The 285,931-nt window shown below is 39.7% G+C and overlaps 3 protein-coding genes across 16 annotated transcripts; 1 reads left to right on the top strand and 2 right to left on the bottom strand.

The window, feature by feature from the left end:
* Positions 1-520: 520 nt before the first annotated feature.
* CDKL5 (cyclin dependent kinase like 5) lies at positions 521-125,488 on the bottom strand. 9 transcript variants are annotated; one of them, XM_048287159.1, is made up of 19 exons: positions 125,413-125,488; positions 122,332-122,503; positions 76,606-76,835; positions 76,030-76,064; positions 49,409-49,454; positions 46,267-46,403; positions 43,157-43,277; positions 41,968-42,027; positions 36,429-36,519; positions 31,946-32,135; positions 28,793-28,873; positions 24,389-24,549; positions 21,099-22,125; positions 17,633-17,738; positions 15,477-15,600; positions 8,011-8,113; positions 4,224-4,346; positions 3,007-3,126; positions 521-1,541 (listed from the first exon to the last, which is right to left on the bottom strand). In XM_048287159.1, the coding sequence occupies exons 3-19, from the start codon at positions 76,667-76,669 to the stop codon at positions 1,158-1,160; spliced, it is 2,973 nt and encodes a 990-aa protein (XP_048143116.1). In that variant the 5' UTR covers positions 76,670-76,835; positions 122,332-122,503; positions 125,413-125,488; the 3' UTR covers positions 521-1,157. The 9 variants fall into 9 exon arrangements, 7 of the variants coding, with proteins under 7 accessions (XP_048143116.1, XP_048143141.1, XP_048143123.1 ...); XM_048287184.1 differs by lacking the exon at positions 122,332-122,503 and adding an exon at positions 106,949-107,054 and having other exon boundaries at positions 125,413-125,453; XM_048287166.1 differs by lacking the exon at positions 125,413-125,488 and adding an exon at positions 124,534-124,738.
* A 27,434-nt stretch (positions 125,489-152,922) lies between these two features.
* Positions 152,923-228,892, top strand: SCML2 (Scm polycomb group protein like 2). 5 transcript variants are annotated; one of them, XM_048287111.1, is made up of 14 exons: positions 166,539-166,641; positions 172,618-172,686; positions 179,346-179,416; positions 183,542-183,776; positions 187,731-187,819; positions 189,266-189,509; positions 202,060-202,310; positions 207,320-207,455; positions 209,321-209,524; positions 213,887-214,069; positions 215,110-215,223; positions 220,475-220,753; positions 221,438-221,601; positions 223,086-228,892. In XM_048287111.1, exons 1-14 carry the CDS (start codon positions 166,620-166,622, stop codon positions 223,209-223,211), a joined length of 2,187 nt encoding a protein of 728 aa, XP_048143068.1. In that variant the 5' UTR covers positions 166,539-166,619; the 3' UTR covers positions 223,212-228,892. The 5 variants fall into 5 exon arrangements, with proteins under 5 accessions (XP_048143091.1, XP_048143075.1, XP_048143068.1 ...); XM_048287101.1 differs by having other exon boundaries at positions 220,472-220,753; XM_048287134.1 differs by lacking the exons at positions 172,618-172,686; positions 179,346-179,416 and adding an exon at positions 152,923-152,997 and having other exon boundaries at positions 166,534-166,641; positions 220,472-220,753.
* A 6,877-nt stretch (positions 228,893-235,769) lies between these two features.
* On the bottom strand, positions 235,770-281,396 carry RAI2 (retinoic acid induced 2). 2 transcript variants are annotated; one of them, XM_048287093.1, is made up of 3 exons: positions 281,280-281,396; positions 267,258-267,383; positions 235,770-237,954 (listed from the first exon to the last, which is right to left on the bottom strand). In XM_048287093.1, the coding sequence occupies exon 3, from the start codon at positions 237,847-237,849 to the stop codon at positions 236,176-236,178; it is 1,674 nt and encodes a 557-aa protein (XP_048143050.1). In that variant the 5' UTR covers positions 237,850-237,954; positions 267,258-267,383; positions 281,280-281,396; the 3' UTR covers positions 235,770-236,175. The 2 variants fall into 2 exon arrangements, with proteins under 2 accessions (XP_048143050.1, XP_048143040.1); XM_048287083.1 differs by lacking the exon at positions 267,258-267,383.
* Between the last annotated feature and the right edge of the window lie 4,535 nt (positions 281,397-285,931).

Here is a 285,931-nt window from a genome sequence, read left to right as displayed (position 1 = left end):
TATTAGGTGGAAGAGCACCTGCTTTCGCTCATAGTCATGGGGCACTTTATTTCCTCAGAGGAAACAAAAATTTGGTACTGGGGCTCTGTGCTCTTGATGCAGATGCAGAAATCCCATTAATATTACTAGGAAAGCTAAGGACACAGGGGAGAACATACCACATTTAGATTACTGTACAGTTCTGCAGTCTCTTACATTTAGCCAATACTTCCAACAAAATAGCCCATAATAAAGCTTGGAATTGAATGTTATCTTTTGTTTGTTACCAATAATGCCTATAATACTGGGCTCTCATAGCCAAGCAAGATTCATACTGTTACAGTCACGTTTATATCCACATTCAACTTCCTTTTATTAGAAGTATAATACTGCACTTTATATCACAAATGTATAAAAAATATGGCAGATAGTGTCATAACAATACTTTTCTTTTAAATGAGTATATTTAAAAAACAGACAGTTATTTTCCATTTATGTATATATTTATATATAGAATAAAATACTCCTGATGCAATATATAAATGTTACTGTTAGTTTTTTATAGAAACTACTGTAGCTGTTGCACTGCTTCACAATGTTTCAAACAGCTCAAAATAACTTTACATTATAACATAAAAGATATGATTATAACAGTACGATATTAGGTCATCATAAATAAATATTACAAATCCTATCAAATATGGAAGTTTAAAAAACAAATTTAAGACATACAATTTAACTTTAAACCCTTAACAGGGATACACTTTTATCACATAAACCCCACTGTTTTAACTAGGCAGCAAAAAATGTCGTAAGGGCATAGGTCTAGACAATGTTTTCACCCTTTTAAGTGCCAATACATACCAGAAGTCTCCCAGCTTTCAGACAGAGATGTGCACTAAGCTGGAATGTAAATGAGAGAAAATGACAGTGCATTTTTCTCCCTGACCGGCACACTCTGCCTGGCATCCAGTGACATTTCTGATGACTGGTAATTCATAGTTCAACTTGTGTTCCTGTATAATCCCTGACTCTCTCCGTGGTGCCGAACAGCATAGCTCCACATGTACATATTGCACACCTTTATAAAGCTGAAAATGCAGTCTTACCATCACCAGAATCACCACCGCTCCCCTATGCTGATCTCCACCCACACTGGTCTATTTGCTGGAGTGCAATTACAAGGCTGTCTCTTTGAGATCGTTCAGATTTGGCATTCGTGACCGGTTTGTTCGGTTGTAGGTGTGCCCGTTCTGTCCGCTCTTGGAAGGCAGCTGCTCGGAGTAGGGGGGCCCATCGCTCACGCTCCTGTTCACAGGGGACACGTGCCAGGTGGGCTCCAGCTGGCTCGGAATCTGCAGCGCCGGCCGGCTCTTCGGCTGGGGCTCCGGCCGCACGTTGCTGCTGCCGCTGCTGGAGCTTTGACTCATGGGATGAATCCGCACTTCAGGAAAAGGAGCTTTGGCTGGCTGGCTGGGTAAGGGCTGGAAGCGGGGCTCAGCAGCGACGGGATGATTTGAAGAGAGGTGTAAGAGCTTCCGAAGAGATTTTAATGGCTGGCTCTGAAAGACACACAGCAAAGCTCCATCATATCAGACTTCCCATAAAAAAACTGTCCTATCCTAAACTGAACATCTAGAACTTTACAGGCCTTCTTCACTTTTAACTCATATTCGCTTGATGTATTTCATTCCAAGCTATGACTACACACACAATCCAATCTCATCACAATCCAATCTATTAGCTACCTGAAAAGATGGAACCTTTTCTCCCTCAGAAAAAATTGCTCCCTTGTTTCTTTTGAAAATGCAGGCATAGACAATTGCATTAGCTGTCCATCTGTCACTTCTCCTGCTATTAACTTAAGAACCTCAGCCACATTTTAGGAATCACACACACGCAGAATCACACGGAATCACACAGAATCACCAGGTTGGAAGAGACCTTCAAGATCACTGAGTCCAACCCATGCCCTAACACCACCTCAACTAAACCATGGCACTGAGTGTCACATCCAAACTTTTTTTAAACACATCCAGGGATGGTGACTCCACCACCTCCCTGGGCAGACAATTCCAGAACTTAAGGCACAGATTTCAGAAATACAAAGTTCTTAAAACTGTTGTGAACATCAGTTAGGGGTTAGAGTGAGTCTTGAGTAACCATCTGAACTGAAAAAAGGTCTGGCAGAACTCAGAAGTTACATATTTTGTTTGCTGGCAGCTGGTTGATAGGCAGCTCTAGTCTCCCGCAGCTTCTTTCACTGGTGAGGTTGAAAAGAAAATGGTGATATGGGGTTACTGAAAATGGGTAGCAAGAGCCTAGGGAAGCCTGAGTACATAAAGTGGTATGAAAGCAGCCTCATTAAATTCCACAGCTCGCAGAGCAACTTGTTTCTTCAAACACTGCAGCTGCAACAAACCCTCTTTTCCAGTTTCCAGTGTGACAACAATGGAGCATGGCACTGACCCTCTCTCCCAAACACTGCCTGCTGAGCTGGTTTTAGAAATTAGATTTTAGAATTTAGATTTTAGAGAAAATAAAGTTGCACTAGTGCAGTACTATGCTCCAAAAATGTAGCCTGCCGAAACTGCAGTCTGTGCCAGCCACACTGTAACGTGGTCTCGATGCTCTGGTGACCACATCAAGTATCAAACTGTGCTGAGCAGCAGCCAGCCCTCAGGATTCACCACTCCTTACAGAGTTGACTTGAGGGCTTTTGTACACCACTGCATCGCTACCACAGATGTGCACTGAAACACTGCTTGCCTGTAATACTAAAACATAACCAATCTTTTGAAGGGCTCAAAGACTGACACAGGACATTTAGTCTCTCTTCCTTGTCATTCATGTCTACCTTTTAAAAAAATTATGCAGGACTGCAGGTACATGATTTTTTACATTCAATGAGCAAGGCATTAGAAAGTCGGGAAACAATGTCAAATGCAATTTTTCTATTCCCCAGAGAAAAAGCTGTCAAGATATGTCAGTGATATTAATAGATAGGGAATTGATAACACCACTTACATGAGGCTGGATTTCTGTCATCTTCTCAGGATGCCAATCCTTCTGCCTGCTGCTCTGGTGATTGGAAGAATGAATGGCTTTCTGTAATGCCAAGAGATCCTGACCTTCAGTGTTAGGCATCTGCAACAAAACATTAAATACTGATCTCCTAATATTTTCTTAAGAATAGCTGTAAATAATTTCCCACAGTTAATTACAGAACACAAGTGAAGCCCATTTCTGCAGCAGAATTGCAATGACCTCTCAGTACTTTTCCCCATAGTAAGAGCAAGTGGCTGTGGACATCATGCAGATTTGCTCTACCCTTACCCCTTAAAGCATGCTGTTAGTGTTATTTGCTGTAAGAAAGAGCAGTTAAACAAGGCCTCAAAAATAAATTTTTTAAAAAAATATTGTTGAGCCTCATCTTCATTTTAAAAGCATTCCATACTGCAGTTAAGACCATGGATCAGTTCTATAAATTTGCTCCTGAGTGAAGCAGACCAAAATCTCTTGAAACTGATGTCTTGACTGACATCACAAAACCAATAGCTTTCTCTATTGCCATCTTTCTTCTCCTCCACAAATATCCCAAACTATAGCAAAAATTAAGAAACAGCTGAAACTTTATGGCAGAAAGATAATTTAAAACTTACATGTAGCTTTTTTTCTCATTTCAAGAATTCTAATCAAAAAAAGGACAGTCAAAATATAACCTATTTTTAATGCAAGCTGTCTTTTATCATGAACAATCAGGACAAACAAAAATACAACAGACACATGAGCTAAAGTTCTTTTCTGATAATGCCTTGTTAGTATTTGATTTATTTAAATTTATATATAAAGGAGTAGTTTGTATAAAATTATGTATTTATGATATAGGAATAAACAAAACCAGGTTAATTTTTTTTCCTGACTGAAACATAATGTGACAATTTAATTTTAAACATACACAATTTCACAACTATTTTCCTTCCTTAGTCTTACTCCCAAGGCTCATTCTCTCTGGGACTGTGTATGTTACATTTTCACTATATCAAATACCAAAAAAAAATATTTTGAGGCACAATCCGTTTCAACAGAACGGCTGATTTTACTTAAATTTATTGAACTGGCCCAAGATACTTAACTGGCATGAAGAGGAAGTGATACCATGAAAATAAACCACATGCTGCTGTAGTCAGTAAAACAAATTTACTGGAGCATTTTACAGTGCTACTGTACTTAAAAATGAATACCATTGGTAGAGTGACTACAGGAAGTTTTTTCAAAGAAGAACTATGCTTTAAATTATTCTTTGAATTAAAAAGAGGAAAGAGGGATTTCTTGATGCTTGGATTCTCGCCGTTGGTTGAGTCTGTCTGCAATATAAGACACAAAAACTAAATGCATAGTATTTCAATTCAAGGTACCTGCCCATACTATGTTATTCTTTTTCTTATTTCTTTTTTGTTGTTGTTGTTGTAATTTGACAATACGTGTTATCAAGCCTATAACCTGCCTTGGGAAAATACAATAATGATTGAAAAAAGCCTATGGAATAAATTCAAGGAACTCAGTGCATAGAAAGCATGTAAAAAAAGATCAGCACACCTATTCTTATACCTATGTTCATTAGGAATACAGAATATATTTATTTCAGAGCCTTTTGGAAACAACTGGTAGGTCTTGTTGACTTTACTGAGCTTTGGATTAAATCCTGTAACTCTGGCAATCATTTGTATTTCTGATAATGACCTAAAGCAGTATGACGTTTCTTATTTCTATAGAAAGAAAATATTAAAGATACACTAACAATAATAGGAGCTGGTTCCAAAATGAGCAGTTGATAAAAAAAGCATTCTATTTTTAACTTGCAAAAAGAGCTAAAGCTCCAAGATTAATTATTTCAGTTCTAACATAAATATGCCATTAGCAACTTCACGTATAGCTGTAAGCACGCTGGCTGTTTTATTTTAATTTCTGTAGCACAACCAAAGAGCTTACCAATGGATGCATGAACAACCAACAGAATTATAAGGTACCAGAATTATAAATGGGACTATTTCTCCCCTGCTTAGGTGCAAACAAGCATAGGACACATGCTGTACCTTACATTTTCCTGCCTATCAGAAGAAATCTTTATTATGCCACAGAATTATTATATGACCAAACAGAATGACAGGTACACTACCAAAAGCAAGGGGTTTCAAACAGCTTTCTCACCTTCTAGATTCCATCCGAGTTAATGACAGTCAATAATCAGCATAGCTTATGTTTAGGAAATTTATGGTCAGAAGAATTTCCTGTTTCAAATTCAGTAAATTAAAAAAGGAATCAAGGCATTGCTAAGAGAAATGCTCACCTGCAACTGTTTTTTCCAAAGCAGATAATTTCTTCAGACCCACAGCTTGAAACAAGTGCCAAAATCTGCGAAACTCAGGCTCCTCTGAAGATAGTGCCTACTGACACTGTGCACAACCCTCATGGATATCAAATTGTTTGGTGGCAGATGACAGATAAAACTGTGATTCTAGCAATCCTCAAAACCTTTTGCTACATTACTAAAACACTTCAAACGATGAAAAGAAGAATGGATAAGAACAGCTCTGCAAAAACACTATTGCAAAGAATTCCTGTAACAGGCAGTAACAATTCCTATCCCACGAGGTGCTGCACCTGGAGAACTCTAGGGAGAATGATTCATGGGAACAACCTGCAGGAAGAAGCGTCAGGAACTGGGATCAATTCTGGGCTATTAGATATTTTGAGAATGACATTACTAAGATGTCTTCAATCCAATTTCAGGTATCTTTTATGACTCCTGTGATGATGATCACCAGCCAAATGAGACTTGCCAAAGGATATCAGAAGTAAGTCTGATACTTATGTGCTTCCTAGCTCTGTGACAGTCCTCATGTCTCATTTGTTATTTGTTGCAGAAAGTCTGTGTTTGAGTAAGTAAGTGGAATTTCATACTTGTAGGACCCTACATGAATTGTTGGTCTCAGAAAAAAAACCTGGGTTGGCACAAGCTGTATACTAAGACTTTTCATATGATTTCATAGGAAACATTCTACGTGTTGTTGAAGACCTAATATTACAGTGCTGTGAACAGCTTTTACTACTGAAGCCAAACTTGGTGTTGAATTGAAGACAGTAATTTTTGTTTGTACTGGAAGGTCGTAAAGAATGTCCCAACATTTGTTAGGTAGATGCCTTCAAGTAACAGATGAAGAAGAACAGTGTCTGAACCAGACACTTGCACACACATCAGTGGTACAGTCTGTCCCTAGATACTGTCCTGGTAATCAGCTGTAAATAGAAACGAAAGGAAGTTTTTCTGGCTCTGGTTGGCTCCACAACTCAAGTTGATCTCAGCAAGTTTTCAGCTGAGGATGAAAGAGTTGTATCACTATCTTATTTCACTAATTTATTCATCTTTCTGTGAGATACCAGCTCTAAGTAGCAGTAGTTGTTTTTCCTTTCTCACTCTCTCCATTCCCCTCTACCCTTCTCCTGAACAGTAAGAAGAAACAGGAGTAAGGATTATACATAAATCTGCCTTATCTTGTAATCAGCAATGGTTTTGGTAGCTATAGATCAAGGTACTTTTGATTTAGGTGTTTTGTAAAACTCCAGATTTTGAAAGGCAACACAATCCAGTATGTATTTCTTTCACAGAGTTTAATCTGGAAGTAAATACACCATCTATCAGCTGAGCTATTGGAGCATTCTCTGCCACCATGTCTGGATGGCTGGATCAGAGTATAACAATGCAAATTTAAAACCTTTTTTTTTTTTCCCTTTGAAAATGCATCACTGGAACCAATGGCCTTAGGTGTGCTATCTTTACATGGACATTTTGGTATCAAATAGTCCCGGAGCTATAATCTAGACATTTTGTTCAGTTGTGTAATAAAAATGATCGTATTTCAGCTGCATACAGGTATGAGGATTAACAAGTTCAGAAGGAGAGGTAGATGCCATTGCTCTAAATCCTGCCCAGCAGGAAGGTGAGGTGCATTTCTCAGTGCTAGTTAATACACATATGCACATGTTCCACGCAGTTCAAAGAACTTAAAAAAAACCCCAAAACAACAAAAAGCCTGATAATCACTCCCCTCTCCCAATTTTCAACAGATCATCCCTCCACCAACACTCAGAGTCATATCACCTCACTCGAGAGTAGGTATTTTCATTAAGTCACTCTCCTTTGCCAGGAGTGAGCACAATTTACTCCATTCTGAGAATCTTCACAACTATAACTGCATTTACACTTACAGGAACATCACAATTTTAAATGTTTTAATGTTTCCAGAGCTGTCATTTAAGAATGATATTATGTTTAGCTTACTTCAGTTCTTAGGGATATCTTCGTTACAAAACTTTGTGAAATGTTAGTATACCACTACTTTCTGATAAAAGAAAGTCCTTTCTCCCTCCCAAAAATTATATGAAAATGTAAAAATGTATGAGACACCAAAGACTTATACTGAATAACAAAAGCCACAATCCATTCCCTCAACAAAACATAAAACATTTAAGAATGGTTAACACACATCATCCCTATTCCAGTCATGGGATGCAGCAAGAAGACAGAAACTGTTACCAAGACACTTCCATGAAAACGACTGGAAAGAATTCTCATTTTTAACAGTCTCATTTTCTCTGGATGGGTGCCTGAAACTATTCAAGCTCTGGGGGCACACACAATAATGCATTTACTATTCTTGGAATGGTATTACAATATCCTGAACTTGTTGCAACATCATAAAACTTGCATCAAAACTGGCTCTCAAAGGATCTGAATGAAAACAAAGGTGCCCAGGACTAGTAAGTGAAGTACTTGAAAAGGCAGAAAAATTAACCCTGAACAGGAGAAGAATTCGACTTTCATATAGTGAAGAGAGAAAATAAAAGAACAAGTATATACACACACAGAGTCATAAATAATACAAAGCTACTGTACTAATCTAGAATATTAAAATGGTATAATTCAAAATGAATAAACAAATTATTTTATTAGAAATGCTGCATACTTACATTTTGAGATTTCTTCTTTTTCTTTTTTATTGCCCTGAAAAAACCTTGCTTTTCTTTCTCCTTGAGCTGTTCTGAGTGACTGTTAAGGTTTTCAGGACTTTTCCTAAATATGAAATAAGGTATTGTAAGAGAAATTTTATTATGGTATTACTTTGTAAATTCTGTGTAATGCTGAGATCTGATGCCAAAGAATGCAAATTATTGATTAAAGTAAAAAGATACTTAACGTTTTAGCATTCATTGGTTCCAGGGTTACTACACAAATACCAGATAGTCTTATTAACAGGGATAGGAGGTACATAGTGTTAGGGTAAAATGATTAGTTTAAACCAATGAATAGTTATTTAGGGAAAAGGAAAGCATGCATGTGTTCTTTTAATCCAGAATTTAATATTCAAACCAAAATATCACACACGAGGTCTTTTAGAAAAAAGAAAAGCATATCTGAGAGAACATACAAATGGCGAGGAGGTATAAAAGAACAGGTCCAGTTTATCCATTGCTTGCCGGAGAAGCAGGAGCTGCAAAACTGGCCAGAGAGAACCACTTTGCATTGAACTTTGCTGACATGGTTCCCAATTTACCATCGGGGAAGCTGGGGATCTACTGTTGTCCATTTCAACTTAAAACCTTCAGTTAGTTTGCTATGCGTGGGTGAGACAGTGCTGGCAAAAGGAGGTGACCCGAAAATGGAACAGGTGACTTGCCTGAAGACTGAATTTCCGTCTTTTAACTTACACATCTGAAGCAACTACAGCTGATAAATAACATGTTACTATCAATATACACAGTAAACCACTTATGAAAAGTACTTATATGTGGTAAAAAGATGGTTTACAAGGACAGTGGTGAGACATAACTGAATACAGTTCTAGTGCTCTTCAAAATAGCTTGAAAATTGAAAATGCTGCAGGAAAGCATCACAGAAATAATTTAAGAGATTTCAATCTCTTTAGTGTGTTTAAAAACACAGCCAAACCAACCCAAATACTTAGTTTCCTTGATTGTGATGCACAGCTATTTATCCAGGAAGAAATTACTAGAAAAATCTTTGAACTAATGGGCAAAAGATATAGTAAGTGGGTGGATGATGAAGCCTGAGAAGTCATATTAGAAATAAGGCACTGATTTTCACAATAACATCATTAACTGCCAGAACGAACGCCTTAGTGAAGTGGATTTCCCATCTTTGACATTTCAAATCAGGACCTAATACTCATCTGGGAGACACACATCAGACAGGTCTGCCTCTGGGCCTGCATCCCAGAGAATGGACAACATTTAATAGCAACTAACATACAGAAAGTCATACTGGGTGATTTAATAGTCCTTTTTCATGCTTAAATTGCATGAAAACAAAAAAGGAATTATCCCATTGTCTTGATGGAAAACCTAAAGGAAAGCCACTGTTTTAAGGGCTCTGTATGACAAACAGGAGCAGCTTTTCTCGGAGTGTCTGTAATGTAGCAACATTTAACTGTCTACTATAGTTGTTGCTGGCTTCTAATTCTGGCTTTAAACACTGTGCTATCAGCTGGTGATTCAGCTGCTACTACATGCCAAGCTGACTTTTTCCCCCAAGCAAATGCGAAAAACATAATTGGCGTAGAAATCATTGGAGTCACCCTCCTTATTGATAAAATCATCTTCACTCTGGTAGGTAGTATCAGTTCCTCAGTTTCTACATAAAACCACCTCAAGCTCAAAATGTTTCCTGGTTCTAAGTATAAATGCACGCAGTGTTTAAATCCTGTAATAAAAGTCCAACTGTTCATTAAGTGAATGGTCTTAGCAAAAAGATTCATAGGCAGGAAGTACGGTAGAAATTTTCCTAATTTACATTTTGGGAAACTTATATCTAGATGCAGAAAATACATTCAGGTGCATGACAACATATATTTAATGTGGACATTACAACACTACTACAGGAAAAAATCTCTAGTTTAATGTAATTATTGTATTTATAACATGTATTTTAAATACAGTGGATTGCTAAGGATTCCTGTTGCTGTCATGTCCCTGTATTTGGTACTACTGTAAGTAGTGTAAAAGCTGTAAGGCACTCATACAAGTCAGTTAAAGCACCAAGGAGAAAGCCAGAATAAAGACTACTGATAGCTTTAGATTCAGTGAACTCGGGAGTCTGACTTAACACAGACAGAACAGCTGCTGAATTATTTACTAAATGATTTTTACTTGATTTGTTAAAAAAGTTGGAAGAAAGCATGCACCCCAAGTATCCTGCTTGTACTCAGAAAGTCATGTAAATGGGGCTAAGAATCTTCTGAGCCTTTCCCCAAAGGAGCTCCTGTGCATCCACATCTGCAAACATATCCCAAACCATAGCCCCAATGCAAATTACCAACCCGATGACTGTTATCCACTAAGGAACCAGTGTCAGATCATAAGCAAGTCCGCAGGAGGTTAGTTTACACTACTTCAAAATTTTTCAATGTCTTGCTTTTCTATCCCAAAATGGAGATGCTATATTTTAAAAAGTGAAGTTAATCTTCAGAGTGAAGCTTGGAACAATTTTGCCATACTTTTAGACAGAGATTCACTCGAGTGTGATTCTTTTCTTCGGCCCAGTGAACCTGGATGAGAAAACTGCTCTCCACAGCAGCTGAGCAGACAGGGGAGAAATGAAATCCTGCACCATCATTTCCTCTTTATGACTACAGTGACCAGAGAGAATAGGAAAATAAGGGGCTGAGAACTGCTCATTTTCAACTGCTGCTTACCCAAAAGCCAGTGGTTTTATACTGAATGGTTTGTCATTAACTCCTATGACTCATATTGCAGTACAGTTGTCTGAAAAAGCATTGACCTTGAAAAGCAACTGCTTCAAAACACATGCTCATTATGTGAAGAGAGTGAACATATATAGCATTATAGCAGGAAGCTTCAACACCAGGATTTTGTACTGAGTAAAAATAGAGCAGAACATTTTGATCGATGATGAAACACTGGGATATTTTAGGCATCCCAAAAAATGATTTTCAGATAATGGACAGTACAGGAAAAAATTAGGATTATCAGAAAAAAATCTGTAAGGTAGAGTCATGCAGCACTAAACTCTTAGAACATACTGCAAGGATCTTGGTACTGTGCATAAAGCTTCAGCTCTTGAAAGCAAAGAATTCCACCAGAATCTATTGCGCTGCCTGTTTTAGTAGCAAGTAAGAGTAGCCCTAGAGAAGAGCCCCCACTCAGAGAGCTCGTTCTCAAGCAGAAACCAAAGGCAAAATGTGCTGTGCTTTGTTATTTTATCTTTGAGTACCTTTTGCATGCTTAGGACATATAATGTAGAACACATTGGTTATTCTGGCCTGAAACACTTGGAAAAGGCATAAGTACAAACAGAAATTCTGTGATAATCACTCTTATTTACTGCCCCTGGGAGGAAAGGTATCCAGCTTCATGCAGGTGCAATGAGGTGTAGCAGCAAACATGCATGTGGCAAGCAAGCTGATGTGCTTTCACATTAACTGAAAAGAATAAATTGGAAGCATGTTGCATTCATGCTGCCATAGAGGGATTCATACTGCAGACAGCTCTTTTTGGGAGGCAATTCCTCATGCTTGTTTTAGTTATTCTTCAGCAACCCTAATCTCAGCAGGCAGCCTGGCTTGGAAACCCTCTGACTGCCAATGTACTACTCCCTTTACTGATCCAATCACAGTTACATGAGTAAGGATTTTGTCTAATGAAGGAGTTACTGAAATAGCTGAACTTTTCTTTGGAAGATAAATGGACAAACACTAATTCTCCAAGTTAGCTTTTAGTTTTGCTCAAAGTAAGACACTTAAGGGGCAGTTACACAGCTACCATTTAGCAAAAGCAAGAAAATGTCAGGAACTAGTGAAGCAATTCACATAGATAGTTCAAGATAAGAATCTTAATCCCACAAGCTGAAGCCCCCAGTAAAACTTGGTCTAAAAGTCTGGCATTAAAAGCTTAAAAATCAAAAATCAAATCTGAACTGTTTGGAGGTGCAAGTTTTTTATTTTTCATGTGGAAAAGGAGCATTTATTAAGTGGAATAAACCCCAGATCTCTTATCTCATATACAGAATACCATTCAGAATTTGCAATTTCCTGATTTTTTTTTACAAATTCCATTAAAGAACTGGAAAGTATTAAAATGTAGCAACAGTCATACTGCACACACAGCTGAACATGCTCTAAACTAACTTGCCCAGATGTTGGTAACCTTTTACTTTAAGGAACAGTGTGACTATAATGTTACACTGATACTGACACAGCAATATAATAGTCACGTCCTGTTTTCAAAATATTGTATTGTTCTGGAGCCTTGAAACTTAACAGTGGATAAAGTTTTAAGCCTTTTACTCTCGTAAAAGTGAGGGTTCTTTTGTTCTTTTCTTGAATGACAGATATTTTGTGTTTACATATATTATATACATATAATAATAATAATATTATATGTATAGCTCCTATTTTTTATTTTGCAGAAATGTATGAAATAAGCTAGAGAAGATATGAAAAGCTGCTTGTCATAGCATTACTACTTTGGTATGGACATTAAAGATCTAGACAAAAATGCCTTCCGGAAGCCCCCAAATAGCTTGTAAGCAGTCAATGCAAACATTTCCAATATGATGTGAGATACACTACTGCATGTTGGAATTTATTCTAAATTATTCTAAAGAGATGTTTAGAACTATGATAATGGTAAAGATAACTCAGGCCAACATTCTGGCACACTGGCAGAACACAATTAAGTATCTTGACTATACCTACTGATTTTGCCCAGCACAGGACAAAGCTTGTATAAGAGAATAAAGCATCTATTCTTGTATCAATAAGAAAAAATTGAGCAAGTTTAAGGTCATTTACAGAAATTAAACTCTAGCAAAGAAAATATTTTCTGGAGGGATGAAAAATTTGCCTTTTTTCAAATCAAGTTGTCTGAAGTTCAGAAATGACCTAGTAATTTAAGAGTAAAATCTGATGACAAAAGTCAAGTTTATAACATCTTTATTTTAAAAGGCAGGACAGTGGGGACAGAGCGAAAAAATGCACACAAAGACAAGGGAACATCTGTGACAATTCAGTCTAGCAAACATTCACAGAATCTTTGACAGAAGAAAGGCAACACAGAGCAATAGTATGAGAAGCAATATTTTACAGTAGTGGCAAGTCCAGGTGGAATACATGTCACTCATAATTAGAGATGAATTGTCATGTACCAGTTAGGTATGTCAGTCAAACATCAAATATTTATCATAAAATATTCATCATAAAATTGATGTAAGCAGAATCACATTCCATTAGAGCTTTCAACATTTTCATAAGCATTTACACAACTTCTATACAGAAAATTAAGTAGAGGAACATAGACTCTTCACCACTCAGGAATCTGATTAAGCTGCACTTATGCACAGAACAATTTTGCAACAACATTAGACCATTGCCAGGACAACTTGAACAGAGTTAGCATGTAGAGCTGGGCAGGAAACATTTTGGGAAAATAGGGAGTAGGAAAAGAAAAGAGAAAGATAAGCATGTGCCAAACTAGCAGTAACTTGGTGTTGCAGGTACTGCTATTCCTTCCACTTCATAAGAAGAAATGCTTATTCTTCTGTGGGTTCTTCTCTCAAAGGAGCTGTTCCACTTTGTGAAAATACTTGAGTACATTATTTGGAGCAAGGACTTAAATCTAAATGTCTCAAAGTTAATGAAGGGCCTTTCTCACTAGGCCATGTTCAGCACCTCTGTGGTCCTTTCACTGTTTTAACAAGATGAAACAGCTTCAAGAGAATGTATTGAGGGAACCAGACAATGTGCTCCAGAATAACCTCTAACTTCTGGTTTCGGGCATTCACTTGTTTGATCTAAGATCTTGGTTCAAGCCCCTGGTTTAAATAACAAAGACCCTGCACTCAAGTTCACATTCTAAAAAATAATGCTGCCTTCAAAATATTTGTTATTTTGAGAGTATCTCTGGTTTTGACTGGCAATTCCATCCTGGAGCTGAAGAATCTTCACAAAAAAAGGTTAGTGGATATCAGCCAGTTCCTTTGAGAAGTTCTGGGTTTGGTAATTTGGCATTATAAACAAAAAGCATACTTCATAAAAAAAATTCCCAACCAGCTCTAATAACATATGAGATTTTTAAAGTTCAGAGTTAAAATAACATTACATTTCTTTGCAGTCAAGACAACATATTGCTGAATGATATATAAAGCAGAACAAGATTTCAGTTGTCTTATGTTATATGCAAGATAGAAAGATCCAGATATGAAGGAAAGCAAAATATGTAAAAGGGTTCAACAGTAGGAATAAATACCTTCTTTAGCCACATAAGCCACAACATAAGTACCACCTTTTTACATAAATGACCGGTTTCCTCAGCTAACTTCCAGAAAATGGATGTAGGTGGAGCTACTGAAGGACAGGAAGCAGACTCTAGTGAATCAGAGCAGGTGAGAAGGGTTCTGGAGTAAACATCTTCTATTACTGACATAGGTATAAAACCTGAACACAAACTGAAATACCAACTGTCCACCACCCACCACCCCCCTTTCTCTTTTAAGCACATAATTCACTGGCTATTTATGTGAAAACACATGAAGTCAACAAACCACTGAAACACTTCTTTAGATTTCATGACCTTATGGCCCTTTCGGGGAGAAGTGTTTCAAATAGTGGTACAAAGCATAGTTTAACCATGCAAATGTATGCAGTCCATTCCTCCCACCAATCCTTTGAAGCTCCATCTCCTTATTTTTATTCAATGTGCTTTGCTGTGATTTAACAAAGTATAAGAGTATTTTAGAGCCAAACAGCTCTCAGAGAAACAAAATTAAGGTAATTCCCTTTAAGTCCTGCAAAGCTATGTATATGCTGTCATTTTACTAGCATAATTAAAGTTAAGTACTCTGTGTTATGTAATGGAGCCATGTGATGCTTTTAATCTTTTAAAATCAATATACACCATTAAGATGTTGCTTAGTCCATTTTCCCATAGAATGTATTCATTTCCTTCTGTGTGTAAACAAAAAGAGCAGCGGTCCCCATTGTAGGGTGAAAATATTCTTCATTAATGTAGTCCTATTTTATATATGTAAACATGCATTTTGATATTTTTTCCACTTGTCTGACAATCCATGCTTCTGTAATCCACAAATTGCTATACATACTACACACACACAAGCACTCTGTACTATCTTTAACTGAAGACTAATAGCGGGGAAAAAAATTGTGAAGGACTGGACAAAAGTATATAAACTTTAATGCATTCATGTTATGGGTGCAATGAAGTATTTCTTGCTGCTCAAAAGGGGATAGAAAACATGCCATGCTATGCCAGTATAGTTGAAGGAAGCAACAAAGCACATGGACAATTGCAAATCTCAAGAAAAGCGTGAGGTTTTTTTCCTCCTCTTAAAACCACTTTTTTTTCTGGCCATTCTCTACACGTGTGTGCAAATTACAACTCACCAGGTATCAAAGGTGGTTTGTCTCTTGGAGTGGTTTGTCACCGTGGTGCTGTCTGCTGGTAACACCGAGGCTCTGTTTGACACATTGTTTTCTATGTAGGTACTCTCTGGACGCGGAGATGGAACTGAACAGAGAAACAGCAAACAATGGCCACTGAGCTCTGTCAAAAATCCCAGCTCCTGCTTCTCTGCTTCCTCTCTACCTCTTACAGTAACAAGACAGTGAAGACTTTGTGTACAATTGAAAAAAAAGCTGACATTTTGTGATCCTTGCAGGGTTATATTGGTTGTAAACTGAGACCATCATCAGAACTTGGCTAAGTTGTTACTAGATTTGAGAACACTTCTATTTGTAGGGAGCTGTAAGTGTGATTGATATTTAAAAACAGGAAAGAGAGTAAGAGGTTGGAATACTGAATTACTAAAGACATGAAATACTATAGTTTACACTTTGTGTTCACTTTAGACCTTAAAAAAAGTAGTACCCATTTTGGAAAAAAAAAGAATTGGATTTTCAATGTTACTAGGAGATTATCCACTAAAAATTAAAATATCAAAATTGGATATGATGTATTTTTCAAACAGACATACTGTGGCTTTGGAAACACACAACTACATACAGACTTAGAATGTAAATTTATTAGAATTACGAATATCACTAGAAATACCTGCACTGGATTAAAAATTGACCAGACCCTTGGTCAGTTGGAACATTAATGCAGCATCACATTATACAATCTATAAAACAGAATCTTTAAGTTTTTGTTCAAGCTGTAGTACAAAAGTATATGCTAATAAATACTGATTTAATACAAAGGTTAAAAATGATACAAGTAAGGATTTACCTTTTTCACAGTAACTTGCATATACTATTATCACCAGTTTTACATATACTATTATCAATGTATTATTTAAAATACAATATCATCTTCCCAAAGCAATAACTAAGTCCATCTAAAATATATTTGCTTGACAAATACAGCTGAAGAGGAAAAATCCTCTAGTTCATAATAAGGAATTGAATAAATCCCAGACCTACAGTTTCTGTAGCACATGACTTACACAAAGTCATTCTTCTTTGGAACTTTTGTTTCACTATGTATAAAAAAAAAGGATAATCCACGTCCAATTTTAGGAGCTTTTTAGGGATGAATGAAAGCAATTCAGGATTGACAATTCTTAAGGATTCTCTGTTGCATTTGCAACAAAAACTTACATTCAAAAGCATCGCTCAAAACAGTGCAAGCTCCAATTCTGCTCCCAGGTTTTAAGATTGCAGTGGGACGCTTGCAAGGATTGTCAGATTTTAACGTGTCTAAATCAGGTCATCAGCCAACCGACCAACCTGAGAGGATCAGAGGGAGATTTGTGACTCCACTTAAGGTTATTAGGTGACTCATAATCGAATTTCAGCTGACTGGGACTTCTTAAGGTTCAGGGGAGCCCCACAAGCCTCCTAACACTTGCAGGACAGTAATTAGCCTCTTGTCATCTTTTTCAAAACAACTACCCAGGTTTAGCCATGAGACAGCTGCTCAGAAATCATCATCTTTTGTGTGCCATTACAGAACAGTATCTATTTGTGTGTGTCCATACACAGACATGTTTTATTATTTATTCTGAACTGGAATTATGTAAGTGTGCTCTTGCTTGTAGGAAATGCTGATCTTTAGTAAATCTTAACAAAAGAAATGCCATAGGTTTCAAGCCATGAAAAGCTAGCATTACACTTCCATGCAACACAGTATCTGAAACAGATCAGTATGTCAATGTGCTACAAGTGCATAGGTGTTTAGATAGAGTCTTTACATGAATTGAAAATAAAAATTAACAATATTAATTGACTGCTTACTTTGGCAATATTAGTTTATTTTGTTAATTTCACCCTGGTAAATTATATCCTGCTGTACAAGGTAGCACAGTGGATATACTTCTCAATTAAAGTGAGCTATCATTTACAAATAAACAATATGGTACCAATGCAGGTTCTGCAACAGTCTAGCTGGTAAACTCAACCTCTGAAAGTGGAGTAATGATACTTTTTCCAAAAAAATGTTGTAGTTGTTCATGTTAATTCTCCGTATCCATTTCTACTACTTAATTTATACTCGAAGCTAAAATTCTTGATTAAATTAGAAAGATCCACCACGAAATTACCTCTGTAAAAGCTGCCAACTCTTCTCGGAACAGGGTCATTATACAGAATTCGATTTTCCTTAGTAGATGCTCCATCTTCTGCATGTGGATCATGATATGCTCCACCCTAAACAAAAGAACAATAAACTATTTAAAATGAAAGACTGTAAACTGATTTGCAGTTTCTAACCAACATGCATAAGCAGGAAAACTCCAAAATTCAGCATACAATTTTCCTTTCAAATTATTAATGACTGTCAATATCAAATCACAGTCTACATAATCAATAATTACTTGGTTGTGCTGCTTGCTTACTTCTTTCCAAAACGACAGGAATGGCATTAACAATATTTTGCCTCTAAGTTGTAATTTTAAAGACTTGAGTCTGATTCAGGCCCTCAGATTTTCAACGTGAATGAAATCCAGCTGTAACATCTCTGGAGGAATCTTTTACTGGAGGCTTGTTAAATTAATTTCTGATGGAATCTGGTCACTTTGCTACTGGCAAACTTTAAAAAGCAGGCAGGAAATGCATCTCATTTGTGATAATTGCAACACCAAAGGACTATGATCTCTTATCATCTCTTATCTCTTAACATCATTACCTAGAGGTACCAACAGTCACAAAATCTATTGTATGCAAAATAAGAGAAAGTCTCTGAACTAAGAAATCTATAGGCAAAGTACTTCAGTCAGGATAGCAAAAAGCATATAATTACCTCTAATTTATTCTATTTTCCTGAAAACAGTACTTCCTGGAAGTACTTCAAGTAAAAGTTTAGGTGAGCCTTTAAAAACATCCTTATGCACATAATTTGCCACCAAATATGACACAACCCCACTCTCTTAAATTAATCAGAAGCTGCAATTTTTCCCCCAGTATGGACTGAGCACATGAAATTTAATGCTCTCTACAAGACCCTACAGGAAACTACTGAAATTCTACTGAATTCATACCCCTGTATGAATTGAAATCTAGAATGTTCAAGAAGGACAAAGGTTAAAAACCAAAGCCACAAAAAAACCTAGCCAAAATTAAAAACTGGGATTTCAATTCACCGCATGAGTGATTCGCAAAATCTACTTTGCCTTTTGTGGATGAAGATCTGGTCTCACTGTCTCAGAGAAAACAAACTTTGAAACAAAGACCATAACTGCAGCTAAAACAATAGTTCAAATCCCAGTTGGATTCTTCTAAAATTTACCAGATGCTAAAGCATTTGATTAAATTACTACTTGTATTAGATACCTCTTATAATTCGCAGTTAAATTTCAAACACAAGACAGTACTGGCAAATTGTATTTGATTTTCTTCTGCTTAACCCTTTTTGTGTACATTTAGTTTAAATGTAAAAAAACCCTTAAAAAAAACCTGTTGTGTTGAGACTTGAAAAGCCCTAAAACTAAGACTGGATGGGAGTTTTTTCTTGATTCTTTTCTTTTAAAATATGATTTAAAGCGTGGCAAACAAAGAATGTTTTTCTTTAAAAAGACTTGGTAGAGCTAAAAAGAAAATCAGTGAGAAACTAAAAACATGGAAATGAGGAAACTTCACGAAATATGAGCAGAGAAAGAAAACCAGGAAAACTGATCAGAAAAAATAAATATGAAAACAGTGAAGAATCTATGAGAACACATATTATTCATGGGTTTTTAGTTCACTAATCCTGAGGGAAGTGAAATTTTCTGACTCCTAATGCCTAAAGCAGAAAAGGGGGAAAAAAAGGTAGGATAGGAAGTAGCCAAAGAATGACTTCTTTGTGAAAATGCCTTTATGAGGCATAAGGAGATTGACAATTTTGATTTTTTTACTGAAAGCAGTAAAAACAAATAAAAGCTCTGTGAATTTACACACTTAGCATCCATTTCAGACGAGTCATTTTCCTTTCACACTTCTAATGGTTGAAATACAGATTTAAAAGCTTTAAGTGAAGGCTGAAGTTTTAAAAATACTGACCATAAGAGATAAAGGCAAGTTCATTATCTTGAATGAATAGACTTTCCAAAGCAAACGAAAATGAACAAAACCATAAGCATGAAGATGCACACTGATTTTTCTAACTAAAATAAAAATTTGTCAAGCAATTTTCAAAGACAAAGAATGATCCAACAAAAACAACTGGCCTCTAAATAGTAGGAAATAAAATTAAAATTACTTCAAATTACTATCTGCTGCATAATGCAGAAAATTAACTGAAGATTACAATGTAGCATGAGCTTTTATTATCAAAAACTGAAATGTTGACATTATTGCCCTTCCGAATAATATCCTGAAGAATAAATAACACTTAATTTGACTGAAATGAGAGACAGAAAAATAAGTACACAGAAAAAAACTGGGTTTGAAATGGAGGCACTGTAATGCCTACCAGGTAGCTTTTTAAAAATTATTATTCCACTGCACTTCTGTTATTTTCTCATGTTTGAATACACATACTCTTGAATGGAGGAGATGTCTACATACGAAAAAACATATCTTTTTTCTCTACTGGACTGAGGAGACAACCACTACCTGAAACTCTTCTTTTTATGATACTTGTACCACATTAGGTCAGCTACACGTATTTCTTAGTCAGCTACACGTATTTCTTAGATGAACTACTAAGTAGGAAAAGTATTTTAGTTTCTCAGAGTAAACCATAATCTTTGGACCTTAAATATTATTTGCAGCTCTTTGACTTCAATTTGTCAACAAATCTGAACTAGATGTTCTCTCCTTAGAAGTCAGTCTATCCCAGGTGTAGGCATAGAGAAACAAACACTCCTTTATTGTATTTGTCTCTGCACCATTTTGTTAATAGAGGAATTTAAATCTAAAATACAGTCATCTTTACATATCTGATGTGTAAAACATGAGATAATTCAGAAGTGTTACGTAAGGAATGTAAATCAACACCAGGACCAGCCTGTCCTCTACTCCTTAATTAATGCTCACAGAAGAACACAACCAGGCATCCACTGACAGTAACCACTGCGAGGAGTCAATTTACCAGTGGCCACTACAATCTGAAGAAATCTTGCAAGCTTTGATATTTCTCTTGTAAAGTATGGTATTTCAGCAATAATGTCCTGCTATAACTCCATGAAACACTGGCTTCAAAAATTAACATTAGCATTCGTAACAGAAATACATACAAGAAAAGCTAAATAAAAACACAAATGAGAAAGATAATTAAGCAAAATGATACAGTAAAAATGACATCAGACAATGTAACCAAGGACTAAAAACAACTAATGAATTTTTAACTTTAGAGACAAATTTTCTGTTCTCACATTTAAGATAATGGTATTCATAGTCCAGTTTTTAAAAGTACCTTGAAATATTCAGCCCTTCTGAAAAAAAAGCCCCCAACAACATTCCCATGCCTTACAGGACAAATAAATAACTTCAAAGAAACAAAGAGAACACAGAAAGCAGGCCACTGCCCCCACATGAATTAAGAAGAGGAAGGTAAACCTTCCATAAGAGGCAATATTTTGGACTAACCCTATTAGAATCTTCCGTACAGTCTTCTCGTGATGAGCCAACAGACCTTGTGAGTGACTTATGCTGCACCTGTGGAGATAACAGTTGCAGGCTGTTTGCTCTGGCTGCCATCCCTTGCCCTATGCTTAAGCCACCCTCTGAGCCCTTTGACCTCACTCTGTCCCGGCTCACATACATAGAGTGTCTATGAGGGCGCTGCTGTGAAGAAAAAGGACTGGTATAACCTAGACCATAGGAAAAAGATTCATGTGGAGCAGATAGAGAGTGGGAATGGCTTCCATCCATGTGATCTGGCAGTTTTAATTCCTCCATTGTTTTGGAGTGTCTTGTTGATGGTCTTCGGGTGTCCAGGGTACCCTCGCTGCGGTTATTCCTTGCGGATGGACTGAGCATAGTTCTGTTATCACTGTGCCGGGGAGCACTTGGACTGGTAGGAGAATTCAAGTCCATACAGCTGGATGGAAAATACCTACTGGTGTTTGGCTCTGCAGCTTGGGCCCTGGCTTCAGAAAGGTTGCCCACAGATTTTGAGTCTGTCAGAACTCCATGGCTCTTGGACTTTGTCCGATAGGAGGGACTCTTAGAAGACTGTGGGATGGTATCGATGTAGCTGTGGCGACTGTGCTTGTCGCTGGGCTGCAGCGTCCCAGTTTTGCTTTGAGAAGTTTCCATGAAGGAGTGCCGGTTCTGCTGAGATCTGGTGTTAGACTTCAGGTACTTTGTGCCCGAACCATCAGAACTTTTGGTGTCCACATTAAAATCAAACTCTGTTTTTCCCTTTGGTTCCTTTGGGCTGAGAAGATGTGGCATGTTATTATTTGTTATATCCTTGTTGCCAGATCCAGGTGTGTTGCTTGGTTTTTTTGCATGCATTGGACTAGGTGCAGGTCCAGGAAGGTTTCCATTTAAAAAGCTTTCATTTGCTGGAAGCCCCTCTTCTCTCGGCCCACCAGCCCCTAGCGTCTGCATATCCTTGCTGTTTGATCTGTGGTGTGACTGCAAAGCAGAACTTTTGCTGGCTTGATTTCTATATTAAAATGCATAAAGAAGCATTAATATACCAGATTACTTATTCTTGTATTAATAACTTCAAAAAAGTACACTCATTTCAGTTGCCATTTAAACCCACAAAATTTAACTGCAGTAAGATCAAATATTGCCAACCGAGGCACCAGAAGCTCCACTAAAATAACAGATTTGCAAGCGTTCGTACATTGTTTCTGGTTATAATCTGATGGCAAACCCAGCTTTGGTTAATGATTTTGCTGACAAAAACCCTCAAGATATCAAACCCAATCACAGAAACTCCAACATATATTTCCACATTTCTGCATGTATGTGCATACTATGTGAGTACATCAGTAAGTTAAGCATTACATTAAGAAAATTAGCTGTATATCAATTGAAAAAATCTTAAATACACCTGGCATATCAAAGGAAGGTAGAACAATCAAATATGTCAGCACTGTCAAAAAACCCTGATACGATCAATGCTCCAGGCTATCTAATGTATTCCTGGTTTGGAGGGGGAGGGGAGAGGAAACCAGGGAAAAAGAGGTTATTGTTCAGATGGAGTGAGCCTGAGTAAGCCCTGTAACACCAAACCCCAAACCAGGTCTACCACAGGAACCCAGCTTTTGTGGAACTTGGCACTATCCCAGTTTCTGGCACACTAACTCATTCCAAAGCTGCACCTGAAAAGCTCTGCAACCAGTGATTTGGTGCAAAGCTACTTGGTGGTGTTCTTAACCTCCACTCTACTTTCCAGCTCTTCTGGTTTGGTATTACAGGACTGAGATATGAGCTGCTTCTGCAAACACTGAGCCTGAATTTTTTAGAGCAGGATTTATTTTCTCAGGTTTTCTGGCAATAAACCAGTTCTGCTTCTGGACTTAGGCTGGCACTGCAAACTAGCCAAGACTGAGCAGTGCTGCAGCTGTACTTGTTTGCCTTGATGGACCTAGGCAGGCTATGAGCAATTAAATTATTTCTGTAGTGAATCCATGATGTAACTCAGATATATTACTGAGGGTTGAAGTGAGCGCTCACTATGCCTCTGTTGACCTTTCAGTTAATTATAACTGGATAATGCTAGGCATTTTTATACCTAGGATTTTTGTAGCAACCACTTCCAGTGATCTAATCGTCTATTTCATTACAGTTTCTAAAACTTTAGCAATTTTAATGCCAGTTTAAAATATCTTTTTAGTTAACAGGAAGTATATTCTTTAAAAACTTAGAGACATGAGTAACCTAGTATTTTTACTAGGCAAGCCTTTTAGACAAGTTTCCAGCGGATGTAGGTTTTTCCTTCTGATGCCACATGTCTAATGGTAAAACTTCTACCCTAAGCATATATAAGGGCAGTGAAAACCTTTGGTGTCTATCTTTGAAAAAGTATAGATTGTGAATGTCATCATCCCCAGTCTTAAAATAGAGGAGCAATTTTTTCAATCTCACAGGAAGAGCTAAAGAAAAACATGGTCAGGATTAAAAGCCTGCATATAGAACATCACAATATTCTGCATACTTCAGAGGGTGACCTTTTATGAATGCTTTTGTCAGAGCAATAACACGAGGCTTTTTGTACTGAAGTATTTTATCCACCAGTAAACCTGGTTCACTGAGGTACTGAAACTCATTGGCTTCTCTCAAGCTGCGTGGATCCAGCAAGGGAGCCACTGAGCAAACACATCCTGCTTTGAGGTCAAATAGACTAGACTTATCCGTAACTGCAACTGCAGACAAAATTCTGTTCATCTCCAATTTGGAATGTGATCAATCTGCACAGTTTTCAGGACATTCAGCTGCTAAAAATCTGTGTGAACTTTAAACTTTTAAATACCAAAATCTTGAACAGATTTGTACATAAACAGAAATGGTATCATTCCAAAGAAAAGAGCATTCCTTTGGAATCTTGGGCATCTTCCAAGCCACAAAATTCCTATTGTTCAAGAAAAAGGCTAGCATTTTTTTAAGGTGGATCAGCCAATTATTTTTCTTTGTTATATGCAGAAATGGCTTCAACATTGTCTTTGGTTTGGTTTTTTTCCAAGAAGCACTCAGCCTGATGCAGAAAGTTAGCAAAAATTTCAGCTTGTGTAGCTGTAAATACTGTGTCTGCTTCCTTTATTCAGTGAGGCAACACAGAACAGCATACAACATGTCTCAGTGTGCCTAAGCTGTCAAACAACCACTTTTCTTGTAGATGATGTTGCATGTGAGCATGATAACAACTCACTCACTGGCAGAGCAAATGTCAGTGGTAACAGTGACAAGACTACATTTACCTGTTGGATAAAGTGTTGGTGTCTGCATGGTAAGGTTTTCTCTTAGCTGACCGTGAAGGTGAACTTCCACAGCGATCCAAGAGTCTTTGGGTTTGAAATGAAGGGTGGTTCAAACATTGTTCTGTCAAATATCTGTCTGCTGGATCTAACTTCAGTAGGTTCTTTGAAAAATAAATCCCAAAGTTTAAGTGTTAGTATCTGTATTTACGTTAGCAAAAAAAAACCCCAAAAAACAAACCCCAACAAAACAAAGAATATTATTGGGATAATTTTTTAATCTCCAGAGTTTCTGGGATTATATGTAACTGCAAGAATAATTTAATGGTGCATTAAACTACATATGAAACAAACACATATGTGTGTTATATGTATATGTTATGTACACATATATGATAGTATGTTTAAAATACAAAGATATCTGAAACTTTTAAAATATGTTTTTTATATATCTATATATGTTTTAAATAGATGTATTTTAAACATACTTTTCAGGATATACCTTACAACATTTCTTTGAATTAAAAATATTCAATTTACCAGTAATAAAATGCTACAATGAAACAGGCTTTACAAACAAACAAACCAACTATATGGGAACATTCTTATACAAAACCAAACATATTTTAAAGTTAGTATTTTTAAAAATACACAAATGTAAGAGTTCTGGGTTTAGCTTATAGGCTTCAAATCCACGCATTCGAGAATTTTTAAAGAATTCTCTAAACTGTTTACAATGCATTCACAATAACACTTGCCTTGTAATTCTGTTAGATCTGTTGTGATTCTAAACAAAGACATTTCCTGACATGCAGAAAATATTTAATCACAAAATTGAAAACAGGAGTTTGGGTATTTTGGGAAGTTTGAAAGGTTTCTTGCGGGGAAAGAACAATACAAAGCTTATGTTGGAATATTCAAACATGCATGACTGTCAGCAAGGTTAAAAGTTTGAATGGCTTTTAAGTAAAATGAATAGCTATTTCCTAAGGGTTGTGTATGTTTAAGAGAGAAGTCTATGAGTATCTATGCCCATGCATACACACGTACACACACAATACATTAACACCATATTCAGCCACTTGACCACAAACTGGTTTTCCCTTCACAGGATCCCTGCACTTCAAAATGGAAAATGCTCAGGGAACAAAACAAGTGGCAAATCAAACTCCTATGCAGTTTGGTCATACAGTATGCAGTATCTTCCCTTCTCAAGTGACAAACTGTACTAAATGAGGAACTTCGATTTTCCCCCTTTTTTTCTGGTGCTCATCACTACAGTGGCTCAAAAGGGCAAACAAATACGAGAAGGCCACGTGTGATTCCTACGTTCCCCCTCAGAAGAGATGTCCAGAGGCTTCCCTCAAGTGCCTGTACACTAACTTACATAGGCTGGATGACAAGCAAGGAGAACTGGAAGTCCATAGGGAATTACAAGGCTGGGAACCTGCCTGGAATCACAGAGAAATAGTGGGACAGGGCTCATGGCTGAGGCATGGTCACTGATGGATACAGCTGGTCTCGAAAGGGATGGAGAGGGAGAAGATTAACACTCCATATAATTGAGTTCCTGGATTGTATCAAATGTCAGCATGGAATAAAAAGCTTATCCATTGACAATTTCTAGGTCAGGATTAGAAGGGAAAGCAACATTTGGGATGTTAAGGTGGGAGTTTGTTACCAACAACGCATTGAAGAGCATGAAGATGATGAAAACTCTCTACAACAAGAAGAAAAAGTCTCCTGGTCACAGATCCTCATCCTCACAGCAGACTTCAGCTATCCTGACATCCAGTCTGTGTACATGTTCCAGGAGATTTCTAGACTATAGTGGTGGAACTTTCCTAGTACAGCTGCTGGAGAGGCCAATTAGTGAAAGGGAGGATTTCAGTTTACCTGAACTGCTGCTCAACAACAGTAAAGTAGTGGTGAGAAGTTTGATCAGAGAAGACACTGTGAGCTATAGCAACATGATTACAGTTAGGACTGAAAGAATAGGTGGGAAGATAAATATCAGAGATAGGACCCACAACTTCAGGAGAGCAAATTCCATTTTATATATGGAATTACTGGGCAGAATCTCCTGAAAAACTGCCATCAAAGGAAAGATGTCCAGGACAGCCATTTGATTTTTAAAGAAAATTTCTTGAGAGTCCAGGAACAAAGCATCTTACTGTATAGAAGACCAAAAATTTTTTCATAGGTTGAGGTTGGCTAAACAGGGAGCTTCTTAATGAACAAAATGCAAAACAGGAGTGTGTGAGAACTAGAGTGAAGGACAGGATACAAAGGTGGACCATAAAAGAAGTGTATTAGCACAAAGGTTAGGCCATTTCAGAAGGCCAAAGTCCAGCCAAGGCAAGTGAAGAACACCAAGGGAAAAAAGAAGGGGTTCTGTAAGTATTCTCTTTAGCAAACAGATGCTCTGGTGCTGAATGGCAGAGACAACTGAATGACAGATGACATAAAAAGAGCGTCTCAATGTCTTTTTTTCCCAAGTCATAACATGCAAAACCAGTTCCCAGCTCCCTAATGCTTGCAAACCAGCATGACTTGTGAAAGAGAGTGGAGGACTGGAGCAACAACAAAGCAACAAGGTCAAATGGGTGCCTCTTCATTAATCTAGTCCAGAAATGCTCTCTAAATAGATATATATTAATAACTCACTTCTTCAGCTGGCATAAATTGAAGCGTGGGCTGTTCAGTAACCTAGTAATCAGACCTGAGGTCCCTGGGAATGCAGATAATGAGGAGCACAAGTGTGGACATGTGTCAGACTGTCCATTGTCTGCAGAAGAGACAGGCACACAACAAAGTATGTGCAGCATTTGCAACATGCAACTTAACCACAAGTCTCTTCCATTCTCTTCTTGTAGGCTTCTGCTCATTGTTTAACAAGGTTCCAACTCCTGAATTAAGTAATGCAGGTCAAACACAAAATATCCCCTCTACAGAATTCCTGACCTTTCTCACCTTGTAGGCAGAAACACGGACAGAAAAGATGAAAAGAATGAAATTATTTGGAAGCCTATGTTTCCCTGAAATTCAAGTGCTTAATTTCACAACTTTGAAATTTTTAATTCACATCATAAGAACCTAAAAGACACTGAGATATAAAATCTAGGATAAAATGAAAACAAACCCTGCCCCAGTACATGTAACAATGGTCTTAACACTGGTCTTGAAATTGCCATTCTGCAATATATGCTAGTAGAGCTTGAGCTACGGCTAACTACGAAAAAAGTTCCTGTGAATTAGAAAATAGAGGAGAAAGTATAGTGCCAAAACAAGTAATTATATTCCCTGGGGTATCTAATCTTGCAGACTCCTTGAAACCAAGCTAAAAGCTATGTTGACTTTCTTCATAAGGCAAGGAGATCAAAGTGATTTGAACTCGTTGTGTTGAAGAAGAGTAGAGCAAATTTGGTGGATTTCTGCTGGCTACAACAATACTACTAAAAGCAAGTAAACACCCAAGTATATCCCAAAGCAGATATCTTTGTTTTCCAAGACAACTGGTGCAGATGGGTTTGGGATCATACAATTCATTCAGAGTTGATTAGCCATATCCACACTTCATGTGCGTCCCATATTGCCTTTAATTCTTGGGTGGTTCTGTGATTCTAAACCTAATTTTGGATACTATGACTTCTTTCTTCAGCTTACTGGGGATGAATTGATGTGAGGGTTGTACTGCCACTTACCATGGGAGAGTTTCTATAGTACAGTAGTAAGGACAACAATACGTGTTCCATACCCGGGAACACTGCACAAACGCACAGCACAATGTTTTGGAGGGGAATGAGCTTCTCCTGATTCTTCTGATTCCCCATAAGAAATCTCAGGACCATATCCTAGTTTGGCCATGTGTAACTAGCTGACTTGCTCCAAAACAAGACTGAAGAGTAACCTAACATACACACTGTATAGAGGTGACAGCAAGCAGATTAAGAGTTTGGATAAAAACCCAAAACTGCTGTGTGTCAGCTTTGTCTTTGACAACTGTCCACATCCTCACGCTTACCCAACAACTCAGGTTAGCCCAAACACTTTGTGGATGTATCTAAATATGATGGGTTGAGAGCTCACACTCCAGCAGCCAGTGCCTCTGCATGTGTGTCAGTGTGAATGCACAGCCCTGCACAGGATGGTGATGATGCTTTGTCTGGGCTACATACTGTTTATCAAATCAGTTAAAATTGAACAGACTCTCCTGGCATTTGCAAGGGATGTTTTCCTGATTCCTAGGAAATACCAAGCCTTATGACAAACAATGGCAGTATCAAAGTACTTCAAAAGGGAGTTCCCAAGTCCTTCTAAGATGCATTACATTAAGAAATAAAGGTAAAAAGTCACTTACATATTTTCCTACATGTTACAGACAGAAAATAAAAGAGATTTTCCTACCTTCATAAGATCAAGCAATACACCACTTAAAATTCCCAAGTATCTTCTCTCTAAAGACTGTGGATGATTGACTGCTGGAAACTGTAAAAAATACAGTGAAAATATACTGATCATGTAAACAAAGTAATACATAAATACCATGTTTCAAAAAATACAAACTACACGGTGAATCAGGGCATGTAATTAATGGGAATCATAAGCACTGATTAAGTTAGTGGTTTATGAAAACTATAAAATATTATAATGAAACAAGTAACTCTTGATGTTTGATAAGCATCTAGTCAACCAAAGAAACTATTCTTGATTATTAGGGCAGCCAAGAAACCACTCTCAGGTGAGAAATAATAAACTTAAATTTTTTTTTTGTGGCATCATGATTGACAGGAGGTTTAAAATAGATTCAGAACTAACATAAGTAACATATATTAAATAAAAGGTTAAAAATAGCTTAGAGAGAATTTGAGAGTGCAAATACAGTACTAATTAAATATTAAACATTAACAAACAATTCCCAAACGTTTTTAGTGAAAAAAGGCAAAAGCTCAAAGGTTTTAAGTTTCAGGGTTACTGCTTTGGTCATGCTGCTGGCAACACCATGAGAAGCAGTGCACACTGCTGGGGGCATCCATTATTTGTACTAGTACTACTTTTCATAAATTACATTATGTGAACTTTGAAGAAAAATGGGAGAACATTAGTTTGAATGCTTTTATTCCTAAATAGTCACTGTATTTTTCTTTTGACTTTGCTTTATTTTGAAGTGGTTTACTAACAATTGAGAATTTTTAAAGTCCAAGTCTGCTACATTGATCTTAAATAGTAACTTAGGTAAACCAAGGCTTCCATGCTTCCTCCAATTTTAACATGAACCAAACTGTAAAATGTTCATGTCTTCATGTAGAATGCCAATCACAAAGAAGCTTCTATATCTAGAATGATCAAGGAAACATGAAAATGTGCTGAAGCCGTGCACAAGCAGCAGTGGCTTTTCACTGGAATTTTTCAGATTCTTTACATAACTTCTTGGTAGAAACAAGTATTTACAGCCCTACATTGCCACTCACATTTTTCTATAAAGGCATGAGCCTATCAGTAATTTTTGATCCCATATTATTTTATTTCCTTATGTCTTCAACATACCCTGGATGTTTTCCTCCTCAAAAGAATTGACGAGAGATCACTAAATACTCTCTAAACCTCTGGAGTGAGGAAAACTGTGTTATAGTCATATATACGGAGGATATGAGTAGAAAGAAAAGACAAAGTTTGCAAATGTGAATCTGGATCCATGCAGGAGTGTTTGAAGAGACTTTTTTTGATCCTGTTTTGCAATATGGTATTCACTTAGGGTAATGTAGAAATTCACAAAGTCTGAGCACACTCCACATCATGGGCTAGTTTCTATCTTATGAATATCCAGCACTAGATCCAGCTTGTAAGTAATAACTGGCTTGATCACAGCATACCTACTATCTGCTCTGCAACAGAAAATCTTTCACTATTAAGCACTATGCTACATTCACAAAAAAAATACTTTTAAGGTGTTTTTACAGCACAGGGTAATTTTTTCTCATGAATTAACTAATGAATATCATATTCCAAACCAGTAATTTTTGTAGTATTTTTGAGTTTAAACCAGTATTCAAACTTCAGTTTTTAAAAATACTCTCTATGAGGAGCCATATGGCCCTGTCGACATCACCATTATCCTGACTTTACAGACAGGACTAAGAAAGCAGAAACACATCTGAGGCCAAGCAATAAACCACTGATCCAGGATGAGAACAGACTCATAACTCTGAACCTTGTGCTAATCATATTAGGTCCGTGCTGTCTTCTTGAATTACTCTATTTTAAAGTTATAAAACAAAGATACTTCATTCTCATCTTAAGACATCACAGAGCATTTATCCAAATAAGATTACACTGCACAACCAGAAATGCTGTAAAATAACACTGAAGAGGCAGTAATCTATCTTGCTTACAATTTTTAAAGCATTGCTTTACTGATAAGGGGTTATAAATTTCTCATGCAAAAACCCCATCCAGCCCACTGTTCTGAACAGGGTGAAATACAAATAGAACCTTGCAAGAAATGCTTGTCTAATAATTTTTTTTAAACCCTCCACTCTTGAAGGGTCTACAAACTTCAACAAAAACTCTTCAGTAAGTTAATAGTAAGTTATCCTTATACCTAAAATAATTACCTTAACACCTTAAGCCTACTCTTTTCTTATCATCATCAGCTAAACCAAAGTTATAGCAACTTTTAACACATTTTAACACAACTAGGTCCCCACTCCTTCCCTTCCACATTCTCCCATTTTCTCTTTCTCAGAGTAAAACTCAAATCTTCAGTCTTCAGCACAGATCAGGGCTTCTAAAACTTTCATATGTCTCTTTATATGATTTACACTAATGATTTCAGAATATTATCAAGATCATAAACTCATCTTTCCAAGCAATATTCATCAATAAAGAAAGGACAACCAAAACTGAATTACAAGGAAACATGAGTACAATCACTGACCAGGTGTTGTTAAAAGTAACAGAGTTATTACTTATTTATTGATTCTGGTATTTTTTCATATTGCATATCCCAACTTGAGTAGATCTTCACACTAGTGAGTCTCTGCCATTATACTATATTGGCAAACCCTTGAAAGGAATGCTGTCAGCAGGAAGAGCTTTTTTACTCACGTGACTTACGTAAACTCCCCAGGAATATAAGTCAAAAGGCAGAAAGCTCCTCTGCCATGATAGTAGCATCTATAGCTCAGATTTTCCCAACAAACTAGCTTGAAAACAGCAGTCCTGAATTTTCCACAACCTGACCTGACAGAGCTTTGCCACTAAACTTTACAGTGCAAACCTGGCAGGGCAATGTGAGGTAAATTCCATGTCAAAAATGTCAAAGAAATGAAAGAAAATCTTTGAACAACTTTTAACAGGAAAACAAATGTATTTATAATACTCAGTTCTGGTGTAATCACAATTTTACTCTGACTTATGAATGCCTTATAATCTATATATCCTATACTTACACAGAAGCACATGCAGTAGATAATGCACAATGCAAATGAAAAGAACAGTCGTGGCAATGTACACAAGTAAGTCAGAAAAGTAAGAAAGAAGAACAAAGCTTTCTCTTACCCGCAAACCATGGAAGCGTGGGTTGCTGTAGAAGAGCTTCATCTGCTCGGCGGGCAGCGGGCCTAGCACCTTCTGAATGGTGAAGAGCTGGTCAATCTCACTCTCGCCAGGGAACAAGGGCTGCCCGTCGCTCAGCTCTCCCAGGATACAGCCTACAGACCACATATCCACAGCCTTGCCATAAGGGGCTCTGTGAAGCGAAAAGAAAATGCTTGTCACCCACTGCCACTGTCTTCTTATTGAGCTGCTTCAACTTATTTGCCATATCTCTCATGGCCCACTTCCTCACAACACAGAAAAATAAACGTTGATATTAAGGAAACTACCTCAAAACCCAAGCCCTCTGTTTCTGCCCTAGATTTCCTGATGTATCTATCATTGCTTGAAAAGGCAGGAGAGGAATTCTCACGTGCTCCCAGGCACACACTGTTCTTTTTGAAAAATTTTACATACAAGAATAACCTTTTGACTGCAAAGCCTTCTCCACTCACAGTTAAACTACCACTAACTTCCCTTCCCTCTAGGGCGCATGCCTGCATTCTGTTTCTGCATTGCATTTCTTGCTCGATTGTGCTTAATAGGTGGGTAGGCATACTGGGCCTGGCCACTGGGAGAACAGAAATCCTAAGAAATCTTTTTTTTTTCAGCATTTATACACAAAAATTTTAATTAGAGAGAAAAAGGAGCGCTCCTGAAAACTATTCTTTAGAAAACACAAGAGAGGAAGCAATGAAAGCATCATAAAGTAAGTAATTCCTGTTTGGGAGTAAAGCCACAGGTTGGGGTTTGGGGAGAACTCTTTTTTATACACCCAAATTCTTGCTTGTTGAATTTTTAAAAAATCATTGTACACCCATATTATTTCAATAATGTCTTTCCAATGTTTAGGTTTTGAACAGAATGACTGAAGAATTCTTTTCATGTCAAAGAAAAAGCATGTAAAAATAATAAAGACTGGAACAAATATTGAACTGAAAACATATTTCACTGAGTCTCTCCTTTTTAAAACTTGTAATGCAATAACTCAAACTCTGTTTCAAGAGATTTACATTACAGCTGGCTTGCCTTTTTCTGGAGTAAGACAGCACCAAGAGCTGTAGGTGACAAATCCTATCCTAAATCTGTCTCCTTCAGTCCTTCCTTATGCTGCTGATTAACGATGTTTAGAGAAAGAACATCCTCAAACTAAAGAAAAAATATTTGACTTTTCCCCATTGATTACTCATGATTATTTACTTCGCTTGTAGGGAGGACACTTGGCCAGAGGAACTGTAAACCCTTATGGTGATTTGGTTAGGTGAAGGTGAGAAAGCATTTCTAGCTGGACAACAGCCCGAGTGAAACCACAGGCTCACTGAGCTGACCGGGGCAGGACTCTGTGGTAGCTGAGAAAGCTGAAGTAGGACACCAAAATTTCAAGAACCACTTGCCTTAGAGAATGTGCCATGAGACACTGTAGTCTTCTCACAACAACCATCCCAAAATCAAAGTCTGTCTCCCTGGAATAGACTGCTGACAAGGAACCACCAGAGGCAAAGCAGACACATCACAATTCTTCTAGTACCACCACTACTCAGTGGGGTTCATAATTTGCTTACCAATCCTGCACAGTGACTACCTGTGGATTTGCTGAGACTCTGTGTTTGACCTTTCTAGGATGCTGCTCCTCCAACCCACCCATTAGGTCAGAATGACAAGGAAGGCCTAGTTTTTTTTCTCAGTGCACAAGGCAACACAGCCAAGAATGGACTTCAAAGCCAAGGATCTGCTCTTAAAATATTCTGTGCAGGTAAAAATCCTGCCCTTTTATTATGACTGTATTGGAAAACTGAGGCTCTGTAGGCAAAACAGTGAGAGTGCAGGTAAAAATCCTACCCCTTTATTATGACAAAAAAGCGAATACATCCTTATTTGCAACTCCTTTAATACACGTTTTCTCCACTAAAATGTGAAATAGGGAAAAGGCTGCTGTAGGCTGAGGTACTGTAGAACAAGCTAGGGTTACAACTGAGGGATGGGCTAACACTCCTTTGAGGTACAGACCATTACCTGCCCTTGCCCTCAAGAATAAAGGAAGCTGAATCACAGTTAAGAACTTTTCACTATTTACTCTGTAGTCAAACAGAAACAAATCAGAAAATAACCATTTCTCAAGGAAGCACAAACTGCAACAATGTTGTTTGAAAAGGCAAGCTTGAGACTTCTTTTCTGCTGATTGTCAGGATCAGTCTCCTCAGATCACAGCAGACAAAAAAATGCAAGAGTGACATGGCTGGACAAATGAAATAACTCCTATAGGACAGACAGACCATGCCTCTAGAGAAGCACTATAGTTTATGCCTGCACATATTAGATTCTCCAAAACATGCTTTCATCTAGTAATTTAGCATGTTTTAAAATCTACTGGCTTTTAGCAATATTTTGTCATATAAGGGTACAGAATACTCCACTAACAGTAGTTACCTGAGGGTCTCCAAAGTGAGTAGATTTTAGATGTTCTATGAATAATTAGGCAGCAATTTCTTTCCTCTCCTGAAATTTAAGTCTTCAATGTTATCACTAAACAAAAACCTCTCTGGGACACATTTTAGAAGTTGAAAAAGTAAAACTGTATTTGTTAAAATGAATGTATTTAATTAAACCTGTGAAGACTTTTGAATATTAGATGCTTTTAAAAATATGCTACATGTAAGAAAAGGGGGAATGGGAAAGATGAATGCCTGGGAAATAGAACAGGATTGCCAAGGAACAGGCATCACTTTGCCAGAAAAAGTTGGCTTTAAGAACATACACGAGCACAACTGAAACATTAAATACACAAATCCCCTCCCTTTCTCTACAAGCTAATCAAACAGATTTAGTCAACTGCAAACACAAATGATTCCTGCTAAATTTCCTTTGCTAACAAAATAGTTTCAAAAACTGCAGGTCAGACTAATACTATGTCTGCCAAGCTTGTCATGTCCTTCCTCCTAAAACCTCATTACTGCTAGAGACAGGAAAAAATGGTTTGTATCTAAAAAGGTCACAATTGATGCTTTCTTTCCAAGTCTTTTTTTTTATACTTGTATATGCACATACACACTTCACTAGAAGCTTTACTGTTTTCTCCAAAACATAAAAAATTGAGCTTTGAGTTTTTTAATGGCAACTTTAACATACTATTCTGCATGTAAGAAAACAACTGCCAAAAAATTGATTAAGATTAGCACAGCTCTGGGAATACTGGGATGACCCTATTGACAGAGTAATTACTACTTAATTATTTACCCGTTCAAAAATATCTAGTTCAGTGTTAATCAAAGGTTCCAACAAAGACTTGTTTCCCAGCACTATTTAACATGGTGCTTAAAGATTCTTAGGAGTGACCAGAACTTTTTTGGTTCATCCTGTGGCTACTAATTCCTTATTTTAAGAATATGTGTCTATAAATACATATGCACTGTATATTAGAATTGTATTCTATGAGAGTGTTCATGTAGTTTAGATTAATGCTCTGTTTAACTTGACAGTAATAGGAAGATCACCTATCATAGACCTTCATGGTTTTTTTTCCTCTTCCTTTGCCCTTTTGGGTCCCATGAATTTGTTCATTTAGCATCTTAAAACCTGTTTCACCTTGTGAGGTAGTAAAATGCTCATTTTACAGATGAATAAAGGGAGTAAAACTAAATTTCCTGGCTGATGTAACTAATGCTTTTGTAGTCAATGCAATGCTAACTTCTCAGTGCTTTATTAAAATGATTTATACAGCCTCCTTCAATAAATTCTTCCTAACTAGTAGAAAGCTAGCACCATCCTCTTGAGTGACTTCAGCAGTGCTGGCAAAGGGTAACTACAAATGAAAATCAAAGCACAGAATCATAAAAAGTTTTGGGTTGGAAGGGACCTTTGAAGATCATCTTGTTCCAATCCCCCTCACCTGGGCAGGGACACCTTCCACTAGATCAGGATGCTCAGAGCCCCATCCAACCTGGTCTTGACACTGCCAGGGATGAGGCACACACAGCTTCTTTGGGCAACCTGTTTCAGAGCCTTACCACCTCTGAGCAAAAAATTTCTTCCTAATATAATTTGGATGCAAAGGATGAAGGTAACCAGGAGTGTTGTACTGTGAAAGCTTTACTGCCATTGCTATGTGATGTCCACACAGGACTGATGGAACATTCCAGGCTAGACTACTACCATGGAAACCTCTTCTGAAAGAACTTGGGATGGGGGTGGAGGAGCTGGAAGTACATCTGTTATAATTCAGATTAATACTTTAGTCAGTTAAACACTGCTCAGCTCAAGACAGGTCAGTATGTCAATGATTCATACTGACTTACTGGAAATGAACAAAAATTAATGAAAATCTCAAAGCCTCTTGAAATCCTGCCTTTAAATCAAACACAGTTCCCCACAGGCAAAGCTTACAAAAGGTGCCGAAAAAATGTACAGAACCAGTGAACATTTATCATGGCAGTTCTCAAACTGTACTTACCCAAGCAAGAGTTCAGGTGAGCGGTACCATCTGGTAGCCACATACTCTGTATAGTTAGCATTGCTTCCTTCAGAGAGATTACGAGCAAAGCCTGTCAGAGAAACAGTGCGAAATATTACATCCCATTTTAAAAACAATATGTGTATCACCACTGATTTTGGCAGCAAGAGGTCACGTCTATTTACATAGAAGCAAATTGTTTACAGCCCCTGCTGCACAATGATGTCTCCAACAATTGCTTGTCTACTGAAATGCAAGCTTTTATTGATACAACAGTGAAAGTCAGAGTGTCAGCTTTAATGACTCCCTTACTTGTGTACTGTCCTCACAAGTCCGTGGGGTTGCTATTACTCTGTATGCTATTACGTAACCAAAACAGACTGATAGAAGTGAACTGTCAGTATGCCATGTCAGCTATTGAAATATTAGCCACTAAATTTCACTGAGATGCTGTTTACAGAAGAAGATTCATAAGTTTAGAAACATTACACATGCATGTGGACTAGACTATTCTGGTCATTGATCCTAACTACTACAGTCTTTGATTTTTTAAAACGGTCAAAAAACTACGTGTTATTCTCATCTAAGTGCATTCCCTCCCTGGCCTGGCAAGCAAAATGGTTATCTGCCCAAAACTATAAAATGCAGGAATCTAGGAAAGATCAGCAAAACTGTTTATATCTGCACTTGGCTCACCCTACATGTTTTGGCTTCCCAACTGCTTTAGCACCACGTTCACAATAAGGCTCTTCATGAATTAGGATCAGAAAGCATGTCCAAATTAACTTCCTTATCCACATCATTTTGTTAAGAATAAAACAAAAAAATTTAAAATGTTTACTTACTTGCAATTGTACCAAAACTTCCCTACTGTCCAAAGGCATAATGATTATGACCACTGGCTGAGAGAAGAGTGCATCTACTGGAAAATCCAGTTGTAGGAATAATTTAAACTTTTATTTTCATTCTCCTCCATTTATAAAAAGCCAGCCAAGCACCACAGTAATGTTACTGGATTTTTCAGGTAGAAGTACTCTAGGGCAGATGTTGATGTTTCAAAAAGTATAAAGTCTTACTGTTTTCAAATAAATAATTAACAATTAGGTGAGACAGGACAGACAGATCTCAGCAGCAAGACTCCACATGCGTCGGCTCCTTACTAAAGCTCAAATTGAGACAAGCTTCTGGGACTGAAATGCAGAAGCAGCATTTCCAAATGCTGTCTTACTGGGATGTAACATTAAAACACAGTTCAAAATTCCCTTCAGTGAAATCACCACAAGTCTTTCCATTATTGCATGAACAATGAAGAAATAATAAAAATTCCAAAGTGTTGAAGAAGAGTAAGGCATAACTTTATTTCCTGAATCAGTAAGTGCACCTTAAATGCAATAAATGTTTTGCTTTATGTCTGAGTTCCTTTCCAGAAGCTTCCAAAATTACCTTTCCCATACAACGATGTTTTTTAAAGTTACAAATTTTTTATCTTTTTTTTTAGAATTTTTTTTGTATTCTGGACTTGTAAAGCTTAGTGTGAAGAAGCCCAGTTCCACTCATCCCTGTGGAATACTAATTTACTCCAAGTTGAAGTAAGAATTTGGATGAAGATTATTGTTATTATTAGACTAATAATCATAGAAAACAGTTAAAAATTTGTTAATGACATAGGTTACAGCTGTTACTTTTTGAAAGATACCTGTAACTTCAAGTGTTAGTAAACTAAAAGATGGGATGAGTATGATGAGGAATGGGTATTTCAAATTTGCCCCAAAATAATAATTCACATCTGTCCCCACAAAGTCTAATGAACATTACTGGTGCTGCTGCAGAAAAGCTGGAAAGGAATTTTTTTTTTTTTTACTTCTAACATGGGGATTGAGTGATTTTCAAAACATTACTATATTTAGAATGGCTTAGGCAGCCCCATTTCTGTTTCAAATTACAAGCTATCTGATTAATCTTGGCAGTGGAAAATCCTTCATTCATGTCTTTAAGAACAGAGGGAAGATAATCAGGAGCTACACTGAAGAAATAGGACAGTCAAAAAGTGGGAAACCCCAGACTGAAATGGGGACAGGAAGAAGGGAAAAAAGTTGTCACATAATAGAAATAAACACATGCTGATGTAACACATGAGCCTGGCAGCACATAAGCTCCTGGGCATCAGAAGAATCAACAGGTCAAGGTTTCATCCTCCTCCCTCCAGGCCAGTCTATCAGAACTTGGTCACAGGCAGGAGCTATTATGTCCAGAAACCAGCTAGTGTAGTCTGAAAAATCAACCCCCAACTTTACAGGCCAGGTGCAGCATGGATTTGACGTGGCAAGACAGAGAGTAAAATTTTCATCATGGGCTTCAGTGTCACCTCTATACTGCTGGGTGATGCATTTTATAGATTCAATTGCTCTGACCCTATGACACCATGCAGAAAGAGGATGAACAGAAATAACAGTTCAGAAAAGCGTAGTATCTTTTTAAGGGAACAATTACTTTTATTTTTGGTTATAATGGAGTTTGCTTATTGTTCCTTCCTCCAAATTGTGCTAAGGTATCAGGAATATAGAAACAAGAGAAGGAAACTAGGGAGAAGATTAGACAAATTCTGAACAGTGAGAAGGAATAGATAAGATGAAGACAGGAGGAGATTTGGGTGAGAGCAACTGAAAACAATAGCATTTGCAAAGGCATCATGATGCAGAAAGAAATAACAAGCAAAATCAGCAATTTCACAAAAGGACTTTAAACAACTAAGAACATGGTAGGAGAGATGTCAAGGAAAAAGATGTAAGAAAAAAAAGGAGGAGGTTGTCAGTTTCTTACAGAGAAACAAGGCACATTTAAGTTAGACATAAGGTAAGGCATTCTACTGTTAATGACATGTAAGTACTTTAATAGATGCCTAGGAACACTAGGGAACCTTTATTATTCAGAATTGTAAGAATAAACTAAGCAAACACCTGTCAAGAATGACACAGACATTCTTAATCCTTTCTTTGAGTACGTGGAAAAACTAGAGGATTTCTTGAGGTCTTTTCCAGTCCCATGTTTCACGACTTCTATGCTTACATGCCATACACAGATTAAGAGATTGCTAAAACAAGTAATTTTGAAGCCCTGGTGTTGAAACAGCAAACACACTAGTCAGAAAACCGAATTATTTCCAACAGTCAGATGCACCTGCTGTAATCGGCTCTTTGTACTGTTCTCTTTTTCCACTTCTATTGGCAGAAATGACACCCACACAACATGTGTCCAGGCAAGCACAACAACCAATCTCAATTTTATCTAGCATGGTATGTACAGAACACATGGTACAAAGATTATGAAGAACTATCTTGTTAAAAATTTATGAACTTTTCAAACTGTTGCTGTCCACTGGGCCACTGGAAATGGATGCATTATCCTTTTCTTTGTAAGTACATGAGGAATGTGACACTGTATGTGACAAGTACCTGTGTTCCAAACATGAATTAAGTTAGGTAGCCAGACAGCATATGTTAAATCATGCTAAAAGGCAAATTCTTATATCCTAATCTCTGCACGTTCAGGAAACACTTGTGGTTAACACCATTCTGACATATATTTTACAGTAATAGCTTAAGCTACCAGCAATTTTGTCAATTAGCAATAACACTAAAAAATCAAAACTGATTCCATCTTAAAAGAGTTGCTCAGAATTTTAAATTCAACTAAAACTGAAAGGCCAATTAAAACTATAACTAACCCACATGAACATTAAGAACCACAGAAATTCCTGTAATAGTTTGCCTTCCTTGATATTGTGCTGATCACTCTGAGTTCATGGTGATTGCACATCCTTTCCAACAGCAGAAAGAGAATGTGGCTGGAACCCACAGCATGAGCAAGCCAACAGACCATGCATCACTGCTGGCAGAATTCACATCATCTCTATCTAGTGCAAAAACTGATGTCCAAAACATGACCATACCATCTGTCTGGCTTTTTATTTTCCTGCAATTCTGCTGCACAGAGGATGTTGACACAAGTTCACACACAAAGATATGTCAGCTGATGTCATGTGACAACTCTAATGGCATTACTTTCAAGCAGGGACATTGCCCATCCAAAAAAACTGAAAGAGGGAGGGCAAGGGCCAGGGAAGGAAGGACATGTAGGGTGCACAGTTCCCACCAGGACCCACTCATCTCCATGCTCCCACTGGCTGTTCCTGCTTGTGAGGACATCAGCCCAGACTGGGGTGTGCATTGATCAGGGACAGGTGCTGCCTGTGTTGGTTGTTCAGCTCTGCACAGGGCAGTGGGTTGGTCCCTCAGTGGGGTTTGCCTGGCAGGGATAATCAATCAGGCAAGACACTGATAATCAGCGTAAGGTAAGGGACGGCAGCCACAGCGGTGCAGACAGGAGGCCTGTGGGTACCAAAAAGGCAAAGGCACCGAGGGCACCACTCAACAGTACCCTGGTGTTCTGTCAGAGCTGTGCAGTTCCCTACATTGCAGAATAAATGGCCCTGAATTTAAAGAACTTATATGGAACAAATCTTCTAAGGTTCTTCCTAGAACAGTTATTGTTTCTGAATGGTTAAGCAAAAATGCCTTTAGGATTAGAAGAAATAAGCAGCACTGCAAATGACAAACACCTTTTTTGTCTTCCTTAAAAACTAGTTTGATTTATTTTGTTAGCAGTTCTTCTTTTCATTCAAAATTGCAGAGGTTTGAAATGACAGCTTTCAAATCATTCTTACTGAAAAGTACCCTTGGGGTAACACTATGGAATCGGCTTTTATTTGCCAAGCCAAATGGTAAGCTTTTCAGAGGGAACAATATTTTATTCTGTGTTTATGTAGTGTTTTGAATAAAAATACAGATTGTTGGAACACTCTGCCCTGTTGTCTTCTGAGATTACTCACATGGGCAAAGTTCGCCTTGTACTCGGGTGATAATTCTTCAAAGCCTTAAAGCTGACATTAAACAGGCATTGGTAGGTCAGGAAACATCAGATTTAACATAACATGTACAGCTCTGACTCTGACCTCCAGTCATTCAGTCATTAATCATAGGTGGACATATGATTCCTTAATTAAGGTAACAAAAAGCATTGACCTATAACTACACATAACATTCCACAAAAGCCAATGGTTTGAAAAACATATAAAAAGTGTAAGTTTAATGAGTCTTTACTAAACAAATAAGAATTATCTTTTCTTTTAAGACACAGGCCAGATAAAACTACAGTTTCGCCAGCCTCCTAATCAGCCCATCATCTGTGCTCCTCTCAGCTGAGTGTCAGCAACATCAAAAGCAGAAACCTTGTCTAATACAGGAAGAGAAATACAGTGTTTCTATTGACATGTTAACACAGGTATTTCACAGAGTATGCAAATTAATCCCAAAGATGTTTCAAATTAAAATACTAGCCCCAAACCTGAAGCAGTAATCAATTCTGACTGCTAAAAGACTTTTAAACAGTACATGCTGTAGAACTCTTACAAAATAAGGCAAAACTCCACTGCAAGAGATTTTCTTTAAGATGATAAGCAGCAGGTATTTCCCGAACTTACCAAAGTCACACAACTTCAGAACATCATTGTGGCTTATTAAGAGATTCTCTGGCTTGATATCTGAAGTATTGAGTGGGTGAGAGAAAAAAAAAAAGCTGTTAACTTCTCTTTAATTTTGGACTTTGTCAACAAATATTATTTCATTATAAGTTATTTAGAGATATTCATGCAATCATAAATGAAGCATTACAAGAGCAACTGCTGAAACAGCTTCCAGCAATTCAGTTTGTGAACAGGCAGAATTAATTTTTTGCCTTTTGAAGTCTTTTAAGTGTTTCCCAACAAAATATGGAAAGATAAAATGTGCTTACAGATATTCCTGGGCAGAAAACCAATATCTGTACTTCATATTGCAAAATAAAAGAAATGATTGATATTCAATTACCCAGTTAACCAGTTAAATATTAAGTATGTTGTGCTCAACATTTTCAGTTATAATGACCATCTTGATCACCTCTCGTAATTTGTTTAGAAGAAATGTCTTGTCTAGTTTTAAGCCCTTTTTTCATTCCTATATTATACACATGGTACCTTTTCCAAATCACATTTTGAAAATATTTTTAGAATCATGCTGTTCTTAAATATAAAAAGCATACTATAAGAGAATTTTATCTTACTGGAAACATTAATTAGAAATGTTACTCTTGCGAAGTCACAAAGAAAAATACAATTTTACTAAATCAGGATAAAATACATAAAACTAGATAAAGTCATACATCAAGATATGCACTCTAAGTGCTTGAAGCTAAAGGAGAAAGTAAATATACAGAGCTGAAACTCAGAGGAGCTGGGAGGAACTGCCTTAAGAAGTAAAACATGGGGGACCAAGTTTTAAGTTTTGGGTTATTTTTCTTCTAATATTCTATTATCAGATTCAAAATTGAAATGACTGAGCATCATGAAATGCTTAAAAAATTTCCTTTTTCTTACACAATGTCTGTTACTGCAGTTTCAGTTTGCTGTGCTTATCATTTCCCAAAGACAGTGGACAGCAAACTTGTTATGTAGATGAATTTAGTTTCAAACGATCTGGAGTCATGCAACAGACTTAAGACCCAGCCAAATTTACATTTTTATTCCTGTTGATATAAAGCAATTGCTTATATTTATGTTAAATGCAAATTACTTCAAGATATAACATGTTTCCCTTTAGAAAGGGGCTTATTTATGTGGAGAACTACACACTTACCTCTATGAACAATATCATTCTTATGGCACCAATGAATTGCTTTAATTAGCTGGTAGATGTAGCTTTTCACTTTTTCTGGTGGAACTCCATTTGGCATTTCTTCTAGCAATTCAAGCATATTCTAAATGTTTAAAAGATACATTATTTAAAAGAGCTATACTCTAGCTGCTGGAAGGTAACATGCTTTCAGCCTTCTGAAGCAACACATTCGGGCTCCAGAGCCCAGCTATGGAAAATCAGTAGTTTAACATTCAGGAAGTGAATTTTAATCATACACATTCTCCTAGTGTTTTCATTCCAGAGAAAACACTTGTGAAGACAATCCTAAAAGGTGAACCACAGATATACCACAAGTCCTTAAAAGACTGCAATTAAACCACTTCCCTAAGACACCTAAAAGTCATTTAGTTACAAAACATTGCTTAAACAGAAACACCAGGTCAGTGTGACAATATAAAAAGTTTAGCAAATCAAAGCATTTTGTAAATATTCAACAATGCTTTAACATACTGTTTTCTTCATTATGTTAGTTCTGCCACTTTGACACTGCAGGGCCATGATGAATCACAAACTGTATCTGGATATGAATGGGTATAAAACAATACAAGCCCCCTTAGTGCAAATGAAGTAACAGATATAAAAATGCCTCACAGGGGCATAAATAGAAACCTAGGGAGTATCCTATAGCTATAGATCAGCTATAGTGATCTTTGACATCTTGGCACTACAGTAACCACGGCCATATCCACTGTTTTATGGATACACACAGGAAAGAAAATAAACTTACTCTTTATACTAGTAAATTTCCTCTTCGAAAAAGAACACTTAGATTCCCATTATGTTAGCAAATGTCTCTAATTTTGCACACTTAGAAGTACAATGAAGTTTGTGTGTTGATTTCTGAATTAATTAATAATGGGCAGCATCAGCCGGCTTGAAGAGAGAAAAGTCTTATTTATATTTCAGTCTGAACACTGAAATATAAGTATTCTGGCTATATTGCCTTACATAACTCATTTAATTATGGATTTGAGCATTTGTAGATTTTTCATTTACAGTAAATTTACCTTGTCTTTGACAAACATTTTCTTTAGCTTTACAGTAAAATTTCTGAGGTTTCTCTTGAAAGATGTTTTAATGAACACTAATACATAAAAGAGTAGGGATTTTGGTGATATTTGAAAAAATTTCTAAGTTTTGCAATTTGGGAGTAAATACTGGAACTTATGTGTTTGAGTGTAAGTTTTCTTAGAAACACACTTCAGATCTGAGGAAAGGAATGTTCTGTTAAGAAACCATATTGATTTTAGTTAGATTCTTGTCCACACAAAAGGCTCAGGATCTGGGTAAGTAAGTCAAGAAGTTAGTGTTACAAATACAAAACAAAATAATAGCATCAACACAGGAAGACATAATCCTATATGAAGACATTAACTAAGGGGATGATGAATAAAGGAGATTAGACTAAATGTGAATTTAAGTAATCTGGATTTCAGTATTGCAGAGTCAAGATTCCCCAAAGGACACAAAGTGCTCATTACCAGTTAAACAAAAAATTAGTCTATTCCACCAAATTTTATTTAATTCTTTCTACTCCCTTCAACCAAAGAAGACAGAAACATCATAGTCTTCAAAGAAACTATGGGTAACACTACTTAAGCTATTTGAAAATAAGAAATGTCCATGGACTTCAAAATTTAACTGAAAAGAAAGGTGAACATTAATATAGAAATGATATTATGTACAAATTGTACATGATGCCTACCTTTATCATAAAATTCTTTTATTCTGATGCAATTAATGCTAGATATTGCAGCCCGGTGTTTTTACCAATATTAACCAGTTTTTGAATATATAACCCTTATCAGAACAATTAATATCTTTTACTTATGTTGCTCTTTCAACCCACTTCTACAGATAACTTAGCCAAGTCAACTATAACAGAAAATTAAATGTATGTTCTAAGTTGGTGTGTGATCAAAGACATTCCATGTGTCTGGAACAATTACAAGGAACATGGGTGAAACAAGTCAAGCTTTGAATGCTGGATCTAAGTAAGATCCACCACATTAGAAGTTGCTGATCTGCTGGTGAAAACAAAAACTGATTTCTGCCAAATTGTGGGCTAATATAGGTCACCTCACATTATGTAGTCAAGTTATATGACAGAATAAGTTGTCAACTTGAGGTAAAGGAGACATAGCATTTAGGGTGAGAAATTTTTCGATGAGAGAAAATTAACTGCAGAGGACTAGCACTCAGCTAGACTACAACACCACACTGGCAGCATATGAAATGAAAATTGCAATCAAAAGAACAGTATCTCATGAAGGCTATAGTCATATTTAAACCTGCATTTTCTTTCACTCTGTGTATCTGAATACCACCTCATTGTTTCCATGAAGAAACGCTATAGGGTTAGAATTCAGAGGGAAGGTCTACCTTCATCAGGAAGGTTGCAAAAATGACAAAGACCAATCTGTTCTAGGTTGTTTCTCTCTGGAAACAGATCAGGATGCTTGGCACTAGTAGGCCAATCTAAGGAAATTTTGGAATAGTTTCAAAATGAGGTCAGGATTGGAGTTAATGACACTGGTCTTTGCCAAATCCCTCTAAGCAACTATTGATAGTGGCCTTGTTACAGAAATACACAAACAAATCCTATTTTTAACAGGGAAGGGTGGAGAAAGTTGAAAGAGATTCCAAGGTCAAAAGTCTATGATCTTGTTTTGAAAGACCACGTCAACACTCATTACACAACCTAACACAGGACAGTTATACAGCTTTACAATTAAACTGGATTAAAGAGTTCAGATGGAAATTTTTCTTCAAATCATATATATTCCAGTCTGCATAATTTTTAACATGTTGGTGTTCACATATGGAAGAATTTAAAAAAAAAAAAAATACCAACACGACATAAAAACAACAGCAGTCAGTGTTGCCATCTCACAACAGATGTCTAATTACAGCTCATACTGTATTAAAGTTTCTGCTGCTTCTCTTTAGAGATTAGGATAGCTTAATTTTTAAAAATAAAAGCAATTTTAAAGACATTTTCAGTAAGCTGATGATTTAACTGTGGCAAGGATACTACAAACTCAACTCACCTTTTCCACATATTCAAAAACTAAATATAATTTTCCTCTTCTTCTGAAGGCTTCCTTCAGCTCCACAATGTTCTCCTGTTTCAAAGTGCGAAGCATTTTAAGCTCTCGTAAAGTGGTTTCTTTGACTTCTTCATTTTCTAGAGTGCAAAGTAGAAGTGACAGAATAAGCTGATTAAAAAACAAAACAAACCCTCCAAGTAACAAGTGTTATAACGATTTATTTTGAACCCCTGATTAAATTCTCTGGTTTTAGACATTACAGCTTGTTTTCCAGTGTGGACTTTCTGTTGTCTGCATACTTCTGCACTGGAAGAGAGGTAAATGATGACTGTGCTTATTATATAACCCTCACAGGTTTCCTATCAGTACCAGAAAGGTTTTCTGTGGCAGAAAAAGTCATAAGAAACAAATAATTTACATTTTTATCTTTTTTTATTATGAAGGGAACTAATATGCTTCAAAAAAATATTCTGTGTACATGCTCTACCCCACAAACACACATCCCACACACAAAGCACTGGGAAGGTTGTCCTCAGCAGAAACACTGGAATGCAAAGCTCATCTTTGAACAGTGCCAAACAAATGTATTTGATTCTGAAATAATTTTATTTTCCAAAAGCCATGACAAATTTTAAGACTGAAGCACAGATTTTTAAGTCCTGTACGTTCCCCACATCTTTCAAAGGAAATTCAGCAATACCAGACCAGTGTAGCAGCCACAGAAGGAAGTAGCATAAGTATTGATGCAACGAAGTCTTGAATCTAATTCAGGAGTCAAGAAATTTAACTCTTTTGTCAATTTAGTTTAATTTTAATTTAACTGATTTGACAATTTAGTTGTCTGAAAGGTGTTCAAGAAAGGAGGAGCACTTCACTAATGCTTCATACACTGCTTATCATTAAGGGGCCCTGAACTAACTAGGTTCTAAAGGATACTAGCAATGATATGTGAAGTAAACCTGACTATATTAGGTTTTATTTTTCATTTAGTAAAATTAAAACCATTAATTCAGTACATCTGCTCATGCACATATAGAAACAGCATACTTAATCTCATAGAACTGTTATCCACAACACAGAGTTACTAAATGGGAAACGCTTGCATAAATTCGAAGCTAAATCACATTTGCAGGTCACGTACCACAAAGACAGTTAGAGACAGAGGAAGAAGCAACAAGGAAGAGAAATTGTTTTTCCAAGGCAAAAAAGCAAAAACAAGTTTGCAGGGGAGAGCGAATAACACTGGTCACACAAACACATTAATCACCATCAGAAGAGAAAGGGGAAAAATAAAAAATTGAAGTGCAGCAGGAGGGAAAAGGAAAACAAAATACTATAATCACAAATGTTTTGATTAAAAAATATATAATTTAGAGCAATCTAAATCTTTTCATTTTAAAACTTGAGTGCTTGATGTTGGCTTGCATCAGCCTGATTGCATAATCTCATCTATAACAAGACAGTCACTTTCCAGCACATTTAGTATTCATATGTCAAACAACGGCAAAAATTCAGTGAAACAAAAATGTCAATAGAAACAATTACAGTATATTCAAACTTCTAATGAACTACCATATTAACAAGACAGATGTGAAATGGGCTGAATCAAATCCATCAAAAGAACTTCTGTCATATTTCCAGAAACTCGTAAACAACTAGCTACAAATCTGAAAAGCAGTCATCACTCATGTAAACTGATGTTATGTAATACCCTTGGAAAGCCAGACCTAATAGCAGTGTTGTATTTTTTGTTTTCATTTTTTTGTAGACAAGCTAATACAATAATCCTGTTATGGGGTTAATACTGAGATTTACTGCCTAGGATCTGTACTGAATAGCCACAGCAAGTTCCAAAAAGTGATTCTGAGATACTCTCATGACCTGGTCAAGATAGTTACCACAATTAAACTATTTTTTACATCCTTTACAGGGATTTAAAACATATTTCTGAATAGCAGAGCTAAAACATTTATCAAATACACTCTTCAAGTGTCTGGGAAAACGATGTGCCAAGCGGAGTTCGCACTGTGCAAAACAAGATGCAAATCAGACTTTGCTGTGTCTGACTGACTTTGAAAAATACAGCCCTTGTAACCAACACCACCTTCATGGCCACCAGCAATCCTGTAGGAATAGCAAAAAAGAAAGTTTGCCAAAATAGTGACTGCTTTTTCTTTAAACAACATTGCTAACCTTCAGCCTAAGCCTCGGTACATGGCAAACCACAGCAGCATCGCATCCCACTGGGATGACTCCTCTCACACCTCACACTTCTCCATCTCTTTGTGCAGCCCTTGGGGCTCAGGCTGACTTACGATGTACACAAGGTACACAGCTGCTCTCATGGTTGATTGCCAGTGTTGCCTAGGATAGGATATGGTGATTCCCTGTCCCCCAACAAGCGTGGGTCAGAGACCCAGGTTCTTTGGGTTTATTACTGTTGGGTGAGGTACATGTGTGTGTAGCACTCAGAATAATTTCTGTGTGTCCTGACTTCCTCTTTGCCAGCAACACTAAGCCTTGCAGAAGTTGGCTCTTCCTCCCTCTCAGTAAACTCAGCAATGCTGCAGAGTACACAGGGTCTGCTGTGAGGGGGCAAAGAGCAAGTTTCCTGAGGAGACTGAAGGCCACTGAAGTGAGGACAGAGCTGCTGCCTCACCACCCAGCTCTCTCCATGGATCCTTGAGAGCTCCCAGACTTATCTTCATGTGACTGAATTTCTCAACAACTTCTTTCAATCTCCTCCATTTACAACTTCAAGTTCCCCTGATATTTAGATCGTTCCTCACAGATGAAGGGTTATAAAACCCAAGGACTCTGCAAGTCAGTATTACAAGAGGAGTTTTTTACATTTTCTGGTCACATCCGATCTCCAAACGGTAGATCTTACTACCATGTATAGCACCACAATCTCAGCCACATTAAGACAGATGCATCAAGAAATAAATGTAGTTATCTAATTAGAGTGTATAATGCAGGCTCTAGGAAAGTATGAAAGAACAAGTGCGTTAAATATTCACAGAGCTAATATATCATTACCTTTTTAAAATCATATCTTGCTATATGAGACTTCTCATTTTAACTGGAGAGATATTAGCAACATAGTTACTGACACTAAAGATCATGCAGCAGAAAAGGTTACCTTCACTGTCTTTGAATTTCTTGATAGCCACAATTTCATGTGTCTCCTGTAAAAGGAAAGAAATGGAAATGAGCAAGATTTGTTGTGCATTTTCTCTTGCCTTTTTTTTTTCCCCTGAGCATCACAGGAAGAAAAAAAGAAGCATTCAAAAGGAATTTCACAATGCAAAAAAATTAATTGAAAATCTGGTAAATATTTCAGCGATCAGGCCAAGTGCAATACAAACCCACATGCAGCAGATATGTCACAATTAGGAACCCCAGCAAAAAAGCAACAGAGTTAAATGCCAAAAGTTCATATTTAAACACCTTGTAATATATACCAGTGAAATTTCCAGAAGTGTTTTTCCTGGGAGTCTTGTTTCCTAGTTATTCTGAAGTTCTAATAATCTTTTATGTGACCACAGTATGAATATGGGTGCTTATCTTTATGAGGTGAAATGAAAATACTGTGCCAGTATGTGGCTAAGGCTTATAGTAAGACCTGTGATTTTGGCTGCCAAAAGCTTTTGGGCTTCAAAGTTCAAATACCCACGAAGAATACAGTATTAGGAAAGTAGCTTTTCTGTGCCTCCTTTTAAAAATTTGTCACCTTTAGGGAAACCTACCCAAAACAGGAATCAGTAACTGTATTTGGCAGGGTTCAACCATGCTTACTGGACAGTCATAAGTGGTGACTTCCTAATGTCCACCTGCTTGTGCATTCCTCTAGCATTCTCTACTCATCAAATCATAGGTCACATTTTTCTCCTAAGTTTCTCTCTTGTTGTGTGAGTAGGAATGCATTTAGCACATGGACAAAACATTGCCAACAAATGTAGCCTAGTTCAGGTCTGTTCATACAACGATGCAGTAACTGGACGTGGAGGAAGCCTTAAAGTCACAGAGTAAGGGCTTGTGAGCAGACAGGCAGGAGGCTACCTGGGTACTTGATGAGCTAGATCTACCTTACATGCCTTCACTAAACACTACAGTTAAAAAAAAAAAACCCAAACCAACAACATCCCACTACTAATACCATACAAAGGCCAGGTTGGAGGATAGCAATAAAAATGAAGCCCCTCTGGAGCACCTGAAGACATGTGTGTAGCCAGTTATTGAGTAACACAAACATTTACTCCATTTTTCATTTCAAGTCACTGTAACACATGAACCTGTAAAATACCTGATCCCAATTAAAATAAAAGCACCTGGAAAGAATGGTCTCAAACTGAACAATCTATTTTACTAATTATATTTCTACTACTGAGTTATAGTATTGTTATATTTATTAATTCTAACTCTAGCAATAATAGTAATAGTTACTAGGACTATGAAGGAACATTAAGAGGGTGAGTAAATTTAGTTTATTTGACTTCTGGTATCTACTGGTAGGTGTTCTGGCTAATTAAGCCTCTGAAAGATTTTTCAGAAAAGGAACACTATAATTGCCCTCAAAAGCCTCTGCTGACTGTAATATGCCTATGTTTAGACAGCATGCATACACCACTTTGCAGATGAACCAAATTTATCCATTAGTATTACATGCCTATTTCACATGAAGTAAAAGAAAAAATTTTAGATGTTCCAGCTACCATAAAAAGTCTGTGTTTTTATTCTCAAAGCAATAGCTAAGTGCACTGAAAGAAATACAGGAGCTATAAAATGCATCCTCATACAGACAGCAATTCTGATTCAAATAAGTTTCAAACAAGTACTGACAGCCACTTGGTGCAAAGCACACAGACACCACATTGCTGAGCCCTGAGAAGATGGACAGAATGGGGGATACAAAGAAAAACAGAGTTTTGAGGAATGAAGAAATTCAATAGTGATAATTCAGACTCCTGGGCAAATCTGAAAGGTTCTTTATAGATTGAATTTGGACTTTGTGACTTAAACATTTACTTAAAAGACATTTTGGAAATCTGAGCTCTTTTGTGGATCTGGTTTTCTGCATTTCAAAACCAGGCCAAATTGGAATTCTCCAGAATAGAACTGTCATTCGTTAAAATATTTATTTTTGCATTTCAAGGGGTATTTTTTCAAGACTGTACTACGAAGCAGAACAGTACCGAAAACAATGTTCAGCCTGATTGTGGAAACCTTCTTATGCAATAGCTCAGTATCCAACTCCTAGCATGAAAATTGAATGTATCATCTAGGTAGATAAGCTGGTCTAGTTGATTCAATCTTTGACTTCAGTGAATGTCAAAGAAAGAAAAAACTCACATAATCCTTTCTGATCTCTACTACTTACTACTACCAGCTTATATTATGAAGCAGGAAAATTTGAGTTTGCTTAGCTGTAATTTTGCTTCACTCAGCTACATTTATTACTAAGCATCTCATTACCACGTTCTAATAAAAAAAATATGGCCTCCATATTTCACTTTACAACAACAGCAAATTTGCAAACACAGAAGTCAAATCTCTCATAACACTGGCATTACCTCTGATTATTGAGCATGTATATTATAAACATTCTATGTTCTAAAACTACAGAAAGAACACTGTTTTACAATTAAACATGCAACAACAGATGAATGTTACTGAAAAGACTTTGTGTAGAAGTTAAGGATGTACAGAAAGGCATTATTCAGACTACATGATCACATGTGTCTAAAAAGAGGCAAAATATATCTCTTCATGTACAAACCTGCTAATACCTTTTAATAAGGCTAAGACAAACATTTCTGTTCTTCCTTCACATATAAATATAGTGATAGAGAGGAACAGGAACGAGATACCTGTTCGTGGGAAAAGGGTACCTCCAGCCCTGGAGAGAAAAATCACTTCATATTAGGGCTCAGTCCTTTCTTATACCTCAAAATAAGCGTGGGAATTGCCTCTGGAGAAAACACATGCTTTACCCTCTGCCCATTTAACCACAGATGAGAGGAGAGTATGGCTATGAGAGCTGAGCATTTTCACTGCTATGCTCCTTCCCACCCACAAGTTTCTCCCTGAGGTTTCCTCACAAGATTGTCATAGCTGGTGTTTCCTGTCACCACTATCAAACTAGAAGAGTTTCTAATTCAAAACCACTTAATTTTGCTTCATTTAAAGGACAGAGATCCTCTGTTTTCCCACTGTCTCTCCAAAATTTATATTACATAAGTCACCTTTATTATATGTAATTATATGTGGCACAAGACAAGTGTCAGAACAGCAGAGTAATGTATCTCTGTTGTTTTCTTGAAAGATCTTTGATGGGAATACTCAAGGAACACGATGCTGCTTACCCTAAATCAAGATCTTAGAACTACAACCATTATTGTCTGGAAAGAGAAACCATATCCTATTCTTGAAAATGTCATGTTGCAAAAAAAAAATCTCTTCAAATATTTGTCCCTATTTTATTTCAAAGGTTTCTGTTAGGACTTTTTTTCCTTTTTTCTTTTGCACATCATGGAAAATCTGACACAAAGCATAGGTACACAACAAGATTCTTGAAAAATAGATAAGATTCCAACCTTCTGAAAGCTACATCATTCACCTATAATTTTACTGCCTCACCCTATATGATTACAAGAATTTCTCAAGCATGGAATTTTTAAGCAACTGAAAGAACAAATGTGTATAAATATCAACAACATGAACAGAGATAGCAGTAGTCAATACTGAGCACATCCCATACACGAGCAGAATACTGCTGCCTTTACTCAGCTGGTGCTGCTCAAGCACTATCTAGTACATCACATCAGAGTTTTATGCTGATATATTAAGTGACACATTAAAATATGATATGGCATGTTCTGTGATTAACTCATGATTTCTATCTGTACAAGTGTGAGGCTGTTTAGGCCCAAACTCAACTTCTGTTAGAAAAAGTTAAATCAATCGCATTCTCTACTCATAGAGAATATTTACATGTCATAGAAATTATTTAGAAGTGAGCAAGAACCTAGTTTGATCCTCATAGCTCCATTATTACATTTATACAATTGAGTTTCCCACAACAAAGACACACATTAAAAAGATCACCGAAATTTAGCCAAACATATCCGATGGCTAATGTGTTTTCAGAACAAAGTAGTCCAGTTTTACTTTGACTTGCATAAACATTATTATGTTCTACAATATTAAAGTATTTAGAACAGATTTTTCAATACTTGTGATTCTAGCAAAATCACAGAACATTAAGCAGTCAGCCACGAGGCAACAAAAGCCCAGAAAACAATTACAAGATGGTAAAGCATTTTTCATGAGTTGCTTAAAATGAAGCTTTGAAAAATTATTTGGCAGGGTTTTTTTTTTTTTTAAAGTTACTCTCAAAACAAGAACAGAAAATAACAGCGTTTTAGTCAGATCAATGTATCACAAATGGGACATTTGTCATTACGAAAGTTTTTAAACTAAGCCAAGCAATGCACGTTCTGAGAGGTCACAGGCATCGTTACCTGCAATTATGTCAGGTCCTTGAGGCATTGCCTGGACACTGTCCTGACTCCATTTCTATTCTGCCTTAAAACACTACCACCTTTGGACAGTACTAACAGACTAGAACACAGCTTCCTGTTGTCTCAACACTTCTGATATTATGTGCTGGCAATTTTGCTGGCAATTACTTTCAAAATCTAGTGGAGTACCATAAAATATTCTCTGTAGAAAAAGAGAGATGTGCAAGATGATGCCATTCCTTTTTTCAAATGGCTTCACAATACGAAGTGCAAGTCATAGCATACTATGTCTTCTTCTACACCTAAAAAGCTCCGGAGAAGTTCCCTCAAGAGGTGCTTCACTGTTTCAATCTTACATTTCTCCCTTGAGAAAATTGCAATTCTTCTGTTTTTCAGCTAAAACCCCCACACTTGATTTATCTAAGCAATATAACTCTTAGCATAGGAGAACTTTCAGGAAATTACTTCCTAATCTAAAAGTCCTATTTATTTTTAGGAAGAGACAGAGTCTTTGGTAAATAATGACAGAACAGTATGTCTGAGTTATCACAATGCCTTTATTTACTGGAAAATTGCTTAGAATTTTTCTAACGTATGTATTTTAGAGTTCACTTGAGAAGAAGCACTAGAGTGAATCACCACAAATCAATTTTCTATCTCTTGAAAGCAGAATGTTATTTACTAACCATGTAAGTGCAGAGGAAGACTCCTAACAGAACAAAGAGTTCCATACTTGACATGCCATTTTAAGATGGCCACACTGTCTCCTGGCTGAGGAAGAACAAGAGGACTAAGGAAAGCTTAAACCACTCTAGACCCACTAGAAGATTTTCAAGGGGAACAGCTATATAACCTCAGCTATTCCACTGGGGAAAGAAGCACAAGAAAAGGCTGAAACCTTGAGCTACAAGTTTGACAGGAAATGTCCAGTAAGTGCAGGTAATGCGGGAAAGAGACTTTTTTTTTTTTAAATGAATGCAGATTGAAGCAGTTTCTCTGATTTATCTATGTCCTTCAGAAACACTTGCAACAACTTTACTGTTTGTTCAGATGTCACAGGCAATGCTTGCATTACCAGTCTTACTTATTTGTTTTAAATCAAGTGTAGTATAAGGGAGTCATAAACAGCAGGCATTTCTGATACAATTACCAGACAAATCTGTAAGCCAAATGAGTGGCCCATCTGTATCCATGGACTGCCAGACTGGGGCTCCAGCCCCAGTGGCAGGCTCAAGTGACACTGATGCTGATGCCAGGGACTCTCCAGACTGCAGGAAGTTTACAGGCTCACAGGACAGCTGGGGCTGGAAGGCACTTCTGCCAATTTTGAATGTCCCCATTACCAGGGATTTTCTGAAGAGCCTTCAAGGTATTCAAAATCCACAAGGATAAGATTTGGAGCAACCTGCTGTAGCTGATTCTGCTTTGAACAGTTATGAAGAGGCACACCTGAATCCTAAGGCATGCACTACAAAGGATGCATTTTACATCCTTCAAGAACTTGCACTCTACTAATTTAGGGTGTAAATACTACCCTAAAAAGAACACTTGAAAGGAAGAGAACCCACTCAGTATTTTCTACTAACTAGCAGGCTGATGATAGTGGTTAGCATCAAAACTTCCATTGTTCCAAGAGGATTTTTCATATTTATTCACAATTTTCTCCAAGAAAGAAAGTAAATACATTTCCCCAAATAATGCGTACAATAATATAATGAAAAGGATCTGGAATAAAAAAACAGCTTTTAAATACTATAAATGTAGCTATTCTAGCTTTTCTTGATAAACTAGTACTACTGTGGCAATTTTTAAAAATAATCTGGGTTTCATTTCATTCTGTTGTAGCACCATACCATATAATTTTACAATTTGACAGTATTGCTTAATCCAAACCATGGATATAAAACAGAAACCAAATTCAGTAAATCTCTATAAAATTCTTCCGATGCTGAAATGTCAATAATAGTAATTTCAGTTTCAAACCTCAGTCTTCTTCCAGTTCTATTTGTTCAGGGGTTTTTTTGGGCTGTTAACACTGGAAATTGTGAAAATGAAAGCTATTTATAAATAGCATAATACTGCATTGGCAGATATCAGCATTATTTAATTACTTTTTATAGCATAATCTTAACACTTGGAATACAAGTGATAACAACGCAGAGAATGTAGAAAGGCAAACTTTACTACCTCTAAGATATCACTAACTCCATAAATGCAAAGGTCAATAAGACATTTATAATTACATTGTATTTCCTAACTTTCTGTTATTATAATGCAGTGTTCCTTTCCTGGGCACCTTGTAACTCATGAGTAAGTAGAACTTACTGGAAAATACTTATTTTGGTTGGTTGGTTGGTTTTTTAAAGAAGTCCTCAGTATTGTCATTTTAAGTCTGAGAGTCAAAATAGTTTCAGCATGATTGGCTGAACTCCTGACGTTTATCACACCTCAAGCTTTAGTTTTGAAGTCTTTATTTCTGCAGTGGATACAATTTATTTTTTATCTGGTACTTTCACATTTTAAATTTTTGGGGGGTTGTCTTTTTTCTCATCAGCAATCTCACAGGCATTTTCTTTAATTTGTAAAACAAGACCTACTGTGAACCAAAGGAAAACTTGTCAAGCAGGTTCCTGAGGCTGAAACTCTTCAGATGGAATTCAGTTTCAGATAAAGACCTCTAAATTCAGATGCCTGTATGTGAGTTGTGTTTCCAAGCTTCTAAGAGCTCTACATTGATCAGTCACTCAAGTCATGATTCAGTAGCCCAAACATGGGCATCTAGTAGCATTTAAGATTGCTGAGGTATCTACAACACTCACATGGGATTGTCAGAGGGGCTTTTTAGAGCTGCCTCCCATGAAATCCCCACCTACCAGTTTTTTGAAGACTCTCTGTTCAAGGTCTGTACTTTCTTAACATTTTCTGCTCAATATACTCATGATCTTGAACTCCACTATTTTGCAAACACCGTAGCCAATTATTATAATAATCTGGCTGGTCTTTCCATCACCTGAATCAAGAAAGCTTCCCTGACACCCTCCAGAAATCTTTGGGACTGCTTACATCCCACCACACTGCCTGTCCAGGAAATGCCAGGGAAGTTAAATCCCCCCCTGAAAAAAAGCATCAGAGTTCCCCCCTGAAAAACAAGTGTTCCAGAAATGACATCAGCTGTTTAAAGAAGGCTTTGCCCATTTCTTCACTTTGATCAGGTGGTGTACAACAAAGTCCCAATACAATGCCATAGTTTCTCATCTCCCCTCTAACTCTCAACCACAGCGTCTCAACTGTTATCCATCTGTGAGGACCCACTTTTTCCTTAAAAGTGGGCTGTCACACCATCCCAGAAAATACCACCATATATCTGAGACACTCTTTCCCACAAAGGGAAACTTCACCCCTCTTTCTTTTGAGCCCATCTTTCCTGAAATGTCTGTATTCATCTATCCATCCATCCATCCATCCATCCATCCATCCATCCATCCATCCATCATGAAGTACCACTATTAATTCTATATTAACAATTTTTACATACCAACTAAATTTTAGTTTTAGTGTGCAAGCTACAACAGATTTCTCAAACTTAGTTTACTTGGTTTAACACTATCTTAGTAAAAAAACCCCTGTCCCTCTCACTGCTGAAGGAAAAGCACATAAACAGCAGCAGCTGCTGGCATTTCCATGCTGCAGAAGCACAGACATGGCTTGCCTTAACTTTAACAACTCTCATGTGCAAATGGCTGCAACAACTCCTCGGTATTCTGCAGTGGGCCTTAAACCACCAGAGGTGGCAATTGCCTATTCAGATACCAAGCAGCCATTCTAGATCTGTTCTGGAGAAAAAGCAAGAGCCAAGGTAGAGGTTGTCTTTAGTTTTAACACATTAATTTGTTAGTAATGGTAAGCTCTCCACATCTGGAGGAAAGCCTAGGCTACAATGGTCTTCCTGTCTAGAATCTCAAAGATGAGAACTTTTATGGTTAGTGCCTCCAATTTAAAATAAATAAATAAAGGAAGAAAGTTTTAAACTGAAAACTTTTTCTCCTCACATTTTGGGCACACAAAATAGTGTAACACTGTCTTCTTCATGCAATTCAGTATGTAAAAGGTGCTACCTAATGTAACCAACACCTTTGGTATTCTGGTGTCAGCTCATTGTTAGGTTTGGCTATGGAACATTTCATAGATGTCTGCATTAACCCTAAGCATCTGTCATGCAATGGCCTCTCCATCATACAGTGTCTTCTTTCTCCTCAAGCAGCATTAAGGCTCACAAACATACCCTTTTCACTTATTCCAGATCTTTAATGAGAATATTTTTTGTGTTGTTCTCCAGAAAAGGATAAATTTGAACAGGAAATGCCACTTGTATTTTCAAGCCTCAGTTCGCATTAGACAACAGTATTATGGAAAGAAAACAATATGCCCCTCTGCCCCTAATGATTCTGTGGCATTTACAAGACATCTTTTTGCTCTCTAGGTCTTTTTCATCAAGAAATATTTTTGCTGACATTACACTCTTACCAAAGCAAATTAAATTCAAAAAGTTTTTTCCAATCTGTATATTGATTTGTATTTCAGTGGAGACCTTCATTTCTTCTCAAAGTTTCCACATTCAGGTTTGCAGAGAAAGAAAGGCTTTTCTTGTCTGAGATTATACAGTGCACTCTCTGGATAATGAGAGAAAATCTTGCCTCCTAAGAAAACTGCCATTTTTCTCTGTCGAGCATTTAAAAGTGCATTCCTTTTAGAGAATTTCTCTTCTTCATAGAATAGCATTAAGATTAAAATTTATTCCAAACTGCTTAAAAAGAAAGACAGCAGGCAAAATTCATACCTCAAACACCTCCTGATCACTGCTGCAGAGGTTGGAGGAACAGGAGGGCTGCCTCTACACAAGTTGCATGGTAATTATCTAACTTGAGAAGCTGAACATACATGTGGAAATAAAGGAGTGAGGACAAAAAAGTGCAGAGTGAAGAGTTAAGGGCCAGGGAAAATATAGGCTAAAGAAACTGGGAAATAAAAGCAGACAAATGCAGCCTGAAAACAGATTTGAAAAGAGAACTGGGGTAAGGCACCTCGACTCAGAAGCTAGTGTTAAAACCAGCATAACAAATAAATGAATCTGTGAACATTAAAATTTTAGTGGAACCCAATTTAACTGAAAGCAGAGGAATGGTGAGAATTCAGAAATAGCTGCAAACCCACTAAAACCACAGATGAGTCTCATTCCACAGTGTTCTGGTATGCACGGGGGATGAAGGCAACAGGTTACTAGCTATGCCATCTCAAATACTAGAAGCTGACAGCTGTGTGACAACTGCGTGGGTATCCATATGGTGTTCCATGATGAATTTTATATTTGAAGAAGTCTAGAATATTAGGGGGGGGGGGGGGGGAAAGTAAGTTTATCACAGTGTATGTAAGCAAGGCAGTATTTGAGGGGAAAAGGTAGCATTCTTTCATTAGAAATACTGGTGTATGCAAAAGAAACTGAAGCCCTTCTCCAGGCCTAAAATAGAAACAGCAACCTCCAAGGCTAAATACAAACTGAGAACAATTATATTCTGTGTTCAAAAAGACTTAAGTGAATCTACAGAAAACGCCAAATATTTCCTGAGTCTATCTCACTTAGCTTTAGCCAGCTAAGAGTTAGATACTCACTGTGATTTTTCAAGGCTTTCCCCACGGTTAGTAAAACCAGGAGAGGGAGAGAAGATTTGGCCAGAAGGTTACTGATTTTAATAATTTCCAGATGGTAAGAGTTGCTTTTCGGATTTTGGACTCTCTCAACTTACATAAATGAGGGAGATTGGTTATGCAAGACCTAAGCACTGAAACAGTGGGTGAGATTAATTCCACCCAAGTTACTTAACTTTGCAGCCCTTCTGTCTGTATGTTTTATTTTTGCATGCACAAACTTTTATGCATGCACATGTTTTTAAGGTACATTTCAGAAATCTTATCAAGACTAGTAACCTCAGAGATATTATTTTCTCTGGATCATTATTCTTTGAGTTGCATTGCTACATTAAGATCATCACAGTCCATTGGATTGTATTTGTAATTCACATGCTAGAAACACAAATAAAGTATTCCAAACTGTGCTACTGAAGTAAGAACATCCCCATTGCCAACGTAACTGTGCAGCGTCAATTCTCACATCCCACAAAGCAATCTGGCATAGCTAGCAGCAAGACCAGAATTTCTGAAGCTCATCCTTCTTCTTTCACCTGCATATTAAAGAATAAAGTGTACGTTCACTGGTGAGCATCTTCATGAAGCTATAAATATCCCTGCTATAAGCTTTGCATTTCCTTTCTCTGGTATAATTAAAGGTACTACCTGAAATTAATAGAACTTCAAGTAACTTGCAAATAAGGCCCCATCAGAAGTAGCTTTTCTCCTTATGTTAAGCTTCCACATGAATGTTTCAGATCAGATCCTTGGGCAAGAGCTCAAATATTTAACATGAGAGGCTGTTATATGAAAAATATGGATTTCGAATTTATGTCATATATTGACCTCCTAGGGCCCTATTTCTCTCAGTTCCAAGGCACTATAAAGAGTCATTTAAACAGAGGTGAAAGAAAAAGTAACAATTGGAAAAGTTTTATGATTCTTCCTGGAGTAAAGGTTTTGAACCTTTTACTTAGAAAAATTTCTCATTAATGTTTAGTAACAGTACTGCTGTTTCAGATTTGATTTAAGATTACTACAAAAATCCAAAAGCTAAATCTGTACAAGTAAGCTTGGAGCTTCATTGCAGTACTTGGTCTAAACTACATGCAGATACGGAAAACAAAGCTTCAGAGGAAGGGTGCCTTATGTCCTTTGTAAACTGATATAGTAGCAAGCCTTCTGGTAGTACAGAGAGTAAACAATAGTTCTAACAGCAGCTTGTTGACTAGCATTTGTGCTTGAATGTGCTAAATCTGATTTGGTTTCATCATAACATGATTCTGGGTGTGATTTCTTTTTTTTTAAAAAACGGAACAACATTGCAATATAAAATTATATAGCAATAGCTCTGGATATCTAGTAATATATATAAAAAGCTGGCAAATGAATAAATTGTTTACTCTAAATGCAGTTAAAATCCTCACAGGAAAAAAAAGAATTAGCCTCATCACACAGGTTTCATTCAGGTAGTACTGTGTGACTAGTCAACTATCACCACCTCTTCAAAAAATAAAAAGGTGGCCTTGAGGAACGTTAATTGTTAACCTATCCTAGTCTAAAAATCAACAGAAAAACCTCAAACAAATCCATAGATAAGAGATACCTAATTTTTCCTTTACTTTTCTCTTTCCGCATATTTGTTCTTTGCAAGAACAAATTATGCCCTCATAATTTGATTCCTAGCCAGATATGTTCAGAAAAGGCATGTTCTCCTACTGAAAAATTCTGGGTCTTATTGTTTACTGTAGATACAGAGTGATAAAACTAAACAGACCTTTCATTTTCATTTTTCTTTTAATAGCTCAGAAGTGGTAAAAAGATTGTTTTCCTTCACACAAACATATTTAGGAAAAAACCACAAGACACTTTAGCAGTAAGGATACATTTTCAGAAGGTTCCTGAAACATGATCTTCAGATGGAGAGACAAGTGAAAGCTGAGAAAATATAATCACAAGACTTAGCTGTGAAATTTTTATTCATATTTTGTTAAAGCCTTGTACATGCCTGCTAAATACTTTGATAAAACAGCAGATTTATTGCCATTCATATTTTATACTGAGGCACAAGTGTATAGTTCTCCTTATATCCATAAAAATGAAAAGGATCAGTGTAACAACATGATAACTAGTACATACAAAAATCTGCTAAGAAGCAACAGAAGGAATGGGCTAGTACCATTTTCTAAAACTGACCAGAAGAGACCACTTTGCTGTAACTCATTAACTAAACAAATATGTGTGTGTGTATATACACACTCACACAGCTATCTACACGTGCACATGTGCAATTGGAAGGATGTTGGTAAAGCAACAGAAGCTCATCTTCAGCAGTATAAATTAAACACTATTCATTTAATTGAGAACCCTACTGAATAGAAACCAAGAAATACTATAGACAGGCCGATCACCCTTGATTTGCTTCTCTGATACTGACATCATCTAGACATCTGGTCTGCAGTCTCTTTTATGTTATCTGAGGGATATGGATGAAGGGGGCACTACACCCCAGAATTTCTGGGGAGAAATGCCACTCCCTCACTTTTTTTCTTTTTTTTTTTTCTTAAGCCTGCTAAAGCCGAAAGGATGGATGTTGTTTGGCCTATGTTTAGCCTTTCTAAAGTCACTGGGGAAGTTGCTGCTGATTCTCTTTTGCTCCTCAAATAGTCCCTTAGCACTACAACATTTATAGCAGTGGAAGCAGGAAGGACTTACAAAATTAGAGCAGGTTCAGAGCCCAGGGTGCAATTCCATCAGATACTATCTTGTATCTGTTTCTTAACACCATTCTTCACTGGCTGATGCTTTGAAGGGAAAAAAACAGGTAGGCACCACTCTGAGTTTTTCACACAGTCACAGGAAACTTGATCCTGTAGAAGCAGCAGCTAGTCAGCTCTGCTCTGCAGATGGCATTGCCTGCAACATATTTCTGTGCATAAACATGGCATTACTCCATCTCTGCTGGAAATGTTAATTGATTTCAAGAAGATAGCCTGCCTCCTGGTCAAGATGCATACCGTCAAAAGAAGAGGTAGGTGTAACCAGTCAAGTTTTTTAGGTCCTACAGCATTTCGTCTTTCCACATCTCAGTGCATTATTACACTTACAAATGTCACCTACCTCTGTCATACCCCAAAACCACAATTTTTTTAAAGCCCATCTACAACCCAAAGGAAAATCAATAATGATGGTAATCCTGTTCAGCCAAAGTTATGTCTAAGAAAACTGTTTTGCAAATAATTTTCAGCACACTGGAATATGTAGTAATCTTCTGTTCTTAGAACTGTATGAAAAACATGCATCATAAAACACATTTGGGAAGGATTTCCCAATTTTATAACGATTCTTTCTAGACCGAAAGATTAGGAGAGCTGTTTAACAAGGCAGCACAATTCTATGCCAAAAACCGAAAACAGAACCACCACCCTTTCAGAGAACATAGGCATCTTGTTTCTGCTGCAGAAGTGTGTAACAGATCAGGGTAAGTATGAATAGGATATTGGGGAAGCACTCAGAGAGTGCACACACAAGCATGCACAAGCATGAGGAGAAACTGCACAACAAGGTTTCAAGAGAAAACAGTGTTAATAACCAAGAAAACTGTTCATGGGATGGTGCTCCAATAAGTAAAATTGAGTAAAACATTATGCCAAGCCCAGAAGGTTGCAGCACAGCTGACTCACAAGCAGATCATGCATCCCAACAGGAGGATGGCCACAAGGTTGCAGCTCATAATATATGAGCCTATCCTCTGTTAGCCTATCAGGGAAACAGATTATAAACATATTTTTCAAACACAAACTCCAAACAAGGAAAAGCAGAAAACAGACCCCTGGAAGTTCAAGAAAGCAAGACTGAAGCTAAGGACCATCCATAACAACAGACAACATCTAAACATAACACATAAACGAAAGATTTAAGAACTAGTTTGTCATCACCACCCAGAGGAACTTCAGAGATGAAGTGGGGACTTGAAAGCTCCTTACCATTGTCCTTCATTCTGCCCACTGGAGACACTGCCCAAATCTGACACCTCCCATGAGCACACACACGTCCCTTTATACTTCTAAGTGTGTGAGTATGAGGGTACATGTGAATGAAACCATGAAGGAATAGCCATCCACGAGTACAATCATTTCACTTCAAGAACTGCAAATATTCACCCTCCCTTTACGCAAGACTGACACTGAACTTCATAATACTAATCTTTCTACACCCCAGTACTGTACAGAAACTACTCTTCACATGGAGAAAGAGACAGAAGATGCCTTATCAAAGTTTTTAAGGTGCAAGCAACTATAAAATTGGACAGCAATGTTGGTATCTGTTTCCAAAAAAGAGTTACCTGCTCTGTTCAGAAACAAATCCTCACTTTGCTACACATCCGAAAAAGTGAGAATAAAATTGCATAAAGTGGGTGATTTTTCATAATGGGCAAAGTAAAGCCATTATGTTCTAAGATGTTAGGGCTTAAAAGGAACTTGCACAAAGATTGGGCTAATTTAGCAATTTAAATTAAAATAAATCAGGGATAGAAAAAATGCAAATACTTTATAAAACCAGAGGATGTTTTAGGTTTTATCTTAAACCAGAAGCAGCTTAAATAGACATACTTTAGAAAAGGAGAAGCTAGCATGCCATTGGAAAAAAATTGATTCTTGAAAAAAAGCAAGCAGCAGACTCATCAAGCTTTATTGTCCAGGTGCAGGTGCAGCTACACACAGCAAAAAGAACTATGTGTTTTGAAGAGTCTCAGAACTGTAACACATGTATAAGGCATAGATATCATAAAGAATGATTTCAGTTCTGTGCAAACATTTAATAACTGCTATTGGTTGAAAAAAGAGCACAAAGCAGTCTTGGCAAAAGTGGCCTCTATTCAAGAGCTCAGCCTGCCTTCCCACTGTATCCAAAATTTCTTGATCACCACACTGTGATGTCAGGTTTGTCTAGTCCCTTAGTTAGGCTTTTAGCTGTGATCAAACACCACACATAATAAGTGCAATTATTAAATTCTCTGCATGAGATTTTACACGTTTGTACAAATTTTAACAGCTGTAATGGTATGAACGGAAACTACTTTCCTTTTTTCCCCATTTATTGTTATCCAGGCTTTGAATGAGAAGTAAATACCAGTATACTTCAAAAGAAGTTACAACTTCCAGGAATTTTTATTCAAAAAGAATAGAAAGTTTTTTATATTTTAGGAGGGTATTCCACCAGTTAGGAATTAGAGAGAAGAGAGTAATCAAGGAAACTCAGGAATCAAGGAAATAACCAGGACATTCAGAAGGACGACGTACTATTTAAAAACACACTGTAATCTTTACTGATGAAAAAAATACAGTGCCAGGAAGAGCCTATAGTTTCCAGAAAAAGTGAAATGATAGGAAAGTTTTCACTGTTATTGTCAGTGTTTTACCTACACTGTCAAATGCTCATTTTCCAGAACTCCTGAGTTAAAAAAAAGACTTTAAATTCACCAAAAAATTAAGAAAATAAGGCAATGTGAATGGTATATTCAAGACACTTCAGTGTATTAAAATTTTTAGATCAACTTGGTTGCTACAAGTAATTTTAAATGCCAGCCAGATGATCCCAACTCATTTTTACTGTTTTACATTTAATAATCTACATGAATGATCTTCTGAAACATTGAGTTGTGCTCTATTTTAGTGGCCTTTGTTTAAATACACAGAGTGTCCAGAAATAGATGATGAACCCAGTGCTCAGAGCTGCTCACGTGTCCCAGAAAAGTTTAAAAACTCCACTGGAATCCCTCGCAGGAAAACAATTAGCCTAAAATTTAGAAATATAATTTTCTTTGCATCAATTACAATACACAGTCATTTGCAATTTGATGACAAGACCAGATTGTAATCCAATATTCAACCAAGTTCATACTACTACAGATGTAGCCCTATAATTAGCCATATGCTGTTCCCTCTCCCATATATTAATTTGCATTAACTATAAATTCACTCGCTTGCACTGCTACTTTCCTAATGGTCCAAGACCCTACATCAGATCTCTAATTCTCATCTGTTTCAATTCCTCCTGCTGCTGCTTCTAAGAAATACTGTAGTCACGTTCCTAAACTTTAACTTTCAGCATAACATTTCCAACTTTTTGCAAGAAAAAATAATTTGTATGGATAGTCTTGCTTTGGGTGCTCATCACATCCAGACTTAAAAATAAGATTTCACTTACCAGGACCTTAAAATGAGATACAGCACTACAAGCTGCTTGCAATTAAGAGCCATTAAGGGCAGCCACAGAACACACTGCTGCAGGTCTGAATACGATTCCTGTATTATTCCAAGTGTATATATAATCCCTTTGCAGGTGGAGTTTGCAGCAACTATTAAGGGGCTTGTTTATTTACCAGCAATATTCCAAGCAAAGCTGTTATTTGCAGCATAGGCAGTAACCTTTCACTTAGCAACACCAGTACCCACAGCAAGAATTCATATGACATATTATGTAAAATACTATCAAAAATACATCTAGTTTCTTTAAGAAACAAAAGAAAAAGTGCAAAAGATGTGTAGTTAATCCAGAGCCATTAGTGTGACCAACTGGAAGAAACTGTCTGACTAAAAGAAATACTGATCTTAGATACTGTGACTGCAACAAATTGCTTATCTTCGACTTAATTTTAATTGAAAACCATCAATAACACATTTTACATATCCTTCCAAAGTAAGATGAATCACTCTTGTTATTTTTAACTCAGGCTTCTATGCTTCCTTCAGCTACCTCAATTACTGAAGTACAAGGGTGAACCCCCTGTTTGTCTCCCTCACCCTTCTTGTTTTGACGAACTTCAGCAGCATCAGGCGTCTCTGCACCCCAGCTTTGTGCTGTATGAAACGTTATAATGGACAAGCCAACTTAAGCCATCCTAACCTGTGGTACTGAGAGCAAACACCCTCACACTGTACTGCTTTAAATTGAACACATCTGAAAAAAAAAAGTCTTAGTGCCCCCTTCCACAGCAAGTTAATTTTTCCACTCTGAAAGCTCTCTCTCTTATCTTTGCCCTGCACCTTTCATTTCTAAATATTAGCCTTTGGGAACAAAGGAGAGACGGAATGAGAATTTTTGGTACTGAACACCACCCATATCTGAGCAGGGTTCCTAACATGACAAACACAAAGGAGGAGGTAAGGGAATGGAGTATCCTACAGGGGAACTTTCAAACACCAGTCTGGATTGTCATAAAACACTCAAAAGGGAAACAGCACAGCACAACTGCAGACATCAAAGCAGCACCACTCCATTGATATGGCTACAAAGTGACTTATGTTAATAACAAAAAAATGAACTTTCGTAGAATCACAGAACATCCTTAGCTGGAAAGGACAAGGATCCTTGAGTCCAGCTCCTGGCCCTGCACAGGACACCCCAAGAATCACACCATGTGCCCAAGAGCACTGTCCAAATGCATCTTGAACTCTGTCAGGCTTGGTGCCATGACCGCTTCCCTGGGGAGCCTGTTCCAGTGCCTGGCCAGTCTCTGGGTGAAGAACCTTTTCCTGATACCCAACCTAAGCCTCCCTTACCATTCCCCCTGGTAATTTAATAAATTCATGCCCACTTTGTTGAACCCTGGCCAGGCCCACTTAAAGACTGTATTTGACTGATAAAGATAGCAAGGTTTTTTATAAGATCAAATTAAATAAAACCTTGAAACAAAGCGTATCTTAGCAATGTATAGCAGAAGTAACAGACAGAAAACATTAGAAACAATGAAAAAAAGATCTGGGACTACCTTACTTCATCCCCTCATCCTACACAGCCTTACAAGTGTGAATCCAAATGTTTACTTCAGTTAATCCCAGGACTCAGATTTCGAAGAAAACAGGACAACACCAAACAGAGATCTAATTTTTTTTTTCCCACTAGTGTGGGTAAGACATTTTACAATCTGCTGCTTCCTCAAAATTAGTACTTTAATGGTTTTTATTAAGAAATGTAGTATGAAACAACTCTTTAAAAAATATTGAAGAGAGAGAGAGATTTGGGAATAAGATTTTAACGAAAAGAAATAAAAGGCAGCAATACTGTGATACAGAGAATATTATAGCCCATCTCGGGGGTGAGAGGGGAGACTGAATTAGTAGTGGTCTGGTCAAACTGTGGGAACTCAGCAACTTCAGTTTCTATGCTCCATTCTGCACAACTATCCGATCTTAGGAGCAGCCACAGTATACATATGAATCTTCCACTTGAATGTAAATCAGGACTTTATTGACATAGATGATATTTAAAATACATTAATATAATGCTAATCTGATTGTCTGTTTCCCCCTGCCAGAGGGCACCAAGGGGACTATGGAAGGTTCAGGTAAAGACAAATGTCACAATTCATCAATGAAAAATGAAAGCTTTAAAAACTGTCAATACCACATTCACACCTACCCTGCACAATGACCAGTTATAGATGTTCATTGTATGTCACTTCTATGTATAGGAAAGCAATAACTGAAGTGAATCAGCACTAATCAAGTGAGAGCTTGCCTTTTACTGCTGTACTCAAGGGAATGCCATGGAAGTAGTCTGGAAGTCCATGAAACAAATACTCTGCATCTAACATTTCACACCAGAATTCCGTAAGGAATTCAAAAGGTTATTCACTGCCTCATAGTGAAGCTGAAGCAAGTGGTTATTAAAGAGTTAATACAACTTTCAGCACTACCACTTGCCTAATAGCTCTATTTTCTTCACATAATACTTCGGACAGATCTCAACTTCAACTACTGCAAACATTTACTACTGGCAAACTCAGAGGTTCCATGAAGTCTCGTGTTCATTGTATGTGTTTTACACAAGTTTTCCCACAAAAAACCATCAGTGATGTCATGCTTTAGCCTGAGAAACAACAGCATTAATGCAGTAATACTGCATAGGTGAGGTGCCCTTACTGAAAGAAAACAGTATGCTGCACAGAGATTTTAACTCTGGCAGAACAATTAAAATCAAAAATCTTGCCACAAAGCCAAACCACATTTGATTAATTGAGAAAATTAGCATACTGCTTTTAATTACATACAAAAATCAAAGAAAAAATCAGCAAAAAATGTGCGGATGTAACCAAACAGAGGCAACAACGAGACAGCAATAGTAACAATGAGAGAATATGTCAGATCTTAGACATGAATCAATATGATTTGGCACTGTATTTTTACCTAGTTTTAGGTAATGGATAGTTATATGTAAATTGATGGTATATTAAAAAATACATAAGGACAGAATACACAGCATGCAGAAACATCAGTTAATACTTTAAACAAGACACATTGGCAAGTAGAAGACCTATAGGATAGGCAGCTTTAGGCACAGGATAAGGAAATTAAAAAATACACTGCTGACATATTCTGTGCTAGAATATTCTGATGATAACGACTTTCCAGTAGCACTGTATGAATTAGACACTGTGAATACTGTGGGGAGTATCACATCACACCAGCCCTGTTGTTCATCTGTTGTTTACCTCTAATAAAATCAGTTTTAAGATACTGAGCTGGCTGAAATCATCTGACACAAAATAGCCATTCTAGTGTATATCACAAAATCACAGAGTGGGTCAGGTTGGAAGGGACCACAGTGGGTCATTGGCCTAACCTCCCTGCTCAAGCAGGGTCATCCTAGAACACATAGCACAGGATTGTGCCCAGATGGTTCTTGAGTATTTCCAGTGAGGGAGAGTCCACACCCTCTCTGGACAATCTGTTCCAGTGCTCAGTCATACACAGTTAAGAGTTCTTCCTCATGTTCAGGTGGAATTTCCTGTGCATCAGTTTCTGTCCACTGTCTCTTGTCCTATTGCTCGGCACCACTGAGAAGAGCCTGGGCCCATCCTCTGACACCTCCCTGCAGATACTGGATGATATCCCTTCTCAGTTGTCTCTTCTCAGAGCTGAACAGGCCCAGTTCTCTCAGCCTTTCCTCATAAGAGAGATGATCTAATCCCTCAATCATCTTTGTTGACCTCCACTGAACCCACTCCAAGATCTCCATGTCTCTGTCGTCCTGAGGAACCCAGAAATGGACACAGCACTCCAGACGTGGCCTCACCAGGGGGAGTGGAGGGGCACGATCACCTCCCTGACCTGCTGGCAATGCTGTTCCTAATGCACCCCAAGATCCCATTGGCCTTCTCAGCCTCTAGGGCACTGCTGGCTCATGGCCAGCTTGTTGTCCAGCACAACTCCCACCCAGGTCCTTCTCCACAGAGCTGCTTTCCAGCAGGTCAGCCCCCAGCCCTGGGGTTAGTCTTCCCCAGGTGCAGGAATTAGATTGGAGAAAGTCTACACGTTTCTCAGTTCTCAGCTTTACTCTGAAATGATAAAACCAAGCACTGAAAATGCTCCTTACATCATTAATATTTTGCTGAAAGTTTCTGATTTTGAAAGTCCATTGCATATGAAAAAAATACAAATATTTAAAATATGCTTTCCCTGAACAGAATCACTTGGCACGTAATGCTAAATGCTTACCACTGCAGTCTGTTTTCCTTATCTTTTAACAGCAGTATTTTAACATTTACCATCAGACAAATCATTAAAATGTTGAATACCAATATCATACTTATATAACAATAGCGATGTCTACTTCTGTCAAGACAGGAATACCTCTCCTTAACTCACAGTATCACAGAAATTTTGGTGAAATACAAACACCAAAACCCAGAAAATTACAGATCAGCACAGCTGGTATCCCAGGGCTCAAATACCAGGCAGTGCTATTGTGTTCTTCAACTCAGCAGCCAAAATTTGAAATCAATTCGTACTACCTTCACCATATGAAAGACTGTACCATTGAGGGGAAAAAACACAGGCAGCAATCTGGTCTCATTTTGAGAACTCAGATTTTTCATTTACTCATCATTTTATTTCTCAATCAACCAAACAGGAACTACTGTCAAATCAGTCAAATCCAAAGTAAAACAAGAAACAGCTGTACCCATTTCAGTACAAAAGATAATACCATAAACATTAAACTGCATTGACTGTATTCTTCAGTCCAAATACTTGGCTTAGCACCTGCTGGGGAGCTAAGGAACCTTGAGAGCCAAATCTAAAGCAAGTACATGAAAATACACAACACACTGAAAAAACCTGCAACTTTTACAAACAAGTACACTTACCTTTTAACACTAAAGGGGAACTCAACAACATAAAAATGGTTAGCAGATTTGAAGTGCAAAGGTGTTAATAACATCAGCAGATACAAGAGTCAGAAAAGGGATTCTAACATCCACCAGGGAGATTCAGAACTCTGCTTTTACGACAATATTAGAGAAAACCCAAATTTTCTGAGTATGAAATACTCATTCGCTCCATGAAAGCAGCATGACCAGGTCCTAGCTGCTTCACATAAAATTTGTGAGAAAAAACCAGGAGGAACCAGAATCAGTGCACAGTTCTAGAAATACTCATGATCTGAACTACCTGTCATCCCAGATGATGAAACCACTCTTTAGGGTTACAGAAAATGTAGTGGAATTGCTTGCGTGACCAGAGCACTGCCACAACAGACACAGCTCATCTTCCTTCAAATATCCTAAGAAAGCAAGGAGATCCTTGCAAAGGAGAAGGATGCTTGAATGCACGTACATTTGCTTTGAAATAGCTAAGAAACAAGTCAAAAGTTTTTGCATGAGGGCTAGAAGACAGAACAACACAGGTTACATTAGAGGGAACACCTGCTTCAAAGCACCTTCTGAAGAGAGCAAAATAGATACAGCCTTTTTAAGAGAAGCCTTACCAAAAAGTCCATTTTTCACGGAGGACTTAGAGCATTCCAACATTTGTTGCAAGGGTAATACAGCATGATGGAGACAATCAGATTTTTGGAAAATGGAAAAGGCAATTGCTTGACACTGATCAATGAACCAACAGGAATGTGAAGGCTGATGATCACCTCAGAGGCAATGTGTGTGGACCCTAACCAGAAGAACACTGTACATGGAGAAACCAGTGATGCACATTAGAGTTCACCTGAGGTGGCCCAGGCTCAGCTGACTGGACTGCAGGACAAACTCAGCCAGGTCATTGTACCAGAGGAGCCTGCAAGCAGCTCCCACTCAGCATCTGAAGCTACATGTGTGGCCTTGCCTTTATCTAGGGATGTAGCAAGAAGTTGTCCTGAGAACATCTTTCTATTTGACAACAGAATTGATCAGGAGTTTTCTTTTAAAAGAATCCTGTAACAGGTTGGATAATGAAAATAATGAAAAAAGCTCTTCTTACAGACTGGTCTGCACAGTATACTGCACTCTGATCAAAGGCCATTTTGACACTGCACAACTGAAGATTCCCAGCATTTTAAGGGATGTAAGATTACCTGTCTTATTTTACTTTATTCAAGTTAATACTCACTAAAGAAGCAGCACTTTAAATTACAATTTACAGAGCCTGCATGCCCTTCTTACGGGGATTACAACAGACCAGCATCTCCACCATGACATAGTGGAATTAAGATTCTGAAAGAATTAAGAGACACGGACAGTAGAAATACAACCCTGCACTTTCAAAAGAACAGATTTCGCCTTGTTCTAGGAGCTGCTCAGAGCCAGTCCTGTGAGGGCTGGTTGTCCTACAAGGATGACTTCCTCAAAGCACAGTAATGGACATGGGAAAATTTTCTCAAGTTGGCCCACATTGGTAAAAGGGGAATTCCTTAGTCTGCTCAAACACAAACAGTGTGAAGTGTGTAGAAGTGGGCTGCCTGTAGAAACAACAAAAAAAATTGTCTTCAAAGGGAAAACTAAGAAAACCGTGACCCTGCTGGTCCGTAGGGGTTTGGGTAATAAAAGACATGAAAAAGGCTGAGATACTGAAAAGAAATGTAATGATTCTGCTACATACGCATATTCATTATATTTTCTAATGAGTAAACTGTACCTTTCTTTAAGCGGTCAGCAAATACTTCTTTCATGTATTCTGAGGCAGACAACTTATCAGAACACAATGCAAGAGTATTACAGAAGGCTCAAACAAAACAAAATTAAATATTAGGCTAAGAAGAAATTGCCTGGAAGTACTAAACCTATTCAAAAGGTTATTCTTCATTGTACTGAAGTGCCAAATACAAATAATTCTAACTAACATTTCTTTTTGTTTGTTTTTAATATGGGAATTGAGTGGTCTTTATCTCAAAGAAGAATTTCATACTGTTAAGAATAACCAAAACCAGACAGATTTCTAAAATAAAACACCAGAAAAAACATCTCATTAGGCAAGAGATGTTGGACATACAAGAACAACTTGCACCAAACTTCCAAATCATTAAACTATATGCCCTCAGGCTCAGGGCCTCTGGTAACACACAGCACACTGCAAGATAAGTCTAGGAGATTTCATTCATTTAAACTATGCTTTTAGAGAAACTTCATCATCACACATTTTCCTGCATAACTGGCTAACCTAAAAAACAGCCATCAATTTATACATACCAATATAGGCATAAAATCATAGAATGTCCTGCATTGGAAGGAACCCACAAGAATCACTAAAGTCCAACTCCTGGCCCGGCACAGGGCACCCCAATAATCAGAGCATGTGCCTGAGAGCACTATCCAAATGCTTCTCATGGTTTGACTCCCTGCTAGTATGAACCCCTCTTTCTCTCCAGCCTGGCTGTGTGGTGAGCTCTGCCTCATCCCAAAAAAACAATCCCTGTTCCAGTATCATCACCTTGTCAACCTAGACAGTCTCTGCTTATCTCAAGCATCTAAAGATGTATTCACCTCATTTCAACAGACTCTACTTGAAACTACAATTGTCGGTGTTCCTCTTATACACACAGTTTATTATCTCACTGTGTAACATTTCCATTTCACACTAGCTTTAGGCTTAACTTTTTTCTTTAGGCTTCTTTCTCCATGTGCCCATCTTTGCAGACCTATGGCTTTGGAGACCACAGCATCTTCCTACCACTTTATTGATTTTAAATCACAGTACTAACCTATTAGTTTCAAACCTGAAGCAAGAGTCCTGCTAATAGTTGTGCCTACTAGCAAAGGTTAACTCTGCAAAAAGCAGCAAGACCACTTTGCAAAGTAAAAGGGATACTGGTTTTATTCAAAGGAAAAATATTTGACAAATCTTAAACATTAGCAAAGATTCTTCTCCTCAGCCGTGATCTCTGAGTTGTTCAAGTGGCTTTTCTTTTCAGAAAACAGCCAAAATCCAGGTAAGCTAAGACAGCCTATTCTAAGAGTTTGTAACTATCCAATGTATTTCCAGTATTTTCAAATACAATGCACTTCACTGTATTTCCTTAGGAAAAGTCCTCTGACTAAATGAAAAAATAGGAAAAAGATTTTCAGAACATCATCTCTGCTTTTTTTCAACATTATTTGTAATAGCTTTGCATCAGAAAAAACCCCTCAGATAAACAAGTAACCTTTATGCACAAACCACAATTAGCGATGAAGGATTTGGGATAAAAACATGCTGTATAATAATGTAAACACAGTCATTCTAGAGCTTTTAGCTTTTCTGCTAATGTTCCCTTAGCAAAGGAAAAATACATATAATAAGGACAAGGTATTTGTTCCTTATGCCATTCTCTCCTACTTAAATCTACATACACACGCCAGTGAAATGCACTGAAGCAAAAAGCTACATATTTACTGAAGCACTAGTGGATTATATGTTGGAAAATTGTTTCAATTAGGGGCTGGCTCCTCATTTCACACAAAATTTACTCTCTCAATACAGTGGAGATATATTGACTTAAAATAGCTGGGAATTTGATCCTGGCATATTACCACTATTTATAAACATTAATATAAATACTTCTACATTCAAAAGTATGCCCACCAGCAGCCAAACAGTAAGAAAATACCCCAAAAATGCAAACAAAAAAACCCAAACCATATATCCTTGCATTTCCAGATAAGCCTGTTAAGACTGTATGAAGGTGTGTTTAATCTTTGTTTTCCTATACAAGTAGGAAAGGCCAACATTTAACTTTTAGACAGTTACTCTTTTTTTTGTAAAATAGATGGCTCCTATACACATCTCCTCTCAGAGGCCCAGTGCAGCTTGTTTTAAGTGAGAATCATAAATCAGTTAGATGAAAACAGCAACATACCTCACCTTTTCTTGAAATCTCCAAAAACTGGAAACCCTAGGTCTTAGTAAACCCACTTGCCAGAAGCTTAAAGAAATGCCACTTTGTTTTAAAACTTTAGCACAGCTGTTTCCATTAAGACGAAGCTGTAGAAAAAAAATGGTGCTACTACCAAAAAACATAGATGCTCACAAGGAAGGTAGCAGTCTCAAAGAGGATGTAAGAAGAAACACTTTCCTCTGCTAAAGGAAAGCCTTTCCTTTCTAGTCATCTGCTGTACTGCAAGGTATTCTCATGGGAACCTGGACAACAGATTACCCTACCAATATACTATACTTTTAGAGTACTGAACTCTTTCCCATGAGCATGAATAAACATGCACAGCTTACATTTCACTCAGCAGTGCAGGAAATCCTAGAAACTTCTTGAGTCTGGGTGAGGTTACTTTCCACAAAGAATAGAGCTGCCTAGTACAAACTGTATCATCACTACCCAGGTGTTCTCAAACTACTCGCCCTGAATTTTCATACCCTAACTATCTAAAAAGATCCAATTTACCTAAGTCAGTCTATTGACTGTTATAGACCCCCAAGCCCAACAAGGCTTCAGCTTGAGATAGGATCTTAAGTTCTAATTTTTTTTTCCCTTTTTGAGTCAGTACAACAGTGTAAGACACTCCAGATAGAACCATATGGTGTGTGCAAAAGCCCTTTTGTGCACATGCTAAAAGCTACCATAGGAACACAAACCCTCTGCGCAGTCCTAACTTTTTCTAGAAAAAGGTATGAACTACATAAAAATACTTTTTTGTATTCTTGGATCACTAAAATTTACAATTCTGAAATGTTTTGCTTCAGAGAAGTTATTTTCTTATATGACTATACTGCAGCTCCGAAGACAGCGAAGTAGTTTGTGTCAGTTCTGTGTTGACGAGCAGCAAGTTCAAATATATCCCACTTACACACTAGTTAAAATAGTGTAGACAGGTTGCCAGACTTCATTTTTGTATCAGTGTTTCTTCTTTCCTTTTTAACTTCTTCCTTTTCAAAATTAAAATCAACAACCAAAACATGTTACTGCTTTCTTACTGCCATTTGATCATCGTACAGATGTCAAAATCCCTCATGGACTCCTGCTTTCTCTCCCCTGCCCCTTCCAAGACAGCTAAGTCCTTATGCAGCACTATTTGGCAAATAGTTTGGCATTCAAATTAAGACTGTGTGAGCATAAATTGTGTTCCAAAATAATTTTTTTTGGTCTCTTTTCTTAAAAACTCTCTTAGTTGAAATTAATGAAACATTAATTGGTACTAGATATAGCCATTGCCCCTGAAACTTGCAATTAAGATTGCTATTAAGTAACTGATGGCAAGAAAAAGTCCACCCCAGATGCCACATCTCATACACAGTAACACTTCAGTTCTCATCAAAAGTCACTGTATTTCCCTCTGACTTAAAAGCAATTCACTTACCTTGTGTCTGCATTTAAGTACAACGCCATAGGCTCCTGAAACAAAGATGATGAGATATAAGCCATCTCAAAGCAGAAAAAAATTAAAAGTGGCAAGATAAAACAGTGTTCAATAACCTCCTAACTATAGAAATAACATTGTTCCCAGTATTATTATCCAGAACTTGCATATACAGGTGCTAAATCTCTGTACACTCTAACAATTTCATAAAAATTGCTCAAAAGTAAATGGATTTTAAAACACTGAAATTATTTTTTTAACAATACGCTTGCAGGTAAGTTTGATAACTTGCATCTCCCTAGTACCACTAATGAGAAATCAATATATTAAACTTTTTAAAGAAAAAAAAAAAACCAACACAAAAAAAACCCCCAACCCCCCACAAAACTGTTCTTTTTCTCTTCCACTCCTTTCAGCTTTCAAACTTCTCCATCCATCTGACAAGGAAATTAGCAGAAGCCATAGATAATAAACATACACAAGAAAAATTTTGCAACTGCTAACTTACTATCATCAAGAGGACTAATTCAAATCTATATAAAATTCTAATTAATCTTTTATTAAGATACTACTTACCTTCACCTACAACCCCAAGGATCTCAAATTTATTCATCACATTACCAATGTTAGGAATCTTCATCAAGACAAATTCCTCTTACGGTGAGAGCCACAAAACATGGCACAAATGGGACTGTCTGAAGATTTTGCAAAAGGCAATTGTGAAAAGGCTCTGGGAAAAAAAAATTCCACCTTGATCAGTCAGACTTCTCACACCCTTTCTTAATTTCTAGGCAATCAATAGCTTCCTGGGGAAAGAAGAGAAAAGAATGTAATTAGTGCTTTGGTTTATTTCAGTAAGAGAAAGCAATGGTATACAGACATCACACCAATATAGTCTAACAATTTTAACAGACAGGTAATTTGCTTCCACATTTTATGATCAGGAGAACATAGCAGCAGGTATAATGGACAGAACCTATTGAGACCATATATCCTGTCAGATGGATGTCTATTACAATAATAACTAACTGGCATAACGTTACTTTCTACAGAACAGAAGCAAATAAAAATGTTGACAGGAACTACCTCAGTAAGCAAAAATACAGTTATAATTACTTATGGTCTGCTTGGTGTATGTTGACACCTAGATATAAAAACAAATTTTCTTTAGTTAATTTCTTATTTGTTCACTGTAATGATAAAAAGGATACAGTAGAAAGAACACTATACAGGAGAAAACAGTTTTCTACTACTATTTTCTGTGATTATTAAAAAAAAAAATTAAAAGAAATTATTTTCTAGACTGATTAGGAATGAGATTTAAAAATTATTTTCATTATCAGCTTATTTAATAGAAATGTGATAAACAGAAAAAAAAATGTTTTCAAAGGGTCTTTTCCATGCTCCCCAAACACTGAAGTAATTTTTCAAATTAAGCAACTATATACAGGGTAACAACTAAAGTTTTTTGGCCTGTTTTAGACCCACCACTTCTCTGATATCATATTAGAAGCCTGATAAACAAAACCCATCAACGTTTGGTTTTACTAGTTCAGACCGCATTTGTTCCCTTAATATTAAAGGCATATATCCCACATTCAAAAATGGGGAAAGAAAAGCTTTAAAATGGCTTCACCATGAATTGGAAATATATAATCTTTAAATTCAGTGATTCAAGGACAGAACTACTCATGAAGAACAAGATGGCAGAATGGGAGTGAATACATTTAATTACGCGTAATGGGTGAGTGTGACCCAATAATGCTGGGTTAAGCTCACACAAATGGGATCTCACTATATGCCAGGGGTGCTGGCCAAAAGCCCTGTGTTGACCAAGTCACACGTAACAAAAGGACAATCCAAGGGTGGAGGGGAATCACAATGACATTTGCTTCAGCAAGACACAGGCAGATCATGTGGGGAGGGGTTGTTATTTTAGAAGCAACTCCAGAGTTAATCAACCACAGTAATTTGAAAATAAAGCAGTGAGTTCCAAATTAAAGGGATAGTTAGAGTTTTCTAGTTTGCTTTTGTTTTTTTAAAAAAGCTGCCCAGTCCTTAATGAATCATTTTGGTGGTTTAATTTACTGTTTTAATTAATCAGTTTTTTCTTCACTTGTGAATTGCATGAAATACTCTTTCCTTTCCCTTCCTTATGTTCTCCTCCTATTTCATTTGGCATCTCCTTCTCACAAAAGCCTTTTTGCTGTTTGTCCAGACTTTCTGGTTACAGTAACAGACTAAAAAAAAATGAGGTCCTGGAAAAACAGGAGCATCTGCTCAGTTGCACCCATCAACATGAGAACACAGCCCGCACTGAGCTGCTTCAGCTTTCTACTGAAACAGGCTGGTGCCAGGCACAAGGCACAGCTAGCTGACTGTCCCCATGCTGCAGCTGAGTGACAGAAATACTGCTACAGAGACCTTGAAACAACCATTAATGCCATAACGTAAGCAAGACACAAGAAAACTCATCAGCCAAGGTCAGAACAGCAAAATTACTTGCCAGAAAGAAAGGGAAAGTCAGAAAACATACATTTGTTTTCTATTAGCACCATTCAGTAACATAACCAAATCTTTTACTTCGGTTCCCAACGTTATTCATTTACGAGTCCTTCCACAAATTAGTTTGTGATAAATTGATTACTTACCTGCTAATGTTATCATTGTACACTGTCTGCCTTACAGTGTATACAATACTTCCTGGATATATGATAAAACAGTGAAGAAACTTAGGAGATGCGGTACCAAAAACTCAGGAAGAAATTAAGATGCAGTTTCCTTTGTCCCTCCTTCACAATTTTTAAATTTCTCATGAACTACTTAGAGCTATACAGGCCTGCAGCCTGGGATCCACTATTTTAATTTTTTTATTTTCAGTTCTGCGAGTATATTCAGTATGAATTCTAGCTTTTTACTGGGAATAAAGGCTAGACTTGCAAGCAGCTAACCTTCCTTTCCAAAATCCCCAGGTAGGGAGGCTGCGGATCCCCAACCCCAGCAGTGTTGAAGGCCAGGTAGGATAAGGCCTTAAGCAGCCTGGTATAGTTAGGGGTGTCCCTGCACATGGCAGGGAGGGTTGGGAGGAGATGATCTTTAAGGTCCTTTCTAACACTTAACATTCTATGATTCTATGAAATCCAGTACTATACATCTTCTCCCCACTGATCATGGGAGAGATCTCCCCACTGTTATCTTCCCTTTTCACTTCATTAGAAGAGCCACAGAAAGCTGATCCCCTGCTACCCCTGGGTTCATGGCACCTAGAGAAGCATTTGCATGCAATTCCTTAAAGGTAATACCCTGTCAACTCATTTATGTTCACTCACTGTTAGTGACACACTTCAACTGGCCCAAAGAAAGACACAGACCAGCTTCCCCAATTCTCCCTCAAGTGCACCACGACTGACATCACGGGTAACACAGATGCATACAGGGGGACTCCCAAGAGAAAACTGCACTTGAGTGACCCCCCTCTTTTACACTAGCTGCAGGCAGCTTTCTGCACAATTCTGCTGAGGGCACTTTATGAGAACTTAATCTTGAAATGAAAAGAAAAGCTAATGAAAGATGATAAGTGGCATGCAGCAGTAGTATGGATTCATACCCAAACACTTTTCCCCAACTCTTGCCTCAAACTGGGCCATAATTCAAACATTAGTGAAGTCAGACTAGCTAGACCCATCTAATCTCTAGACAAAATTTATATGCTTGTTTGAGATCTTTGCCGTCAAAAGCTGCTGGAAAATTAAAAACAAGCTACTAAAAATATTTGTTCAGTGGCAGTACCCACTTTTTGGGATTTTTCTGCTTTTTGAAAGTCACTGGCCTTGTTAAGATTGTTTTGAAAATCACTGATTCTTGCAGGGAATCTGGTAACATGAACTCAAAACTCCATGAATGACACAGAGTCTCATGAATGTCAGAGTGAGTAACTGTAATAACAAAAACAAAGAAAAAACCTATTAGTTTTAAACAAGAAAGTAATTTCAAGAAAGTTATCCATAGCAAGAATTACTTTATTCTGTAACTTAGTGAAGACAGGATAGATTCTTTCAAGCTGAACACTGGAAATAGCAAGGAAAACCTTACTAATAGCTGTCACAATTTCATTCTTTGCACTGAGTGCCACACTGGTCTGTTTTCCTAAGTTGCCTGCTGGCTAGAATAACCCTTGGAGAAGAGGAAATAAGGCCATCATTTATCTCTCAAAGGCTCTCAGTAGGGAAATTGCAGTTGTTCTCCTAATATCCCTTTCTACTGCAGCCAGATTCACAGCACATCAACAACTTGTGAATTACACCAACAGATCTCTGAGATGCTCTCAACATTACTGTGATGTTCTACAGAACACAGAGCCACCTTGGCAAAATGAGACATCATGAGATGAACAAGAAAAAGTTTTATTTAATCCCGAAGTGTAATGGTGTGAGACTTTAATACAAAAGCAGTTGTTTTGCAATAGCATGTAACGCTTATATGTAAATCCCAGAAAATGTACAAACTCATTTGCTCATTTTTGAGATGAGCATACAAAATACTACAGCATTATGTTACTTGATCATCTGAATTAAAATTAAAGCAGTGGGGAAAACCCCTAGATTTTCCACAATTCCTTTTCCCTTCAGGACCATTAAGAATTCTACAGCATGACCCAAAAGCATCAGACTTAACCACTCAATCCAAAGCCTCAATCCTAAATAGAAATGCTATTCTTTATTTCATTTATTTCAAGACCTGTGTGGAGAGGGGAAGCACTTTTTACATACTTAGATTTTAAGAGAGACACTTAGTGAGAATTATGAAACACTTAGATATTTGTCTTCACAAAATGTGGAGAAGTAAAACTGTTCTAGAAATACAGTTAAATTTGTATATCAACATCAGTGCAAATCAAGTATTCAGTTCATTTATCATGACAGAAAGAACTCAACCTGCATCCTGCTGAACTCAGTTACAAACTTCTAATTGACTTCAAACTCATTTTAAACAAGCTTCTTGCCAGTAGATAATACACCCCTCTTGCTCTTCTAAAACAAGAAGAAAACTTAATCTGTTTATTTATTTATTATGTTTACTCACCAAGAAGACACAACTAGGAATTTCTAGAAGCTGGTTACATTTTCCTCTGTTCACTAACAAAACAGCAGGTAAACAAATGTAAAGAACTTATACCATATCATCTGTCTTTGATGGTTATGTATTAGTCCACACCCTGTCATGTCTTCTGTTATACAAGGTACACAGATGAAAGAAGCATTAACCACTTTTGTTAGCAATAATGCATCATTCAGCACCTTTACTCTTCCTCCCCCATATACACGTAGTTCTATTCATTAAGGTTTTCCAGGAAAACCCTAGTTAGAGTTACAAGCACCCAATTCAGTGTTATAGCAGTATATATAACTGACAGGGTAAAGAAAATAGTTGGGAAGATTTTTTTTCTGAATTTTCTGACCCAGAAGAATGCATCAGGATTATTATGAGGAATTACTGGTCAGGAAGAAAAAATTTCGTACATGAAAAGCTGCAAGGAGGAAGCTAGCAGTAACATTCTAACTTAAGGAATGGAGAGAAAAATAATACAATCATACTGCTAGTGAAGTTTTACCAGTCTCAATCCTTAATTTGGGAAAAAAGCTACCACTTTATTTTTCCATTTTATGAAGGGACAGTAGATCTTCTAAATAAGACAAGATTCTGGAGGAAGAGCCATCAAGATTTCACAATATGAAGAAATCCACAATGAGGAAGTTGAAAAAAGAAAAAGCTGAAGAGATAAAAAGCAACAAGAACTTGACAATTACAGCAAGCCATTTTTCATACTCTAAGCTTCAATCTATCCTCCTCTGCTCATAAGAAAAAATTAGGAATGAAAAGAACAGCTGGTGAAAATAAATACAAAATTCAGAAAACTGTCAAACTTGAACAAATTATGTAAAAGCAAAACACCAAGGTTCCTTGCACAAGCTCATAGGTTTTAAAATTCAGCTCCAGAAAGCTTTTCTTGATATTGCTAATATCACCATTGGACTCTGACTTCACCATCGCTGGTTTCTGGAGAACTTGCTTGGATTTTTTTGGTTTTTGGTTTTTTTAATAATTGTTGATATACCGAAACCTGCAAATGCATAAATGATTACACATCAAGGGAAGGCATCATCACGTAACTGGCCTAAAGGCAGCTGATCTCCATGGCAGCAGGCCCAGGAGTGCATGGGGGAAGAACCTGAACAAAGTTCCTGTTCCACAGCAAGCACGCAACTTGAAAAAGGATGAATCAGTTCCCAACTATTAAAGATACCTCTTGGTCAAATTCCTAAAGGAAAACTGAGCTTGAAGGCCAGGGCAGCAACAATTATTTGGTTTGTTTTATCTTGTTCTATGACTGCTCTTCCTTCTGTATCCAAGTACAGATTCAAAAATAAATTCAGCTCATCCTGGATATGTGAACTAAATTCACTTCTCAGAGTTAAAACGCAGGATTCACGATCTTCCCTAACAGCTGTGGCCAACTCAAAAAGAGTGGGTGCTTAGCAGGATGCTTCTAAGACCATACTGACAAATAAGCAGACTGATTATGAAAGCGCTGAGCACAAAAGCAGCTCCCATGAGTCATAATAGGAGGACAGGAAAGACAATTTTGCTACCATTTTAGTCTTGCTCTCCAGTAAGAACCTTAACAAGTAAGTCTTTTGTGGGTGTGACAGCTTCTTACGCAGTTGATGCCAGTCTTTGCGCATGCTGGGCGGGCTTCACTGTACCTGTGGCAGCTCTGAAGAAAAATCATCAGCATGCAGAGGATAATGCTCTCAACAGCAACCTGTGAAATCCAAAGCCTTTGCAGTGTCTTCTGGCACAAGGAGTCTGACACTGTATGCTTTCACTTCTATCAAACACAAGTGCCCAACATTTGCAGTTGAAGTGGAAGCACACTTTGGCTTAGTGATATATTCTTAGGCAAAGAGGGTAAAGAAAAAAAATTTTTTTTTTTTTAGATAATAGAAGGTTTTACTTTGTAACAGAATAGCTTGCTGTGGAAGAAGCTAATATTTCTTTATCTGCCACAGTATTTCTAGCGGTCTCCTTGGAAGTTGGTTCTTGATTTTAATCTTTCCTTCTCTCTTCTCAGAACACCAGTCTCCAGTAATATCCTATATTCATTTGTCATGTTGCCTACTATTTAGTCCCATATTATTTCTGACAACCTGCCATGGACTTTAAATCCTGAATATAATATTCCAAAATATTATTACAGACATATCTTTTTCATCTTCAGAAGTGCCCAGAAGGAGTTGCTATTTTCAGTTACACATCAGGACTCACTTTTTGGGTCAATTCCAGTGTTTAAAGATACATACTTAGGAATAAGAAGGGGGGAAAAAAAAATAAGGCACAAGGGCAGAGGGTGTTCCTGTCCAAGAAAAGTACAATTTATTCTCTTGAAGGGGACATGTTAGAAGCAGCCAGTCAGCTGAAGGTCTGTTTTGAAGCCTGAACTCAGCAGGGTGGTTGTGGAAAGAATGGGCCTCCCAAGCGCATCCATCACGCTCCCCGGTCCCTGGCATCCACTGGCACCACGAGGTTCCTCTCCACAATGGCAGCAGCCCCTGACCGAGCCCTGCAGTGCTGCACTGCCATGCTGGCAGCAGACAAAACAACAGATGCAGAAGACCTGGCCACTTTAGGAAAAGTCCTCTGATGCATTCTTAACTGGATCAGCCACTGAATCTTTCATACACGCACACACAAAGCATGCTGGTGACTTAGTGAGACAGAAATTCTTCTAATTTGACAAAGTTTCCCCTCCCTTCCAACCCAGTTCCATCTTCATTGTTCTAAAAATAACTCCCATTCACATTCTAAAAGTCAGATGTTCGTCCCTGCACTGGCTTTGGCTGAGACAGATCATTCTCATAAGAGTACAGAAAAGTAAAGGTGGATAAAAAGTATTTATAATAGCAAACAAATGCTGAAACTAAATTCTGTGAGCATTCTAATGCAGATCAAAACAACTGCAATGACTACTGTTCTTGTAATCTTCAAGTATATAATTAAATACAGATGACTGGTTCACTATGAAAGAAACCAAGCAAGAAATCCCTTTTCCTTGAAAAGGGCATACCGAATACACAGAACAAATAAAATTATGAGGGGAGAGCCCCCCAAAACTTAGTACTAAATTAATAATAAAATACAATACATACAAAGGAACAGAACCACATTCTAATTACACTACAAAATTATTTCTCATTGCTTCTTCATGCATTTTACAGGCAAATAATTAGAAACATTTTATTTAAATAATATTGATCAACCTTATACAAAGTTAACCCTGAAAAGAATGTCATCAAAAGTTTTAAAAAAGAAACCAGTCAACAACTAATGGTCCTAATACCCAAACCCAGGTCATTTCAAGAATAAATTCATATTAGTATGCAAGCACATGCACAGGAGCACATTTAAAGAAACAACTCAAAGATTTATCATAGGATCTTCTGCCACTAAAGTCATTACAAGCGATTAAACCACATGGTGGACAAATGGTGTACAGTGGGTTTTGTGGGGGAGTGCTGCAGGATTTTGTAATAATTTTGTTTAGGTTTGACTTCTTTTTTAATTAGAAAAAGACTCTCTAATTCCATCAATCTCAAAGCAGATTGGTTAAAAAAACCTCAAAGAAACTCAAACCTATAGAAAAATCCCTCCATACGAAGTTTCATCTGAATTTGAAGATATTGCTACTATTTCAATGTGTGAAGGTCTATTGCAAGGCATTTGCTCCAATTTTACCAACTAGGAATTTAACCAAGTATGATTAGTACTAAAAGTATATCAATGTGCTTATTTTACACTTCGTAGGTGGGGCTTTTTTATGATGTCTATTATCAGAGTAACTGAACACTAACCATGTTTAAATTTAAGGTGAGTTTTGCTATGCCTCCTAGTTGAAAAAAACCCCCATTAAACTTACACAGGTGAATAAATCAATTAAGTAAAACCCAAGTCAAGAAGACTAATCTCCGAAGTGGCTCAGACTGTATTAAGAGGTTATGACCATCACAATAAGCTGAAGTTCAATAAAAACGATTCACATTCCAGATGAAGAAGAGAAAAAAAACCCCAACCAACTCCCAATTCCTCTAAATTAACCTTACTTGTTAATTGTTAACTGCTATTAACATACCAACTTACTAACATAAGCTTTCTTGAAGCAGAGGATGAAAGCTTAGAGTGTTCTGGAATGCCTCACCACAGAAACAGCAGCAGCAGCAATGTATCATGTACCAAAGACAATTTGAGGGAGGATTCTGAACATTAAACTGAAAACTCTGAAATAAAGTTTGTGTTCAGCGCAAATCCACCACAGAGAAAGTACAGCAACAGTGTTGACTTGTGCTGTGACGACAGATGTCCTCATGCTGAGCCACCTAGAACACCTTCAGGTAGGGGGACTTCAGTTTGCTAAATTACTGCAAACATTTTTGGAAGATATATTAAGGTGACCAACTCCATTTGCAATATGTGCAAGCAATTCTCCAGTACAGAAAAAAAACGTGTGGAAGGAAACAAAAGCACGAATTTAATTTAGTGATCTCATCCAAAAGCAGCAGGAAAATAAATACTCATTATACTATCTCTCCCCTATGCAGCCAAGGACACAGATAAGGAACTGGCTGGCTGGATATGCAGCCAAAGTTGTGGTCAATGGCTCCCTGTTCCAGTTGAAAGTTGGTGATGAGTGGTGCTCCTCAGGGCTTGTTGTGAGTCCAGTGCACTTTAATACCTTTATCAATAACACAGACAGTGAGACTGAGTGCACCTCAGCAAGTTTACTGATGACATGAAGCTGAGTGGAACAGGTGGCACAACAGAAGGACAAGATGGCATCCAGAGGGACCTGCAAAAGCTTGAGAAGTGGGCCCATGAAGTTCAACAAGTCCAAGTGCAAGATGCTGCACTTGGATCAGGGCAAACCCCGACATGAATACAGGACTGTGAGAAGAAGTCACTGAAAGCAGCCCTGCAGAGAAGGACTCGAGGGTTCCTGTGGATGAAAAGCGACATGAGCCAACAGTGTGCACTTGCAGCCCAGAAGGCCCATGGCACCCTGGGCTGCATCAAAAGCAGCGTAGCCAGCAAGTGGAGCGAGGGGGATTCTCCCACTCTACTCTGCCCTGATGAGACCCCAGCTGTGGTGCTGCATCCAGGTCTGGGGCCCTCAGCACAAGAGAAACGTGACCCTGTTAGAGCAGGTACAGAGGAGGCCATACACAAAGATGGTCAGAGGGCTGGAGCAGAGCTCCTACAGACAAGCTGAGAGAGCTGGGGTTGTTCAGCACTGAAAAGACCCGGGGAGAGGAGGCTGGAACAAGACGATCACTGAGGTCTCTTCCAACCCAAGTCCATCTGTGATGCTCTGAGGAGTGAGTAATCAGAGTGACTTTGGGGACAGTGGCCAGCCAAGGTCAACCCACCAGAGATTCCTAACTGCAAAGACATAATCATGATGATGTTCTCTTTTCCTCTCCTGCTTATTTCAACTGTTAGTTGGATTCTCAGGTCTTGTCTTTAGTTAGATGCTAAACTCTTTGAAGAGGAAACTTTTTTGCTATGTTGAAGGCCTCTGACGGTGTTATAAAATAACTAAGATTTAATGTTTGAAACCATGCTATGATAATGGTTCTGTGCATGAACAGCATTGTTGAGGTAAAATATGAGTCTTAAGGTAAGTGAAAGTCTTACCAGAAAACTCAGGAAAAAACTTCAAAACTGTGAGGAGGCAATTTGATTCATCTGTGGAAACCGGATTTGGTAATAATTTTATTTTTTTTAATAATAAACAATGCTATTTCAATGCCAACTTCCATAATCACTTAAGAAAAAAATTAGTTAAGGAGTAACTTCTCTTCTGATTTCAGCCTAGTGGTTCCCACTTAGTAGCTAAAAGAAAAAAAACAAGATATTTTGAATCTCACATAAAGTGAAAATTATCCTCATAATTAAAAGTACAAACATTCAGACTAACTTTCTTAATACAAATGCAGTCTGTACTTGCTCTATACCTTCATCAACCACCATACACAGGTAAAACATTCATACCCAATGAACTTTCTTTAACCAGTATTTTTGTTAACATTATTAATCTGACAAAACTGTCTCTAAAGTAAATAGAGGAGTTTACTACTGAAGGAATGAGCTACCACCAAAAAAAAAAAAAACGGTAAAAGAATGTTTGTACAACTTAGTCACTATAATTTAAAGAGAAGAATCATCCAGATTAGAAGTTTAGGTATCAAGGGAAAAATATTTTAACATAAATACAAAATGGCAGATATGTGACCTTCCTCCCACAGAGAAAGGCAATTGCCAATCAGAGACTCTCCTGCTATGCTGACAGCTTCTTGCATGGGAGATTCCCATGGCAGCAAAAGCATGTCTGGATATGTAAGTGACCCAAAAGAAGACCTGAAAAACAGGTCTTGAGAAAAAGGAGATGCATCTAAACAGTAAATAATGTTGGCAGACCTACCAGAAGAAAGGTAATAAAAAAACCTCATAATCCTGATTTTCATCCTTCATGCATTTTTCTATCCTTTGAGTCTTCCAAGTTTAATTATGGAGTGTGGAGGGTGGGAGGAGGAGAAGGAGAAAAGAGGGAAGGCAATGCTCCTGGCAAAGGGCAAGAAGGGTAGGTGAGGGAGGAAGAGAAGGGAAACTACTTCAGGGAGTCACAGAAGAAGACAGTAAAAGGCTGGCAGATGGAGAGGTTCTGAAATGAAAGAAGAAAACAAAATTCTAAGGACAAGCTGTTTCAGGCATGAGCAATGAGTTCATAATGATATTTGAGATTTATATTAGTTTATAAAAAAAATACAGACTTGCAGCATCCAAAAGTCAATATTTGCATAACTGACTTTCTTGTTTCTTATATATCTAGTTACCTCTTGTACAAACAGGCTTCTAATATTCAGGGAAATAAAAGTAACTTGGGAGATATGAATGCTGAAGTCTACACCCAGAGAAATACTGTCATTTATTTCCTGCAAAAGAAAAGTAAAAACTACTAAGAAAATAATGGCTTGCAACAATATAGGGCATACCATGTCTCAGAGGATTAAAAAGAACTTCCAAAGTTCAGTTACACCTACTGACAAAGGCTGCTAGGGAGATGCTGAGGTGAAAGACTCTAAATCAAAGATGAAACAGTTGACTTTTGCTTGCCAGTAAGCTGTACAGAACCATATGCATATATTGATAGGCTTAAATATTGGTTATCAAGGAACTAGATGGATGCATATCAAGACATTTCCTCACCCACCACAGGCAGAAATCAGAGCAGCAGCACAGAGCCCATGCCTAACCCAGCACATCCAACCAAAGAAGCCACTGCTCAGCAGGTAGGGAGACAACATGCAAGATTACAGTTTTAACCACACCATATTCCTTCTTTCCACTAATATTCTCTTTGTGCATTTCTAACATCGGAAGAATAATCTCCACTTTCTTTTGGAACCCAGATAGAATGGGTGATACACTATTTGCTCAGACAAAAAGAAGTCATTCTTGTAATCTTCTTTGGATTATACCACTTTGTTGCTGAGGCTACATACTAAACCAATTTAAATGCAAGTTTAACATTTAGGCCTTTTTGTGGTGCTAGATACGCATTTTATGTTCCCCTCCTCTAATATGTCAAAAAGCCCAACCAAACCCAACCCACCAAAACACCAACGTACAGAGCTAAATACCTACTGATGGAGAGAGATTTTTCTAATATACAGGAGTCATCTCCCCACAGCTGCAATGAAGAGAGCTAAAAGACAATCAAGTAACGTAAAGAGTCTCCATCCTGAGCTGAAATTTCAAATATGGATGCTAAATGAATTTCACAGTCTATTTGCATCCATTTTTCAAATGATCGAAATACTTTATAGTTTAAAATAACTCTATTTCTCCACTTGCATGGTCAGATATTTTTAAAAAGCAAAATACTTTCAAAATAATTTGCACAACAACATTTTGCAACAAAATGCAGCTCAAGTACTTTTTCCCACTGCAAGGTATTTACTAGACTGCAGTAACTCTCTTAACACTTTTAAAGCTTGAAACACACCTTCTGTTGAATGCTGTGAGTCAGTTTTAATGACAGTGTTATGTTCTATTGCTCTGTAGCTTATGCAAGAGAATGAATTTGCATTAAGTACCCAACTTTAGAAGCCACCTTCTCTTCTCCTTTGTTAATACTGAATAAAGGTAAAAAAAAAGGGCTATATTCTCTGCCTGCTTTCTTATTGTTTTAAAAGAATAAATCTAGTTAGCTGCCTGTAATGTAAAATAGACATAAAATTTCTTATTGCCACTCTATAAATATTGGGGGGGGGGGGGGGGGGGGGGGGGGGAGGGGTGTTGCTATTGTCGTTGTTTTTTGGGGTTTTTCCAGAAAGCCAGAATACAGAAAAAGATAGGTACAGTTTTCTTATCTAGTAAAATTTCAAAACTTTAAACTACTTTTTCTGCATGAAAACTAACTGTTAACTTCAGAAGGAGGAGGAAAAAGCAGTCTAAAATGCTAATTCAAGGGAGGGGCTAAAAACAAGGGAGTAAAAAGACTCACTGCTGTCATTAGGGTGGAGGTATTCAATACCTTTGCCTTCAAGAAATTCAAGAGGAAAAAAGTTAAATCACAACATCTTTCCACTATGGGTCTTTTAGTCCAGACAATGGTCCAGTTTTAAAATGCTTTTCTTTCATTTGCTTTGTCCTCTCATTTAAAATTCCCCAGCTCTTCAGCCCGCCCACCCCCCCCCCCCCCCCAGTACAGTACATCATACTTATATTGGGGTATTTTGGGGAGTTTGGGTGAGTTTTTTGTTCTTTTGGGTTTTTCAAACAAGACTACACTTCGCTCTGTTTAACAAAATGAGGATTTGGCCAATTTTGCCAGAGATAAGACTGGCAAATTTTTAACTGGTTCTCATGCAAACTGATGGCCAAAATTCCTTACAAATACCCTCACTACAGAGACATACAAGGTCAAGTATTTTTTTCTTATCTCTGCAGATTATATATATACACACACAGAGAAATGTACATATGCATGCACTTAGTTCTAATGACAGGGGACAAAGTCCTTCTTCCAGTAAATTTAATTTCTTAGAAGTTCAGCTTAATGACCACCTTTCTTGTCCTTATTGAAAGTAATTGTGAATTAACTGGATTACCTCTTCTATTCTTTCTACTTTCTAGAAATGAATCATACATAAGCCAAAAGCTTCGTTGATATCATAACTTACTCTCTTTTTAGCACTTCTAAACAGATCCTAGATTCCCAAGCAAGAAAAAGGTCATTTACTTCCTATTTTTAGTCTAAGTTCACAAGGTAAACTCTACAAAAATGAAGAAATGGTCTGATAGACATCTTCCTCCATGGTTGGAAGATCTGCTATAAAAGGCTATCCTATTTCAGTAATAAATGGCATTTTTGCAGTGCAGAAAATGCACCAAGAAAACCAGATCTCTCATATACCAGTGGACTGGAAGAATGATACAGACCACTGCTTTCTGAAAGCCCTACACAGAAAACACTTGTAAAATAAGGCAACTCTTTGGACTGAAGAAATTATACGCTTTACAAACCTGTAGAGACAGCAGCTCATGAATTAACAAAGCACCATCACCCACATGAGGGTAAAACAGATACGTGGATCACGCTTTGCCCAACATATTGGAGAATGAATTCACTTTTATGAAACAACTTCAAGGAAAATGTCAACTGTCTCCAGCACTAAAAGAGTCAATTTCTCAAAATAGAAGGTCTGTCATTATTGCCATGAGATGTGAACACAAATTATACTGCCATTTTTACTAATTTGCAAGTAAAAACAGAGAGGCAAAATCTAACGCCATTCTGATCTTGTTTGGGGGTGTGAGGAGGAGGTATCAGCCCTTTTCTTTTACTTATGTAAAAGCAACCCTTCTTTTTTTCTTCTCTTAGAAGAACTTCTCCATATAGTACTTGAATCTGCTCCAATAACAAGCTCTCAATTCATTTCAGAAATATATTCCAGCTCTTGAAGTTCAATTAACTGGGGGGAAGGGGGGAGGAATCCATCAGCACATTTTCCAACTATTAGAAACTTGTTTCTTGGCAAGCTGAGAACTTGGGCAACTGTGAACTTAAATAATTTTTTACCCTTAGCTCCAGTGGCGGTGAAATGCAATGATCTTACTTCCAGTTCAGCCTGTAGCAGCTGTAGCAGCTAAGTGACACTAGAAATAGAACATGGAATGTGGTTAACGTCAGGCATTTTGAAAGCCTCCTCAGCACACCTTAACACATCAAGCGAGAAAAAGGTTAATGAAATATGCACAGATATTCACACTGCAAACAAAAGAAACTATTTTAAGCCTGATGCAAGTGTTGATGAACTTTCTCTAAGTAAGATTTTGTTAACTTACTTCCAGTGTATAGTTTTATTAATAATTAAAAACCGTAATGTCAAATGCCATTATTAGGAAGACAAATACATTTGCACCCAAAGACCTGAATCAATGAGATCTTGCAATACTTGATTCCAAAAGCAGAAGTAAAAGATTTCTTATCTCCACACAGTTTTTAAATGCACCATGCCATCAAAAATAGTTTGCATCCTCTTCTTTCATATGAGAAAAGGGAAATCCCCTCCCAAGACACAGTACATAAGCAAGCTCTCCTCAAAGCTGTTCCTGTACTTGTGCCAACTTGAGGAATACACTGAAATGTATGTTTAGTAAAAAGAAAAGGAGAAATACTATATAACCCCATCTGAAGTATCCAATTAAAGTGGGAAAACATTAAAACTTTCAGAGTTCAAGAATATAGGAGACTAGAGGCTTAGGCATACTAAACACTTATTTTAGTTGTAACAGAGGCACTGTCAAGTGGCCACTAAGCAAATGTAATTCGTACAAAATCCCAGAGTTAATTTAGTTGGTGTCCTTTTAGGAGTTCTTAGCCCAATTTAAATTTATCCTGTTTAGTTTATGTAAACTGTTTGGACAGTGAATCTGCCAGCTTGAATTTGGCAATGAAAACATGCTTTTACTGTGTAGAGCCTGAAGTATTTTCATTTCTATCTAATTAGTTAAAAATAAGTGTTTTGAAGGGAGATTTACACTAAACTAAAAACCAAGATTTTCACCAGTAACATTTATACCATATTTAAAGGAATCAAGAATATTTTTTTAAAAGTCTACTCCCAAGAGAAGTCAAATCTGTCTAGTACTAAAAAGATTACAGTAAATATATTATGCTTTATAGTAAGATTACATAAGCTACTTAGAAAAAGTGTACAAACCAAAGCCACCACAATACAAAGCATCAGCCACTGGTGGTGTGTTCCATTCAATTCACAGGCATACAACTACAGAATTCCCTATCCTCAGTACAGTAAGGGTCCCAGCATCTACTCCCTGACAAAGTACATGACCATGCTGTCCTCACAGAATTTCAACAACAGAAGAAGAAAAAACAAACAAACAAACAAACAAAAACCTCCAAGACTTCAGTTCTTCTTCTGGATATAATCCAAGTCAGTTTTTGAAGTGATAAATATTTTTCGCCCTCAAAATATCTTCTCACAATGTGTCACATACTCTGCACAAAAATCTGCAAGAGACCACTGAGGACTGCCAGCAAAAGACCACTGAGGAGCAAAGGACTGCTGTGTCACTAGAGGCTCTAATGCATTTAAATTCCACACACAAATGAAGCCAAAAGCTTGACAAGCCCTCAATTAACACCAACCAATTAACTTATACATAGCAACTCAAGACAACAGTCTCTAGTCCTCTGCACTGCCTTCCCAGGGTCTCAGTCCCATGTCCTGCTAGGGGTTTAACCTTTTTTTTCCTGTAGTAAGGAAAAACAGCTTCCAAAACCTAGCTCAGAAGAGCCATAAAATCTTAATATTCCCTCAAGAAAGTTATCTTAAAGAGAAATAGAAACAGAAGTTTTGAGTGGTGGGAGTTTTACAGCACCTTTAGAGTTACTGTCCAATCCAATTTCATGTCATCCCTACACAACAGGTAACAAGCCATCATTTCAGTAAAATAGCCATGCACATTTTCCCTGCAGCAAACCAGGAAATTCTTTCTAGATCTGGCAGTGAGACCACACCAGAGAGATGTCAATCTGCCAAGGACACCTTCACTAGGAATAAAACAAGTACCTACGCTCATGCCTGTAACCACAATACTGAGCTTCAACAGCTCTACTGAAAAGAGTAGAAAACTCAGATAAGAGTTTTTACAGGTGGAAGGAAGAAAGGAATCAACATTTGCTAAAAGCTTGGCTTCCAGCAAAGCTACACCTACACTGAGCTGCTCTTTCAACAAGTAACTTACGTCAGCATGCTTTTCAACACTCACGGGTTATTTGGCATCAGTATGTAAACCAGTTACAATCAAACGTACCTTAATTAAAAATCCTGACCTTTGTAATACATAATTTAATTCACTGGAAAGCACTAACCGATTTATTAACCAGCTTCTAAATACTCACATATGAAATTGCAAGTATCAGCTTTCACACAATAAACTCGTGGCACCATTTAACCAATCAGGCAGCAGAAGTAAAAATGTAAGAAGCTCCAGATACGTCAACAAAGTGTCAGCAGCCATAAACACACCATTTTGTATATATGCAGTGTATGTTTTTATACACACACATATATATTTATAAAAATGTATACATACTATATAGTGTACACAGTAGTAAGAAAAGATAATATGAGAAAAAATGTAAAGAAGCATTTGTCTTTGACAATGTCTAGATGGCAGACCTATAATCACACCCAGACTGTGCAAAAAACCTGGTTTCCAAAAGTGAGCAGCAGACCTACGAAGGAGATGCACAAGATTAGAACTACGGAATACATGTGGCTGGAAGGGAGCAGAAGAGCAGAGCCTGCTCTGCTCTAGTTCAAAATGGGACAAAGGCATTCAACCAGATTGCTCAGGACTCGGGCTATAATCCTTATTACATTTGTGGAGCATTTCAAACAAGACAAACTAGAACAACATTATGACAAACATGCTTCACATGCAGGATCCAGAGGAAAAAAAAAAAAAAACCAACAAAAAAAAACCCACAACAAAAAACCCTGTATCACATTTAAAGCCAAATCAGCAATAACAAGAAAACAATTCACACAAAACCCAAACCAAATCAATGAATTGAAGAGTGCAAGGATGACCAGATAAAAATTCAACAGTCGCAAGGGAGCTTCTGTACCGAACACTCATATTCACAGACAGCATTTGCTAGTTTTTTACTGGTTGGATTTTTTTAGTTGCTGGCACTGCCTCCCAATATCAAACCAACCTACTATAATATGCCTATACTAACAAAACTGAAGCATACGAAAGTACTTCTAAGTTTCATACTATTTCATCCTCTTTAACTGCTTGTCTAATGGCACACAATTAGTTTTGAAAAAAATCTCTAAAGGAAAATCAAGGTTTTTTTCTCTGCAGTGAGCTGGAGTCTCATCTATTTTCTGCAGCATCATGCTGGCTGATTAGCTTCTTTTTTTGCACTCAGATAAGACCTCAGTAGTCAACTGAGAACCCCTTGAAACCTGCAAATCAAGATGCAGAAATCACTGTTCTGAAAGCCCTGTGCTTTCTTACTTTCTCCTGTTTAAATGAGGTCACTACACAAAAAACGTTCCTGAAGGAGAAGCTAGGGTCCAGATGAGCTGAATAATCAAACAAGATCAACTGAGATTGTGAGATGCTTTCTCTGGTGTTCCCCTATTGCTTCTGAAGACCTTGCAGCTCAATCCATCTGAAAAAGCCACAACAGAAACGGATAACTGGAAATTCTGCAAGCAAGATTTTATAAAGCCTGTGTTTTCTACAGGCCCAAGAAAAATAATCTGCCTTCAGTATTTTCATGTTCTTCTATCAGAAAAAAAGAAAAAAAAAAATTATGCTCTAAAATAACTTCATCAATAACCAGAACAATGACTGTGCTGAGGGACTACAGACAACTAAATTCATAGGTACAGTAAGCAAAAGGCATTGACAAAGTTTCTTTTCAAGAGAACAGATGTTATTTTCCAAGACATATGGTATTTATTTTTATACATTAGTCATACAATAATACTACAGGCCTAATTTTTCTTTAAAATAGCACAGTATTTTATGTTGAGGTGTATTGCTGATATTAATTTTGTACAGTTTACCACTTATTTTTGCAGTTACAAAATGTCTGACTGCATTTCTCAAATCATGAACATAGTATACACAGAAAGGAGCATTCAGTATACATACAGGTGTGTAGAGCACCTTTTAAAAAAAAAACAAGTCTTGACAAAAACTACTACTGAATTTAGAGAAGGGAAAAAAAAGTCAAATGCAAACATATGCCAATTTTTGAGTATCTCTTATCTTTTCAATCAACCTCCCCAAAAATCTCATTATACATGAAATAGCAACAAATAACTGCTTTGGATTGCTGCAATGACTGTCAAGTCAGTACAGTGTAGGCAAAAAGGCACTTAATAATATCAGCAACAGATTCCATCTGAACTGTAATATATCTTTGTTGACTTCATCTAAGCGAAAAGTGCTCCAAGACCCTACAGAGTTTTTAATATTTCATTTTTTAATATGAGAAAATGTGATGGACCATATCCCCTTTTTCAATTTATGCAGCTTGTTATTCAAATCTACACATTATTCTTGCTGTAATTTCAAGGACATTTATTTATTTATTATAATGAATATTAACTCTCAAGTTAATTCAAAAGATTCTATGGATGAGGGTGTTTCAGTGTTGTCTATGTAAATTTTGTGTAAGTTCTTTCATGTCTTAATCTTTGTTATTTCCCCTCCTCTTTCTGCAACATATTTTCCATTTAAAGTTCTTCAGGGCTCTACTATATGAAAACTTCCATGTAGAATCAAAAATAATGATGGGAAAAGATTATCTATTCCTTAAAGGGAAAATAAAAATAAATGGCCTCCTAAAAAGCCCTTATCCCAAATCAAGGCAGAAAATCAAATAAAAATTTATGAACCTTGCAGACACAGAAAACAGAGTTTGTTGGTTTGTGAAAGCAGCTCTTGCAGGGGTCAGCCCACTCAGAGAGAAGACAACAGAACTTGGCTGAAGCCTCACCATTAAGAAATGGTCTCTATCATGGTGAGCTCAGCATGTGTTTAAAAAACACCCTAATATTATTTTATGGTGTTTGAGCATGGATTTGTTGTTATCCTTACTGTCATAGAAGCCTGTGAAGTACACCACAGGCTTTGCATTCACAGAACGTCATTGAAGAGAAAATCAAAACTAACAAAAATACAAGTGTCCACAAATATTTGCAAGACAATACTTAAATGTTTCAGGATACAACCAGATGCTCAATTCTAGCTGCTCCTGATCCAGATAGAGTTGTCTGCAAATCCAAGTATCCACAGCTGATCATAAATTCCTATTTCTACCACCTCTACTACTCCAGGGTCAAAAAACAGTTCTAGTTTAAAAGTTTTTACACTAATTTATTTGTTTACGTATAACTTTTTTTCAAGAAGAAATCCCCACACCCTTACTTAGCTTTCTTCTTTGAAATTACATACTACCTCCAAAAACCTTTGCAATAAACCTACTATACTCTTTTTTCAGTCCAGAAGATTTTACACAATGAGGATAGAGAGCAGATTTTTTCTTTTCTCAAAAAAATTCTGCTCTCCCTTCAGGCCACCATCACAGCAGGCTCAAGGGGACACTGAGGAGTAGCTTTGCCATCTGGATCCCAGGTTGACAAATTATTAATGCTCTTTCACAAACAATGACTCCAAGCCAAGACAACAAACCTTTTACAGAATCCTGCCACTGTTTTCTCTTGCTAGATGACAATTCCAGTACAATGTTAGCAAAGACAATTCACAGATCAAGTTACCTAGATTACATGGATTCTCACACACCTCCTCTTACCCTAGTCTAGGTTAATATTTTAAGATTTCACACTACAAATTCAAGATTGTCTTCCAGCTCTGTATCTAGCAGAGGTGACTAAGTCTCTCCTGCATCACTAACAGATTAGCAGCATGACAATTTTTTTCATAGCACAGCAATTACAATGGTAAACGTTTAACCTGTTGTGTAAACAAAAATTCACTGCTTGTGTTCCAATGCAACAGTGATTAGCTTGAACAAAGATTGAGTAAGACAGAAGGTCTTTTAAAAAGCAGTAAATGCACTTAGTTTTTTTAACTGCTGCAAATGTGTTTGCCATGTCACAGGCTTAAATCTGGGTATATCATTACCCTGTACTGTTTAATTCAATGCCTACAGATACTAAATATAGACCATTAAGTTACAGTGATGAGGGAACTGAAACAAGCAAAAAAAAAGCATAACAATTGATCAGCATCCCCACAAAAATATACAAGAACACCTCTCCAATGTCATTATCCATCTCTCCCTTCCTAATGTAAAGAGTAACATTCTTCTAATACTTGAGGTAGAATATTCCTATGTTAAGTTCAATATTTAAGACTTGTAGGATGATATAAGTACACTGAAACATTATGAATCATCCTGAGAAAATAAATATAACATTTAGTTTTCTTAAAACCCTATAGCATTCAAAAAAGTAGACAATTCTCTTTTCTTAATTTAACCATATGAAAGATCTGTACTGGTTCCCCCATCCATTCAGATTAAAAAAACCCCAAAACTAAACCAACCAACCAAAAAAATCCAATACAAAGCTATTAAGGTGCAGCCAAATTTCCTGAAAATCATCTAAGAAAAATTAAATTTACTCTACTCTTCAGCTAATTAAGTATACCCTCTAATAAACAAAGGAAGTCAGTACAAATAAGCCAGTTGCATGGCCAGGAAGTTTATGGAATTAAGTTCAAGAAGTTCTAGCACACGACGAACAAGTCAATAAATTTAATTATTTCCAAGTGGAAACATACTAAAACCCCATAAAACATATGCTACCAAAAAAGCCTGTACAGCATGGAAAGACTCTTCTGTCATTCTACTCTGGGTTCCCATCTTGATAGCTCAATCAGGATTTTCCAAGAATGTACAACACTCATGGCTACAACCAGTTTCAAGAAGAGTAAAAAGCTCAAACATGAAATGAAATGCTAAAAACTAAACTACCTAAAATAAGATACTAGACACTAAAAGATATTTTAAACATTGTATGCACTCAAGTCACACACCTTTCCAAGCAGAATACAAAATCAGAGAGAGCTGTACCAAGCACTTGTACCCTACAGTGAACAAGACATGAGAAAGCAAACAACTTTCATTTCCTGTCGGTGTTCAAACACTGCAAATACTGTTTTCTTTATGATTTCGTTCACTCTGCACAATGTATAATGCTCCTTTAATAATCAGTTACTCCATATTTCATTTTTTTAAACTCCTGTTTATTGTGAGTATACAATCAAATTATTTTTGCAATCATACCATCAAATACAGGCCACAAATTAAGAAGACTCAGGCATCCCAATTTTTTTCTCTCCTGTTTCAACACAGGAATATTTTTAACAGTTTGCCCATGTGGACACATTCACACCTCTATGTAGGTTCTCCAGGTGGTGTGTACGGACTGGAGGAGCAGATTAACTCATTCTGCATGATGCCTGTAGATAGTTCCAAAGCCAGTCAGAACCACGACTGCCTCAGACCTATCCCTGTCATTCAAACATTGCTCCCACTGAAATCTCAGCTTTCTCAAGAAGTTTGTCAGTAGTGTCCAGCAGAAGGATTGCCCAAAGGCAATGGCATCAAACTGAAAAACAGGAGGTTCCCACTGAATACCAGGAAATATTTTCCCACTGTGAGGGTGACTGAGCCCTAGCACGGGTTTCTCCACAGGGGATGCAGAGTATTCACCCTTGAAGATACCCGAAAGTCACGTGGACATGGATCTGAGCAGCTGACTCTAGGTGTCTCTGCTGGAGCAGGAGGGTTGGACTGGATCACCTGAAGAACCCCCTTCCAACCTCAACCACTCTGATTCTGGGATCAGATCCCTAGAAAGGAGTAAGAGACATACCTTGCCACCAAGCCTCACAGCAGAGAAAGAAGAAGAAACTCCCTTTCAAAAACCTGGCATTACAGCAGACTCCCTTTGCTCTCAGCTTTGGTCTCTCATATTCCCTTCTCAATAATTGATCTTTACCTTGCCCTCAAATACCATCTCTTCTTCCCCTTCCCACACCATTATCCCATATCTTAAGCCCAGTCACTGTAAGAAGTTAAATCAATTTCCTACTGCCTTCAAGCTTTTCATCTTTGGATCCTGGTAACTTCTAAATTCCAAACAGCAATAAGCACATTCAAACAGGAATTTTTTATATTTTTTTAAGTGTATGAAAGCTGGACAAGTTCTTATCATTTGTGAAATCTGGAGCATAACCATGAGAAGGTGACTCTTCCATCCCTTATTAGATATTCTAACAGCTTTGATTTCTTACTTCTGAAGTAGCTTCTTTCTCAACATTTAACTGTTTTGGCTGCAACTAAGTAAGAGTCAGAACCAAACCACATGAAAATCCATAAACTAATCAGGCTGAGATGGTCATTCAGTATCAGGAGGGTGGAGGGAAGAAAAAAAAAATAGCCCAGATGCATTTGGCAAAAGTTATAAGCAATTTAAAAGTAGGATCCAAAGGGGAAGCTTTGCAAACCTTAGAGAGATCCAGACCTGTGGACTAAAAAAAAAAAAAACCCAACCCAATGAACACAAAAACATCCACAGATACCAAGACCAAATGTTTCAATTTATTCTTTTTGTGTCTTTGTTAAATAAACATCACTTTATTTAAATAAGCTTAGAAACTCCCATATATATATCAACATCTATTCTAAACCAATAGATCTCACTTTTTATCTCCAGATCCGTATATATCACAGAATATGAGTATGGTTACAGTATTCACTTGTCAAATTTACAAGTTTCAAGCTGACAACCATGATATTCATGAAGGCTTCGTACCATTTAGAGCAGAGATCTGAGACAAACAGAAAGGGATGGATTCAGTATAATATATATAGTGTGGAACTGGTGTCACTCTTCCTTTCAGTAACAAATAAAACTGGCACTGCAAGATAAACAAAAGACTGCTTAAAATGTGTATGCCTTGATCTCTAAAATAATTTTTAAAAAAGATTTAAAATGAGCCTAAGGATTGCAGGCAGTGGTCTTGAAAAAAACAAAAAAATCTAAAAAACCCCGTACCTTTGCACAAACACTGAACCAGGATCTAAGGTTTTTTTTGGATTTTTGTTGTTTGTGGGGTTTGGGCTTGTTTTGGTTTTTTTTGTAAATTCCTTAAACTGTTGTCTGTCCACAAGTTTAAGGCCGTATCAAGAAACTCATTTCAGTTACCCAAGATTTCTTTCCTGCAAAATACTACTTCTTCAGAAGTTTCACTTAGTGAAATAACAGAAAGCAGATTAAATCAAAAGATCAGTTCATGCAATATCATGAATATACTAGACTTTTGCCAAATTTAATAAAGAAGAGAGATCTGCAATCAAGAACAGATGACTTGCTTCTAGTGAAACAGGAAAGACTGATATAAAGGAGAACTGTAACCAAACAAAAGCCCAACAACAGAAAAAAAGAGGGAAAGACAATGAGCCACAAAATGACAGGCAATTACCCAAGGAAAGTGTTTCAAATCTTACATGGGGGGGGGGGGGGGGGGGGAACCACTCCCTTTTGAAGTACTGCAATTCATTAGGTATTGCATGGGTGTAATTTCTTTACCACAAAACTTAGATCAGCAAACTGATACAGACTTAGAACAGATGTGAATGTAATTTAACTTGAAGACTGCCAGTTGCTTACTTAGTAGGACATTTTCAGGATTAGCTGAAGGGAGCAGAAGTTTCATTAGTAAAATTGGTATTGGGATAAGCCCCCACAAACCCTAGCCTCTTATATCCACTTTTATCACAGATTCTTGGGCTTTCTAAAATGTTTTACATTAATGGGGTTTTCTTCTGTCACAAGAAAAATAAAACTACAGTTTGAGAAGATACACTTAATATTGTTTTGTACTAAGTAGAAACTCAGCACATTCTCCCACCAGAGCCTTCAAAATTCATTTCTGGGCGATGCTATGTTGCCTTTCATGACCCTGAAAAGCAGTAATGAATTCTGTTTCATGGATTAACACTGCAGATTAATATGGATAATTGGATTTTTATATCTGCCAAGAAAATGTGATTCAGTGTTCATCCACAATACTTATTTGTCTTAAGGTTTACCATCACTCACTGTATCAGCATGATGAGTAGGGATCACGTAAGAGTATCCCTACAGCAAATGAAGAAAGCAAAAGAAATGCGTAATTGTGACTACACATTTTCCTAATAAAATTTAGAAATTCTGCTTGTAATTATGTAATTTAAAGTTATCAGATTCAATTTTGGAACTACCTTTGTGTTCCTGTGAAGAGGGAAATGCTATGCAACCATTTAAAGAATGGTATTTGCGACTGGCATCCTCAGCTGTTAAATATTGTTTAAATATAGATCATGGAACCTGTTTAGCAGCTTAGTTGAATTTAAACTTGAAATGTAAGCCTTGGAAAAAAGCAAAAGATACTTGATCATCTACACCAGTTAAATACTGGCCATACTGTTTTTCATTAATCCAGATTTCAGTAAAATCCTGAGTTATATTTGTATCTCAAACTGTACTGCACTGGTGTCTCTCTTAGTTCCTATCTCCTTGGGCCACTACAACTTGATAGGCAAATCAGCTTGCATCAGAGCATACAAGGAAACTGGCACTATGACTGCATTCCATCCAGTTACTAGTTTTCATAGAAGATTCTTCAGCACTCGTATTTTTCTCTACACTGCTTTATCCCGAAAAAAAATTTTAAAATTGAGGGATCCAAATAATCACCTATCTTCTTCAAAATAACTACAAATTGTCCCTCTCTGGCATGACATACACCTTTAACCCCCAGCATATAATAATAACCAATCACCTCAAAGACTTCAGTACTGTACTCACTAATTCTACAGGTCAAACTACAAACTTCACAGGGAAGACATTAAGGTCTTATTAACTTGGATAGCATTCATTTTAAGAAAGCAAACCAAAGTTAAAGTACTCACTAATTCTACAGGTCAAACTACAAACTTCACAGGGAAGACATTAAGGTCTTATTAACTTGGATAGCATTCATTTTAAGAAAGCAAACCAAAGTTAAAAGGCTTATGTTTCTACCACACGTGCTGAGCTTGTCTATACAGAGCAAAAATAATGAACTTTATGATAGACACAATATTATTCCCTGCAGCAATTCTAGCACAGTCTCTCTTAAGTCTAATTCATTGCTTCTATATATAGTATTTTTACTGTATTAAATCCCCTTCCATATAATCCCGTTCCATATATCTTTTAACTCCACTTTAGCAATTAAACAGCAGAGTATTGCATGAATAAATGAACATCTCAACCACTGCAGTCAGAATCCTATGAATTACTTCTTTCTGTACCAACAGCAACAACTGATAAACAGAGCACTGTACTACCCCACACAAATAGTGATCACCTTAAATACACTGTTTGTAGAAACAGACATTATGCCTTGCATGTCTGCCTCAGTAATTACAAGAAAATTTCAATAACAGCGTAAGAGTTCTTGGACCAATTGCTATAGCAATAGGAGGAGATCATAAAAAAATGTCCAACTGAGTGTGAAGAATTTTTCTCGTGTTCCCTTCATGCTACTAGGTTTGTGTGCACTTTGGAAGTACAGGAGAAACAGCCAAGAAGGTCAACCGGTAAAAAACCTGCTATTTAGAAACCCCACAATTCCAGCAGTGGCTGTAAAGTCCTGTGATAAAAGGCAAGACACTTGCAGAAGGCTACAGAGGTTTCCTAGTTACTTGGACAAGCTCCACCAGCACCCGCAAACTAAGGACATTCCATAAGGTCAAATAGGAGCAACCAAGAAACAGCCAGTTCCCCACTGTCGGAATAACACCGGGACTACCATGCTCCCTCCCCTTGCAGTTTTACCAACAGTAGAATGGTACTGGCAAGACATGAAAAATCCTGACAGCTTCAGATTAATGGGAGTTCCCAAATTCCCCTTTTCTTCTAAGGTCACAAATTGGGAAAAGGTATTTATTTCTTCAATGTGGTTCACAACCCACCTGATCACCATGGCAATCTCACAAAAAATAACATGGCTTGTTCATGACTAGAATCTTTAGCAACTCACATGTCTGAGATGGAAAACCAGCACGAAGAGTGTGCTGTCATGGACTCTCATTCTCTTTCATCATCATGATCAAATCAATAAGATTCTGATGTTCTTCTTTTCATTTTGTTAATTCAGAAGACTAATCCATGGAAATTGAACATAAGCAGAAGATTACCAATGAATTAGAGAGGAACTGCTTAAGAGATAATTAACCAATTGCAGGCTGAACAATGCATTCATGAGACTGAAAAGGATACGGTAGTGTGCTTGATCAGATTAGGAACTGCTGAGCAACATTGTTTGTAACTGGAGGAGCAACATCTGTGAACCTCACTGAAGGCCGAGGGAGAAAAAAAATGCTCAACATTCTCCTCAGTTATCCAAAGCACTTGCAGAATCCAAACAAAATTAGCAGGGTTCATCTCAAGCTGTAGAAAATTTTCTTTTCCTTAAAATTTGAAAACCAAATGAAGTATAGCAACCAGTTCAGTAATGTACAGATGCAGATAACTTTTCAAGGTCATTTGAAGAGAGTTATGGGATTTTGTGAAGTATTCATATACATGACTAAATACCTTGAACCTTCACTTCTAAAAATACTTAGTAAAGATCCAAAACATAATAATAATTTTTTTTTTTTAAGATTGCTCTAAGAATCAAAATAGTCAAAGTTTTGAATCAAAAACCTGAGAGGCAGTATGAATTGCAACTACACAAGCCCTCAGCCAGAGATGGTACAACAGCTGCTCCACAAATGCTCGAGTATTCAGGGTGGTTTCACGAGTCAACAGGTATTGCCACTTTCCAAGACCCTACACTAGGGTGTCAAGGACTTCAGACAGGTGACCAGACAGGGATCCCCTCAATGTTTAAGCATCTGGCAGGAGGGTGTGAAGAAGATAAAGCCAGATTCTTCTTGGAGGTGTCCCTGAAAGGACAAGCAGAAGTGGGCATGAACCGACACAGAGCAAGTCTGTGTCAGTAAGGAGGGCTCTGAACTGGAGCAGGCTGCTCCAGAGTCTCCACATCAGAAATATTCAAAACATGTGACTGGAACATGGTCCTTGGGCAACCCGCTCAACATGGCCCTGTTGGAGAGGGAGGTTTGGCTGTCCAGAGGGGCCTTCCAGCCTCAGCTACTCTGTGATTCTTTGACACCTTTGGGGTTATCTCAAAGTACAGTGCATGATGTGTCTGAGGGTATTACACAACAACAGGAAGTAATTTCCAAAATTCAAGAGAAGAGTGCAAAATTTTATTATCCCTTGTTTGTTCTATGGTGTCCATGTTTAATGCTTACATTTTAATTTGCCACAATCCTCTTTAGCCCTGAGATATTTCTTCGCTCCTGCCCACACTTCAGGGCAGCTAGCAGTTTTCTAAACATTATGGTATCCATCCACAGTCCCTTCAGATGTGCCTAAATTAAGATAGTTTTTAAACTTTGTATTGCTAATCTTGGCTCAGGTGCCTATTTTGCAAAATGTGAATTTTGTGTTCCCTCTTTGAATGCAACATGACGTGTTTCCTGAATTTTCAGATTTTTATAGCTTTCTAATAAAAAATAATAATAAAAAAAATTAGATAACTTTGCTTCTTTATTCCCCACACTTGCTACATTAAATTAACCAATATGCTATGTCATGTAGCAGTTACTTTGGCAAATAAATACAAAAATGTCTGAGAATTTAAGGGATAGATCAGCAATTGCAACTTATGTTTTGAAATAGTTTCAATGACCCATCACCAAAACACTAACAATACTAAAGCAATATATTATTCACTTAAAATCCCTATCAGAGTTCCCAGGAATGAAATTATTTTACCAGGCTAGCTTTCTTTATTGGAAAAAGCAATATGAACTGTGCCATCTTCCTTCAGGACAATAAAATGAAACAGAGATACAAGATGAACTTTAATTCCCCTTGAAGAAGTTGCATACAGCCTGAAATTACTCTTCAAGACATTCTAGGTTACCTGTGTTTGCCTTACCAGTGTATTACTCTTCATTTTGTGGCTTCATTTGTATAGCAAATGATTTATTAGCTGCTTATCCTCTACTTCGTATTACAAAAAACCCCTGTCAAGTCTAAAAAGCCAAGACAGAACACTGTGGAGTGTAACTAGGAGAACAAGTGATATAACGCAACAAAACCTCAGACCTATGAGCAGGAAAATGATCACACTTTGAACCAAATGTAAAAATGCATGACTGACTCAGGTTCTCCTTAGGATTTTAGTCTTAATTTGCTGTGGAGATGCAAAATGGACAGGGAAAAGTTTACCACTCAGAACACCAAAGAAGAGAAAAGGTTTCGGTGAGAAGTTACTGAAAACGACCAGACTATTTATTCCCATTCCCACAAGAACAACAGGTTTCAGCCTTTTCATTGCTTGCTTAACTCTAAGCATACTTATGATTTCTCTGGAGTATACAAGTATACTAAGCAATAGTTGTTCAAATTAGAAAGGATGGTCTCCTATAATCAAGGAAGAAAGATGGGCTTCTATTCTTTCTCCTACTCACCACACTGGGTAAGAGGAGACTCCAGGGAAAACTCTTTACTTACAAGGTCCCTTCTAATATCCCTCTCCCATTTCAGCGTACAGGGACAGCCAGCCCTGGCAAAGTACAAAACACAGCCCTAAGAAAATTAATTTTAAGTTTTTTAACTCTGTTTCAAAACTGATGCCTGCACTCGTTACATTTTACAATTAGACTGACAAGGTACGATTCAAAGCCTACCTAATTACATCTGTATATCAAAGAACTGCTCGAAAGCTTTTCCTCACAGACAGGCACTTGGGGAGGAAAAAGCCCTCGTACAAGCATGTCCATTTGTAGGTATCATGTGCCCATTTTAACTTTAATATTATAACTTAATATTACATCAAATAAAACAATATAAATCAAGGGAAAGAGATATTTGCAGCCCTTTTGCCAGGTATATAGTTTGAGTACTGGCACTGAAACGATTGCCTCTGACCTGCTTAAGGTTCTTCCATCATGATGATTTAATTCATCATAATGAATTTTTAAAATGTTCGCTCTTTCTCAGAGTTCCTGAGGTTTTCAGGAGCCTCAAATTCCCCCACTGTGTTCAAAAAATGTCGTCTACTTATGGCATCTGCTGAATGCTGACAGACAGGATGGTGTCCAAGAAATTATTTTAGCGTACCATGGTCTCAATACAAAATCGTGCAAGAGCAGGTAGAAGCACCAGTAAAAACCTCTTCACGTGATCATCTACCCAGAGTTTATCAATCTGTCCAAAACACATTGCTTTAGTCCATGTTATAAATGCAGTATGCAAAAAACTCATTTAAGAGTTAAATAACTTCAGTTAGGGAATCTTATCTAGAATTTCTTGAGGGTTTTTTTTTAAGGCAAATAGACTATTCAGCACTAGAAAATGGAAAGTAACTTGCTATTACACTCAATGATTCAAACCTTTGGGAGAGACGAGAACAAACATCCAAATCTTCCCATTTAAAACAAAACTGTCATAAACCCAGTAATTCATACAGTGAACAGCCAGGCATAAGACTCACAGCTTAAGCAAAGGCTAAGATTAGTACTTCCAAATATCTTAATACAAAAAATTAAACAAAATGCCTATTTATTGCCCACTTTGCAATTAATGAGCAGGGAAGGACAACTTACTCTTTCTCCTCTCTTTGCTCCTAGTACTGGTTCTTCTACGTCTCTTGAGATTCACCTTGTGCTTTACACAAGACAAAAAGTCTTCTCACAGACAACAATTCAGATTCTAAATGAAGAAAGTAAAAACACTAATCTGTGACACTGTTAAAGTATCTGTTAAATATGGAATCAGAGTAGGTATCAACACATCTAGGTTACCAAATTCTTTTTCTAAAAATCCTGCCCTGTTGAGAAAGAATACAGGCAGTGTCTTCAAAAAAAGTACTATGTATTTTTCATTAACCTGGGATCTGTTTCTTTAAAAGAAGGGGAGGCTACATATCTTTAGATGCTCCCAAAGTTGATTTCTTTAAACTGAAAGTAAATCATTAACACTAGTAAGACCTGCAGACCATAGGTATTTCAAATATTTGTCGCTCCACTGACGTAGTAGGAGTCTATATGAAGTATGGTCATCTGCCCAGAAAATGGAGCTTTACTAAGATCCAATCTTTTAAGTAAAACAGTTACACTTTATTGACCACAAGTCTACCAAATCTAGCATTTGGTTTCTGTCAACAGCCAGGAGGTAATAACAGGTATAGCATAAGAATGCTACAAGCAGGAAAGGACAACCCTAAATATTCTCCCAAAGACTCTCCCTATACAGGCACAACCCCCAAACATACTATTGTTCTCACTGTGTTTGAGCGAGATAATTGCTTTCTAAGATTTAGATTTCAGTACAGCCCTGTTTTGTACATTTTGACAAAACAATGCTTATTTAACAAAACACCCCAGAAACTAAAAAGAGCATAATTTCATGCCATATTGACAGTAAGACAGTTATAACAAGAAGAGTAATTTAATACAAGAATAATCTATCAAATATAGACTTGCAAGTAAAACCTAGTTTAGCTCAAACTTGATGTTATCATCCTTGCACACAAATTTCTGGACGGATCATATACTGATTTGTGGCAGACTAAGGTAGGTCATTACAGTTAGTTACTCAAGGTCTTAAAACCTATTAGCCTTACCTTGCAGTAAAAAGAATAGAACTCTACAGAATACAACAAGCTAAAAAGCAAACTGCCTTAGCCAACCAAAAGTCACAACAGTTAACTGAAAATGACTAATATATCAGCCATATGTTCAAAATATTTTTTTTTCTAAAAATGTCACATTCATTACTGAAAGGCCACAAAGAATGTACCTTATTTGAAGAACCTAAAGTGGGTACACGTCAACAGAAAAGGTTAGGATGCCGGAGAAACTAATAAAGGGCTAAAGGATTTTTCATCTGCAATACCTCACATGAAGCGCAGAACAACTAAAGCATTCCATTCTACCATGTCTTCAGACCGCTTTCACTGAATATTGAAAACACTGCTAAGTTGTAGCTTTCTGAAAGAACGCAGGAACCCAGAAATTCCAAAAATTATTAAGCTGTAGTCACAACTTATCTGCATTCTTATGACTTCGTCTTGTCAGGAGTGACTATTCCCATTTTACTAGAGTGCTGTTTAAGTGTAGCAATCCAGCTATAATGACAAATTTGAACTGTGGGAGCTGAAGAGGGCAGGGAGAGCAGGGAAAATAGCCAGCTTACTGCGCTTATATTCAAGGTACACAAAGTGAGTTTGCCCATCATACAAAACTGGGAGGAATTGTTGACTCCTTGAAGGCAGAGAGATCTGCGCAAATCAGAGGGCTGGGAAACCACCAACCCTATGAAGTTCAACGAGGGCGAGTGCCAGGTTCTCTATCTGGGATGGGGCAACCCTGTGTCAGGGAGATTTAGATTAAATATTAGGAAAAGGTTCTTCACCCAGAGGGTGGTTGAGCACTGGAACAGGCTCCCCAGGGAAGTGATCACAGCACCAAGCCTGACAGAGTTCAAGAAGCATTTGGACAGTGCTCTCAGGCACATGGTGGAATTCTTGAGGTGTCCTGTGCAGGGCCAGGAACTGGACTCTATGGTCCTTGTGGGTCCTTTCCAACTCAGGACATTTTATAATTTTAATAATTCTCTCTCTTCCTCTCAATTGCTTCAAAATTCAACATATTTTAATACTGTGAAATTCTCATTTAAGTTTACTAGCAGAAACACAACATCCATTATCTGCTTATGCCTTCAAATAATTAACTTGCCTTTTTCTTTTATTTTTCAGATTTGTAATATCGAAAAAACCTATTACAATTTTATGTTAGTCTTTTGAAATACACTACTGTAAAACTGGTAAGTTTTAAAGTTATTAAGTGTAATTTTATCAGTTTAAATTGAATTGGAATGGAAATCGAATAGGGTGTTTTCAGTAGTTTAAGAAGCACAGATTGATTCATTCATCTCAACACTCATTAATGGTTATAATTAAATTGTTTTAATATGGAAGTGTTCCTGAGAAGGAAAAGACACTTATTTCTGGTTTAAAAGCATTTTTTTAACTGATACAAAAGCATAAAACAATATGGAGCTACCACTCCCAGTATTTTCTGATCCCCTTCAATTTATTGCCATTGATTAGCACACAAACATGATTAACAACAGAATCCTACACTCACCACCAAATAAGATGCCTTGTAAAAATAACTGATTCTAAATAATGTATTTTCTTTACTACATGTTGTATCTGCCATAAATACGCAGTGTGAACAAGTATTATATAGACTCAGCTGTAGATAAGATAGATAAAAGACTAATATTAAAGATGCTGTCATGTGATCTTATGCTGTAAAATAAACCCTATAGGCAGTAACAGTGAATTTTTATTCTCAGGCAAGTAATAGAAAGCACGAGTTCATATGTGTATGATTTCCACTTATGACAGATACCTTTGTAAAAATCAATAAGCTTTAAAACCTGCTGATGCTAATCTCATTAATTCCACCATATATTAAGATGTTAACCAGTGGGAAGTGCAGCAGAATAACAGTAGAGCTTCCATATGTAGAAGATGACTAACAAAGTAGGACTTCCAACACCTCCTACCCACCAGCAGAGCCTAGCAAATACTGTCAATTTTACATACAGGTATCAGTCTTCTAAAGATGAATGATTTCTTGCATGTTGCCTTCTTTCAGAGTACCTGATCAATGCATTATTGTCTCATCTGAAAGAAGAAACTGAGCATCACCTTCTTCAGTTAATTTGGGATAGCCACCTTGCATCATTCTATGTTTTCTGGGATGTTTGACAGGAAATAAGACTTTGGGAAATAGTTCTAGTTCAGTACTTCATTTTATTAGTGTCACCATTATGGATAAGCTATCACAGACACATCTTTCAACAAAAATACCAAGGCTAGAGTTTTTTTATTCTTCAAAATGTGACTGTGTATTGCAAATATTGGAAGGTAACTGTTAAAATATCAGCTGGAATAAAAGACAATTAGCTAATTAGTTTCAGTCCTTCTTTTTTTCTTTTGTTCAATTGGTAAGACATAGTTCACCATAATTTTCAAAAGATGTTTTCTTAATACCTCAACTGAAGAGATTCAAAACCCTATTTGAGGAATAAAAGTAGGCACAGTAAGAAAAAACCAAAAATATTAAAACCCCACGTAGGATACTAAAGACTTCTCTTAAGATCATCTTACGTTTATAAACCATATGCACAGTATTTCTGTATCATACAAGTGGACTATTTATAAGAATGTAATGCTGTTTAAGGAAAAAAAAAAAGTAGGCTTCACTTCAGGGTGACACGGGACTTGAAACTTCAGAGAAACAGAAATGGACTGAATAGCGTTTACACTTTTTTTTCCTCTAGTGAAAATGAACATAAATGAAGTGCAGACTGAGACTTTTTTCTATTTCTATTTGACACAGCACACAACTGGCATCTAAACACAAAGTTCTTAAATGTTAAAAAAACAAAGAAGTGTTGCTCATGATATTTCACCAGGATTTTTTCCCAACCACAATTTTTTTTCCTTCCTCCCTCTAATCTACAGCAACATTTGCAGAAGTTCTCCCCCAAAATTTCAGAACTGTAGAAACCTATCAAACAGAATAACCCACACTGGAAGACCCAAGAACTACAGAGATTAAGCTGTGTGTAAAACTGAGTGGAAGAGCAGATGTCATTAAAGGTATATTTCCCTCCATTGAAAAAGCAAGTTAGCCTGCTGTTTCTGAATTAAGTATTTGTAAAATGTGTTTATAGATGTACTACAGCAACACACTTCCCCCTCCTCCCCCAGTCTCACAAGCAATGCTTCAATGCTTCCCCTCTTGGTAATTCCACATCCTATCACCTCATTCATCAATTATTGCTTTGCATTTTATTTTCTTTATTTTTACATAAGTAAAACTGAACTGCAAAGCTAGAAATGTAAAGTTTATATAATTATGACTTAATTACTGCCAGGTCTTTAGTCTTCAAGAGAAAAATATTATTGAAATCATAGTGGGGTTTTGTGTCCCAGTTAAAAAAACAAATGCATTATGCAGTTGAATAGTATTCATTTCTTTAATACAAATGGACAAAACAGTGAAGGACATTACTGGAACTTTAGGGAGAAATGACAATTATCACTGAATAATAAAACAGCTCAGCATACTTCAGTATTCTATCTTAAAAGCAGTCTACAGCCTAGGGAGACTTTTTAGGTTTGGTTTCTGTTCAGTAATCCAAGAACTCCAGTATGAAAAAGGAGAAAACTAAGGAGCTCCCAACAACTTCCTCTGTACAGAGATAGCAGGGACACTGAGGAGTGCTCAGAACATCCCAGTTCACGTCACTGACAAAGCTGCAAAATCTATCTAAAATGTCTTTTCAGTATATACACCAGCAAAACTCATTTCCACTTTACCTTCTGGTACAAGCAGAACAAATGAAAACTCTTGTTGTTCACATCCTTCAGCTCTGATTCCATTAAGCTGTGCCTCTACTGCAAGAAACGCTTACAACACAGGGATAGTTTACAGTATTACCAGATAATTGCGGGGAATTATGTTGTTTATTTTGCAAAAGGGCTACGTCGTTATTATACTGTTTACCTAAAAGAATAATTACAAATAAGTGCCAAAGAAAATACTGACCACTTTTTTTACCTTAAAATTGTATAAGCAACAGCAAATGAATAGTGGGGAATAAAAGAATAAAGGTGCCACCTTGATCAGAGCCAAGCAACAAAGGTGAAAACCACATAGCAACTTCAGATACAGCCCAGAATGCTGACAATTTATACCAAGAAGCATAAGCATGCTACAGATTTCTGTTTTCTCAATACTTTCTCCAGTCTGTATTTCTCCACCTTGTTTCACAAATCTCTTCAAGGAAGACATGCAAAACAAGGCAATTAAATAGGCCCATTCATGGAACCCAAAGTACTGTTTCAGGTCATGCTCAACACAACTCCTTATACAGCACAGATTTTTATTTTTTCCACTCTTTCCAAATTTAATATATTTTATTTACTCCACTTAATAACTCTGAACAATTGGTCAGTCATTTATACCATGGTACACAATGCTTTATTACCTAAACTCCTTCAAGTCACAGGGGCAGTTTATTATATCCCACAATTTTAGTAGACTTTTAAACAAAAAGCTCAGACTGCTAGTTTGGAAATATGGACTCTCAAAAGTGCTGACAGAAAATATACAGCTTTCATCATGTAACAAATGCAGGTAAGTAACTCTTAATTACCCAACATTTTAACTAAGTCTGTTTCTCACTTACCAAAGGACAAATTCCTGTTTTCATCTAGTTCTTCTGTTGTGAAAAGGAAGGGTCATAAGGATGTATGTTTAACAGTGTTTAGAGTTTAATTCAGGTATGCTGGGTTCACAGTATTTTAGGAGCATAGTAATGAACCAAAGTAAGCCTTAGTCAATAGCTGCACTCTAGAATTAACTCACCTGGAATTTAGTCCAGTTGCTACCTTGACTTACATTCCACCTTTTTTTAGCACTCCAGTCACAGCTGTACCATAAATAGCTAGCACTGGCACACGCACAGTTTTCTGTCCCCCCACTACTGACATCTTAACTTGAAATCAATTTGGAAACTTATTTTATATGTCTCTCCTCCAGAAGCATTACATTTATTTCTCTTAGGTACTGCAGTGCAATTGATCAACCCCTGCTTTCATCTTTTTTTTTAGATTAGTTTGAGCAGTTTCTCCTCTTCCTTTGGTTTTGCTCTTCACTAAACGGCAGTATTATTTTCCTCAAATGGAATTATTAGAAATCATCTTGAGTTATAATAAAAGTGAAAAACACAACATACATTACTTTATTCTGTATTGTTAAGCAACAATATTCAAAAGAGAATGTCTCTTTGTCTTCATTTAATCAGATAAAATTGAAAAAGACTTATCAAATTCAAGGCGTAATTAGGAAAAAAATAACATTATGTACATATTCCAGATGACTTTCTTGAACACTATTTAAAAACACTTCATGTTCCAGTAATCCATATACCTTTTGGACAATTTCCCTTTAGCTCATGTATTTTGGAGGCATATTTAAAACACAACAACAACAAAAACCAAGCAAACAAACAAAAAAAACTACCAAGAGAAAACAAGATATTAGCATGGTATTATTTGTTACTTAAATATTCCTTTAAGGCATTCTGTAATTTAAAATAATCTGATTTTTGTAACAAACAATTTAATAGCTTGATTTGTAATAAAACTGTAGAGCATTAATGGTGTATTTTGTACATTTTTATACTCATAAAGTCAATCTTAAAGCACACATCACAGGACATTATCTAGTTTACAGATACTCAGGTGTTCAGCATCACTTACTGTTCTACCAGTGGCCCTACAGAACCTAAATGTGAGCACACACTACACTGTAGTAATATCCTTGTGCTTTTGCTTGCAACATGTAGCCAGACAAAAGCAGGGTTATCAAATACTGAAAGCAATCTCAGCTTTCATTATTTTCCTTCCAAATTAAAACTTCAGGTTAAAGCATACAATGATGCCACTTCTGCTGTGGTATCATGCCAAAAATCTGTTCTATGTAACTACCAGGCATTTGCAGACATTAAACAATTCACATCACATTGAAAATTATTTCTGATTTACAGCAGAGAACTTCACCACCACAGTCAGCCTTATCTGTCCTGCAGTTCCTCAATAAAATGGCTAAGTCTATTAGGGAAGGAAAAGGAAGTTAGTAAAAAATTTGCCATGCATCTCACAAATGTAATTGATCCTAGAGGTCCATTTTAATCTTTATCCATCATTGCACCTGAAATAAGATCCAATTTTTTCAGCTTCACAGGTGGACTGGCTTTTCATCGCAAGAGATATGAATGAGCCATGAATGATTTTTAAAAAATACGAATAAAGACTGCACAAATATATATGCTTCAAAAAGAGCTGCCAAATCCCACACTTTAAACATAAAACAGAATCCGCAGCTCCCCAATTTATATCTTCAGCACAACACATCCTCTCAAATATTAGCAACACAGCTCAAGGGCTGCTATCCATAGTATAATGCCATACTTGGGCAGTACAGCTCACCTGGTGTTCCACCTTGAGCAGGAACACTTCAGGCCAGTGGGAGCCTTATCCACAGGGTCAACTTCTCACCACATCCTTGCACCAGACCCTTCTCAATCACATGGCCCAGAATAATGCACACAGTCTTCCAGATTACCCAACACATGGCTCTCTCAATGTCAGGGCTCCACAGCAGATGAAAAATCTGTAGACATACTCAATAGAATAGTCTCGCTTTCATCCCTGCTTCCATTTCACTGCTGCAACCCAGCTTCCACTATTTCATTCTCAGCATTGTATGCAAAACCAGCTTTAAGGGTAGGAAATACAGCGTATTTTCCTTTTTAAGTATTAGTTACATTCACAATAGGTTGTAGAAAGTGGAAGTGGTCAGGTCATTCATCTGCACAGCAACTTCCAGAAGCACAAATTAGGCTGGAGGTCCCATCATACAGCCCTTACCTTTGAGATTCAACAGTATAAAAGCACATTCTTATTTTCATGCATTACATTCATGCATTCATTACATTACTTTCATGCCCTATACCATCACCCTTGTACATTCAATACTAAAATTCATTCCCCAAATTTGGGGGTCTGAATGGTTCTGGATGCGAAAAGTGCATGGGACTTGACAATTTGGTGGGAACTGATATGTTGTAACTATTGCTGTACTTCACAAGCTACAAAGAGGTCAAAAATAAAACTCATCATAAAAATACCAGAAAGTGAGCAAGAAAAATTCCAACACAGTTTGATAATCACAAAGTGAAAGTTACAATTATTATTAATAAATTATTTTAAAATCTGAGTTTTTAAAAAAGCATAAGAACTAGGTTTTTAAAAAATTACCCATTGATTTTAAATTGGGAAGGTAAATTTATTAGTGTAGAACTGTTTATTTTTTCAGTAACTGAACAATCTCTTCTCACTAGCATTGAAGCTTTGTGTAGACTTACACTTTAAGGACAGCATACCTCCTCTTGGTTAATTTCTTTGAAGAGCAGCAAGATAACAAGCTTGATCTGCCTTTCATTCTCAGTGAAATAGCCAACAATAGCTCAAATGTTATTTTAGGTGACTATAACTGGAACAGTCAAACAAAAGGTCACCCATTTTACTGGTATGGAAAAATACAGGATAGGCCTCCAAGCCTCCCAGGGCTGTTCAGTAGTTTGTATGATCAAAGGCGAACAGACTGTGACCTTAATACAAGTATCTTCCTATCTCCCCTCATCCATATATATTACTTGCAATACAATTTTAGTCACTGTATTTTATTGTGATTTATCTCAGAAGAAAAAAAAAAAACCAAAAAAACATCTCCAAGCATCCAAACTTATAGTTAAAACAATCTTAAGTTTCAAATGCATTAATTACAAATACGCATGGATTTTTTTTCTGTGAGTTACATCACATAATATTATTGAGTTAGCAGAAGCAACTGAAAAACAACTAGGCTAATAGAGAGAAGGCCATGCCTGGTTTTTTTTTCAGATAGGTTGTTCACTCACAGAGCTTTAGGCAACTAAAGCATCAATGTGTATAGAATTTACTGAAGCAGATTTAATGATCTTCAAATGACAGGAATAGCTATTTTCTTGGGAAAAGCAGAGTCATGGTTCACCTTCTGAAAATACTATTTTGTTACTATTATTGTGGGCATCCCACACTGTCACCTTCATTCTGAAATCTGTTTTTATTTATACCAGTAGTACAGTTTTTAAAGAGAGTCAAGCAACACATTTGTTGTGCTGAAGCTACAGATTTCTTTAAATCCTAAGCTGAAAAAAATATTTCAGCCCTCCAATTTTTTCAAGAAATATTTCAATTATTTCAATTTGATTTGCTGTGCTACAGCACCTCTTTTCTCTCTAATCCCCCTCATTTCTATATATGAGGTTCTATGTTTGAAGTTCTTCCTGGCTGGCTGACAGTCTTCTTCCTCCATCAAGTTCATATTTCTGTCACTGACTTTATAGTCACAACCTCTTACCCACGTACATCAGATGATGTTTTCTATGCCACCTATTCCTCCTTGCTCTTGATAATAGGTCTAAGCCGAACAGCTTTCCCCAATACCCTTAAAGACAGGAAATTCTTTAAAAACCTAAGTTACACCGCCAAACAGGTCTCCCCCCTCACAGTAACTGTGGGTCCCATGACCACCCATGAGAATACCCCTGCTTCCCATCTAGAATAACATTCCAAAATTGTTGTCCCTGTGACTTCCCTCCCATCATGCACAGGCAATAACCTACTGCAGCAGCTTCACAACTCTCCCACTTTCCATCCGACCTTCCCTGTGCACGCTGGCCTAGCAAAAGGCAGCAAATGCCATGGTGATTATTATTACTACAGGCCAGCCACAGACACACAGACTGGGGTTCCCCGTTTCTTGCCCAAGCTCTTCTCTAAACATCTGCCTGTTTCTGTCAGACCTGTATATGCATGCAACAGGACTGGAGAACACTGCCCCTCTGCCAAAGTCAACTAGGAATTGGGCAAGCAGTTCAGAAGTTACTGGCAGGGTGGGAGGACAGGCTAATGGACAGATGGATGGACAGATGGAACAATTGCATAAGCAACCTTCCCTCAAACTAAAATAAAACTTTGAAGTCCCACCTGTTCCACAAAGCATTTCATCAGCACTAGCCACTCCCCACTTCAAGGTTTTCTGTTTTATAATAGGCTATACTGCATAAAAGAGTAGCTTTAGTCTGTAGACTTACCGGATCAACACATTACTGACTGTACATCACGATGTACAGCCACAGTGCTCCATAAATAACTGCCTTTAAACACAAGCTGTACCCAAACAAGATTTCACAGTTAAGGAGAAAAAGAATGGTTGCATAAAAACATTATAATGGCATGTAATTTGAAACATCCTTTGTAATAATAATGCCAGCAAGGAGAAAAGAAAGCAAGCACAAGCTTTTGGGGTGGGGTTTTTTTTCAGGTTGTCTTTTTTCTTTTTTTCCCCCCCCCCTTTTTTGGGGGAGTCTGTTTTGTTTTTCAATAAATACGAAAAGAAGTAGAGAAGTAAAAATAAAGACTACTACCAATTAAAGGATCTGCAAAGGCGTCTTGCATCTCAACAGCTTAAGATTGTGTGAAGGGATAGAGAAGAAGCTGTGCTAGATGAACAGATGGATCAGGAAAGTGTGAAGAGGTCCATAAGGTAGACTCAAGTTTTTAAAGCATGAAACTTCTGAAGCAAGCAGAGATTCATTGTAGGTGTTTTCATAAAAGGATTAGTTAAGGTGAGGGGAGATAGGGGTTTCTTTGGTTTTTTTGAAAAAGCACATAGATGTAGGTAGATAACAACACACTGTGTGTCTGGAGTGGTGGATTTGGGAATACTCCATCCTTGTCGGACATGGAAAGCAAGGAAGACTGGAAGCATTTTTGCAGAGGTTAAGTAAACAACCTGATGGCAACACTGTGGATGTGGTAGATCAAGAGTAGAAACAAAAACAGAGGGAGATCAGAGCCAAAAGGAGAGGAAAAAAAAAAAAGCCTGCTTGCACCAAAGACATTTGCTTCATTTTAGCTAGAATTCTCATTTCAAGTGCTAGAAAGAAAATAATGCAACAGTGTCATTAAAATGAGCTGAGCAGGGAAGTGTGTATGTTCCCCAGCAAAAGAAGAATAATTTAATTTTACACAACTTCTTCCCATTGACACTTTAGGAATAAACATACTTTTAGGAAAATACTGCTTTTGAGCAGAAGGTTGACCTAGAGAACCCCAAGGGGTCTTTTCCATCACTGATGTTAGTTATCACTTCAAAATACCCTATGCAATCCTAGTAAAAGCAGCAGTAGAAAGTTGGAGAGGAAGTATTCTGTATTTATTAATAGATCCAACCTCATCTCAGTAAACACCCATCTTGCAATAAAAAAGTTTATAATTAAAAGTAGCATACGTTCTGAGGTTCAGAACAGAAAATCAATAACAGCTACTGTCACTGCTATGACAATTGCCTACTTTTTGACTAACAAACAGCTTTAACTTTTGGATGAACAATCCTATATATAAATAACCCATAAGCATAATAAACCATTTTTCATCTCAAATGGCATATGACATTAAAAGCAAACTTGTCTTAATGTATTATAAACCTATGTCCATCTCCTGTTCATCATCATTACATTTATATTTACACAACACAGAAAACACTGAAGAGCTTCCAGTATGGCTACCAACTATTTTGAACAACATCAACTTGAGAAATCAATTAAGTTGTGTTAAAAACAGCTTCATATACTATACACGATGCTGTATGTTTTGACAGCTTTAATATTTCTTCACCTCTGAAAGGGGTCACAAAGTCAGATGGGCCTTAATCCTGCATACACGCCTTTATAAGCAATGCAACTGAAGTTAAACACATGCTGAACTTATTACATGGGCACAAATATTTGTAGAGAGGGTTTAAGTGACTCCGGGGAATAAACAAAATGCTGCCAAGTGTTCAAAATAAAAAAACAGAAGAGGGAACTTTTCCTGTAATTTGTTTTTAGCTACTGGAAAGTTTTATTGAACACAGCAGGTTAACAGGAATTTAGAACAAGTGTAATAAGTCTGACAAGAAGAGCTTTACAAACAGCTGACTACAACATGCCCCCACATTCCATGCACCTTAGTTTTGCTATTAATATTTCAGGTAACAGCCAAAAATGCAGCCTACAAAAACAAACACAAAACCAACCAACCCCAAAAACAAATCAAACAAAAAAACCACTCTCACCATCTTGAAAGAAAGAGAATGACCAAACTACACTACACTTATTCATTGAAAATGCCTCTGACAAACCTGCAATTAACATGATATGCTGCAACACGCAAGATCCAACAAATCTCAGTGTGCCTGGTAAGAGTAAGAGCCAGCAGAGGGTAATACCCAAATCCTTCCAGCAGACTTTTGAAGTTTATCTACTACAGGTCTCCCACCAGAACACCATCCTCTTCACCATCACCTAGAAATGCACCCAGATGAAAAGGGAGAGAAGAAGAGCAGCACACATCACCAAGCATCATGAGCCCCCAACACTCAGGGCACACTGGACCTTCTGCTCTACCAACACCAGCATAGTGCTGATGCATGCTGAGGCAAACACAGGGAGCTTGTGAGAAGTGAATTACACGAAAAATACACAAAAAATTACTATGACCTTCTTAACATTAGGAAATATAGCAACTAATAGCATAATAAATTTGTGTTTATAACCTATCTAATTTAATTCAAAAGATTCTGTGCTTTCAAAATAAATACATAGAAATACAAAGTCCCACTTGCTAGTACAAAGCTTAAAAAGCTGGCAGGTATTTTGCAGCCATGAAATCAGACTGGTTTAACAAGTTAAAATATCACTCAGAATATCACATGCAAGCCAAACAGAAGGATCTACCCTCTCAAAGTCAGAAAGTGATGAGACTGAAAAGCACTCAATGATGCACATTCACTTACTTCGCACGTAAGTGGGACTTTACAGCTGAGGAGTTGCTCACTTCGTAAGGACTAACTCAAAGTAAACCAAACACACTGGAAAAATGGGTGTTTCTATACCAGACAGCTATCCCAGAGAACTATCAATTTAGTAGGCAATTAAAAAAAAAAAATCCATTTTAGGATCACAACTTCTATGAATTTGATTATGAAGTCAGCCAATACATAGTTCTACAAAGAAACCGTATTAAGTGTAAACTGTTTCTCCTAATTCACTAAGAAATGTACAGCTCTTCCAATACAGGATGACTTTTAAACACTGACACCTAATTATGAAGAGGAGAAAGGAGTGAAAAAACTTTTGGTTTCATATTCAAGCTCCAAGAACTATTTTTTTTATACTTAATAGTTGAATAAATATTTTATTGTACTGAACTTTGCAGCCACATCCTCCCATTCCTTCAGCTGAATACAGCAGTGTGTTACCATGAACATCTGTACTATACAGACATCTGTAAGAATGGATTAACAGAGACAGTGATACAATTTATTAAAATAATGGAGCTCTATGTAGCTGGCATACTGAAGATTCAGTTAAAAATTGGTTCACACTTTGGGTTTGTTCTCCTTTTATTTTTTTTTTTTCAAATATTGCCAGGCATGTATTTCTTGTAAATGCCAACCACATCACCACATCAAGATTATATTCTTTTTTCCAAATAAGTGTCAGTGTTAAATTATCCTATCAATAAAAATAAATAACTAAAGGATTAAATTTCAAGATACTAGTAGGCAATTCCAACACTAACAGGTTGTATTAGGAATTCAAATGGGAAGCCAAGCTGGAACACACAAACATCTCTGCTGAAGTAATGTTAGAAAAATAAATCTAATTACACTAAAGCTAGAATTAAAAGCTTCTGGCAATCTAACACTTCAGTACCACAGAAAGTCATCATATAATAACTATAACTAATCCATATGCATTTTCCTCATTTTAAAACACAGCAACAGATTATTTTTACTCCACATCAGCTAAACATGACTTACGTCTAAAACTTCACGTGAGTGAGAAGAGGAACACAACTAACTTGAGAGCCCATACATTCATTTCTGAAAGTTACTTTGCCTAAAGGAAACAGGCATGGAAGTTCTCTGAGAGCTAACCTATTTCCAGTGGAACTCTCATGGTTGCCTCAGAGAAGGGAGGAAATAATATATGCAATATTTCTATAGCAACAGAGTTTAAGACATGTAGCTCCTTTTATATTTACTTGTTCTTTCATTGTGACTTAATCAAGATGTTTAACACAACTATTTCTGCCATGCTAAAATATCTTAATTAACACAGTGACAAAGAAATACATTATCATGTTCTAAATTTTAAGAACTATTTTTAAAAGCTGAACACATTAGTCTTGTGAACATTCAGAACTGTAACATTTTTCCTTCATCCACATTTAATATTATGAAATTGCACAGACTCAGCAACAGGGCTGATGTTGTAACAGTGACTTCCCCTGTTTATTTTTGCATTGTTTTAATGTTTAATTTATATTATAAAATTATTTCTTACTGTTTCTTATGCAGAAAGCTGGTATAACCATTCACAAACAAATCTCAATCTAGATACTAAAGTATCATAGTTAAAATACAGAATTTGGAACCACAAAATAAATTCTATTATTCATTATATTACAAACACTCATCATCCTCATGTTAGAAATAACATGATAAGGATGCTGTTCTGAAGTAAATATCAAGATAATAATCTAGAGTTTATAGGTTTGGCTCATGGGTAATGCTAAAATTCTTTAAAATTCTCAAATAGAAATTATGACAAACATAAGGCATTACTGTTTCTTTCACAAGATGAGCACATAGTTCACAATGACTTCATTTATTCTCCATGTCAACACATTTCCAGGGTAGTTCTATCTTATTAGTGTTTCATGACCCATGTTCATACTTTGCAGACAATAAGCATATAACCATTAAAAAATTTCATAAATGAGAACTCATATCCTAGTCAGAACTTAAATAGTACCTAGGAAAACTGTTGATTAGGTTTCTTCTATACAGATTTTTACTGCTGTTATATGTTTGAGACAGAGTGAAAGCCAACGCTTACATGTGAACAGTTTTCAAGAGTTTCCATATATAGTCAGTATTATAAATAGTTATTTTTATAGCAGCACTGAACTGACTTTTCAATATATATAGAGAGGGTGTTTTCTGCTTACAGAAATTATTCTGTTATTCTACCTTGTACTTCCAGTCTTAGCTCTCCTCCCACTCACATGGTCCAGCTCCCTACAACAACAGAAATAGCCACTGCTAGTGTCAGGCCACCCTAGGACTACTGTTCACAGAATTACCAAGTTGGAAGGGACTTCAAGGATCATCTGGCCCAACCTTTCCTGGAAAAAGCACAATCTAGACAAGATAGCCCAGCAGCCTGTCCAGCTGACTCTTACAAGTATGCAGTGTTGGGGAATCCACCAGTTTCCTGGGAAGATTATTCCTTCAGCTGATTGCTCTCATTGTGAAAAATTTTCTTCTCATGTCCTATTAGAATTTCCTAGTCGCCTCTCATCTTTTCCATGGGACTCCTTGCAAAAGGGAGTCTCCATCTTCTTTGTAGCCACCCTTTAAATACCGGAACATGATGTTATAATTAGATCAGTGCTCCAATAACAGTTTCCACCAAACTACCCCAAACCTCTATTTTATAAAGAGGCTCTCTCTATACTGATCATACAGTTTTTTACACTTCCCTGTAGCTGCTTCACTGGTAAAGAAGGCTTATAAAATGTATAATCTCAAGAGTTTTGTTAGGAACATAAAGCTATAATATGCATTTCAGTACTAAAATCTCCAAGTCTATTTTTTCCTCCATCATTATTAAACTAAACTGACAGGATCTATGAGAACATTAAAAAGAATCTGCAATTTCTTTGTTTCAACACCAAGTTTTGAAAACTAAGCCAGGGCACATAAGCTATAACATTAACAGGTTTATTGTAACTTTCATTTTTAAGTCAGACAAAAGGAATCAAAACAATATCTTGTTTCAGCTTCCATAAAATTCCAACCTAAAATGTTAAAAAAACTTTAACATAAACCAACCATGTATTACATATCAGACTCATTACAAGTGTCGACATAAAGTTAAAAAACAAGCACAATCCAAATATTTTTTAAATGTGTATTTTTAAAGATAACTGCTTTCATCTGCAGGTCTAACACCGACTGAAGTTAATTCTAAAAGAACTAGTTTCAAAACATGGTATAACATTTCCTACTTGCAACACATGGTTTCTACAGCTTTAGATTCTTCCATGCTCGTATAAAATATGGTCTATCACCAATTATAATGTGGCATCCAGTTCTTTTGCATGCTAGAAAAATCTAATGAGCTAAATCAAGGCAACCAAGATTTTGACACAATTCTGATGTAATTACCTAAATACTACAGTTTTAGGTAAACACTGACAAACAAGGCCATATTCCTGAGAGTTATTCAATGCAGGGGCTTCTTGAGGCAGAGATCTCTCCTTGAAGAACATCTTGCCGAAAGTACAAAGGGGGACATTTTCCTTCCTATTGCCAAAGGAGCAAAATGAGAGAAATTTTAAATACCCACACAACTAGAGGTAGTATTTAAGTCTGTACAATAGAAAAGGCCAATACTTTTCTTATTCAATCCACCTGGTAAAAAGGGCACTTCATGCTTCTACTACACACAAATGTGTTTTATAAAAAGCTTGCTTTTTTTTCCCCCAACTGCAGATCTCTTTGCTGTTAAAAGCATACACACTTAGACAAGAACAATCTTAATGATCACGCTGTTTTAGGCAAACCCAAAAGACTATCTGAAATGCTAAATTTTGACACACTTACACCGCATCTGGGAAATAAACAGTTAAGTGTACACGTAGATAGCAAAAGAAAGTGGGACTTTTAGATTGTACTAGCCAAGGAGCCAGTATTAGCTGGCCACATCCAACTTGATCACTCATTACACTGGAAGATGGTGGTGCTCAACACCTCTCTGGAAAAGCAGCAGAGAGGCATGAGGACAACAAAAGAAACTAAGAGGACAATTTTAAACTTCTCTCCTGCAATACTGCAGAGCCACTCGTGATCTGCGTTTATCAGTGTGCCAATGGATTTTCCCAGCCCTCCTCTGTAGTATGTTCTCTTACAGCCTATTTGAGACCTTTCAAAGCTTTACTAGATAAACATGTATTTGTAATAAATGATTCTTCCAGATACGACCGTGACTAATGTATTACCATCTTGACAAGCCTACTGAGTACAAGCCAGGTAATAGCTTCCCTCGCCCAAGGCACAGCACGCAGGAATATGCACGATCATTACTAATTTCACTATGGCAGTTGCAGGCTGGTGCTGTCTCAGACAACTACCTGCCGCAGCCATGGTCGGCAGTGCACGATGCAGACAGGAGGAGGATCTCTGAGAGCAAGGCTGGAGTAGTTCAGCAACAGCGTACAGGGCCCTCACATTTATAAAGAGAACGAAATAGGAGCTCGGCTTCTTGCTCTTCCAGCCCTAGAAGAGGCACTGCTGCAGACACACAAAACCCTGCTTGAAAAAAATCCTTTTCCCTTCCATATGCTCCAAGGACAGCAACCGAGTTTTCCCTGCTCACCCACCAATATAAAAGATGAAAGCTGAGAGCAGAAGCAAGGAATAGCCCAGCAACGGGAATCCCGGCATCCCTCATCTTCCTAGCGGCTCGAGGTGAGGAACAGCCTTCTCTCCTGGGTGTTGTCCCCTCTGATGCTCTCCATCACCACCTGCCTACCTTGGAACAACTAGTACGTTTTCTCACAACTGGCATCAAGAATGTACAAGCCCAGCAACAGGGCGACTGATTAAAAAGAAAAAAAAAAAACAAAACAAAAAAACCAAAACCACACAAGAAAATCCCAAACCCACCTAACAGAGAAACACTGCCTCCCCCAAATCATAATAATCTAACGAGCATCTTTTTTAGAAAAAGCCCTAAACCTTTCCAGTGCGACGGAAGAAGGTATTAGGGAGGAAGCGGGGAGAGCTCGCGCAAGACAAGGCACACAGGCGGAATCCCACGGGCGGAATCCCACGGGCGGCTGCTTCCCCCGCCCCGGGGCACCACCGGGGGGACCGAGGGCGGGCCGCGCCCGCCGGCTCTGCCCCCTCCCGAGAGGGGCGGCCGCGGACCCCGCGCCCCGCCAGACCCCGCCGGGCACCGCAGCCTCACCCCCGGGCCCTCCCCGGCCCCTCGGGCGCACCTGGGCTGGGAGCGGAGCGGGGCGCAGACACCGACCGGCCCCGGCGGGATAGGAGGAGGGCGGCGGGCGGCAGGCGGCCGCCAGCGGCGGCGGGGGAAGCGCGGCTGCCGGGGAGGAGCGGGGACGGACGGGGAGCTGAGGGAAGGGGACGAGGCACGGGGCTGCCTCGCCGCAGCAGCGGCAAGAGCCCGGCAGCCGGGCGGTGACAGATGAGGGCGGCGGGGGGCACGGGGCGAGCTCCCGGCGCGGCTCCCGTACCTGCGCTCCGGCGCTGGCGCTGCTCTCGGTGCGCCCGACGGCACTTCCCCGCCCGCCGCCGCCGCCCCCTCGCTGCGCTCCCCCGCCCGCCGCGCTCAGCCGACGCCGCTGGCCGCAGGACCCGCCCCCGGTCCGCACTGACGTCCCCGCCCACCAATAGCAGAGGAGCGAGCGGGCCCCAGGCGTCGCCCACGCCCACCTTGGCCAATGGGGCCCCGCCATGGCCCCGTGTCCCCGCCCCTGGCCCCGCCTCCGCGGCACCGCCCGGCTCGGGGCCGGCTCGGTTGAGGCGCAGCTCTCGCGCAGCGGGTGCGGGAGGCGGCGTGGCCGCGGCCCCGGGGGTGGCACCAGGCGGTCCTGGGAGCAGGTTCGGTCATGGGGGATAGGGGGACATCTCCGCAGGTGGAGAGGTGGGGGACCACCCCCTGGCAGCAGGGCACGGCTGTGAGGGATGTGTCCCTCCCTGACAGGGAGGGGGGCAGGGGGCTTCTCGTGCAGGGGATTCCGGGGAACGGATGGGCTTCCTTTTTTTATTTTTTTAATTTCTTTTTTCTTTTTTTGGCAGGGAAACTGGTCCCCGCCTCCGGCACGCAGAGCCGTTAGTCACCCGGGTGCGGAGCGGGGAGGCGGGAGAAGCGCCGTAGGGAGCTGCTGCTGCTTCAGCTGGATGGGTGGAGAGAAGGAGAGCGGGTGGAGAGAAGGGGAGCGGGGATGTTAAAAATCAGTATCTTTTTTTTTTTTTTTTTTTTTTCACATCAGCTCCTGACACGGTGAAAATGCCTCCAGACCTTAAGCATTTCTCCATCCTTTTTTTACAAAACCGTAATCTGGGCTTTCAAATTCTGTTGCTGGCACCTGTAAGGCTTTCACCTTTTAGATTTGCTCACACGAAGTAACAGTTTTAAACTAACAGCCACTATCCAGCAGACATAGAATATCAGATGCATCACGGCAAAATGTAGCTCTGCAAGTTATGGATGCTCGAACTCGACTCCCATTTTCTTGGTATGCTTCAATGGTTATTTAAATTACAAAAATATTATGAAGCCCAGTGGACATAACGTGCTGCAGGACTCAGCAATAGTTGAGTATTGCTACCAAAAGTATATTTCTTCTTTAAGGATATGTAGCCTAGAAAAATCTGCACAGACAGAGAGCAGAATTTAAGGCATTGCAGGGCATAAAAATCAGGCATCTCATTTTCGTTTGTTGTTCCACACGGACTGCTTCATGAGCCTTGGGGCACTGAAGTGTTTTAGTTTAGATCAGGGATGCACTTTTGAAGTAAATGCTGTCATCATCTCTGCTAACAGTGCTGTAATTCAGAGTATGGAGTGGTGTTGGAGTGCATGAAATAGATCCCTTCTATATGAAGATAACTAATGCATTCCAGCCACAAATGAGCACTGGGAGGGACTCAAACTGAACTAATCAAACACCAGGAGTCCTTGAGGTGAGAACAGCTTGAAGATCAGGCCCTCAGCACCAATGGTTGCACTCTACAGGTCTGTTAGACCTTGGTGCTTGCCAGTGTAGTTGAAGGTTTGGAGCTTTGTCGTTCAGAAAGAGGGTCCCAGGGGTTTCTAGTGTAACATCCGAAAGACCTGATTCCTGTTTCACAGTTGGTAGTCAACCGATACTTAAACCTTGATGCTTAAAAGCCTGCCAGAACTCCCACTTCATGTATGGATCATCCCATGTTCTTGTCAGGAGTACCTCACATCATCCACAGCTGTAAGGATAACTTGAACTGAAGTGAAAAAATGTGCTACGAGTGTTGCTTTCAGATATTGTTAGTGGTTTTTGTGGTCCTTATTAATCTCCCTACACCTGCAACAGATTCCAGAATAGAAGGCAGTGGTGCTGCAAGTTTAAAATGAAGATAAATGGCTGGATAGTGCTTTAATGCTTAAAAATAACTGAATGAGCTTCTAATAACATATGTTAGCAATTAAAACTTTTTTTTTTCTATCAGTGTATCTTGTCATTTTAATATGAGGCCAGATTTTAAGAAATGTAGCACACATAGAGTTTTTGTAAGAAAGCATATAGAGAACCACTGTGGTAGCAAAATCAGAGCCGAGAGATTTTTTCTTACAATGTACACAAAATAAATTTCCTTTTCTTACAGTGCTTCTCACAGGCAACCAGTTTCATGCACTAACATGACGTAGTTGCTCCTTTTACTGAAATCTGTCTTCTTTTGGAAAGTGTGTGTGAGTGAAGTATGTTGTTTGATAGATAAGATAGAACACTTTCTTACAAACTTTAATCTTGAGGAGCTTGGCTGCAGACAGCAGTCCATAATTTTACATGTCTGAAATCAAACATCATAGCTCACTTGTCTTCTAGGTTACTTCCATATTCATCATCATATTTTTTGCTTTCATCTTGTGGTTGTAACAGAAATGATAGAATACAACACGTCTTTGTTTACTGTCTCCAAATGTTTAGGGCTAATTTAACTCAACTATAAAGATGGAATTTTCTAATGTGAACCCTTCAAATCAGGTGTGGATATGGAGGCCAAACCCTTTTTACTGACATTCACATCTATTATGGAGATTTTGTTTTGGGAAGCTAGACTACATTCCACAAAGTCACTAAAACAAAATATAAGAAAAAAATATGATTTACCAGGTGAAGCAAGCATATATGACTCTGAATACAAATAAGCAGCAGGTCTCATTCATAACAACATACCTTTTCTTAGACAAACTTCTGTTAAAAAAGGGGAAACCCCCAAGTTTCCCAAGGGCCACCTAAGTGTTTTCTCCATGGACTCCTAAGAGGATTGTGGAGTGATCAAGGCCAGAGACAAACACCTGAAGGTAGCAACCAGATTGTCTTGACTTCTGTTTTTGGTCCCACAAACTAGCTGGCTCAGTGTCAGGCTGGCCCTCCAGTGCAGATCAGAGCAGTCTGATCTGTTCTGCTGGAAATGGCGAGAAGTGCCAAGTCCTACACGTGTCCTACTTCTCTGGAGCGCCTGTGAGTCACCACAGAGGCTGGGTGCAGAGGCAGCTCCTGGTTTGGTGGCCACCCAATGTCATACAGCCTGGAAGGAGAGGCCTGCTTACCCACTGCATCTGTATTTTCACTGACACTAAGAGCCAAGTAGGAATAAGTTTGGTGTAAATGTAAGTGGAAGTGGATGACAAGAGGACATCGAGTAACGAGCATTAGTTTAGTGAGGTATGAATGTATATAAATGGGCAAGATACTATCATGGCGTTAGAAGAGCCTTTAAAAGGGCAAAAATCAGTGGGAGTTTTTCTTAGCTGAAAAGGGCAGAAATTGGCACATGGATAGTAGCAGAATATTTATTTCTTCTTTCTTGCAATGACATTTCATTACATACAGAAGAAAGAAAAACCATGAAATAGTCAATATATATAGTTTATTTCCTAAGGTCTTAAGAGAAAACAGTGTAACAAAAGGGAGTGATGCTGGTTTTATTATTATTCTCTATAAACTGGCTGTTGCTTTCCTGGGAACCAAGCTCTCAGTTGAGCAATCAGTAATTTAAAAATAATTTTATGGTGAATTTCCTATACAGTGTTCCACTTGCAATACATGCAGTAGTCACAATTCTCAGGTGGCAGAGTATGCACAGACATCCTTTTACAAAACTTTTCCTAGAATGTATATTTTAAAATGTGTAATTTGCAAGTATTGCTCTTGATCATTTCATTTTGAAGATTAGGCTCATGATCAAAGAGCTATGGCTTTATTCCGTTCTGTGCAATCATTTCTATGCAAGGACTACAAACCAATTCTTTCTTACTTCATTTGGTGGGCGATGCAACCAAAATGGCAAGTGGTTCACTCCACAAGATTTTCCTGGTATGGGTGCAGTGTGTGTGCCAGTAGGGATGAGGGCTTTCTGCACATCCCCATGACAGAAATGCAAGCAGCTCTGCCCAGCACTTCTAAGACAGATGAAGTCCTTCTAAGAGCAGGAACGTAACAGAAGAAATAGAATTTGATTTTTAAGAAATAGTCTTACTGTCTTCTTTAACAAGACTTGTTTCGGCTATGAAAAAGTACCAGTGATCTAGAGCTTACCTACTCTCTGCCTCTTAGTTTAAAAATAGGTTTTCTGTGCTGCTTAACCACCTGCTGTATTCTCCCCCTATGCATTAGCACTGCCCTTTCTGCTGGCTTCCTAAACATACGTGGGTAGATCGCAAGATACACATTCTGCTTTTACAGAGGCAGGACTCAGCCTAATTATAACCTGCAAGATCAGAATGTGACTGTTTTGACTTGCAGAAGCAAGGATGAATAACTGAGTTGCTGGCATTTAATTTTAGATATTCTGAACTCAGTCCACTTTTTACTGTAATTTATTGGACTTTTGACAGTGCTAATACCTAAAGAAAATGACATATGTGTGGAAGCGATCATTTGCATTGTATTTTCCAATAAAGTAAATTGACTTTTAGCAAAGTAAAAACACTTTTGCTGTTCTTTTGTAAATCTAAAATCAGTGTGTTTTTATTATTTCTCTATGACAAGAAAATAGTAGACAGACTAAAGTTAAAAAATATTTTTACCAGACTACAGTAATTTAGACAATCTGACATTTCAAGAGCTGTACATCTTTATTTCAGTAATAATGACCAGTTGTGGTTAATGGATTTCATTCATACTAATATCTCTTACTGTGTGTAATAGGCACCTTCAGTGTGCACATAGGTAGCTTTGCCCATGATGTGTTTCATTCTTGAGCATAATTCACAGTTTTATGTCAGCATTTGGTTGGAACAAGACGGGGGTAAGATGACATGATTGCAGGGTGGCTTTCTGCTGCAGTGGTCTGTGTGTAAAGCTCTTGAGGGCAATTCCTAGTTGTCTAGACCCTTCAATGCCACAGTCCTCACCCTCATCTCAGAACAATGGTACTGACATATATCTTTACAGACTTACACATCACATTGTTTTCCACCTATTTTTCCCCCATGGAGCTCTGGTGTCCCTAAAAATGATGACAGATTAGATAGCATAGCTCACATATTTTTGTAGTGAGTATCTTTTTAAAATCAGTCCCATTTTCAGAACATTTGTAGCTTTACATAAACAGTTTCCCAAAGCATGTCCCTTTCATTATATTTAAATACTATATTTTCCTTCACTGTCTGACTTCTCATTCTTACTCCTTTCTCTCTTGGTTGCATTTAAATTATGTAGTTACTATTGTTTTCAACCATAGCAGCAGTATCCCTCATTTGGGGGCTCTTTTGACCTAATTTTTAAAAGACAATGTTTCTATGTAAAAGAAGAATCACACTTCCTTCTGTAAGAAATAGAATTGTCTTACTAAGCCAAGTCTCATGGAGAGTCCATGTTTCTACATTTAGTGTCTGTATCCAGAATCCAAAACCCTTATGTAATATACTAAATACTGCACCTAGGTTGATGTCCCACTAAATTTAATCTTCAATTAAATGAAAAATGTAACTTTCTTTAAATGTATTTTAGTATGGGAAATGATATGTATGTGTTTTTGTAGCCTGACATACAAAAGGCTATGTTCTAAAATTTTAATTTAAATATAGCAGAGAAAGAGGTGTTGGACAGCAATATCAATGCTGTTGAGATGTTACAATTTTTATTTATTGTAACATGTATTATCATCACAATTTTTCTTAAAAAGAAAAAGAAGTCTTGGACAGAATTCATATTTAGATGGATCAGGTTTCATATAAACACAAAATAATAGGATCATCCTTCCCCTCCACCCCACCTTATAATTCACAGGATAATAGAGAGCATTGGGAAAGGGTGAAGTAGTTCACACACACGACAGTTGGCTAGATGTATCCAAATTTGTAGCATCGTGGCAGAGATGACCCTCAAACAGAGATTTTTGAGGAAAGGAGCACACAGACGATAACATGGTTGTGCATTCCTGAATTTTTAACAAGCAGATAGTACCTATCATCCTGGGTAGGGTGGATGTGAGAGCTTGCGAGATGATATAGTGAGGATAAACTGTAAATGGACTTCAAAATGAAGACAGTGTATCCTGGTGCTGTAAAGAAGGAGGGAACAAAGAAAGGGTTTTAGGAGAGTAAGATTTAGAACTTGCCATCTCCCATAGTGATGATGAATTATTAAGGTAGTCTGTGGCAAGGGTAAGGAAACAGATGTTGCAGCAATAAATGTGTGGCATAACAAAAATTTGGATGAGTTTTAGGTGTGCATATAAATGCAAAAAGCCTTCTACTAGAAATGTTAGAAAAAAGTCTTGTTAGGGATTTCAGCATAATTTGGCTACGAAAAAAAGATGGAGGTGGAAAGTGCAGATAAGTGGCAGGCTAGATATGATTTGTCATGGTGACTGCAAAGAAGATATAACTGAAAGTGCTGTTTTAAGCACATCATTCTTGGGGTCATGTCCCTGAAGAACAAATCTGAGCCAAATTTTCTGAGGCTTTCCTTTCAATAAAAACAGTCAGATCTGCAGTGAAGAGATGAATATTCAAAATAATAACTAAATCATCATAGGGTCACATTGTCATAAATGCTGGAGGTGGGTCTTGAAAGAACACCAGATGACATGAAGTGGTAAGGGGTAGATGCACAGAGGGAAAATAACAAAAAAAAAGACAAATCATGGAAACTTAAGGATGACTAGGTTTCAGTGATGGATTATTATTTTTCAACTTCAGTTCAAAACCAGTAACAGTCAAAGGTAAAAGCTTGTGTTTAAGGGGAGAAACCTAGTTTATGAAGGTTCTGGAATGAAACTGGAGAAGAGGTAAATGTAATTAGCTTGGAGATGGGAATGAGGAGCAGAGCAGTCTGTAGCTGGTGAGAAAAGGGGATCAGAAAAAGAATGTTTTTGGTGGGAGCGTGAGAACTGAAGGAGGAGTGAACAACAGTTTGCTCAGGATGGAAGAACTGAGGCAAATGGAGGAGTTGGGAAAGAGAAATTCTTAAAATGTGACATGGAAGAAGGAAAGGAGTTATAGAAAGGGAAGTGGTGGAAAGCAGATGTCTTCATGTAGAAGACATTGGTGAGATCCCAATGTGGAGAGTAAAGGAGATGCGGGAGCAGAGTAAAAGGGAGGATGATTCAGGGTAGCTAAAATCCTACTTGAGATGGCAGATGTTCCCCAACTGGGGAATGGAGACTTACTTAACTAGGAAACAGGAAGAAATACAGATGGATAAAAAAAGCTTGCAGTGGGGAAAAGGGGTGAAGTAAAGGAGGTAGAAAATTAACAGCAATCCTTGGGATAAAAAGAGAAAGGAGAGAAGAAATGTGGGAAAAAGAGAAGGGGGACAAATACTGAGAATTACTGATCTTCTGGAAATTGTGGAAAGATTGATTGACAAGGTTTGAAGGAAAAGATGACCTCAAATATGAGGGTGCAAGGTATATGATCATTGTTTAAAAGAGAGGAACACAGCATCAGAGATTCAAGAATACGGCTGATGAAAATCAGTGCAAGGCTGTAAGCCTTGGTATAGGCTGAACTGAAGGAGGAATGAACACAGAAGGGAGACATGGGACTCTTCACCCAAGGGCTCAGGTGAATTGGTAAAGACTTACATGGGATACAGTGAAAATAAAATAATGCCTTGAGCTGAAATCAAAGTACGAGATGGACAGAAGACTGAAAGAAAATGATAGAGGAAAGTGAGAGGGGTCATACTTAACGCTGCTAACAATGGAGAAAGAATAAAAGGTATGTAGCCAGGAAGGAGCATGGACAGGGAAAGAGCAGAAGTCCAATGTGACTGCCACGAAATGTATCTGGGGGTTAGAAATGAATGGAAAAGAGAAAATTCCGAAAGAAAGGGATGATAAAAAAAAAGGATCCAGGACTTGGTGAGGGTGAAAGGAATGACATATGAAAAAGTCATGGAAGACAGGGGGTTTTTACAGAGACAAAGGGAGTGGGAGGAAAGAAGGGTGTAGGTGTGAAATTTGAAGCTGAGAAACAAGACAGGTAGAAGCAGTAAGAAAGGAAGATGTAGCATAAAGACAAAATTTTCAAACTTGGATGGTAAAAATAGTGGTCCTAAATTCTGTTTAGCCATCGTAGTAGGAAGTGACTTTAAAGCAGAGTCCCTCAAAATATTTTTCTTTCTTCTTTCCAGACATCATCTGCAAATAGTTACTCAGATGTGTGGGCTTTTCTCTGGAGAGAGCAGCAGGAAATGAACTATGGATTCCTACTCTCTCATCTTTAGTGTGTTCATTGGGTGGTGCTGGAAAGGCTGATAGAGACTATATTTAATAAAGGATCAGGTGATTCATTTAGCTGCGAGAAGAAATAGATGTTAATAGTGCCATTCCTTAACAAGTTTAGATCTTTCTGCTTCACCACATTTGGCAGGCCTGTTTGGATGATGCCTGTACTAATGCCTCATACAGACTTCAGCCTGAATGCAACCTCAATGGCTGAGACCAGGTTTATTTCAGCAGCCTGCACTGGAGGGCTCTGCTACTTGATAATAGTGTTGGTTTCTGTCTCAGGGACTTTCCTGTTTCTGCAGCTGCTTCTGCTTTGTTTGGAAGTGGATACCCTTTTTTTTTTTTCTGGATATGGGCCTTGCTGTGCTTCTGTCACCTGGAGTTTGGGTTTCTGCAGAGAACAGTCCATAACACCATGCCCAGAGATCAAAGGGAGCTTCCCCACGTGAGCACAGAACACCCGCTGGCTGAGTGAGTTCCTCCTAGTGTTCCCAGCAGGCAGCTTTGGCTCCTGTGAAATTCAAAGTGTGTGTTTTTACATGCAAAGCATTGGGACAGGATCCATCTTGCTCGAATACTCTGCTCAGTCCTTGCAGTAACTCAGCAGCTGGGGCTCTTTGGGTGGGGGGGTTCTGCTCTCAGCTGTCCTGGGAAAAGGTCTGCTGGTCTCGTGTCTTGCATGCTCACCATGGTGCTCTCCACCAGCATTAGTATTTCAGTCATAATGCCTACAAAAAAGCCTGTTTCCAAGAGAAGCATTCTTCTTCCTCTTTTTGAGAAGGGATTTGGTTGTTAGGCCTGGGGAGCTGCAGCAGACTGTGGTTCTGATTTGTTTTCTAGGAATGACTAAGAGAGGAGGAGTTTGTACGCTCTGACTAAATTCTGATGACTGCTAGCAACTGCATTTCTTTAACTGTACATGAGCTTGCTGAAAGTATGTTTTTAGTCTTGCAAAAACCCTCCTCAGTTTCTGATGTCGCTTCTCACATACATTATGTTATTTTCCATTTTTAGCTTCAATCCTTCTGTGTTTGACATACAGGATTTTCCAGGAATATTTTCAAATGGGTTTTTTCAACTTAGTAAACCTATTACTTTCATATATTTTCATTGTTGGCTAATGTCTGAAGATTTTTTTGTTTTGAGTAAAACCCCTTGACCCTGGTTAAAACAAATGTTTTAGTATGTAAGCATCTTAAAAGTGAAATACATTAAAACAGAAAAATTAAGAAACAATATGGTGGAGATTTTGCTTTCAAGTTATAGCAAAGAATGCAGAGAAAAAAGTTCAGATCTTGACAAGAAAAATGGATATGTGGGATTAAGGACTTGGTTGGAAGCTGCATCACAAAAAAGGTGGTGATTTGAATCCTCAGAGCCAAAATGAATGAATCACACAGTAGCTGGTTGTGGTTCAGAATGATGGTTGTCCCAGATTAGCTTCCCTGATGTGATTTCAACAGTATCCAACCTCGACAGCGAATAGTTTCTTGTATTTGGTCCCCAACAAGGAAAAAAGTATAAGAAAAAAATCTGAATGTGCAGCCTGATACTCACTGCTGAAAATCTGAAAACATAAGACTTCAGTTCTCCATTATGGACCACTCCCTGGTGAAACTAATATCCTTTTCTCCAAAACTGTGTTGGAACTAGTTATCCTGTACTGCAGTGACATCTACTGAAGGAAAGCAAAAAGTCTTTGGGAAAGCACTGTTTGCAGCTCTAAAACATAATACAAACATCAGAGATTTAATATATTTTTGAATACTGAGAGGTTTAATATTTTTCCCTTTGTCTATTTCAGAGCTATTATTATCTGTTTGTTATTAAGCACCCATCACCACTATGTTTCCAGACTTTAAACACATACCTAACTAATGTATTCTGTGACCTGTTCTGTATGCAAATATTTAATTCCTGAAAGAGTGTTGTTTAGTTTTAGTTCGTTCTCCATTTGAGAATGGAAGTGAAGGGATTTTTTTTCTCACTGAAGGAGGGGAGAGATTAGAATTTAGGTGGCTCACAAGCATAAATATTTTTCAGACAGAGCTGGCTGCAACCTGTGTGCCACAGCAGGTGGAAAGGACAAGAGAATCGCTTCTGCTACTAAGGTGAACTGCTTGTATTTTTTATTGCATTTAAGTAGAGCATATTAGAATATGCGCTTTCTTTATGCTCTCCTCTTGCCAGCAGGCACTGTTTTATACTGGAAATGAACAGACTAATGACTTGCAATATATACAGCTGCTTGTAGGGGAGATCTGCCTTATTTGCTGGCAAAGCTTTGTGATCTGTAGCTGCCTCATCCAGATACTTCCATCTCTTTCTTCCACGGAACTGGATTATAGGATCTAATTTTTTTGCCATTGGCAACAGTGTATACAGGTCTCTGGATGAGGAGGAAAATGGGATTCATGCCTGCACTTCCATCCTTCAGAAGCAGACAACATCTTGTCCTTTTCGTTGCAAGGTCCTCCTTGAAGGGATACCTCCAAGCAGAAGAAATCCCATCATTGTATGCATGTGCCAAACTATCAATGAACTAGAAAAAACGAAAGCATAATGTAGCTGCAAAATATTATTAATTGAAATTAGTATTGTTTAAAAAAGACCTGAAAATACCAGTGGGAACGGTTTATGGTTCTGCTCCTTTCTGCATTTTTTTCCTGGTCTTCCATCATGCTACACCTACAGCCTATAATTAAAACAGCTTACTGCTATTTGCATTTTCATGAAAGGAGCCTCTTCTACCATATCACTCTTAAATCTCCTATTTGATATCGAGTGAAATTTAATTTCTTTGCAGATCATTTGACTCTTAATGGCTTTTTATCCTAAATCTATTTCCGCTTCTATCTGAGCATGTGTGTCTCCCTCCTCATCCCTCTGTCTCTCTTCCTCATTATTTGTTCACCTTTAAACCATTCCAAAGCTATTGGAAAGACAGATTGCAAAGACAGAAGCCTGAATTTTGCTATTATGCTCTACAACTCTGGCATGAGTTCCTACACATTCCTACCAGAAGTATTTCTGGAACTGAAAACCCGGCAAAGGAAAAAATGAGCTCTAGGCTGTTTATTAGTTAAATAGTTCTGTATGGCACTATTTGCACATGGGAGTCATATTTATGGATTTAGCTGAACAGTCAAAGAATAGTGCTTGGCACAATATTCTTGGAAGTGCTTAACTTAAGGACATACATAAAATTAAAATACAGTTTATATGCTCAGTTCTAGGTACTTTGTGTAAGGCATCCCTAAGAGAACTAATAGCTAGCAGCAAAGCATGTCTAGCAAGTGGAATTTTCTGTTGATTCTCTCGTTCCCTTCCCTATCTTTCCTTTTCCTGACAGAAACAGATGGAATTTTATTTTGTCACAATTACTATGAACTGAGACTAACAGCTCCTAAATTGGCAGTGAGGGGGTGGAAAGGTGTGGAAAGCAATAAAAACATGCAAACCCTCTGTAACAGTCTGAACAGTGAAATGTGGAAATAAACCTTGTCAATCAATAAACTATAACTGCCCTGTGGCTTGTGGATTACACCCAATATATGTAATGATCCCTCAGTTCTTCATATAATTTGTGTATATTAAATAATAACAAAATTGTGTTGATTAGACCTTCCAAACATCTATGGAGAGGAGGAGGACTGACATTTTTTTTACCTACTGATAAAGTCTACAAAGGATTTTTTTCAGCTTTGAAGTTGTTGTTTAAGCATGGAAGCCTTTGACTTTCTGAGAACATTTCCTTTAGGTTCTTCTTTGCCCCATTTAGTCTCTTTTTTGCTCAGTTTCCTGTTTTCCAAAATTTGGTGTTTTCTTTTTACGAACATTATCTTATTTTTTTAAATTGTAGTATTTAATCACAAGAGCGGGAACAATGGTAATAACCTCAGTTTAAAACCTACTCCAGTTATCACATGGACATCTTCTGAGAAAGCAGCCACTTGACTTTCTTGTAGGCTAGTTCTGGAGTCGGTCTAGATATGCCTCAGGTACTGGCTACAATATGATTGTCTGACATGTGCCCCAGCAGTCACACAAGGACTTTCTGCGCTATGGCTATGTTTAATTTTGAGAAAGAAGACTTTCTAAATTGAACAGGTTACATCACTTAACCTCTAAGCAAGCTATATGGAAAGATGAGGAAATTAACATTCAGAGAACTAGAAGCTGCTGAGACGCCATTTTCTAAGCACTGACTGAGGTGCGCAGGAGGAGCTGATGCAACGCTCAGTTCAAAGGTGAGGATCTCGTGGTGGAAAATGCACATCACCTGAGCTGCAGTGAGGGTTCCCCTTCAGCACAAACAACGTGAGGATATCTTTTCAGGCAAAGAGAAGTAAAGGAAGAAATTCTCTATGAGGAAAAGAAAACAGCTGCAGGTGAGGTTTATTTCAAGCTCAGTTTTGTCTTTGCTAGAGAACCAAGATCATGCTGGTCCTGAGTACTGGCTGGCTGTGGGCTGCTCTAAGATCAGTGAATTCATTTGGATATGATGGCCTTTGCCATACTGATATTGCTGATAGTGACCTGTTAGTTAAAGAACTGGAGGTCACTGCATTCTTGGTAGTGTTTTTATTGATCATAACCCTTTCTAGAATTGATTATCAATGCCAAGTGATGAGGATTGCTGCCCCTTGTCTGACATATGTGTATCCCTTCTTCTTTGCTTCCACACATGCACGATTGAGGCTATCTAACACTTAGCTTAGGCTGCTGTGTAAAACAATAGCCCAGAGGCTGTCAGTGATTCCTTCATACCACTGAGGAAGCTGAAATACAGAGGTTGCTCATGGTTACACACCTTCAGCTTAAGCAGAGCTTCCATGAAGATGACTGTGATGCATGGGATGAAAGATGCTCAGTATACTAAAATTATTCAGCTACATATTTTCTGCCAAGTAGACCCTGAAAGTTCTGGGAGAAATGCCAAAGCAATGCTGGTAGATGAATGCTTCTGAGCCACCATGTCCTTGACTGCAGGAAGACAGAAATGTTCCATCAGGATTTTTTTTAATGTTACCCTCTCTTTGTTTCGCTTTTCTTCATATGGAGTCATGTTAAATACGGCTAAAAATTGTATACTCATTTGATGATGCCCTTCTCAGGGAAAACCATAAGTTAGATATAGCTTTTAGCTATGCAGTTTCCATAGATTCCACTTTATTTATTTTATAGTTACCTCCTACCATTATCACATGCATTTTCCTGGGTTTGCATTGTTTTGCTGATTCACTGCATACAACACATTGAAAATTGTTAGTAATCTTGCAAACACAATCAGCCTGATTCACATTCCTTATATTTTGTGCTCATTTCATGGAAGGTCCAACTTCACTCTCCCTCAATGTATACATCTGGGAAAGATTTGACTTAAGCCAGATCTAAAACCTCATTCTTGAGCGTTTGTTTAACAGGATTCTGCACTACATGTTGTCTTGTATTTTGGACTTTTTTACCTGTGCCTAAAGGCACTGGCTATTGACATTTCTGCCATAGTGGCTCATTCATACAGAACTTGCCTCTGAAATATGGCTTGTTTGGTTCACTCAACTACTTTTCTTTATCTAAAAAAATAAAATATTACTGCCACAGCTACATTATGGTTGTTTTAATTACATTCTGTGTTCCTGCTAATTTTCATGAGGTTGAAGGGTTTCTAGATAACGATGTATGTTTAAGCCCTTTTCAGCACCTTAAGTCCCTAGTATTATTTTAACAATAAAATTATTACTACAGTTACAGGGCTTTCTTTTCTGTTTAGCACAATCAATATGGAGAAATTTTCATTTTATGTCTGATATTTTTTCTCACATTGTAACAGGAAGATATCCTTCTATTTTACTTCAATCATACACTGATAGATGTTTCTGATGCTCTCTTTCATGCCTTACTTTTAGAGATTGTGATATGCCTTCAATGGAACATTCATTTCACATTACCTTCCTGTACGCTGGAGGGATTTTGTAGTGATGTAGAAAAATGGTCTAGAAGCCTTTAAAGAAAGATTGTGCAGAATTATTTTATTTTAGTTCATTTTTGAAGCATTTTCTAATTTTAGACTCCTGTGAGAACTAAAGTAGCCAAATCCAGTATATACTAAAATAATAAGCATTTTTATTCCGTAATATATTACTATGTGAACAGAGGGAAGAGAGGAGCTGAGCACGTGAGTGTTCAGGAGGTGCTGGATACATAAGAGTCAGTCGGCCTCTAGTAATAAACGTCCCATATAATCTGCACAATGCTGGATTTAAAGGCATGGTTAAGAATTCTGGATTACAAAGGATATTAACAGCTCTGAACAGGTACATCTTTGTCCAGGGTTTGCAGATTTATTTGATTATGCTGCATATGATCCCATGTTCAGAGCAACAGGGATGTGCAAAGAGCCTCTGTAAACCAGAAAAGACATAAATAAATGCTCCTGTAATCAAGGACCAGCGTAATTAGCTTTCTTCCTAGCGGAAATAGCAAACAAAGTTCCAAGTTACATTGAAGCGTCTCAATAACTATAATAAAAATATAAATATGTACAAAAATCTACTGTGGCACATAAACTTCAAAGGCAGCTAAAGATTAAAAAAAAAAAAAAGCAAAACCACATATAAAGGTTATCTTTCTTTATGGGCTTAGACTGAAGGTAGGCTGAAGACAGTGTCATCAGGACCTGTAACATTATGCATGCCAGGGCTAATATTATGTGGAAGTTGTTCAGAGCAATGTAATTCAGATTCAGTGTTATTTCAGGCAATGTTAATAACACAGTCCCGACTCACAAGAGAGAGAAAATTAATTTGGTTTGGATCCCATTATTGTCCCTGAGAATATATCTTAGTTGAAATATATTTTTTGATCAAATTCAGTATCTGATTTTCAGTATCTGATCCTACTTTACATTCAGATTTACAGATTTGCAGTCCTCATTTACCTCCTATTTTTAGCAAAACTAGGGCTTTGGAGGGGCTAAGCTAAAGCTTGGGGGCTTTCCAAAGCTGCAAAACAAAAACAAGAGTTCCTTTCGTTTATGTTCAGTCTGCTGCTTTTTCCATCTGCTGAAGCATATACCATCTCATAAGAGCTTGTGGCCCAATCTTTGGATCTGGTGTTTACCTTCCTGTTTCCTGCATAACTACTTCGCATTTTTGGAGTAAGGCAGTTTTATGTCCTACTGCTATATTCTTTAGATCATTGTTTCCTAAAGTTACTGAAGCACTAAAAATGCCTAAAAGGACAGATTTCATTAAAGGGAAGTACATGGGTTTAATTGCAACTAAAAGAAGAGAAACTGACACTTCTTTTGTCATCTCTATGCAGTAGTCATTTCTCCAAATGCCTTGGGCATCCTGGAATGTCAGTTTATTAAACTTGACTCAACAAAGAATTCTAGGGCACTATTTGCAAAGGATGTTTTATTAGTGAGTTAGCATCAAGAATCATAAAATATAAAGGTTCCCAACTTTGTGTATTAAAATAAACTGAATTTACAGTCTCTTCAGTACTGAAAATTTCCTATCTTCAAAAGGAGTTTCCTATTACCAAGACTGGAGAGTGATACATGGATGGGGATAGTGAAATGGCATTTCTGTTTTCTCATCCCATGATCTCAGAAGCACTATTTGGGTGTTACAGCTTTCTCCTTGACCTTCAACATCCCTCCTTCAAGTATCTACACGGATCAGAAAAGTCAACCAGACAAGTCACAGCCATTTGCTATTCCATGGCAAGCCCTTTTGAGCTGGAAGCATTACATACCCCAAAGTATTCATGGCTCAGGCCAACAAGAAAAATTGGTCGTAGTCCCCATGGTTTCTAGGGCTTAATGTCCTGGCACACTTCCAGCATGTGTGGGATTTTAAAAATGTGTTTAAGGAACAGCTTTCAGCCAAAGGTTATGAATTAAGAGGGTTCTGTAACTTCTCTTCTGCCCTGGTGTGTCTGAACAGAGCATCACCACAGCCAGCTGGCCATAGCCAAGAGAGGCAGATGGCATGAATATAGCAACACTGCCATGAGCTGCAGTGATGAACACAGGTCAGGGGCATAGAAGGCCCTATTCTGCACATGGAACCAGGCCACCTTGTAAATTAAAAACAAACAAAAAAGTGGGGATTTTCTAATCTTCACATTATTTAGGTGATCATATGCATTCACTAATTATCACGTGGCTGGTGGCAGGTGACTGGGATAAAGCAGAGAGTTTTTAAAGTAACAGTATTTTAAAATAATAATCTGTCTTTTAAATAATAAAAAATAATCTTTATGTTAAATAATAATCTTTTAAATATCAAAAATAACTAAGTTTTTAATTGTTGCTAAGTATTTGTAAGTAGGACATCAGTAACTTGCTATTTGTTTACAACAGTAGTTGATAAAAAGATAACTTTTAGCTCAACTAAGAGAAGACAAAAAATCCCTCAAAACAATCCTTAAATAAAGTCTATCCATACAATGGTATGACATTAGCTAAGTAATTCGTGTCCTGCCAGTGTATTACCTCAACCCGTTCTTCACTTGTCACAGGTAGTAAAAAAGGTCTTTGTTTTGTCCAAATAAAAAGACATTTGAGCATTTCTAAGTAAAACTTTGAGAGAAAAAATATTTGCTTAAGACAAACAACTGCTTCATGACAGACCTATTTCGGGTGAAAAGAATGTAAAAATCTAAGAAATGTGTCTCTGGTGTATAAATAAATGCCCTGTAATTGTCTTTGCTAAAAGTGGAGGTAATGGTGTTGAAACAATAGACTCCATTGAAAAAATGAAATCCTGTAAAGTGATAAATGTGTAAGGTCAGCTGAACTATTTGAAGGTAAATCACTTTTCTTTCCTTAGCTACTGACATCTTTAATCTGAGAAAGAAGACATCCAGAAATTAACTCTGTGTGTTCCACAGAGGTAGGAAAAGACATATAGCAGGTATAGAATCACACCTGCCACTTCACTTAGCAGGAACCCCTCCATTACCCTGCCTCTTCCCTGGATTAGACAATTCATAGCACAAAAATCTCCAAACTGTGTTCAGACATGCTCAATTCCTGCTAAGACTGTTTCACATAGATTGCTGGCAAGACTGATGAGGCCAATGCATTTCTGGCCAGCTTGTGGCCAAGGGGCTAATGCTTCACATTCCTTCTAAGAGGTTGGGGGGTCCTTTAAACAGGTAAGGGGCAAAACTCCACTTATATACACAAAGAATTGCCATATCAGTGGGCCCAGATCATACTTGGAGGTTCCATCTGGAGAGGACAGGGCTGAGCAGGATGTAGTTACAGTTTAGGTGTGCTTTGACTACTCATACAGCTCATACAGATTTGCTGTAACAGGCAACAGTGGCCAGCAGCCTCCAATGGGCTGCACAAACCAGGTAACATCACCAGCAGTGGAGCACAGATTTAGCACTGCAAAACCAGTATTGCATCTTATGTCAATTTACATGATGTACTCATGCCGTACTTTCTCCATTTCTCAGTTTCCATTGTACCTTCCAGCCATTCCTAATTCTGATCTCTCCTGGCTCTCTCCAATTTTATATGTACTTTACCTATATAAAATACTACATGTGTTATACTGTGTATATATTTTTGATACCTACATATTTATACAGCACTGCTGCTCTCCCAGGCAGCAGCAGTATCCTGCTGTAAAGAATTCTCCTCTCAAGCACTTAAGTCAGCAGTGGAGCTCAAGGATCCTTATTGTATGTGTAGAAACAATGCACTTGTGATGGGAACATCAACCTCTGCACCAACAACTGGGTACAAGCATAGAGGGCTGAGTTTGAGAGGGCTTTGACTCTGTTCTCATATCCTCCTTCCTTTGAAGGCATGAGAATTTTTCCATTACAGTTTATTTTGTGAAGTTATTTTGGGAATAACTTCACAAGCAAATGAACAACAAGAAATATATAAACATTGAAAGAATAAAGAAAAAGCTGTTAATGCCAAGTGTGTAAGAACTTCCATCCCTGGCACAAAAAAAGAACTACTAGAAAGAAAAAACATGTTCTGATAATTGAGATATTTGATATCTCAGTTCCAATGCAACTCATTTTCTTTACATCTCTGGTGTTTCCATTAGAAATATGATTCTCCTTCCCTGCCTCCTGCTCAGCTGGTATTTTGGTCATGACAGTTTTTCATCTTAAGGAACAAAGGAATTTTTGTATTTTATAAGATCAGAGATTTATGAAGTCCCATGACTTTCCTCTGAAAATTACAACATAAATGATTGTATAAAAAGTACAAGCAATTGTTACAGGCAAAAAAAGAATTTTCTTTCTTACCCTCAGCATCTGTCAGCTACAAAAGAAAAACCTGAAGGGATGCTTTCTATCTAAAATTATCTCTATTATTAGCATCATAAGACAGTCAGGACTACTTTAACCTTTACCCTTTGTGATATCCTGCTAGCTGTTGGTAACAGCAACATTATATTGTAAGGAGTTTCTCAGATTTTTCTATTTTAGCTCATCACATTTTCTGATTCAAGTTCATTTTACATTCTTACGTTTGTCTGTGAGTTTACATTATTTGTATTTTTCTTTTTTAAAAAATATTTATTTCCTGCCCCTCACTCATCTCTTCATTAAACAGCCCCATGTAGATGGTGTCTCCTTGCATAAAAGTCTCAAGAGAATTTCTTATTTGTTTCATCATCTGTTTTTGAAATAATTTTGTTCGCATTTTTTTGAGATTAAGACAACAAAATAAAACACAATAGAAAATATACCTCTGATTTAAATGATGCTTGTATATCATCAGAGTTATTTTCAGTGTTGCTTATAGACACCTTTCTTGATAAAGATCCTTTTATGCAGACTCTTCCCAAGTGTAGCAGGATTTGCCTTAGGGACCATGAGCATCTTTGACCCTTTGTTGCGGTTCAGGCAAAGAAAGTATTCCTAACAAGTTCCTGAGAAGTATCTCTTTGTCTGCCTAAGACTGAGTGTGTATTATTTTAGCAGTTCTATGATTTATTTTAAAACTCTCTGAACGTACCGTTTAACCTGAGGACTTGTCCTTCACCTCATCCTGCTGTTTCAACAACTCTCCCTCTGATTCCTCAATCTTCAATCTGGAGGTGGAACAGAAATGGTGTATAGGGCTATTCTGGCATTTTCTTACTGTTTGTGTACCCTCCTTCATACCTAAACTTTTCTCATATCCTCATATTTTTAACAAAGAACATTTATGCAATTTTTTTTTAAAAGTACCACATGCAAAAATGTTGTTATAATTGAAAGCTAACAAATAGTTGAAATGCTTCATTTTTTTACCCAAAGACTGAAAGCCAAAGGTAGGGTGGTATTTCTATGGGAAAGGAAAAGTACATTATTTTCGTATCTTTGTAAAAAAAATACTTCAACTGCCATAGCATAATTTCTTAGACTAAAAACCTATGTATTTGTTCTAAGTATTTAATAGTAACACAGAGAAAATAAAATTCCATTACCTCTATTTACTGCTGATTTGGGGTTGTCTATTATTAGGATAAGGATGGGTGACAGGAGATGACCACTCTTTCCTCGCAGAAAGGGAAAGACAGAGGAGTCAGCAGCTGCTGCTTGTGCTTGTGGCCCTTGTCCTACCCCTTTCCCTGGCCACCTGCCCTCTCTCTCTCCCTTTATGCTCTCCAGCAGCAAGGGTCCCCCTGGGGTCTTCTGCACTTGGTGGAAAGCTGAGAAAAGCTGTGCCTGGCAGAGACCTCTGCACACTACCAAGGCCCATGTTGCTCTGAAAGTGGGTGTTGAGGGGCAGAAGCATCTATTCTTAATAAAACCAAATAAACTAAACCAGAAATAAATCAATAAATAAATGACTGAGAAGCTGAATAAACAAAACAGCAATTTAAGTACCCTATTTAAACCAAGGTATTCTGTTCACAAGGAATAGTGCTTTAAGGAAAGCAGGAGTCTCTGGCATTTGTAAGCTTGCAAGCTGAGAGCTGCAAGCAAACTGCCTCTGTCATCATTTGAAAACATAATGCTGACAGATCTCTGACTTGGCAATAGCACTAAACAGGATTAACCACTCTGGCATCTCAGGTTTCATTGCACTGAAATGGAAATAAGTGCTGTTCACACAAAGAATGGCATTTGTCATATTACTCATGCCTGTGGTGGCCTCTCAGGGTGTACATGGTTGGTCACATCAAGCCAAACAATGCATGACTTAAAACTAAACTTTCAAGAGTGCTTTAATGCTGTTATTATCGGTTAATTCTTCTTTTGGTTTTAAGGTACTAATCGAAAGAGATAGCAACTGGCTCAAACATCCTGATACTCCTGGCTTCAGAGAAAGCACCTTTTTGGTTTTATTCTCATGCAGCATATTTAACTGCAGCACAGTTAGCCCTTCACCCACCCATGGCACTCCCTATCACCTCCATTTCTCCCAGGCCACACTCAGCACAGGGTGTAGCCCAAGCAGGATTTACACAGCCATCAGAGATCTGGTTCATTTGAAGGTGGATTTGAGATCCCGTTGCCAACCAGGGCAGTTCCTTTCTGTGGCTTCACCAGGTCACTGCTGCCACCCTGCCCCAAAGGCAGTCCAGGTGGTGGCCAGCCTGTGCTAAATCCAGCTGATGGCCCACTTCCTCCCCCCACTTGCCAGCCAGACACTTCCTTGCTACCTTGCTTGCTCCTGGTCTCCTTCTGCCTGCCCCACCACCAGCAGAGCCAAGGGGCCACAGGAAGCTGCCAGCATGTGCTGGCAGGGAACTATAGCTCATGTCAAATCCCATGGCAGAAGTGCTTGGTTCAGTTGCATCACAGAAACTGGACTGGATTTGGAATTTGTGAGACCATGGGGTCCAAGGCTACATCTGAGAGAAAATCAGCCCTTACGTGTATCTGTATGACTGTGCCAGATTGCCTAAAAATATTGGGAGACAACAATGCATTTGTTTAAATTGTTCATTTTCTTAAAGCTTTCCCACAGCCAGAAGAGCTGGAGTTTTTTCAGCTGGGACTGAGTTGGGCAGTGATGCCCCCAGACAGCCAGATAAGCCCCAGCAGCAGGGAGATGGCAGACTTCGCACCAACTGCTGAATTCAAGCGTAGGGATTATTAGCACTTCATCTTGTTTGCTCTCTCTCTTAGTGATGAGGGTGCTCTATTTTAATTGAATTTCCTTTCCACTTTCAAAGAGCATCCAAAGGAGAAACGTAAGCACATTAAAGGAGACTTTGCTTTTGTTTGCCAAAATATGAACCTGGAGCCAGAATAGTTCCTCTCTGGTAATTATAAAAGCTCAAACATTTATTATTCTCCTGTTGGATGACACTTGTAGTACACCTTGGAGAAATTAATTCTTACCTAGACATGCAGAGAAACCAACAGCATTAAGAGAAAATGGGTAAGTTATGCCACCTTCTATCCTGTTTTGTGGAGTGTGTCAACTAAATGAGAATAAGTAATCATCAATTTTAACTATTGCAAAATGAATTGGAATTTGGGTCAAGTGCATTGCTAAAATATTTGTTGACACATCAGGATTGGTGACAGGATGTTTATTAGAGCTTTTGCATTTGGATCTCTAATACAAATCACTGATCTGGATAATTATGACCCAGAAGTAACAGTTTTGTTTCCTGGTGCCGTTGCTTTATTTCAAATCCCATGCTTAAATCCATTTCATAAAATGTTTTCTCCATTTTATTCCATTCTTTTAGCCTAGCTGGAAAGATTCCTACTACATTTACACAAGTAGTTTGGATTCACTGGAATTGTCTCCAGCAGAGGGATGATTTTTCTGCCATTCCTGGATTAAAAAAAAAAAACCAACTCAAAACAAGGTTGATATTTTAACTCTCAAAATGAGATAGAGCTAAAAGTTCTGAAAACATTTGATTTACATGATTTCAACTCAAACATAATGCAATTTATGTGAAAGCAAAGAAGGAAAGAATCAAAATGAGGTATTTAGAAATACTGAAACAAATAATTTCCATATAAAAACCAGCTTTACTTGGTCAGTTTATGAACATGTTCAGGATTTTGATATTTCAGCTATAGAAAAAACTACTGCTTAAAATTTTATCATTTTTGGTATTACAAATGTTTAAAATTACATGATTTTGTCCTCAGGATTTTGGGAGTAAACATTTTTTTTCTTCTTGTTGTTTGTCATTGTGCAGGAAGCACTCACTTAAAATAATACAATCTGTTTTCCCTTGGTGGGGCAATTTTAATCACTATTCATCCAATGGCAAAAGACTAGCCATAGCTTAAGTCTGTCTTACATGAAACTGGTTTCTCACTGCTTTTCCTTTAAAAATCAATTTTTAACTAATGCGGCCACATATTTTAACAGGTAATGCGGTGAAAATTCTGCTCCCACTTATTTCTGTGAGTTTGCTGTACCTCAGAGAAGTTATTTTCAGGTTTGCATCTATGCAAATGAAAGTAACATAACTCCTTTTCTTTCAGGGCTACCAGTTCCTACATGCATGTCTAAACACTTTATGTATATACTGTAATATTATAGCATTAAATGAAACTGCTTTAGAATGCCTGAATGTTTTTACTTACTCTAGTCACTCTAGTGAGTGTTCTTTACACTTGTCATTTGAAATTATTCCTGCTCTTAATCTACACAGTTTAAAAACTTTGAAGGAGGTGATGGCATTTTCTATAAGCCAGCAGGAAAGGAAAAGAAACATTAAAGAAGATGTTATTAAAAGCATATGTCATTGTCACACTTCAGGCCCTGAAGGACTTCTAAGGTTGTTCTGGAAAAGGCAAACTTCATTCTTAAGAAAGAACAAAATGTTAACTTGCTGTCAGATAAAAATCTACAGTATCTGTTGAATTCACATAACTGAATGCTAAAGGCAGACCTCTTTATGTCTAAATTACAGCTTTCTTCAGGTAGTGAAACTGCGCATCCTCTCATATATCTGTGATATACTTAGTCACATAATCATATTGTGACAGCTTGAAAGGAGGAGGACTCAGAAAATATAAAAGCAGTTTAAAATTCTTATGAAAACAATTTATTTTTGGAAGGGAGTGGCATGCATTTTGCAGAAATAATAAAATCCTTTCCTTGAGGAAGCTGCTATTTTCCAACGGCCTTAAAGAAAGCTTACATTCATTGAATCATGTTCTTGGCAGGGACCATGGAAGGTGGCGGAGTCCACTCTCTGCCTGAAGGTCACTCTACCTGTGCTAGCTCTGACTGGTGGTGAGAGCTCTTCTTGTAGAGTCTGAGGTGGGAGACTGCCCAAACACCCAGCCAATCTTCTTCCTATCCTTAAAAGTTTTGTTTTCTAATCTTCTTGCTTTGTTTTAAACCTTGATCCATCCACTATGGAACTGGAGAGAAAATTCATCCTTTTATCTTTACAGCACTTTCATGTACCTGATATACATTAATATCAGTACTGCATAGATACATATGTTTCTCCTTCTTCTGCTTTCTCCCTTCAACCTAAATTCCCTGTTGTGAGGGATTTTAAAAAATTTTCTTCTAAGTCCTGTTTCATAGATACCTGATCATTCAGATTGTTCTTTTCTGCTGTCTCCATGGGCTACATATTTACTGAAGCCAAACAGACCATGGCTACTAAGTTTTCCTAAGACCACGCAAATCAGGCTGTTTCACAATGAGTCCTTCCTTCTTTTTCCATATTGTTTTATGTGGTTTCTCATTGCAGCTCTGTGACATTATCCCCTTTGTATAAATTGGGATTCACCTAACAACAGAACAACTTTTTTTTTATTTTTGTCACATAATTTCAGCTTTTTTCCCTGCAGAACACCCAGTAGTCCCCCCCTTCCTGTTTGTATAGCTGATCACATCTGCCGCCGCCCAGTAGCAGGCACTTATCCCTGTTGAATAGAACCCTCCTTTTCCAAACCAAATCACTAGTGTGCGAAAAACCTTCTAAATCCAACATCTGTCTTCTGGCATGCTAAAGCCTCCCAGTTTGGTATAATCTCCAGTTATGTAAACATGTTTTCTGAACCATCACTGAGTTCATTAACATCCTTCTGACAACGAGCTGCTTGTATCAGCTCCCTAAATAACTTCTTCTACAATGTTTTCCTTGTTTGCTGAAAGAATATCGTATGAAGCCATGTCAAAAATCTTACTAAAGTGACATCCCACATGACCTTCAATGTTTCTCCTCTGCTGATGATTCCTCTTACATTGTTGCAGGAGAGATTAGATTAGACATCTTTTGTTCTTGACAAAGCTGTGTTGGCTGTTACTTGTTGTGTTACAACTGCTTAAAGATAGCTTGTTTACTTGCTCCAGTATCTTCTCTGTGTACTGAGGTCAAACAGATTGGTATATAATATCCTCTTTCCTTCTTTCCTTTTCAACAATACAGTTTGTCCCCCCTTTAATATTCCTTCACTGTAAATTATCAGTGATAACCATTGGAGTTTTCATCATCCAGTCCTTTAAATTCAGTTGATGGAAAAGCAGCAAATTGTGTTTGAATAATTTTTCACTTGGTCCTTTGATTGTCAAATCTGAAATCTGTCTGTTTTCCCAATTATCAATAATGCCTCAGATATATATAAATATGTATAAAACTAAAAATTAGATAAAAAATATTAAAAAGCTTGACTTTCTCAGTGTTGTCTATTAAAAACTTACCTGTTCTGCTTGATACTGGCATAATCATGTGCTTGATTCTTTCCAATGTCTGGTAATGTACTTAAAATTATTTCGTCTTATCCCAAATATCCCTTGCTAGCTGTGTCTCATTTTCTGCTGCCTTTTCTGACTTTATCCCTGCATGATCAGGCTACACGTCCGTAGCTCCTCCAAGTAACCTGACCCAACTTCTCTTTTCTGGATACTTCATTCCTATCTGAGGCTCAGGAGGAGCTTGTGACAGCCAGGCTGATCTTTTACTCTGCCCGTTGTATTTTCTGCATGGATAGTTCATTTACTTATACTTTTAGTGTTATTTCTTTGGGGAAGTGACAGTTCTTAAACGGTTTTTTTTGTCTGCATCAACCTAACAGAGCATCATGTTGACCACTTGTAGGAGTTCATGGGAGTCTACCTCCATAAAATCTATTTTTTTGTGTGTTTTGATGCTGTTGCTTCTTTCTAAAATCACTGAATCTTCCTGCAAAAAACTACGAAGCCATATATTTATGTATGTATACATATATTTGTATATGTATACATCCATACTTAACATATACATGCAGACGCACATGTCTATCTCTCTCTTTGTGAAGAACACTGAGAACTTAAAAACATGCCTGGTTTTTCTGACCCAAATATTTCAGTTCAATACCTACAAAAGAAAATGAAAGGTGATGGGCGAGTCACCAGAAAACAAGCTCATTATTCTACTGGAAAATAGAAGCAGTCAGGATTTCTTCGTCCTTTTCTAATAATCCTGTAAAGAAATTTTTTGCTTTACATCAGCTATAGCTTGTAGGTGGAAGACACATGTGAAGGCATTATAGATCCATTTGACTCCTGGACTAGAAGAGCGTTAATAGTTTTCTTCTATTCCTCTCTTTTTACTGGTGATGTATTTTGTAGACATTTATTCTTATGACTATTGTTTATTCTGCTTCATCACATCAGGGGTCTAAGAAGCAGGATTATTGTTGGCTGGGCTTCCTGATTTCAGCCTTCTGGGAAAATTATGAGCAGGTATAGGACTGCACCAGTTCATGTTTGATGGCTCTGCAACAACAGCTGCAGAAACCAGGTGTCCCACTGGCTCCCAGGGAACAGATTCCTCAGATGTTGTATCTAGCACTGGCTTGGGTTTAAAGAATAGCTTTAAAATATATTTTCATTTTCTCTGTGTCTCACAGGGACTTATTCTGTGACACTCGGCACATTTTTGTATCCATCATTACAATGAACATAATTTCTCATTTTCCTGCAAAAGTTCAATATTACAGGAAGGGGAAAATATTTCAAATTAAAAGCGGCATTCATCTGCATTGGTGATGAGCATAACACACTTCACTATAAAGGCTTTCTGTACATGTTTCAGTATTTCTTTCTCTTGTGTATTTTAATCACTTGGATTAGCATATTTTTACTTGTTTCTTTCATGTTGTCTAAATATTAAATATTTATAAATATGTCAAGGACCCATTTTCCTTGTTTCTAAAGGGCCATTTACTGCTTATGAGAGTGCTTAAAATAAATTGTTAGTAGTAACTTGCGGTATATGCAGGATACTAAAGTGGGCTGTATGAATTTTGCTTTCATACAGAAGAGTGTGAGGGGGGTTGGGTATAAATTTGGGGTTTCTTTTCTGTGGTTTGGTTTTGGTTTTTTTCTTAATTAAAAAACCTCATAGAATCTCACTCTCATGGGTCTCATGACCTTGGCATAATTTTGAATTTAAAATTTCATTTCCAAGTGATGTTAGGTAGTGAAGATGAAACCTGGGCACAAACTCCTCCGAATGCTGGTAGCGTTTAAGGTATGATTTTTTACCATTTATGCTCATGCCTACACGCCTCTTAGGGTATGAATTAAAACACCCAAAGCTTACAAAATGGGAATGCACGCTCCCAAAAAGCCAAGGAAGAGCTTTTCCTATTCTACAGCACTTACAAGCGTGGGTGTCTGTAAAATAATTGTGTGATATTTCCCAAGTGGATATGCACCGATTATAACGTGCGTTATACCCGTTATAAGTGGTTATTTATAATTCTACACGTATACCGTGATCACTGGTGCACGTACAATGCAGGGCACTATTCACCACGTGTACACTGGCGGTGCCGGTACCACCGCGCTGCGGCTGCAGCGCACGGCACCGGCTGCCTCAGGTTTCCCCTCAGAATCCCCTGCCATCCATCCCCCACGCCTTTTCCAGGCGTTCACTGCTCACACCGAAGTCTCCTACACAAACACCTGCCAAGGGCTCATTTTCCCCCCCTCACAAGGCGGTCCCGCTCCCCGGGTGCAGCAGTTCCCGCCAACCCCGACCCTCCCGGCCGTCGGCGTCCCGCAAGTCCCGCTCCCTCCCGCCGCAGGTCCGGGTGCAGCGCGAGGATACTGACAGCGCAGGGATGCCGGCGGGGCGCGGGGATGTCGGGCGTGCGGGGATGGCGGAGGGCTGCGGGGATGGCGGCCGTGATGGGATGGAGGCAAGGCGTGGAGATGGCGGGGGTTGCGGGGATGCCGGCCGTGAGGGGATGCCGGTGGCGCGGGGATGCCGGCGGGTCGCGCAGCCCCGAGCGGTACCGCCCCAGCCGCGGCGGGCGGAAGGGGGACGGCGGGGGGGGGAGGCCCCGCGCCCCCGGTGCCGCTGCCGGGCATGCGCGGTGCGCCCGGAACATGGCGGCGGCGTGAGGCGAGCGATGGCAGGAGCGGCTTGACAGGCGCCGCGGACCCGCGTCCCGCCCGCCCGGTGAGTGGCGGCGGCGGCGCTTCCCGCTCCCCGCGGTGGCGGGCAGGGGGAGGGAGATGCGGAGAGAGAAAGGGCGGGGAGGCGGGGGTCGCGCCCCCTCCCGGGGCTCGCACCGCAACCTCCGTCCGCCGTGGCCGCGCCGGGCGCCCCGGTCCCGGGTTCCCCTCCTCGGCAACACCACTGCGCTGCGGGCGGCACCGGGGCTGGCCGGGGCTGCCCCATGCTCCAGCGGTGCGTCCCGGTCTCTTGGCACTGGCCGCTCCCCTCCCCTGCAGGCTGAGCTCCCAGCGCGGCGGGTCCTGCCGACCCCGCCCGCGGGTACCCGCGGGTGGCCGAGTACGAGCGCAGCTGCGAGGGTGAGAGGAGTGGGCGGCTCTGTCTCCCGGCGCTAACAAAGTGCCTCTCTCTGTCCGGGAGTGGCCGCGACTCCCGGATAGCAGGAGCTCCGGGGAGCAAGGGCGGCACGGGAGGTCCCTGAGCCGCCGGTGCCTCCGGGACGAGCGGCGGGGCCGGCAGCGTTTGACAGGAGCGCGGGCAGGACACGCCTCCCCTCGCTGGGGCGGCCCCGCTGCCTCCCCCGCGGCGGCGGCGGCGGTGGTTCCGCGCCCTCCCGGCCAGGGCTGCGCCTAATCGTCCTGCCCAGCGACCGCCGAGGCTGGCGAGGGGCTGGGGGAACGGGCGTCGACCAGAAAAGCCGGATGCGCGTTAAAAATCATTTAATTCGGAGCGCTCGCTTGTGTTGGGTAAGGAGGCTGGGGGTGCCGCTTGAAGACAGCGCGGTGTCGGACGTGGCCTGTTGTGCGGCACATGTCGAGTTGCGATGCACTACGACACCGATCCCGTTTTCTTTACAGTTAAACTGCGTGTGTGGCATATACTGATTGCCGACTTAACGGGGATATCTTGCACGGGGAGTCATAATTTTGGCTGGTCCAAAGAAAGTAGTTCAAGTATGGAAAGTTCTGTTACAGCATTCTGCATCGTTGTTGTCTTTAGCTGCTAGGCTGACCTACAAAACACATTGCAGTGCTGTAGTATGTATCAATATTCAAGTTAAATTTTATGCTCAGTTATTCTTTAGGAGTGAAGGCAGGGTTTAAGTGTTAATACAATTTAAAGTTGATGTATTTCCCTACAGTTATTTTCTGTTTCTCACTGATGAGTTAGACTATAAGAGATAGCAAAAAATAATTCTAAGACCTAAAAAGTTTAATGGAAATGGGAAATACTGATATTTTAGTGAGATCTGGTCATGTAAACTTTGCTTGTGACTCACACATATCCTAACTAATGTAGACAAGGTGACTAAAACTTAAAAAGCATAGACTGACTGTAGATATGAAAGTCAGTTTTCAGAGCATGCTGTGTCTGACTTGTAAACAGCTCTTCAAATTTGACTGGTTATGAATTTTTTATAATTCAGAGTAACAGTCTTAAACCTTTGGATTTTTAAATCATTCGTACTGCATCTTCCTATTTGGAAGAGGCAGAGCAAAGTAGTTGGTGGGGCAGTCGCTCAGGGTTGGTAACAACTGCAGCACTGGTTCAGATGGAGCAGTATTGCAGGAAGGCGTTTGCTGTGTTACACTTGGGTTCTGGGCTGTCACGTTAATCTTACGGAATAAATAGGGGAGGGAATGCGTTGCACTGTACCAGCTCTCCCTGGGCCACCATCAAGTGTTGCTCAGGCCACAGCAACCCACAGCCCACGCGAGTGGTCGCACTTACAGCATGTCCAGAGAAATTCCTTGTACAGCCAGGCTGTGTGTTTGGGAGCAGGGGGAGCTGATTTTCTCCCTTAGGGTACCATAAAATGTAAGTACTATTTAAGGATGATATTACTTGAATTGATATAAAGAAAAAGCGCATTGGAGACACCTCTGTTAGTACTTTATTTATGGGAAGTTGCACAGTAATGCAAGCGGGAGGCTGCAGGAAACAGTGTATGGTGAAACTGAAGTTGAGACCGGGAAGTGTTTGTATGGCTTTTAACTTTAACATGGTCTAGTCTTGAATATGAAAGTAGAGTTTACTAATTCTGCTTGAAACACGGTTGATGGAGTTGATGCTTTAGTTTTCTATTTGGTGTAAATAGGTAACAATATTAGTGTGATATCTTTCAGGTTGCTTGGTATTTTATATTTTTGTAGTAATGCTCAGATTCAGCAAAAACAAATGTTGGCTTTTCATGCTGTGCTATAGCTGCAAGTATAAACTACTTCCACAGCAATTAGAAGCCACGTAGATATGAGAACATAACATAACTAGATTGTTTTTAACATTCACACATATGTAAATATTGATCTTGATGCAGGAATTTTAGGAAACAAGCAATGGCAGTACTTTAAGATATTTTTCTTTTGACTTTGTGTGTTTCTACATTGAATGTACAGATGCTTTTTTTTCCTCCTTTGCTGTGACTGCTGTTGCTGTGTCCAGATAGTGTGCTCTCATAAGGCAGAGGCATTGTTTTCTGGAGTAACTGCTCGAGTTCAAAAGAGGCATTTCGTTAGTGTGAAATCTGTAGTACTGAGAAAGTATTAATTCCATTACCTGTCTAAAATTTGTGTGTATAAAATGCAGATTTACTTGAGAGAATGTGAAAAAACTTGAAGCAAACATAGGTAGCTGCTTCTGCCTGTTGTACATAGGTGTCTTTTGTTGTTTTCTTGATATTCCAGTGGGATCGTGAGCTGTGAGCGAGTCCTGTTTATTCCCTTTACTGAATGAATGTACAGGGACAAATGAAGTCCTCACCAATTATCCGCTGCTACTAAATAGTGTCACTAACAGGAAACTACATTTGTCATTAACCGTTCAGGACACTGCAGCTGGCTTTCTTATTTATCTGGATACATCTACCTCAAACAAGGCTGAGTGAAATACATAGTTATTCTTTTCGTGTTTTAAGGAATTCTTTAGAAATACTAGTCTATACTAGATAGTCTACTGTGATATTTTCTAAGTGTAAAAATAGAACAAATTGCAGGTAGGGACCAGGACACTGTTTCAAGGAGTCTAGACAAGGGAGGTTGTTGAGCAACTTTGTGACCTCCACATCTGCAGGGCATTTAAAGTTCTGTTCATTCCCATTTGAAAGAAATAGCCTTAGGCATGCAGCCTTTGTGCCGATTGCTTCTTTCAGAGATTAAAATCTTAAATGTAAAGGACTATACCATTTGTATTCTTTAAAGTGTAAGACATGCAACTGTAAGTTGCCCAGAATGAGATTTTTCTAGCATGTGGGAAGAGCCAGAAAAGCCCATATAAAATTGTCAAGGCATAATAGAGCAGTGGGTAAAGAAGAAGCAATGAAAATGTTAAATTTAAAGTTCCAGAATATTTGTTAATATTGTAATACAATTTGATGAATAATTCTTTATTACTGTGATTTATGTTTATGGTATATGAGGGTGCTTTTCCTAGAAAATTTGTACAGCTTCTTTGGAGACTTCTTTTAAGGTCCAAGTGTTCTATAATTCAGTTTTGGGAAGCTTTTGGATTAGTTATTTGCAGATAAGTTTATTTTTGCATTGAAACGATGACTGGTAATAGTGTGTGTGAGCAACTTTCCTTATGATGACTAAGTGGAGAGGCAGTTAATTTGTTTGAGGTAAAGTCACTAAAAAGTGGGGCAGTTAAGTCCTTAAGTGAACTGTAGGGTTTTTTAAGAGTATGTTTCCATGTAAATACTATTTTTGTACCTTCATGCACCTGCTGGCTGACTTGACGTGTGAGGGCTGAGGGTGTGCACCCAGCTCCTGCCGCAGTGCTGGCCACGGAGCAGCAGCAATGCTGCCTTGCTCCTGGGGGCAGCAGGGGATGATTTGGTGAGTCACCTGCTCAGTCCAGCTGTGTTTCTGTAAACTCATCACATTGCCTAAAACTCATATTCTGTATCTGTGATCTCTTCAAGTAGATTACCATCTTTTGGGATGGGAAGGGTGGCTTCAGGTACCTGAGCCAACAGTGAGCAGGCTCCCCTTTTATCTGTGGCAGATCTATACACAAAGAGTAACTGGTGCATAAGTGGTGATGATGACTGTCAGAGGTACTTTTATTTTGTCCTTGTTAGTCTTTCCACTTGGTCAACAAGGGTGTAGATCTGGAGGATAGTCAGGAGCTGCCTCATAACCATTCAGAAAGCAGCAGCTGTGTCTATCAGCCAACTTATCACTTTTACTTATTTGGGCTTGCTCTGATAGTTTCTTTTGTATACAATGGACATTGGGCACAGGTACACACAATTAAACGGTTTGTAGTAGAGGGGATGTAATGTGTTAATACCCTTAGCACTGTGTGTATGCAGGGATATGCTGTGTGCGTGCCCTTACCAACTCTCCTCCCAAGATCCCTGTCAGAAAAACTAACAGCTTTACTTTCTATGTCTTTTGGATAGGACCAAAAATTCATTATTTTCTTATCTTGGGTCTAAATGAAGTATAGATTTCTTCTTTGTGATGTTCCATGTCTCTTCTATTTCAGCAATGTTGTTTCAAGACTGTTTCATAGTTCTGGACTCTAACTAAGGCTCTTGCTTTATGGGTAGCAGTTGATCAGTTTGGATCCAAGTTGGTGCAATACCAATGGGGTGCTTATTGTGATTCTTACAAGCACTCTCTTCCTGCTTTTCTGAATTACTAGCAGAGCCTAATATCAAAGTCTCTCTGAAATACTACACCTTTAACAGAATTTTGGTGCCTTCTTATGTGTTTTAATAGGGTGATAGCCTTTCTACTTCACAGGTAAGACACTGTCTAGATATCTTATGTACAAGCTAATCCTGAAGTACATTTTCTTTTTTGGCTTTGTAAAAGTAATGCTGTATCCAGTTTATGCTTGAGCAGTGTTTTGGACTGATTACTCTTTTTTTTTTTTTAACCCTTAAGTGGTTTATATTCTTCCTATTTGTATGTTGTCATCTAAACCCAAGTAAGACATTCTATTGAAAGGTAGATGCACTGTTCAGATAATTTGATTCTAGGCCTTAAACTTCACAAATCAGGTGAAATTCTATTTAAGATACCAAGGGGATTCTGTAATTTTCATTTCCATCAATTTTAGTAAAAGGGATGAATTTCTTTGATGGAAATCTAAGTCAGTTGTCTTCAGGTAATACGAGACTCATTTTACTGTGGGGCAAAGACGAGGTTGAGCCTTTCATCCTCTCTACCATACCTTAGTTCAGGGAGCAGCTGAAGTTTATAAAACCTATAAGAGAGTAGCACCATTTTAATGAGGTGCATACCTAAAATGAAGCGTGTACCATTATTTATGTACTGTGTGGAATCTATCAGAGATTAATGCAGGCAGGTTCAGTGGGAAGGAGTGCAGTTCTTGGGGCACTTTTAAAAGCCCACTTAAAAAGGACAGTTTGTAAAACTGAGTCTTGTGCATGGAGGAATGTGAAAGGGTATCAGAGCTGCTAAATTTGGTGGAACTCTTTATTGTCATTAGTGTGTGTCAGGGGCTCAAAGATTAAAAGGGCTGCCGCATGTTTGATGGCACTTCCCCTACCAAATCTCTTGTATGTGTACCCTGCACTGGAGGGCTGTAAAGAGGCAGACAGTGGTTTTCTGGAAAGGTCAGATGATACGAACTGTTTTCAATCTCAAAATAAGCAGTGTTGTAGTTAGGTTGAAAACTTTGAATATGTATGTAATTATTTTTCAGCTTGTTGTAGGAAAACACTACCTAGTCTGAATATTCCCTAATGCTCAATGGTGTAAGCACTGGGTGGATGAGAGAGGGGGGATTGCATTCAGAAAGGCGATCTCCAGAAACAGCAGAAAGGGAGATACTCTGCCTCTGTCCTGGGCTGAAGCCACATCCAACTAGTGAAAGGTGTGCAGTCATGCTGAAGAAGAGGTGGAGATTGCCCTGTTACTGCTTGCTTCCCCTGTGGGTTGTTTTTTTTTAATATAATTGGAAAGTTTTCATAGAAGGAAGTGGGAAGAGAAATACAGATTTGCTGCAAATGTTCATGATGCTTTAAGTCTTTCGTCTTCTTCCATTTTTGAAGAGTGAAGCAAATAGTACAGCGGAGTATTTGCAGCTGTCTAGTCCTTTGAGCATTTAGGAGTTGTTATGTCTTTTATGACCTGTTAGTGCTTTGTTAGCTGCAGAAATGTCTAGCAGCACTGAATGGTCCTTTGGAATGGCACTTGGTGTGATTCTTGGGGTTGTCCTGTCCAGGGAGCCTTGTCCTGTCCTTGATGATCCTTGTGGGTCCCTTCCAACTCACAGTATTCTGTGATTCAATGATAATGTTTGTCCAAATAGATCAAAAAATATTTTTGGTGGCATCTGCACGAAGATCCCTTGTGTAAGGGGACTTTTGGTGGAAACAGCACAGGTATCAGCACCAGCAACAGGTGAGTCTAGTGCATGTGCCTAGAAACTGCAAGGAGCTCCCTGGGGTTTTCTTCCCACAGAAACATTGTCTCAACAGGCGAGCTATCAGGAGATTGCTTAAGGGTTGTTTAGTTCTGGTTGGTTTGGTTTTGTTCTCTGACTGGACACCAGTACGTGGGATCAGTGTAGTTACTCCTTTATGTAAGACAGGCTACACCATGGAGTGTTGCAGCAGCAGAAAAATGTGTTGAGGCAAATTGTGTCTTTGTTAATATACAGTAGCAGGGAGTCCCAGTCAGCAATATGTTGTTTGGATTCTCAAGTGGGACAGAGAAACAGATATATTACATGCTGGAAGAGGATGGTAGCAGAAGTACGTTGCTGTTGGCATTGAGTACAAGGGAGGGGAGACAAGCATGTTGTTCTGAAACAAGGTAACTTCATCTGGGTTGCTGACTGCAGTCGGATCCTGTGCAGAAACGTCCCAAGGCTGTTCTCCATGCCTCCAATGAAAAAATAAATTGTGCATGCTATTTGACTTCTGCAGATTTCTTCATCAGAGTAAAAGTGCGTATGTTTCTGTGGATACTCTGTTGTGAATAAAAAATCTGGACCTTGGGGATGAATTTGCTGGCTATGCACTGTGTGGATAGAGCTCTGTTGGATCATATCTGAACCAAGCTTTCACAGTCCTTTTCCAGTTTGAAGGCAGTGTAAGAAGGGAGGAAGGCAGAGTTGCCTAAAGGGTTAAAAATCCCCTTTCTGCCATTGGGCCTCTGTTTGTCTTTTCCCCCCTTGTTACCTTAGGGCATACACACTCTTTCTGACTGCTGCTGGTGGTGTTGCTTCTTGTCTTCAGAAGACAAGTGCAGAAAAGCTGTATAGGGTTCTTTAGCATCTGGGCATCTCTTGCTATATTTGCAGCAGCAATTTCTTTTCTTCCTTACCTTCTGTGTTTACGCTGTGCTAAAAGTATGCTCAGTGCCTTGCAGAACAAATAGTTGGAGACCTCTCTTCTGTGTCAAGGGAGCCTGAGCTAGACAGAGGAGATGTATCTGAGTGTAGAGAGAATTTCCTGCAGGTATATAGCTCTTAGTGCTAATCATGCCAAAAAAAAAGATTTTCTTTTTTTTTTGCATCACTTAATTAGTTTACTGTAGGAAAAAAAATTGGGTTAGGTATTTGGACAAAGCCAGGTTGAATAACGATGATGAATGTTTTCAGGAAGAGTACTCCTTGCTTGAAGGGGGAAGTGGAAAACAGCACAGAGGTTTCAGTGTGCTGAATTCACCAAAATGTTTAAACAAATTGTCAAAGTCTTATGCTACTGTAAATATGTACTAGTAAACTACTAAAACTGGCAGTTTTGCTTAAGGTAGAAACATAAGACATATTTTTTTATTTATTTTAATATAACATTAAAATACCCTTTCATGTGGGAAGATTGGCATTTTAAGAATATTTAAAGCTGTTAATGGCCAGTCAGCTGCTTTGCTGAACTGCTGACTTCACACATACCATTTCCTTTTTCAGGTTTTTACAACCCCACATCTTTTGACTTTTAAAGCGGGATGGGGAGGGAGGGAAGGAGGAGAAAAGCTTTTTCATTTTTTGTTGGTAGCCATAGAGCAGCTCTAAACTGCAGTTTCAAAAATTACTGTCAATTTAGTAAATGTTAAATCTACATGACAAATTCTGCTGTGCGTTAATACAAGATATGCTGTTTAATTTGGAGACCTTACTTCTCTAATGTTCTCATTTATAAGTATTATTTCTTGTTTCAGGATTTTTTGGGGCAAATTTTTGGTCTAAACCTTGGTAGTGTTTCTTTTTAAAATATACAGTGCCTTACTCTGTACTGAATAACACACTTAATAGGGTTTGAGAGTTTAGAGAGAGTTTTGCAGTCTTGAAATGTATGCCTAACTGTAATTACAGTTGCTCATATTCTAAAGCAGGTCGTAAACTTACCTGGAGGGAGAGCAGAACATTTACAGGCAATATTTTACTGCTGACAGCTTAAAACTTTGTTTATGCTAATCACTTCATAAATACACCAGTATTTTGGTGTATATATATATACCAGGAGCAGTACACCGCGGGTGACTTTCTGAGCATTTTTGATAGTGCAGAAAATTTCTGCTTGATGTTAAAGAAAATGACATTACAAAAATATATTTGTAAAGCACTAAGTACCCACTTGCTTTCTTTAACAACTTAAGAAATACTTGAGCTTAGTTGTTGTAATGATGTATATGGGTAGTTAATATTTGCTGGTTTGAAAGACTGTAAATTTGACAAAAGTCTGTCTGTCCTAGCTCTGCTTGTAGAGACTAGAGGAGGTGTTCAGATATATCAGTTTATTAGAAGTTCAGTTGTATGAAAATGTGGAAGTTCGATTTCCTTTTCTTGAAAGAATTTAACTTTTTTGGGTTTTTTTGTACAAAGAATATGAACTAAAAGGGATTCCAACTCAGATCATATTTCTTGTCAGAATGCCAACTGATACATATTTGTGTGCATAAATGAAAGAAGACCTGATTTTTAATGTTTTGGTTTAAAGTCATATGTGTAATTCTAAATAATACTGAGTTTATAAATACAAAGCTTTTGTTACATTTTCTAAAGTTCTGATACATTCATGTAATTTTTCTTCCTTTAGCCTTTGAGATCTTACTTTTCCATAATGATGCCACAGTATGCACTAAGAGATAAACTGATTATCTCTATTACAGAAATAAGGAAGTATGCTGTTGTGTCTTCAAGTATAGATGAGTCTATATGCTGGGTAGTTTGCTAGAAAGTATTTTTAAGTATTGCAAATTTCATTTAATAAAATATTGTATTTTATTAAAAAACTCCTCTTATGTTCTTACTCTCTTTGTTTGCCTCTTTTCAGCCCCTTAAAGAGTTTTAAAAATGGTATGAAGTAGGGTTTTTATTTAAGAGACAACAGATGAATAGATGATTAGGTTTAAGGAAAAGGTATTCCAGATTCATGAAGGATAGCTTTGAAGTGATGCAGTTAAGTCACACTTGTTTGGGAAGCAACTAGTGCCTGTAGGTACATGTTCCCCGTGTGTGGAATTTGGAATGGGAACTATGGCTGCTGGACTGTGTGTCCATGGAGGAGGCTGCACAGGTCCTTTCCTTGAATGGTTCTGCAGCACTGGCAGTGACAAACAGCAAGGAAGAGGAGAGGAGCGATGGGAGCATGGCCAGCAGTTGTGCCTGATGTCTCATGTGTTTCTAAATGTAATAGCACATGAATGCAGGTGGTGAAAGCAAACTAAGACTTGTACAGATGAAAGAATTGGCAGGGGGAAATATTTCTTAGCTTACACTGTACCTCTTTTCTGTCTATAACTGGTTTTGCTGTTCAAACTATGCGTAATTCTTTTTCCCCATTGCATATGGAATTTTAATCTTGAAGGATTTGTAGAAGAAAAAAGGGACAAATAAAACTTCTTGTTCATATTAAACCTGAAAATGTCTGCCTTTATTTCAAACTAAAACGGAGAACTTAATTGATGCTTCAAAGTGGATGTTTTGTTAGATTCCTCCTCTGTGCAGTATATCTGTGTAAAAGAATAGCCTCAGTCCTTATCCAGCAGAGATTGCCCGTTGATGACTGTCCCACCCATGAGGTTGCCAATGGTGAGGTGTGAGTTACTGCATTTGTACCCCTGGTAGGGTCAAAAAAGCTAATGGGCTTTAAAATTGCTGTCTCTTGTCCTGCCTTAGATGCAGAATCATTGACAGAAAAACCTTAGTCTTTTTTGTGCAGACTGAACCCACCATTTCCTTTTTGCTTAGGCTTCTTTTAAATGTTACATTTGTCTCCGTAATTCTGTTGTGTGTTTTTATGAGCAGGCATGCTGTCAAGATAAACTTGCACTGGGAAGCCCTAGGTATGCATAAATTTTTTTTTCAGGACATTTGGCTTACTTGAGTGCCTGGCTAACAGTGAAAAGGATAATGGAGATGCATGGCAGGCAAAACAGCAATTTTGACATTTTCTGTAGAATACCACCTTCTTTGAAATAAAGCAATGCATGCCCTTTCAGTAATTCTTTCAAAATAAAAAGAGCAAAGTTAGGCAGGAAAAATGTTTTCCATTCTGTTTTCTGACACCAGTATTATGTACTAGCAATGCAGTGAGGGTGAAGACTTAGGCTTGTCTACTAATATAATGGTTTCTGACAAAGGACTTGCACAGTGGAAGGTGGCTAGTAGAAGTGATTTGGGGATTAACAATAAAAAACTTCAGTAAGGAATTAAAGGCACATAAATGGTTTCCATCTGATTTTTAAGAAAGAAACTCATTATGTTTTTAAAAAAGGGACATTAATCAGAGAAAGACAAAAACTCAGTTTACAGAATGAATTGAGATGTAAGTGATATAAATAATACACTTCATGAGTGTGGATATCCTTTGAATGCTCTTTGGATTGAAGACATTTTGATGATTAATCCAATATTATCCTAGGTTTGAGGATTTTTTTCCCCCCTTTTTCCTTAATTTAGTTTCTCACTGGATTCTGTACTGACAGTACAGAATGGTTTCTCAATGGTTTCTCACTGGATTCTGTACTGACAGTCTCTTAAATATTTGGGTCATCTTCTGTCTGTGACGGCAACCTGTGCGCTTACCTCAGTCTTTGTAACTTTGGTTTTCATTCTGCTGTTTTGTGCACTCTAACGCCATTGCACTTCAGCCTTGCCATTGCATTTCTTTGTTTGCTCATATATTCCTGACCTTGTTTTGTTTCATTTTTCCCTTCATTTTTAGAAGCTGCTCAATTACTTTCTTAACCCCATCTTTCTCACTCAGCTTGTTTGCCAAGGCACATGTACAAGAATGTGTTGAGTTCTGTCCTTGCTACATAATTTTGCCAGAATGTCCCCTGGAGGTGTTTTCCCTGTATTTGCTGGTGGTTTTCTTCTCTTCTGTGACGGATGTTCTGTGGGTTGAGCCAGGCTGGTGATGGTGAGTGCGATGTAAGGGGCCGTTTTGGTTAGCAAAGGACATAACTGCATTACTTAAAGCTTGCCCCTAAGTATGTGAGGTGAGGGAAGGTAGTTCCTAGGTCTGCTCCTGCAGAAGAAGTTAAAACTTTGTTTCAGGTTGACCCTGCCCTGATTTGGAGGTAACCGGTTTTAATTTTACTGCGGTTCAGCAACATGTAGTGGTTGTTAGATAGACGCTCAGAAGTTCTTGGATTTTTCTGTGACAAACAGTACAATCTATGAGCTAATTTAATAGCGGCTTTAAATTGAATGCTTAGGTGTAACTGAGTTTTAAGTAGCACCTCTTCGAAACAGTGATATATTGTGTTCCTGCGGTTGGGTTTGCCTCATTTCAAACAGCTCTTTCGGAACTTTCAGTTGTCTTATATTTTTAACAGGCTGGTGGGCATGCTGTAAAACAGCCTATCTGGTACAACACAAGCTAATGAAAAGCTGGAATCCTTTTTATGTTCTCACAGATGCTCCGGTTGTGCTAAACTTGATGACTATCACTGCAGGGTTGGAATCTTTATTACTGCACCAAGTGCAATCTGGTACTTGGAACAAAAAGATAAAAACCATTCGCTGTTCTAAAGTAATCTGTAAAAACAGTTACTTTGACTCTGCATCACCTTCCATGATTTATTACTTGCACTGGAAAAGCTTTGAATTTTTGGGGGAGTCTATGAAAGTATAAAGTATTTCAAATTTATTTGATGGCTTAAAAGGATTTCTATTCTTAATCTTGATGATCACTTATGCTATGAATGCTGTTGTGTAGCAAAACCTGCTTGCTTATTTTATGGTAATATTCAGTTTCATTTATGACTCCTTTCTCAGTCTGGAGTTTTTGTAGTAGCTGTCCAGCGTGTTCACAGACAACGCACACATGAAATGAATTCATCGGTCACTGGCATTTAAAAAAAACCAAAAACATTTAATTAGCTTTAGCCATGGTCTTGCACAGTATAAAATTTTCCTCATCCAGTCCATCATCATAGTGTGCAGGTTTCTTGAAGTTTCAGTGAAGTATCACAGTTTCAGGAAGATACTCAGCTGTATGATAATTCTCTTTTTATATGTAATATATATGTGTATTTTTTTTTTTTTTTTAGCATGTGAGTAGAAGAGTCAAGAAATTCCAAGTAGATAACCTGCTTTTCAACCATTACTGCTTTTATGTCACAGTGGAAGATGTAGCTTCTGAAAATGTTGCCTTTGACAAAATTAATCGTGGAAAAAGTATGCACATACTTAAATTTAAAAAATCCGTCAAGCTTTTGATGATGTCAGCTTTAAACCTCTTGGAAGTTCCTTGAAAGGAAATTATCCAAGAATATAATTCAGGAATTTGAATGTATTTACTCATTATACTTGGAAAGTTAATAGAGAAGGATAATAAACTTGCTGGCTTTGTTGCTTCAAGGCTAAATGCTTGAAATGAGTTTGATTTGAACGCAGTCAAAGTTCAAAATAATAGATGCTGGAATAGAAAATCACAGTAACACACACGAAAAAGAAAGTTTGTTTTTGCTGTTCTACACTAGTTTAACCAGTCTGTCCCTTCCAGTTTCTAAACCCTATGAGAATGTGGCTCATTGCTTTTATCTGCACTTAGCATTTCCCTAACAGTTCTCTGTGTGCAGTTACAAGTCTGTTACAAATCAGAGGGCAGGGATATCACTGAGCACTTGGGCCTTGTGCAGATTTTTTACATTAGTGTTTTGTTCCCTCTTCAATTGTAGTTGTGCAAGATAATGTGTTTTACTCAAAGATATTCAAGTTGATGATTGTTTAACTCTGTGCAAGTGAGGCAGGGTGAGTACGTTGTGTATAAAGGTTTCCATTTTTCAGTAATGTTTCTTGGGGGGAAAAGGAATAAAGCACATTTTTTATCTTTCTTTATATTAGAAATCTGCAGAAAAAGCAAATCATTAGACCATTAACTGTTTAAAACAACAAAATGAAAGTTTGCATTTGGTACCCTTGCTACTTTTATATAACTGTTGTTTGCACACTACTCTCCTACAGATAGTTTGTTAAACATTTGTAATTTTAAACCAGCAAGATAATTATACACCAATACAAAAAAAAAATCATCCTTTCCAAAAAAAGAAAACCCAAACGCCAACAACAACCTCCCCCCTAACTTGTTGTATTACTGCTCCACAGGAAACTGTTGTGCTGAAAGGAAGAATTAACTGGTCTTTCAACTTCAGCCTTTTTATTGTGAGAGGGGAGATCACAGAAGTGTTACCATGGGGAGAACAGCAGCTAAAGGTAAGGCCTGGTAGCTTTAATCCAAGAGGAAAGAAAGTGGGGAACCTGCTAAATTCTCTTTTTGAAGCTGATGGGATACAACTTGACAATTGCTATACTGTCAGATTAAGGAGGGACAGTTTGTGATATTTACTGAATACAGGTTAGTTCGAACTTCACATTGTTTTAGAATACATATGCTGAATTTGGCTGCCTTGAGTTGTACAAGTTCAGTGAAAAGAATTCTGTCCTGTGACAGCCTTGAAACCATTACTGTACTCTGAAATTGAGGAATGTGTCTAGATGTGCTGTTAAATGAAATGTAGGGCTTTATTCTGGAACTGCCTATAATTTAGCAGGATAATAACTAAGTAGGACAAAGAATCAAATTTTATCACAGTGAACGGTATTAGCAACTGTCTCTTGAAGATAAAATGAACATTTTAAAAGAAATTCATCCACAAGTACACTGTGTACCACAAAAGTATGATTTCTGCTCTGTCATGTCTGCAGATGTTAATTGTGAGTTGAGAGCTAAAACAGAGAGTGAGACTTCAGAAGAAACAAGAGCGTTTGGGCTGGTGAAACAAAAAAATATGAAGAGCAAAAGATCCACTGTCTGAAACCACGTTGCTGCTGCTTTGAAAGCTTCCAGATTGGTAGTCCTCCCCCATGAAAGGCTGATAGCACTTTTGTACTTTCCTTGAGCTTTCCATCTTCAGCCCAAGCTGCTTTATGTGCTTCTGTGTTCCCTTGGTAAATAATTGTCTTTTGCTAGAATAGATTTTCTGTAATGGCAGGAGTCATCCGTTTAATTGTTGCACCAAGAGTTTATGGAGGAAGTCTGTCTCCTTCTCTTGCAGGTTTTCTGCATGGCTGTTGTCTAAATATAGTCAAAGAGTCTCCCTGTTCCAAGCAGATAAGATAATCCCACTAAGGAAGCACAAAAAGAAGGGAAAGGAGAAATTTCATATTTGTTCTGTCTGGATAGCCTCAGCTGTATGCACTGAGGCTTGGTGAATGGTAGCTAAAAGGTGCTTACAACCCTGTGTAGTAGGGAGTGAGAAGTAGGCCCCTTCCTGAGCAATGGTAAGTCTGGGGCTTGTCTTAGTAAACTTCGTTTGAGGGTGAGTAACTGTGTGGCTTGGGAAGAGCAAAAGTTTTTGTCACTCAAAGGTATTTCACATGCATCAGGAAAAGACAAGGGGTTTGTTTGAGAAAAGTGGTGTCCTGCTATGTTTTGAACACCCAGAAGAGTTGAAGACTTCAGGGTGGTTAAGGCATAGCTGCAGAAGTCTCGAAAGCATGACTGTGAACTTCATTTTCCGCACATTGGACAATAAGCAAATAACAAGTCTTAGAAGACAGCACATATTTGCCTTCCCTTGTAGCACACCATTCCGGGATAAAAACTATTACTGTTAAAAAAGGTGGTGCTTGCCATCACTTAAACAAAATAATCATCTAGTTTGCTGGAAGGTTGACTCTTCTAGAAAGAAGTTGCAGAGTTTTAAAGCATCTCAGGCAAGAAACTGGAGTTCAGTATGGAAGCTTGTAAGAGGAAATACAAATTGGTCACGGGATTGTCTTTGCCCAGAGCTTTACCACTACCTTCTCTAACTATTTTTTTTTACTTGGTATTCATGAGTCAGTCAGGATAGCTTTGTCTTTTTTTTTTTTCTTTGTCTCTAATTTCTTAAGTGATAGATGTGGTTGCTCTTGCCTGTCTTCTGTTGAGTAATCTTATCAGCAGAATTCTGTGGTTACAGATAGGGTGGGAGTAATGTAAACACACGGAGTTTTGAATCAGTAAGTGGAAGAACTATGTTAAATAATCTTACTCTGATCTTGGCTTGTATCTAAAGCTTTAGCTTATGAAGTGCACTCTAGAAAAGAAGTAGTTGGTGAACAATAGAATATGTTGCTTTTAAAATTTTAGTATATGCTGTACTCTAATCTTGCTACTGAGAAGAAAGAAATCTTTCATGGGTTATTTAGCCTGTACATGATATAGGCTAAATATGTATTGATACATAGCAAATATATAACTGCTGTGTACTTATATGTATTACTTTATTTTCAAAACTTTTTTTGAAATTGGTGTCTTCTTTGTTCTTTTAGAGAGCTGAGTAGCATTTGATTAAGTCCATTTGATTAAACAGCATTTCATTCTAACTCTTGTTTTGGCAAATGATCTAAAACATACTGTGTTTTACATTGAAAATAAACTGAAATTTGTCCCTTTAAAATTGGACAGAGGAAGACAGATGATGAATTAAGATGACCTTTTTTTTTTTTGTTATGATGAGCTTCAAGACTCTAGAACTAATAACTCTCTTCTGTCTCCAACATATAAATAGAGTTCTTATTTTCAAGTCAATTTTTCAGGTTTCAAGGAATTAGCCATTGAATGTGGTTAGGAGCTGAATGTGGAAGGGGACGAAAAGAAAACGCTCTTTGTACCTGTACAATTATTTACAGGTACATCTTATGTCTTTCATTACCTCATTTTTTGAGGTTTGACCTCAAAACTTGACCAAGGTATGAGCAGAGAGAGTCATCTTGTCCAGCCCAGTGATTTGAATAATAACCTTCTGTCTTAATTTTTTTCAGTGATTTTTGAAAACTAAATTTATTAAAATTTAGACTATCAAAATTTCAAATGCAGATTGGCATGCATTAAAAAGCCTCATGTGTTTATTAAATAGGTTAATATTTATAAAATTGGATTTTAATAAAATCTTATTTTCTTAAATTTTTTATCCACCCTAACTGCCAACATTGGAAAAAGCACACCTGAGCAAGGCTAGGAAGTACAGACTGTGAAGTAGTGACTGTGAAATACAGACTGGGGGAAGGTTTGCTGGGGTCGTAGTAGATACAGGGTGTCTCGTGTAGAAACAGGTTGGTACTTCTTCTTTTTGGTAGCTTTGCGTCTGCTGAGACAAACCCTTCAGCTTTGTAATGGTATCCCCAACTTCCCACTGAAGAAGGTTGGAATACATAAAAGTAAGGGGATCCTTTGAAAGCAATCTTGGTTTTATTCAGACTTATTTTTGGATGCTTCTGCATGTGCTGGGTGAGATTTATTGGTGCATTTTAAAGAGCAGACTTCTGGCCATCAAAAACAGGTGATAGTGACAGTGCTTTGTGTTCACTGTGAATGAAAATGCCTCCACCTCAAATGAGATAGTTGTTTAAAATGCTATTAAGAAATCCACTTCTCATTAATATAATCATCTTTTCCTGTAGTTTTCTAATTTCTGATAAGAAAAATATGTTGCCAAGAGTGTTATGTTTTAAGTTCCATATTTGCTGTGATATTTTTGAAATAGGCACTAAAGCTGGCTGGTACAGGGAATAAATAATTCATGTAGTGATTGTCAGCAAGTACACATGTGGTGTCCAGGCTGCAGTTTTTCACATTCTTTCACCTGTTCTTGATGTCTCTCATCATGAAAGGCTGTCATCTTGTTTTTAATCTAGCGCTGTTGGGTAGATATTCTTTCGTGACTCTGTCCTTTCAAGCTTTGAGTGTTTTTAGGAAGCAGTTATTAGTTCTCTTCTTTCAACAGAGTTCCACATAAGAGACTTACTGATTTCCTTTTTGGAAATAGTCATATTGGGAAGTTACTTGTTCTGAAAGCTGACAGCCTGATATCTGTGATAGATAGTATCATGACTGTTTTTGGAAAAACCTGACTGAGCTTATAGAACATGGCAAAAAGTTCTGCTGTTGATTGCTACCCCCCAGTAGAAAATTAGCTGGATTCAGCTAAATCCTAAAGAGGCTGGATGAAATATATTTTGACCTGTAGGATGAAGAAGGTGGATTTTAGCCTTGCATCTTGTCAGTGTTACTGAACTAGTTTTAACACTACCTCTTCTGAGATTCCCACAGGTAGTTGTAGGGTGTCCACTTGTGTAGGTTAAAGCCCTGCTGCTGAGGAGGTGCTGGGGTTAGAGCTCTGTGGGCACTGTCCCAAATAATGTCAGCAGTTCCATCTGAAGATGACCTTCATAAGCATTTTTTTTCAGGAACCTATATAATAGAAAATGTTCCAAAGCAAACTTTTTCCAAAAAAAAGAACAGGTAAGTCAAGAAAGAAGATAAAGTCAAGGAGTAAAGATCGCATCTTGTTTCCTTTTCAAAGGGCTTGCAGTTCTGCCCGTGTCTGCTTTAGGAGAGAAAGATGGTATTTTTGCAGTGTATTTTGAGCAGTTACGTAGCTGTGTGGTGATTTCTAGGACTGTGGAGTCTGGGTTATTCCTGGAAGGTGTCTTGGTCCTGAGTACACTAATAGGCTTTAATGACCCTCACTCACCTGGGGCCTCCACCTGCCCTGCCCAGGACCCCATGTCAGCCCCTGCCCCAGTGATGCCGCAGCAGGGTCAGTCTCCAGATCACCACAGCCTGGGCCCCGTGTCCCATCCCAGCCCCAGCCTGTCTCCTGGGATGGTGCCCAGTGCTGGGGCTGCCCCCAGTGCCATCCTCATGGTAGCTCCTGGACAGAGTGATGGGGTGGCTCTGGTTGGTGAGGCCATGGCTGGCCATCCCTGAGGGCACCATGCCATTGCTGTGCTCTGGCCAAAGGAGCATCACATCCTATCAAGCACAGAGCCATGTGGATGGCTTATCCTGTCCTCACTGAGTGGTAGGGGAGGATTTTGGGACTGATGACAGAAGATTGTCATGACTCAGCTCTTGCCTTACATGGCAATTCCTTGATAATGAAAGATGTGAGATGGAAGTGCTGAACACCACATGTTGCTTGTCAGTACTCTGTTTCAAGAAATGCTTTACTTACAGAGAACAGAAGAGAAACACTGTTAGGGCTTAGTCGTTGCTGCAGAACAACTCATTTTATTTGAAGTGTTTCTGTCACCAAATGCTTCACATTCTAGGTCAGGAGTGTTTTTATTTCAAGAGCAAGCCAATCAGTAGCCAAAGACTTAAAAATGAGTGAATACAGCTACTATGATCGGCTACTAATAATCAGCTACTAACACAATCTTGCAGTAAAAGTGAGCCTTCCCTTCACCTGTACAAGTTCAGGCTAACTGGGATAACCCAAGGCTAGGCACAAGCCTAACTAGAGGAGGAACCCCATTCCCAGTACTAAGACATTTTCAGACCAAGACAGTTAATCTCCTATGCAGATCTTGGTAAAAACAAAAAAGCTTTTTAAATTTAAAAATGTACTTGCATTTTTGTAGTCAGGTCAGTGTCATATTTGAATTGCACTTGAGCCCGTGAGTGTCAAGAGTAGGTCACCAAACAACAATTTTAAAAGGAATGAGTGGAACTGTCTCTCTGTCTTCTCCATTATAGCTGCCCAGTTCTCCTGTGTCTCTCATACATGCTGAAATCCATCAAAAATGAAATATGGCAGACCCCTTTCTGAGTGTGTGCCACGATTAATGATAGGGAAGGTAGATTCTCCTGAATCATTCTTTTAAATAACTGATGTGTGCACTGAGATAGCTGCTTTGAGTATTTGAGAATTTTGTATTGAAAATATTGAGTATTCAAGAATCTAAATATAGAATGAAATCTTTAACTCAGAAATACAGTTTTAGGGTGGGTTTGGTTTTTTCCTTGTTTCTCAGTTCACAGTGATCTAGACCAGATGTATAAAGATATCCAGTGATCTTTAGGATCTCAAATGGTGTGTAGGTTGAGTAAAACTGTTAAAAAATAGGGCAGGATTGCTGTCTGTAGAGCTGATACTATGTATTTTGAAACTGGATTTATTCTGATAATTGATATAAAGGAGTCAAAATCTCTGCTTTTTCATGCTGTACTTTTCAATATATTTTGGAGGCAAAATAGTCCGGTGATTAAATTTAGAGTATAGATACCTTTTTGATTATGCACTGAAATGAATAAAAGAAAGTCAGCAAGATATTCTGTATTGTTTGAAAGCATTGTGTTATGCTGGACATTGATAGAATGTGAATATTACATTTATTATGTAATGGAATCTTGTCTTTTAGATTCAAAGAATATTAGAAAAGAGAAAGATGGAAAGAATCAGCAGGCAAACAACCCGTCTTTAAAAAGTGGTAGGTATTGCAGCTGCCAGGTTATTAGTTAAGGTACTCTAAAAGAAAAAGTGTGTGTATGGATTTTACTGTTTTCTGAGTGTTTTTTGTCTTGTTGGAATCTCTTGGGTTATTACTGGTGGGTAGTTAAAAACACACCTTTGCTTTTGTCTAACTTAGGAAAGTATGTTTTGGTATAGAAAGTGATGGTAGTAACTGCTTGAGTTGAACCTGCTAGTTTTACTAGCCGAGATAAGTACTCTTTGTATGTATAACCAAAGATGCTGTGTAAAGATTATTATTTTTAGACCATTACTGATGTCTGTTCTTCTCATCATGTATTTCTCAGTTTCATGCCTTTTCTGCTGCAATTATCTTCTATTTCCTTAATGTGTTTCCTCGTGAAGAGAAGGATTTTCAGTTTAATAGTCTTGAGTTTTTAGGATTGCTAGCTGGATTAAATTACATGTGATTCTAATTTTACTTCAAATAATTGATTTGAGAACCGAATTTGTGTTTTTCAGTAAACTGAGGAAAGTGCACACTTACCAGAAATTATCCACATTCTTAGCTAACTTAGCCTCTACTATCCTCTGCAGGTGCCATAAGGCAGTGTATACATGAGATTGCTGTCAGGATAGCTTCTGTGGGCTGCAGTGAGACAACAGCAACATCCTTAGATACCCTTTGCATGTTCATATTATTTGCTTGAATTTGGGATAGTAAGAAATGTCATGGGCAGTATTGATTAAAGTACAAAATCTCATCAGGAGTTCTTGAGAAAATGACACTGAATTATTTAAATTCTCACTCTGCTCACTTTTCTGTGCCTTCTGACTCCTGATAAATGGTCTGGTTCTTCTTAGGTACCAGAGGAGACAAGTAGCATAGTCACTGATCAAACATGCTGGGGTACTGACAGAGTAGCTGGGTAGTTGAGGTAATGACTTTGCATAAAAGATACAATACCAGCCATATTACAGCCTTCTGCTATTCTATTTACCAGAGCTAATTTTTTCATTTATTTGGATTCTGGCAATCACAGAATGGGTAAGGTTGGAAGGAACCACTGGAGGTCATTTTAGTCCAAGCTCCTGTTCAAGCAGGATCCCCTAGAGCATGTAACTCAGGATTGTGTCCCGAAAACTTATGAATATCTCCACAGAAGGAGACTCCACAACCTCTGTGGGCAACCTGTCATCTTTGATATTTGTCCCTGTTACTTTGAGCCAGAAAAGGAAGTGTACTTGTCTCTTTTTCCATCTTCTGTGGTGTAAAAGGAGCTCCAGTCAAACTGGACTCAGCGTGTCTGTTTTAAATAATGTTGTCTGACATGACAGACGGAGTGCTATAAGACATCCCCCCCACCAGCAAAGTGCTTTTCATGTGTGGATAAGATAACCATATTTCATGAGTCACTGGAAAATGTCCCTGCCTCCTACTGCAGTTGAGAGCAAGGTGTTGAAAAAGCTTTGTGGAGAAGCAGTGCTAAGCATGCAAGCCTTATTCTGTCATCTGTGTTCTTCCACTTGGTCTGTGCTGTTAACCTAGTGTCTGGGCACTGAACTTCCTCATGAAATCTCAAACGGAGAGGAGTTGCTTGCAAGATCTCTGGTTTTCTACAGATGAGATAATTTTTATCCTGTGTTGTTGCTTGTTGGTGGCAGAGGAGCAGAAAGAGCCTCTTGATGCTAGATGAAGAAAGATGCCATACAGTGTTTTGGGCTAGCAACTAGGAAGTTTGCAGAGTTTCCAGGGGAATGTGTGACAGGAAAAGTTGGAGAGGAGATACAGAGGTGTGAGAAGAATGGGTTAAAAAAATAGACTAAAGTGAGTAGAGAAAGATGTGAGGAGAAGAAAATTTCTAATTGAAGGATCTCAACATAGAGAAAGAGGTACAAGGTATAAAGCGGAGTATGAAATACCTTACACTTAAATGACTGTATCTGCAAGAGTGTGTGAACAAAAATTAAAAGGAAGTCTCATATTTGAAGGAGAGAGATTGTGGGATGAAGACTAGAAATGATCCATCTCCATGTCCAAAGTCTCAGATGGGTGCCAAGGGAACCTAGGGGTGATCTGAGAAGACAAGACGTGCTCCATCTGCCCAAACTGTGTTTAGGCTACAGTGATACTGTATTATATTAAGTCAGATAAACCAGGACCTTAAATTCTACCAATCTGCAAGTGACAATTCATATTTTAAATCTTCAGTTAAAACTTTGTAAAACTTTTGACTTGCACTTAACTGGAGAATTATGTATGGTGAAAGAAGATGGGGAGCACTTCAACAAACTCGGCATTCACTTATTAATGGCAGAAGATGTGGTGCCTCCAGGGGTGCTGAGGTAGGGGACTGATGTCACTATGAGGCTTCTTGCTCCTTTTGGAGAACTTATAGTGATTGAGGAGGCTTCACAATGACTGGAAAAGGTCAAATAGTGTGCACTGTCAAGAAGGACAAGACAGGAGCACCCGGGGAATTACAGGCTGGCCTGCCTGATCTAAGTCTTCAGGAAGACTATGGAGAAAATCTTTCTAGAAATCATTTCCAAGCAAATAAAGGACAAAGATGAGGTTAGGAACAGTGGAGGTGGATTTGCCAAGTGTGAACCGTGCATGACTGATTGCCTTTTGTCGTAAGTTCTTCTGTAAACAGAGGAGAGCAGTGGATTTTGTTCATGTCTGCTTTAGCAAGGCTTTCTGTACTGTTTCTGTAGGGTCCTTTCAGCCACACTGGTGAGGTATGGTTTGGATAGGTAGATGAAAAATCAACTGGCTTGTCAGGCAGTGCAAGGTCCACCTGGCAGATGGTAGCTAGTGGCATTTCTTAGAGGTCAGTACTAGGGCTGATGCTGTTTTATGCCTTATTGTCAGATGAGGACAATTGGACAGAACACGCTGCCAAACCAGTTTGTGGGCAGCATCTACTGGGGAGGAGTAGCCAGTAGGTTGGAAGTCAGGACTGCCCTTCAGATGGACTTGCCAGTGCTGGGGGAATGGAGTGGCAGGACACTGGTGAGACTCAGTGGCGAATGGAGAGCCCTTCCCGCCCCCGGGCAGACCGGAGCCCTGCAGCAGCCCAAGCGGGACGCTGGCTGCCTGGAAAGGAATTCGGCAGGAAAGGCCCTGGAGCCCGGCAGGCAGCAGCTGAGTGTGGACCAGCAGCGTGCTCTTGTGGCGGAAGACGTCAACTGCATGGGGATCCTGTGGGCAGGACTGCGGGCAGCAGGCCGGAGGGGAGGGGTTCACTGCTTTGGGGAATTTGGGAGGCTCCATCTGGAGAACTGTGTTTAGCTTTGAGCTGCACAGTACAAGGAAGGCACTGCTGTACTGGAGCAGGCTGGCTGGAAGTCCAGCAAGGAAATGAAGGAGCCGAAATGCAAGATGTAAGCAGAAAAACTGGTACTGAAACCAGAAGAAATGTTTCCTTTTCAGCCAGAAGAAGAGAAAGCTTATGGGAGATGGTCATGATGTCTTCAGTTACCTGACAGGCAGATGAAAAGGGGACGGAGCTCCTCTCAGAGCTGCAGTGAAAGGAGAAGTGACAAATACTGGCTGGAGCATAAGAAATTCCTCCTTGATGGGAAAATCTTCACATTGAGTCTGATGGAACCCTGGAGGAGCAGGAGGCTGAACTAGATACCTCCTGGGGTCCCTTTTTGCTTGAGTTACTTTGGGATTGGCAGGTTTGACAAGAAGTGATAGGGTATTGATACAGCATTGCAGAGAGCATCAAGGGTCATTGACCCATGGGTCAGGGCCAGTAATGCAAGCAACTGTGACATAAACTCTGTCCTTCCATTTTTAAATTAGTCAGGCTTTTTTGCAATTGCTGCTTATTTTGAATCACTGTTTAAGAGCTTCATTCCTATGCTGGTTAAAAACTAATATTTTTTTCATTTACAAAAGACTCTAGTTACCTTCTGGTGTGGGTTTTGCGTTGTTCCCTCCCATTTCCAGTATATGCTGATTTGTTCTTCAGCATAAAATTTTCTTTTTCTGTCTAGTTTTCACTTTCCTGGTGGGTTATAAAGTTGTGCTTGTTGCATAATGGTCTTTTCTTAAGCTGTTTAATTCAGCCTGCAGAGTGTGAAGAGAAATGCACATTAAATTATTTAGTGTGAGCTAATTTTCTTCAGGATTTCTTGTTGTCAGAAGCTGAATATTTTCAGCGTCTTTAGAATTAGAAATATGTATAATACAGTTGCTTCTTTACCTGTGCACACTGAGAATACAGAGAAGCTTTCGTGTAGATACTTTTTCAAAGTGATTATCTTTCTAGAGATGCATCTTACATGTTGCACACATACATGTGTCTCCTCTTTCTGTGACTGCAGTAATTAAATGATAATTAGCACCATCTCTGAGAGCTTGGCTCTAATTTAATACAGTGTATCTTCACAGGTGGAGAGCTTCTAATTTAAACTCCAGGACATTTCAGCTTGATGCAAGAGCTTTTGATAGCTAGGATTTAAAACAAAGAGCTAGGCAATGTTGTTTTCATCTTGGCTTTTATCTGCAGCTGGCTGCTTGTGTTACCTTATGTGTCTTTCTAGTAAATGTTCTCTTGAAAAAAAAAACAACCAACTGTTTCTTTCCCTGTGTATTTTTGGTCATCCCACCAAATTTACTGTCCTGTTATTATAATTGAAATAATTTGGGAAATTACTGTGTTACTATATAATTTTTTTGGAGGAGATGAATGAGGGTTTCTCCTGGTAAATGCAATGTCACTGAAGTATCTATATTTGTACAGTCCTTAACACAATGAGGCTGTGATGCATGACTACAGCTTTTACATCATGTTAGATCTGAGACAGCTGGGACACAACTAATGTTTTAGTTTGACTAGTTTTAGTTTTGTTGAATTAGGTACTTTACTAAGGTAAACTCTGATTTAAAAAAAATTTTTTTTTTTTTTTTTTGTAAATCAGAAGGCAACTGAAGTGGCAACTTTATTGTTAGACTCTAAGAAGAATTTTTATGAGACAAAATCTTGCTATCAGTTCATAATATTTAATTTTTGAGCCCTCCTCGGCCTGTTAATGAAAAGAGCTACAAATCTGGAGGCCGCTTTCTGGAGAAAGCTCTGAAGAGCCATTTCTGCCTTCCTGAAATACAAATATCTAATATATGCTTAAGTTACTGTGTCCTGCCTTTTGTAAGTAATACAGAATCAGTGTTACTATATAAATGTGTGAATAAAATTTTCATTTCAAAATGGGCAGAATTCCAAAACGTTGTGTAGAAGTGTCTTTGTTACCAGCCTACACATACTCCAGACCACCAAATTAACAGCTTTTAAGATTTTACTGACTTGTTACTAATTTCTCACATAGCTAACAAGCACATGGCTTCTGCAGTGCCAAGGACAAATGACTTGTACACTTTTGAGTCTGTTTCAACAAAACCCAGGATCTCAGTAGCCCAAGGGGATGGTTCCCTTTTGCTTGAGGCACTTGATATTGTCAGCTGAATGCTGTGCTACTGCAGGCTGTCTCTGGGTTTGAGACACCACACATCCTTCAGAGAAGCTGTGTGCGAGTGCTGGAAAATGCTGCCATTTTCTGATTGTTTCTTTGCTTCTCCTCTCTCCTGAAAACCGCAGAGATGTGTTTAAGTGTCTGTACCCAGTGGTGTTTTTGGAAGAATTACTGGCACACCCGGAGCGAGCTCTCCATCATCCCCAAGGATTTTGCTGTAGGCCGTGTGAGTGGCTGTTGCTGAGCCACTGGGTGGCATCACTGCATCATTTTGGGTTCATCAGTGCTTTATTCTTCAGGAACATCAGAAAGATGCCAGCTGCCCAAACGAAAAAATAAGCAAAAGAGCTCACTTAGATAATTTAGTAACAAAAATATCAGCTGTTCCATTGTAGTTTTTCTTTTACACTTTTTATTAAAATAATTAAAATGCTTGCTTATATCTTTGATGTTGGTACTTCATATTTTTCCATTCATGCAAAACTGGTAACACTAATTAAATCAAATGCAGAATCCACTTGCCCATACACATAAACAGTGCCACTATTAACACTGGAAAAAATACTATGATTTTGTTACTTAGCATTGCCATAATATTTACCTATATATGCCATATTAACATGATATTCTACAAAAAGAAACCTATTTGTGACTTCAGATAAAAAGAGACAAAGATGCAGTTGGAAGGCTATGCTAATCATTTTGCTTTCTAGTGGCCTGAGGATAGTATTCATAACATATATTTCAACAGAATCCATGTGTCTGTGTTTTTCAATGTATATCATCTCAGTACTCATAAGGTTATCATATCAACCCTGCTGTTAGGGGAACTAAGATTTAGCAAAGCTAATGTGATTTATATAAGGATGCTTGGGAGATCTTATGCAGAGAATTGAATCTAGATATTCTGACTTGGATCATTTTGCATAGGGACCACAAAAAAAAAATTGAAGGAAGGTTTATATTATTTTTGCCTATTATGTGTTCACCCCTGCAAATTAACAGTACTCTTGAAGCTCCTTCGAGATCTGTATGTGTTTCAAAGGCAAGAGTTTCCATTTGAGAATAACTCTGTTCTTGAAAAAAATGTATTCTACAAGATAGTTTTCCTTTCTTTCCTCAACTCCCCATTTAATTTAAGTTCCCTTTTAAAAAATGGTGTATATGGTCTTTTTTTTTCCTTGTGTCTTCCAGAACAGTTTAATTGGGATGATTATCTGAAAGAGACTGAATCAGTAGCTGCCCCTCTGCATTGTTTCAGACAGGTATGACAGTTACTATTTTGCAAGTATGTGTGTATGTATGCCTGTTACAGGGTGATCCTAGAAAAGCTTCCACGTTTAGACTGCTTGCAGACTTCCCATTTGACTTCTTTTGATCTGTAGTTATCAGTAGCTTACAGTTTTGGCAGTTGCTAGCTACGGAAGTTTTTTCATTCTTGGTTTCTGCCTCAAGCCAAATTTTGAGGGTTTCATTAAAGTTGTATCTTTGAACTCCATTTGCCTCTAAAAAAAAAAAAAAAGACTAGTTAATGAAAACAGATAGCCTTGTCAGAGTTCAAAAATGTTTTCTACTTTTTTCAATAATCTTAGTGGTACCATGGTTTTAGTGAGAATTAAAAATTTGGCTGATTGTCAGAGGAGTCATTCCTCTGCCCCATTTTTGAAAGATTTCTTTCAGTTCTGTCTAGCTGTGAGATGTTTCTGTAGTAGACTTTAGTCACCGCTTTTTTCCTGGATCTCTAATATGTTTAATTTTATCTCTTTCTGAACAGAGTGCTTTCTACTTAGGAGTAAAAGATACTAAAGTTAAAAAAAATCAAGGGGAATATATGGGAAAACAGAGGAAATACTGGATTTATAATGGAGGTGTTTAATGTATTATTTTATATTACACTGTACCTTACAAGTTTGATCCCCCTCACCTGATGGTCTGGTATGTATTTGCAGATGAGGTTTAAATCTACCATCTTGTGTGAGCTAATGACCTCCAGTTATTCAGCCCTCTGGAGACTGAGTCGATCTCTTTAGGCATCTTTCTCTCTGTTTTCCCAAGCTGAGGTATATCTTGTCTCCGTAAAGTTAAATAGGATTCATTTTGGTCTGTATGCCCTCACTGTGTTAGGAAGATAGTTGCTAAGGAATTGGATTGTTCAGGTTCATAGAAGTGTAACAGGTGTGACAAGCAGTGCATGTCTAGTCTAGTGGCTTGGGCATGTTCAGAAATTGTTTTCTAGGGCCTGTTGGTGGTCTGATTGTACTGTAAATGATACTGGCCTCCAGTGGGGGCCAAATAAGAAGCAGCACAAATTGAATTGTCTGAGAAGGAGAGGAACCATCACTCAGTGAGTCTGAAGCAGTTGCAGGAATGGAGAATAAGGAGAGAGCAACACAGATGGTAGCATTTCCTCATGCTAGATCTTGAATCTCGGCTTGCTCTTTGCAGATGAGGATAAAGGGCAAAGAGCCCCTCACATACTGCTTTCAATGAGAGGTGGCTAAAACCACTGGTGTCCATAGCTCTGAGTGGAGCTCCAGAAATTAATTTCACAGTATGTGTTTTTCACAAGGCAGACACCTCAAACTCCTCCTGGGTAGAGACAGAGAGTGGTAGGATGTCCCTGGATCGTTCTGAGGTTAATGCCAGGCAGCAGCATATTCCTGGCTCTTTCTGGGTAAATGCCATACTCACAGACCATAAGCCACCATGAGCAGAGTATATGCTCCCAAGGAATGTAACTACTGCAGAAAGCTGCTCAAAAGCCTTTCCATGTGCCTTTCTTGTATCTTCCTCTTCCCTAGAAATGCTCAAGTCTGAACTGAGCAACCAGATAATGCCTTGAAGGGAGATGCTTAGGTGACATGCATTGACTGAGATAAATCCAAGTGACCTGAATTGCTTAAGGAGTGTGTGAGTTGGAAAGAAGAACTTTAATTTATGTGCATAGTAAATTCAAAACAATTTACATATGCAGATTTTCAGTTTTTCGAAGAGTCGACCTTTAAGTAGAAAGTGATATGCAATGGTGATTAGTGTAGAGCTAGATCCTCTCACTACATAATGTTTGCAAATTTTAGAACCTAAAGTGCTTCTGCTTTGTGTAGGACTCATTTGACTTTCATTGGGTTACACATGAATTGTACGTGTCACTATTACTCTGTATAATGCAAAGAAATACGCTGTGCTGGCCAGCCAGAAAATAAAGAGTAGAGAGAAACTTAATTTGACAATTATACCCAGAACTGGTGACCTGTGGGAATTTTAAAAGTTTAAATTTTGTAGTAATTAAAAATTACTTGGGGAACAATAAATTAAAGCCTCTACCGTAAATTAAGACACAGACACAGACAGCTAATGGAAATTTATTAAAGGATTTGTCTTAATTTAGAAGGTATTTTATCTGTTGCTTTGTTTTCAATAACTACTTAAAATTTCAATGCCCTAAAACTTTCTTCCAAGCAGTTAAAAATTTAAAATGTAAAAGCTCCGTCCCTTGTAGTTTGAGCAGAACTTAAAGCAAGGCTATTACTGAGCAAGGTTTTATTATTTTATTTAAGGAGGAGTTACCTTTTTAGTAGAATTCCTTGAGTTGTTGGTATTTAAACAAGCTCACCTTTTCCACAAACAAAGAAACAAACTCCTCAATTTCTCAATTTCAGTTGCTTTCCCTGGTTGTAGAAAATAACAGCCTGAGAAGCAATATCCTGAAATTGAATTGCCCTTTAAATTTAATATGCTCAGGCTCCCCTTTCAGCCAGCCTTCTGTCTGAGTGCAGCATTGGCAGATGCTCACTGAGTTTTGCTCGTCTCCTTGGCTTTTGGGCTCAGGCTCCTCCAGGGCTCCTGCTGTTGATCTAGGGTGTGTTGTAAATAGTGCACCTGCAAAATATAGCAAGTAGAGCAAGATGTATTTTAGACATATAAATGTGGTGGAGAAAAAATACCACTAACACTTGTTGCAGGAGCAGATTTCTTCAGTCTTTTCCTGTGTCCGCAGACAGGTAGGTGCACCTCGTCTGCCTGCTGTGGGATCCCCACTTGACCTGGTCAGGCAGGCACAAGGGGACATAGGAGTCCTGTGAGTGTGAATGTGCATGGTTTTGGGTATTCTAACCTGCCTCCTGTATTAGAAGTCAGACTGTTTTAGTCTGGATGGGGTAGCTACTGGGTTTAAATGTCATGGGGAAGGCTGCTTACAGTTCTGGGTGTCTGTATTCAAAACCAACTTTGTACTGAAGAGTTGCAGAAGAGAGTTTCCAGGGTGATAGGAGAATAGTCATCATCTCCTAAGAAAAATTTCGCTGCTTAACTTATGTACATTGTTGAAAGAGTACTGAGAAAGGGTCAGCTGTAGGTTTTGGTTTTATTTGCCAAAGTGCAAAAATAAATTAAATGATACTGTTGGCCAAAAATTCCATTAATAAAATTTAGGCTGGAAACGAGGAGACAACTAAAGAGAATAGTGAGAGACATTCCATTTCAGTTAGTGTTAATACAAAGTTTTGAACATCATTAGTGAAGTCATTGCCTGCAATACCACAGAAGGCAAATAATCAGACTGCAATCCAGTCAATCTCTGTCTGCAGTGTGTTGATACATGAGTAAAAAATACTCTTTTGTTCATCTTTAGCATGTGACAAAAAGTTCTGCTCAAAGACCAAATTGCATTTGTCACATTTCATTTCCTTGTGCTAATTAAATTAAATTGACATTTCATTGTGTGTTTGTGATTATATTCAGTTCTCTATGAATAAGCACAAGCTACAGTTTTGTCTTAGCATAGAAGTTTTATATTACTTCAGTACTGTTTTCTTTCTTTAAAATGCTAACACTAACTCCTTTTCTCTCTTCTTTCTTTGTAATGTAAGCTCTTTTTTTGATGCAGAAACTCTTACTTGAGCTTTTGTAGAGCCTAGGGCAGTAGGGTCCAAATTTTGTTTAAATTTCCAAAACATTATTACAATGAGGATAGCTATTTCTTTTGAATTGAAAGCTAATAAACCTTGTGGTTGGGATTTTTCTTTTTTTTTTGGATGTGTGTGTTGGTTTGTGTTTTGGTTTTGGTTTTTTTGAGTTGAATGTCATGTTTCCTAATATCCTTGTATTCCATTCACTTCACTGCTCCCCATCTTTATGTTTGTATCTTCATAAAAATTACCTTGTTACCTTCTTAGCATCCTCATATTTTTAGAAATCAGTCAAGCTTACGCAGTTGGTAGGTTGTCCATCTGCCTTTTCTGACTTGCTGCTAAACACTCCAAGTTTAAAAGCTTCTTTGTATTTATCATTTTTATGGTATGTTTAGGTGGAATAAAGCTGTGTATTGAACTGTCTGGTAAATTTAGCAATATTTACAACAATAAGAAAAAGTCCTTTACCTTTTATTGTAGTCTAGAGTTCCACCTACGAATGATTTCAAAGTTGGTATGAAACTGGAAGCCCACGATCCTCGCAATGTTACCTCAGTTTGTATAGCTACAGTAATTGGAATCACTGGTGCCAGGCTAAGGTTGCGGCTGGATGGAAGTGACAATAAAAATGATTTCTGGAGGCTTGTGGATTCCTCGGACATACAGCCCATCGGGACCTGTGAAAAGAAAGGGGGCATGCTCCAGCCTCCACTTGGTAAGTAACAAAGCTTCTGAACAAGTGTGGGGGGGGTATCGCTTTCAGGAAGTCAAATTTACCTTTTTGTCTTGGCAACTTCAGTGGTATTAACATTTCTCCAAACCATTGTTTAATTGAAAAAGAGGTAAGTAAACTAGTTGTGGCTAAGCGAATTGTGGCTTTTCCTTATTTTTTCATTCTTCTGACGAAAGAGTGAGCAGGTTTTTTTGTTGTTTTTTTTTAATAGGCCCTTAATATTAAATGTGCCCATTCTGTAAATGTTCCCTCACATACAGCCTGCCTTAAGAGTGTGTATACAGTGTTTTGTTGCATGATGCCATGCATGCTCCCGCTGGGAGCCCTTGGAAAGAGCTGGGGAAAGCCAGCTTGCCCGTTTACTCATCCGTGCATCCGAGCAGCTTACAAGAGGGCACTGGCTGCTACAGGCCTGGGAAGCCTCGGCAGGGCTGCTGGAGGCAGGCCCCTGCAGGGCACTCAGGATGTTTCCTTGGGCACTGAGCAAATTGGTTGTGTTCTGGGACAGGCAGCATAAGGTGGGTTCGTGCAGAGTTGCAGCATTCTGCTCTGAATTTTTACTCTGAGGTAGTAAAAAGCAGCACTCCAGAGCTCTAGCAAACTGCAGGCTTAGACTTCGTGACATTCTCATTGCCTCAAATCAGCATACGTTCAGGAATGTCAGATCAGTTTGTCATGGTTGGTTTGTGAGCACAACGAATGCTCGTGAACAAGGTATAGCTTTCTTATGCTTAGAAATAGCATGCAGAACTTCTTTTGCCTTCCATGAGCAATATGAGTGACAACATTATGCCTCCCCAAACTGAGAAATAGTGCTTGGGTTTAGTCTTATTGAGGAAGTTTAATAAATAGGGAATTCTACAAAGCAATTCCTTGTTACCTCGTGAATGGTCAGAGGTGACTCTGACTAAACTGCTAGAGGTAGTAAAATGTGACATCGCCTTTCTTTGCTGTGATTCACCTGTATATTTAGATCTACATTCTTGTAGATCTTACATTCTTGTAAGCTATTTGTCAATAGCTTAAACTTCTACACATGAAAATATTTAAAGATTTCACAATGATTTGCACATAGTTTTGCTTTTAAAAAAGAGGAAAAATAATGACCAAAATTTATGTGAACACTCTTTCCTCTGTTATCTTGTGATCTTCTGTAATTTTTATAAGATGTGAGAAATAATGTTCTCAATATAGAAAATTACCTGTGTACAGAAGTTGGTTGCTGCAGCTTTTCCATCTTATGGTTATGAACCTATTCTGGTTTGGTTTTATTGGTAATTCTCGGAGAATTCTTATTGGAGGTTTAGTGAGGATAGATATGCTTTCCTCTTAGTAGCCTCTCAAAAAACTTGTCATCCTGCTTTGGAATCAACTTTCAGTTTTTTTGTTTGAAAGGTGAAAAGTATCATTTCACTACAGTATGAGTCTTGATTTGCTTGTAGAGAGACAGACACAGGAACAGTTGACATAACCATTAAAACGCTTCTCATAGGTTATAAGAGTAGATTTTTGTGCTGTTGTGCTCCTTCAGAAACACAAGAAAAGCAATGCAACTGGGGTGCCAGTCTAGAAAAATGTTGCTTACTTTAGATACAGTTTGAGCCCAGAAGGGCTTTTCTTCCCGTCTCTCCTTTGGATATATAGAGGTTTTGAATGAAAACACTGGGAATTCCTGACATCATGGAAAAAGTTTATTTTTTTTTTCTTTCTTTCCAAGAAGTTTCTCAGTTTAACCTCTCTGAAGTTCTTGATATAACCTTGTATAATGAATGAAGTCATACCAGTATAAAAAATGGAAGAGTATACCAGCTCCTTCAGCTGCACACATGTACAGTGTTAAAAATATGGCTTCAGGAGCACAACAGTTTTTAAAATGTGTCTCCAAACCAGAGTGATGAATAAAACAGCTCCGGGTATGTGTGATGGGGGCATTTGATTCGTTAAGAGGAGAAACTTTCCATGACCATCAGCAGAAAGGTTGATGCCTTCTCCTCAGATACTGTTTCTTATTCTTATTTGGTCAGGCTGCCTGCAGTGCAGCACCTAAGAAGCAGCTATTTCTGTGCGCCCGGGCATATAAGTTTACCTGCCCTCTGAACAATTGCTGGTTATTCAGAAGAGAATGTGAGTGCCACTCTTTTGGCCCTCCTGCCCTAGATTTTTCTAGAGATAGGCTAAATTCCAGCAATCAAACATTCTGGCATACCTAGATAAATTTTTGAAAAAGCCTTTTTGGCAGTTTTACAGCATCCTGTTCCTGGGCAAAGCTGGGAGATAATTGAGTGTATAATTACCTCCTGTTAGACATTTAACCAACAGCTTTTTTTTTTCCTTAGTAGTAAGGAACCTTCTGGATACTAATGTTCCACTTCTATCATAATAACTAGCTTAAAATAGTCCCTCCTACCTGATTTTTGCATGGGCTTAATTATGCATATTACATAAGGGTTTTGAGAAAGTGATTATTGCAGCAAAGTGTTCCTGTTCCATCCTCTGTTTTCTATAGGTGAGCTTTTTGTTGTTGAGAGCTTAATGTTCTGAGCAAATTACGTTGCAGATAGCATTTTCTCTGGTTTTACCAGGACAACTAAAGGCCAAATGAAGTTAATTGAAACTGTTGTTTAGTTGTCATTCCTCTGTCTTGCTTGTGTATCTTTTCTGGGCTATCTAGTTGGGAATATCATGTTTCAATAACGTGTTCAGGTTTTATAAAGACTCTGGTATGAAACCGGGCCTGACAATCTGCTCAGTGGTCCCCAAATTATGACACCGTTTATCAAATAGGAGCTTTGCATTCATTTAGGTGTTGCATAGGTAGTTCTGGCTTGAAAACTGTTTATTCAGCTGAAGATAGCTTAAAGCTATGAGCTAAAGAACCACTACAGCATATAATCAAATTTTAGATGAGTAAATTATTTAACTGATGAAGAATTGCAGCTATGTTTCACCTTTCTAGTTACAGATTTTTAAGAGAATTGTTAAAGGTCAGTTATGAGGGAACTCATGAGCTCTTGGCAGATTATGGTACTATTTGCTTTGTGGAAAAAATTCCGATTTGCTGTATTATGTCTGTTTCTCTGCAGAACTGTTCCAGACATCTAACTGCTAAAGAAGCAGGAAAAAATGTCCACTATGTCTGTTATCTTACTCATTACTTTAAAACATTCATTTGGAAAGCAAAGAAAGCAAAAGAATTTTTTGTTCATTTTGTTTTATCTTGTAACTGGAAAGTGGTTGATAGTGAGGGAAGATTATCTGAAATAATGTTTTCAGCCAAACCTTCTGTTCTGTTGGAATAAGGTGGTTCATCTAAACAAATTTGATTGTTGTTTTTGATTTTTATTCACTTGTTAATGAAAAATAGAAAGACCTTGTGGTTTATGTTTTTCAATATGATACATGATTTATTAAATTTTTCTTTTTGTTCACTCTTAGGTATTCTTTGTTATTATGGCTATTTATGTATTTATTTTAATGAGGGAGGGAGAAAAAACAATTGCTGGTTTTTGTCAGTGGTTTGGTGAAAAAATAACAAGATTCTCAAAAATAAAAAAGTATCTTCTCAATAAATGAGCTAGAACCTGAAAAGAAAGCTAGGTGCTTGTGCCAGGGAAGTTCCACTGGACCAGGGAGTGTGTGGGACAACCTAATAGTCTTCTGTACTAGAACTTGCATGTCATTAAATCCTAGAAATTTATCTGTAATACTTGATGTTATGATGAGTGATTTTGCAGACAAGTCACTCAGAATGGAAATGAAGCACAGCTTTCTGCACCTACAGTGACCATGTTAGTTTCTTCTTAGCTACTTCTATTCTGACCAGGTCTGAAATAAAGGGAATGAGACATTAGTGAAACAGACTGTATCCTTTTCCTCCTATTGTATTTTACAAACTGAAAGTAGGGCCATTTGTTTGGGTTTTTTGTTTGTCCTCAGGGTTCCAGATGAATGCATCCTCTTGGCCAATGTTTCTCTTAAGAACTCTAAATGGAGCTGAAATGGCACCTGCAGCATTCTTTAAGAAGGTAAGAAGAAAAGCATTTCTAGTAAGCAACTTCCTATCAATTGGTCCATGGTGACATTTTTTAATGTGAACACCAAGATATTACCCTGTTGTCTGCAGCACAGACAGGGAAGGCAAGACTATTACTTAAAATGACTTTCAACTGGATTGACAAGCTATGGAACAAGACAAAAAGGAATCTGCTTCTAGTCTGTAGAGACGGCCATTTCTTTTCCTGAGCTGAGTCTTCAAAGTATGGTGTGTTATTTAGGAAAATTGTGTTTGCTCATTTTTTGTCTCATGGATTTTAGATAAAATACATACCACATTTCTTAACAGCACTGTACTCATGTGAATGTGCACAGGAGTAAAAAAAATTAATGGGGAGTGAGAGCCATTGGAATACAGTAGTTCTTGGAAGGGTTTTGTTAAACATTTTCATTGGGCACACACTTGTCATTTAAAATATAGTGAGAAAGTAGTTGAAAATAGCAGAAAAAGCCATTCTGTTTTTTAAACATGACTCTTGAGTAAGTTACTGTGAAATATGGAAAATTATATAAAAATAACAGTAGTATTAAAATGACTTGTTGGTTCAATTTTTTGTTGAGGTGATAAAACTCTGCTATCATATTGAGTGTCTTCTTTTTGGGTACGGAGAGTGATACTGACAAGTATGTCAGCAAATCAAACAGTTGGGTTCAGGCCTGCAATCACGTCACTTGGTGTTAACTTCATATAATTACAATTTTTTTTAGATAAGATAGTATAAATTTTCTGAGGCATGATGAGCCATGCTTATCTGTGCTAGCCTGCAGCACATCTGAGATGGGCTTGGATAATAAGGTTCTTAAGGCTGAGGTGGTAATTTGTGTTCTGTCAGATCACAGCTCCTGCTGTGGAGGTACGCTTATGCCAGTCACATTCACTTGATTTTTGTTTTTCTTTTGTCCACTTGGAATTGGTCTAAGGCCAACTGAGTTAACAGAGGCCTATAAATAATGTCCAATGCTAATGAATTTTTCATGGATTAATTGAGAGGTAAAGCTTTTACCAGACAGTTATCAGTCCCCAGGAATATCCATGCTCTGCACCTCTTCTTTATTAGCATGTAATAATTTCATTTTAGTGTCTTGGCTGTCTTGCTGCCCAGACATAATGTATTGGTTGCAACCTACTGCTTATGTAAATACTTTTATCAGGGTATTTCTGTCATGGAGAATTTTGCTAATTATCCCAGCTATGTTTGGGGGAATAGAATGAAGATTTTTGTAGTGCAGAGGAGCAAACGCAAATTTGAAATACAAGTAAGTTTCCTTGAATGTGTTCTATAACTTTTTGAGAGTAGTGACTATAAGTAGTAAGAATGTTGAGGAAAAATAAAGGGCTGTTACTTTGTTTTGGTTTGGTTTTTTCTTTTTTAACAGGTCATAGAAATACAAATATTCTACCACGCTTATTTTTGTAGGAACCACCAAAACCTGTGCCAAACTGCTTTAAAGTTGGAATGAAACTTGAAGCTATAGATAGAAAGAACCCATACCTGATTTGCCCAGCAACCATTGGAGATGTTAAGGGAGATGAAGTTTTTGTTACATTTGATGGCTGGAGTGGAGCATTTGACTATTGGTGCAGGTGTGATTCTCGAGATATTTTCCCAGTCGGATGGTGTAGCTTGACAGGAGATACATTACAACCACCAGGGAACAATGGTAAGATGACTAATAATATTGCTTAATTATTTTTCTCCTCAATTACAGCAGAATTTTAAAATCCAGCTGGCTATATGCAGATAAGACTGAAGATTTGATTTGTGAGTAGCAGACGAGGATGAAATATTGTTGAATTTTATTTATGTAGCTTAAGGCTAATAGAAATCACTGGGAAACAATTTTTGCCTGTTCATAGTATCTCCAGGAAAGTGTTTTATTTAATGCTGTTAGGAGGACTTCTGATGATCTCTAATTTTTGTGTGCTTGTAAAAATCTTGGAACTAGATTTGCTGTTTGTGTTATTGATAGATACATGCTCCTGTTTAGTGATACTAATATATTGGCTGCTGCAGCACTTCATGTTTAACTGCTAAGTAAAGTAGTCTTTGCTTCTGTGATGATTGTAGGTCTAAACTATGTATTTAGTGTTTCTTCTGTCATACTCACAAAATTCTGTCTAGCATGTGTGTATTCTGAATGCTTTGTCTTCCTCTTGCCTTTAGGGATGTTTGTTGATCAGATGATAGTATCTCTTTAACTAATGGCCGCTGTGCTTTATAATGAACAACTATCTACCTTAGAAAGAAGGCAAATAGCATGAAGGGGGGTATCCCTCAGTGTAATCCCTTTGCTACTCTGGGGTCTGCTTGTCAGGATTCTGTAGTGTAAGGCTTTTCTGTCAAACTGTTTGAGCTTTTCTATTCTCATCCCATAAAAATTTGTCAGGAAGAGAGATTTTGAAGAAGAGGAGTCATATTTTAATTAATTTCTTTATTAACCAGAATAATTTTTTCTCAGTGAGAATTTTCACAGCTGGTGTTAGGTGAGTAAGGGACAAGGTGACTGGTGTCACAGAACTCTCAGTGGAAGTATGAAAGGAGCAGAAGCAAGAAGGCAAGAAATCAGTAATGTTTCCTGCCCTTTCCATCCCCATTGTTTTTCTCTGTCTTTTGGCAGCAGATCAAGAGCTGTATGGAAAATCTAACTGGAATTAGTTAAGGGTATCTCTTCATCCTTGCTCTCACCTGCCTGTCTGAAGTTACTGCCAGGGGTCATAGTACCTGGAATCGAATTCAGTCCATTTTGGCAGATTTCAGCAAAGGAGTAACTACATGTGTAGCTGTACTGTCCAAAATGATCTGCTGGTACAAACCTGCAGTGAGAGGGAAGGGCAAAGTCATGTGAGGAAAATGTACCTTCGATCAGAAGTCATCTAATAGGTGCCACGCTGACCTTAGTCTTAATGTTTCTGTGCTCCCAATCTCTAAAGTGTCTTTCTCAGCTTCTTCAGAAGGTTGACCTTGTCTTGAGAGGTCATGAATGAGATGTGTTATTACAGTTAAGTTAATTATTTCTTTACTGTGGGGGTGACTGTGCACTGGAACAGATTGCCCAGAGAAGTTGTGGAGTCTCCCCTACTGGAGATATTCCAAAATCATCTGGACACAATCTTGTGCTCTGGGATGACCCTGCTTGAGCAGGAGGTTGGACCAGATGACCCACTGGAGGTCCCTTGCAACCTGACCCATTCTGTGATACACAAGAGGGGCTGTGTAAATAAGTGGCATAGAATTTTTTAAATGTATTTTTGTGACAGTTTAGATTGCTGAGTCCAATTTCATCTTCTGGAAGGAATATTATTAAATTGTTTAGTCTACTCCAATTTCACTGCTGGAAAGCCAGCAATATTTTGAGGTAAGACATCCAGAATTTTTCTTGCCTGATTAGTGCTTGATACAGGTCAAAGTTGCTTGACAGTAAGTAAAGCTGGTTATGCAATCCAGTTCTTCAGGTAATAAACAAAATTCAGACTTGAAACACCTATCCAGGTAGGATACTGCTGCTTTGTAATGAGAAACAAAAACACTTTAGGCATTAATAAAACCTGAAGCAAGGTTCTTACAGACTTGTAGTCAAAACTGAGAATTTTGGACATGTAGTAGAAACTGAGTGCAGAGAGGTGCAGGCTGGAGTGTTTTTTATTTTTGATTCTTGTTGGGGAAGATGAAACAGGAAAGCCTTGGAAATATGATTGCCTGACAAAAGATTTTGGGAATATGAAAACTACAGGCAACATCGAAATGAAAGCCACTTTTGAAATACCAGGTCTTAGTTACTGAACAACTAGAAAACAATGGTATGGCCGACTGAAGTAATCCCCTCTTGATGGAACAATACCCTCTGCTTGCAAACAGGTCCAAGGGTCAGAGCAGACCCTACTAGCTCAGCAGAAGGGGTCCAAAGAGTAGTTTTTAGAAGTTAAGATGTAACACTCTATGGTAATATAAGAACTCTTATAGGCTGTATGTAAATGCTATAGGATTTGTATCTTGTATTAGATTGGTTAGTGACAATTAGAATATTCAGTGCAGAAGATGATTTATTGTATTGTAACCAGGACTTCAGAGACTCTCTCTCTTCTATTCATTCTCATTCTCACTTCCATTCTCTCACTTCCACTTCTACTCCTGCTCTTACTTCCACTCTCGCTCTTACACCCTCTCTTTCTCTCACCCGTTCACTCTCTTGCTCTCTTGGGCCTGCTCAGAGCTGAGTCTACCAGCTCTGAGCAGTGCCCCAATACCCACGCCCTTTACAATAAACCGGCTGTGTCCCAAGACCTGCCTATAGAGATCTCTCGTCTCCATCTGTCACCGTCTACGTCCGGTCACCCCGACTGAACCCCCTGAACCCCCGAAACCTACAGATTCTAAAAGTGGGCCAAAAGTTAACTGCAGTTTTATTGAAATTGTGTGTTCATTTTTCCCCATTCTGGGCATAAATAATTTGTTATTTCTAGTTTGCTTTGTGTTGTTATTTTTTATGTACTGTTTTTATGTGTTATACACACTGAATTTACATAGCTGGATGAAATATTTTTTGCTCTCAGGTTAGGTTTTTTCCTGTTATTTGATCACTATTGAGCCATTAAAAAACTGCAATGACAATCCTTTATTAAGATGTAAATAATAGCTTCAAGAAGAGTATAATCAAGTTGTTTCAGTTCAGAAATACGATAATGTTGTCAGGATTCTTCATTACATCACACTAACATTGACTACTCCTGTTAAGGGAGAAGATATGACAATTACTACATTGCAGGGATCTGCTTGGAGTACTGAAGTGTTATTCTGGTCTGGACTTTTTTCCTGCTAGTTACTTCAGTTTTTCTGCCTTGAATTTCTGCAACAGAAAGTGAAAATAATTGACTGAGAGTGGCTTGAATCCCAGAGTGAATATGAAAAGTATTCTTGATTTTTGTAACTACCTTTCCTGAAATCATTTAAATGTGTTAAATCACTACTTAGAGGACTGGGAAAAAAAGCCTCAAGTTTTAGTAAACATGCAAAGTCAATATCCTGCAATCTAAGTACAAAAGCGATAAAGGATGGTTTAAATTTCATTCACATCTAGGACAACAATTTCCTGCCATGAGATGTGTTTTGGGGTCTAATTTAGCCTTTTGAAAGAGAGATGACATGCAGTTAGAGAGACAGTATGAAAAATAGGGAAGATTTTATTTCAACTGTCTACTTTCTTAGCCTTTTAGGATGCCCAGAGAGATTGTAGGACCTCTGCTATGGGAGGTGTTTAAGAACAGTTTAAGTACAGGCTTCTAGGATGTGGGGAAGTTTTTTCAGACCAGATTACGTGTTATATTTACTCTTTATAACTGTATCTTCTGTACCTCTCATTGGTATTAGACCGCTCATGAACTAAGATAGAAGATAATACAGAGAAGTTAGGTGAAAAGTTGTTTTGGACCAACTGTTGATAGCCTTCAGGCCCTAATCTTTGTGTTTATGTTTTGTCTTTGGTTCTTATCAGAAGATGTGACTTCAGTGGACTTGGCTGGATGTCAGGACATGTGCACAGTGGTATGAAATGTACCATTCAATATTTATACTATCAGAAGCTGTGCTAATATTGTAGTTTGTGTCATTAGAAATATCTCCTATAGTAGTAATTGGTTATGTATGGTTTGACTTCAGTGCTTGATGTTGGCTTGGCCTGCTGCCTCAAGGCTAATATTTTAAGAATGCATAGATTGTTTTCTCTGTGTCTCTTGGTCATTTAGATGCTTTTAGAGATGAGTTGTTATCCATAAACAGTGTTGTGAAAAGTACCTAATGAAAGAGGTTGACATGGTAATGTCTATGCTGGACCACTCTGAAGGACCATCTGCTCTTGAAGGCTCTCTACAGCCCTGGCTGAAAGCAGATGTCTGAAGAAGAGTATAAGACACAGGAGACAGGTTTGCAGAAGTATTCCTAGTATCTGTCCATCTCCAGCCCAGCACCTTCCAAGCCCAGAATAATGCTTTTATGCTGAGTACCTTCTCAGGTACTCAGCATAAAAGGGGAGGAACTTGATCTAACCTGTTCTATTATATATTGGAGCCATCTGAACTTTTAGCACCTGCAACATCCTTTTTAGCACCTACTACACAAGGTGTTCTCTACTTGAGTGTATTTTTGGTAGAAAAGAAGATATTCCTTTTCCTTGCTGATAGTTTCATTTGTTGTCCTTGGTTTCTTGTACTGAAACAGCTTCTTGTACTTCCAGTACTTTTACAGGAAGAGTTTGGTTTTGTTGTTCAGGGGTCAGTTTTATTCCTGTGGTCATCCTTGTTCTTCTGTACTGTTTCCTTTTCACTTAGGGCATTTTTGAGCCACTGGATCCAGAAGTGCGCAATATATTGAAAGTTAGTGACGTAGTGGTGCCTGCTATTATGTCTTCTGTTCCTTCCATGATTTTTCATTAACTGGCATTTGGGATTTTTGGACTTCTACTAATCTTAGGTGCTTCCTTGGAGTGAGTATGAATGCAAAAAAAATCAGTCTTGTTGCTTTAGTGTTATCTTCTGCATTTGCTCATTCTGAAATTCGGTCATCTCTTGGGTCCACGTAACTTCTGCTTTTGATATACATTAAGAAGGCTTTTAAAGTTTTATATCTTCTGCATGTTTTTTATTCACTCTTTTTCTAGGCCAAATGTGTTGTACTTTCCTATTTAATCACAACAGACTGTAATTTTTACTTTACTCAGTTGAATAATAGAAAGCTGTTACTATGCCCAAGAATATTATTGATATTCTTGTATTGCTCTATAGCTCGTTTTATCTGAGGGTTATGATTGAAGTAGGCAGCAGGTGACTGGAGATAGAACAATTTCTATTTGCTGTTTCTGTATAAATTCATTTTACTGTTTAATTATTACATCTAAATTGCAGTTACTTAGGCAACCCACCTTTTTATTTATAATAGAAGTAAAACCTTTTCCATAAAAGAGAGAAAACAAAAGAATGACTGGGGACAAGCCATGTGGGAAATGATAAGTAGTTTCACCTGCAAAGATTGATTTCAGTATTAAGTAGTAGCTATCATTTAGATGTGAACAGGATCTGGAGAAAGAGGGATCAGTTTCTATATATCCATGATTCCCACAGTTTTATGAAGCTGGATTTTTGAAGGATAAAGGTGATGCAAAGAACTCGAAAAGGTGGAACTGCTCTCTGTGCTCTAAAAATTTGGGAGGCCAAGGGAAAATGGTTAAGTAATTAAAAAAAACCAAACCCAAAAACATAATACACTGTAGCTTTTATCCTTAGTCATATTCCTTTTTTTCCTCTCATCTGTCTCCCCCTCTTCCCTGTGTCCCCTCATTGCTTTTCTCCTGATTTAGTGCATTTATTGTCAGTGAGGGCAATCTTCTTTCATTACGCTAATCAGCGTGTTGATGTTAAAGGTCTCCTTCTAAAACTGTCTGCAGCAATAAGAGTAGTACAGGCTCAAGCAGAGATTTAAAAGTATCTTATTTGTCTATTTTATGATTTCTAAGTTCTATTTAATTTTCAGTCATGTTCTCAATATTTACTTTGTGCAGATTTTACCAAGCTATATACTGGAGATGTTCTTCTCTGTTGCTGATGAAATTCTGTGAAAATAGCTCTGTTTTCAGCTGAGTTGTACACAAATGTGCAACATCAGTACAAACCTAAGTACTGCTCTGTTTGCAGATGAAACAAAAGAAGTGTTGAAACTTTAGACAGCGCTACAGTTAGATCTGTGAAGACTCTGTGTCATTTAGAGTAGCCAAAAAAAAATCAGATAAGCATGGTAATTAAGTTTCATTAAAGAAAAAAAAAAGTTAAGTGCTAGAATTTCATACTCCTGGAGGTTTTATTTTTCTGTCAGTGCAGCCAGCTTCTCGTCACAAGCAGATCACAGTAGTTAAATCAGGCACATACAGTAAGCAGATTTATGCTGTCTTCAGAATTGTACATGAAAAACTCCTCAGTGCTGCAGGCTAAAATCTGATTTGCCACATTCTCTCAAATGTTAAGCTTTTTTTATTTGGCATTAATGTTTCTTGACATCTTGCAGCAAGGCTTGGATAGTGCTGCTACAGGGCAGTAATCACTTAAGAAAAAATAAAGGTTTTGCCTTTCCCAAAGATGTGACCTTATTTTAAGTGTGGATTCCTCGTCATCTTACCATGTTTATTTATAAGGTAATTGTAATTTTCTTGTAAATTGGAAGTACTCCAACACATGTATTTTTGATGGTTACATGGAAATTTTTTTTATTTGCTCTTATTCAGGTCTTATGGACACTGCAGTTATTTCAGTATACTCTAAACAGAAAGTTGTACTACTGTGCAGACCTCCTACCTGCAGCTTGAGTAGTAGAAGACCCTGCTCCTGTGGGGACTAAGCAGTAAAGAGTTACTAGCTTACTTGTGCCAAGCCACAGCAAGTGGTTGTGGTCCCTACTAGTGGATGGGATTGAGTGGATATTTTCCAAATCTGTGTTAATAGGGATAAGCTCTGTCCAGAGTATCAGTGCTGTCATTCAGATGCTGAGACAAAACAAATTGTGGCCTTGTGCTATCCATGCTGTGTATGTCTTTTTTTCTTCCCTGGAAGCTTGTTGTATTCTGTTGTCTCATTTTGGGCCCACCTTTCATCCTGCTTATGCTGTTGAGGAAAAATAATGGCAAAACCAGGGCAGAAGCAGTAACGATGGGGTGAAAAGTCAGGTTGTTATATTTGTACCAGTGTGTAGGGTTGGGCTTTGCCAGACTTATTGACAGATTCATCATCAGCACATCTAAGATCACTTTAGGTAATTCAAGTTTATGCTGTTTTGATAGTTTGAGTTATTTACTTGCTTTCCTCCTTGTCTTCTTTCCTTCCAGATTATCAACAAAATACAGGGGTTTTTTTGCTGGAGTTTGTCTGGTTTGGGTTTTTTCCTGATGTGGTTGCAGTGGCAACACTTTTGGAAGGGTGAGACTAGAAGCCGGCTTTTCACAGTTCTTGGTTTTGGGGACTAACTGAAAGATCTTCCAGAAGACTTTCTTTTGTGTTGCTTGTACCCCCCAAGTCCTGCATAACCCCCGCCCCAGCTTAGGTATTAGAAGTTGGGGTTTTTGGAAGTGATGTGTGTTAATTTGGTTAGCAATGGGTTTTGATGGATCTTAAATGGTATTTTCAGTGGTTGGTTCTGTAGAGGCTGGCTTGCCTACCTCTTGAAAATGTGGGAGACTGGGAGTGGGGGTGAAGGACTGAGGGATTGAAGGTGCTACAGTGCTGCCTGGGGAAGTCACTGGGAGATAAATGGTTTTTCTTTCCTCCATTTTTGTCTTACATTGCTTGGAAGCCTCCATTTCGCCTTGCAGTCCTGTGTAAGGTAGGCTAAGAATTTTTTACAGAAGACAGAGACTTTTAATTTCTTTTATTATATTGGTAACAGAAACTGAAATCTAGAAAACTGCAAGCTGCAGTGTCATGTCTTGCCAGTATGGATGCTGAAGTTTCCAAGTGTGGTGTTGCTTTTTAGGTAGCAAAATAACGACTTATAACTGATTTTGTATCATAGCAGCATATCAGTTAGTATCTCACAGCTACCTCATAACCAGAAGTGACCCAAACACAGATAGGAAGAGGTGAAATGTATTACAGACAGTTATGCTTTTGTATGGCTCTGTTGTTCAATTGAGACATAAGGACATAAATTTTTATAATCCTTGGCAGTAAGCTGTTTTGAAAAATTGCTAATCTTTTCCTCTTCCTTTGCCAGTTGTCAAAACTATCATGATAATAGCTTACTGTATTAAAGAAGGTTAATTTTATAGTTAAAACTCCAGGCTAGAACTCAGGAGATAGGTTTCCATTACTTCTCCTATGGAATGCTCACATGGCTTTAGGGTAAGTTGCTAAATCTCTTAGCCTCACTTTTTTAATCTGTACATGAGAGAAGGACCAAATTTTTATACTCTCAGAAAAACATTGGGTTTATATATTGGGGGGGTGTAGGAACAATAATACAGTACAAATAGAATTTCTGTCTTGAAAGAAAATCTGGTTTTAAAAGTGAACTACTTTTTTTACTGGTCTAATTGGCACCTTCACCTCAGGTAGCAATGCTTTGTTCACAGAACGTATGGCAAAGTGAGCCCCTACCTTGCTTTGTGTAATTTCCCTTCAGCTGTTTTAAGTCTTGTCTTGTAATTGCTGTTCTGTGACACTAACTGAATGGGAGATTTATAATGTTTAAATATTACAAATCTGAACCTTTTTTCCCCCCTGCTTTCCATAAAAACATGGAGTGAAACTGTCACTGCTGATTATTTGAGGGAATTTTACTAATTAGAATTGCATGAGAATTCAGGCTTTTGAGCTGTCATCTGTTCCATCCCCTTCCCAAGTACTGGAGGTTTCAGTAGCTTCAGATTTCACAGTTGTCTTAAAGATCTTACTTATTCTGGCAAGAGATCTTGGAGATAACATTCTGGGGTCAAACTTTGCAGTTCTGTATGTGTCTGGGTAGTATTTCTGCTTCTGCAAGCAGAATTTGGCCCTCATGTAAAGCGTAACCTTTTGGGTCCTTTCCATGCAAGTGAGCTCAGTTGCCTGCAGTAGGTCTGCTTGTTTCAGCGAGGGACTGAGTTGTGGCTATGCATGGTTGTGAATTCCAAAATACAGAATTTGGGGTTTCTCTTACATGAAATGCAAAGTTTGCAGGTGTTGGGATTCTCACAGAACCGTCTGGGGGGGGAAGAAAGAATGTTTTGAAAGAGAAGTATTTGAAAGTACGAAAGCTGTTTATGAGTTGCATGAAGAGCTATATACCTATAGCCCACACAAACCTGGCAGTATAACTAGAGCTCTGTGAACTTTGAAAGCGCTGCTTAGGTGCTAACATTTCTATGGTAAAGTATGTCTGTGTAGTGTGACCTCTGTTCTTCAGTTACTGAGGGTGCCTGTACAGGTTTTGGCTCTAAATACGGTATTTGGGAAGGAAAGCCATGCAATGCATCCCCCTCCTGAAACTGGAGTGGTGGATATTTGTGTAGATGAGCAACATGACACAAATGCTTGATTTTGATTGTGCAAATGAGAGGGCCTTTGTGATGCAAAGCAGCATCCTGAAAAGGCAAATGTGGTTTTTTGGTTGTAAATATCCCAGCTAAATACTGCAGTAATTGCAAGCAGAGCTTGGCATTTTTCCTCTCTATTCTCTTCATCGTTATATTTTAACAAGTTCTCATGAGACTATTAAAATGTCTTAGTTTTTGGAACATGTGGCCTAGTGGGGATAACTCTGTCTACAGATGCAGTGGGTTGGCAGCTTGATTTTGCATGTCTTTTCATTTCCCCCCAGATCCTGTGACCCAGTGTAACCTTTGGTCTCCCTCTGAAGGCCGGGGTGAGGGAAGTATGAGCAGGTGACTGATGATCACTGTCAATACAGCCTGCAGACAATATGGGAATTACTTTAGCAGTCTCCCACTCCCTTGTGCTCCCCCCATCCTCTCTTAAATCAACAAATGCAAATAGCAGCTTCCTCATTTGCTGCTATCTCCGGCGGCTGCTCAGGCTGCATGGGCTTTGTTGCCATCCTTCCTATTGAAAAAAGCAGCTTCAGCCCTAGGCAGAAGGAAAAATACTGAGTGGGACCTGATTCCCCCTGCCCCCTTAATGGTTAATGCTGCTCATATTTGGTTCTCTGGCGTATACAGGTAGGAAGATGCTGAGATAAGGTAGTGCTTGATGGTGTGGTTCAAGAGGGCAGCCTGAAGTGGCTGGAGCTGTTTGCATTGTTACTCTTTGTCCTGGAAGGGGATAGGGATTGCGTAGTGTCCAAAACTCATACCTGTGCTCCTAGAACCTGTTGATGTGAAAGTAGTGTGTATTTAGCAATAGCTGTGTCTTTACTGTGCAAGAATAGAAATGCATTTGCTAGATTTCAGCATAGGCAGAAGCACAAAGAATTTGTTAAACAACATTTTTTTACAAGGTCATGATTGTTTTGTTCAGTGCATAGTTGGGTGGCACAGATAAATAAATATAGCTGCATTTTATATTGTTGTAAGTATAATACAGGGCACAATATCTAGTATTGTATTGGGCAGCATACAGTTGATACTGTTTTGCTTTCCAGATATACAGCTTAACATGAGTTACTGTTCAGCAATTCAGGGACATGAGAGTAATGCTGTGCCAGCATTTGGTTAAAATTCTGCTCATCTTATTTTAAACTGTCATTGCGTATGAAAATATGTTTTGGCACACGTAAATAAAAGGAAAGTGATCACTATGTACATCCAGAAGGTGGTCCTTCTCAGATACCTAGGGATATCATGTCTGCATTTGATGTATTAGGATTGCAACCAGTCATAATGAAGATATTTCTTCTGAACTGCCATTTAGGAATATTAGATTAGTAACTGAATCAGGCAAATAGCAATGTATGTAAATGCTCCTACAGCTTTAGAAATGAGTGTCAGTAGTACTTGTATTTTATAAGAGGTCTGTGTACAGTGTGTATTTCATCTTACAGTGACATTTTCTATTGCAAATACTTAATAACAGTTAACTCCTGAATAAAGATAGAGAGTTAAAGGAACAGTTGTAAAGCAAGGTGCTGGACTGTTAAGTTGAATATGATTCATAGAGCTAGGCATTGAAACTGTTACTCAATCTTTGAATATGTTATTTTCTCAGTTTCTCATTTTAAATGTATCTTTGTGTTTTATTTTTTGTTTTACTTGTTTACCAGAAAGCTTCAACATACTAATATTTCAGGGAAGAAATATTCAAAATTCACAAAAATCTAGAATTAACAGCCCCCCATTTCATGCTCCTTTTCATGCAGCATGAATTAGTGCTTTGAATCAGGCACTGGTGACCGACACAGTCAAAGCCTGCTTGAACTCTAACTTGCAATACTTCTAAGTTATATCACATTAAGTTCATGGTATTTAAGGTTGGGGTGAATCACATGAGTTTTGCAATCAACAAGATGCAAAAGGCTGGGATAGGGGCAGTGTGACACTAGAAAGCTGTCTAATTTTAGTGTAAAGGTTTCAAATTATTTCAAATATGTTGTGTTTCTTTCCCGTACCTCTCAACAAAGGTGGTTTGATGTAAAAAAATTTCCTTTTTTTTACCTGTCCTGCAGCTTATGCATCTGTCTGCCTGCCAGTGGTCTGGGCCAACAGAATGGAGTATTTGTTTGCCTTTGGGAATTAGTATTTGCTTTTTGTTGGCCACAGGTGCTGCTGTAGCATGGTGCAGTACATCTTTTCATTGGGGATATGTCCTTATGTTCTGTTTGGCATCCTTTTGGTGTTCTAATCTGTCCATTGGAAGGGAATTGTTAAAATTAAACCATCATTATTTCAGAGAAGGGCAAGTTGGGTGGAAAAGACCTGTGCACTAGGAAGTTTAATTTAATGAAATCTGGTTACATCTTAGAGCCTCACACCAGATTATAATACAGTCACATCATATGCATATTGGAACATATCCAAGTGGATATCTGTTGGGATCCTATATTGGATTGGAATGGGAGATTAACCCATCTCACAGGAGAAAATCACTTCAGTGTTAAGAATGAATAAAAATGATACTTCATGTTTGATTTTTGGAATACCTTCTTCGAAATGGCACCAGGTAGAAAAATCTGGGTATGGTTATGTGACCATAACTTTCTAAACCAGCATCTCAGACAAATACTCATTAATGACATTTTGCCTTTCATCAGTTTCTCCTTGTCACTGGGATGATTTTCTTTGCTTCTCTGAGTTGTTTTATAGCTCCCTAGAAGTAAGTTTGCATGTCTTGAAATTGTGGAAACTGCTCTTAGAGGAAAAGAGATGTATTATAGGCTGTATAATTTGTGTAGTATTTTTGAAGGCCTTCTTGATGAATGGCAGTTTATAAATATTGTAATTAAATTATGGGAAGCATTTATAAGGTGAGTGGATTAATTCTTGGGTTTTTTCCCCAATTTTTATTTGAATGTTTTTATCTTAGGAAAGTCCCTTTAAAAGAATGGGTACAAAGAGTTCTCTCTTTGGCTTCAATGAAGTTCTATAGTTTCATGCCAATCACTTAAGTTCAAAGTAAAAAGTATATTCATTTTACAATGTAAATTGTGCAGTACACTTTTATTTTTTTAAGCCTTTGTTAGAAAAGTTGCTTTCCATTGTTCATTTTGAGGTTTTCCCTCCCTTCCCTTTTGTTTTTGTTTTTCCTCAGTTTCCATTACAAAGAGCAGTGCAAAAATCCAATCTTCCCCTTCCAAAGTGACCCGGCGTTCAATGCAGTCTCCACAGAAATCTGCTCCAGTACCGGCGCAGCGGGGCAGGAAACCAGGTCGGGGCAAACCCCCTGGACAGTCTGCAGTTCCCAAGAAGGGCAGGTCTCCTAAAAATATTCCCCTGACAAAAAGCACCTCTCATACTGAAAATCTTAAAACAAGGAAAAAAAGTTTAAAACCTGGAAAAAAGGTTAGTCCTTATCTACTACTTTACTTTGTATTGCAAAATTTTGTAGTGAGATTTTTTTATTATTATTATTACTTAATTTTCTCTCTTCAGCCTTCAGGGCTTTACTGTTTTCAGCAACTGATTGCAAGAAAAAATTTAGAATAGCTCTTCTGGAATATTTTAGTATAAGATCCTGTGGATTATTTTATTCCCAAACAAGATTACTGTTTTATTTATGGGTGAGTAATTGGTGTTGAAAAATGCTATTCTGAAACAGAGAGCCAGGGAAGCCTTTAAGCTTCTTAGTTTGGGTTAGTTTGTTACTGAACCATATACATAGCTTGTGGTTTTTTCGGGTTTTTTTCAGGTTTAGAAACAAAGAATTAAAAACAGTGAGGGCTTTATTGCTAATTTAGGCATCTTAAGCATACAGCTGGATTTGCCAAATGAATCTCATGGATACCTCCTAATATGGAGGTGCTACTAGCATGGAGCAGGAAGCTTCTTTTTCTCTAGGTGTGGGCCTAATTCTGCCCTGGTCTGAAAGGCATGATCCTTTCTGCCTTTGTCTCCGCCAAGCTGAATCAGACCTGGAGTGTTGGCAGCTGCCTCCAGCTTCAGCTCTGGTGGAACTGTTCAGTCAGGTACACATTGGCACTGCTGTCCCCCCTTCCCGCTGCCACTGACACCAACATTGGTGGATGAACAGTCTCAGAGTGAGCCAGTTCAGGGAGCTTAACTGGTAGACAACTGGCACGGCAACCATCCCTCTTACTTCCTTCTTTGTGTGCTCCACCCCAAAAAAGCACAAATGCTACAGCTGCTGCAAGGAAGAAAAGGATCACAGCAGGGCAGACTTAGGGCAGTTTGGATTGCCATGGAAGTACAGTCTATTTTCTGAGGCTCGCTCATGCACAGCAGGCTGTTCAGGAGGAGTAGCAATCCTGCAGTGTCTTTCCTCAGGCAATTTGTGTCTGTCCTTGTGCCCTTCCTCCTTTGCATTAGCACTAGTGAGGAGGTGGGCGGCAGTGCTTTTTTCTGGCGTTTTTTGGGTTTTTTTTTTTTTTTGTGTTCATTCCCCTTTCTTCTCCGCAAGAATCAAAAAGTAGAAGGTTGGGGGCTTTTCTCCTCCAGTCTGTATCAGTGTGGGCTGTGGGATCTGTTGCTAGTGATGCATGGGAAGAGGTGGAGTAATGGCAAGGTGGGAATTGTCCCTTCAGTGATCATGCTGATCAGTGTAAAGTGCTCGTGAAATAACATTATTAGAGCATAGCCAGAAGCTCTAGTATGAAACTGGAAGCAGCACTTCGTGGAAATGATGATCACAAGATAAATTATTTTGGGGACCATAAATTGAAAGCTGAGCACTCTTCTCTGCTGCCTGCCTCTTCCAGTCAGACATCCAAACTGGTAGGCCACAGATGGAATTGGTCTTCAGTTTTGTTTCTCTCTTACTTGGTTTATAAAAATGCACAGCAACACAGATTAAAGAGGAGAAGGGTGCTCCTATCCAGGGTTAGCTGGTGGGTGGGGTGTTCCTCATAACTCTGGAGGGGGCTTTAAAGGACAGCATTGAACACAGGACTTAAGGTCTTACTCAGGTGTGGCAGGATGTGCACTTGCATGTAAGAATTTTGCCCTCTATCTCTCATTAAAAAGAAATTGAGAAGTTTTATCTATATTTTGAAACAGTAGTTGGAGGCACCTTGCCATTAAAAGAGGCTTCTGGGCCCTGGGTGTCTGAAAGTGTCTGCTTGGAGCACTACATTTGACACCTGGTTTGTGTGAGGTGCTTGGGGGGACTTTCTGGGGAATGGGTGTTACTGCTGACCTTCCCTGTCCTGAGGCAGCAAATCTGAGGTACCTCTGTGCACTCCTGATTTCCTTTGTGAGACCAGGCAACAGAGAGTTAGTTTTTGCAAAATCTAGGTTTGATAGATCTAATTTGGAATTTTTACTTCATTAACTTTAGCATTAAAAACTTGAAAAACTAGCTCCTTTTGAGAATTCACAGAAGGCTGTTGTTGCTTTGGTAAGTGGTTAAATTGCGAAGATGTTATACATATGTGCAAACTTTTCTTTGGACTATTACACCTGCTAGCATAAGGGTAAAGAGAGGAAATGGGGCTTTGTGGGAGTTCTGCACAGACAGGGTGTGTCTGACATGAAGTACAGCTGTACAGCCTGTACACCTCGCAGTACATATACAAATATGCAAGTGGTGGGTGCCTAGAGGCTTGAAAGTGCTGTTTTTCTTCCACCCACCCCAAAGACTGATCAAAAAAAACCCACCCCTCCAAATTTTGCACTAAATAATTGTGCTTCAAGTGTGGTGGCTATGTGGTGTATTTAGGGACACTGGTCTATGCCTGTTTCTCTACAGAGTTGTTTGAATTTCTTTGCCCCTTCAGGTTTGTTATGCTGCAGTGTTTATCATTGTGTAGATACTAACTTTTATTATACAGCTAGAAATGTTGAGCTGTTGCATAATTTTTCTCCTTTATTTAAAATTTTTTCTAAGCTCTGTAAGTATGAGATGCATGTTGGATTTTGTTTTTCATTTGTTTCTCACAGCTTGCACTGTATGTTTTTACTCTTTTGTAATAAAGAAGAAACCTCTGTACGTCTCTTTCAGTATATTTTAAAAGTACACTTTACATAACAGTGGAAAGAATTCCTTTCAGCATTTCTTGAGGAAACTCCTTGGTCTGAGTGTGGGTACCAGCCCTAAATTCAACCCCACAAAAAGTTTTTAAGCGTGAGGGTGAAGCTGGTGAAGTTGTCCTGGTGGTACAAGCTGTGAGCCCTGCTCTCTGCAGGCAGACACCCAGATGGCAGGGGCTAGCCAGCCACAGCCAGACCTGCTGGACAATCTAAGTACATTCCTTACACTGTGCCCAGCCCTGCTGGAAATGTGGCCTGTCTCGTGAAACAACATGGCTCTGAGCTTGCAGCTGGCTGCCCGTCACTGTGGGGTTGCAAATGAGAGCCTCAGCTGAGCCAGCATAACGTGCTATATTCCCTTCTGAGGGAGAAGGTAGGAAGCAGCCGGCTAGTCTCACCATGTGTGTGCATTGGTGTGGAAAGTGGATGGTTCCTCTTAGTTTAGTGTTTGTGTTTTGTTTTCATGCCTACATTTTTCCCCATTTCCTCATATTTTCCCTTAACCACCCATTTTTGTCAGTGTTGTGAGAGAAAATTGCCCTCCCCACCGCAAGAATCCCTGCTACAGGGGGCCTTCAGGAATGTTGGACTTCAGATCAAAAGCTCAATCTTCCCAAGTGCATTTTTGTTCTCTATATTAAGGATGGAGACCTTTCTGTCACCCAGTGTTAAGATAAATGAGCAATTCCTGACAAGTAATACATCACTGCTTGGTTCTGTGTCTAACCTGTGCCACCTCATCTCATTCACAATGCAGTGCCAAGCTTTGGCAGTCTATTCCTTATGTTCATGGTGATCCCACACAGTGCCATATTGTCAAGTACTTTCTCCAGCCATATGTATATTCTTCAAACTGTAAGTGGCACAGAATTTTTCTTTAAAGTGCCCTGGATTTCAGAAGAAAGTTAATTTTTTCTTTCTAGGTGTTGTGAAGAAGTCAAGCACTGCTTCTTTTAGGAAGGTATATATTCAGATTCCTTTCTACATGGTTTTCAATACATTACTTGGAAAATAGGCTGCTTCTAAAAGTGTAAAGGATAAATACTGCTAAATGGAAGAGGGCTTAGCCTTCCTTAGCAAGTTGGCTGAATTTTTATTTCACTATATGTCAGTTTTAACAGTAAATCCTTACCACATGACCACAAGTCTTTGCTGCATTCAGGAGTGTCCAGACCTTGGGTAATCTCTTATATTCCTAATTTTTGCTAGGTAAAAGAGTCAGAATGTAATCTGTTCTCATGCAAAGAACAAGTGGTGAAGGGAAAAGTGATGAACTCCAATTTATTATTTCTTTTATTTTGGTGTATTTTCATAGTATGTCAAAACACATCACTGATCTCTGGTGACCAGTGACAGGACCCAAGGGAATGGCCTGAAGTTGTGTCAGAGAAGGTTTAGGTTGGGTATCAGGAAAAGATTCTTCACCCAGAGGTGAAGCACTGGAACAGGCTCGCCAGGGAAGTGATCACAGCATCAAGTCTGACAGAGCTTGAGAAGTGTTTGGACAATGCTCTCAGGCACATGGTGTGGCTCTTAGGGATGTCCGGTGCAGGGCCAGGAGCTGGACTCTATGATCCTTGTGCATCCCTTCCAGCTCAGTATATTCTGTGATTCTGTGAAATGTCTTCCATGTCCACATCTCTTTTCTAAACCCCAGTCCAAACCAAATTACAACAAAATTCTCTTTTCCTCAGGTGGAGAAGGTAATGCACGTGGACCAATTTCTAAATCGCTGTGGTCTGAACTCTGGTTATCTGTCATATGATAAGCTGCAAATAAGTTTGCTTTGGGAAAACAAAAGGTTTTGGCAACCAGCATGACTGGATTGTAACTACAGGCTTGTTTGATACCTTGCATGAAGCACCTGAAAATTCCCGGGAGTGGTTACTTGGGAATTTCAACTCCTTTGAAATAGGCTGAGGGAAAATACAGGTGCACTGTAATGCTGACACCTAGATGTGACTTAGGTTTTTTATGGCTATCCATACACAGCCCAACTAACTTATTTGAGTTGTGATAAACCTAGATGGAAGGGCATGAACAGGAAAATAATCCAAAACACCTCTTCGTGAGATTTTTAGAAGAGTCATGAATTAGTATATAAAGCTCTTTCTTTTCCCACTTTTTAGGTAAAGGTGGGTTCTTTTGTAAGTCATTTGTCTTCCACTGCATTACTAAAGTAGCTGTAACTGCAAACTGACAGTTTCTGGTCTTCCTTTCCTGAACTTTCCCTTCTCTGCTGTGTGTGGTGCTTTTCTAGTAAGGAACCACACACATTCGTTAAGGTGATAACTGATAGCAGAAAGGTTGTGCAGACTCCTATAAAAACATTAAACATTTGACTCTGTTTTTATTTCTCTTAACAGAAAAAAGTCTTGCCAGAGCAACTGGCTCCTACATCTCCTTCTCCTCAGTCGTCTCCTGAGGGGGACAATGGCACTATGCAGATACTTAAAGATGGAACCAGTTTGTCTGGTGCAACTGCAGCAGTTATATCCACAGGTAAAAGACAAAGCAAAAAAAGTGTGTGAAATGGCTTCCATGTCAAGCAGTTTCATTTTATGGAGAATGTGCTGCAAACTTATTACTGTAAATCGTTATTCAACTGCCTTATTTTTTAAAGATATTTGTAGGAGCCAGAGTTACTTTTCAGAACTAGTATTTTGATGCCCACATTATAGCAGTAAGTTCTGGGGCACAGGGACTTTTGATAGATCTGCTAGACCTGGCAGTTTGTTCCTGTGTGAAGAAGGAAACTGTACAGTTCTTTTATGTCTGTCCCAGTCCTTAATGTATGAAATGGGAATAGATGTAGCTAAAAGCCCATGTAATATTCTGATATCATGCAAGCTGTACTGTAATATAAAAAAATGGAGATTTTATCTTTATATAGCCTTGTATGAAAAACAACTCTTAAAACCCAGTAAAGGCAATCAGAGGGGATATATTCCTCTTTCCTCATGTTTGCTTTTTTTTTTTTCCCTAAATATAATGAAATGTGTCTTGAAAATGGTTGGCAGAAAAGAAATAAGCTAGTAAATGAACTAACCCATTGAGGAATGCGTAACCCTATAGTGAAACAATCGTATATTGTCAGCTGAAATCTCAGAACTTTCTGAAAGCTCCATAAATTACAGTAATTTTGCTCGGGGTGCTTTTTTACATTTAAAACCTGTTTTTACAACAGAAGTTGTCAGGCTCTTCCCATGCCCAGTTTCAGTCATGGACAAGGGGAAAACATGTACCTTTTTCCTTGGAAATTAAATGTTTTGCAAGGCAGTTGTTGTTGAGCCCAGACAGAAAATGCCATACTATTATTGTTGATTTGTAGCTTTGATCATTTGTACAAATAAGTTTCCTTCAATTTGCAGACATCAGAGAGTAAACAGATATGCACAGACATTACATCATTAAAAATCTTGTAGAAATACTTCATATTTAAAAGTTCAGGGTTTTTATCTAAACCCAAATAAAACTACAGGTCAGAAAATATGTCAGTCTTTTGTGTAATAGAATGTTTAGATTGCTTAATCACCACAGAGGCACATTTTTTCATTAAGCTGTAATAATGTCTTGGGTGCATTCTTGGTCATGTGGCAGCCAGGATGAACAAGAAAAAAAAAATCATCAATTACACGTTTCCCGTGGTTTTCTGCCTTGGCATTTGTTATGGAAGACACTTTCACATTGTCTCTTTAAAAAGTAGTTACCAAAGTCCTATATGATTCTTTTGTGCTAAACTTTAAACCACCTTACGGTGTTTGTAAAGAAGTGTTTATTTAGCAGACAAGACCACATTGCAGTGTGGAAATCCTGTGTGAGGGGTTTGGGTCTTCTGAAGCCACAGGCCTACAGTAGCTGCTCTGTGTGTCATGATCTGTGTGATGAATATGTTAGTGGCATATGGGTGCTTCAGAATGAGCATCAGTGGCAGGTATATAACATAGGGTTCTCTTTGTTGCAGCTTCTCAAATAGGAAAAAATTTAGGCAGTAACTTGGTAAGGCCAGCTTTGTAGAATTGTGACTTAGTAGTTTAGAGTACCTGACAGTAATTTGTACTTTGTTGGAACTAGTGTATGAGCAGAGATTAGTCAAAACACAAGCACAGATCATGTCAGCTTTGTTACATTAGTGAGGTAGAAGAGGGCTTCAGAAGGCAGAAAAAAAGTGAGTTTAGGATTCAGGCAGGAGAACCTTGGCAGAAGAGCACTTTCTGCATGCTCTGAAAGTATGTGTGCATGCTCAGCTTCTTGAGTTGACCAGTGTATCTTTTCTGCAGGATTAAAACTAAAATGGCAGTTTTGCAGTTCTAACTTGGAAACATGTCTTGGTTCCTTGGCAGTAAATATGGCTTGTACCTTTTCAGTGTGTGTTTATGTGAACAAACATGGAAATTCTGGGCCTCACCTGGATAAGAAGAAGGTTCAGCAGCTTCCAGACCATTTTGGACCAGGTCCTGTCAATGTGGTGCTTCAGCAGGCTGTACAGGCTTGTGTGGATTGTGCCTATCAAGCCAAAACAGTCTTTGGATTTCTGAAATCTGGCCATCATGGAGGGGAAATGATAACTGGTATGTGAAGATGCTCTGTTTGTTTTGTTTCTTTACTTGGTGGACTTGAGGTAGAGCAGAAGAACTGAAGTAGCTGCGATGAATTTGTATCACTTTCGTAGCTGTGTAAATGCAGGTGTGAACATTGATGATATATGATTTATCTTACTCTGAGTCCAGAGTGATTTGAACAATTCTTTAAATTAAAATTTAGCAATAGTAGTGTTTAAAACAAATGCACAATGCAGTTAGTTTCTTACACTAAGTAGAGCTTGTACACCTCATTTAGCAGCTGTAGCCAAACATTTGTCAAATAAACTCACTACAAGTGAAATATTCAAGTCATTCGCATAATCTTATCCATGCATGGTGTTTTTGTTCTTAAAGCATTAACCAAGTGGGTGACAAGTCTCAAACTAATCTGTTTAGCTTCCAGGCAAGTGATTCCACATGTTGATGTTGCTGCTGCTTCCCTTACCCCATTCCCCAGAACTGCAGCAGTATCTTAGTTCACTGTTCTTCCACCTATGTCACCTACTATGGAATGGATTTATTTCTACTAGACATTGGTGGCAGGTCTGTAGATAAATTATCTCTGTGTCTCAATCTGAATAGCTGCTGCTTGACATTTTTTTCCTTCTAGGCTAGGAAATACTCTATATGTAACAGTGAGCACATCAATTCGTAATTCCATCAGTGGCAGTAAAAGACTTGGCATTACTTTAATCTCTTTACATTAACACCAGATGTGAAAGATGATTAGTGGAATAGAGGTTCAATTAAGTACGCATAAAGATGTTGCTAACTGCATTTAAAAAGCAGCACCCCAACCTGTGTATGGCAGAACTACAGTAAGCCTTGCTTAGGCATCCCCCTGAGTTTGTGCACAAAATGGATGCTGCTTCTCTGCTGTGTAATGGCATCGTATATATGTGGTTTTGAAACTGGTACTGCTTTATTTTTACAATATATATGAACATTTGGTATATTATTAATGCCTTGCTTGTATTTCAGGTAAGTCAGTTTTCTAGAGCAAAATGCACTGAGATGTTCATTGCCAGTATTCTGTTTGTGACTGTTTATCGTGAAGGGCTAAATCACAGGCCAGTGGCATCTCTGGGCTGTGACTGAGTAATTGAAAATAATAACTTCAAACAGGAGAGAGAAATTTCAGATTCCTTATGTAGCTGTGGCTTGTTTGTGTTCAAAAATTCTGTGCAAAAAAGGAATTACTGTTCTGCACCTGGCTGCACCCCAAGGCCTGTATTCTGGATTTGAGGAACCTGGCGATGTGGGCTGTTCCAGAAGCAGTGTCCTGGTCCTGCTGATAGTGAGCCACGAGGTCCCAGTGGGTTTCTAGTGTTCTTGAGCTCTTGCTTCTCCTTGGCTTGTCAAACAGGTAGCTGAAAAGTGGCTGAGCAAACACTCCCTGTCATTTTATCAAAAATTTGTATGTGATAAATCTTGTGAAGCATAAAATATGACTTAGATTAATGTAGCACATTACATCTAGCTGTGCACGTGAATAGTAAGGAAAAAGAGGGAAGCAACAAGAGAGTAAAATAAGGAATTACAGAATTAAATTTTCTTGTAGCCTTCTTGTTTTAAAGTGGGTTTGGGAGGTGGCTTGTTCAGGTTTTGTTTGGATTTTTTTTAGACTGTCAAGAAAAAAAAATGTTGTGGCAGAGAATAAGCAAAGAAATCCAAGTCTTTTGTGAACTGATGCTTTTACAGAAAGTATTATACCTGCCATAGGAGGAAACTGTGTGCTGATGAAGACATGGATAAAATAATCTCACTAGAATACATGGAATTTAGTGGGTTCTTTTGGTTCAGCTGCCAAAGAAAATAATTGTTTTGAATAAAATTAAATTTAGGATTTTTCCATCTTTTCTTTCTCAAACAAAGGCACAAACCATTTTATTTTTGCTTAATGGATAAGGTTTCAATTCAGTAAAATATAACTGAAAGGAAATTAAAGGCCTGATTAGCAAGCTCACTAGTGGTGGTGGTGCCAGCCCCTTTTTTCTCCTTGTAGCACAGAGACTGTGGTGTTTGGTGGGATGAAATAGATTGAGGCTCAGATAAATTTTCTCAAGCAGAGAATTAAAATCAGACTCTTGGGTGAGTTTTGTCACTATCAGAAAAATACATTTCTCTCATAGTTTAGTTCTCAGTCTTTCTCCCAGTTTGAACCTGGTATGTAAAACATACTTAAAGAATGGACAGTGAAGAAATGAGTATGACTCTTCATCCTGAGGGCTGGGGTTGCACATGCAAGCTCCAGTCCCTGTTCATATATCGTTAAAGGTTGATGTTATGGCACCTTGGAGGTACTACTTTTTTTTTTTTCCCCTAGCATTTATCTGGGAAGATGCTTATGCTGTTCCCAAGCAGAGTAGACAGCTGAGCCTATGGATTGGCTGGAGTTTGTATGGTTGCTCTCAGGTGTTAACACAGGGGAGCTGTGTTTGCACTGAATCTTTATTTGTGGATTTTTCTCATGGAATGTTTTGCTGGGGCAGTCACAACACCTCAGCTGTTTCTTGCTTTATCCTCCTGACAATTCTTAAATAACATTGTTCTTTTCAATGGCTTTTCTAAATGAGAAATTAAGGGGTATAGAGTAAGTCATTTCCTCAAAGGCCATATAGGAAGATCCATAAGGCTATTATAAAGCATTTTAAATTTCTGCTGTAGCTGACTACTACCTTGCAGTAAATTTGTCAGGAGGTCAGGCTATGCTAGGTCTCACAGCCCATTTGCTCTCCAGAACTGGTTGAGTTCCAAGCAAAAATTTGCCTTTGGAGACCCCTTCCCCAAACAGGATGTAGAGGACCTTGTGTCTGAGCCACATGTGGGACTGTTAATCATTAGCATTTCATTTGGACATTGGAGCCTGGAAAAAACCTAATAGACCATGGAAGCACTTTGGTCCTTAAACACTTTGGACTCTTAAACTTCAAGCACTTGCACTGGTCAGTCTGTCATGAAAGCAGATGGGAGAGGCAGCACACTGTTGTTGATGCTGGCTGGTTAACTCACATTAACTCTAATCAGAAACTTCCTTACATCAGCAGTGTAAGTAATTGACACTTCAGATTTCCTAAGGAAGCCTAAAATATGCTCAACTTAGGCATTTTCTTTGGTTTTGTGTATATTATCTGTCTCTTTTGTAACACAATATGGAAATATTCCTTAATTCAGATCTGTGAATAAAGGCTTTCTTGTCATTTCTGGCTGGTTTTTTTTTTTTTTTTAGCATCTGCTACCAACAAAATGTGATCCTTTAAAGCTCTGCTTATCATTTGAAAACTTATGTTAACAACATAAGTTAACAGAAAGCTGCATGACAGGCTGAAAACCGAAAAGACAAATTGATGCATAAACCTGGTGTTCATGCCACTTCTTTTCAGCCCTAAGCTTAAGTTACAAGTTTGTTCCTGCTTTGTTCTAAAGTCTTTCTAATCACAAGTAACTAAAAGTTTCAGCTGATGTAATGGTAATTATTTATCCAGGTATCTGTAGTATTGAATCTTTTCCAAACCTTACTAATTTTCACAAAAAAGAAAAATATCCTCAGCTGCCACACTGTTTGAGAGACAAGGAAAGAGGTCAACAAGGAAAAGACATAGGCACATGTCCAGGCTCTTTGTAATCACACAGTTTAAAAGACAACAGATCCATTTGTGGCTGCTGTGGTATCTCTGCCACCTAACTCCTGTTGAAATAAATGGGAGCTTGACCACTGTAGTGTTGACAGCAGGATAGATTTCTCTAGTGATAAAATAGCAAATGGCAAAACAGTTTCTGAGTCAGAATTTCAATGGTAATGGATGCCAGCACCTTACCACAAGTACTCTCCATTCAGTTAGAAACTGAGAAAAAAAAACCCTAAAATTGTTTGTTTTGTTTCTTCAGGTTTGTTTTTTTTTTTTTAAAATAACTGTTTGGGCTTTTTGTTGATGGGGGGGGGGCGTTTGTTTGGGTTTTTTTAGCAAGTATTGTAAAGGGTCTTTTTTGTTCTATCTCCTGCAAATAGGTGGTGGAGAGTTTGCTGCTTTATAAGCAATGGAAATTCCACATAAAGTTTTGGTGGTGAGGGAGTAGTTTTAAGTTTTGTTATACTGGTGTGAATCCAAAATTATTTTATTAAAACAAGTTCCTATAGAGCAAATTTAAACTGACATGGATCCAATGGAAGGTAAAGTCAGTCTTTTGGATATAAAGTTTTTAAACTATCAGAATGATTATTTACTCATCTCATGTCTTATATGGTTTAAATCAAGTCTGGATGTCTTCTCCTGTAAGTTAATGATGGTATTTTACTATACTTCATGATAGTATGCTTGGGTGTGTTTGACATACTCTTCTTATTCACAGCTTCCTTTGATGGGGAAAAGCATGCCATCAATCTTCCTTCTGTAAACAGTGCATCGTTTGTCCTACGCTTCTTGGAGAAAGTCTGCCACAGTCTGCAGTGTGATAATCTCTTCAGTAGCCAGCCTTTCAGCCCTTACATGGGATGTGCACATAGTCCTATGGAATACGATAGGAATAAGCCAGGTACTGTTAATCACTTGTTATTTTCAAGTGCTGATATTTTTGAGAAATGTGGCAGCTTTATGAAATGCAACTTTTTAGTCTGTCTTTCTGTGATGTGAATTGCTTGAAATTAATACACTTCAGTTCTTAGTGAATTGGTTCCAGTGTGGAAGTGCTTTGACAGTAATGGATAGGTCATACCACATGTGCAGAAATAATTTTGTTCAGTAAACTTCTCCCTGTAGGCAAGCCAGAAAATATATGTACTTTACCACTGTGATACCACTAAAAAGACAAGTTCAAAACTTCACATTTCATCTGTTAAATTTATGCTCAGCTCATAAATTAAACTTACCAAAAGATGCTTGCTGTCTGTGAGAAAGGACTTGCCCTGAAAGAGAATTCAGTCTAACCCATCCAACACAAGTAAAAGGTCTTTTCTTTCTCTTTTCACCTCATTTAGGGGTGGCTTGAAAAGTTTTGCATTCTACTATGTACAGTCCAGTTACCTAGTAGAAAGACTTGGGAAATTGGCTGGTTGTGAAATTTTTTATGAGTCCAATACTTCTGCTGCACCAGGAACATAGAGCGAAGGGGAGATGAAATTACTTGCCCAAGATCTTCCGACAGGTTGTTCGTAGGACCTGGTGTTACAAGTCCCAGGTCACGAGTCACCAGGAGTGACAGCTGAGATAGCCTTGTTGTCAAGACAATTCCAGGAGTTTTATACTGGGAATGAAGCTTCCTCACAACTGTTTGATAGCTGAGTCTATTCTGGGTGCTGCTGTAGAAAATTTTTTTTTCCTCTTTCCAATAGAGAAATTTTGTTTATAATTCTATCTATCATATGAAAGTTCTTAGTTTTAGCTATTCAGGAAAGTAGACAGGGTCAAGGTAATTCAACTTTGAAATTTTGTGTTGAAGTGACTGAGTCTGTGTGACACAAGAAATGGGACTCTAACCTGGTGAATGGCTGATGTCTGTCTTTGCTTCTGTCTCTGGACTTTGCCCATGAGTAGCTTTATGCTAGAATAATAGGCAGTGACTTCTCCTCTTCACAGCCAAAGAAGAAATACCTGAAAACAGGAGTGCTAAACGATACTCTCAGGACTCTCCATCATACACTGCTCCTCTTTCCCCTAAGCTTCCCAGAAACGATGCTCATCCATCTGAAGGTAATTACGTTATGTCAGAATTATATATGAGGATTATTTATGGTTTTAGTATTTCCAGTCAAAAAGGACTGAGTACAACATATATGTCTGGTTTGTCTCTAGCCTTTGACAGGTCAGGGTGGAAGTCTGTTAATTATTGATCACTGGCACAGATTTTGCACTTAAGGAAGATCGACTGCAAGTTCCAGCAGTGCTTCTCCTAAACCTGCAGCCTTTTCTGTGAAGGGGCTCAGGCACACAGGTGACAGATGAAGCCTCCTGCTTCATGTAGGGCTACTGAGCAGAAAACCAATTGCCTTGAAATGGGTTAGGAGATAAATTGGAAGCGACTCTTAACTCTAGGCTGGGTTCATCGAGTGAGTAAGGGTGCAGCTTGATGATACAGTTCAGCTGAGTTTATGGCTAGCTGCCAGTGGAAGTTGTGCATTCCTTGCCTCCTTGTCCCTGCAGTGAGTCCTAGCCCACCCCCTGCTCCCTTTCCATGGCTGGTTGGTGAGCTGAAGCAGTGAGCAAAAGCACAGAAAACATTCTGGTAAAGAGTCTTGGTTTACTTCTCTGGAGTGACTCTCTGTGGACTCGGATGAGCACAGGGAAGAGTTGAATGGAAGGTGGCTGTGGCCAGAGGAGCAGTGTGGACTCCCTGTTGCAGCTCGCTCTTAGGTTGCTGTATTTCACAGATAAATAACACTTTTTCCTGTGCTGCAGCTCAGCTGCAGTAACTGAGCACATCTAGTCTTTGTTTGCCTCAGATGTGAAGTAAAGCATCTAGGTTTAAATGTCAGTGAGAGAGACACAGCAAAATGGTTGAGTATTTTCTACTTAACTGGTTAAGACATGCTAAGTTGATGATATCAGTATCAGATGACTTATCCCATCTGATACATACTTTCTCTTGCAGCAAGATGTTTGTACATAATTTCCAATGGCTTTTGTGAAGTATGATGGAGATAAGTTATTTTTTGCTTCTTTTTTCTTTCTTCTTTTTTGTGATCTTGAAATGATTTTATATCTATTACCATGAGTGGGGACAGGATATCTCCTCTGTGCATATTAAAAAGCCGTAAGACTACAGTTAAAGCAGAAAAGGATGTAAAATTAAAATGTTCCAAATGATAGCTTATTTAAAATTATGCATCTTATTATTTTGTGTATATATAACATATTCAAATCTTTATATTTCCTGTGGCTGTTATTATACACAGTTATTCATTGATTATTGACTTCTGTGTCTTCACAAAAGAAGCACTGGCTTAATTCCAGAGATATATTGTATACCTAAGTCAGATTTCTGGTACTAACTTAATAAGTGTGGAGCACTTAATAACGCTCAGATGAAGTTGTTTCATTTGGAGCAAAACAAATGTTTAAGTAGATCTGCATTATCTTGCTTGTAAGAAATCCTACTCAAGTAAACATGAGTGCACATGCTGGTTTTTATTCCTTGTTTGCTACTGGATCTTTTACAGATGGACTCTGTGTACCCTTTAAAATACACTTTAAGATTTCCATGTAAAATGCAGTTACATGAATAATAAATAATTAAAATAAGTGTTTTTCCATGGTTTCAGAGGTTTGAATTTGTACTCTGTGCATTTTAAGAGGCAAAGTGTTCTCTAGTGTTGTGTGTTTCCCATTAGGGCAATGTCCTCTGCTGAAAATCTGGAGGCAGTTTTGTAGCGGTCAGTTTTGGGTTGGTTAACAAGAAAGATCTGCCCCCAAAAAGTTCTGCTTCCATTGAGACACAGTTGTCTTAAAATAGTTGTTTTGAAATATCATTTGAAGGCAAAATGGAGTAATTGTGGGAAATGGTCTTTCAAACAGCTTGTTTTCCTTCTGATCTGCTCAGGAATATGCTTTGCAGATTTTGCTGCCTTTCTTGCTCACTAACAGTTTCTTCTTAAAGTTATGAAAGATAAAGGAGGAGGGAGTGGGAAATAACTCAGACTCCCTTCCCCTGGAAACAGAGTGTTCCTACTACTGTGTCCAATTACATCATTTTGTTATTGTATGAGACAGAACAACTGGCTTCTAATTCCCAGAAGAGCCTCAAGAAAACAAAACATCCAGTTCCTGCTAAGGCCTTGAGAGCCTAAACAGTCTGCTGTCATCCTTACATTTGAAACTTAAGGCCTCTTACTGGCCTTTCATTAATCTCCCCAGAGGTCAGGCATTCTGCCGTAGAATCTCCCATCTCTTTGCATACCTCTGTTATTCACAACTGCTCAGAATGCTGAGGTAGGCGAACTATGTCACTCCATGGATTGCAATGCTCCATTTTCTGGATGCCAATTTTGCTGCATTTTGTTTGTAGAGAAGCTGGATGGATGGAATGGAAGGTGGACTGGATACTATAGCTGCTGAACAGAAAGCCTATCCTAAAACATGATGGGAAATATGCCAGCTTTTCCACCTTGTGTATATGAGTTTAGTTTACAGTAAGATAAATTCAAATGCTGATATCATGGGGGAAAAAAGTAGAGTTGATCTTTCCCAAACCTAGTATTTACTGTAGGGTATATAACGTTTGTGATTCAGGTCTGACAAACTACCAAGTTTTGCAGTGGTTATTTTGAAAGTTATTTATATGAAAGAGAAGGACTTGTATCCATAAAAGCTTCTTTATTCTATGATTATCAAATTTAGTAAAAGATGTTACATCACCTTGCAGATAAGGAGTCCAGGAAGGCTGGACATTCTTCAAGAAGGAAATCTTAAATGTACCAGGAGCAGGCTGTCACATGCTGAAAGACAAGCTTGCAGGGAAGAAGACTGTCCTGGCTGAACAGAGAGGTTTGGTTGGAACTCAGGAAGAAAAAGGACCTTTTGAAGAAGGGGCAGGAAAATCAGAAGTACTACAAGGATGCCATTAGGTTATTCAAGGCAAAAACTAGAAGGGTTCGAGCTCAAATAGAACTTAACCTGGCTACTGCCATGAAAGACAAGAAAATTTTTGTTCCATTTTTCTCAGCAATCAGGGGAGGGCTAAGGAGAATCTCAAGCCTTTATTGGATGTGGGACGAAACAAAATGACAAAGTTTGAGGAAGGCTGTTCGAAGTACTTCATGTACTTCATTCCTCCTTTTCCTCCGTCTTTAGTCCTAAGATCAGTTGTTCTCCATGTACCCAGCCTCCTGAACTGGAAGGTAGGGATGGGAAGCAGATTTAAGGCCCCGCAGTCAAAGGGAAAATGGTCAGCACTTAAGACATGCACAAGTCTCTGGGACCATATAGGATCTACCCGGGAGTACTGAGGGAGCTGGTGGAAGTGCTCACCTCCTTTCACCTTATTGCTCTCTACAGTTATGTGAAAGGAGGTTACTGGGAGGTGGGGATTCATATCTTCTCCCAAGTGATAGGACAAGAGGAAATGGCCTCAAGTTGCACATGGAGAAGTTTAAATTGGGTATTAGGAAAAATTTCTTCACTGAAAAGCTTGTCAAGCATTGGAACAGGCTGCCCAGGGTTGAGTCACCAGCCCTGGGGGTATGTAGATGTGGCTTAGTGGTGAACATGGTGGTGCTGGGTTAACAATGATCTTCATCGTCTTTTCCAGCTGAAATGATTCTGTGGTTCCATTCTGTGATTCTGTGGTCTTGCCTTACTGAATTCACTAAGTAGGGAGCTGGCTCTCTGAGTGCCTTTAATTCCCTTTCAGGATTATGCTGTTTGAAGGTCAAAATACGTGTAATAGTTGTTCACTGTGCTACACTTTAAACAGGATTCAGAAAGAGAACCTGAGACCTCATGAAGCAAGTTGAAAGTATGCTTGAGAAGCTCACTGGGTTTTTTAGGAAAATTCTCTTCCTTTGGTTTTAATTGGGCCTTTGCCCAAAAAATTCTTGAAAGTTTTCATATAAGAAGGGTAGTAAAAAGCTTATTTCAGGAACTTGTTTTGCAGAACATACCAGTTCTTATTCCAAAGAATATGCTGCATCACTAGCATATGTTTTATAACTTCACTAGAGTAATTTTCAAGATGGTAGTGTGGGGCTTACACTTCTGTGAACCTGTTAGCTATATTTTTCCAGCTCTTAACTCTCCTGCCAAAGCAGCATTTGTTTCATACAGATTTGTACATCATACTTCCAACTTCTTTCTCATGCTAGATATTGGCCTGATGCAAATGGAGGGGAGTATCTATGATTGCTAGAGAATGAAGTGGTGTTCCTGTTGATTTGGGGGTTTTTTTTCCCCTCACATGGCATGCTTCTCCCAAACAGTCCTGAATTGGGTTGAACAGGAGTGGAATTTTCAGTAATCGAGCAAACCTGGCTCCTGTCTCATGGCACAGGGAAAGGGACACGCTGGACTCCACTCACGTGGCTTAGAATCAGCATTGACAGACTTTAAAAGTTCACAAGTCTTCTGAGTGGATGTTGTTTGTCTTTTGTAGAGTATAAATTAGCTGAAAAGGTGTAAGAACTAGAATATTGTTATACTCCCTCCCTGAGACTTCATATATTTATTTTTTTTACTCGCTCCATGGGTTCAGTAATTTACCTGTATCTTTAACTTTCCAGAGTCTGCACTTAGAGACCCTGAAACCCTGCCCTAGGCAAAGAATTGTGTGTAGATACAGCAGGGTGGTCAAAACGTGTTACATTAGTGTGCCATGTCAGGCACTCACAGCCTTCTGTGGCTTTGCCTGCAACCTCTTCCTTTTTTAATAATGGTACCTCTGTCTGAACCTGTTGGGGTCCATAGATGATAATTGTCCACTTGTTTTGTTTATGAAGTTAGTGACTCCCTCTGCTGTTTAGAACATATTCAACAATTGTTAGTTAATATGAGTTTTTTATTTGTATTAAAAATATCTTGCAAAATAAATGTTACATAACATTAATGGTTAGCTTTTTAATTATATGTGTAAAAAACAATGAAAGTGCTTGACTAAAATTATTTGATGTATCAATATTTACAGCAGACAATACTATTTTTAAAAAAATTTCCTCTGTCATTTCCGTGCTCATAGCATTCAGTAAGTACAACTGAAATGATTTATGGAAGAATGTCTCAAACTTGACATATTAAATCTTTTGCTAAAAAAAAAAATGTTTTAAAATACAACAAGAGCCCAATGATTAGTTGAGGAAAAGGGACAAACATTCAGTCTCAGTGGTTGCCTCACAGGAGATTTGTTAACAGGATTACAATCTGTCAGTACTTTCAAGAGAATGCAGCATGGCCTTAAATAACAAAGGTCTAATGTCCATCACTTTGAACATATTGATGCTTGCTTTTTGTGTAGCAGAAACATTGCCTATAGAGGAAAACAGCACTTCCAAAGAACACCGATTTTCTGAGGACTCTATGGATTCTGCACTTAATTCTGTAAATCCGTCAAACCCAACCTGTCGTAATTCCACGGAGTACCGTACTTCAGGAAATGCTGCATATTACAGAAATTCCCACCAGCCAGCAACTGCTACCTCAAATTCAGCCCCAGTCCTGCGCAGGCTGTCCCTGAGCTCTGCTGGGAGCAGTGGTTACTATGAAGTCAGCAGGAATCGGATACAGAGGCGGATTGAAGGTATGCTGTTTTACAAAACCTTCCAGAAGATGTAACTGCTCCTATTAACACACAAAGTTATGAATAAAGAAGTTCCTTGCCGTTGGAAAGCTTGCATATGGAATGAAATGTGCTGTTGCCAAGCATATCAGGCTTGCTAATGTAACTGCAAATACAGAACTTAAGCCTGTTACTACTAATAGTGTAGTGTAAGCCAGGGAGGGTCTTTCCTGCTGCAGCTTCCTCTTGCTGTTGTGATGGACCCTGCAGCAAGCCAGACCAGACAGGGATAGATATATACATCTCACTTCCTGAGCATCTTATCAAATATTGCCATGTTGCTGAAATACAGGGATAGGGTTTCCTACTGTCTCTCCCTCTGTCTGCACAGCTTCACTTGTCTTTGTCTCATTCCCAGTTAATAGCATCTTGGGACTCAGGAGCCAAGTACAAGTCAAACTAATTCCTCTAGGTATGTCACAATGCTAATGTTTATGCTGCTGTAAGTATTGCAGTTATAGAAGGCATTTAAAGACAAAAGGAACAGTTCAGTATTATTAGAAGAAAAATAAAGCATCTTTTAATACATTGCAAACAATGCATAATAAATGCCATAAACTAATATTGTCTTATGTGAAACGAAATGTGTTATCCCTGCACAAACTAGTGATACTTCTTCCTTTCACAATATTTTTATATTAAAAGCTGCAAGTTCCACAACTGGACCGGATTTGAATTCACTAAAAAGGGAACCTTCAAGAATATTGAATAAGGATCCTTCCACTTGGTCAATAGAGGAAGTAGTGCGTTTCGTGAAAGAAGCTGATCCACGGGCACTGGCTCCACATGCAGAACTCTTTAGGAGACATGTATGATGCATCTCCATTCTATTCTAGTAGACTGTGTCATGTTAATCTCTTAAAATACAACTTTCATGTCTATCAGTCTATTTGCAGCTGGGAGTAGGCTCTCCTCATATATTAGGGAGAGGCTGAAAATTACTTTTCCACCTGAAACCCCCTCCTGCAGTGTATTTTTTCTGTCTTTCAGTCTTGCTAGACTAAAGTAAATAGCCACCTCTTTCCAGTGTATATGAAATAATGCCAGCCTGGAAGTGCCCAAGTTCTCATGGCCAACATCCTTAGTACCCCTGTCATCCCTGGTGACTCTAGAGAGGATGGCATTCTCATGTACAGTGCAGGGCATTCAGTCCCCCTGTTTTGGAGACTTAATGTCCTGAGGCACAGATGATGTTATCCATCGTTAGCTAGACACTTGGTCATTGATACTAAAATTCAGAGAAGCAGCTGAAATATTTAATTAATCTGTTTGGGAAAACAGTGTGTAGGGTTTCATAGGTCTGACTAGATGTTATCTTTGGAGACAGAAACTGTACCAGTTTGTGCTAGGTTTGATCTCCTCTACTCCTCCTTGCTGTGCTTTTCTATGGTAGGTTGCTCAGTAAAGAGCTGCTTTCTTATTTCACTGCATATATGGCCCTCCAAAAAGAGGCTTTCTCTTTAGTAGTATTTCTCCCATGTTCTGCACCAGCTCCTCCTAACAGTTTAATCCCTGAGTAAACTGGATTAGAAGGAAAACTCAAAATAACTTTCAATGGAGATACCTGTCTTCTGTTTTATTCTTAGTTGTATAACAGCAGTAGATGTCACTTGTTTTGTCAGATTTTTGCTTAAAAAAATAAGGAAGACTGTTTCTCTTTATAATGCTTTATGGAACTAATTGCCTGTCTATGGTACGTAGTGGTACTAAGAGCTTAGGGCTGTCATATTTCAGCAGCTTCTCAGTCAGACAGTTGAAATCTGACAAAGTTGTCCTTGGTCTTGATCCTGACAATCTCTCTGGTTCAACATGGAAACAGATCTGTCTAATTTACCATATTTAGATGGTATCCAGCCCCTTTCTCCGTGTGACCGTTTGCACACGCATGCCAAAATCCTCCCACGGCTGTTTTCAAGGTTCAGTGCAAGGCCTCAGTGCTTGGATCATTTAATCTCTAACTGCACAGACCTTCCTTTGCAGCTTCTGGTTTTTTTTTCCCTTGACCCATTTAGGTTTTTCCTGGTTGGTTCTAATTCTGAGGGCTGGTTTGGTCAGTTTCTTTTATTTACTGTCATTTTCTTTCTCTAACATCTCAAATACTTAATCAAAAATTAAAAATACCAAAACAAATTAAATTTCAGTGGTCATCTGTAAATACAAAGTTACAGTTACTGTTTTATATATAGTAGATATGTTTTTACTACAGTATAAACAACTGTAATGTACTTTCCAGTTTTACCATGCAGCTTGTTAAAAGTAGTTGCCTGTTGTGTTTATACTCTTCCTTCTGCAGGAAATTGATGGGAAGGCACTACTCTTACTGAGGAGTGATATGATAATGAAATATATGGGACTGAAGCTGGGGCCTGCCCTGAAGTTGTGCTACCACATTGAACGACTTAAACAAGGAAAGTTCTAGCCAGTGGGGATACAACAAACACGTGTGCTCGGATCACACCAAGCTCTCAGGTTCACAGCCATCGCCTTGATTTGAAACTTTTGCTGATATAAACCTTTATTTTTTGAAAGTGCTCTTGAAATGTAAAAGAGACATTCAGGATGAAGGGGAGGGTAGGGATTTGTGTTACATTCTTGTATTTTTGCAGATTGTTTCACAGAAAGTTGGCGGTGAGGGACAATTGATCATACTGGGTGTGGGCAGGTGTGGTAACAACACTCTCCGAATCCTGAAAAGTGTGTTCTTTGTTACAGGCTTCAGCCAACGTGTTCATATCCAGAACCAAAACAGCTGAATCCCAAAGGGACATAATAAATTGAACCAGCATCAGGTGTTAATAATTTTTACAGGGATGGCTGTAAACTTTTATATTGCAAGAAAATCTTAAAATAGAATCATCTCTGTAATGAATACTCTGGTCTTTCAGAAGAGAGGAAGGGTTATGGAAGAGAGGGCTTAATACAAATATAAGCTTTTATAAAGTGTGATTATCAGTCCTTTGGGAAGTTATGAGGACAAATGTACCGTATATTGTCAATTTAGGCAGGCAGTAAATATTTCTGTTTCATGGAAGGTCATATTGGCTGTATAAACAGCCATTTCTGAGACAGACTGATTTCACTGGAACAATGCATCCACATATTAAGCATTCCATCTTTTTGCTAAGTATGGCATAGATGTGTGTGTTCATGCTTTTTACATGTACACGTGTATGTGTCAGGGAAATACATACTATATAAATATAAAAATATACATACACATTGTACATATATATTCAGTTTTTTAATGTGTACTTTGCACTGTGCCAGAGAGAACTGTACAATTTCTTGTTGGTTTTTTTTACCAGTAAATGTAGTTGTGTATTACTTTCATTAGCACCTGTTTAATTTGTTCTTGGAATCAGAAGGTGACAAACAATCAAAAGGTGTCTTTATTCATACAGGCGAGACCCTGTACTATGCAATACTCCTGGTTATTCATCCCTTAACTCTGAGCCATATATTCTGATATATTTTTGGAAAGACACGTTTGGTTCCAATGTTTTGGGTTTATATTTCCTGTGAGGAAGTGCTACTATGTAACTGATAAACCTTTTTTTGGGTAAAATTGGTGCTGTTTGTATAAGCTGCAAGAATGAGTGGTGATAATAAAACAGTTTGTTGTCACTGCCAGTTGTAAAATACATCAGGGACAAGAAAATACACTTTCTTTTTAGGAAACTGAATGTACTATATGTAATAGTCAAGTGATAAAAACTGTTTGTTAGGGAAGGTGTAGTCCTAAAATGGTAGGATTTATTATATTTCTTAATGCCTTTTTATATGAAAACATATAGTATAAATGTATTTTTTACAAATTACTTTTTTGAAAATGCCTTTCTTTACCCATAGACTGATACTCATCAGATTTCAGCAGAGATGCTGCTAGAAAACAGTGAATTTTGTGACTCACAAGTCCAAGTATTGTGTTATTTTAAGTGACTGCAATGCAATTTCAATTCAGCAAGTCATTTGGGCCCTGAAAATTGTTTTTGTTATTACATCATTAGGCATTTGACACTAAAGTTTATCTGTATCGATTTGTTTTGCATATCTTTTTGTGGTGCATGTATGCTTAGATGAATAATACAGGCATGCTCTTTATAGTAAGAAAAGGTCAGAGCAGTGATTGAAGAAACAGAATATTTTCTCTTTTTGTTAGAAAAATACTGACTTAACTTTCATATGGTTACACCAAAAATTATATATTAAGGAAAACATCATGCCCCACATGTTGAGTATATTGTTTATACATATATATAATTGTATACTACTTCTTCTATGCTTTATTATGCTGAATTTGGGTTCTTCAGCATAAAAAGATCTCATACAATTTAAGTGGAAGTAATTGACTGAAAACAGTTTTCATTTTTTACATTGCCCTTGGCATAAGAAAAACAAAGATGTTTAAATTTTCTGTTTGGCCTTTATGGAATGACATTTTTGTACATGGCACTATTATGGGTATAAATATTTGTTCAAGGCTTTCTGTGCACCCATGTGCACAAAGATAACTGTGATGTTGATGTACCAGAAATTGGCCGTGTGCTGTAGCGTGAGATTCAAGCACTCTGAGTGCTACAGCAGAATATATTTTTTATTCTTTATTTTCAGTGGGACGTTCTTATCTAGCAAGAAAAATAAAACAGTTTGTTCATTGTTGTAACTGTCCGTTCTGTTTGACGCCGTGTGGATGTGTGAGCGCTCTCTGCGTAGGCAAGGGTGGCTGTCTTACCTGGCATTTGGCAGTTCTTGACAGTTCATGGAAACATCTGATGTAAGGAAGTTTTAATGAAAAGGGTAAGATCATTCCAACATTGTTCATCTGAAGCAATTAGTGTTTGAACTTGGATTGTTCTGTGCTTTCAAAATAAAAACTTGTTTAGTTATTCAACTATTTCATTTTATATATCTCATTTTGCAACTTACAGCTTACAGAATTCTCATATAACCACTGAGGGGAAGAGACTGATAAAAACTGTTTGTGCTGTGTTCAGATAAAGACACAACATATTTTTAATCAAAGCAGTTAATGGCAATTAAGTTTGAACTTCGTACACCTCAAGCTTTCTTACTTCTGTGATACAGAAGTCTCTTGTTCCAGTGGCTGTTTGCAGCAATCAACCTGTGCCTGAGAAGGAACTTGGATTGGGTTAATGGTAACCTCACAACTGTCACAGGCAGATAACGAAAATTGGAAGCTGGCAGTGACAATAGTCCAGAGGCATTTTGCATCTGATCTCTCTCAGAACATACTTAGTATTTTTTTGGTGTTTATTTGATATACATGACAATATGATTTAGTCTCTTTGTTTCTCCAAGTTGCTTTTCTGTCAACATGTATTCATCTGTTTATCTGGTTCTGTAACTTTTGGTCATCTTGGAAGACAGTGCCATAACTCCTCAGTGCATCATAGGACTATTGGAAATTAAATACTGCTGCCTGGGAGGACTAGCAGCTCTAACAATTATTTTTGCAGAACACCTATGCAGTAGTGGAATTGAAGAAGTCTGGAGGAGGGTAGACTGTGGCAGTATACATATTGTAGGACTTTTTCACACATATGTAGGAATGACGGTGAAAGACAGCAAATTATGTTATAAATGTTGGCTTGAAGGATGGAGCATCTTCCCCTTTTTTGTTGCTTTGGATAAAGACACACTATTTTTTATTTCAGGTGGTAGACACAGGTGCAAAGATGTTGATCTGATTACTCGTATTTGTAGAAACTCTTCTTCCTCTGCAGTCAGGGATATAATTTGCAAAAAGCAATGTTAGCCTTCTCTGTAGCTCTGACAGTTTTGTGTGAGTCTGTGAATGTGGTTATGTAAGCTCTGAACATGATACAAAAATCCTAAATTTGAGTATCTCAAGTATTTCTGTAGGGGAAAAATGAAACCCTGGGTGGGGATGACTAAAATCTTGAACTTTTAACCTGATCAGATAAAAGTTTTATAAGTGTTTCTTTGTGCTTTTCTTTCCTGTAATTGAAGTTGAAATTCAGAGAATTGAAATACAGATACACTGAGGCAAACTTGTATTCAGTACTTCAGCCTTCTCCATGTTCTATGTAATGAGGTACCCCGTCTCATTCAGCAGTGGGCCCAAGTTTTCCCCAGTCTTCCTTTTGTCACCTATAGAGTGTTGTCTATTTTAATGCAGGATCATGGAGAGAAAAACATCTTAAAAGGGGATGATAGCAGTATTTTTTTCTTTGATTGGCTAGCTAGTTACATAATAGAGTAAAATGAATGAAGAAGTGTGAACCTCTTCTAAGTAATGAGCATCTTCATCCTTCTGTCACTCTTTCTGCCAAGTTGAAGCTGTGTAGAGTTACACTGGCTTGGCTTGAAGAGGAAAAAGGAAAAAAGAGAGACCTCGTTGAGATCAGTTTCAAAGGTCATATATTCCTCCTCTCTATTTTTGTTACATGTAAAACTGTGGGAGTGAGTAAAAAGTGCTCATTTGGAAGTGCCTAAGAGTGATGCAGGGAGGCAGAAGCTGATTTCGTTCTCATTTTAGTGGTGAAATAATTGCTGCTTTTTTTTCGAGCCTTGATTATAATCTTTTGCTCTGTAAAGCTTACTAACTAGCCCATAATCCTGGGATTGTGTCCCCCAACTGTCAGTATTCCTGTTGTTTCAAAGGTCATGCAGAGCGATTTTGAGACTTGTTAAAATCTGAACAGTCTGTTGTAAACGCACTGTGTTGTGAGTCCGCAACTGTATCTATCTATAACATTTTATGTATCTTTTTTTTAGTGTGAAAGCTACAGAGATAGGTTGGGTGGTTATTTAATAGCAAAGTATTTTGCTACTTTGTTCTCTGATGGTTTGTTCTAAATAAATCCTCATTATTGTGGCTGTGGTAATGACTGGAGTCCTGTGTGTACTTAAAATATGCCATTACAGTGATCCAGTGGGCTTTTAAATTCCTTCCGTACATAATCATCCATCCCTGTCCTAGCAGATAATTTTGATTAGCTGTAATTTGTCCCATTTGAATCAGAATTAGCTTCCATCAGCTCCAGAATCTCACAGTCCTGCTGTACACACTGAGGAGTCCTACACAAGCTGCTTCTCCTTATGGCTTTGTGGACCACTGCTAGTTTTATTTCAGCTTTCATTATCTGCAGGGGAACTGTTTAGCGCTGATAGCAAAGGCTACACATCTCTACTTCTTTTCTTTTTAAAATACACAAAGCCATTTTCATCCACAGAGATTCACAGAGATTTTTAGCATCCAAAATCAAAGCCCTTTCAAACAGATGCCAGCACAAGGGGAAGGGGGGATTGCATCCCATGTTGTCTGAACAGACAAGTGTGAACAGATGTACAGCTTGAAGCCTGCAGAAACCCTCTCTGCCAATGGTTCCTTTCCAGTTGTGACAGCTGGAAGAAAACGAATATGCCACAAAACCACCACAACAATTGCTATTACCCTGCGTTGGCTGTCCCAGCTCTGACATCCAGAACTGGAAAGACAAAGACTCATCTACTCATCTACCCTTCCAGGTGGACACTGAGGCAATTGGCAAGGAAGTGGGAAAAAACAAAATGAATGGTGGCACACCTTAGAAAGTCTGGTGTTCAAATGCAAGAGGTCATGACTTGACTAAATTTTTCCCTTTCTCATATTTAGTTTTATTCAGTAGTTATGGAGACACTCTATCTCCCCAAGCAATTGCGCTAATGCTGTCTAGATTTCCAAGAGTGAGGTTTTCAAACAGGTGTGAACTCTTCCTCAACTGCCAACTCTCCAGACTACTGCTGTAGAACAGGTTTCCTCTTATTGAAGACCCTTTTGAAGGAAGGATCTTTCCACGGGTTTCCTACTCCTGCATGTTATGAAAAGTAAGGGAAGTACTCTGCAGCTTGCTTGCTTTATCTCTGATGTATGTACCAGCTATTGCTACTGATTTCAGCTCTTGCCTGGGCATGTATGTGGTACTGTTATGAACAGATGCCTCTCATCTGCACAGTGTTACTCAAGGTGTGATCTACAAAGTGCTTTTCTTCTTTTTGTTTTTTTTAATCCCTGTGCTTTTATGAGCAAAATAGTGGGGAGGGAGAAATTAATAAATAAATGCTCAGTTTTACTCTACCCTTGGTTTATGCTTGTACTTCAGGGGTGAGGTAGTAGATAGGTAATTTTATTATATTGGAACATAATTGTTTATTAGGTTCAATGGATAATGTGTATGGGGGGAAATTTTGTTGGTTAGTTGGTTTTAGTTTGGGGGTTTTTTTCTTGGTTTGTGGTGGGGTTTTTTTGTTTGTCTTGGGGTTTTTTTTAACTGACTACTATCACCTGTTCATTTATTTTCAAGAGGCCAGCTCAGCAAAAGGGTGCATATTACTTTCATACCTCTTTGCATTCGCCATAATACAGTAATTGTAATTGCCTGGGTGGTGTTCAGCTACAGGAAATGAACAGGTTGGGGAAAGTTGAAATGTTTTGAAAGAAAACAGAAATGCAAGGCTGGGATGAGTGATAGGGTTTACATGCAATAAACATGGGAAGGAAAATACATGAAGTAATGGAAAATTAGGAAGGAGAAAACCAGGTGGATATATCAAGATAAACTCTTTCAGATTCACAGATGACTTGTGTCTTTGACTGTTCGTGTTGTGCTGGGATTTTTAAGGGGAAAGTTAGAAATAAACATTTTGAACCATGTCAGGGATGGGAAGTCTTTTATCTTGACATGATTTTATCTGAAGACAAGGGCTGAATCCTTGTAATTCCCAACCCAGTTTTTGGGACATGCACTCTCTGTCCTTAAGTTGTTTCTTAGCTGCTTCTAACAACTCACTCTTGGTATGATTTCTTTTAAAGTCAGAGCAGCTGAGGAGCCAAAACCTGGGAATACAGGCTTGGGCTTGACTTCATGTAACTTCATGTCTTGATATCATAATTTTTTAGACTCTCAGTCCATGGGAGTTGAGGGTATGAGTGATCTGACCAGATACCAATATCTGCTTTACAGAGACTTCTTGACTATTGATTTTATTAGCCAGTTTTATCATGGGAGTCTCAATACCCATTTCAACTTTAGCACATGCGGTAATTCCCCACTTAAAGTGCTCTTTGTTGCAAATAAGCTGGAACAACCCTCTCACTTGAGTCCTTCATTGGAAGACCTAGTTGCCATTGAGAAGCAAATGTTCAGGTGCACATTACAGGAACCAAGCAATGTTGGCCAGGTCCCATGCTCCACCACACAAGAGGTCTGACTTTAAAGTCCAGTTGTTCAGAATATCTAGCCAAAAGTGTATCCATAAAGAATATGTGTGCTTTCATAGATCTTTGTTGTTGCACAGAATACTGTGGCAAAAAGCAGACAACAAGCACTTAAATATTCTGTTGGTGTTTTTTAACCCCACTCTGACAAATATGGGTGGTTCTAGGTGAGTGTGGCATATGCATCATCAGGCTTTGAGTGTGGGGGCTTTGTGCCATCATGGCTGAGCTGTGGAGGGTCTCTGAAGGGCAGGTACATATTGTCTTATGCTGGATTGTGCTTTGTGGACCAAGCTTCCAAAGTACTTATTTTGAAACATTTGTTAAAAAAAAAATCCACTTGTTACCTTTGTAACTTTGAATGCAGGTAGGTTGGGTTTGGTTTTTTTTCCTCAAGAAGCAAGAAATTACTTGTGTATCAGAAACCTCAAAAATTAATAGCTTTCCCATGCTTATTGATGGTACTTTTAGGAGTTTTCTTTGGGTACATAAGCTGCACAAAGAAGGACCTCCTTGTTTTGTTTTTGGTCTGTGAGATGCCAGTCTAGGACAAAACATTGCCTATCTTTGTTCCTAAGCAAAGAAAGATGGGAACTCCGTTGATGAAGATGTGGTGGGAAGGATGATATTGAAACAATGCAAAAAATGTGACCGTTTTGAAACAGCTATGGGCTAAGGAACATTAGTAATCCCAGGAGCAAGGGGGGAGAGACAGGCTGATGCAGGGATACAATGTGTCTGTTACCAGCGCTCCACTGGAAACACACTTCCAAACAGAAAAATTATGTTCTACTTGGAAAAAAGTAGAAATAGTCCTTCCTTCCAGATTTGATTAGATTGTACCATGCTGTTTGCTCTTTTAATTTTCATGTCAGTTTGGAAGAATCCTAATAATTTCAGTACTGGGATATTATGGTATTATTCTAACAGAGCTTGGGGTATATGGGCACAAAGCAATGCTAAATATTTTAACGATTAGTAATATTTCTACTCAAACATGAAGAAATGTTTCAGATGGTTCAACAACAGAACAGATTTTCCTAACAGGATTGCAATTACCATGATTTTAACAACTGTGGAAAATATATTTTCTGCACTAAAATTATGAGATTTGCTTGTGTGTGTAGTACTGCCCCAGAGTACTCTGAACTGAAAACTTCAGCATCAAGGGTATGTAGTATAGTCTAAGAGAAATGCAACTTTAAATAAGAGGAGGAGGAAGCGTTGGGAAAAAAGTGAAAGGTGAGTCAAAAAAGAAAATTGCACAAATTAACATCATTAATGTCACTGTGTCAGGCTGTCTGCCTTTGGGAAGGCAGGAACAGACCCCAGAGGAAAACAAGGTCCTTGACTGAGCCCTTCAACATGTTTTTATAAACTTGAGCACAAAAAGAAACGAAAACATCTGGCACCAGGATATTATGCAATGTTGTTTTATGCTGTTTTCATTGTCTAATATTCTTCATGAGAACTGTTAATGAGTCACTGTTGTCAGATCACGATCCCAAGTTGCCTGTGTGCAAGTGAAGGGGCACAGACTTCTCTGATTTGCTCCCTTCCATGCTCAGTGGCCACTTCTGTGCCAAATGGTTTCCCCTGAAACCTTTCATGTGCAAGTGTGTGAAGCTGATCCTTGAGCCCCTATGGGTCAAACCTCTGCAGGGATGGGCAAGGTGGTGGGAGGCAAGTGCTCTGGGAGGCCTGAGCAGAAAATGGGTAGAAGTTGTTAAAAAAGTGATCGCTGATTGTGAGACATCATGGCATATCAATTTTATAGCAGACAGGAGGGTGGGTGGTAGGAGAGCATAGGTCACACATGTTACCTCAGGCCTGGGAAAGGCAAAACCAGCTACCTTTGCTCTTCTCCCCTTCACCTTCCTGCTGGGATGGTTTTGCTGCCTCTTTTCCGTGTCCCCTGCTGTCAGGGCAGGAGCAGGAGCAGGAGCAGGAGCAGGAGCAGGAGCAGGAGCAGGAGCAGGAGCAGGAGCAGGAGCAGGAAGGTTGCCCTGCCATGCGTGCTCTGCATGTGTGGTTTGATGTATGGTCTCCCCCAGGCCTCACTTCTCGGCTGCCTTTAGCCCAAGAAAGCATTACTCTCCCTGAGCTCAGTGCTTGCCTTTCTCCTCGCTCTCACCGAGTGGCCCAAGCCTTGTCGTTGAGCTGACACCTTTCTTTTCTCTGTCTGTCATCGGCTCATGACCAAGGGCTGTCGCTTTGCTTCTCCCTTTCATTCTCTGTCTGGCTGCTTGCTAACTTCAGTAAAGGTGCAATGCTAACAGGCCTGGGGATCTTGTCTCAGCTTCCATTGCCTGCTTTCTTGTCCCTATTCTACACCTTTTCCTTGCACTTACAGTCATCTGTGCCTTACCCGACTGCTTGGTGTTCTCCCAACCTAGAAACTGCCCAGTCCAGATAAGTTCCCTGTCTGAGAAGCTGCTCATTCTTCTTTTGGATTAATGAATTTTGCTGACAACTAAGTCCAGAAGCCTTAACTGTGCACCCCTGGTCCTGGAGCTGTGCCTTAGGCAGCACAGGGGAAGGGCTGTCCTGTGTAGGAAAGCTGGTACATCTGAGCACTCCTGCCCCCGAGGCTGCCCTGTCCCATGGCCTACATCTGAGATGTGCAGCCCTTCTTGGGTTTCAGTTTCTGGATTCCTGCAAAGCCCCTGCCTGACAGGGGGAAGAGAGCAAAGGGAAAGGTAACACACCCCCACAACCCTCTACCCTCTCACTCACCCCCTAATAAGAGTCCCTGCCCGAAGTCCAAGTCACACGAAGCCTGGAGCCAACAAGGGGTGCCCCTGAGGGCACGGCTTCTCTCTCCCTCTCCTCTCTCTCTCCTCCTTGTATATACCCATCATCGTAAAATGTCTTCCTCCTACCATTACAGCTTAATGACTTTCCCTTCAACTTCACTAGAGGTATTAATGTCTCCATTAACAGCCACCAGAAATGGAAGCTCCATATATCATGAGTGCAGCTCCACGTCCTTCTTCTCGTACACAAGTTTCAGAAGCAGTTAAAATGTAGCCCTGTGGAAAATTAATGGCCCAATATACAAAAACTGCAATTGCTGCTAAAGGCGAGGAGGAGGAGGAGGTGAAAGTGCTCAGTCGTGGTGTAATTAAGTAGTTTGTTCTATGGCTTCTTCTCCCCCATGCTGATGGGATGTAGGACTTGTGCTTCACACGCGACGGATGGTGGGAGGCAAACGGTCCCTACTTAGCATCATTTGCCCAACAGAGTTCAGCAGCAGGAGAGGTGCTGGTGTGTGGCTCCTCTTTCCATGGCACAGCCTTGAAGGCTGGGATTGCATGAAATGGCAGCAGGGTAAGGGAGTGGGAGCTGCCCTAAGCCTTCTGGGAAGATGCTGCTGAGAATATCCCCCTTGTCCCTGCAGATTAAGCAAGGGAAAAGCCAGGCAGCGGTGTGGGTGAGCCCAGTCTGCTCTGCTTATCCATTCCTATGGGAGTGGCTTCAGCCTGTGTTGCAGGCTCTGGGCATGTTGGTGGCAACCAGCAGTGCCAGGGAGCTTGCTCATCCTGGCCCTGCAAAGCTGGGGAGGCTGTCCTGGAGTGGCAGAGAGGGATGCTAGGATAATTGGAGCCTGCTCTGGTTTTCCTCAGCCCTGCTTCAGAGGGAAGAGGTTGCAGTTACTCCTCTAAGGGACTGGGGCAAGATGCAGCCTCATGTCTGCTGGTCTGGTCTACTGTTACAACCAGTACCAGTTGGCTTTAAACTCAATTTGTTGTCCCCAGGCATTGGGTGTTTTGACAGTGCTTGTATGGGTTTATAATGTCATAAAGCTGATTTAGCCTAATTTGTTGTCAGGGTTTCTGGAGCCTGTGGTCTAAATTCAGTTAAACCAGACTGCTGTGTGCAGAGTGGGCTGGGAGGTACCCTCAGCATTGATGCTTCCAGTAAAGGCCTATGAAGGAGAGGAGGGAAAAGCTGAGCACCTGCAGCCAGTGCCACCAACAGGTGCTGCTCTGCCTGTCCCAGGTATCCTGTGGTCAGCAGGAGGGCAGCAGTGGATGGATGCCCTCTCTGCCTGATGAGGATGCTGTGGGGAATGACTCACACAAGGATGGCAAGGACTGGGGCAATTGGTGCAGCAGATGCAACCACCAGTGTGGAACACTTTAAAAAAAAAAATTAGACTTCTTTTGAACTTGCTTCTGTCAGCTGCAAAATAAAAATGACAGCAGCCAATGCTATGATTGCCTTGTTTTACTCTGGTATAGCCCCAGGAAAAATTCACATTTTCAGAAGGTTTTTTGACACTCTAGAATGGGCAGGCTGAAATAGATGGGACAGTGACAACTGGGGTGGCCATCCCAAGGGACGTTGAAATCTTTAGCCTCTGCACTGCAATAACCACATGACATATTTCATTAGCAGTTTCTTGGAAGGAGAAAAACAAAGTAGCTGAGTATTTTCAATTAAGAAAAAAGATATTTTTTAAAAATGCAGTCAGATGACTAAACATTAACGAATCCATCAGCACTATGCTTTTCAGAATGTTGTCAGTCCTGCCACCTCAGGGAAAAATAAAAGGCTTTTAAAAAACTTAAAAAGCAAGAGTTTGACAGAAGTGGTGCTATGCTTATATGGAAGTCTTCCATTTTTGTCTTAAGCTAGAAGGCAGTGATCCTTCAGCCAAGGAAAAGAGAAACAACATGCCCTTCCTAACCTCCTAGTGCAAATTCATTTTCCAAATAGTGAATTGGTGTCTGCTGCTATCAAAAATTGCAAAAGATTTTGGCATGACACTGGTGCCTGTGGGTGCGAGTAGACTTGAGACACTGAAGCTGCTCCTTTGAGGAACTTCTCATTGTATGAACAACTGCAAAAACCTTCCCAAAGATGTCCAAGAGGAGTCTTGGGAGTAAGTTGGCTGCAGCTAGGCAAAGGAAGGCACAGTTAGTGTGTGATGGTATCCAGCTAATGCCTTTTTTACTTAGCCAGTCCTGGAGCACTGCCAGGAACATTAATTTGAAATTGTAACAGAAGTTTTCTACAGGTATAGCCACAAAAAAGGCAGTGGCCACCACGAATTGTCCTCCTGCTCTCACATTTGTCCTTCTGTCAGGATCTGTTTTAACCAGTGAGCTGTGTGAACTTCGAAGCTGACAGACAATAATGCACCTGCAGCTCATTTCCATAGACAAGTGCAAAACCATAACCTAGCAGAACTTTTATTTTAATTGTATGCTTACATTTTTCCATTTATGTGGGTGGCTTTGTACACTGCCGAGTGATAAAGTTACACAGCTCTGCTTTTACGTGCATTGATTTCAGCCATCAAAGAAACTTAGAAAACTAACAATAAACAACTTTTCCATATAGCTGTAGTCAGGCTGGAAAAATATGTGATTCTTCCTCCCCTCCTGCCCCCTGGCAACCGAATTCCCCTGACTTTTAGGCTTTTCTCTTTTAAATGACTGATAACATTACTTAAGATGCTTTCCTGTGGGTCTCTCGCAGTGAACCTGTCCTGGGTGTGCACAGGCTGTACCGCTCGCTCTCACTCCTCCAGTAGGTCATTTGGGTGCATCGTTAGCTGTGATGTGCTCTTGACACTGCTGCAGGACAAGATAATTTTTCTTAGCCTGCTATTAACATTTTACGTTCATCGTAAGTCAGGTCCAGCGCTTTACAGTTTACAGATTTTTTGCATGACCTTCTCTGTAGACTGAAAGTGATTCGGAAATGAGAAAAGAATGCCGCAACCAATTAGCACGTACAAACATTTATTTTGAAATTTCCATTCTGACTGTTATGAAGAGTTACATCATCAAAGCACTTTATGGCAGTGAAAATAGCTCTTACCCCTCTGACTTATCCATTACTCCATTAAAGCTGCAAAATGTGCAATCTGCTTGAAAAATAGGTTGCTTTTTATTCAGTTTCCCATGAAAAGTCAAAATTTGATAACAAAAAAAAACCAACCGAAAACAAGAGAAAAAAAACAAACCAACCCAGTTTATAGGGACTCTACATCTGATCCTCTCCCTCTTCCCCCAAAAATAACTTACAAAGATAGTTTAAAGTTTTAAATGAGTTTAAAACCAAGTGCATCTTTTTTATTATTTTTTCTTCTTCTTCTCATAATAATCTTAAAATTCTAAAAACCCATAATTTACTTTCTTGGAAAAAAGGCAGCCAGCCGTTGCTTCTTGATTGGAAGAATATGTATCTCCGGCGAGTTAATTTTCTTTAGCTTTACGCTCCTGTTTTTGACGGGTTTCCTGAGGGCCTCGGCGCTGTCCCGAGGCTCGGGCGGGCTCTTCACATCGTAGCACTGCAGCACCGAGTCCTGGGGCAGGTCCCTTTTGAAGGAAAAGTTTTTGGTGGAGACCCCCGACAGGCCCTTGATCTTGCCGCAGAAGATGGTGGGCACGGCATCCTTGACGGAAACGATGACTTTGGCTGTCTGCGAGGTGCTGACGATCTCGATGTTGTTGCCGGCCTTAGGCTCGCAGCCCGCCCTGCCCGCCTGTTCCACCAGCCACTTCTGCGGCTGCCGCAGCAGCTCAGCCGCGCCGCCGCCCGCGGCCCTGCCCTCCGCCTTGCCCACCGCCTCCTGGGGCTTGCAGGGGGCGAAGGGGCCGGCTGGCCCGGGGAGCTTGTCCGGCGCGGGGTGGGCACCGATCTCGGCGGTGGTGGCGGGGCCAGGGCCGGCCGCCTCCCCGTGCAGCCCCCCCGGCTTGCGACAGGAGGCGAGGGACAGGTCCAGGGCCCCGTCCTCGGGCGGCGGCGGCGGCAGCGGCAGCGCGGCCTCGCTGGCCCGAAGCGCGGGCGGCCCTCTCATGGAGAGGTCCAACGCCTCGTTCTCACCACCCATCTTGATGACAGTGTGACGGCTGAGCTGGGGAAACTCCCGCGGGTGGAGGAGTTCGAAGGGCTTCGTCTCCTCCTTCTCCAGGGGTGTCTGGGTGCCCTTGCAGGAGTGGGGGGTGAAGAGCGGCGGCTTGGGTGGGTCAGGGGCCGCCTTGGCCTCGGCGCCGTGGGGCACAGGGATGGGGACAGGGATGGGGATAGGGATGGGGACGGGTAAGGGCACGATGACGGGGTAGGGCACCAGCAGCGTAGCAGGGGGCACCAGCGGGGACAGGGGCGAGCTGAAGGCCTGGGGTGGGAGGGTGGTGTAGTCGGGGGGCGGCTGACAGGGGGCTGAGCCCAGGGCGCCCTGTGAGGGAAACAGGTCCTGAAGGACGGCGGCGAATCCCGGTGTCTGAAAGACCGGGGGCAGGACGGGCTCCTGCGCTTGGCTGGAGGGCTTGGGGTCCAGGAGCTGGGGCTGCCCAACAGGGGTCGTGGTGCCGGGGAAGAGGCCGGCGTGCAAGGGGCTGGTGGGGCAGGCAGCCCCCGGAGGCAGCACCAGGGGCGAGTTCAGGTGCTGGAAGACGTGCTGCTCCAGGAGGACGGGGAGCGGGACAGGGCCCTGGGTGGTCATCACGTAGGGAGTGGCGGCATTGGTGGCTGGCATCTGCGGGGCAGCGCTGCCGGCGACCTGCAGGTGGATGGGCAGGACCACGGGGTTGTCCCCCAGGCAGATGGGCTGCAGCACGGTGGCCGCCACCTTCAGGGCCACCCCGCTCTGCGACTCGGCCGGTGGCGTCAGGATGGAGGGCGCAGGGACTGTCACCAGTGGGGAAAGGGCTTTCTTCATCAGGTCGGCCGAGTTGATGTTCCAGGCCTCTGCTGTGATCAGCTGGGCCACCCCATTTTCCAGCTTGTTGTTTGCCATCGCCGAGGGTGAGTTGGTGACGTCCATAGGCAGGTTTGGGGCATCCTTGTACAGCTCCTCCATGTTGCAGGGCTTCTTGGGCTCTGCCAGCACCACCTCTACATTGCTGTCAGTGGGACCCACGGCGGCTCCACACTGCCAGGAGCACCAACACCGACATAATTTGGCCTGGAAGCCAGAAATATATTTTAGGCACCACATAAATCTCCTCCCTAAAATAATATTTGCAATTGCCTTTATAAAAGACCCCCGTCACCAAAGAAAAGCCGTTAAACATTTCCACACTTCAAGCTAATGGCTCCATAATACAGAGTACTATATATACAGATATGCTGGATATACATACAGCCCTGAGTGTTGTGCGAAGCATTTTGAGGAACTTATATTTTGCCATAAACACAGATAATTTAAATGGCCTTAAGCACTGCCTGCAGCCAAAAAACCTCTCAGTACACAGCCTGAAACAAGGACTCAGGATGCCCATCCCACATTTTTAAACAAAGCTTCACATAATGACAATGCATGTCAGAGCTGAGTGACAGCATGTTGTTTTAACTCAACAGAAGCCTCGAAACAAACATTTCTCAAAATATTGCAGCCAAGAAATATTCAACCATGGGTGAAGGGTGCTTGATTCCCCTTCAGTGCTTGTCCCTTTTTCATCCCAAAAACTGCTGTGAGCAGGATCAGAAAGGAGCATGGTCAGGCAACAGCAAAGCAAAACCAATCTAAACCCCAGCATTCACCCTGCCACAGGGCTGGATAGAGACAGTAATGTGAACCAGGCACCTGATTCATTAAAGACTTGACAAAAAAAAAAAAAAACAAAAAACAAACCAACAAAACAACTTAAAATTTATTTTGACAGCCCGTCTCTTTATATCAACCAAGCAAATGGCAATTAAAAAAAGGGCAGGGATGGTTTCATGATCGTGGTGAAATATGCAGCCTGTTTCCCTTAAAGATCAACACTTCCCTCCCCCTGCAGAAAAAAACCCCCAAAACCCCAGAAAATTAATGGCACTATGCATCCATTTATTTAGAAGGATAAGTAATTTCTCCCCTGTGAGCTGCTGCCAGCAGACTTTGGCTGATGCCTGGCTGCTTCACCTGGTGCTGCCCGTGCCTCTCCCGAAGTGTGCAGAGAATCCTACCATAGTAATAATCACCATGGAAACTTGTCCAGTTTCAACTCTGTTACCATGGGAAAGCACCAGCGCACCCCAAATGTACATTTTTCACCTGCACAGGTCTGAATCATACTCCCTATGAGCAAATGATGTGCCATCACCACTGCCCAGCTGCCCAGGCCCATGGGAGCAAGGCACTTCCCCCATGTCCCGCAGGCTCACTGGGATGACAGGAGATGACAGGGAGGGCAGCACCACTCTGAAACTGAAATTGTCTGGGTGAAGGGTCCCAGCTTGGGGATGTGTCTATGTCTAAGAGCATGTAAAGAACTCCTTAGAGAAATGATTTGCTGGCAGAGATGTTTATAAGACCAACAAACCTGCAAAGAGGTCAAGGAAAAGGGGAAAAACCAAAACCCCACAAAGAGAGGCTAAAAAATGTCCAAGGCGAGGAAATGGGAAATCTCTTAAATCTCTCCTGAGACCTGTAAATCCCTGGATTTGGCAGTGAGATACTATGGCGAGCACAGGACTACCTACAGAAATGCCAGGAGTTGATAGCAGAGGCTGGTTGGGTGAAATGCTAACAATTTATCAGGTGCGTTTGAGTTCTTAAAAAGGATTTTTAAAAGTAAACACGAGTCATTTGTTTTCCCCTCCTGCTGCTGGCTCAAGGAGAATAATTCCAGATAATTCCCATCTCATGAAATGTTCTGCAGAAAAGATTCACAAATATAGGGTTGGGTTTGGTTTTTTTGTTTGTTTGTTTCCTTTGTTCCTGCCTTGCCTGAGATAGATTACAGGAAGGCAGAGATGCCCAAGCACTGAAAACAGGAGCAAAAATCAAATTCCTTATTCAGAAAGTGACAAGTATCAGTAAGAAAACCATTGGGCCAGTGTTGTTTTGAAAAAAAGAAGAGTAATTGTTTCTAAAAATAAAGACTATGAGGAGACAGCTCAGCAGATTAAGCTGAAAGAAACAGATATCGTCATTTCTGTTAAGGAATTAAAAGCCATTTTCTACTGTTCTTATATAATCTCTCCCTCCCTGTTTTCCAAATGACCATTTTAAACCCTTGGTATCTGTAGTGCACACCAGCATCTTTGCTCCTCCAGCTGCTGCAGCACAGCTGAGTGTTCTGCCCATGACACTGCCTCTTCCCCATGTTTCTGTTTGCTTGAGAAGTGTGAGATTGTGGTGTTTCCATAGAGAATTAAAGATTTGGTGGGGACAGGAAATGACTCCCTGTTCCCCTGGCAAACCCATTTAATGTTGAGAAACAGAAAAATTAAGATGAAAATTATGCTGTGTAAGAGACGTGAGGGATTAGCATGGTGTAGGGACCCATGGAGAGAGAGACAGATCACCACTGAAGATGAAAGTATAAAACATAATAAAATCCCCCCACTGCTGCTTTAAAAGGCGACAGGGCTGGAGGCAGAGGAAATAGCGAGACGAGGGGAAGAAGAGCTCATCTATCACCATCAGACACCTTGGAGAAATGCCTGTAGGCTTGGCTGTTTTTTTTTAAAGCATAGTCAAATATTGTTTTCCACACTGAATCCTACATGTGCCTGGGATCTGTAAATATACCTTGCTGGGCTCGAGGTCACTACCTCTGGGAGGGCCCCACCATGTGAGAGGAAGGAGACAAGAAAGGTGAGGTGCAGCCCTTTACCCAGGTTTACGGTTTTGGGGTGGGTTTTTTCCCCCCTCACCTTTCCTATGGGGAAGGACCTTTCTGTAATTCCAGTACACCTGCTTCTTGAGCATGTCATCACCACAGAAAAAAAAAAAAACATATATATAAAAATATATATATCTATAAAAATACTTAAAATTATTTCCTGATCCTGCCCGCAGCCTGCAGCTTGGCAGTAGCTGGCTGCCAGGTACAGTGGAGTCTAGCACAACTTGATCCTGCTTCCTGTAAAGCTATTTTCAGTTTCATTTGGGAGGGAATCCCAAGGCTGCTAAACACGTGTTAGACTCATCACCTATTATCAAGGTCAGTAAGCAGGCAGAGTGAAAAGGATCCAAGTCCCCAAGCCTCAGATGAGGAAACTTTGAAGATCTGAGATCAAGAGACAGATTGAAGTTGTCCAAAGGTGTTTTGTAGTTCCTGGACTCCTTTTTTATATACTGTGTACATAGCAGACAGTACAAAACCCTAAATCCACATGGAAGTGACTGAAACGAAAGTGAATTTTCAATATTGGTATAAACAGTGATAGCTATATTATACTTCTCCTGTAATAAAAATCAACCTGAAGCATGTGCTGGGGTTTGGGGGTTTTTTGGGGTCTTTTAAAATTGCTGCTTCAGTACACATAAATTATTCAGTTACCTAGTTTTTAAAGTAAGTTTTGTGCATCTAATATACATAAAAGAAGGTAATATAATCTAGAGGAAGTGCCTTAACTTTTTTCTGCCTACAATACATCGGTCCTGAAGAATCAATTTCACTTTCCCTACTTACCTATTTTATATTTAATTTGCCGTTTGTTTTAACTGAAAAGAAGCTTGAAACACTGAAACAAGCCCTACTGTAAATAACCCGAGCTTTCCCATCTGGGTGCTGATAAGAGCTAAGTTCATGGCACTATGCAATGATGTGTGTGACTGTACAGGAAATGGTATCTTAGCTATACACAAATGCCTTGAAAGGGTAGTGATAACTCCAGCTTATTTTTTTAATCTCCTGCTGATGGCTGTGCAACAGATTTTTCTCAGGGCTGCTGTGTGCCTTCCTGTGCGGCCGCAGCACAGCTCTCCCTGTGCTCTGCCTGCTTGTCTGTACCATGGCTTGTACCTTGTGTCTACACAGAACTCAAATTATACTGCGCACACTATGGGAAAGGATTAGATGCCCCCTTTGTGGGATGCCTGGCTCAGTATCTCCTAGAAAAACAGGGCTTCCCTTGAGTATAAACAGAGTAACAAACAGAAAATTAAAAATCTTGACTTAATGGAGCTGCTTGGGGACACAATTATGGTTGGATGTGGACTTCAGTGTTTTCCCAAAACTCGCTGCTTGATGTCACTGATCCAACCAACTACAAATCATCTTCCATGCTACAAATTTTGGTCGCTATAGCTTCAGCCATACACAAAGGCTTTACCGTATTATTATTGGTGTTTTGTTACTAGAATAGAAAAAATGTATTTGAATAAAGTGACCTTTCATATACCAAATACATGGAACTATTACTACACAAATAACATACAGGTGGGCTCTCCCATACGTGCAAGCCACAGAGGATTTCAGCATGTTTGCCTGTCACATTTCCCACTGATTTACCTATTCATTCAGGCACCTGGGACTGACAATCCTAGCTACCCCACGTATGCTTTTAGTATATAATCCTCAAGCACCAAGGGGCAAAGCAGTTATCAACTCACAGCTAGTGGTGAGATTGCCTTCTCCCATGTTGCACCATTTCTGGTACTGTTTTTGATACCCCACACACGTCAGTTGGGTGCAGAGACACCACGGGCCAGTGGGGCCTGTCACCCTTCTGCTTGGAAACGGGCCGATGGTGAACCCCTCCAAGGTGTGGGGCAGGCAGAGCAGAGGAGACCCACAGGATATTTCTTAAGGCAAGCTGGCCTTCACCCTCTTGCCGGCTCACAGCTGAACCCTAAATGCAGTCTCACTGCCTCTGGAAAAGGGGCTCAATGACCCCTGCTTGGTCATCACAAAAAGGGAATCACTGGGCATGCACTTCTCTGTCTCCTCAAGGGGCACCAGGGAAACATCCCAGTTTAGCCCTGCCTTCTTCTGCCTCATTCCCTTGACTCAAACACCCAACACCACCCTGTAAAGATTTAGGAGGTGCCATTCAAAATCGATTGAAGGCAAAGAGAGAAAGGCATTGGAAAGGTGGGCAGGATTCACTCCAGCACAAGGGTACTGCTGCCAGTATGAAAGTTACACCCACAGCCTTTGCTGCCCATCCCTCTACACGTCTCCTGTTCACCATGCACCTACACACTGCTTCATGGTACTTCTTACTCTACGGAAGCTACACCGTGGAGGATGAGCTGACTACTGCCAAGGAGCAGTTAAAATAAGCATCGCATCAGACAACTTCAAAAGATGCTAGAGAAATTAGGCTCCAATGCAAATCATGCAACAGGTTTATTTTCCACTGTTGCATTGTGGATCCTTTTGAGAGGCAAAGCTATTTGTGTCAAGGCTCCCATCCAAGCTATTAAGCCCTGGGGAAATGAGAGAGCAAGGAAATCATTACAGCAGTGCAAAATGGCATGTTATAGATGGGACATGGACAATATGTATACACTGCTTCAGCACACAGCATGACGTTCTCAAATGCAGCAGCCTGACTAACTGATCGTACTTCGGTCTTTTAAATAGTTCAGTTGAATAAATGCCACGGCCGTCTGCCTATTGCACAGGCTAATCACCTGCAAAGAGCACATTAGAGTCATATATTTGCTAACTATATTGCTGTTGTCAACAATTTGTAGTTAGCAATCTATTCCAGGGAGGAGAGAACTCCATTTTTTCTCATTTAAAAACAAATCACAACAATTGAAAAAAAAAATTTTGTCATGGGCCTGAAACCAGTGCCTTCACTCCCAAGGGCGATATATGCAAGACAGACAATAAATGCTGTGGAAGGAATAGAAAATTTGCCTGACAAATTCCAACCTGCAGTGAATTTTTATACCCAGTTTGAAAGCCTCACAGACCGCCTACATTTGCAGTGGAAACTGTGATATGCCCTAAGTGTAAGGGAGATGGCACTTGCTGCTGTACTCCGGGATGCCTTTTCCCTCTCCTTCTACTCCATTCACAAATTATTTCACTAACTGGTTGTAACACTTAACTGATGGGCTCTGCTTCCAAAATGACCACTGCTCACACCCATATACACTATTACATGTAAGCCAGCACTACAAAAACAGGGCTACCTTGAAATTGTTTGAGATTGATCTTGCTATTCCCAAATCTTCAATATCTCTCATATCTGCAGCATATGCCTGTTCCTGGGGTCTCTGAACTGTCATGCTCGGAGGAACCTTCCACCAAGTTTCTGAAAATAAAACCTTTACGGTGGTAGGTTGTTTTTATCCTTGGTATTGTATACAAATGTCTGAAGGGCATCAACTTGCTTAGCTTCCAGTGAGCTGAACACACACTCTGAGGTAGAGACAGTGCATGGAAATCTGATGTATTAAACCTGACACGTGGAAGACAAATATAAATTTGCCAGCCATAATTACTGCTGAGTCACGTGTTCAGCGATGTCCCTTCAACCCAGCTGGGGCTTCTGGCTTGGTTCAGCTTTTGTGCTCTCAGTTTCTGTTCAAACTGGGAAGACAACTTACTGTTTTTAAGACTGTAGAAGTACCTGTTTAAATCAGCTTTCCCCCATAGAACTGGCAGTGTGCAGATGTCTCCTTCAAAGCATGAGGCAGTCCTTGGGATGGGGACGTCAGCAGCTGCAGCACTGTGTTGAGACAGATGTGTCAGTGCCCAGCCCTGAGCACCTACCATGGGAAGGTGCTGCCTGAATAGCCCTGGGGGAGTAACTTCTCACCAGCACCTTCTCAAAACCAAAACTTCCTCCAGGAGACATACTCTAGCCCATCATCTTTGTGGCTCGTGGTCATTTCGGTGTCCACCAGGACACCAGGGTCCTTTCTTGCTGAGCTGCTTTCCAGGTGGGTGGCCCCTGGCATATACTGATGCTTTTCCCCAGGTGCAGGGCTTTGCACTTCTCTTTGGCAAACTTCCAAGGCTCCTGTCAGCTTATTTCTCCTGCCTGTTGATGTCCCTCTGGAAGGCAGCACGACCCTCTGATGTATCAGCCACTTCTGCCAGTTTTGTGCAACCTGCAAACTTCTGCAGGTACACTGTGCCCATCATCCAGATCATTAACGAAGAGGCTGAGCAGGGCTGGACCCAGTACCTTCGGAGTACAGCTCTAGTCACCCCAACCCAACTGGACTTCGTGTTGCTGGGCCTGTTCTGCCAGTGTCCAATCCACTGTCTGTTCATCCAGCCCCTGCATCAGCTGTGTGTCTGTGAGGATCTTATGGGACACAGTGACAAAGGCCTTGCTCAGTATCACCTGCTCTACTCTCATCTACCAGCCTTTCTTCTCATACAGTACGTCAGCTTCCCACAGGGAAGGCAAACTGACAGTGGACTATGAGTCTAAGAAACTCTAAATTAAAATTATATGGGGGAAACTTACTCTAGGGATCTGTCTTGCATCAGAGCTCCTGAGATTTACTATACCTTAACCTCCATGGCTTTCACGCATGCTGTGCACCCATGTATTTACTTTTGTAGTAAGATCACAGGAAGAAGGCAGATTAATGCTAGCATTCTTAGGCTCAAAAAGTGAAGTGCATGATTTTCCTATGGGAAAAAATATTTTAAAGAATTTTTCTTGTCATTAAATATCCCATTTAACTGATTATTTAGTATCATTTTCAATCAAAACATTATATTCGCCAGCAAAGCAAAGAAAAATGAGCGGGTTTGAGTACACAGGGCTAAACAAAACAAACAAGAGAGCCCTTACTTTATAGTAAATTTTAAAACCCAGGCATTTTGTTTTCCCAGCAATCAATACACCAATGATAACAAGAGGAAAAGGATACCAATTAAACATAATTGCCAGCCCTGCTTCCCCAAAACCTGAAACAAAAAGCACTCAGTGTCAACCTAATAAAATATTTCTTCCTTTCCCAGTCAAGTGCTTTATTAAACAGCCCATAAAGCATCTCAGTTCTTAAAAAGGATTTCCAAGTTTGATATCAATGAAATTACTTCAAAGCCTCATTAGTTCCCCAGTGGAGGTTTGTTCACTGCTCTGAGACACTTGGCTCCCTGTTTCGTCCTGACTCTCTCCACTGATCCCAGGCACAGATATTTTTACCACATTCACTTGATCGTCTCCAGCATCGGATGAGAATCAATGTGGCAAAAGCTGCCATCCATTGCCCATCTCTTCTGGCTGATGTGAATCTGTCTTGCTCATGGTAAGAGGGACAGGGACCCTGCCACGGATTAGTTACCAGGTCTCAGCCAACAGATCAGTGAGGTAAAGTTAAAAATCAGTTCTTAAACTGCTATGCCACTTTTGCAGGCAAAATATCTGACTTTTCCCTGTTATACAACACACTTTTGACTCCTTTCTCTGTCTCCCAACTAGCCACAAAAGTGAATCACACCAGACTACCTCCTCAAGGGGTAAATCAGCTTCACTAGCTCAAACCCTGTAAACAACCTGAGGTGCCACCAGTACCACATGCGCCCTGAGAGACCCTGCCCTTCAGACTCACTGCAAACCCTTTCCCATCTACTCCTTACAGCACACCAGCTCCAGTTAAAACCCACTTTTTCTTAGCGCAGACAGGGCCAGAATAGGGCTAACCTCAGCTTTATTATAAAGACATGGGATTAGAATAGCAAATTCCAACACTTCTGTAACTCAAATCAACTGAAAGGCACATTTTCACATAGCCTCTCATCGTCCTTATATAGCCTGGCTTAAATAAATAAATAATGAGAAGGAAACCAAAACCAAGTGAAAAACAGAACCTTTCAGCTCACAGATCCTTTCTGGTGACATAAAAACGCTCTTGCCTAAGAACATGGGTAAGGACATGCAGGTGATTAACCACACATGTGTGCTACCCAGCTTGCCGCCATGGGCTGAAAGGGATAAACCCTTTCTGCTGCCCATAGCTATGATGGCTCTTATGACACAGATATTGTCCCAAATTACAAGATCTAGGGATGAAGAGCTGGCAATCAATAACAGACTCATCAGCTTATCTTCTCTTGTGGGACAGGGTCTCACTTGGGAACACAAGACAGACACGAAGGTGCAGGAGTATTGGGGTACTGCCTGGGGAGCCAAAAGATAGAGGAATCTTCCCTCCCTCTGTGCAAACTATGGCTATTTAATACTCTGTCCTTCCCCACTAGCATGAGTAACCAAATGCTCCATCAGCTTGCCACTTCAAAATCAAGTTTATGCTCATCGTTTCAGATTTATTAGACTGACCCTCCTTCTCTCCCTCCCCATCACTTTTACAAACCAAGCCCAACATTTCATCAGCTACACAATGGCACTAATCCTCAGCAAAAAGTATGCACACAGCAGATTTCAAGCACCATGCACCACCCTATCTCATAATGTGTGGATGGAAAAAACTTCCAAGAAAAAAGCCTCTTATTTTCATCCTTGCAAAATTTTTAACCACTGCAAGAATTTTGTTTAAAAGAGACAGAAAAATGTAAGATACCTGTGATGTGATAAAAAATGCAGCATTTTTTCTTTGAATCTCACATCATTTTACAAATGCTTTCATCACAGCATCTCTACCAAGTGTTTCCTGGTTTGACTTTGAGGTGAAGAGAATTGACCTCTTCTCTCCACCATGCCGTGATGCATGAGATGTCAGATGAATTCTGACTGAATTCAAAATAACACCAGCATGAGTTGCAGCATGATGGTGCTGATGGATGTAACAAGAAAACCTCACAACCTCTCAACAACGACCAATTTTGCCCTCCTAGAAGCCCCTAGACTGAACTGTGAAATATGCCTCTGACAGATGGATCTGACCACAAGTAGTATGCAAATAACAGAAAATACTGAAAATATGTCATGTTGCATCTCAGTGCCACTGAGGGCACCACTGTTCAGTCAACCAGTCCAGGTTATCACAGAATCATAAAATACACTGAGCTGGAAAGGACCTATCAGGATCATCAAGTCCAGCTCCTAGCCCTGCAAAGGGCACCCTAAGAGCCACGCCATGTGCCTGAGAGCACTGTCCAGATGCTTCTTGAACTCTGTCTGGGTTGGTGCTGTGACCACTTCCCTGGGGAGCCTGTTCCAGTGCCCAACCACCCTCTGGGTGAAGAACTTTTTCCTGATATCCAACCTAAACCTCCCCTGACTCAGCTTCATGCCATTCCCTTGGGTCCTGACACCGGTCACAAGAGTGAAGAGATCAGTGCCTGCCCCTCCACTTCCCCTCACCAGGATGTTGAAGACCACAATGAGGTCTCCCCTCAGTCTCCTCCAGGCTGAACAAACCAAGTGACCTCAGCTGCTTCTCATATGGCTTCCCCTCCCGACCCTTCACCATCTTTGTTGCCCTCCTTTGAACACTCTCTAACAGTTTAATGTCTTTTTTATATTGTGGTGCCCAAAAGTGCCCCCAGCACTCAAGGTGAGGCTGCCCCAGTGCAGAGCAGAGCAGGACAATCCCCTCCCTGGCCGGGCTGGTGATGCTGTGCCTTTTGTCCCCCAGGACACAGCTGACCCTCCTGGCTGCCAGGGCACAGCTGACTCATGTTCAACTTGCCATTGACCAGGACCCCCAGGTCCCTTTGCATAGCTGCTCTCCAGCCTCTCGTTGCCCAGTCTATGCACAGAGCCAGGGTTGCCCTGTTCCAGGTGCAGAATCCAGCACTTGCCCTTGTTAAACTCCATACGGTTGGTGATTGCCCGTCTCTCGAATTTATTGAGGTCTCTCTCTCTCTGCAATTACAGATTGCAATAAACTGCATTACCTGTAATGCCTATAAATGTCCCACATGCACATGCATACAAGCAAGCACTTCTGTCATGCCTTTTGCCTCATCCACTTGACTGTGAGGTCTAATGGGCAGCACTAATTTTGGCACATGATTAGCACAAAGCACAGACCTCAGCCTGGATTCCAGTTACCACTGCAATCACTCATGAGGATGAGTGGGTATACATCTACACATACCCTTACTGAGGTGGCACAGGGCTGCCTTCCCTTTCAGAATAGCTGCTGGCCACTCCTTGTGGGTACATTCCTCCAGTGTACCTTCTCCTCCCTCTTCATCATGTTTCTCTGCTGCTGGAGCACTTCTAGCACTTACTCAGCCTAAGTGTGAATGTTATGCCTGAATTTTACTAATTTGATGCTCTATGAACAAAGATCTTCTAGACAGTTCAAAGCAGTCTTCTCAGCTGCTTTGGCATCTGAGCTCTGACTGACACACTGCTCCCAATGCACAGAGGTGAGACTATTCTAAACTATGCCAAGACTACACAAAAAAGTAATAATGCTCTTTGTCTTGAGGGGTCCAGACTCAGACTACTCAGAGGAAAAGGGCTGTATTTCACAAAGTGCAGGTAGGGCAACCAGTGCTGTAAAAAGAGCGCTGCTATTGCAGGCAAAAGTAAATAGCATTTTCCTGATTCTGTGGACAAGTCAACATGAACATATTTTGCAGATGCTTATTACAAGAAGAAACAAGGTCAGTTCTGCCCATACTTTTCCATCAAACATTTGGAGAGAACATATATCATGATGAGTGCACTATACCAAATTTTGTTATTATCACCTCCCCTATCGTAATGATGGCTGCGTGGTTTCAGAAGAGAAGCACACTGCCGTAGGATATAGAGGCCCTGACATATTTACTGCAGCATTTTTCACCAGTAATTTCCGCTGCAGTGTGTGCTATTACATGTTCAGAAAAACTTAGGGAAACTGCAGGGTGCTGAACGACAATTACATCTTTCCCAGACAAGACTACTACGTTAATGCATCGGTGTCATCCATCACCATAGATCGTAAGTCCTCTGGGGAACGTCACCAGCCCACTCCAATAAATCTGACTGGGAGATTTTGTATTTGGCTGTTCAGCTCAGCCTCAGGAAGCAGTCTAGCAACACAGTTCACAGCACGACTGTAGCTCAGCTCTCTTGGAGAGGTGATGATGCTCTATGGCAATGAAGCTCTGGATGTAAGAGGTCCTGCACTCCAGCATGTAAGGGTACACAGGGCTGCAGCCTGGCATTAATTCCTCACACAGTTCTTCAAAGAACTGAATTTTGGTACATGGATTATAGGCGATGAAGGAAGTAAGTTGACTGTGTAGCTTCATTCCCTTACCACCAACAAGGATAAGGAAATAAAAAATAAAGAAGAACAAAATCAACAGTGAAAAAACCCCAAACAAACCTGCCAGCAGGTTCAGACTGGTGCAGTTCTGAAGTAAATTTATTTTTGCTGTCAATCTTTTTGATTCTTGAGGCCACATCAGCAGACAGAACAGACTGCCATGAAAATGTAAGGTGATGCTCTAATAGGGAAGAACATACTTCTCACAGGCTCTCCCTTTAGGAAAGCCAAACAAATAACCCACAAATAAAAACCTCCATGGCTGTACCATGTTGTGTTGGGTTGACCCTGAGTTGATGGACAGTCTTTAAGACCAATTACGCTTCTCACAATTTACATATTTAAACCGCACGGAAAGGCGGGACTTCCCCTTTTTGGTCGGAGCTCGCCTGCTGGAAGGTGGGGGGGCTCCGAGCCTCCCGGCCCCGCTGGGCCGGGCCGGGGCCACTGCCCCTTTCCCCCTTTCCCATCGCTGCGGCACGGACCCTGGGTCACTGAGGGGGACTGTCCCAGAGCCGCAGGCAGCTAAAACCAGCCATGGACTGCTCACAGCTAAACCCATCCAGCGCGGCTTCTGGGGACAGGCGGGTCCCTCTCCTCTCCATGCGGAGCCGGCGGAGCCAGCGGGAGCCGGCAGAGCCTCCTGTCTGCAGCCAGCACACTCCGTGCTGAACTGAAGAGGACACCACGCAGCCAGCAGCACAGAGGGAGCGAGGCTTTCCCCACCGTAAAGCCCGAACAAGAACACTCTTCAACATGGCGGCTTCAGAGTCAGAGAGAAAGAGAAGTGAGTCACGTGGGACGGAGCTGGAAATGGCGACGGGAGAAAAGAGGGCGGTGCCGCGGTTCTGGCGCGCAGCTTAAAAGAAACCTTCTTGCATGCCGTGGTAAGAAACTGTAATACCACAAACTGTTTGTCTCTTTAATCCATTTGAAGAACATGGGGGGGGGGTGGAGAATCAACGTGTGCCTATGAAGTTTGTGAAGAGTGCCTATGCCAGGCTATATAGAAGTAGTAAGAGGCTGTTAGAGACTTGTGGCGAAGAAAAGCCTCTGTGTGCAGGCCAAAATAACTTATCCTTAAAAAGATGAATAACCCCATGTGATGGCCCATGTTCTGTAGTATGAAAGAACTGTGAAATTCTTCATGGGAGAGATGTTCTACACACAGCAGACTGTTTGTTTCCGGGCGGGTCTGCTATTGGTGGCAGTTTGGGAACCACGTGCAACTGAAGGAAAACCCTTTTTTCCTTAAGCATGAGAGAGAGACTTTTCAAGAACTGCAACACTGACTAACATCCCATGTTCTGTTATCCCTTGTGTGAGCTGGATAAAAGGAGAGAAGTGCTGGAAAGGGGGGGGGGGGGGGGGGGGGAATTTACTTTAATTTTGTTTTGGTGTTTTCTCTTTACTTTTAATTCTGTTAGTAATAAAGCTCTTTCATTGTACTGCAACTGTTTAAGGTTTGTGGCCTGCTTTGCTTTTCTCCTAATTCTTATCTCACAGAAGGAAAATAAGTAAATAATGAATATTTTGAATCAAAACCACTACATTTAATTGGTGTTTCCGCCCGGTTTCAAACTCAACCCGCTACACATGTCCTAGCTTATCCTTGTAATAACAGGAGGACAGGGCCTGAGGCTGTTTCCCCTTGTCTCCTGCACTAATGCAAATACTAAGAGCAGGCTGGAGGGAAGGTCAGCCCCATAGAAGCCCTTTTGAGAGGCAGCTATGAGCAAGGGGGTCTGAGCACACTTTTGTCTTGTTTTGTGTATATTCTGTTTCAGGCAGTGATATATTTTCCTGATACATTTTTCATGTAGCTGGAGCTAAGAATTTTCTTGTACTATATGGAGTGGGGAATGCCATAGCATTGCTCTTCCCAATGGCTTAACCATTCTGAGTCCTCTCTTCCCTTAGGCACCAGCTTTTCCCACTGACCCCACCCCACACTGGACCAATGCCACGGGAGATGTGCGTGGTCCTTCTCCCTCAGCCTGGGTATACAATGAGATGGCACCAACATCAATGCCTATTCCCACTAGGAAAGGGCCACCACCAGACATACCCCTCGAACACAGAGACAGCCTTGGGGTGCCACCTGTGCCTGTCCAACCTCCCCATCCCCATCTGCCAGCTCTTAAGCAACTCATACCCAGGGTGACTGACCCCCTCCCACTGTCTCAGTGTGAGTGCACTGGATATGACCAGGGGAACAGGGATGGACACTGAGGGCTTGAACTACTGCAGCTCCTGCAGCTCCAAGTACCTGACAGAAGCACACAGAGCCTGGGAGATTAGCAAACAAGGAGGAAGTAATTTTAATTATATAGTAATTTTAGGGAATAAAAACTGCCTATAGCCTGTGTAAGTTGTGAGAAATGGCACATGCTCCTCTTGCCTCAGGCAAATGCTTATGTTGGTAGCAAGCTTGGCTACAAAAATGACACCCTTCCTTGCAGACAGAAACAGCAAGAACACCCAAGAAGCACAAAACATTCAGTATTTTCTTGGTGGGGTGTTAAAGAAAACAACTATGTTCATTGAAGAGCTTGCTGTTGGCAAAGGAGGTGGGCAGATGCCACCTGCAAAAGCTCTCCCTCATCCTTTCCAGTGGGATAGTTAGCATCTAGTCTCTGCACTTGCCCCATGCTCAAGGGGCGAAGCCACTACTGACCAGAAGGGCTGCTGCACCTTTCAGGTCCTCTGCATGGAAAATGTGGCTCTGTCCCACACTGCCCCAAGAAACTCTATGGCTCCATCTGGGCTGTCCTGTCCAGGCACCCCACATGCAGGGATGGGTGGTCTGTGAGGTACCAAGGCAGTGTGTGCCAGGCCACTGGGCTCCCAGGGGCTGCTGCTGGCCTGTCTTTGCCCAGGATGGTGGCTGAGGGAAACCAGAGGCGTCTGCAATATGAGATGCACAGCAGGAAAAAGCCGCACCACTACAGGGGTTGCAAAAGAAGCCCTGAGAACTAAGGCGGCAACCAAGAAAAACCACTGTTTTTACTGCCTGTCAATGGATGTGCTCATGTGCCAAACTGTCGGTGAAGCTGGGTAAACATCTGGGCAGCACAAACCAGAAGAGACAGCTGTCCCCCAGCGAGCACAAACCCTATATGACCTCAACTGAATCATCTCCGAAAAGGTGGCATGGTCCATAGTTCAAGAAGCCGAGCAGACAGCTGCTGGCCATGGCTGCACTGGAGACGGTGGCCACCAGGGCAGGTAGAGTGATGGTAAACTCTGTCAAGATGTGCTCCACAACAAGAAGGCACCAGAGCCGCCCTGAACTCAGCATCCACAATTTTTCCCATGGGGAGGGCAGGTCAGGCTGCAACAACCAACTTGCATTTCCATGGCTGGCTCATGCAACTGAAAGGGCCATCTTCACAGGGAGCATTTTCCAGGAAATACTTTGTGCAGGTTAACTCCAGTAATCTCAAGGGATGGCAGCCCTTGGATGGACCTCACTGGTGAGGTCAGTGCCAGCACCCACAGCTTCACATGGAATGTAGCCATGGTGAATGCGTCCCAGTGCACACCCATCTTGCCACCCCCAGGCGTCCTCCATGTCCAGTGGAAAGGCTCCCGCAGAATGCTGCAAAAGCATGAAGAATCAATAAAATCCATTGACTTTTTATCTGACATTAGCAATTTTACAGCTTAATGCTAAGCAGAGTAAGCAAGGGAGCATACTGCTATCAAAAATAAATAAAGGGGGGAGGTGTGGGTCTTTGAAGATCCGAAATCACCCAGTACAATTAATGCCCAGTAAACCCTGCCCAGTCCTAACAATGATTAAGGACGATTCAGCCCCTGCTCTGGGTGAAGGTTTCTCCAGGACCCAGCTGCCAGCACATGTTTGGGTTTAGCTGTCTAAACAGGCACTGAGGGATTAAGTCCCTGTGTGTCTTCAGCACTAATTAAAGGTTGTTTATTATCCAATTGTTCCCGATAGCGTATATTTCTTCCTTGTGTAAACACAGCCGACGCCAATGTCTAAAAAAACCCACAAAACCAAAAGTGGTGGAAAGGTCTGCATTTCACCAAGTTATGGGGTGTGAGGGACACCCCACAGGCTGACCCGCTGGCGCCCGGCTCTCCCTATCCAGCAGCCACAGGAACGGGTGCTTGCCACCACGTGGAGCTGAGTCTGAACACTCCTGAGTTCCATCAACTCCTTCCATGCTGTTCATGACTTGGGCAGCAGTTACCAGGAGAAGTTCTGGTCACATCTGCTCACAGAGAAGTAGTGTTTACGTACGATCAGATCTGAACAAGGTAGCTGGAGCACACTCCAACAGCAGCGTGAAGTTGGTACTGAAGCATCCTGGGCAGCGTTTGGCACACACTGACACACAAAATGTGCATCTGGAACAAAGAGATGTATCCCCTTATTTCATCAAACAATTTTTGCGACCCTAGAAAGGGCTGACCCATATAGCATTAAACAAAGCCCTTTGGCAACATCTGCATCCTTGATACAGCCCGTGAAGGACCACTGTCTTCTCCAGACCTTGGCTTTACATGGCTGGTGGGTACCAGGTGGGTTTGGCTGGGACTAGAGCCCAGACTTTACACCAAAAAGCCACTGAAGCTGCAAATTCAGGCACTAAGGAAAACAGAAATGCAACCTTATCCTGGTTGTCTATATGGTCCTGACTGTGTGGCTGTGTTATGATACATTCTTAAACACAGTTATCCCCTCTTTTTTCAAAAGGCCTTGTCATGATGCAAAAGGTCATCCACAAAAAGAAAAAGCAATTTTTTTCATAGGCCTTTTTGTGAGTTTTAAGCTTCTGACTCCAAACTAAGCAACACTTATTTCACACAGATTTGTGTATGTAATATGAAAAATTTAAATTGGTCTACGAATCTGCTCTTAAAGATATACTACTACTTGCTACCCTTGTAAATGTATAGAACTATTTTAGTCTTTCTCTTGCTGCATCTTACAAAGACAACATACTGTAGTTTCAGTAGTTGCATTTTTAAATGTGTTTATCTGGGTCACTGCTACTTAGAGCATAAGAAGATTTAATGAAGCCAGTTTAGAATCAGTCTAGTGCAAAGGAAAAAATTCTTTAATTAAAACCAAAAGAATTATATTGTTTGGAGGGTAAAGATCTCAACATTATCACATTAAAGTCTTTGGACTGATTCAAGAAGAAAATAGACCCATAGGCAATTTCATTCAAAAGGTGCTTAGGCTTTTGGGGGTTTTTGGACTCATCACAAATTATTTCATGTAATTGGCAATTTCAGGTAGAGAAAAGAGAACCCAGAGCATTACAACATTAGGATTTTAATTGTATGATGTAAAATCAAGAATAAGAACGTGATTCCTGATTGTGGCAGTCCGTCTGGCCCACTTGGAGCACTGCTGGCGTGCGTGCCAGCTTGCCCTGACAGGCGACACTTCTTTCTGTGCAGTGGCCGTCACAGAAGACGGGAGAGAAGACAACCTGTTTTGATGGCATTGCTCCCAGATTCTTTTACTAAGGCAAATAATCTGCACAGAGAGAAAGCAGGGAAGGACGTTCAGAGGCCAGAAGTAGCACCAGGCTCTGTGCATTTCCAGTGGTCCTAGCTTTTCCACTGTCTTGGAAAATACCCTAAGGAAGATGTTGGTGAGGAAAGACAAAGCTGCCACTCACGTGGGAAATGATGTGGGAGGCTGAATGGCCTGAATGGCTGAGCATGTCTGTGTGATGCAAGACAACATCCCTCAGCATCACACTGCTCATCAGTGACAGGGAAGTGACTCAGGAGACAAGAGCACTTCAAAGGTTCATGGAATACTGGTTTATTTTAGCTGAAGCCTGTCTGCCACGGAACAGGGAGGACTGCAAGCAGAAAGCATCTGCTCTGCACCCTGCAGCTGCTGCTGGAGCGGTTCATCCCGCAGGAACAAAAGCCTTCCTCCTCTTTTCCCTTTCTTCTGGTCAAGGGAGGAGGGCAGGCTGGGAGATAACCATCACTGCTGCTGCTGAACCACAGCCAGAGGACATCTGACACTGCACCGGAGTGGAATGGGAAGTTCAGCACCTGCCCCAACCTGCCCCACGGTCTCCATGACAAAAAGCCAAACAACTGCCTGCCCATCTATCAGTAGGGTACTGGTGTGACAGAAACATTAGGTTACAGCAGCTGCATCACTCTGATCCCCAGTTAATTATTCCCCATATCCAAACAGCAGCAACACGGGGAGGAAGGGAACAAGCATGTAGTCGGCAGTTTGATCCTGTTATTGATCGGATGCTAATGGAGGGAAATAACTAAGTATAAAATATTTCTTGTGTCAGAAGCAGGTAGGAAGGGTGATGGATTTTCTTCAGATTATTGAAGGCAAGAAAAGGAAAGACAAATTCTCAAAACCCCAAAGTTTTTACTTAGTTTTTTCAAACACGGCCAATTTTTACCAGTTTTTTGGGGGTTCCTTTTTGTTTGTTTTCTTTATTTTTCAGTTCCTTCAATCTATTCATTGACAGCACACCAGCTATTCACTGGATATGGTGATCTACAGCTTCAGTTTTTGGGGTTCCCATGCGACCGCAAGAGGACAGTTTCTGGCACTTCAAGTCCTGCTGCAGGAGAAGTCATCGCAGTCAGCAGGGCCAGCTATAGATCAAGACCCCAAAAGAGTAAAAAGCTCAATACCTAACCCCCTAGTAAGAGAGGATTTATTTTATCATAATGTTTTTTAGAGATTTATCACTTCCTTTACCTTCCTCCATACGCACAGTGAACAAAATCTGTTTTAAACATGTGACAGGCATGATTTCCATTAGAGAGTAAATTTGGGGGATAAATGAAGAAAAAAGGGAGCTATTATTAACCCAGAGAATCATTGTGCTGGTAAGCGAGCACTAGCATCTGAACATAAGTGTTTTTCAGCCTATTTACCAGATCAGGTTGCCACACCATTCTTCAGATGATCTCAGATTACTGGAACCCCTTTCCTTAAAAATAGAGCTATAGGAAGAAATTAAATGTTGTCTTTGGGTATGTGCAAGGAGGCATAACCATTTTCTCCACAAGTACCTTGGAAGTCTGCTGCTGGTCCTTATTGAAAAACAAATTTGGCCCTAACATCAGGTCCTGCATGTTGTGAAGCCCTACATTCACCTTGCTGGGATTTTGGTGCAACAGCTTCAGAGAGCTGTACTGGATCAACCCCAGAGATGCAGATACCTTTGCAAGCAGGTCAGACACCTGCGGAGACCAGAGCATGCCCCAAAAACCTGAAGCAAGGAGCAAAAAGAGAGGGAAAAATGCAGAGTTCTGACATCTGTATCACAGAACTGTGAGGACCTCTGAGTTGTCTCCAGATCAAAGGACCACTTGATAGCAGTCACCAAACGCCTTCTAGCAGAACACCACCACTCATCTCAAACTTCACACATCCTCCCAGGAAAGGCCACTATGCTGACATGTTTCATGATTTATTCCTAGGATTAGCTGCAATGGAAGGAAGTGGTAGCACATGGAAATGTGGCATCAGCAGAGTTTGGGGAATCCAATTCTGGGGGTGCACATTGTACTGCTGTGAAAAATGGAGATGGTGCACAGTACAAGACACAGAGTTCTGGGCATTAAAAAACCAACCAAACAGAAAACCCAAACGAACAACCCCCCCCTCCTGCCCCCCCAAATAAAAATATGTAGGGAAGACAAAGAGGTGAATGGAGGAAGAAAACCTAGAGCTGCTGGCCCAAGGGAAAAGATGAATGAAGCTGCAGAGAACACAAGAAGTAGAGGTGGTGGAAAACTGAATTTGTTAGGGAAGATAGAGAAAGCAGGGACAAATAAAGAGTTGCTGTTCAGTGCCCTTAGCTTCCAGAAATTAAGACTCCTTGAGAGATGTCTACTGTGTTTCTAAAACAGTTGCCAAAGATGGATGAAAAATTCTTCTGACCACAATGGAAGAAGTGATCTATTTTTGTAACTGAAAGCTGGAAAAGAATAGGCTTGTCTTGATCGTACCACAGAAAACCAGGTCATGTTAACAGGTGTACTTGGGCAAACCATGCTCTTTTACAGACCTCCATGGGCTCTCCACGATTCAGCTGTGAAGGTCTGATTTGGACTGAATGCTCAAACGAAGTGACTGGCCAGCAGTGGAGTCCCAGGGCATCTCCACAGTGTGATCTGCAAAACTGTTCTCAGCTAAAATTGCAGGAGCTGCATTTGTGTGGAATGAAAATATATTGAGAACAATGTTTAAGGCTCTTGAAGAAAAATATTTTACCTTCTGCCTGTAGTCAATCCCATACACAAATCCCCCTGCAGTTTGCCTTCTAGAAGGAAAGAATATTACACTGAAGCCATTCCTAAGCAATAGCACTTCTTGTGATGACCAAAAACGAACTTTAAATTTATGTTGTCTCTTACTTAGCCATTAAGAAATTTCTTATCATTGCCTTGAAGCCACTAATTCCTGTGGTCTGCTTGGACCCACTTTGTGCTTCAAATTCTCAAATCAGCACAATAGTGAAGATTATTAGAAAATGTGTGTTATGCTGCAGCCAGTAAACACCATAAAGAGCATCCCGAGATTTACAACACAAGGTTGTTGATTTGACAGACAGCCTTCAACCTGAGAAATAAAGTAACTATGGAAATAGAGTCTGAAAAACAAACAAAATATATTCCCAAGACAAAGCATAAAAGAACATGAAAGAGCCAAAGAAGAGTCAATACAGATTTTCAATTTCATTATTTTGATTAATAAAATTCTTTGGATAGTGTTGCTTGCTCAGTACAAGCATAAAAATTGTAATGGCAAATACTGTACTGTGATTTATGGATTGAAAAGTTGTCTGATTTCATTATGCTGGTAAATATAACACTGCAAAAACCTTCTCTTGGAAAGCTATTTCTAAATTGCTACATCAATATTAAGATAATCAGAACTGATATTTACTTTTTACAGGAACAGCACGTCTATATGTCCACATGGGCACATACACACACACAAACTTCCATTTTTAACCTTTCTCCATTCTTTGGATCATAGGAATACATGCTACAGGAACTGCTGATTTATTCTGAACCAACCCATGAAGTTACAAGGGGCCCAGCCCAGGACGTTTTTCCTGATTGTACCCTTTTCTCCCACTGAAAGTAATTCAAACAGAAGTACCCAGCAGAAGTTCAGTTCAATCATTTGTTATCCCAGACTTATGAAGGTGTAACTTCACCTTCAGTTTACAATGACAGAATTGATGGATAAATCACTGAAGCCCTAAGATACACAGTCCAACACTTACGTTAACTGTTTATATTTTTCAGCTGGAGTAGTGCATGGTAAATAATTTTAAACTAAACTTTGCCTTTTACTCATGGTTTTGCAACAGAAGTACTAAGCAGTACGTTAAGGTGGATTTCAGGTGCCAGAGAGCACACACAATTATCAACAATATCTACGGGACAGGAGGCTGACAGGGAAGCAAAGGATGTGAGACAGCACCAGTGAAGGAGAGGCAGAAGTGAGGAGGCAACGTGGCCAGAGAGGCACAACCATGTCCCTCCACAAAGTGGAGGAGCCTGGTGTCCCTGCTGATTCCTGCCTTTAACGCCTTGTGCCACACACGTGACCTGGCTGTCCCCAGAGCGATGCCTCTGCAGCACATTCTCCACAACCCACAGCTCACACAACCCACAGCTCACAGAACCCACAGCTCACACAACCCACGGCTCACATGGCCCACAGCTCACAGAACCCACAGCTCACACAGCCCACAGCTCACACAACCCACAGCTCACAGAACCCATGGCTCACACAACCCACGGCTCACATGGCCCACGGCTCACACAACCCACGGCTCACATGGCCCACTGCCCCAGCTCTCAGAGCAGCAACTCTTCAGAGGGGGCACCTGAAAAGGGGCTCTAGAGGGAGAGGGTAATGGGGAAAGCAACTGAAGCACCAAGGACACGGATCTGTCCTCTGCAGCAACTGGAAGAGTGAGGGCACATCCAGCCCTCATAAATAAACCAGGCCACATCCCCATTTCTGCTCGCCATTGCAGGAGCCCACAGGGTGATCCTTCGCCTTGTCCCCCTCGATCACTGTCACCAGGAACAACAACTGGCACTTATCAGCAGAGACATCTCTGCAAAGGAGTGACTTCAGGACACAGTGTCCTTCCCCGGTCCCTTGAACCCTTGAGACAATTTACAATGCTCTCACTTGTACATATTCCCTCCTCATCTGCACAGTTCTTGTCTCTAAATTTAACATTTTGCTTTCTAAATAAAAGTCCTTAAGAGTTCTCACAAGACTTTGATGATAAGCCCTTTTATTGATATTCCAGTTCACTTTTCAAAATATTTGCAGATTATAGGATAAAGGGTGTTTGCTTTTATCCCCTCTTCAGGAGATAACGGTTGGGTAACTTACGATATCCAGATGAAAATTTATTGGTTAGCACTGGGGAAAGCGGATCCTTCCCAAAATTAGCCTTTGACCCAGTTAGTCTTTCATAAACAAGCAATGATTTAAAAAATCCTCAGCAGATAAGATGTTTGCAGCCCCAGCATCGACTTGCATAAATGTTAGAAGGTGTAAGCATAACAAAGCTACATCAGCCATATTTCACAGCACCAAGACTGAGGATGAAAAACTGTGGAAAACTTCCCTAATGAAATGTCAAAGCCAACTAGCCTCACCACAGCTAATCCTCAAATCTTGATGACAGTGAGGATTACCCAGCCTGCTAAACTGACAAGCGCCCAAGGAAGCTCATCTCCCAGGGATTACACCTCCATTTTGGTTTGCCTGCTTCTGAGTTATGTGGAAGAGCCCTGGAGGAAGCAAGTTTCAGCTCATCTATTTCCTTCTGAGGGTTTTCAGTACACTACCCAGTCTTAACGCATCAAGCAACAACATATACACACACACAAACAAGAGTCCCAAATACTGACATTACTGTGCAATAGGCCAGTCACCCGCAGATGCCAGGCAGAAAGCTGCTGACAGATGCTGCAGCATAAACCTTCTAAGAACCTTCATGTTTGGTGACAAAATCCTCTGTTCCCCATTCACGCTGCCCTGATGCTAGTATCTAAATAACGTCCAATATGAGAGATTTATTTTTTTCTCACACTGGCTATCTATAGAAAATCCTTTTTTGTAAGTCTCTGTTGTGCAGCTTCTGAATGTCAGGCCCAGCAAATCAAAACATTTTATTGTAATTTCATATTGTTTACTTTTGCAAGGCAGGATCTTGGCAGAGACGAGTGTTTCCTCCAGGGACACGGAGGATGGGGCTGGGAGGGAGGGGAGGACAGAGGGATGGAAGGAAGCATTTTAATGCAGACTTCCTCATTGTCTGCTTTAATAGGGACCTGGCTGAAATACAAAGGAAGAGGTAAATAAGAAGACCATGGCTACAAATTTAGAGATGCCAGAGAATGGGTGTGAGGGTGCTCCAGGACCAGCCTACGCAGGCAGTGACAACAGATCAGGGAAGCAGCGTGGCACCAGGGAAGTATCGCCAGCCCCAGCCCACCCACCACTGCCCCTCAGCAGGCTTGGGAGGATCCTGGGGTCCCCATGGCAGGCACAGTCCAAAGGGCTGTGGCCAAGAAGGAGCAGGGAAGAACAGCTTTGCCCAGGCTGCTTCCACTGTGCTCCCACACACCCCTGCAAAGCCACTGTGACCCCCCTATCCACAGATACTCCTGGCTCCTTGCCCACACCCTCCTCCACCTTCCACAGCCCCAAACTGTGGGCAGGTTTCCCTTCAAGAAAGATGGCACCACCCAAGTGCATATTTCTCCATGAGGACCCTCCCACTATTCCATGATGGAAAAGAGGAGGAGGTTCCTTGCACCCATCTGCCCAGGGACATTGGAAAGCACCAGTGATTCCACCACAGACATCTGTCTTTCACTGGGTGTTTTCAGGGAGATTTGACGCACAACATTCAAAGGTTTGGGTAAGCAATATTTAAGTTGATGAGAGCTGATTTAAGTGCTTTAGGTTCGGGGAACAAGGCATTTGTAACATGTCACATTCACACTGCCCACATATATGTGAGTCTGCTGCTGAAGTGATGGTCTTCCAAGAAACCTGCAGGAGACATGGACAGTGCCAGGGCAGCAGTATAGCTGAAAGCAGTTTTATTGACTTTTTTCTGTCCCCAGCTATCCAACTCAGAGACCTAGACCTTCTCATCTTCTTTAATCCTGGATTCTTGGGGCTGCTCTGCATGAGACAAAGTCTCAGGACACATGGAAGGAGCATGATGCCTTGAAGTCATGACTCACCCTGTCTCCAGGACCACCCGCGGTCGCAGGCAGACGGGCAGACACAGGCGACAGCTCCCTGCTCCCACTGGGTGCCTGGCAAACCTCAGCAGAGTCGAACTGCCAGCTCTCTGCTCGGCATAACAAACCTCCCTGTCCTTCGGCATTGCCTCTCTCTCCTTCTGAAGCTTTGTTTTGGTAGAAAGTGGTTCACAAAGACCTTTACACAAACTCACCCAACGACAACTGCTTTATTACGTAAAATGATTCACTGGTGTTTAAAAATCCCACAAACAGGAGCCCTCACCGACTTTATGACTGACTTCCCACGAAGGCACTGAGGCCAGCAATGGCTAATGCTCCGTCTGGCATCGACTCCCTGTGAATATCTCTCAGCAATAACAACTGATAGCAGAGCTCGGAGCCTACACATCATCCTCCTGTTTGTACATAAATTCCCTTTAAAAGGATTTCAGCATCCTCACACTGCTTCTTCCCAAGCGTTCAGGCTCTTAAAGCCAAGTCAGCCAGACAGAATGGTGCCACGCAACTACAAACAATGCGGGACAATTTTTTATTACAATACACGGCACGATTCTTTGTAAAAGCACTGCCAGTAATATGCAGTGTGCAAAAATACACATTCATCATAAAGAGGTTAGATCCTAATTCCTGCAGCTTAATTTCTTCTTAAGGGCACCAGCCCATTTTTCAATTAAGGCAGGATAATATTATTAATCATAAAAAATTGCTGATGTGTAAAATTGTTTCCTTTCTGGCTAGCATTGGCTGAGAGACATCGGACGTGCTGCCTCTGAATTAGTCTGACTTCGTGGCAGTACAGAAGCTGTATCATCCTTTTTGGTGAGGATTCACGCTGCTCCCAGCCTCAGCTATGGGGAAAGGTGCATCCCTCAGGGAATATGCAGACCCACGTCTCTACTGCATCAGGTGCAGGCTGGTAGCAAGGAGCCTATGGATATAGATTCTCATGGAAGATACAACACTGCCCACCGTGAGGCAAAACAGCTGGCATGAATGGGCAGCTCCATGCCAAGAGGGTGCTCTAATAGTCTCTGTTGCCTGAGCATTTCCAGGTCACCGTGTTTCAACACCCCCTGAAGAGAAAGAGGTTTCCGCCCCCTCCCTTAATTTTCTGTGCAGAATTTGGTATTATGGGACTCTTTGGTGAGGTCATCAGTGCTTTCTCTTTCATGTTTTTCCCCCTTTCCTCTGCTGCTGAATGGGTTTGCCTAATTCTGACCAAAATAACTGCACACGTTGCCTTCAGATGGGGCAACCAAAAGCAGAATGGAGGGAAGAGAATTTAAGGAACAACCCAAACCCTACAAAATAGTAAGCTGTGAATAACAAAACCTCTCCTTGCCATGTAGTCAGCAAGGGAGACTCCTGGATTCTGACTTGGCAGGATCCAAGAAGATGCCGCAGAGGTGTGGGCATGCCAGCAGACTGCAGAAGGACAGCAGCTCTCTGCAAAGGCACACCCTGGTACCTGGCCCCTCACCCTGCCAAACTGGGGGCCTCTCAGGTCAGCCCTGGTGCGAGTGCCCCACTCCACCCAGGTCAGAATGTTTCAGGTGGACAGGAGGGGACCGGCATGTGCCCTGGTCTTGCTCCTGTAGCAGCCAGCCATGACCTCCAGGAGCCCTTCACGGGACACAGACAGAAGCACCCAAGTGAGGAGCAGGGCTGTTCCAGGCCCCTCTGCACTGGAAATGAACCTCTGGCAGGTTTGCTGAGGGTGATGGAGCTGGAAGGAGACAGCCTGGTTCCTGGCTCCACAAGTGCCTGACGTGTACTTTGGTGGCACAGATCCAGATGAAACGCCTTCTTTCCAGCCATGTGTCCAACCCTTTTTCCATCTAAGGGCAGTTTCCCTTCCACACATCACAAAGTCATATATCCCCTGACTTCTGTGGAGACTTTGCACCCTCCTGCTCACAGGACCTCCCAGGAGCAGCTCATGGCAGTAATCTCCTTGGCAGCTCAACTCTTTGCCCATTGCCTGGAGAACTTTCGGCATCACTCCCAACTTGCGTGCCCCTGCCATTCATCTCTTTCCTCCCCAGTCTTGTTTCTCCTCTGTTCTGGGAACTGCACGCTCCGTATTTTTTTCTCTGTAGTGACCAACCTTCTCCCAGCAGCAGAATTCCCCTCCTGTTTTTCCCACACGATCAACTCCTTAACACTATTCCAGTTATCTGTAGCCTTATGTCATTAGTTTTCTGACATCACCAAATACTTTCTTATCTGTGGCTGGTATTATTTATATACATATATATATAAAAGGCCATCTTCCACCATCTTATCGACTGCTGACTGAGAATAAATCATGTAACGAGAACAGCCCAGACTTTGGGACCACCTTGGGGAACACCCCACTCCACAGTTGTTGTCTCTTGGCAAATACTAGCAAGAAGAGCACATTCACTCTGAAGTCTGAGGAGGCAAATCACATAAACAGAAATGGTGAGTTTCAGCCAAAAAACTCCTTTCTGACAAGAGTCACTGCTATTCATATGACTAGGCTCATTAAGATCAGTGAGAACTGGAAAAAAACTGCAGGATGGAGTCTGCGTGTGTGTGTCTCCTGGCTGAGATGTTAACTGCATTTTTCCTTGTGAAAAAGAAAACTAACCCTGCACCATGAAAGCAATAAACATAGTGGGATTACTGGTCAGTAACTCAAAGGATACTACTTCCAGCAGCCCTAGAGTTAGTAAGTACTCAGTGACAGTAATTTTTAAAAACAACTGAACTACCAGAGAGAGACTTCCATGCTATCTCTCCCCATACATACATAAAAATACCAGTTTGTACAAATCCAAAGTATGTGAGGTTAAAGCTAATGGGCTGGCTTTGTTGAGCATCTCAAAAATCAAATTAACTGCAATCAAATTCATGGCACAACTCAGGGTTCATTTCATTACTATCAGAAAATTCAATCTCTGAAATCTTACAATATTAAGCTAAAGCAATGATCTTTCTGTTAAAGTTCTCTCTTTTTTCATTTCAAGGTGAAAAAAAGCTGGCACGCCTGGGGAAGGTGAGGGTGATGATTCCCAACAGATACTACTGAAAGCTTGGCAAACATCTAATCAATTACTCTTATATAAAGGAAAGGAAAAAAACCCCAAACATCCTTTCAAACACACACTCAAAGACATTTTGCATTATAAATTCTACCTCTTGCCTCTATTTCTACATCATGCCTTTTCTTGCAAAGATTGAGTATATACACAAATGCATATATAGGCACATACACACATGCATAGGTAGGCATATATATATTTAAATTCAAAATACAAATCCATTAGGGAGGTACTTAAATCTGCTCATCGCTGCAGTAACTAATCATATCTGTGTGCTGTACTGTAGGTGGGAAAGTCAGAAGTTCATTGCATTAAATTCAGGCATTTTCCTTTTTTTAATGAAGCTGCCTTTTTGGTTTATTTCACAATAAGCACTCTTTAACCTTACTGCAAGACCTATCTGTAGAATACTCACTGCAATTTCAGACTCCTTTTTTATCCCTCCTCTTCAAGGTTTCCAACTAGGTTTCTCTGCAGGAGTCAAGTGCAGTTTTAATAAGGCAGATGAGGCAGGGCTTCTCAACTGCTTTTGATAGAGGTGAGGTGGCCAGCTCTTTATTGACTTTTTGCAGTACTGCAGCTACAGACCGTACAGACAATTTTGTTTTATGAGCATGTAGCAGGCAGGAAATGGGCCTGGAAATTTCCAGCCAGCAGTGTTTGTTGCACTGCTTGAAAAGCTGCACAATGTGCATGTAAAGGAAACTAAGGAGAGCCTTTTTCGTTGTTGTTGTTGTTGCTAAACCATCAGGCTGCAGTTGCTACACATACCTAGGAAAGCCTGCTCAGGAGCCATTTTAAGAATTAATACGTCTCAGGAAAAGGAAAGAAAACAACACTGGTTATTTTGTGCATATTAGAGAGTGCTGCATATCAAAGATCCTTTTATAAACACTTGGAAAAATCACAAGGGAGGTAACAAGCCACTGAATTATTTTACTGTCCTTTTCTTGTGCAGGCAGCCACAGCACATCCACACTGTATAGTGCACAGCTGCACTGACATACACACATCCTCACAAGGGGATGTGGAAAAAAGGAAGCAATCACGGGCTGGTATCATGTACTATTAAGGTTTTATTGATACCAGCATGGAGCAACTGCATCACTAATTAATGGATGCACACAAGCTACACACATCCTTCCAATCAAGTGGCAATAAACCCAGGTAGCTTTCTTCACCCTCATACATATATTACTTGAGCTGTTTACCTCGCTCCTTGTTTTTCTGGACTGCACATTGCCCTCTTCCCCCACCATCCCACATCTACACCAGCAAACACATCCTTGAATTCTGCTCTGACACTGGGGAGATGAACATCCATGGCCCTGTTCATGAGCTTCCCACATGGTGCCACTCTGGTTGTAACAGCAGACCTGGTTTGTAACAGCAGACAGGGTCCAAACTAGGCAGACAGGAGGTTTGGAACCCTCCCGCAGAGATGTCTCCACATATGCTGACACAAAAATAACCATTAAAATCAGGTTTGACATCTCTCTGTGCCTCTTCTACTCCCTGCCCAAGGAGGACAACATCCTCTTGCCCCAGGGGAGCACAGTGATGGTGAGCGGATCAAAGACAGCAAGAAGGTTTGGACACTTTGGTGATGGCAGCCTTAAAAAAGCTACAACAGACTTTATTCCCTACAAGAATGTACCCACACAGGCCTGCACACCCCAGCTTGCGCTCGGCTGCAGCAGCAGCAGCTGCAGACCCACCCCCATCAAGGACTGGCTGAGGGAACCAGGTCCCACCTCCTGCCGAAGCACTGCACCTGAGCATCCAGCACTGCTGCATGGTACTCAGCACGATTTCACATCTTTCAGCTAATTGCAAAGCTCTTGGGGATTCTGGAAATAAAGCTATACACACGCAGGCGTTCAAAAACCTTACAGCTACAATGTTCCTATCAGAGGATATACCCTTACTGCCTGCAAGACTTAACTATATGCTTAAATTCTACTGACTTCAGGGGGACATAAGGATTTGTTTAACTTTCATTATACCAGCCATTTGTTTTACAGTTACCTGGATAGTATGTCTTGCCTTTTCATGTACAGCACTGAGCTCCTTGCACAGTAGGGTATTACTTCTTACACATAAATGGAAGAGCAGGTACAAATTGAGGCAGAGGCTGCATTTTTATCTAGCCACCTGCAAAACATGGACAATGACGGGCAGATGATATTGCTGCACATTGCAATGCTATCTGAGTGATAATAAATTTTCACCTGTGACATAAGCATCAGTGGACAGCTACAACATAGTCCTTAAAGAAGAGTAAGGAAAAGACAATACCCTTAGCACAGAACATTTCCATACTGTGTTCCTCATTTTATTTTTAAAAATGCAGCTACAGGGAACAGACATCCTGTGAAATAACAGATGTTAGACTCTCACCACACATACATAGCTATAATTCAGGTGACCTTGCTGAATTAGAAAGCTAAACACAAGATAAATGTCCACTTTGTCTCCTCAATGCCTGTCTTGAGCAGGGAAGGGTTGTGCTGGTGTTGAGTTGTGTGTGCTTCCTCCCAGTTCCCCATCTGCAGTTCCCTAAAGTGTGTTCTTACAGCACTTCAGCTTGTTTTTCCAAATCAGATGCTGCTGACATCGTGAATCTTATGAATTTTCTTTGCTTACAGGGATTAGACACTGCTTCACTTTAACCCCCCAAGTTGGCAGAAGCTGGAGACTGGCCTGGACCTGCTGCTCTGAGTTTGTGCTCAGGGTCTACCCCCAGTAGGCAAGAGATGCTCAGGGCTTCTGGAGAGTCATATGCAATACATTGATTTAATCAAAATTACATGCCAGTCTCACTCTTTAAAGCAAAACTCAAACAGTCAAAGAATTAATGATTTCTTTAATTCTTAAGATCTTAAGATATTTTTTTTAATTCTTAAGATCTTAAGATCTGTATGTGTTCAAAATACTTTAAGAGAAAAAACAGACTGGCATTGTCTTTCGGTCTTTTGCTGGTGGCAAAGCAGATTATTCCTATCATGTTCTGCAGGGGTGCTGTCAAACGCTGTTTCAGGCTATGGGCCAAAACCTACCCCCAGCCCATGTGCTCAGTTCCCACTGGCATCAATGATATCTCCACCATGGACTGACAGTAGTAAATGGGCAGAGATGTGCTGGCTGCTCAAATGGCACGATCTATGTGCTGAATAATTCATTTTAGACTGTTGTACAGATGTCAAAATGTTATTGCTGATTTCTAGCCAGCAGAATGGGCATTTCTTCTCCTGATATGAGTGTGTCGCTGCCTGTAATGCCAGAAAAGATTTGGGGGATGTCTCAGCAAAGCCCATACATGGCATGCCTGTGAACATACAATTAAAACGATCATTTTAGGCCACCTTTCAGTCTCCTTATTAGGATTCTCCTGTGGATGCACTCACCCATTGCCTTGAAAGAAGTTTCAGAAAAGCAGCTCAAAACATAGCATGGTTACATAGGTTTGAGTGTAGTCTCCAACAATCACTTCAGCCCTTTGGATTTTTGCTAAAGTCCCATGGAAAAAGTCTAAGTACAAACAACTTAAGAGTCACAGATGAGTTTGGATAACAAAATAAATCCAAACAAACAAAAAAAAACCCCTTCCCCCCCGTAAATGGGAATAAATAGATACGTCCTACAGAGTTTGTCAGCCTGGCTGTGGAGAGAACTCTATGGTACAAGTCAAAGATCCTCCTCCCCTCCAAAATCAAGGAAGAGAAAAGGAGTTTTTCTATGTTTCTCCTTTCACTAAGCCAGGAACAGCCAATATGGTCTGCTCTGAGATTGTCCAGGTGCTGGCTTCCCCAGCCAGGCAACCAGGTGGGCTCCAGCTGCTGATGGACAGCAGCCACCTCCAGAGTGGGGTGGAAGTCCTGTGTGCAGGTAGGCTGGGGTGGCTGGGGGTGATGGGACAAGTAGAAGAAAAATGGGAAAGATCCAAGAAAGTCACAGGTTTTAAACTGAGATCAGAGACCAGGGATCTCTGACACAAACCAAACAAGCAAATGCACCCCATGCCAGCCCAGGAGTGTCAGATGTGTCAGCTAAAAAGTGTGATTTTCCATGCTCGTAGATGGGCTTTTTCTTGTCTGCAGGTCTGTGTGGAAACAGACCTAGGCTTAATGAGGTCTAATTTGTTTTAAATCCATAGGTTTCTTTTTAATAATTAACAATCCCCATCACTCAGCAAAGTCATTCCTTACCCCTGACTACTTGCTATTAGGAATGAAATTTACTGTGAAATACTGTTAAAAGGTGGAAAGCAAGCGACATAATTCAAGTTTTAATTAAAAAAAATATATATCACACAAAGCCGGAGCCATCAAAGGAATCATAACCGAATAAGCCAAAAAAAACCCCACCCCAACCCAGTGCCTACTCTTCCCAATTACCCACTTTACTCTTTTCATGCTATTTTAATTCTTCTAATTGACTTCTCTTACTGGATGCCCTATGCTTAGACCATACCTCAGTTTTTCACTCTGTGATTCCAGGAACTAGAGAACGTGTCGGCATCATTACCATGAGCATTACACACCCTCACACACAAGGGTCCAGGAACTACAATTAACACATTAAGAAATAATAACTGCCAAGGGAGCAACGGAAGATAAACAGCATGGAGCTGATGTAGCAAGAATTCTACTTGGGAAAGGGCTGTCTCTTGGGTAACGGGCAAGGGAGAGGAACTGAAGCACTGTGCAGAGCTGCCCATTTACCACAGAAAACCCCAAAACCAGTTGAGCTGTCCACACATTAATTGCTTGAAATTTAATTTCACTTAAAGTATTGCTGGCTTTAAACTAGATCTCGAAGGAATCTGAAGGCTCCTGTTCTCAATGAAATAACAATCATGTCTAAACTGGTGGATGTTTCTTCGTATTTGAAAGCCTGCCCTGAATTGCTGTGGGTTTGTCATTATCTTGTTCTCCTTTTTCAGTAGAAACAAGAAATACTTATTTCTTTTACACACACATTAAGATATATTTATTAAAAAATAATAAAAATACCTTTCTCCTGCTTGTCGATATCTATTTTTATGATTGCCTGGGATTTTTTTTTGTTTGGCTAGTTTGTTTGGGGTTTTTTAAAAAATATATTTAAATAATTGATTTATTTTCCCAATTTTCCCAAGGACTTTTAAGGAAAAAAAATTTAGATTCCAGAGTCTTTTATTTAAAGCTTCCAGTCTGAGAATGTTTTGTGTGAGTAGTCCTGCAGAAGCTGCATAACAAAAACCTGGAAGAGCATGCCAACCATTTGGATACCTATCTGTCCTCACCACTATAACCAACAGAAATCATGGAGCATGCTGCTCCTTTGGGCATCAGTCTTGCTTTAGCAGACCAGCCAAAGGCCTTAATACTTTTCACTGAGATTAGAAGCCGAAGGAACACGATGGCACAGGCAAGGTTCATGAAATGCTTTGTCTCGTGTCTCTCCCACCTTGGGGGCTGCACAGTCACAGAAAACCCAACAAAAATATTGCCATTAAAATAAAGCCTTTCCTACATTCACTCAAATTCCTGTGCAGGAAAAAGGAGGCAGAAGAGGCACAGACACAGAGGGCAGGATTAGCAGCCTTGCTCAAACCCACCTTTTGGGAGAGAAGGGCACGTCCCTCCCAGTGGGGGCTGCCTGTGACCCATGTGGTGCTCAGGCACCGGATTTCTGAGACAGCGTGATCCCCCCCGCTGCCCCCACGCACGGCTCATCAGTCAACTCAGACATTTCAGCAAATCACATGGCACTTTGTAAAAACATAATTGTTTTTATTTTCCAATTTTCCATGTTTTGTGTAGAGGGCTGCTGTGTTCAAGCGAAGTGAATAAAAGCATAAACAGCAAGCACCATCTGGAGAACATTCTTCCAGCATGCTGAGAAATAGCAGCCGCCTGTGCGCTACCTGCTATAAATAAATGTCATTAAAAAATGTCCAAAAAATTGTTTGTTCCTGTTTGATGGAACTGTAGCCAGTTAAAATTTTCCTTAATCCTGTCTTTAGGTACCCACCACCTTCACAGAAAAAAAAAAAAAAAGAGATGTAGATATTTGTCTCTCTTTCCTATGTTAATATGGATATTACTAACAGAGTAGCAACCCTACACGTTATTCTAATAACAGCAACAGAGGTTGCAACTTAAGCGTAACACGTTAACAAAGCACTGAAAATCCAAATGCTTTTTAAATTGTACCAGGTTCACAATAGGGAGATATCTCTCAGCCTGCTAGCAAGAGAACAGGCAAAATTATTCATTCTCCAAACTGATAGTGTATCAGTTTGGAGGGGAAAAAAAAATACCAGAAAGTCCATAATTTATTTTCAGTCTACACAAAGCCACATCTCCCTCTCTGCTGACAAAATACAGACCAAGCTGGCTGTGGGGTTGTGATGAGGCTCTGCGAAGGGTCAGAGTTCGCTGTGTTTGTTTAATCACTGCAATTAGAGCTATGCAAATAATGAAATTGTTTGCTATAGTGGCAAGGCTGGGAGAAAAAAATTAAAAATAAATATTTGGGTTGAGTGATTTAAAAACAATTTTGGTAAAATGAAAAAATAAAACTGTCTAGCTTGTTCTACTCAGATTCAACTTAGAATCCATTCAGTTTGAAATGAAAAATACATTTTCACACTGGAACAAAGCATATGAGCAATTGTCATTTTTTCCTTCTTTTGTTTTGTTTGTCAGACAAACATTTTCAGCACCCAGGAAGGGATGCTTAGGTGAGCTTGGTGCTTCTTGGGGAGGGAGGAGAACTGACCATCCCTTATCCCAGCCTCAGACATATATTGTGCTGTTGTGCTGGGGCTGAGTGCTGCATCTTTCTCCCTTGAGGAAGCTGCTGAGAGCCCTTCTCTTCCCCCATGCTCTGCTCTGGGCAGCCCCCTGCCTGGGGAGCCCAAGGGTGGCAGGTAGATGTGGCTGTGGAACAGCAGCACTGCCTTTTCTTGATTACACATGGCTCAGCCACAGCTGGCACTGGGTGGCTCTTCCCAGAGTGACACAGCCCTCATGGCCCACATGAGGTTGGGGTGCGCTTTGGGGTACAGCATGGGGCTGAGTGTCTGGAGACAGACACAGGACGTGGTCTGAAGCCTCCCTGATGAGCCACTAGCCATCAGCAGGAAGGATTTGACAAAATTTTGGTGGTTTTCTCCCTTGTTTTAAACCCCTGTTGTACTAGGAGATGTCACGGAGTGAGAGGAGTGAATCTGTCTTGTTCAACAGCATCCACAAAAACAGGCTGGGTCCCTTGCCTGAGAGAGTGGCTGACATTCCTGATGCACAGGGCACATCACCAGCATAGCCACCCATCATCACTTAAGGGCAAGAGTGGAAATTAAATGATGGACATAAATCAGATTCGGCCCTTCCCTTGAACTATACTGCTTTGTCCAAACCCAAAGTGTTTGTACATTGGTGTGGTCACAGAGCAGCTCTGATAAAGCCTTGCTTTTGGCTGGGACTGGCCACCACTCCCACTGGAAGCAAAGGCATAATTCCCACCATATTTTATTCTCTGCTTTCATTGGGACTCAATGTGCAAGGAACTGCATGAATAGGGATAAGGGTCCAGTCCCTTCCCTGATGAAATCATCATCTCAAACATAGCAAGGGGCAGGAAATGATAACGTGGTTACAGTTCTTATTAGCCATGTTTTCCTAATATTTATATTTTAGCTACTTTTATTTACAGAGTCCACTCACACTAGTTAAATTATATACTTTGGAAAAGAACACAAAGGCTGTATGGAAGTGAGTACACTGGACTACTGATTTTGTTAGGATAATAATGATGATTATCATGATTAATCAGCCTTGATGAATAAGATTTTGCCAGACCAGGTGTGGAGGGAAGGCAGGTGGTGGGAACATGGCTGTCTGTCCATGCATGAACACATGCATGCATGAGTATGGGGGGGGAGGGCTGCTCTTTGTTTTGTTTTTGCCTTTGGTCAAATTCAAACAATGTGCAGTAACAAGAAGTAAATGTCATTTTCCTCCCATCCATCTTAATTTGGCATCCATTTTAAAGCTTACCTTTGACCTTTTAAAATTTAATACACTTAAGCAGATATAAAAACACAAAGCTCCTGGAAAAATTAATCACAGCCATATCACGATGCTAGTCTAAAAATGTAACATCAGTTGTTTTCCTCTTTAGAGAAACATTTGTCCAATGCAGCAGCAGTAACTATGCTACAATTACCTATTATTTCCTTTTCAAACAAATAACCACATTAAATGCTATAGCAAAACCCTTTCAGCATAACCAGCACAACCTACTATGAATCTGTTTTGTTGAGTAACTGCCTAAAATGACAGAAAGGGTCCTGAAAAGGACCTTGAGAAGTCTCCTAACCCATCCCTCTGCCCCAGGCAGGGCCAGCTATATCTAAACCATTCTTGACAGGAAACCTTATTTAGATTTCCTTAAAGTAGCAGCCTTAAATAGAACTGGTAAAAATTGCACAAATCCAAAAATATAATATATATATATGTGTGTGAAAAAAAATTATATATGTGCATTATGTATACAAATAAGAAAATACAAAGAGACAACCCTGATCTAAATGGTAAGTATCCCTCTGCTGACCACTTCATACCCTCTAACCAAAGAGTTCAAAACAGGAAACTAATAAAAACACCTCCTTTTTAAAAATAAAAGGCTGCTCGATTGAGAACCCCACCTCCTTGGAAATGCAGGGGCACCTCTTCTCAAGAAAATCAGAATCATCAGGTCCCAAAATATTTGGGTCTTTATGCTTCAGGGCAAAGAGCTCCTCAGTTTCCCCAAAAACCAAATACAAAGTAAGAGAGTTGACCAGCCTTTGCAGTCACCAAAGTGAATCTAAGATGTCTGTAGCCTGTTTGTGATCAAGAGCACCCACCTTGTCTCCCAACAACCATTTCTGGTGGGAGGCTGTGCTAGGTCCCTCCCGGACAGTCACTGCACAGCTCCGGGGTTACATGCTATGAACATGGGCATCCACGGTACACTGCCTTATGCTGCTTCCACTTTCCTGTCTATAGCACTCATGGCATCCAGTGCTACCCCCATCAATTTAATACCCCCCTTCAGGATAGAGAAAGCTGTGGTGACAGCCAAAATGCATCCTAAAAGAGAAGTGATGATTTCATAGCTAAACACAGCTGTTACCCGAGCATCCGAAAAAAATCAGTTAGGAACTTAAACATCAAATCCAAACCAAAGGCAGATGCATGCCCTTGGTGAGCCGGAAAGTAAATTCCTTGCATCTGTTTTCTTCCACCTACCAACATTACTTTGGTTGTAGCACAACTGGAGTCTGGTCAAGCAGTTTTCTGCAAAATGAACACAAGCTTAGGCACAAGGGTGTGGGGAGATGTGAGATACTGAGCTTGGCACCACCAGGCCCATGAGAGAACGACACCCTTTCATGTATCCTGCACACACAATGCAACAGAGTTCCAGTGCAGAGCCAAGCTTCTTCTGTCACAGAAGCCTTGTGAAGCCACCCTAACCATACATGGCTTCTCCAGATGTGAAAAGGCAGGAGGTAACTCCATCCATCCCCCAGGGACCAGAGATGTATTAAAAGCATGTCACACTAGAACAGAAAGGCTCTTCTGTGTACTCCTTCTTCCAGGATCTGCTTATATGTTCCTACTTCCTTCTGACCTCTCCTCAGCATCCCACAGCCTGCAGAGCAAGCTTTGGCTATGTCCAAAGTCCTCTTCCCCCACCCTTCTGCAGGGCAAACCTCCTGGCTGAGAGCTGCCTCTGATCTCCAGTCCCATCACCAAGGCTGGAGATGAAGGCATCTATTATTCAGACAGTGATGCCTGACTTCTTGGTTAAGAAAATCCTGATTAAAAAACAATGTGTTGCCCTTCCTGTTTGCTTTGCAGTGGCCTTGTGTAGATCCAGCTCTACAGCAAGTGATCCATCATCAACAACCAGAAAGATGTGTATCATGCAAAATACACAAAAATACTTCACATTTCACTTTATTTTCTGTGTCTTCCATTCTCACTGCCCATCTATTTCAATGCTCCTCACTATCTTTTTTTTAACCTAAATATTACAGATATATATGGAACACCTAATAGTTTTCTTTTAACCAAGGACCATTTTGTGCAGTATTGTCACATAAGCTTCAAAGACAATCAAATTTAAAAGAAAATAAACACAATGAAGACACATTTCTCACTTTGTCACGCCTGACCTTTTGTTTCTTGATTTTTTTGCTTACATGAAACAGAATGTACATGTGCTGTTGTCACACCCTTTGTGATCAGTTTATTCATCTTATTCTGATAATCACAGACTAGAACTTCAGTAACACTCCTCTAGTTAATCAGTTTATTCACTAGGCACAGATGAATAACTGATGAGCTACAAAAAGTTGCTATTGTCTGAGTCAGTCACCAAGTAACTAACTTGGCCATTCAGGCAGGGAGAAGTTTTCCTCTCTGAAAGGTGACAAGTAGCTATGTAATGACTGCTATTATTTTCTCAATAAATTCAGAGAAAATAGGACATTGCAGCTAGAAAAACACAGAAAGAGAAATTAGCAGCTACTGTCATTAAGGATTCAGAGACTAAAAAAGAACAGTTGGTGCAATGCAGCTGGAGAGGCTTTTCGGAGTAAAGTGATTATTCTCTGGCCATTAACAAATTATTTTTTCCTGGAATGAAAGACCTGCACTCTTCCAAATAACCTGGCTTTGTTATGAGGAGCACACTGACTGCCAGGGCACGAGAGAACCATTGCCCTCTTGGCCCTCCTGGTGGCCACTACACTTCCACCTCTTTGTTTCCATGCCACAGGGAAAGTGCAGAATAATTAAAAGGTTGAAGCACATGCAGACATTGGAAGAGAGACTGGTTTTCAAAATTAGCCTGACCAAATGAATTTGGAGCTGCACCCAGAATGTTCAAGGACCTGCCCGCAGCAGCCACACTGAAGGTTAGTGAGTGAGGCGTCACAGCAAACTTCCCTTACCTCTCTTGAAAATCAGAGCTCATCCCCAACCATCGAAAGATAACATGATGATAAGACATTTACGCACACATTCAGTCAGGCCTGGGGCTTGTTCTGATATCTCTGTGCCTGCCATGGGGGAGGTGGGGGGACTCCAAACCCACACCCAGCTTGTTCTCCAAGTCAATGGCAGTTGCCTTCCTTCTGCTATAGCGGCTGCTCTCTGATCACTCTAAAGAGGGTGGGAGCAATGCAGGGACCTGGAAGCTACTAAGCGGAAGGACACCTTTTTTCTGAAGAGGGTGAAGGAAACAGGAGACCTCCCCCAGGCTCTTTGTTTAATTCTTGAGAACATTTAGCTGTCTGATGTCTTAAATAAGCATTTCCGAACAACTACATGCGCAAATTGACATCAGTGATGAGTGGTGTCCCTCAGAGGTCCATACTGGGACTGGTATCCTTTAATATCTTCATCAATGATACAAACAGTGGGATCAAGGGCACCCTTCACTCTTTGAGACCCCACCTGGAATACTGCATCCAGCTCTGGGGTCTTCAACACAGGAAAGACACGGACTTGTTGAAGCAGGTCGAGAGGAGGGCCATGAAGATGATCAGAGGGTTGGAGCACTTCTCCTGCGAGGACAGGCTGAGAGAGCTGGGGCTGCTCATCCTGGAGAAGAGAAGGCTCCAGGAAAACCTTACAGCATCTTCCAATACCTAATGAGGACCAACAGGACACACAGGGACAGACTACAGAGACAGATGTTTGAGCAGGGCCATAGCAATAGGACAAGGGGTAATGGTTTTAAACTAGGGTCAATTTAAATTGGACATAAAGAAGAATTTTTTTTACTGGGAGCATGGGGAGACACTGCAACAGGTTGCCCAGAGAGGTGGCAAATGTCCCATCCCTGGAAACATTCCAGGTCAGGTTGGACAGGGCTCTGAGCAACCTGATCTAGTTGAAGATGCCCCTGCTTACTGCAGGGGGGTTGGACTAGATGACCTGTAAGGTCCCATCTAACTCAACTATTCTATGATTCTATTAACTAGGAAATATAAAAGGATGCTGGAAACAGGTCCTGCTCAGAGGGATCCAGTCGCTCACAGACAAAGCCAGCAACTGAGTCTGGAGCTGCAGCTGCCACAAGGGTCCCCAGGACACCCAGCCATCCACAGAACTGGCAAAATCTTACAGATGTGACCCTGTAAACTCACCTCACCCATGTTACAGCACTGCTCTGTACACTAAAGGACAGCATGGACTGATCTGGGTGGGGGTGGGAAAAAAGGAAAGCCAGAACTACTAACAAGCAACATTAAATCACCCAGCTCCTCCACAGAGTGGCCTGTTTACAGAGTAGCTCAGTGCCCTGGGAGGGATGGGCAGTATTGCAAACCCAGGAAAGGAAATTCCCTTGGAGAACTGAGACAGGCTAACAAAGATCCCCACAGCCTAGGATACAGCCAACTCCTTTTTGAAATCTAGAGCCTGCTGGGAGGATTTAGGCCTACAGCTTTGAACATAAGATACGGAAAACTTTTTCATCCTGAAAACAGTCTGTGAAACTCAAGCAAAGCTGAGAAGTGTTTCACTGTATTGTTATTCTGTAGATGCTGTTTCTGGAGGCAGGACCCAGCACAGCCTGATCTCAAAGCCATCCGTGGCTAGCACCACACATCACCAACCATCTCCTTCCTCTCAAAATAAAATAAAATAAAAGCAAGTACCCCCATAAATCATTCATCCATCCCAGTTTCATAACAAGAATATTTGTCATCTCGCATTTTACATCCCTTTCTCTGGCTGCTTATTCTACAAAGCCACCATTTCAGCAGCCTGTGCATACAGACCAGCAAGCACACAGCACCACAACAGCTCCCACATCCCTATCCTCCTGCCTGCAGAGAGGATGGCCACCTCTCTTCCACAAACCCTCACCTACACTGCCATAGATTTTTCAGGGTATTTTTTAAAATATTTTTTTTTATCAGTAGCTCTGGGGCACCCATCAGAGGAACTCAGCTACTGTAATAATCATGTGATTTATGTAAAAGTAATTGGGGTTAAACTATCTGCCACATCAAACTCTTCACATTTGGCCCCATCTTTAGGACCTAGAAACATCTGAAATAAATAAAGCCATGTGTCATTTAACAGGGTCTGGGCTTAATTAGGATCATTCTGGATTTTATGGGAGAAGCCTTGTCCTGCAGGCTTTACATAGCTAGTCTATCACTTGCAAGGTTATCTGCTTTTTTTCTTCCTTTAGTACCTACATCAAAATATTTTTCCACACAGCTTTTCTTTTTCTTTTTTTTTTTTCATCCTCCAACCAGCCGGATGACAAGCACTCCTTATCTTTGGCTGTCTTCCATGCTAAAATAAGAATGCCGTTGTTACACTGAGGGAGCTGCACCCTTCCACCTCCGTTCCCTCCCGACCAGCATGCAGCTGCCTCGGCAGGAATGCCTGAGGTTCTGGTCATTTTTCTGTGATGTTGTTGCAATTTACCCTTTAGCTACAATTTGTATTTCTAAATCACACCAGGCCTCTCGTGCTACGGCTATTGTAGCCTCAAGTGACAGTCTCTGTCCTGAAGAGCTGGTGATCCTCAGCCCATCTCCACTACCACTGCTTCCCTGGCTTGATGTAGGCTTGCCAACACGAGGGCGAGCACGCAGCCAAGCACAGCTCGAATGATGTTGGGCGATTTGATTAGCAGCAGAGAATGACTGGATTAGAAGAGGGGTAGGATTAGAGATTGATGAGTTGCTGTGAGGCTGCTACATCTGTATGATTGGCTCCAGCAGCAGTATTTGAATGTCAAACTGTATCCCCTTGGAGCACAGAGGTACCACCTACATTGGGCTTCAGACTGCACAAGGGAGCTGGGGGAAAGCAAGGGGTTTGAGTTGGGGTCTAAACTGACAACCCTGTACAGATGAGACCTTGACAGGGCAGGCAGAGATGAGGAGAGAGGAGAGAGAGAAACATGAAATTATTTGCCCACAGCTACACTGGCAGTTTGTGTCAGAGGCAGAAACGGGAGCCAGATTTTTAAAAAAAAAATTAGTTCCTCATGCAGGAGATGAGCCAGACGCCTTTGTTACATCTAAATGCATTTTTTCCCCTGTAATTCATACTGCTGCAGGCTCTGCACAGTGAACTCAAACATCCTGAAGTTGTGGGGTGCTCAGTGTGACCTGCTCATTGCACATGCCATGCCCGCTACACGACCAGCTCCATCCTCCAGCCCATGCCTACAATGCAATCAGCGCACGTTGCAAAAGCTTATCACTTGTTTTTTTTTGGTAGGAAGTGATCAGGACCCTTCAAACCCCATCACTGAGGTGACTTCCAGTCTGCCAGATAGCTCTGGCTACTGGATAGCCTCCAGAATTTAATGTATACACAGGAACTCAGCATCACTCTCCAGTCAACTCAGTTATCCCCTCTTCAAATTTGTCTTCAATCATCTCTGAAGGTGAAAGAGACTTCAGCTTCTCCCTACTGGAGATCCTCACAGAAATACTATAAAGTTCATCAGAGATGCCAAGGACAAAATAGTGAGGATGCATTAATTGATCAGGCTGCTCTAGCAGAGTGGTGCAGGAAATCACACTGGCTATTAGTAGCCCCCTCTGCTAGTTACTGTAGTTACATGTGTTTAATTGGGGCCACTCACAAAGTCATGAAATGGAAGAAAAGGCTTTTCCAAATTTACATATTAAAAAAACAGAGGTGTGCTGATTTCTGTCCTATGGAGTGTTTCAGGCATAACATTAGTAATCAGTAGCGTATTTGCAAGGAATTCTTTACTTTGAATGCTAAGCCGATTTGTTAATGATAAATGACGTGGAAGGTTACTCAGAAAAAAGAAGAACATTTCCTCATCAAGTTTAAATGGAAAATACCTGAAGAATTAATGGGCAACCAGATACTCTTCCCTCTTTAACAATACATCCCCATTAGACAATATATATACTTTGAACCCCGCATTTAAATAATTTTTAAAAAAATACTTCTGATGGAGAACGGCACGCAAGAAAACTACCATCAACAACGGTAAATAAACCAAAGCCGAACCAATCTCTCAAAAAAGAGGTGTGTGTGGGGTGAAATGAGAGAATGAGAATAACTGCCCTGCAACTCCCGCCCAGGGCGCTTGCACCCTGCCGCATCTACCCGGAGGGATGCAGAACTTCTGGAACGCGACACTTCACCCTGGCACCCACCGCCACGTACGCCCGGAGCGCTGCGACGACGGCGCAGATGACCCACACCCCGCGACAGCCTCGTCCAGAAAAAGCCATTAAGGGAGACGCAGGTGACAGTCCATCCCCCTGGCAGACTTCGCCAGGAAGCCGGGCGACAGCGGGAGGAATTTCTGCCCCAACTTCGAAAGGGTAAATTCTCCTCCCGCTTCTCGCCTGTGCCCGGCTACGCGAGGGATCCCAAATCATCCCATTACCGCCCATCTTGAAATCCATCCTACATTTTTTTAATCTCCTTCCCCCAGAGCACGGACCGGGCGCTAAACGCCGCCGTGCCCCTGCCGTGTGTGTTTTGTCGCCCGTGGGGCAGGAGCCAGGAGCCGCGGGGGGCGATGCCTAGCCGCGGCACGCGCCGCTCCTCCCCGCGCACCCACGGCCGTGATTTTGGAGAAGTTGCGCAGGCAGGAGGAGGAGGAGGAGGAGGAGGAAGGGCGGGGGTGGGGTGGGTGGCTCTGCCCGTGCGGTCACGGTCTCTCCTCGTCCCCCTCCCCGCCGCGGTCCTTCCGCGCCCCCCCACCGCCGCAGCTCCACTGCCGGGACAACCCGCACAAAGCCGCCGCCGCCACCACCGGGATCTCGCTGCGCCCGCTCGGCGCCACCAGAAACAATAGTCACGGGCCGAAGCGGGGACCGCGGGGCCGCCGCCCTCCCCACGGTACCGCAGCGCCCGGCCGCTGGTGGGAAGAAGGCTGAGGGGGGGGGTGAGATTCCCGCAAAACGCCGCCGCCCCGGCCAACCTGTCACCGCTCCGCCCGCCCTGGGCTGTCGGTGCGCAGCCGCTCCGCGGCACCTACCTCCGGTGGAGGGTGCGGCAGCCCCTAGCTGGGCTCCATGGGGCCGCAGCCGCCGCCCGCTCTGTCAAGCGCGGCCGCCGCCGCCGGGGACGCGCCGCCCTGCCCTGCCCGGTACCGCGTCCCGCTCCCCCCGCGCCGGGCGGGCCGGGGCGGGCCGGGGCGGGGCGAGCTCCGGGGGCGGGGCCCGCCCAACCTGCACCACGCCCGCCAGCGCCGCCCCCCGCGCCCGACAGGGATGCGTGCGATAGGCAGCACCGGGCGTCCCGCGGAGCCACGCCAGGAACCGCCCGGACGCCCGGGAGGATGCTGCAGCAGGCAGCGTCATCCTTCTCCATAAATCTAGTGAAATTTTTGCTCCCTGCTTGCTTGAAGTTTTGACCTTGTCTCCTCTGCGTCTATCTCGGATTCTGGCTTCCTGTTTTTCTTTATTCCCCCTCCAGCTCTTTCCCCTTTTTAATTACTCCCCTTGCCCTCCCCCCCCGTCCGCCCCCCGTCCGCTCCCCGTCTTTTCCATCCTCGGTTTCCCTTGTCCCCCTTTTCCCATCAGACTGAATGTCCCAAGCCCCTTGACCTCAGACTCTGGGCTTTAAAACGGTTTTGTTAAGGGCAAAAGAGTTTTTTGTAGGTTTCATATCGCTATTAAGTGTCGCCAGCAGCTTATTGGAAGGTGTGGTGCATTAAACTAAATCCATGGCTAGTATTACATAATATGCCCTCAAATGTACATAAAAGATGATTGTAATTCCATCTGGATTTCTGTTGATATTAGCAAACCACTCAAGATTTCCTCTTGCGGTTTAATAGGATTTTCAAAACCTTTGACTGGTGCTGGATCAAACAGATTGTGATTTAAGAAAGAGTAAAGCACACACACTCACGACATCGTAGGAATTAGTGAAAGAAGAAAAAAAAACTTAGTAGGTCATGTGTCTAATCCATCTTCCAAAAGAGAGTAGGAATGTCCCCCATACAGTAATTTATGGGCATTTGTCTAGTTTTCTTTCAAATGCTTCAAATACGTGGCTTCCTCATTTGCCCATAGGAATTTAGGTCAAGCTGCCTGAGCGGGAATTTTGTGGCATCTTGGGATTTAAAATCCACTACTGTTATTCCAAGGTGGTTTGTTTTTGTTTTATTTTTTTCCCAGAGAGCACAACTGTACAGTTGCAGTTGGTCATTTATTTCTTGCCCATCATCGTGGAAGGATTTTGGCTGTTACTTTCCCCAGGTTGAGAGCCCAGGGACATGCACAGCTGAGAAAATGTCAACTTCATGCTCAGTGTAGCCAAAAGAGTGACTCAAATGTCAGGACTTGCTAGGAGAGCAATGAAGAGGAAAAGATTTTACACTGGAAAATGCGTGCTGGACCTGTGCTCTGAAAACTGCTGGAATTCTGGTCTCACCTTTTCAAAAAGGACATAGCAGAGCTGGAAAAGATTCGGAGGAGGCTAGTAATGATCCATGGCTTGAAAGGATTTTCTAGTTAGGTACACGCACATGGTCAAGAGGCACCAGAGGGGAGATGTGACAGAGGTTCCTCAAATCTCAAGCAGCATGGAGAGGGTGAGCAGGGACTGGTGACCCTGGCTTCCAGCACAAAAGGGAGAGGCCATTAAAAGAAGGTAACAGACCACCTGACTGTACAGAGGTGATTCTTTGAGCAAGCACAGCTGTGGAGCCCTTTGCCAGCTGACAGCAGGCAGTTGATGTCATTTTGGGGGGAGAATGACTGAATTAACCAGAGAGAAATCCACAGAGAGCAACCAAATCACAGCTTGCTCAGAAAGGTCCCTTCATGACAAATGGCTCATGGCTGGGCTTGCTCTTTTTTTGCCCTTTCCCCTCGGTGTACATTGATAGTCACTGGTCACCTGCCAGCAGTGAATACACCTCTCAGATTTAATGTCACACCTGTGTTAATTTTGTGCTGCTCACAGCTTTCCTAATGCCCTTGCTGCATAGATTTGAGTACTAAAAGGGATGAGTGGCTTTCAGTGGGAGAATGTCACTGCTCTACCAACATGCAGCATATCATGGAAGTTGGAATCATCAAAACCCACTGGAAAAACCATCATTATGCATTGAGTCATTGAAGAGAGAGAGCACTGGTTGCAAAGAAGATTCTGTCACTCTTCTAAAATGTGACAGAAATAATCAAATCTAGATGTGGCCTGGGGACAATGACCTTAATTTAAAATCAATCAAAAATCCCTCTCTCAATGGCAGCTGATTGCCCCGTTTGCTTTCAGACTGATACCCTCCCAGGCCTGCCATTGTCAGTGCTGTTACACAAGTGGGTAAGCATTGTGTTGTTTCCTTGTCTTCCCTCCTCCTCCATGTCTTTGAAGCTGAGATAGCACGGTCTCAAACATTTCTCCGTGTTTCTAGCAGAGGAATTTCTTCTGTGCATTAATTTCTAAATCTGTACGTGTATGCTGCAGTATGGCTGCTTCATCCATAGAGCTTCTCCAGAATCTGCCAGTTCAATATTGTATCTTGGTACAAAAACTAGCTCTGGTGAGGTGGGTTGCCACATAGGAGGCTAACTACAGCAAGAATGAAAATGAAGGAGCCCAAACTATGTATGTGAATGACCTTGGTCAAGTGACTCATGGTTGTAATCTTTTATGGGACTGACCCATAGACTGTTTGCATGCTGTTAGTGCAGGAAAATCTGTTCAGGTAGATTAGGATAGTCACCATTTGCCTGTGATGTTGCTCCACCTCCACCTGAAACTCAGCATGAATTCAGGTATGTGGGGCTCCTCAGCTCCCATACAAACTATCTTCTAATGTTGGGTGTCTAAGGTAACTGTAGAGAGGATCTGCATGAACCTGGTGTATTGTCTGTGCTGATAAACGTGGCATCTTTCCTTTTACCAAGCATGTGAAGCAGTCGGCAGTGTCATTCATCTCACCCTATCACTTGATCACATAGAAACTCTTTGATCCTGGGATAGTACTATACAGCAGCAAAATTAATACTGCCAGGTGTGATTGCTAACAGCAATCCAGGATGTGTTGCAAGCTTTAAATTCTGCATAAGCAGCCACACTACAAATGCTGGGTGGGGAGAACTGACAGATGAGGGCACACACACTGTCTGTTGGGAGCATTCAGAGCCCAGCAAGAGCGCTCATTGCACCTAAAATGGGGGTTCTGAGCAGATGCAAGATTCATAGTGACAGAAGTAATTTTCAGGTTTTCCTCTAATAATATATAGGCAGTAGTAAGCCTGTGGCAAGTCCAAATTGAGTACTGAGCAGCTTTTAAATTGTTTAAGGCATTATCTATTATAAGGAAGTTTATAAAGCTCCATCTCCATTATTTGAGTTTTCACAAGGTCATAATCCACTTGACCCTCGTGGTTTATTTCATCACTATTGTCCCTCAGAGGAATTATAACCTTTACCATTACCACTCGCTAAATATATCACGAGGTTTTAGTGATATTATCGTAAATCACCAAGCTCAGCTTTGTTGCCTGTAAATGTGACCGTAGTATGTACTGGTTTTTGATGTAGTGATTGGCAGCCTGATCTAGTTGTATTTCTTTAATTATTTTATAATGGGAGGAACCCATGCTAGCAGATATGAATGTGTATTTGATTTCCTTTAACATTTAAAAATTGCCTTTTTCTGAGCTCATCTGAACTTCAAGTGCGGGCTTTTTAGGCAAAGTTTCTGCAATCAAACATGGAAAATACAAACTCAAGGTTACTGAAATCAAGCACAGTGACTTCAAGAACAGCATTCTCACAATTTTTTCTCTTTTTAATTAAATGTATGAGCGTTCATGAGAAATCATATGTAATTTGATCATCCTGAAAGCATTTAGTGAGAAGAACAAAGATATCACAGGTAGGTGAGGTTCATTACTACATGGGTTTTTAAAAGGATAAGCTATAGGGAAGCTAGTGATAACCGAGAATTTTGGATAACAGTAATGCATGTAACTATGTTGCTTTTTACATTTCAATCTGTTTTCTAGCAGAAAGTTGGTCCCATGTCAGCCTCCCAAAAGTCTCAAAGAGAATTTTCCATAGCAAAGATGTGCTACTGAAGCCAATCTTCAGTTGCACTTAAAGCAAGGATCAGCTAGGATCAGAGGTCAGCCTCAAAATCATTTTGACAAGACATACCTTGTTAAGCAGTAATTGGGATCTAGTCTATCTGCTTCTGGCTCCAAGAAGGATTCACCAGTACTATAAATCAGGTTTACTTGCTGGGACTGCTGGGATCCAAAACTTCTTTGCAGCAGCACCTGCAGAAGTTGTTTATCTGTCTGACAGGATATTGTGGTGCAGGTCTGGGCATATAATACCACTTCTGGTGATGTATGGCAAAACACCTTGAACCAAAAATCTCTCATGTGATGAAACTGTGGAAATCTATCTTTGTGGAGGAGGAGGAGGAGTTATCTGTTTTTATTCTACAGACCCTTGCACTGTGGCAAATGGAAGAATAGGGGTGCACTTCAGCATCCCCCCCATCCACCAACTCACAGGCTTGTATATCTACAGTGTATTAATTTACATCTGAGTTAGTCACTCTTCAACCTTTATGGTCAGCTAGGAGGAATAAGCACTTTTAGGATGCAATTCATTTGACCTTTCTTAGACATCTACTTTAGGAAGAGATAAATCACTTCC

The sequence above is a fragment of the Corvus hawaiiensis genome, chromosome 2 (assembly GCF_020740725.1).
Source record: "Corvus hawaiiensis isolate bCorHaw1 chromosome 2, bCorHaw1.pri.cur, whole genome shotgun sequence".
NCBI lineage: Eukaryota > Metazoa > Chordata > Aves > Passeriformes > Corvidae > Corvus > Corvus hawaiiensis.
The sequence above is the reverse complement of the archived record's forward strand: the minus strand, read 5'-3'. Positions and strand labels throughout refer to the sequence as shown.

Excerpts from the sequence above, each read along its gene's own strand:
- CDKL5 (XM_048287159.1), bottom strand. The coding sequence starts at position 76,669 with ATGAAGATTCCTAACATTGGTAATGTGATGAATAAATTTGAGATCCTT. Across the intron at positions 24,550-28,792 it reads TATTGCTTGATCTTATGAAG|AACCTACTGAAGTTAGATCC; the intron begins GTAGGAAAATCT and ends TATTTTTCAAAG. Across the intron at positions 4,347-8,010 it reads AAAAGAAGAAATCTCAAAAT|ACAGACTCAACCAACGGCGA; the intron begins GTAAGTATGCAG and ends CTTATATTGCAG.
- SCML2 (XM_048287101.1), top strand. The coding sequence starts at position 166,620 with ATGGGGAGAACAGCAGCTAAAG. Across the intron at positions 207,456-209,320 it reads TGCAGCAGTTATATCCACAG|TGTGTGTTTATGTGAACAAA; the intron begins GTAAAAGACAAA and ends GTACCTTTTCAG. Across the intron at positions 215,224-220,471 it reads CGATGCTCATCCATCTGAAG|CAGAAACATTGCCTATAGAG; the intron begins GTAATTACGTTA and ends CTTTTTGTGTAG.
- RAI2 (XM_048287093.1), bottom strand. The coding sequence starts at position 237,849 with ATGGAGGAGCTGTACAAGGATGCCCCAAACCTGCCTATGGACGTCACC.